This window comes from Adelges cooleyi, unplaced genomic scaffold, assembly GCF_023614345.1.
Source record: "Adelges cooleyi isolate 19-005CV unplaced genomic scaffold, UGA_ACOO_1.1 ACOO_flye_CR_arks_rails_tigmint_CR_PRNA_30, whole genome shotgun sequence".
Classification (NCBI taxonomy): Eukaryota; Metazoa; Arthropoda; class Insecta; order Hemiptera; family Adelgidae; genus Adelges; species Adelges cooleyi.
In genome coordinates, this window is record NW_026095971.1 from 19,852,917 (window position 1) to 20,096,174 (window position 243,258).

Sequence of the window (243,258 nt, forward strand, 5' to 3'; positions counted from 1 at the left end):
TTTTTGTGCGTGTCACTCCACCAGTTATAACTCTGGATTCCCACGGACCAGGTAACAGGTGTAAACCTTTATATATATATATTTATTTATTTATTTATATATATTGTTTCAGTCATTTGAATCAATAACTAATTCTTAACCGGCGTTAAGCCTGTTTTTTAAATATATAATATTGTACGTTGCTACTTGAGAGTTTATTTTATTTACTTAAAGGTACGATCAGCCCTTTTACTCTTTTGGGCGGTTATATAAATTTACAAAGTGTTTCTAGGGATATTTTTTAATGGTAACAATAGGATCATTTTCACCAATTGCCAATTTTCTTGTATAATGTATACAAGCATATTCAATTAAGTCGCATTATTTTGAGTCATTGGCTTATACCGTGTCGCATTTAATTTGTTTATCTCTCAAATGCCATCGGAGCTAAAATAATAAATAGCATTCAGTTACAAGAATATTGTAAAAGTCAAAATGAATAAAATATCTTAAATAAAAAAAACTGATTATACCTTCCAAGTCGCAAATACATTATTTCAGTACTAAGTTAGTTATTAACCAACGACAAAACTAACGAGTGAATTGAAACTAATATTTCTCTGTTAATAAATTCCTGTATAAAAAATGGATCTTTATCCTCTAATTGATTTGGTGGACATTGTAATAATGCCCGTAACTCATGACTGGTTGAATATCTTTCCAAATAAATGGCTTAATACATATTTGATAGCTAAGCAAATACATTAAATTTTAAACAGAAGTAACCATTGTTTTTCTTTATTTCCTTACTTTTCATATAATACACGTGCTTTTTTGCCATAGGTGTATCCTACTAGCGCTTTGTGAAGTCTAACACAGTTTACGAAAATAATAAAGTTTTATGGGATCCTAAGTGTGTTTACTTTAAAAAATTTAAGAGTATATTGAAAAACGTATTAAATATAATTTGTACACTTCATATTAAAAATATTTACTATTTCTTAATACAAAATATCACTAATTTTATCTACTTTACAATCTGCTGGTATTACATTTATGGCTTTTATTAACAAGCCGAAAAACCGTGGTACACACAATAAATAAATTAATTGTTAAACTTTTTCAACACTTCTTATTTGACTTAACATAATAAGTTTTAGAGCCCAAAAAATCAATCAACTAAGATTAATTAGCTAAAAAAGAATACTATTTTCTTTATAACTAATAATTTTATAAGCGCGATAATAATTTGTTTAATTATTAAAAGTTACTAAATTTTACCAACAATTTTAAAAATATTAAATATAAATTTATATGAATTTGGATAAACAATCAAATACTTGTTGTTTTTAAGTTTTAAAGACCGAAATACGTTTATAAATATTAATTTATAAACGTAAATAAAAAACGTAATTTAAGTAAAAAGTAATAAATAACGTAATTTACTTTTTTATCTGTAATTTTGTAAAAAATTTTGGCGGTAACTCTTAATTTGAATCGCTAACATGGTTAGGTACCACAAAATTCGGGATAACACAGTTACCACGAATGTTGCGTGCTACGATGTTATGTTACTCCGACATTTTTATTACGAATGACAATTGCTTCGACGGCAATTGACACGAATACATTTACAACGAAAATATGTTTTCGCTTTTATTTTTTATGCCACGATTTACAGTTACATCAAAGTTCCATTTTTAATTATTGCTTCGAATTACATTTACCTCGAATTCCTGTTACATCGACATGACTTATCAAAAAATCTTAATGTTATGATTTCGCTATTTTATAGGACATTTACATTGATAAACATTATATGGACCTTAAATTCCATTTACACTGACATGACCCAACAAATAATTTATATAAAACTATAAATAATATAATCTGAGTAAAAACAAGTTTAAAATTGTTCAGCAAGAAGTAACTCAAAGTTAAAATAACATTAAGGGGACCGCAGCATGTTTTTTATAAAAAAATATTAAGTATAAATATCAAAGAAATTAAAAAAGGCCAACCCATTGATAAAGTGTTTCCCTGTACATTGTGAGAATTTAGTAAATCTACCCCTTAAGGGGGTCGGAGCACAACTAGTTTCATGCGTTTTAGCGGTGCTTAATTAGACATACTTCTCAATGTTGGATTTTTAAAGTATGTGTGGATTTGTTGACAAATTGTCTGGGTTTCTTAGGAAGCCCATTTTTGATTTAAAATGTTATGCCTAAAATAAACTCAAATAAACTATCATTGAATTTTCAAAAAAAATAAAAAATAAATTTGGAGATCTTTAAAAGAGAAAATTAAAAATCGCCTTCCTAAAAAACCTTGAAAATTTGTCGAAAAATGCATACATGTATTAAAAATTAAAATCCAACATTGGGAAGTATGTCTAATTAAGCACCGCTAGCAGATGATATTTACCAATATAAAGTTAACAACATTTTTATTTTAACGTTGTAACTTACTTTATTAATAACTAGAATTCAATTGAATTGAATAAATTACCACTACTGTGCTTACCAGTCGTGAGTACATTGGTTGCTGGCTGAAATGTGTGTTACTATGCTGAAACGGCTGCGATAACAACCGTCTCAGACTTCAGTTGTTTTTCAGCTTTTCACGAGCAAACGACATTTTTGTTGGAAATACAGTTTTTGCGTTTCAAGTATTATATCTAATATTCTGAAATATGTGCTCTATGGAGAAGATTTTGTGGGCCGGCGGCGCCGTTTTAACGGTAACTGGCGGCGGTTACCTGCTCTATAAGGTATGCGTATGAACATACATATTGTTTGATGACATGTTCAATGACACACCTTCGACCAGGGCTCGCTGTTTTGTCAGTGTCAGCACAATAGTTATTAGTTTAAATAAAAATTGTTCTCGTGTTCAAGGCCAAAAAGAAATGGTGGGACGCGGCACCGGTAGAACTTGAACCTGTAGAACCCGTACCGGTAGAACTTACATCGGCTGAACCCGCACCGGTACAACTTGCACCTGTAAACCCTGCACCGGTAGAACCCGCATCGGTAGAACTTGAACCTGTAAAACCCGCACCGGTAGAACTTACATCGGCTGAACCCGCACCGGTACAACTTGCACCTGTAAACCCTGCACCGGTAGAACCCGCATCGGTAGAACTTGAACCTGTAGAACCCGCTCCGGTAGAACTTGCACCGGTAGTACCTGCGTGTTACTACCACGACAGATACGGGTCGGCGGCGCACAGATGTCGTCCTCCGTGCGGCTACAGGCCAACTGAGGCAGGACAGCCGGAGCCACCGTGTGTGTACCACAGGCGACACGGCGCGGATGCAGTAAACTGCATACTGCCGTGTGGATTTGCAGGAGTGCAGGAGTACGGCATAGGGGAGCCCGTACCATATTGCATATACCATCGACGGTTCGGTCCGGAGGCGGTGAACTGCCGAGCCCCGTGTGGCTTTAGGGCCATACACTGAGGTAACACATTCATTAGTTTCCACAAAAAGCAACATACTGCAACGCGTTGATAATATTTCTTTGTCAGTCTCCTTTTTTTTTCTCTCTGTTAATATTGAACCCAGGTATATTTAACTTGTTTGACTCTACTGAACTCATATCTACAGACTTTCAGGTGTGGAAAAACGGCCGTACTATCGTGTTGGAGACCACTACAATTATTAGTTGTCTACGGCCGCCGTGTTTGAACCCATCACGTTGTTTTTTCTCTCTATCTATTCAAGCTGTCATCCCTGTGGTCGCATTCATTTTGTTGACCGCCGTCTCAGCCATCCTCGCCGTGGCCGTCATTCATGTGGTTGGCCGTCGACTAAGTTTTGTAAATTAATAGTTATTTAAGTTTATGAGGAAAAATTGTCCTTTTTATTCCCTTTCTCGTGAAAACCTTAGTGATACTAATACACTTAATTAATGATCACCTAATAAATATGTACTGTGTTAATACGGATGTTGTTGTTTAATATGTTAGGGAACTCGGGGCAATTGCCCTGGTGTCGAAACACTTAAGCTAAAATATTATGTACTTACTCGAAATAAGTTTATCGACACAAGGGCTTTAAAAACCAAGTCGCTATTTTACTACTTTATCTATTTTACTAGAGCTTCGCTCTAGCTGGGAGCTCCGCCCCCAGGCCCCCGAGTCGGGCGGTTAGGTCAAAGATTCCTGGTACTGTACCCGGCTACGCCGGGCACGCTCACGTCCCCTCGCTGCAAAGTATTTTCGGGGAGGTCACAGATTCCGAGGGGGGTGCCCGGCTGCGCCGGCCACGGTGTCGAGCCATCGCAATACGTCTTAAAGAAATGACGTTATAATTCATGGTACCTATAGGCTGTATCTAGTAATCAGAATTCATACCTAGTTATGGACAAATATTTGCAAGCTAAGTACTGATTAAGTGTAGAGTAAGTCTAGCTATGTATCTGTAATTTTTTTAAATTTTAAATTGAAAAGAATAGTCTAGAAGTTAGACGGTTAATAAATATCAAGTGTCCGGTGTTGCTTACTTGGGTTGCTACCACTTTTACCAATTTTTATGAACTAACAATGTCCAGTTCCTTATCAGCGGGCGGAATTCGTATTGAAAACTGATAAGGACGGCAGGTCTCCGAGTGTTTTGGCATTCACTCGCTCCGCCAACTAAAAATATCCTAGGTTTGTAGGCTACAGTCTATGAGGAGGTAACAGGTTAAAAATTAAGTTTAAATTAAAATTTTAAAAAGTTAAAGAGGCTTGATAAGAAGCTGGCCATTGGAAAAAAGTGTACAATGGAAATTGTCTTTGGTAAAAGTTGTTATATTATAGACCACGTCATCAATATAGGCCGGCGTCATCCCGCTTAATTTTATGAGTTGAAAACAGATAAAAATGTCTAGAGGACAGTCAGCTAAATGTCTGTTAAGGTTTCCCTTTGTGAAACAAAATTTGTTTAAACGTAGTATGTTATATGTCTGTACACAGCAGTTCCGAGGGGGGTGCCCGGCCACGGCGTCGAGTCAGCTCACTACGTTTTAAAGTATACCGTTATAATTCATCGTACCTTTATCTAGTAATCATAGTTCATACTTAGTTTCGAAAAAGTGTTTTGCAAGCTAAGTACCGGTTAACTGTAGTGCAAGTCTAGCTATCTGTCAGATCAGAAACGTCCTACTACTAAAGCGAGTGTGCTACTTGCTTAAAGGACAATTTTTTTTTTTTTTTTTAATTTGAATTGATTGAGGTGTTGTTTACTTCACGGGCTTGGTAATAGCTATGGTTAAAAATAGAAAGAAATGTTTAGAGGTCAGTCTGTATATGTCTGATATGGTGTTCCTATGTGCAACAAAACTTTTTCAAACGTATACGTTATATGTCTAGATATTGGTTGAATTAAAATTCTTATTTGTTCAGAAATCACCGTCTATGCCATTATTCGGTAATGACGTACTGTACGTTTAGAATGTATCCAACAGCATAATGCATTAAATATGTATATTAAAGGTCTGGTGGTTTAACAGAAGTTCATAAGTGTTTAAGAATTCAAGAGTAAATCACATGAATGAAATGTCTAGAGTTTATATTAAAACTTAAAAGAGAAAGAAGTGAAGAGTGATAAATACATTATTTTAATTTTTGATCGACTATTTGGCAGAGCTTATAAAAATATCCAAAGAGAGGTTAAATGAAATGTCTCGATGCAAATCTTTTAGTTTTTGGATCTGGATCTTTAATGCTAAAGGTACTTTGTTACTTAAGGTCTGACGTTTGTTGGTTATTAGAAGTTTAAAAGTGTGGAAGAATGATATGTTTGTATGACGGTTACTTAGGAACTCAAGAGTACAAAACATGAATGAAATGTCTGAAATAATTTGTAGCAAATATTTTTGATTATTCGAGTGTCCGGCGGTGATTATAAAAACGGCCAGAGTACAAAATGATAATAATAATAATAATATTCAGTGCATAAAATACCTAAATTATTTGATACTTATCCAGACATATTTTATACATAATAGATAAATTGATATATACATTAATACTTTTTTAAGTAAACCATGAAAGGTATAAATCCATATGTTGATATATTTTTAGATGGCTAACCAACAATTCATCCTACTAAATGATAATAATCAAAAATTTTAAAATAATTTTATTTTTCATTATGTAGTATCAATTTAAAAAAATATAGCAAAATCTATAGATTTACTATACTTTTTTAGGATGGAGCGAATACTTATATTATACTTCTATAAATAATAAAATAGTAAATTAAATGTTGATTTTCAATATAAATTTTAACCCTTTGAAGCACAGCATTTTTTTCTCCGATTTTCTCTGAACATGATTATGAAGGTGGTAATAAATATATACCACTGTGCGAGAGTAGGCTGTTTTTTGAAAAAGTGGTATATTACTTATACCACCATGCTTCAAAATGTTAAAATGCAATAAAATGATTTGAAATTAATATTTTATTTTTATGTTTTAATTATGCCCTATGTCTGAAATCACACCACAAAAAAAACCAAAATAGTCAATATTAATAAGTATCTAATTTAGTTCAAGCTATATCAACAGCAGCTCAAAAAAAAAAAATATATATACATACATATAATATAAAAAATTAACATTAAATAGTTAGTAAAAATTTAAGACAATTTTTTTGATTTTTGATTACTACTCATAAAAACGGTCTAAGAACACAAAATGTTGAACGCTAAAATAATCTAAAGACAACTGTTTTAAGAATTTAAAAAGATGATATAGGGACTTTTGCTGATGCTTTTAAAAAACATACCTATAATTTTTTATAATAAGACTGTGTAAAAATGCATTTACTCGTTTGTTAAATAAGTATTATAAAGCCAGGGAGTAAAAACTGGAATGATTACAATAGCATAAGATGTTGCTATGTATAACGTGATTAAAATAAATTAGATCATGTAATATAGTTATTTCTTATAAGAGCGGAATGAACACATAGATATTTTATGTCAATAATGTATATACATTTTAAGCACACAAAAATAGCCCCAGGTGTATAAAACTAAAAATCGATTGTTTTTAGATCTGAATAATTTTTATTCAGTGCATCAAATATACTATTATTATTTTTTAAAAAAATATTTTTCATTATACTTATATATATATATATATATATATATATTATTATTATTTTAACAACAATAAACTTTTTTTAAATTAATCCATGTATTATGTTATTTTTAGATAGGTAAATAAATGTTTTTCTACTAAATAATTTACAATAATACTTCCTAAAAAAAAATTATCTGGAAAGTGAAATCAGATACATGATTTAAAAAAATAAAGTTATATGTTTGTCAATTTCAAAGAATACAAACTATATTTTCAACTTTAATGACAATTATTAGATTTTTCTTAGCTTGAATTGTTGATTTCCACATAGCTTACCTACAATGTCTGAATTTTCCAAAGTTAAAATATTAAAACCACAAATTAAGTCAAAAATCAATTTAAAAAACCCCAAACGGTTAGTGATAGTACTCGATAGTGATCATACATATTTATATAGGTAAATCATCCTATTAAATGAAATAATTAAAATATATTCAAATAATGCCAATTTAACGTGAAATAATATATCATTAAAAAAAATATATATAAAAAAACTAAAATAATTTTTATTCTATGTAGTGATCACAATTGTACAGCTTAAACAAAAAAATTTGAAATAATTAATATCTTAATTATTTGTACATCAGTATCGTATGTGTGTGCACGTTAAGAAACTAAAGCGTTAAGAGAAGTCGGTTAAGACACTGTATAATGAAAAAAAAAACTGTCAATTTAAATTAGGGTTGAGTATAGAGATTAGATAGGCACTAATTATTAAAAATTACTTCATAAATTACAAAAAATGAACTTCTACGGTGTAAGTTTTCTGTTGGCCGCAGGCAAATTAATCGGTGACGGCATAGGATAACAGTCTGTAACCAATGGTAACAATAATAACTACTTATTGTATTAATTAAAGACAGAGTAGATAGAAGTAGCAATCAATCTTCTAAACGGACACGCGTCGGTTATGATTTCACTATAGTATTGGCCTAAAACAAATAATTTACATATATATATAAAATAAGTCAGTAAGTTATTTAATTGAAAATAAACAGTAGATATATACGTCAACAAATTTTTCAACAAAAAATATGAAATGTATCGTTATTACCACACACAGCGGTTTGAAAAAGATAAGAATTTTGTACATCTAATTAATTTGATAATTTGGTTTAAGCAAAATGTAATATACTACTATAGGTTAGGTTAGGTAATATATATACTATATATTATTATATATATTCTAAATCTAAAAAACGTACCAACATCCAACGACGCATATTAATAGGTAATGTTTGCACACCGGGAAACACGTCGATTTCTCTTGAACGAAAACCGTGAGCGAATTACGGACAAATATGTAATTAATAATAACTATTATACGTTTAATATATAATTGTACGTATATAATATAACAAACTACAAAGACAAAAATTCACCAAAAAAACAAAACACGCCGTTCGCCGTTTTTAATTTTTATTATTATATATATGATAACGTTTGACACACCGGGAAACACTATTGAATAAAAAACCACGTATGACAATGAACAACAGTGTAATTAATAATAATAATAATAATTTTACGTTTAATTTAATTTAAGGAAAGTACAAACTCGGCAAAAAAAACAACACACGCCGTCATCGTTATTATTTGATACGATAACGTTGTGACATGATAAAAACGCGCGCCAACGCCACGCGCTGCATAAGCCGCCTCAGATGCTTGTCTATGAGCGAGATGTATTATATGAATCCCATGGAAGAGACAATTAGGCGACTGGCGGGAGTCGGCTATTTGAATTGACATTTTATATATTAGATTAGTAATAAATAAATCTTCTATTTGTAAAACCCAGTTTACTTAAGCTAGGATTAAATATGATTGATAAATTCAGAATTATTTTAATCTCCGATTAATCTTAAACCGAGATTAGATAAACGACATTTTAACCGCCGAATGATAAAGTTGTCCTTAACACTATATTGAAAATTAATGTTTTTTAATAATAATAACAATAATGTATTTATAAAAGTAATAAATTTACGCTAATGAGGCAATTTACAATTTGTTTACATCAAGTTTTACAATAATTTATTTAAATATGTACAACAATATGCATTAAACTTAACAAAATATTTACCAATTACAACTACAATTATAGAGAAAAATAAATTAAGTATAAAAAACTTGTAGAGTTAATAGAGGACTATAAATAAAAAATGTAAATAATAAATAAGCTAAGTTAAAATTGCTTATTGAGAGCACTCAAAAAGCCAACATTTTGAATTGAATTACACGAATTATAATTCGGTTTACTGGAGCGAGATACATTTGTCGTTGTGTAGAAACGTAAAATTGCGTATAAAAAAGTATATTAATATTTAGTACATTAAATGAATCCAATCATCATTTTTCAGAAAAGTCTTATATTTATATAATATACGATATAGTTATTTATTTATATGATGTATTTAAAAATATATCGTTTAAATTCCTTTTACACGCAAAAAATGTAATTTTTTAAATTCTGTCAACATAGTATTTTACAGACGATTCAACAATTATTGGCTTTATTTTCTTTAAACTTTAAAAAGTAAAAAATATAGGAATCGTTTCTGGATCGATTTTACAAAATTGATAAGGAGACTATGTTATAATTTAAAATAAAAGCATATTCAAGGACTGACCTAACCAAATTTTAGTAGATTTAATGTGATTTATGCATTTTGTGTTGTTAACATTTTAACACAGGGCCGGTTTTATGGAGGAGTGGGGCTCACGTTAGGTTGTTAGGGGTAGGGGACTCACCATTAAAATTGGTATGAGCGTTAAAAAAAACAATACCAAGTAATATTTTGTAAGTTTTACAAAAGACAAAATAATATAAAATTAAAATGCATCTCCACGGACACGCATATTCTTTATAATAATTTGTTATTTACAAAATAAATGATTGTAGATGATAACATTTTACTGATACTTATTATTTTTCAATAATGAATATTATAATAATAAATTTTAAAATATTAACAATTTAATAATATTTTAACTGTACGTCCATGATTCATTTTTGTTACAATGTTTATAACAATTTTTTGACATTTTCATGTCTTAGCTCTGGCACATAACCCTGGCAAATAACCGAAAAAAGTTTTTCAGCTGAGTCTGCAACCACGAAAGAGCATTTTCATGGCTCGTTGAAGTACCGAATAAATTTAGATTAGTTGTGGAATTATAATTAAAAAAAAAAAATTACATGGAGCTTCCAGTTACAGCATAAGCCAAGGAGATTAAAAAAATATGTACAATCATGTTTCTGGCTAAAATTGTAGTGTTTATTATCTGGCCAAAAATAACTTAACATAGAGAATTAAACTGTTTTGACTTTATTATTTAGTTCTAATTTGAACGTTGAACGTACAACATAGCTCCGATATCTTACCCGTCCCTATGACTCACCCCTATCTCCCACCCATATCTCCTGCCCCCAACCCCAATCCCCACCCCTTATCTCCTACCCCTATTTCCACCTCCAACCCACCCCTCCACCTAACCTAACCGTTTGGTAACGCTTTTTTCGTTACGCTTTTTTTCGGTTATTTGCCATAGCTAATTCCACCCCTTTCCCATACCCACCTCATCTTCAACCCCATTTCTTTTTTGACATTTTCATGTCTTATGGGCCATGGTCCTTTCTGGTGTCCCTTAATCCATTACGTTGCTATATAGTGCCTAGTTTATATTTATTTATTTTTACAAACACTGAAGCCAAAAGTTAATAGAAACACAAAATAAAAATTTTAATAATATCTGAGACGATTCTACAAAAAATGTTTAGAGAGGTGTTAAACAAATGTTTGATATACAACATTGATGTAGTAGAAGATGAAAGCAACAAGAAATAGTTCTATTGTTTGTATCACCTTTGATAAACAAAAACATATCTCCAAAAGTCAAGAAATTTAACAGCATAATATAAATGTTTTTAATTTACAACTTAAAAATAATATGATAAGATAAAATTAAGTAATATTTAGTTTTTTAAATACCTCTGTTTTAATGAATATGCATATAAAAAATGTCATTAAAAAAGGTATAATCTATACTCTACACAGACATACAGTTGATTTAAAATTGAAACACTGGTTCAATATTATTACTTTTTTATAATACCAATTTGTTTTCACATATTAATCGTAATTAAAAACTAACTTTTATATTGTTACAATTATTTTATAATATTGTAAGTTATTGTCCATTTTAAGTGACTCTAAAACCTAAAAATAATTGTTTATAATACCAGTCACAACGAATTAACAATAATATATTCGAAAATCTATCTGAAACCCTTGGGCCTCAATTTGAAGCAATCACCTACCTTCTAAATTATATTATATTACAATCAGATTTATATAATTATTTATTAAAAAAATAGTTATAAAATTCTTATCTTATTTGTCTAACTTTTCTATTTTAAATGTATAGTCTACTGTATTCAATTATGTATATCAACTATTTTAATAAAACCCTTACAATGGCCTTTGTTGCCAAAGGGTTTTACCCAATAATTAAAAAAAATATTGTATATTAAAATGTGCAATTGATAATAAAGAATATACTATAAAACGTAATTAATGAATTTAATATAATGTAATATAACATATTAAATTCATTATGCCCGGTGGTCAAGTATTCTTATCATGTATAGTCGAAGTTAAATACATTCGTGGTATCACAATATCGGGTTAACTGTTGTATGATTCATTTAATTACTTTACGATGTCGGGTATGTTAAATTCGGGCTAACCGTCTAATCGTAGTAATTGTATATTCGAAGTAGATTATATTCGTGGCAAATGACTGATAAAGCAATGTCGGAGTAACTACGAGTCGTGGCATGCAACATTCGTGGTAACTGTAGCAACCCGAAAATTCATGTAATATGTGCTTTACGCAAAACCATTAAAAAAAAAATTAACATGTTATTTAATTTGTTTAAAGTTGTTAATGCATTTATGTTTAGTATATAAATAAACGTTGAAAAATCAAAAAGTTGAAGTTAAAAAAAAATTGTTATTTTTATAAATCCGTGAAAGAAAACGGGGGTTTGTTAAGACCCCACGATACCACATATGTGTGAAAAAAAAAGTGATACCTGTTAAGGGTTAATCTTGAGTCACCGAGAGTTGGGTACTCGCTCGGCGTTATCCATTCACTCGGTACTCCGCTAAACCAAAAATATTCTAGGTTTGCAAACTAGCTAGAAGAAGGTTACATGTTTTAAGTGAAGTTAAAAAAATCTGATAAGAAACCGGTCATTGGTAAAAATGGTTCTTGGAATTTGGGAGAAGTGGTGCTATCCCCAGAATAATTTAATATGTGATAAAAGTGGTAAGGTTTGATAAAGCGTTTCAATTCAATAATTATTATTATGTTTTCATAATATTATACTTGTCTAGGTATTAATTATTATTTATTATATTTCTTAAAATGAACCATTATTACTGATTGTCCGTACACAGAAATCATTATATGTTATATCCTATAGTTAGATTTTTCGCAAATTATTTTTAATTATCAAAATAGCCAATACCCTTTTAATAATATTACGATTTTAAAAATTGTAAAAAAAAATTATTTTATAGTATGCAGTTTTGAACAGAAGTTTTGGTAATGATGGCTTTAATGGATGATCAATTACGTTATAACAGACAACCTGCATACATACGGTTTAAAAATGATACACATTATGATGTAGAAGTTGTATGGATTAATTTTCATAAGAAGGAAAAACCATATTGTATATTGCCTCCAGGTCAATTTTTAGATGTCAATACATATGCTACACATCCATGGATATTTAGGTTTGTTATACTTAACATTATTAAATTTAAAGTATATAATAAATTTGATTTCTTTGTTTTTCCTTAGAGAATGTATATCGAAAAGTAGAATGGTAGCTAATGGTCAAGAAGTATTTATGGCAATACCATGGGTAGAAGAACATAGACGCCTTGCATTTGACCACCCAATTAGTATTCCCTTAAGAACAATGGTAATAATAAAAATGCCTGGAGCTATGGAGTTACGACTGTTATGTCTATTGAAGTTAGTGAATATTATAAAAGCTAAAGAAGATATAAGAACTCTTGAATTACCAGTAATTCTTACAAAGGAATTAATACAAATGATTGTAAACAAAGAAGAATATAAATCAAGACTGACTAATTAATTAAAAATAGAAAATATTACATTTAATTTGGCTTAGTTAATTGCTTCACACCAAATTCTAAAAATTGTAAATATCTATGAATCCACTCTATTCTTTTTGATGAGAGAACAATACTGGGCAGAAATGTTTGCTTGAGAATTAAAGTATAGCTTTAACTGTTTGGGCATTTAAAAAAAATCACAGACTATTGTAATGTATAATCGGACATTAAAACAAAAACTACTTATGTATAAAGTATTTTTCTTAAGGTTACTATTAATAAATAATATTTAAGAAATCTTTGTATTTAATAATTCAGATAAAAATCTAGAAAGATTAGCCGTTATTATTATTATTATTCATTTTTTGAACTCTTATTTTAACCTACTAATTTCTACTTCCTTTTACAATTTACTCTGATGTGAGATCAAGTAAGTCTTTCATTAATTTGTATTCTCCTTCATCATCCAAATAATATCTTGTATAAATTCTGGGATTTTAAAGAGTTAAATAACTCATTAAAGTACTTATGTTATTTAATTGTATTACATACTTGTTTCTATTATTATTCATCATTGTTATCAAATAGTATTTTTATTTTATAGTATTATACCACACCATTCACCAAAGAGAAATGTCGTATTTTAATATCAAAAACATTGCCTTTAGTTAGGTTCTTATCTTTATTGCAAATTGTAGTTAGATCTTTATCAATTCACTAATTAAAATCGTATACACTATACATGTAAAATTATATAATGTAAAATCTATAATAAATTACATTATAATATAGTATATACTTAACTTATAAGTATATATTATAATTTAATATTATTTGGTAAAAAATATTAATAATTTTATTGAAATTTCTCCCAAACTATTTATATTACTATTTAAATAAAACATTTTTTTTTACTTTTTACCCAAATTAGTTAATGATTTCAGAATTTGGCTGTCAAGTATAAATAAGTTTTACCACATCTTACATATGTATTCTGTAGTTAAAAAATACAGGTAGAAGCTTATGAGCTTTATCTTCAATCTTATCTCTTAAAAGATATATTATTAACAAAATTTGGTATCTAAAGGATATATTAGAGCAAGGAAAACGGAACATATGATACTTGTAGTTTAAATAACACAAATAACTAGAATAAAACATATATTTAAGTTTCAAGTTTCCACACCAATCAATATATACATTATAAGTATATAGTCTAAAGTGAACCTAATAGGTTCAACCTTCTGCCGGATAAAGACTTGTGAAGAGAAAACAAATTGTTGTACTTTTTTGCATAGGATAATAGCTAAATAAATAAGAATATGACATGATATAAAATTATTGTAAACTAGATTAAACAATTCTGTTATATTAATAAAAAGATCAAATTAGGGTCGTAATTGTATAAACATCATACTTAATAAACGTATAATGTAAATTGATGCAAACTTGCTTACATGTTGGTGAGATTATCAATATTATGTTAAACATCCTTCATTTGAACACATTATATAATATCACTTAACACAATATACAGATACAAATCACTCGCTATCGAGAGTAAACGTGTCTATGAGAATAGATTTAGAAAAAATACATTTGGTTTACTTTTACTTTATTGTGTCAAAAACTACATTTAAAAATGAATGCATTTCTAAATAATAAAATTATAAAAAAATATATACAATATACTAAATAAGCTTTGAATCTTTATCATAATTAAATGTTATTTAGTATAAAATTATCAAAAAAGTAAGTGGTTATTAAACATGTTTTCAGTTGTAAAAAAACACAAACAAAAATGTTTTAAAAAATAATTTTACCTAATCGAAATTATTATGAGACAAAATTGGTGAATCACATTATATAATTTAGCTAACAAAGAAAAAACAACTTTTATTTCTAAAAAACAATATAGACTTCTGTCTAACAAGCTGCCTATAGTTAACAACAGTAATACAGTAACACAGTATACATGTCAGACTAATTGTATAGTTTATAAAGTACAATTCATAAAGTTTGATAAGTCATTTTAAATAAATAATAAATAGTAATAATAGAAATAATAAATGTAATAGTTTAAGACACATCAAATAATCTGGCAAATAGTATAAAATATATAGAAATGTAAAACATCTTTAAAATTTCCCACCACGAATGGGACACGGTTTTGTTCTTAAAAAACAGAACATTTTGTTGAAAAAACCAAAATTGTTTGGAAATTGTCAAAAAACAACGTGTATTTTTTTTTTTAATATTGTTCGCGCTGTGTGGACCCGGCATACTGATAAGGTTTTTTTATGATTTCAGACGACTACCATTATACTGTAAAACATAATTTACTTGTATTAATAGTTTTATTCAAATAGGATGTAATAATATTGTCACACAAATTAGTACAACATAGTGTATGTATAGACGTTGGTTATATTTTAGTTACTTTTATTCTGGTAGAATGTGATTTTATATTTTGGTGTTTCGGGGTTGGTCACGCTGATAAAATAAAAATTGTGTTATCTTTTGGAAGAACACTTATCATTTTTTGGAAGAACTGCCCCCGATTCGTCCTACGCCTCTACCACAAAAATATATTATCAAGTTAATAGGCGACTCTCTGTAAATTGGTAACCATGGTATGCCGTATATGTTACTAACCACACGCTTGTCAACCACAACGTTTTATCAAGAGTAACCATTTACCAAACCTGTAACCTCTCTTCCCTTATGCACCTTCCCTTTATTCTGTAAAATATCATAACCTCAAAACATTCTCCCCGTAAAACAAAAGAAACTTTTGCAAAATATTAACTAAATAATAAATGAGTATCATAATAAAATTGAAAAATCAAAATTGTGATGATAAACGATCTTGATAACTTCAAAAGACCCTTAAAATTTTCCAACGAATAATAAAAAATTGGAAAAAAGAGGCCAGGCACGAGGTAGCGCCTGACTAAGTATCGACGAAAATTATACATACTTTTTTTTGCCTTTTAATTAAATTCGTATCATCTTAAAGCTGTAGATGTGAAAGATAAGTTGCTATACGTTAAAACGAAAAAGTGACGTTCGTGAACTTGAATAAACAACAGTGGCTCTTGATAAGTCGTGTTTATTCAAATGTTGTCAACCGACGCCATTTTCGAGACAGAACAGGGATATCTATTGCTTGGAATAACACAACGGGTTTGTTAACAAAAATTCTCATATTTGTTAGTTTCTGTTCCGAAGAATTATTTTATTGAATTAATGTAAAATTCAACTGTTTTCAATCTTCAATATAATCTTCGTCATGCTCAGGTAGATATTTTTGCCTTAAGAACTCGTACAATTAGTCATCAATCGTTTGTAGATTGTAGTTATTATATGATAATTTATCACCAGGCAATTGCCAATTATTATTATATAGGAAACAAATTATTTGATCGTTTTAAAACTTAAATATTGTGAGTAGTTCATTTTGTTGTGAATATTTTATCTTGTCGTAGCTGTTATTGTTATAACTTATAACGTTGATAATATGTAAATTCTTCTATCGTTATTAGCATCGTACAAATTAAGTTTAGAAAACAAGCAGTATGTTTTCTATTGTTGCTTATATTATTTTACTTCTTGGTCTTAAGACACATATACTTCAAATTTTGATTAATTTAGTGTTTTTGTATAAAAATATGATCTTTTGTGTTGTAGATCTTTGCTAATTAATGGCCATCATGATTCCATTTAAATCTTGTTTATTCTAATGAATTAGTTATATGCTGTTATACAGATTTTATTTGTATTAAATTAAATTGAGAAGCTCCCATCCAAAATACCAATTTTACAGAGAAACTAAAAAACAATTAGTTTATTAAAAAAATTCTTAAAATGCTCATCTAGGTATTCCTCCGTAGAGAGTAAGTCCAAATTCATCTTAATGTAGGCACTTTCTCACAGGAGCTTCTAAATTGATCATACAATTTACATTTTATCTTTTAAAACTAATCAACAAATAATAATTGTCTATATTAACATCATTTACACAAAAAAAAGTTGTAATTTTTTTCTATTAAAAATTTAAAAAGCATATTAAAATTGTTTTTATTTTATTATTCATTCTTTTTGACCGTTTAGAAACATTTCTAGTTGTACTTAACACAGATTCTTTATTTCATTACACTTTATTTTTAAAAATTTTACAAATCATACAAATCTGTAAGGCAAATCTCTATGGTGCATGGTATGTTAAAGATAAACGGATTAGTTAACTTGAATGTCTAAAAAATTGCCCTAGGCAAAATAAATGTTTTACCCTTTCAATCTATATTAGCCACACATCTTGAGCAGTTTTTCCACTTGTGTTGACATACACCCTGAACTAAAGGTTAAAACTATAAACAATTCAATAACACTACAAAATATTTTTATAAAACTAAACTTAAAAGTTGCATGTTTTTGAATGCAATTTGATTTTATTGTATATTATTATACAAGCAAGGATAAAAAGTGTTACCAAGCCAATATTTCCTTTTTTTTGTTAATACAACAAATTGATATTAACCTATCGTTAGTTGCACAATTTTTTATCTCATTCTAATAAAGTTTGGCCTGCGTACATTTGTTATCTGAGTTACAGTGAGACTGGGGTATTTCTTACCCCGCGTTGTGGATTAATATGATTACAAGTATGTTGTTCTGCAAGCTAAACTGTTTTTAAGCTTGGTAAAAAAAAGTCAATTAAAAACATTATAAAGTTAATTTATGCCTTTTAGAACATTTTAATACATTATTTTTGGAACAAAATGTTTTTATCATTAAAAAAAAATGAACCTTATTATTTTAATCCCTTTAATTGTTTTTATTTTACAAGTAAAAAATTAGGTTAACTTTTAGAATATTATACTATAGGGTGTTTCATTAAGAATGCCGGGTAGCCAGTAACAAAAATCGTCATGACCTCTAAAATTGTTGTGCTAGGGAGACATCTTTGTCAGATGATTCCAGGCGTTCTAGGATCATTCGACAAAAACTTGGGCTCTCTAGCACAAACATTTTAGAAGTTATGACGATTTTTGCTTTAGGCTATTCGACGTTCTTAATAAAACATCCTATATCATTTTCGTCAAAATTTGTTGTCTCTTCCAGCCATAGGAGTTCCATCATTGGATAGTATCATTAAACACACCATACACAGCAAATATGACTTTCTTATTGTAATACCATATATTATTTAACTAAGTTTTTAACTGTACAGATTGTATATTTTTCTAAAAAAAAAAAAAATATTTTATAAGAAGAACCTAAATTTAAACTTTAAAAGTTAACTTGTAATAAGTACAATATATTATATTAACTGAAAAAAAGAATTAAGTTGGCTTTAATAAAATACATAGTTTTTCAAATCATTTATTTAACTAATGAATTTAAATGTTAATTTTTTTTTTTAGTACACGTTTTTCATATGTATGAACACACTTCAGTATACACATAGATACTTATATACATATTTATAAATGGGAAATAAAATACTGTTTTTAGAATAGCCCCTTCTTATAAAATGGTGCCACTACTCCTAGTTGTGCTACTAAAATTCTGGCTGTAAATAAAAAATGCACTAAGTCGATTTACTACATTTTAATGGAAAAGTTTTTGAAAGCCGTATATATGTAATATGATAAGAAACCAATAAAATCAAATTATAAAACTGTTAGGAAACTATTTCACTAATAGACATAATATTAAAATATACTATATGAGTTGCCGCTCAAAATTCTGAGTGGTTACTCAACAATAGAAAATTCATTTTCAGGTGACCAGTGTCATCTGAAGTAACCACTGTTCTTCACCATGCCTCTTATTTTACTTTTATTGTATTGATGTTGATAGTTACTCGCTTTTTCTTAACTGTATATAAATATTTATTATAAAAAATTGTATTACTATATAATTTAATTTGTTTGTTTGTTTCAGTTTTTTGAAGCCTATTGAATTTTTTTATTGGAATAACAAGATACTGCTTGATAACGCAGGTAATTTTTTGTATGTGCATATGTTTATTTCTCACTAATACTGTTATATGATTTTTTAGACACATTATTCACAGAAAAGATTCTTAATATCCATGTTTAATCTTTAAAAATGGCCATGAGAAATAATTTAAATAACAGCATAAGGGCAAGTAATTATAAACAAGTAAAAAGACCCAACGGTAAATACGGACAAATTTCACTGTGTAATAGTACCAGTAAGTGTGACTTATGTGGAAAACATTTCCAAACGATGAAATTGTTTGAACACATTAAAGAATCTCACCATCAATACTTTTGTATAGTTTGTAGAGCTAGATTTAAAATTCATAAAGATTTGATTAGTCATTTACAAGATATTCATCAGCTGGTGGCTTCAGATGATATTCATAAAGCTCAAGATGCATTTGGAGAGTGTGTGAATAAAAGATATTTTGCACAACCGGTGTCCATGTCTCGACTTCCAATACCATCGTCAACATTTTCTCAATTTTCTCAAAGTAGTTCTGATGATGACGAATTACTTTTAGATAATTTTGATGTTTTAGATGTAGTTTTAGGTAGTAAAACGTCTGAACAGTCTCTAGAAATAGTAATTGCTGAAATTGTTAATAACATTATTAATGAAGCCATTAAAGAAATTAAAGCTGAAAACTTAACTGAAAGCACTTTACAAGACTTAAGTTGTTCAGATATTTCTATTACAGATGAGACTGACAATAAAACTGTGAAACTATTAGATACCCATCAATCCAATTCTATTCCACTACTACAAAATAGTATAATGAATATAAATAATAATGTTGCATTGCAAAATTTAACTTCTAACAGTGATACTGTACAAAGTCAAGATACTATAAACTGTAAATCATTAAACTGTGTTGAAGAAGAATTTAAATTGGGAATCAAAAGTATATCTACGGTTTTATCAGAAAAAAATCCTTGGATTAACGGACCAGATACATCACAGAGTGTTGTCACATATAAACAAAATAAAGATGAACTTCCTGTCATGGCTTTAACGCTGGACCAAAAGCTAACGGATATTAATTTAAATTTAATACTAAAAGAATGTATCAGAACATCTTGTTTAACCTGCGTTTACTGTCATAACTCAACCTGCATTGCTGTTAATGCCAAGGAGCTTGCACTACACATGATAAATAAACATCGTTTTATGACAGTAAAAAACGAATCTTCTGATGATGTTGTTAATATATTAAAAACTAACTTAAATTTATTAGAGAATGTTTACTTTAATTCAGAAAATTTTGATTCAACTGATGAATCATGTTATGTGCCGTTTGACAACACTTTTTTTTGTTTCAACTGTCAGTTTACTTCTAAACATATGAAGGAAGTTAATTCCCATAAACGTAGTATTCATTCAAGAAAAACTTATGACTGTATTATGTGTAAAATAACTTTTTCTAATTATGGTGAACTTAATTGTCATTTATGTCCTGGTGCTGATCTTGGTGTTTGGCAAAATTTATCATTTCGATGTTTATTCTGCGGTCAAGGTAAAATTCCATCTGCTTTTAGATGCATGGTACATATGAGAAAGGCTCATAATGCTTGTGACTATTGTTTGGACATATTCCCTAATCAACAAACTTTAGCGCTACATGTAAATAAACATAAGATGAGACACATGTGTTTAAAATGTAACATAGCTTATCTAAGTAAAAAAGATATTTTTGAACATATGTTTTGGAAACACAATAGAGACAGTAAAGAATGTAAATTATGTTTAACAAAAAAATGGCCGTATACATATCATTTTTGTGTACCACCAGCAATATTTACGTGTGATGAATGTAAAAGAACATTTTCGAATGCATTATCATTAAGAGTACATGAAAGATGGCACTCTGGTAATATTCCATATGAATGTAATATTTGCCACAACAAATTTATTACAAAAAAATTGCTTGCTAAACATGAAATTATTCACAAGGAACTAATTTCTCCAATTAAAAGAAAAAAGAAAAAGAAGAAGAAAAGGGGGGATAACTACAATTTGCCCCCTTTGAATCTTTCGTCTGACAGTGAAACCGACAAAACACCTAGGTATAAATCTGATAAAACTGCCGAGTCTCCGAGTCCCTCTGTTACAAACTATTGGGACTATGTCAGTAAACAGAAAAAGGAACTTGTTCACATAGCCTTATTAGATCATGATTACACATTGTTATCGACTAGTCAAGCTGACCGCCTCCAGTCTCCTCATTGTCAAGAAGCAACTACTACAGTCCACGAAAGTGAACATATTTTAAACAATTCTTTCAATAATTCATCTTGTAGAAGATCTTCATGTTCATCACACTGTAAATCATCATCCTCTTCGTCTAGCTCGTGTGGATCCAATTGTTCATGTTCATCATCTTGTTCATCTTCGTGTGATTCTGATGCTGAAGATAAGAAATTTGTTGTAGAAAGTCCAAAAAAACACAAAAAGAAAAAAAAGGTTAAGAAAATTAAAGTATTAAGTGAAAAAAAAATAGCAAACTTTAATTTATGTGCTGTGGAATCTGATTTAGAGAGTGAATTTTCAAATACCGATAATGAAGATTATTATGATATTAATCCAGTACCTTTACGTCCAGATATAAGTGTGCCAGTAATAGAATCTCCACAGCAAATAAATGCAGAACAGGATAAAAGGAGTGAACCGTTTCATATTGAGAATGAATCAACACTTCCGGTATTGTTATCTAATGATAGCATATTGAAATTATCTCATTCTTCAAGCCAATATATTGAATTAGAGCCTCGAATACTAGAAAATGGCGAATCAAGTGATTTGTACCATTACGAGTATAAATCTACAGCTGATCCCAAGAAACATGACAACTTATCTTTATTTAATAGTACTAATGTACCTCATTTAAGTAAGCAATCTGTTGAAAACAATTTTACCCAAATTTCTACAGAATTGTGTAATGGCAAAAATGGCATTAATGATGTTAATAATAAATGTGACACAAGCACAAATAATCAGTATGAACTTCACAATTCTTTTTTTTCATCATGTTCGAGTACAATTGAACAACTAAATTTATCGTTACGCAAAAAACGACCTACAAAGCGTCAATCTAAACCAAAGATGATTCAAAAATCTAAAAACTCTTTACAAATATCAAAAACAAATTTATTGCCATATACTTCTTCTCCACTTTCAGTAAATTCTTCTTTATATTCTACAAATGCTATAAACACATCCAATCATAGTATGTCATCTAATGACACTCGTCAATCAAAGCGACAACCAAAAAAAAGAAAATTTTTTGGTTATGACAGTGATGAAGATAAAATTGCAAACGGAAATTCATTTTTGATTGAAACTCCACACCTTCAACACACGTTACCACCCAAAAAGAAACGGAAATCCAAGTCTGAAATTCCTCATGAAATACTTAATTTGTCTAATATATCAGCAGTACAACAATCAAGGCCTATTGTAGATGTTCGAATTAGTAAATCTGTTCTACCACCTGTTGTCAATGACACCGACAGTGATTCTGGAAATTTAGTTATAGAACTCCCAAAATTCGCTGAGCAGAAAGCTATACAAAGTACTGAAAGGTTATATTGTCACTGTAGATGTCCTTATGACGAGGTATCAGAGATGATTGCATGTGATAATCCAAATTGTCGGGTGGAATGGTTTCATTTTGATTGTGTTGGCATCACAATTGCTCCGAAAGGTAATTGGTATTGCCCTGATTGTCGTTGACAAGAATTTTTTTACTCTAAAAATGTATTCTTGTATTTTTACAACCCATTTGCTTCATTTTTTTTATTATATATATATATATGTGTGTATTTGTTTCTTTGTTATATAATATATATGAGTAACTGTTGTAAAAAAAAATACTACATTTAACTTACAAAAAACCAGTATTGTTATGTAAATATGATTTTTGACTCGATAAATGTAAAACCATTAAGCTGCTGTTTTCTTATACACATTACAAGATAAAAATATTTTTTCTGATATAATTTTTTGTAATAGTTATGTACTAAATTATTAGTTATAATTTATTAAGTTTATTCATTAAAACTTTTTAAATTTCAAAAAATCGTGATTATTATTTTGTTCCTGCAAATATATTATGATACAGGCAAGATAACATAAAATTATTAATTTAAATGGATGATATATTATTTTACCAATTTTAATTTATTGCAAATATTCCATTGATGTACACGTTTAAATTAATAAAATATACTTGTTCTTAGTAATAATTGAATTAGTATTTATAAAATGTATTTAATTTATAATTTTATTCAATAAGAGTTTGTTATTTGCAATCAATAAAAAATTGATGATTTGCATTTGTACCTTGAGAGTTGGGTCAATCAAATCTCATATTTTTTAAACTTTTGATAAACCAATTTAAAAAACTCGATAACTTTTTAAATGTTTATCCTAGAAACTATTTTTTTTTACTAATCATGAAGTGTGGGTTAGTCTGTAAATTTTTTTTTTTGGTGAAAGTGAAGGTACACAATTATATTGTAATGTGTAAACTATAATTTTTAACAAAATATATAGTCGTTGGTTTATTATGTGTTAATAATAAATAGTTTCTGGACAATTATTGCATAGTAAACACAACACTATTTTTCGCCGCTTGCCTATGGTCAATGGTGGATAATAGTATAATACAATTTTTCTTATCTCTGTCCATTCTGATTTATCTATTTTATGCGAATACAATATTTTATAATATGTTCATGTTACTCCAGTCTACTCATTTAAGTAGGCAGCACTGTATAGATGTTGGCAATCATATATTATGTATCTACCTCGTTTTCGAGTAATCATAATTCTCTTTGGCAAAACGTTTTCACCTAATGCTTTCGGTGATCTGATATTATAAATATTTTAGGCCGTCCATTTGGCATTCACAATAATCCAATTTCTCGAGTTAAAACTATTAGAATAATTGTATTTTTTACAAATATATTCAAATTAGGTAAGTAATTTTTAGAATGTCGTTAATACGTTTAAATTCTAGTATGAAAACATTAACTACAGGCCTAGTTTTCTATAGCACTCTTATTGTTAACCTCAAAAATTATAATAAACATCGTATGCACTAGTATTTTAAAATTCTTTAATTGCATAAAATATTAATTTTTCAGTATTTCAAAAATGCAGTTGTTCATAAGAGGCCAGAATACCCATGCCTTGGAGTGCGAAGGTGCTGAAAACATTTCACTAATTAAGGTAAAATGATTATTGTCTTTACACAGTTTTAACAAATTTGTTATACAGCTCATGTAAATGTATTTTGTTTTTTTCGTTTATATATGCTATATTTGCACGTAGCAATTAAAACAGTCTAAAATATTACATATAGGTTCGAAGCTCTTAATGTACCAGTGTTTTATCTTTTTAATATTGTTTTAAACGTGACTTATGCACTCTTCTATATCAAGTTATAGCTACTTTAATTTTGGCAATTACTATTGCGCAAGTTTAAAAGTATAAATACATGCAGCAGTCTTTATTCTTTTGACTTTTGTGATAATTTTTTTTTATACCGGTTTTCACCTGATATCAGTTATAATATGAAGTTTATTTAAAGTGTTAGTCATATTATACTTTTAAAAAGAAAGTTGCTACCGTCATAATGCATTGTCATTAGTGGATGTTGGCTGTTTTGTTTACTGTATACTAAATAAATTATTTGAAATCCTGGCTTAAATGCACTTAACCACACTATGCCCGAATTTTGTTTTTTTTTTCTAAAAATGATGGTGCAAAAAAAAAATTTGTGGAAATGCTTAGTTTTGAAGTTACAGACGTTTAAAGATCGCCGATATCAACATACGCTTGTGCCCAGCGCCGCACGTCTACCCGCGACCGCCGGGTACATCATTCTACGATCGCCGCTCTCGACATAGCGGGACACTGGGCTAGGTTTTGTCTTGTTAGGTCGCTGACCGCTTTCAGGGCAGTTTCAGGTTAGTTTTTTTATTCCCTTTAGGTGAGCTATTTTTCCCTCTGGGGGGTTGGGGTCGTGAACCCCCCCATCCTAACGAAGAGTCCCAAAGAGCCTCGAGTGGGCTCCCGAAGCCGGTAGGTGTAGGGAGTTGCTTTATTTAATTATGAGTTTTTTTAATTAAAACTTAATTGACCTGTCTAACCTGAATATAGCTGTAATTTCAAAACTAATGTTTACTTATACTAAATACAAAAAAAAAAAGATTACGACGGGTGGGAGGCAAGTAGACAAGGGAGTCGCTCGTAAATAGTATAACGAACGCCCGCTATGTCAAGAGCGGCGATCGTCGAATGAAGTACCCGGCGGCCGCTGGTAGACGTGCAGCGCTGGGCGCGCGCGTATGTCGATATCGGCGATCTTTAAACGTCTGTAATTTTAAAACTAAGCGTTTCCGCAAATTTTTTTTTGCTCCATCGTTTTCAGAATTGAAAAACGAATCAATTGAAGAAAAAAAAACGAAATTCGGGCGTGGGGTGGTAAAGTGCATTTGTTCCGAAATCTTTTATTACTTATGAGGGCTGCGGGGAAAAAAGATCAATTTTAATTTTTTTTTTGAAAATGAGATTTTGGTATCAAATTATTTGTATTGACTTATTGTATCTTTTATGCGCTCGAACCAGGAAAAAAAACGGATTAGTCTAGAGTAATGACCGCTGGAAGTTTAGGCATACAGGCAAAATGTATTACGTTTTGAAATTAAAAACATGTTTTTCTCAGAATGAAAGAAAAGTGACATTGGTCTTTTTTCTCTCCAGCCCTTCAAATGTTTATTTTATTATATATATATTTTTTTGTATTACATTTAAAACGTAATGAAATTTTTTCTTATTCATTATTTAAATATATTCAAATATCAATACATTTTTATTTGTAAGACGTTTTGTTTAACCTTATCAGACCCCCGGGTCACTATAGTGTACCGACTTTAAATAAATGAATTTATTAATCCATAGTAACATCCATTTAGACCTAGGGTACACTATAGTGTACTAGCAAGAATTTTACAAGATAATTGTAAAAAAATTTTAAAAATATTTTGTACGCTTTATATAGATTACAATAAAACATAAAATTGAAAAAAAATTAACACAAAATGTTGCTGGGTCTGATAAGGTTAAATCATTTTTAGTTTATTTGTCAGTTAGTATTTATTCTATTTCTGATAAATGATTAATAAGAAGTTTATTATATCTGCTAGTTAAATTAGTTAAACAGTCAGTGAAATACTATTGTTTAACCAGGCCTTATTTAAATTAATGTTGTTAAACTAATATTAGTTAAAAACTTAAAATTAATGTTTTCATTGATGTTCTAGGCTAAATTAGCACTCTTGGAAGATGTTGATGAAAACGTAATTTCTTTATACTGCCAAGGTGAACCACTTAATGACTATCAAGTTGTTGGAGAGTTAAACAATTTCAATGTTGATCTTATTGTTCCATTACTTGGAGGTAAATTTAAATTTATTTCTGTTTTATGTTATTCTTAATTTTTTTATTAATACTTGCATGTGTTATTTAGGTAAGGTCCATGGTTCTCTAGCACGTGCTGGTAAAGTTAAGGGACAAACGCCTAAGGTTGAAAAAGTTGAGAAAAAGAAGAAGAAGAAAACTGGACGATCTAAAAGACGTATTCAATACAACAGACGTTTTGTCAATGTTGTTCAAACATTTGGACGCAGGAGAGGACCAAATGCTAATTCATAATTTGTTTCATTATATTTTATTAAAAAATAAATCAATAATTTGACAAAAAATATTGTTTAATTATATTAATATAAATAACTTTAGGTTTAGTCATAAAAAATAATAATTATTAATTAGTGATCAAAATGACTAAAAAAAAACTGTTTAAAAAAAAAAAGTCCTAGGTCTCCTGGTAATTAGAAGGTATAAGTAGATAATTATAAAGTCTCTTGCCATATGGTTTCATTTGATTATGTTAATTATTTGACGGGCATTGAATAAAAGTAGTTTTTGGAAAATGGATTTGAACCCCACTCTGGTCCAACTAACCAAAACGTTAAAACGTTTTCTCTGTATTTACTCCTTGCCAGCACAGAAAATATAAAGCAGCGGGGAGTGCCATAAAGCACTTAATTCTAATAAATGCTTCAAAGAAAACTGTAGATTGTAAAATGTAAAAATTATTTACCGAATTACCCCGTTTAGTTGGCTATGATTGCTGATACCAACCTAATACATCAGGCTCACTTTTTAACAAAAAATAAAAGTCTGACAAACTGATGAGAGTGTGCTGCAACTGTCACTTTTCTTACTGTTTCAGCACATTTTTTTTTATTTACAAAGCCAGACCATAAAAATAAAAAAAAATATACATATATATGTATAAATGTTTAATATTGACAGAGTTCATTGGCGAAACAAAATTTTCAGTTAACTATTCTAAACTTAAAAATTTTAATCTCAAAAAAAATTCATATTGAAGAAAAATAATAAAAATGTTAGTCTGACGTTTGCGCTGAAGATAACAACATTGTAACCAAAATACAGCGTATACGCGGAGAGTATATAATTTTTTATGGTTAAGGGTTTTAAATAGTATTTTATTTTAACAAAAATGTATTTGAGAAACAAAAACCACAAAATTACTATTATTTTAAATACTTACGGTTACACCTACATTTACAAATTATTGGCTTAGCCAATTGCAAAATATACATTATGATACTCAATGTAGGTGTATCGTGTAACTAGACTGTAAAATATTTACATTTTTTTTACAGTGTACCCTATACAAACTTTAACCAATTTATAACTATTATTATTTTCTTAGAAAAAAAGTAACATGTTTAATAGGTTATTTTCTAGATTCGCATCAAAGAATTAAATTTTAGGTTTTAACCATTTTTATATTTTCAATTGAAATTTGAAAGTGGTTTTATCAAAGCCAACATATAATTATTTATTGTTACTACCACAAAATTATGAAAAATATGAAATTCTGTTAACTTATTTTTAACTTCATTTGGAACAAAATAATTATATTATATCATGCAAAAGACATTACTTATAACATGAGCCTAAGCTAAGATACCTAAAAGTTCAAAATTAGTAAACTATCATTTAATTATTTTAATGTTTTGATTAACATTAGTTCATATTTTTAAACTTAGATTAGTTAAGTAAAATTTTTTAAATAAAAAATTTGAATTTTCCAAGGTTAATCAAATGCAAAAAAAGTGCATGAAGATGTACTAAAAAGTTGAGCTAGTCATCTGAGATTGTAGGGGATTTGAGATTTCTTACATGAACAGGGTAAAATGGTAAGCCATAGGATAAACAAAAAACAAACTGTCTAGCATATTATTACTCATTAGTATACTAATGGTTGGTATACCAACCAGTCGTTTAATCTAAAAGGTAAAAAAAAAAAAATAGAAAAATGGGAATTAATATTATTAAAAGTAAAAAATGAATTGCATTAGGAATAAGAATGCTAGAGATGTTTTGGGAATCGTAACATAACAAGAAAAAGAAATGAGATAATAGGCTGATGTTAGAGTAAAAGTAGACATTAGACTAAGAAGTGGACAAATGTTTAGAAAAAAATAGAAACAGAATTTTGTGAAAAAAAGTAAAAGGTTAGTCATTAAAATTTTCAGCGCTCCTCTAATAAATAAACTAACATTAAAAAAACAATTTAAATTAATTATCAATTCTTACACTTTATAATTCATTGATAAAAATGTACAGTAATATTATGTTTATTACCACTTACAGTCACTATGCCATTTCGTTTCATATGTACATCAATACTTATAAATTACTTCATAAATATGTATTAAACTGAAACTTTTTTTTTATGCTACACATAAGTTATTCAAATTATCATGTTAAAATTAATTAAAGTTAATTTAAAAGAAAAATGTATGATATAGTTATATGTATTATAAACGTTTACAAAAATTAAAAAAGTAACACAATTTTTTTAATTTATACTGATCAATAGATAATGAATCTTAAGTTCTTTATAAAACATGCATTAGTTTGAATTCTGTATATTTGTCATTTGATTTTATCAATATTGTAGCAGTAAAGTGGTGACGATCTTTTTACATAATCATAAAATATAATTATTTTGTATTGCCGTATTTATAATTAAATTAATCGATACTAGAAGGAATTAATTTGAATCATCACTACTAGAATAGTTACCAATTAGTGATAATGAATTAGATACTTGTTTAGGCTTATTTTCAGTATTGTTAACTTTAACTAAATTTAAGCTGTTTAATTTAGTAACTTTTTTTTTTGCAACTGGCTGGGATAATGTAGTAGTTATAACACTTTCACTTTTTTCTTCATTAATATCTGCTTGAGCCTTACGTTTTTTTTCTATTAATGATTGTACAGTTTTTTCATCTTCTTCTTGTTGCATTATTTTTATTTGTTCCTTTAACTCAGCTGGATTATATTTCAATAACATAGAGTCATAATCAACATTTCCCTGACGTCTATTTAAATCTCTTAGCTCTTCTAATGATTCCATAAGTTCAATTTCTTGTTTAGATTGTTGTGTACGATTTTCTAACAATTTCATTGGGTTGGTGGCTTCATCCTCTTTTTCTGCATCTTCTTCTCTTTTTTCTTGTTCTTGAGCAAGTTTTAATGCCATGAAATTACGTGTAGCACCCTCTTCAATTTCATAGTCAGTGTTGCGAGGATCAGTTTTAAATGAAATTTCTTGTAGACAACGGGTGCATTTGATATAGAAACGATAAATACGAATACCCAAATAATCTTCATTTTCTGCATCTTCTTTTCGCGCATTAAACTTTTTACCTTTGTAAATATATTCACCACAAGTTTTACATCTCATATTGAATGGTGCCATCAAACGTACAGTATATTGACGATTTTTTGGAAGTTTCATACGTGGTATTTTTGAAGGATCAAAATCTGGTGGATAATATTTATTTAATACTTTTCTCTCAGACATTTTACTTTCTAAAACAAAAAAATTAAAATAATTAATAATAAATAAGTGTTAATAGTCAGATTCAGTGGTAATAATAAAAAGTATTTAATACATTTTTTCACAATGGTTTTTATTAAACTTCCTAAAAAACTTGTCTATAGGAATACAATAAAATCTTCACTTACTTGTTTCGACAAATAATAAAGCTTTAAATCTACTAAATTATAATATAGTCTCTACCGACAATTGCCACACATTATTTTTAACTTTAAAATATAATATTATGATTATTAATTATTATCATTTATCATAGTCTATGATGATAATACCAATGGTATTATTCACACAGGTATATTATATGTATTATATTAAACCAGATACCTACACGACCACAGAATAAACACAACTACGCAAATAAGATTGTGCTTATTATAATATGTAAATTATGGAAGCAGGTTGTAAAAATATATTTTTATTAAAACAATTTTTTTTTTATCTTTTCAAACTGAAGAACCGAGGTATAAAAAAAATACTCAATGGCTTGTTTATACCGCAGTGTATACTTGCATGATCTATGATAAGATCTATGGCCGTGTTTGTGATTATAACTATATTTAATCTCTTTCGGCTTTCGTATGATTAGGAAATGAGCATTGAGTTCATTTAAATTTTAAGAGAAATAAAACAACTGCTTTATTTAAGAAATGTATTGTGGAGGGAATTAAATTTGTTTAATTTAAATTATCAGCGCATTTAACAGAACTCGAAAACTGTACACAGTATTTTGTTCATTGGTTAACTCAATATTTTTTATAATGAATGACGGTATGTATAATTTTGTTACTGACTAGTGTTTTACAATAATATTTATAATACAAATATAGGTTTATTTTATATCTCACTTAAAATCTTTCATCAATATTTTATGTGTATTTTTTAAATTTGTCTCGTTCAAATGGAGTAGGTCAGTTAAATTATAACTTTCCTAGTGAAAACCCATTTCTATATCTAACATAAAATCTCAAAATAATAATAAAGTAAATGTGGGATTTTAGCTCTCCAGATGCATTATTTGCATCCCCATTAGTTGGGCTAAAATGCAAGTAAATCCTAAAGAAAACATTTTCTGATGGCAACAAACTGAAAGGCCTATAATGATATTTTGAAGTGGCTTGTCTAAAATTTAATAAGTATAATAGTGTTTTTATGTAGGTTATTTTAGTAATATAACACTTTAAATCTATAGAGTTTTGTTATTATCTATTTATTATGTACATGTATAGATAATAGATTCTAAATACCTAGTTATTTAGAAAAAAAATCTTGTCACTTGGCTAATGCTTTGCTATCTAAAATGGGATTTTTAATGTATGTTTGTGATATGTTGTTTACACAACAGAGTCATGTAGTTGTTTTCAAAAAATATATTGAGCAAGATATGGCTTTTAACTATAGACCTGAATTGCTCTTTATTATAATTACTAGGAGTAATTGTAAGACAATTTGTGTTCTTGTTCGTTGTTCTTTAGAGTTAATAATAAAGGTGTGTTGATAGATGAGATAGATTTAAGAGGATTATAAACAAACTCTAGTATGACTAAACGTCTGTTATTATGTGATGGCCAGTATTTAAGTTTTGTTGGTCTTAAGATCCGTATTTTTTATATGTAAATTAAAAATAATTAATAATATGTTAATATTGCAGAAGAAGTTATTTGGCGTAAATTACTGATTGATGGTGATGGAATTGGTGACGATAGACGGTTGAATATATTGTTGAAGTCATATTTAAAATGGTGTAATACAAAATACAATGATCCTATTGAAAGGTACTAAGTGTCATTTATTAATTTAAACTAACTGTATAATGCTCAGACTTGTCTGTTTTATTATAAGATTACAAAGAACTTTATTTACATTTATATATTATAATTATAAATAATATTTTAGAACTATAATACTATGTTAAATTTAATTATGTTATCAAATTTATCCCAAAAATAATCAAAATATTTATTAACACTTTTATCAAACATTTTGAAACTCTGAACTTGTTTTTTTCTAAATATTGATGGGGGGTATCCGGGAGAAGGCATGGGTGCCCAAGGGTTAGTTCTTTTCTTGAAAAAGAACTATACCTTGTTTCAAAGAAGAATAACCAGCGATGAAATTAAAACGCATTACTATTGACTGCACTGACACAACCAAAATTAAAGCATTTTAGTTTCTACACTGGTTATTTTCTATTGAAACAGAGTATAGTCAAATTGCAATAGATTAAAAATACTTTCTAAACGAATTTTTGGAAAGGTTACTTGTCTAATAATATGTTTTTACAAATATTTTCTAGAAACTGTTAAAAAAAATTAAAAATGAATTTTTAACAACAGTACTATTATGTCAAATACTGTGTAGGTATATTGAAAAACAAATAAGATATTCCCTTCAATTTCTTAATATATAGATGAAAAAAAGTCTAGGATGGCCTGATAAATAATTTAACTTGCAATAAAGCTCATACTCGATCAGATATTATCTAACATTTACCAAAGAGAACAGATATAATGCTATCTTGACATCCCACAAATAACGCCACAGACCATTGTAATACAGGTTTTTTACCGATAAATTCTCAATCTAGAGTTATTGTACTTAATCACCAACTTTATTTTTTTATTATTTATATTGAAATTACATTTTTGTTTAGTCATAAAGTAATGGAAAAAATGTTTGTTCATCTAAATTTGTGTGAACACGCAATGAAAAAATCCCAAGCAATATCGCAAATGAATGCTCAAGAAATGTTAATATATGATGATATGTCAAGCGAGATTGATCATAATATTGATAATACAAAACTTGAGATTGAGTGTGCCAAAGAAGAGTTAAAAAAAGCTAAGACTATTAGACGAAACCGAATGGAATATGATGTACTTGCCAAACTTATTATTCAACACCCACCTAGAACTGAAACCGCTAAAAGATTAGACGACTTAAAAGACGAGCTTCAAGCATTAAAAGTAAATTATTTGGTAATTATTTTTTATAGTTTTAATGATAACTGATGTTGAATTTCAGATGACCAGATACGAGTTAAATCAAAAATTAGATAAAAGAAAAAAACAAATGCACGTGCTGATGTCAACACTAAATGATCTTACTGATAGTTTGGATGACAACGGTTCATTAAGTGAAGATATGTCGTATGAAACCTTTGATGATGAAGACTTAGATATTTTAACAAGAAAAGACGATGTTGAAGAAAGAATGTCTGAATAAGTTGGTTAAATTTTAAAAATCCTTTATAATTTTATAATTTTTTATATAATATATAATTTCAGAAAAACAATAAGAATAATTATGTTTTATTTTTACATTATTAAACTGATATTATGACAGTCAATATTTGTACATTAAAATAACTAATTTAACTGGAAGCGATTGCCATCTGTAACTCATTTTGTATAAAGTTCATTGTTTCCCTTATTACAATTTGTTTAATAGATTGACTGGCAGCTAATGTTATTGTTAAGTTCACCACGTCTTTTAAATCAACAGATTGTACAGCATTTTGAATAGCATCAAACATTTTTCTTTGAGTTTCATAATCCAATTCATGAATGACTTCTAAGAGAGATTTGTAGTTTGGAGCCATACTTACGGCAGCAACTGTACCCACAAGTCCACCTATATGTATAAAAATGATTTATTATATAGAAGTAAATAATTAATATTATGATAATAAAAAATTGTTTTAGACTTAGTCTAAGCTAATTAGCTCTAATTTTGATCACAAGTATCCAATAATTTAATAATAACAAGTAGGTAACACAACATATAACTATTATATGGTTTTGAACATAGGACTTAGGAATCAATTCCATTATACATTTTAGAATTGGTCTAGAAAAAACATTTGTATCCGGACAGATAAACCATGTTTGATTTGTTGGCAACCTAATTTTAAACCCGATTACATATAATAATATATATTTATTGTGTGTTAAATTTATTTTTAAAAATAAAAAAATAAAAAACTGCTCGCAGAATAATCTTTTAAAGATATAATGCGGGAATCACATAAAACCATTTTACTTTCTAATAGTAAAATGTTTAAAAAATTATTTTTAAACTCCTGCTTAAACATTATTTCAACACATGAATATGGACAATAAGCATGTAGAAAGAAGCAAGTTACATATATATTGGAAGAAGGTTAAAAAATCTGAATGTAATTTTATAATTATACATTTTATTCAAACTTTGGCAACTCGGACCGCTTGTTATTTGGTTGGGGTTTTTAAGTTAGACTTTTAACTGTTGGAAAGTTGCCTGTAAGTTGAAAAGCTTGGGTAGGAATATGGTATGGATTGCAATGGTCATCTATTGGGAATCGAGTAACGAGGGATGCAACCAATACACTAAGCCAAAAATAAAAGGTAAAAGACTAACAGCTCAGATGAGATTTGAACTCTGACGTGTCCAAAGGAGCTGCACTTTCTACTACACTTCTACTTGAGTTACCACAGAAGTGAATTTTTGCACCTCACTGCTGTTATTACATTAATGATGTTGCAATTGTATTTATGAATCTGAGTACACAAACAGCTAGTAATATATAGATGTTAAAAAAAAAAAAATTAATTGTACTCAAAATAGTACATAAGTAACATTTTTATTAATCATATTTTTCAGTAATTGGAATTTTCCCCAACAGCACAGCCTATGGCTTTAGAGGTGATCAACCAAGTACATTTTATCTCAAAAATTAATGTGGTATTTCAGTTTTAGAGAAATACAGTTTAATTATTATTTTGAAAAATATTTTCTATTCCTGGTATAATACATCAAAAGAGTTCTAGTTGCCTTGATTGGCACAGCATACTGTTAAATCAATATTCAATACTGACATTATAAATTGAACAAATTTAATAAAATAAAATAAGATAACTAAGAACAACAAATATCTATATATTATATACAATGATAAAAATAATGACAATGTATAATAATTAATTCAGGATTCAAAGTTTTAATAGCTAAAATAAGGTACACTATTACAGTAAAAAATTATCATCGCTTATCCGTTTAATAAATACATTTTCAGAATTAATAAATAGTTAAAAATCACATCACTATTTTGTATACATACCAAAATTTCACAGTTGAATAACTATTATAATTTTTAAAAACCAAATTAATGTATCCAACTTATTTTAATATACTAATATAATATGATTTACCCATACAGCAATTATATTTTTAACTAATCCATAATAACAACTAATATATATTTTATACTAATGTAACATTAAAACTTCTTACCGGCTAATAATCCAGTTTTACCACCAAGTAGACCGCCTATTATGGTTGAAATTCCAGTTATAAGACCACCTTTGAATGATTCTTTAACACAAATCTGTATACCTTCTTCCTGAAATAGTTCACCAATCACATTTAAAACTCTTGTGATTTCTCGTGATGGCATTAACAACGACATTTTTCTGTAATTTATAGTAAACTAAATAAACTAAATAAAAAATATTTTATTGCTAATAATGTTATGTATGACGAAAATATAAATTATAAACAAAGAAAATTGTATAGACTAAGATGTAAATAGTAGTTTTAAACTCGACCACTAGTCTTTCAAGAAGGCCATGAATTATAGAATACATTTATCATGTAAACATATAATATACGGTTCATCTATTAGGATACGAAGCATGATAAATGATAATAAACTTCATGAATGATGATAATTACTCGTTTAAATTTAAGATTGAAATCACAGATTCACCTCACAGCTTCTGAAGCTCAGAAGTCAGCTGCTTAGCCTCTTAGGCCTATTATCAAGGCTTTATTGAATAATCATTTATCTATAGATGTTACATTATCTTTGATAACGAACTAATAAACTTGACCCTAACCTAACAAATAATAAAACTATTATTATATTTAATTAATAACGAGTTTATCCATTGTACCTATTTCTATTTGTTTATTTACTGTAGAATATATCTATTTACCTATAATAATATATAGATAGTATAGATGTTGCCATGACTTAAATATACCAGGTTATTGAATATCCCCACTTTATTATATTATCAATTCCCAAAATGCGGCGGAAGAGGATATCAATGTTTTTAATAAAAATAAACAAAATATCTTTATAAAATAAATTAATTTGATTGGCTCCCATTTTATTTTTATCATCGAAAATGTCAACGGAGAGGGGTACAAATGCAATAACCTGATATAATTAGCCATGGCTGTTGGTACCATCCTGTCTTTATCAATTGATTTGCAATTATTACTTTTACTTTTTTATTATCATTTAAAGAATTAAATAATTTGTTTATTTTGCTCTGCTTATAAATTGTAATTTGTTTTATTTTTAGAATATATTAATTAATAAGTATGCTAAAAAAAATGTTTAAACATATTATCATAACAAAATAAACAGGGTATTTTGTATAGCAATGAAATAAACTAATATATTTGTGTGGTATGATGATTACTTAACTAAATTGCATTTCAGCAGTAAGATTTTGTATGTAGAAATAGTTGTGTATTTCCCTTGTTTTTAAATATTTAATGTTGTACCATGGATATAACTCTAATGGAGAAGGAAGAATTCATGCAAGAACATCTTGTGGTTTGGGTAATAAAATATTTGCTTATTTCTGTCACATAATATACAATAACATATAACATATTTATAATAATTTTTAGCTACAATCTTGTTTGGATCAACCTGACAAACTAACTATTTATGATGATTTAATTGATGGTACATTGATCTATGAAGTCCTACTTCTAATGTATGTTTGTTATATTAATTTTATTGATATTATCATCTAATTTATATTTTATTTCATAGAGATCCTGAACCTTTATACCATGCTGTTATTTCTGGCCAAGACGATCCAGCCTTAAGAGTACAAAATTTAAATTGTATTTTAAAAAATATAAAAATGTTGTATGAGGTAATCATTTGAGACAAATCTAATTTAGCTCCCAAGCAATTCTTTGATTTTTTTTTTATATATGTTGTTTTTACGTTGATGACAATGGTGTTTTCAAATTTCTCTAGTCACACATAGTTTTTGCATTATAGTCAAAAAACTTTTTATGTAAACATTGTAATGAGTAATTTTGTTTGTCTATTCACTCACTACAATGTACTGCAGTTGGTGATGTGTTAGGAGCATGGGCAGGCTACTTCAGTATAAGGGATTCCCTAAGCTTACAAACTATAAGATCAAACCACTGCTGTACTCTCATTCAGATAGGGGCTCATTCCCCAAATCCTCAGATGAAAAATTAGCTCATCTAAAGGGACTAAAAGAGGTGACCTGCAAGCGAGGTCCTAACAAATCTACTCTACCCTTTTAAAGATAAAAAAAAAACTTGTTGGAGCTAATCTAATACTATTATTGTGATGATTGTTTTCCTAATCAGTTTAAACTGGGCAAAACATATTTATATCCACAGTGCTTATTAAATATAATATCTATAGTTAGTTTAAAAGTAACTGAAATGTTTAATGATCCTATGGTGGGGGGGATAAGGAACAGTCGGCGTACATGCATTTATACTTTAATTTGATTTTTGGCTATACTTCAAAAACTAAGTATGACTAGAAAAATCTGAAAAACCCTCATCTTCAGTTAAAAAAAATACACATTTTTTAATAGAAAAAATTGTTTGGGAGCTATACTATATTCTTATAAATTATTTTTATAACAAACTTTATTTAATAAAATAATATTACATCTATATGATATAGGAAGAATTAGGTCAAGTGGTCTTAACAATGCCAGACTGTTTACGACTTGGAAGAGAACCATACTCTAAAGGTAGTTTTGAAGATATGAAACTATTATTATTACTGTTACTTGGTTGTGCAGTCCAATGTCCTAATAAGGAGAAATTCATTGAGCGAATTAAAACCTTGCCCATTGAATCTCAGCATGCTCTCGTACATTACATTAAACAGGTAAAATAATGAAACAAATCTATCAATCACACAATGTACTTTATTTAAAATAATATTTTCTTGTTTATTAATAGTATCAAAATAAGCAATAATTAACAGTTTTTGAATTAGGTACATCATCTATTAATATTATTTTTGTGAATTTTTAAATTAATTTCACTGTTTTGATGATTTAAAAGTATGTACCATAAAACAAAACTATCATTTTTTTTTCTACCTAAACCATTTTTAGTAATTACATCCACATTGGCATGCTTGTTTCGCTAAACAAAAATAATATGACTAGGTTTTGGGGTTTTACTCATCGACATTATGTTAGGTAAAAAAATACATATTTTGAAATTAAATTTTATTTATAAAAATTATACTTCAAAATAAGATATGAGTACACCTATAAAATTAATAAACATATTACATTTTGTTAAATATAAACTTTTGATTTACTTACATTATCATAATGCAATCAAATGGACTAGACATTACAAGACAGTGGAATATGTGATTGTTAACGCTATGAATATTAAAAAAGTTATTGTATTTTAAAATAAATTAAGTTTTATATCTATAACTCTAAAACTTCACATTAGGTACCACAAATTTTAATTTTGTTTCAGTATAAATAACAGAATATTTAAAAAAAAACACAAATTTATTACAATAAATACATTAATACCAAAATGATATTAATTAACTTTAATTATGAATGAAATGTTAATATTAATAACAAAAATTGTATGATACATAGATAACTGAAAGTCAACAACTAGTTATTACACAAGAAAATGCAGAGCATTTGACAACAGATCTCATGATATCTCATATTCGGCAACTAGTTAAAGAACGAGATCAGTATCTACAAGTAACTATAGAATAATTATTTAATAAAATTAATATTTCTTCCATACATTTCCCTAACCTATTTTTCATTATCTATTTTACTTTTCCCTTTCATTTGTGTTATTTCTGATTTCTAGAAATCGATTTAAGTATTTCCTATCTATAAAGGTTCCAATCTATTCAATGTAATTAATCATGACCTCATTTCCTTATTCCAAAAAAATGATTTTTTCTCTAAACTCTAACTTTTCTAAAGACTTTGATACTGCTGTAGTCATGTTATTCTAAAAAATACTAATACTTCCTCAGATATCGCATCAAAGCTAAAAGGAACTATCATCTTTCGGCATTTGTAATACATTATTCCTATCATTGATTTCTTCATATTTTTCTAATGGTTCGTAACTAGTCAAGTAGAAATATTATTTTTCTTTATTTCAACAAACTAATGGTGTACTTTAAAGTTCCCGTTTGGCACCTATTCATTACTTATTTATAATAACAATATTTCTTTGTCAAATTCAAATTTGCTAATGATCTTAAAACCATTAGATGGTGCTGCTCTTTTTAAATTTGATTAAAACGCACTTAAAAACGGTATAAACAAAATGCTCTTTCTTTGAGTGTAAAAACATAATTCTCATACTTCCTATGGTCCAATTTTGTCTATTCTTGCTTTCGACTTCCTTGAATTATGGATAATTAAATTTGATTTATGTTTTTTTACCATGTTATTCATAATAATATTGATTGTTCTGAGTTCCTTAGTCGTTTGTCTTTTAAAGTTCCTTAAGGGGTTAGGGGTAGTCAGCGGGGTGAAAAAATTATTATTTCAAATAATTTTTTTTTTGACAGTAGTATAATTTATTTTATAAAACAAATTACTAATACCAAGTTATTATATTATGTTTTAACTTTATTTGACAAGAATTAAAAAAAAAAAAATTATTGTAGACCAAGTTATTGCTATATTTGTTGGACCCCGTCTCACAAGTCGTGTTTTGCAGTGACTTACATACAATTTTACTAATTCATTTAAAATCAATCAAACCTAAAAAAATCATTAGTTTAATAGTTAATCTAGTGCCTGATCTAATCTTTTTTTTTTGAAAATAAACAAAATGGCAACCTTTGATCATTTACTCAAAGATTTTCAAGGAAAAAAGCACTAGTTTATTGTTTATAAAAAATAAAATTTTTAATAAAAAAAAATCCTTTGATGAGGCTCTATTTTTATGTGCTTTTAATAAGCTGTATAAATTTCATATAAATCTGTCAAGTGGTTTTTAATTTACAGTGGTCTCCTACTTTGAAAACTTAGTTTAGAAAAAAACTCATTTAAAAAGTTTTATACTCGATTTTTGTATAGAAATACTAATTATTTAATTACTTAAATCGATTCATCTATTCCTTAGATTGACTTGAAATTTTCAGATAATATTTTCGAGACAATACTTTAAGAAAATGCTAAAAAAAAAAATGTATTTTTTAAAAATCCTGACTACCCCTTTATATACCGTATATTTCAAATAAATACATTTTTCAAATTACTATGGACCAAATTTAAACTAGACGTTGACAGAATTGGAAGAAAAACGAAATAATATTTCCAAACCTATTGGATCAACCATAATTACATCTATTGGTTCCAGCGGTGATAATCAAAACTATGCTTTAGAACTTGCAGATTGGAAAGCTAAACTCCGGAAATTGAGACATGAGCTGTAAGTAACCACTTTATGTATTTAAAATTACTATTTTAAATTACACTGGTGTGTTAAGAAATGTTTTGCTTTAGACTTAAACCACGAGTGTCTTATAGATATTAGTGTCCCAAATTTATATTTAGAGAAGACGTATTCATTTGTCAGAAATGTGCTATCACATTTATTTTTTTAGAATATTTTTCTTAATTACTTAAGTCTAACAATAATTATTATGGTTAAATGAAAATAAATAAATGAAACAATTGATATTATTTGATATTTGATAGATATTTCACATTTTCTTTTGATTTATATTGGTTATGAGGATAATAATTTACCTTAGCACAACAGTTAAATTAATTAAAGGGACTTCGAGGCTTCAAGTTTTCTTCTATCAAATCAAAATCATACACACCTCAAATACATTAAATTAATATGTATTCATTCATATATGAATCATTCAAATACAATTATAATGCAGCACTAATCACTTAAAAAAAACAAAACAAGCAAGATATTTACTAAAATAATCCAACAAATTTATCCACCTCATCATACCCAGGGGCCAGGATTAACAACCTGCAGTTAAAAAAAAATTATTTCCCCTCCCACCCAAACATTTAGGTTTCAGTTAGACAAAACACATTTCACTATGTCTATAGGATAGTAGTGTATTTATACTTTATTAAGGTTAATGTTAAATTTGTTAAGAAGATGAAAAATTAACCATAAGGCCTGTTAAGGTATTTGACCCCTCTCTTCACTTCCTCATTGTTGTGCTCAAATTTTTATGAACAATGCACTCATAGCATAACAATACATGTTATGCATATACATGTCATACTGTTATTTCAAAAAGTTTTTCATTTGGTATGTACTTGGACTAGGATTGGATGGGTTTTTGCCTACTATTCTAAGTCAACATATGACTTCTTTAAGGACCCTATATATTTGTATACATATTTGCAATTGGAGCAATCTGAAGAGATCTAAGCACTTCCAAGATCCAAATTAACACCCCCTAAAATATAAGCTTTTTTAAATTAAAGGCTTTGATAAAATTCTTATAATATTATATATAAATATATATTAATGTTTTTGTATTATTATTTATTTTAAAATTAGATTTTAAGATAAACAAGTTTTTAATTAAATATAAATTTGACTGGGATCTTTGTAATAAAAATTGTCGTATATAAATGCTTTGATTTGTGTTTTATTATTTTATAGAGAAGAAAAAACTGAAGCTTTAGCTGAAACTAAGGAAGAACTTGAACAAACAAATCACACAGTAGCTAAACTAAAAGAAGAGGTATTATAATTTTTAGGTTTTTATAATACATAATCTAATTTGTAACTTACACTCACTATCTACAAACAGCATTTTTGGTGGGATAGTAAATAACATTTAGCCTAGCAGTATTTTAATGATTTTACGGAAGTACAGATTTCCTACTAAAATATTTATGCATGTATACTTTATTTGACTTTTTCTTTTTTTAGATTCAACAGATCAAAGTTGATGCAAGATCAGCTAAAGCTTATCGAGATGAAGTAGATGCATTAAGAGAAAAAGCAGCAAACTGCGAACATCTTGAAACGGAAATAAAAAAATATAAAGAAAAACTTGGAGATTTGAATTATTACAAAACAAGAGAAGAAGAACTTACTCAAAACAACCTTTTACTACAAGAAACTAGAGAGACCCTTGAGGAGCAACTACTTAAATTTAGAAGACGAGTTTCCCAAATGCAAGACATGGAATCTCAGTTATTACACTTTAAGCAAACAATTAACACAATGACATTAGAGCGTGATGCACACTTAAGAAAAATTGATGAATTAATATATGAAAATGCACAACTTGATTTGATGAACAAATCGCATCAATATAATGAAAGTTTCTCCCGAGGCAACAATGATAATGATAGTTTTATTGATAATTTTGGCAAGTGTTCATTTAAAATAATCTATTTTAATCAAAATTAATGTGAGTAAGCACACTAACACATTGATCAGAAAAAAGGAAGTAGTTTAACATATTACACGAATGCTTTATAATAATAAATACTTGAAAGCATTATCAATGCAGTGACAAAGTTTAATTTATTGAATACATTTATAAATTAAATCAATAATTGATGTAAAATTACCCAAAGCCAACACATTTACTGATTTTTGAACTTGATAACTCTTATCTTAAATTCCAATGATGTTTATATAATTATGTAAATTCTATTAGATAAATGGATAGTGATTCCCCTTTGTTGTTTCCAGTTTAACTTTGGGACTCATAGTTATGTTAACACCTAATCAAGTTCTTGCCCTGGTTTATGTCATGTTAATCATTTGTGTTCACTGTCGCCAGTCTTAGTCATATGGGTCTCTCTCTCTCTCTCTGGGTGAAGACTGTCTATAGAAAGAAACTTCCATCCTCCTCTCAGGCAACCAAACTTAGGCCTTTTTAAGCCTACTTCTAGTCAAAAAAGTCTTACAATAATAATAATTAAGTGAAAAATCATACTGTGAAAAACACATTAAAAAAAGGCCATAATAAAATGTATTTATACAATAATTAGATTTAATATTTTTATTTTAAACAACAATATAGCCTACCTTGGATAAATTTAGCAGAGTGTAAAAATACTAATATATTATTTATTAATTTGCTTAATTAAATATTATTATCATAGAATTTATCGAAAGTCAAAATACATCTCATAATAAATTATTGTGATTATTTTGTAGGATCAAAGGATAATAGTTTATGTGAGCAGCTAAGTACCAGTGCTCAGTCACATGCTCTTAAACTTGAATTAGAAAATAAAAAACTTACATCAACTATTGAATCATTACAAGAAAACATGAGGCATCAAAATAATGAAATGATATTGGAGTTGGAAAAGGATAAAAAGTTGTTATCATTACAGGTAATCATTTTCCTAATTACCTCAATAAAAACTATAACTATGAATAGTAATAGTAATGCTTAGGTGCTCGGGTATCAATAGCTTTAGTGGTAATATCTATATTTCTCTAAAAGGACAATTTTTTCTTCTTAATTTTACAGCTTGAAGAAACGGAAAATATCAAAAACCGTTTACAACAACACAGTTCTTTATTAGAAAATGAATTGTACACAATTAAAAATGAGTTAAAAAAACTATCTGAAGCTAATGAGTTACTTAAATTACAAATTGAGGTAAATATTAGTTCTCCTATTGTTTTACTTTAAGGGTATTTTAATAAAACTAAAACACAAGATTAACTATAGTTAAATTTCAGTATTTTTTGTGCAAACATCATTAGAAATGTAATTTGTTTAATATGAAATGCTTGTTTAACTTATAACATAATATTCCCAAAAGTGATTAAACTAACATAATTGTTTTTAGATAAAAACTGAAGATTTGGAAAGTGCCAAAAGAGAATTAAAAAAAATTAAAAACCAATTAGAAGAGAATCAAGTACTACATAGTAATGAAAAATCTGACTTAGTTCAAGGTTTGGAACTTAAGAACAGTAATTTAGAAAAGGATGTAGCCAAGTTAAAATCAATATTAGATGTAAGTATAGCAATAAGACCCGGAAAATCTGGATTAAAGAAAAATGTATTGAATACATTTTAAGTATAATAAATACTCAATATAAATAAAATGTATAAATAAATTTGTATCTGAAATACATTTTTTGTAAAAATGTATTAAAAAAAAAATATATCTTCTCCTCTTTGAATCAAATATTAAATTGAAGCAGTTCAAGAAATCCAGATTTTATTCATTTAAAAACTGACACATATTTTATTATCTGATTATTATTTATTTGTTTATTGAAATATTTAGAATAAGTTGGAAACCATTGATAACTTAACAAGTGAAATTGAAATATTGAAAAAAGAAAACAAACAGTTTTGTATTAACTTGGATGATAATGATAAACAAATAACTAAATTACGTGCTATTCAAAATGAGTTCCACGAATTGGAAAGTAAATATGCAGTTGAAGTGGCAGCTACTAAAGCGGTTCAGGATGACTTGGTGACAGAAAAACGTAGATCTCAACAGATAATGGAAAATTTAGACAGATTAGGCTTAGCACTGGACCAGTCAGCAGAACCTGAAAATGTTCTAGCTCAGTACGTTTTTCTACTCCATAATAGTTTGCTAAAAAATTTAAAATAATCTAAATTATTATAAATAACTTGTTTTTGTAAAACTGCATCACGTATTTGCAATTATTTCTGTTTTACATTGTATGAATTCTGATACCTGTTTCAGAATTAGTTTTTTAAAAATTAATCTAGAAAAAAGAAACAGAAAGCTTTTTAAAATGTTGACAGTTAACTAATGTTAATTAGATTGTGCAAATTTCAACCTCTTTTTTTTTTGGAAACTAGTAATCCTCAATTTTTATATTATTTGTAAAAACGGTGATTATGATCATAAATTTAATGAATACTGTTTCATTGGAATCTAAATTTTTAAATTTAACAAATTGTTTTCCTGATAAGATGAGGTATAATTTGTTTTTATTAGTAATTTTTTTATTATAATAAGGCCTCGCATCTTGGGTCAGTAGCCATACATTTTACAATAATTTTATATACATGATAAAATAAGGGCTATGTTTTACATATGAGGTTTAATTAAATCTCAAAAATATGAAATTATTTTTTTCTCTTAAAATAACTTTATATAAACATTGAGTATTCTAACTAATAATTTTTAATTAGCTTAAAGTACTGAAGAAGATTTATTCAAATGTTTCTTTTTTTTAACGATTTTTTACTGGGAATTGGCTTTTGATTTATATTACCGTAGAGAGTAAAATAACATTGAAATCTTGTGCGAAACCCTACTAGGTATTAACATTATTAGGGTACATTTACTGAAGTATTTTGGCCCAATTAAGAACTATTAGTTAAAATCACTCTATTTTTATTTTAAATTAAAATTATAGAATTTATCATAGAAAAGGTTTATCATATTTTTGAAAATTATTCATTAAATTTTTTTAAAAAAAGTTGAATAATTTGTATAATTTTACTTTTAGGATTGTTTCAAGTCCTGAAGTAGTCAAAGCAGTTAGAGAAAAATTTAGTACAAGTTTAAGCCATGAAATAAAAAATGATAATGTTGCTCAAATGGAAGTTGAATTAACAACATTAAAATCCAAAGTACAATCTCTTAACACCCAACACACTGCGTTACAATTAGCAAATTCTCAGTTAGTCGCAGAAAAGGAAGATGTAATAAGATTATTTAACTTAATACAACTTCGTATCATTTATTATATTCTTTTATTTTAGACCCAAAAAGAATTGGATGTGATAAAAACTGCTTTCACTAAGTTACAGTCACTGCACAACCAATTAACAAGTGAGTATGAAGAACAAATTAAACAGAAGGATTCCTTAAAAAGTGATTTAAAAGATGCAAGATTAGCATTAAAAGAAAAATTAACTCAATTAAGAAGTGTTGAATCAAAGTTAAAACGTGAAAACGAACAGTTAAAGGCAGAAATTGCTGCATTGAAACATTTACCAGCTGAACATGCTAAATTAAAAGTATTTTATACAAGTTTTTAAAAAACATTAATTAACATCAGATGTATTTTAAATTGCCTTATTTTATACATAGGATGACTTCAGAGCTTTGTTTACTATAAATGAAAAACTGAAAACAGATTTAAGAAACAGTTTTGATACTGGAGAGTTAGTTGACACACATTTAAAAGAAATAGAATCTCTTAAATCTAAACTCACTGATGCTAATGCTCGATATACAGTAAAAATATATTTTAATTAAAAATAAATAAATAATGGCTTAATCTAGCTAGTTTTTAATAATTTTAAGGTACTACAACAAATGACAAGTTCTTTTGGAGAGGACAGAAGATCTCTAATGGAACATGTAACTATGCTAATTACTCAATACCATGAACTTTTGACGCAATCATTAGAGGATAAAGAACAATATCATTTAGAAGAAAAAAATAATGCGTTAGTACTCCAATAATAATAATAATACATAATTATCTTTAATTTTGCTTAGTATTTATGTGTTAAATTGGAAATATTTTAGTGACAAATTAAATCATTTGTCTCGACAAAAAGAAAAACTTGAAGAAAAAATTATGGATCATTATAGAAAACTTAACAGTTGCAGCATTAACAAAAAGTAACTTTAAACAAAACTATAATGTTTTACTTTTTTTTTATAAAAAAATATTTATAATAAAAAATGTATAGTTGAGTAGTTAATTAATGTAAAAATTTAAAAAAAATGTAATTTTTATGTTGGTTGGGGTTTATTTATATTCTGCTCAGATTACTTACGGAATACAGTGCTGTAAAATATTAATTTTAATTATTTGATCTGTATGATATTTTTTTAGGAAAACTTTTGGTTCTACTTGGATAAGAAAAGTTAAAAAAGCTGGAACAGAACTGATAAATAAGGTACTGCTTTTAATAATCCTACATTTATTAATAATTCAGGAAAATAGTATGTATAACATGAATAACAAAACATTAATTATGTAATAAACATCAGTGGAATAATTAGGATTTGATGTAGAAGAGAGGGGAGGAGTGATGTTGATGTATGATTATATATTAGAATAGCAAACATAAGTATAGTAAATTTAAACTGGACCTTGGTTTAAATGGGTCAATTTCACTTTTTGAAAGTCTTTGGAAGTAATGGCGGTTTTCCACTAAACGGAAAACCGTCATAAGATTTTAAAGTTTTTATTTTCCACAAGAGGCTCTTGTGCTAAATTTAATTCAAAACTTTTTTATATAAGTATTGTTATTTTTTACACAATATTAAATAAAGATGTTTTAATTATGATATATATTGAAAAAAGTGAACACACCACCTCTCCATCACCGGGGGACCAACGCCACTGGTTCTGGTGCACTGTAACCCAAGTCAGTATATGTTGTGTGAAGGATCAACATAAAAAAATTATTAAAACTTAAATGGGGTATTATATTCACACTATTTACACGCCTTGCGATTACTCCTATTTGGATAATTTAACTGGTTCGTCAACGTTTCGAAACACTTGCATGTTCCATCTTCAGGGCTCTAGTTCGATGTTGCTCGTACCGCGTTCTCCCGTAGACGTTGGCGAATCAGTCAAGATATCCAAATGGGAGTAACTGCAAGGCGTGTCGATAGTGTCGGTACAACGTAGTCACGGTACGGTCAAAGCAAGTTATATTTTGTTCATCCCGTTAAAACATTTAATAATCTCTTTATTAGCGTTATGTTTTTCCCCCTTGCACATTATACAGTATATTATATCTAAATTTCATTATTCTGAGTCCTGTAACACTATAAACAGTTACCTTTGCCCTTCCTACTGAAGTATAATATTAATAATATACATTGTACAGTTGAAAGAGTTAACATTTAAAAATTATATGCTTAGTGGTCTTACACATTTGAAGAGTTATTGTTTATAATTAAAGTATTACTGTAGTAAACAAAAAAATTATACAAACAATAATATAAAACATTTTTGCTTTTTACTGACCGAATAGTATGTACTATGCATTTACACTATACTGATTAATGATATTCACTAAATATTTATATGTGACCCCGAAAGCTCTTCGCACTAATTCTGCTTTTTGTGGGAGAGGGGTACATTTTTAAAAATGTGATTTTTTGAAGAAAGTGTTTTTGCTGTGTCCATGACACACAAATTATTATCCAGTTAATAGTTTAAAGTTATTTCATTAGGTGTAAAGGTGTTTGAAAAGTGTAGTTTCTATTTCACTAATTAGACAGAATTTATGTCCATCACATAAACTAAAAACATACCTAATACGATCAAAGTTCATGAAATGAACAATCATTTTATAAAATTCCCCTTTTACACTATGTGAATGTTAATTACGTAAAAAAATGATTTTTAATAAGTAATCCCTAGCCTATATTTATACTATATAACAGTAATTTTATTTAGAGTCGTACATCCTGGCATGAAGATATGGCCAGAAGAGGAATTGATTCAGATACGAGCCTAGATTTAGAAGACACTCAATCAAATATTCATGGTAAGCATAGTATAACATGGAATAATATAATTTAATAGAACTAATTCTTAATTACCTATAATAATATGTTTACATTTATTTGTGTAATTATAGAGTTTTCAGACAACTTGAGCAGCTTAGGTACACCTGGAACACGGCAAACCCTCTATCTTTCAGGAGAAGAAAACGTAAGTTAAAAATACATATTTTGTATACCAATATTAAAAACAACATCCATGCTTATTTTATTAAAAATGTATACTCTATATTGTAATGAGGGATGTATGGGCGAGATCATAGGGTGGCAGTAATTAAATCATGTCCCCAATTCAAAACTGGCACTTTAATTTACTGACTTAACGACCTTTACGAAGCACAGTTAAGTTACCTCAATCAAAAAAAGCAGTTATGGCCTAAATTAGCTAACAAAAAATATCTTGTAAATAGTTTATGCATGTCTTATTTGCCTAGGCTAAGTTTTGATTTGCTTACATTTTTTTTAAGGATTGTGATGATGGACCTGTTGTAGCCAGTCACTCATTGTCCGAAAGTCCACTTACTTCTACTTATAAAAACGAAAACAAGTAAAATGATCTTCTTAAAAATATTAACTGTATAACAATAATTTAAAAAAATTAAAAATATTTTATTTGTGTGAAGACCGTCTAGTTTAGTAGATAGAGAATTCAATGAAACTAAGAGCAATCAGCCAATGCGACCGAATAAACCACTGCGTACAAATGAAGATTCAAACTGGTATGAATATGGTTGTGTATAATTTCCTTTAAACATTGTCTCTTTTACAATTTCACATAACTGCTAAATATTTTTATATAATATAATAAATTGTTCCTTTTTAGTTTTTAACAGCACAAATAGTCTTCCTAATAAAAAAAAACAATTAAGCTAACTGTAGTATATGTTATTCTATAATATATTTTTTAAATAAATGTTTTGTAACATTTTAGATTAAGATATTTTTATATGTATATTATTATTCTTTTTATAAGTAACCAGTGAGATAAAGATATATCATAAACACTTTACTTACACTATTTAATTGTTGTGTAAGTCTATAATTTTTAATTATTTTTATAAAATAAAAAATAGTTATGGTAACAAAATGATATGAAAAAACAACGAATTTAATATTGTGATATGTATATTGTTTCTTATACATTTAGTGATCAGATTCATAAAAAAAAAACAATTTAGTTTAACAAAAATCAAAAATGTATAATGTTTATATATATATATATTTTAATTAGTGTAATATGTTTTGTATAACTTAGAAATAATAGTTAAAAAAAGTTTTTTTTGTCATTTATATTTGTATACCCACCAATGTATTTTGTTAACTAAAAATATTTTTTAATGTATTAATATAACTTTCTTGGGAAGAAAATGTATTTAATTTTTTAAATAAGTTTTTTCTATGTGAATAATTTGTTAGTAACTAAAATTTGTATAGTCCCGTGATGAAAATCCTATTTAAAACAGAGAAAAACACCCGATAAATTTACATCATTTTCAACTTGAAATAATTCTTATAAACCTGTGATCCCCCATCCCGCAATATGCTCCTTCGCACTATGCCCTGATTCCACTGTACTAGCATTTTTACTTTTAACCCTGTCTCATAAAATAAAGTATTAAGTACGTATTATATTTAACTACAATTTAACTTTACTTATAACTTATAAGTTAAAGTTATTAAAAACAAACCGCATAAGAATAATTGTTCTTAACTATTAATATAATTAATAGCTGACATCCAAACTCTGAGAGTTACATATATGTACTAATTTCACAATAAGTATTAAATGGTCCATTTTTTTGACAAAACTATTGCCTATTGGAAAAAGTTATTTTAGAATAGGTAAGTTATGAACTATTCCCAATATTATACCCATAAAATAACTTCTGAGTGGGCTTTCACATCGATTAAGTAAATAGGGTAAATCGGTTATAGAAAAAAAATTAAGAACGGTGTAAAATAGTCGGTAAGAAGTGGAGTCGCGCCATTTTATTGATCTGAACATGAATTTAAATTTGCTCACTACTAAACGCTTCGATGCAAAATAATTTCGTCTAGTATCCTCGTATTATAGCATCGATATTTAAATAAAAGAAGAGCTAATATGAGAACTTGGATATGGAGTACCTATAGTTTTTTTTTAATTATGATATTACAATTTATATATGAGTGCAAATGTATTATTCTGTGTAAAGGTTTTTTAAAAAAAACTTATAATCAAGTTCAATACTTATATACTACACATCAATACAACCAAAAACATATGACAATGATTCAATGTAGAGTAAATTAATAATCGTACGGTTGTGTTCATCAAATCGCTCCAAACGTGACGATGTGCTGAGCTTTACCAACGATTGGATCGCTTTGAAATGGATATCGGTAAATATATTTTTCATAAATCCGATCAACACTTCGGCCCACAGAATTTTGTATTAGGCTAATCGACACCGCGCTAGAATACAAAATTTTGCTCGACCCCACATTCATAACCTCGCTGAAGCATCCCACTAAAACGACCATTCTGTGGACCGAAGTGTTGATCGGAAGACTGACTGTCTTCATCGAATTCGATCCACTGCAACAAAGCCCGCCAGCAACAAGACGTACGGCCGTTTTTGATGTCGTTCATTTTTTGCTTCAAACGATTGACACATCGATTTCTGTTTTCTTTACACTTTGAATTCCGTCAGCTGTGTTGTCCCTATTGTGTTCTCGAACACATCGTTAAAATACAGCAGTTTCAAGGTCAAATGTTCTTCGGTTAAAGGCTAAACGTCTGGTACCAAATCAGAAGTACCGTTCTCCTCTTGGAAACAGCCAAGACTGGAGTTCAGATTCAGGTCGTGCCAGTGCTTGCCCAGAAGTCCCGATACCGCAACCAAGTTTCCCGAAAAGTCAGATGTCGGTAAAGTTATGTAAACGTAAAGAATGCCTTTGTCTTTGTATTGTTAAATAAGTGATTTCATTATAAAAAAAAATGAATTCATTTGTTATATATTTAATACAAACTTGTTATGTGTAATACATTTTTTTAGCCAGGGGGGTGTCCAGACACCCTGGGCACCCCCCAAAATACGCCACTGCACGTACTCATGAAATTTGTGCAATTGGTCTTCAACATCGTACTAGAAAGCACATCACATACATCTGTGTTGTACGCGCTCTGAATTGGCCACGTGTACTGCTATCCGCTTGACGTACAAATACAAGCAGCCAAGGTGGTGTCGTTCTGGGCGATGTTGAACGCGGTCGCCAACATTTGCCCTCGGCCATTCCGGATACGAGTTGTTGATGATCCTATGTATCCTATGTCCACTTGGTCGGGATACTCAAAGTACTGCGGATTCGTCAGATGCTGATACCACAACATGTAGTAAAAGTCGTTGCATATGATTTCTTTGCCATTTTCTTGCGACTCGGTTGGTCACTGTAGACGTTCGAATTGTTGAACAACGGAGTATACAGATTTTGTTTAAAGGCCAACACAGTGATCACCGACGCGGTCCACTTCACTCAAAGCGCCATTTTCGCCAGTAAACCTACTCACAATATACAGCGAGACACAACTACTTGAGCAGGAGTAAATTGTTAATGAATATAAAATCATTGAAATTACATTAATTGTTAACGCAAAAGGTACATACGTGGAGCTACTAACGAAAGTACGGGATTTACTGTACTTACGTAAGCATAGAAATATAATTTGGTTTTAAGTTTTTAAACCGCGTTTAAGTAAATATACGCCGGAGTGGCAGATGTGTAAATATTTGTTTTTCTTTTTACTCATTCGAGATGGTGTTTTCGAGTGTACGATTTACGACATCGATAATATTACAATATTATAATATTAAAAAAGACACGTCGTGGTAAAAAATAGTACGTTCCAAACAATGGTTTTATTTATTGTAATGCCAATTATATTGTTTTTGTTATTTTCTAATTAATGCACTTGAAATTCGACTCAATGTGAATTGAATAAACTCAAATGAATATTGTTTTTAGTAAAATAAAAGGTCGACCGAAATAGGTTTTTGTCAACTAATAAACCCAAACTAAACCCTTTACATCTTAGTTTCGAAATTACATTTTTTTTTAATATTTATACGCTATTCACAATAATTGTGATTGATTTTCTTTTGAGAATTTTAAGTAAATAAAATAATAAGAAATAATCATTACTTTTACGTCAACAGTTCTTGTCCAAAAAATTTTAGTAATTTCTTCAGAAATGTCTATTATACTTTCGCTTCAATGCGGAACTTGGAAACTTTATTTTACTCCTTCCTGCAAATTTTTAGGTTTAATATCTGAAAATCTTTTTTTAACACATCATTGTCACTACAATGCTTTTTTCGATATTTGTACTTCTAACATCACAGATTCGCATCTAAGCGTTTATTTGAAAGTGATTTTATCACTTATAGGTAGGTAACATTTTATATACACTTGTGACCTCCCTCACCTTAATATGCTCCGTTGTACTGGTTTTTTTTATGGCATATCATTAATGACACAGATTATATGTTTAATGGATTAAATTGTGCCAGTTTTATCATTTTTTTAAATTTTATTCACTTTTATTTTTATTTTGGACCACTGTATGGTGGCAGAAGCAGTATATAGACAATTCACAATATATTGCTATAGCGTATAGTTGACGATAGTTCAATGGCTGACAAAGAAATAAAACCAAGGTATTTTCCATATTCATGTTCGGTATTTTGAAGGAAAAAAATATACACCAACATATATTACATATTATACTCGTATAATACATATAAAAATACAAGCATTTGTAAGTGTGAGTATTCTTGCCAATCTACGCCATAGATCGACTAGATTTTTGAAAAAATGTGAAACTAGATTTACCTTTAGTCCAATTTTCAGATCTAAAATATGAAACTACACTGATAAATTGGACTACAGTTGTATTAGTATAAGTAGTAATTTTATTAATTATTGGGGTACAATTTCTTATCAAAAGACTGTCTGTAAGAAAATATTAATACAATTATTCAAAAATCATCTATAGTTAAAAAAAACACTTTGTTTATAAATGGTAGTATACTTTATTTTATGATTAACGAGGAATATTTATATAGGATTCCCTTCAACCAATACACATGTCCCCGGAGTATTTGGATGTGTTATACGGCTTACAAAACTCTAAAACAATACATAACGTAATTAATCACAGTTCAAAAGGGCGGGAGGGAGATTATTTTTTTTTTAATTTTATAACATCATAATGATTAATTTAAAAATAAATTCAGTTAAATAAGTTTTTAATTTTTTTTTTCATAGTTTTTAACTAATTTCAACATTAGTTAGAAATTATTCTTGTATTTTCTTCAAAAATACATTTTATAATGTATGACGAATACTGTACTCTACAATACAGTTCTAAAATAGTGATGTTTTATATTAAAGTGAAAATATCAACTCCCTCTCTTTTTTCCAAAAAATCTATTTTTTTTATATTAATAAGATATATTATTATACTTTTTTATTATTTTCGGAAGCAAAGGCCACACACATGGATTTTGTACTATGTGCACTCAGTATTTCATAATAATTTTCACTTTCATAGAGAACGAGTACTCCAGCAAGTTTTTCATTATTGTTTCTTAACAATGGAGATTCTAGAAAATGTATAAAAATGACTAATAAGTTCTAACTTAAGAAATTATTACTAGTAGGTTTTTAACTAACGAAAAAATTGTTCATCAAAACATTTATTTATTGCAACTGTAGGACATTCAGTTTTAAACAATTCACGTGATATTTCTTTTGCTAGGTTTGTCTGCATTAAATGTTCTCCACAACCAGATGTCGTCACTGCTATGGAAACATTATTTTTTACTTGAGCCCAACAACCTGCGCCAATTAATGCAGCCTGAAAATATAAATTTTACTACAAACCACATAAAAGGTTGTACTATATTGTCTATTTAAATAAATTGGTTATTAAAATCAATGTCTTCTTATGAATGTGTTAAAACTTTCACGGATTAATATATCACGTGGATGATTTTCAGATATATCTGTGTCAATGGTTGTTGACCGACGTTTCGGATGGTCGCGACAACCCTGAAAATGGACTCTGCAGAGTCTGAAACGTCGGTCAACAACCATCGACACGGATATATCTGAAAATCATCCACGCGATGTCTTCTTCTTCTCCTTCGCCTTCATCCCAACTTTTAGGGGTCGACCACCCTTGTCCTAAACTTCCACTCAACACAATCTCCCACATCATCTTCACATACACCAGCAGTCCTCTTGTCAATCTCAATAGCATCCAACTACCTTTTTTTCAGTTTTCCACTTCCCCAATCATTAACCACATTTCCACTGGTACTCCATCTGGTCTTTCTGCTTTTTTCTTCTTTACAGCCCTCCATATTTTCTATTCTCTTACTAAACCTACCAGGCATTAGTTCAACGAGCCACTCTCTCTTGGATACTTCTCTCTCAGTAATTTCTCAAAATACTCTTTCCGTCTCTTTTCCACATTCTCATTATTCGTTAATATCCGCTTATCCTCACTGATTATACACTATACATTTTGAAAATCCCTAGACCATTTTTCTCTATCCTTAGTCTATCAATTAACTTATTTTAATCTTTCTTAGTGCCTTTTCTATTTTTAACTTTGCTTAGCTTACCACATACACTTTTTTACTTTATGCAATCTTCTCTCCTCCTGTTCTTCTGCTATAGCTTATTTGGTTTTTATTTCCTCGCTATAACTTTGTGAACTTCCTCATCCCACCACCACGTTTCTTTGTTCTCTGAAATACTACTCTTATTCTTATAAACAATCTTCTTTGCGGTACTTTTAATCCAAGTGGCCATACGTAAGTCTTACATACCTCATGTATATTGTATCCCTTAACATTTCACACATTTCTTTCTTTAGCCTTTTGTATAAACTCTTTTTCTTTATCTCCTATTGATTCCCACCATTGAATCAGTTGTTAAAATTGAAGTGATTATTTAAATTTAATTAGTGGATTTACTTGTCCTACGCGTCCAGATTGCTTTAATGCAATCCCACCACTTGATGATGTGGCAACTATTCTTCCTAATTTATCTATACAAACACATCCAACTGTATCCAAATGACCTTTTTTCTCCTAAAATATATTGGGTATTATAAAATTGTATGTATGGTACCAATTAGATGTATATATATATATATATATATATTTAAAAAACTACACCTTTAGGCCATCCAAACTATGGTTCATTACATTATATTTATTTGAAACAAACTGCTTTTTTGCTCTTTCTATAATAAATATAGATTTAGACATTTAATATTTCTATAAGGCAATTTAAAAATACCTGTGATTAATTCAGATGGTTTAACAACTACAATATTGTTTGCTAGAGCAAATTCTTGAGCTCCCTGTCCTACTAACAAACTGTATATTTTTAGATTATAACTATATACATTTCAATAAAATACTTTGTTTGTATACCATGGTGGGATTCTTCCAAAAGATAATAGTGAGTTTTGTTTCTCACATAACAGCTTAGCTAGGGTAATTGGATTTTTTATGCCAGGAACAGCTCCAATACCTCCAAAATGCATAGTAGAGCCATCCATTACACCAGCATCACATTCAACACATCCATTCCAAGTTAAATTTGACCCATAGCCTGAATTTGTTAATGGGGAATCTTCCAATACTGTTGTAGCTGTTGTGGCGGCTTCCAGTGCTGAACCATTATTATTTATTACTTCCAATCCCTTAAAATGTATTAATATAAAAATTATCTTGGGTAAGCACAGTTTGAACAGAATTGATAAATTAGAGGACGTGCCACAATGTCTCATAATTTAAACTACCATAATTTTTTTTACTTGAAGATTAAAGTTCAATAATTCAAACCAATGATAAATCTAAATCAAGTCAAATTATTCTACAAAATTCACCCACATATAATTTTGCTTGAACTTATTCTGAATAATTCTGAAGTATACACTTTACTTTCATTCTTCTAGAATAGCAGCAGACCATCCTTACCCTTCCCACCATGATAAATATAAAAATTGAAACAATACATACTTTCAATTTACAGTACAAAAATAATTTTTTTTAAAAAAAACCTTTACCAAAAAAAAAAAAAAAAATACATATTATCACTAAATATATTTTTTAACAAATTTTACACTTAACCCACCCCCAATTTGAACTTATACCCAACAGACTACCAAATGAAACAATTGTCAAGTAAAAAATGTAGCTTATATTACTTATATATAACCATAAGTGTTGCTCGAGTTTTTTTTAAATTATAATATTTCAATAAATACAACTGTTAATTATTGCCAACTATATAATTTATAAATTATTGTAGCCTGTAGAGATGTTATTTTGTTTTCTTGCACAAAAAAAAAATGATTCTCTTTAACCTATACCCTATGCAAAATATAACTTACAAAACATTTAACATACCCACTTTTAAAAAATAATAAACATCTGATAAAATAATAATAAAAACCCTTAACCATAAAAATAAATTATGATTTTTATGGATAAGGGTTTTTATTATTATTTTATTACATATAACCATAAGTGCTTAAGTTTTTTCTAGAATAAACATCTGGTTAGGGTGAGGATTTCGAAAAAAAACTAGATTAAAAATAAAAACTGTCTATCTACATACTACATAAATAACTTACTTTTCTACAAGCTCTTAAACAAAGTTTTTTGTAATATTTTTCATTGCTTGGTTTTACATATCCAGCCCCTAAAATTATATAAAATAAATTATTTTCTAATAAAGAGTAAAAAGCTATACATTTGTATTACCAGCATGAACTGCAATAACAGATTTCATTTTTAAAATGTTTTTATGACAGTCAAATTAATCAAAGTAACACAGTGAAAAAGCATGATGAATATTATTTTAACAATGGATCATTTTTATACAAGACCACAGATATATATTAAAAAATAATTGTGAATCACGATTAAAGAATAAAGATAATATAATATTATCTTTAATCGTTTTGTAAATATTATAATTGTTGGTGTAATTTTTATTTATTATAGCGTTATCGCGGTGTTAATAAATGATAAGCATGAATAATACTTTGGATTATAAACAGAGTAACCACGTTTACAGTTTATGATCCCATTAATCTATCCGGTAGGTTATCGTGGTAAAAGTGACATGGTAAAGACAAAAAATTCCATAGACAAAATAATATGTCTAATGATAATTTCCATATGATTAGATATCGATATTAAAATTTTTTTCTTTTAAGTTGTGTGAAATAAAATTTTAAGTTTTCATTAATTGTTTAATTTCATCAAAATGGCTCTCTTTCTCAGAAGGTAATATTACTTTTATGTTTACCTAACTATATTTTTTTCATAATTCTTTGTATACTAGTTATTTATTATACTGTTTAGTGTTTATAATAAAACAATGCTACAAAGTATAGATGACTTAAAAAGCAATAAGCCAGATATTTGTTTTCAAGTAACAAAACTTTTAATTAAAATAGTTGATACAATTATTAAGAATCCATATCAGCCAAAATTTAGAAGAGTTTATTTAGATAGTGATGTAGTTCAAAATGGACTTTTACCGTTTGCTGGTGCTATGGAATTTCTTTTAGAAATTGGATTTATTGATGATGATAATTCTTTAGTATTACCTGCGTGTATTGATCAAATTACACTAAATAGTTATAAACAAGAGCTATTAAAAATAATGCCAGTTGATAAAAATTCTATTCTAGCTATAGATAATAGTTTCCTGAAAGACATTAATTCTACATCATTGGCGGTTTTAACATGTGAAGACAAATTGTTGCAAAAAATGGCCTTGGAATATTTAACACCTGAACAAGTTTTGAAATACTCAGTAATAAATACGTCTCCAACTGAACTATATTATCATGAAAAAATGATGTTAGAACTCATGAAATGGTTTAAAGAATCATTTTTTAAATGGTTCGACACTCCACAATGCTTAAGCTGTAATATCTCCATGAAATTTAAAGGCATTAACCATAATGTTCCGGAATCAAATGTACGTTATGCTGAAATGTATGAATGTGAAAACTGTTATACAATTTCAGATTTTAAAAGATATAGTCTTTGTGAACAACTCCTTATTACTCGTATAGGCAGATGTGGTGAATGGGCTAATAGCTTTACACTTTTTTGTCGAGCTCTTGGATGGGAAGCTAGATATGTGGTTGACCAAACAGATCATGTTTGGACAGAAGTATGGACAGAAGAACAAAAACGATGGATTCATTGTGACCCTTGTGAAACTGCCATTGACAAACCATTATTATATGAGAAAGGTTGGGGGAAAAAATTGTCTTATGTTTTAGCTTATTCAAATGAAGAAGTTCAAGATGTAACATGGAGATATACTGCTAAAAAGAATGATGTTATGCTTCGAAGAACACTATGCAAAGAAAATGATTTGTTGGAAACTATTTTATTACTGTCAAAGCAAAGACAAATTGACTGTACCATATCGAGGCGTAAGTATCTTGCTGAAAGACGTTTAAAAGAATGTGTTGAGCTTTTGTTTCAGCCTAATAATACTGTAGCAGATAATTATGATGGTAGAATATCTGGATCCCTCGATTGGAAATTAACTCGAAGGGAAACAAAAATCCATCAATATGTTTGGACTCCAACTAAAGCTGAAATTGATAAAAAACAATTTGAATTAAAATATTCAACTGCTGTGGATAAATATATACACGATGGAATAACCCTTGAAGGTTGGCAAAATGGAGTTTACAATTATTGTTCAATTTTTCGCAAAGAAGAATTAGACTGGAAAATGGTATATTTATGTAGAAAAGAAAATAGTATGTCTGCTAAAATTGAATGGAAATTTGACTTTACTACAACTGGTTTGTTAATACGTGATATTACGTTAATTTATTCAACAAGTTTGTTTAATAATGGAAAAGTAGAATGGAAATTAAATGGAAAAAATTGTAGTGAAGATTTGCCTGTTATTGAAAGTCTTGATGGAGTTGTTATTAACAAGTTCATTGGCAGCTCATCAATAATATTAAGTGCTTCTTTATTTGGGGGTTCGGGCGAACTAGCTTGGCAACACACACAACTATTTAGGCAGTCATCTAGTTCTCAAGAATATGCATTCCAAATAATATTTTCTCTTGAATAAGCTATACAATTTAAATTTATTTTTATATTTATGATCTAAAATATTATAATTTACTTATATATTGCTTATATTTTTATTTGTTTTGTTTACTAAATTGATGTAATTATTGCCATGTTACTTATAATAAATAAATTTATAATGTATTGTACTATTAATATAATATGTTTGTAAATGTATTTTATAATTAAATATAATATATTCTACATTACTTTTGTTAATCATGATCATAGTTCATAAAATTTAAATAAATTATAATTAAAAGTACATTTGTTAAATTTCAGCGTACAAGGCACTAGTAGGCTGTGTTTAGCTAGAAAACAAATGTTCATTAACACTGCAACCATGTAAGTAATTTTTAAAGTTTATTTATCCTAGTAGTTCATTAGAACAATTGGAAATAATTATATTTAGAAGTTAAATATTAAGCATTCTGACATCAACCTCCTATGATTATATCCTTAGAAAAACTGGTATATATCTTTTAAGTGAAAAATACCTGTATAATTGTATATAATTTATCATATTCCTTAACAATTTAATAATTTACAAAATATTTAAAGTAAACATGAAATAAATAATTATTATGTAAATCTGGGCAGAGCTAAATAATTTGAATTGATTAAAGTTGATTTTAAAAACACTGACAGCAAAAACAATTAAAATGTCAACAAATTTATAATTTTATTCTGGTTATTACACTGATTTTATTTCTCTTTTACATTCAGTTTTTGGAAAAACCAATTGTCTAATTTACCAGTCATATGCAAATTTATACGTAATATTATTAATTCCATATTTTTCATTTGTCGGTTAGTCGAGTGTATAACTGAGAAAGTATAAGTGCGGTGGACGTCCACAGTAAGGACGGGATGAACATCTCTGAAAATGGAGCGTTTAACATTTTCATAACGTCAGAGCTAATACAATGGCATGGATATAAACCAAAACATTTTAATATATCAATCTTTAATAGTTTTTTAACAATATCATTTAAAACATTGAATCTCTCTATAGCGACTATCGACTGTTGAAAATATTTGTAATCCATACAATTTATTTTTGCAGTTTTAGTAATAAAGTTAAAATTTGAGGATAAATATAAGGATATAAATTAAAGGCACTATCATAATACTTTTCATCTTTAATCTTAACATCTATTGTATTGTCAATTTATAAGTCATCTATTAACAATAATATATCAATTATTATAACTAAATGGCATTAAAAATTATTATAGTGGTGTTACTGCATAATATATAAAAAATTAATATTAAAAAAAACATAAAATAAAACCGATAGTAAAAAGTCTAGAACAAAAAATAAACAATAAATATTACTCAACAAACCCAACATCAATTCATAGGTACCTATAGGGGGTCAAGGAAGAGGCATTTCCTCTCTTCCTGGAAGAATACAAGTATTCATTAATTAATTAGTCATTAATGAAACATTTGATTAATAACTTATTACTACTTTATTTTTGTCTAAACTCTAAAGTGATGATTAGTTTATCAAACTAAAATAAATTATTAAAACAGAAAAACATTGATCAATTAAGAATTTCAAAAAAAAAGTTAATATCGACTTTTAATTTTAAGAATATAAATTGCAATGTGTTTATAATTTATCTGTACATGATTTTATTATAATCTAAATTTTCATTTGGTGCAAAAGTTAATGAAGTTTATGGTAACTTTTAAAACTCTGAGATGTATTAAAAGGACTTCAGGATAGTACTTTGACATAAGATACCTAGTGACACTATGTACAGGGTGGGGCAAAATGTATGCATCGGTTTTGAAGAGCTGCAGAAAAAAAACTATTCAACTTAGAGAAATGAGATTTATATTGTTCAATTCAGTAGACAATCTAGTTTTTTACATAAAGTTTTAAAGATTACAACACTAAAATGGCGACTGTCAGCAGCGATGCACTCTTAAAGGCGATTTCTGAAGTTTTCAACCGCTTGTCGGCACATTCTGATGGGTATAGCCATTATTTCCTCAATAATTCTCTTCTTAAGTTCTTCCAGGTTGTGTGGACGACGTTTAAAAATTTTTTCCTTTAGGTATCCCCAAAGAAAAAAGACGAAAATGGTCAAATCTGGTGAGCGCAATCAAACAATATAAACCTCATTTTTCTTAGTTGAATAGTTTTTTTTCTACAGCCCTTCAAAATCGATGCATATCTTTTGCACCACTCTGTATTACTCTTTTTATGTTAATAACGTGAATTTGGTTGCAATTTCTGACAATACAACCAAATTTATTTCCTATGCTAGTTGGATTAATTAAATATATAGTTAATAGGGTTTGCAAAAATTATTGGCTAGAATGGGTAGCCTTTAAGTTGGATATGGTATTTGTTCTTAAGCATTAAGTTTTAATTACCTAAGAACAGTGCTGTAAATATTTAAATCGGTGTTTATAACATAACTACTGAGGATTGCTATTGATTACTATTATATATTAATATCTTATTATAATAATCCTTATTATAGAATACTATTAATTGCCCCGATTTCTTTGAAAAAATTTAAAGATTAAACTTTTATACCAGGAGCACCCTAACGTTTGTTCTCCACAAAATTATATACTATCTAGTCCTGAGTACGCCATTCCATGTATACATTTTCATGTTAATTTGCTTTTAAAACTTAATATAGTATTTTTAATTTTTTAAGTTGTATTTTTACCAAAATCGAGAGTCACTATTGAATTAATAACAACAAATTAATGTTTCCTTTTTCAAACTAAAATTAACTCCATAGCTAATTTATTAATTAAAATAATTTGTAACTTATCAAGTTCAGTGAAAAATTAAAAATAAATAAATAATTGTTCAAAATCTCATCTAGGCCATTCCGAGTCTAACGTGTTTAATTAATATTAATATTTTAATTAAATATTGTCTTTAGTAGTATTCTGTCTGATAACATAATAGCTGTTACATTTAAAAATGTTTTATAATGTAAATCTTATTTCCTATTAAAACTTTGTTTTTTAATTATAATTTATTATGTACTGTTAGAAGTCGCACAATAACGATGCAAATTAAAAGTGCTCAAGAGGTCGAGTACAAGCCAGGAGAAACTCATGATGAAAAAAATAGCCGGCTCAGTAGACCTATGTCTCCCCATCTTACTATATATCAACCACAATTAACATCTATGCTTTCTATTACTCACCGTGGAACAGGTGTTGCACTAAGTTGTGTCACAGCAGGATTTGGGGCATGTAAGCATTTATTTTTATTTGAATATATTTTATTTACTTTACTTATCTTTTTATTACAAGCAGCGATTCAATGTCATAGGATAAACATTTGCTTTTAAGAACTTGTATCTGTTATCCGTATACAGAGAACAATATAAATGTATTAAGAACTATTACTTTCTAAAAAAAATAATGAATTGTCATTAGATGGGAGTATACAGTATAAAACTTCATTGGTTATTTGAAAATCTGTAATAATTGTATTTGGTCTTATACTTTCAATAGGCAAACCAAGGAAAATAATTACCAACCAGGTTTTTTTTTTAGGTAAATTTATATTTGGACTAGATCTTCTATTTAAAAAACTAGAAAATGTTTTAAAAATATCTTTTTTTAAATTTAAGTAAATCAATATTTGAGAAAAAATTTGTGTACCTCAGGTATAAAAATGTATTGTATTATATTATACATATATTCTTCTTTATCCAGCTCCTACTTTTCTTTAAGAGATGCCGCCATATATTATACATATAAATTATTATAATAGGAAGCCACTTGCAGTTTCACTGTGTAAATACATTATTAAAATATATCCATGCTTAATTTCAGTATTCTTTTTCACTGATATCCCAACAAGTGTGGAGTACATAAGAGGTTTAAACATGCCATTAGCATGTCTTGTATCTGCTAAAGCCTTAGTTGCTTTCCCATTTTTCTATCATTACTGCAATGGTATTAGACATTTGGTAAGTTTAAAAATGATTAAGTAATCATATTAATTTGTTAATTTAAAAGTTTTCTTCTTAGGTATGGGATGCAGGAAAATGCCTAACCATTAAACAAGTTTATGCAACTGGATATGGAGTCATAGCTGGTACCACACTTCTGACTATACTTACTGTCATTTTTAGTAATTAAACGGTTTTAAGTAATGTAATTTATTATTACCGTATGTTAAATAAAAATATTACATATTATTTGATCTATGATGCTACTAAATAGGTCACTAATATTTTTAATAGTTATACAAACATAAGGCTTTTTTTATTCATTCATGTTATAATTTGTAGTCAATAGTCGTATAAAAAAGACAGGTTTATTATGTAAACAATTTATACATGTAGAAAACTATTAAACGAATATTAGTTTAACACAAAACTACTTATATTATCATTATGAAAAATTGTAATAAATCTGTGTATAACTCTTTATAAATTGAAAAAACATGTTGGCATTAATTTATCATGTAAAACACACGAGAAAACCCCAAAAATTCACTTTTGTAATTATTAGTTTTGGCACACAGCATTTTAAAAAGCATTAAAAAAAAGTGACTCTTTTTAATTTTTGCCCTGTATCCTTCAAATGTAATTACTGAGAAATTATAACTTAAGAGATACTAAAAAGAACTGTACAATTGTTTGGCAAAAAGGAGCTGCTATATTAGAAGTAGAGTTTATGAGACAACATTGTATGAGAGCGTATTAGTAGATAAAAGCTTGAATTTAATTTCATCAGTTTGTCTTTTAAATGAGCGGCTATGGAATCACACATGCCATAAACTAAAAAATAAGTAAGAACCAAGAGTTTGATGTAATGGGTTTTCACCAGTTTATTGTCAGTTGAAAATCGACCAAATATTTTAGCAATTGTTTCAATAGTTTACACACTATTTAAGTTATACAAAAGTTGAGGGAATTCAATTTGATGGTCAAAATAAATAAGAAAAACAAATTGTTACAATTTGGATAGTTGTAGTGCTACTAAAGCTTGAAGTATTTTTTATAGTATAAGAGCTCATTTATACTTTCTTTAATATCATCTAAAGCGCGGTGTTTCAACATCTTCTGTGGAGCAGAATTTAAGGAATTAGGATCCCATCGCCTAAAAAATTATTTAATAATATTAAAAATTGCAAAAGCCCAATAGTACAAATAATCAAATGTAGGTGCAAATGAAAAAATAGAAGGGCTCGGAGGGAATCCTTAGTCTTTAAATTCACACCCCTATAATTTTATGTCCATTACCGTATTATAAAGAAGTTTCTTTCTAATATTTTTCAGTGCTTACGCACCCACTCTTATTTTGTTATTAACTTGTTTAACATTTACTCATTAAATAAACATTATTTTGTAGTAAAATGTAACTGTTTAAGTATCAAGTTAGAACATCTTAAAGTTATGCATTTAGTCAAAAGTTATTGAAAAAGTATTTATCTAACTTGTAAAGTTGACAAAAAAATGAGACTTCATAAGAACAAGCTATAGTGAATCAACTTAGGAGTTTCATTACGTCAGAACAAACACTATGATTGCTAAAAAATTAATTACTCACAAAGACTCATGCTCTAATAAAAGTACACTACTTTTAGTTTATAATTAAGTTGTTGACAAAAAATTGGTAAAACCAAACCCCTTAATAAATCAAAAATCATGGCAAGTTTGGCATCTTATTAATAGGAAATAACATGGAATTACATCAATTTTAACCCTAGTTATCACTTTTATTTACTAATCCCTTCAAATGTATATATTTAAAATTTTAAATTAAAACTACCTTTACTGAGTCTTTGAATGAGTACAGTGTATAGTGTCCACTTTAGAAATACTATTTTTGCGTCATTATCACCGTATGGCATACTTTAACTGGGGGTAGGCTTAAAAAATCTAAATCTAAGTATGACCTCTGATTAGGGTGGAGTTTCTCTCTCTCTATTGCATAATTTGTGTAGCTGAGAAAGATAAATTGACAAAATATAATGATAAAAATAAATAAATTAACATACTTTAGCAGCTCTTTAACAGAAGAAACATCTATCAATCGATAAGACAAATGACTCTCTAGTTTTGGTAAATACTTTCTAATAAACATTCTGTCCATGTAAATAGAATTACCAGCTAAAGCACATCTTCCTAAGAAAAATAAAATAAAATAATATACATATAGCAGTAAGCTAAAAAATAGTAAGCACCTTTAATTGTTAACGGCTTAACAAAATCATATAGCATTTGATCAGCTTGCTCAAGAGTTATGGTACTTTTTTTGCAACTTTCTGTTAAACCACTCTACAAAATAATTGAAAGTAAACAATAGTATTAAATGTATGGTTTATGAAAATAACAAAATACACCACTCTTTGTAGACACTGGTATAATTTTATATAATTATAAAAAGACCTTTACATCCAGTAGTAAATAAATCTTATAAATAGAAATTCCCAGTAACGACAGGACTCAGACAGGGAGAAGCGCTATCGCCAGCTCTGTTTAATATCGCATTAGAATCAGTTATGCGAAAGGTACTAATCCAAGCTAAAGGAATAAAAATGGACAACAATCATGAATTAACCGTAGTAGCTTTCGCTGACGATATAGTCCTTATAGCCGAAACAGAAAATGAACTGAGAAATACAACTAGCATCCTACTAAGTGAAGGTAAAGAAATTGGTCTGAAGATAAATGAGTCAAAAACAAAGTATATGATACTTTCGAGACGAAATCACAATACTAATTATTTAAAAGTTGATGATTACAAATTTGAAAGGGTACAGAGTTTCAAGTACCTAGGGGCAGAGATCAATAAAAATGCTAATAGCCATGAAGAAGTTAAAAAACGACTTATGGCAGCAAATAGATGCTACTATAGTCTAATGCCACTATTCAAATCACGATAACTATCAATTAAGTCTAAAATAACATTATACAAAGTCATAATTAAACCAATTGCTCTATATGCATGTGGTACATGGGCCACGACAAAATCTGACGAAGGAAAGTTAGGAGTGTTTGAAAGAAAGATTTTAAGGAAAATCTTCGGTCCAAAGAGAAATAACGATGGAGAGTATGAAATGAGAAACAACGAAGAATTGGATAATCTCTATAAGGAACCTACCATTATTGGGTCCCTGAAGAGCACGAGGATAAGTTGGGCGAGGCACGTATGGAGATCAGAGGGAATGATTGGATCAATAACTAAATGGAAACCCGACACTAAGAGACCTAGAGGACGCCCTAGACAAAGATGGACGGATAGAGTACAAGAAGACTTGAAACTTCTGAACATAAGGAATGCAGAAGAATGTGCAAACCATAGAGAGGGTTGGAGACAATATGTTGTTGCGGCGATGGGCCTTAAAGGCCTGTAAAAGCCCAGAAGAAGAAGAAGAAATAGAAATTCCTTCAGGATCATCTAATTGTATTCCAGAATTAGATACAATTATGGAGAATCAATGTCTAAGGCCCAGTGCACACCGTGCGACTGTTTTGCGACGAAGGTTGCAAATCAGTTGAGCGAACAACTAGTTTACAAACAAAATAAAACTTCTGTCCGCACACGAGCAAGACTAATTGTGAATCAGTTGGGGTTATCTATTCAAACAGTGTAGTTGGTTTTTTTGGTTTTTGCTATGTCGAGTGCGGATTCAGATGAGGAAGACATCATTAATTATTATCAATACTGCAGTCTGCAGGGTACATAAGGGCAAATGTGAGCAAATTCCTCGAGTAGTCATAAATCGATGAAAACAAGTCAAGTCACATCCTAATTACAATACATGATAACTACAGTCTATCCTTATCCCTATCTTGAACAATAACATTATTCCTGAACAAAACTCTGTTACCTTGGTAAACAATAGACAAAGACTTAGGTACTTAGTACTTTTGCTCACCACATAAAAACTAAACGTAAACCCCCTATTTAAATATCCACAAACTAAGACCTCCTTTTTACTCCTTCTTGATGTAAAAATTTGAACGTACAACAAATGAATAGGACCAGTAATAACATACGTAATTAACTGAGGTGCAGTTATAAGTCCAAATTTAACATTCTCTGATTAAAAAAAAAACAACTGCCACAATAAAGTATTTTACTTGAGTCAGTATGAGTCAAATAGTATGTATACACTATGTTAACTTACTTATTGTATATTTTATACAGATTATGAATCTTATACAAAAGTTCACTGGTACGTCAGTAACCATAATACATTACATTGTGATGAACACGTTGGCTATCAGACCTAGTTTCAAAAAACACATTTTATACACCATGAGAGACATGGGTGTCTCTCACAAGAACTCTAAGCACATGTACTGTAAGCGTACTAAGAGTAGCTTTAAAGCATCAGTGACTTATGCGGTAATTTGAGAATCACGCAATGCGAAACACCCGTGTCTCAGTACTTGGTTTTGTTTTTAAAATCTATTTTATCGTATTGTAAAAAAATTATTGGAAATGATGTATTATATTATCTAGTTATTATTTCATAGATGATATAACACAATTCAGCACACTCAAAAAATTGAACTTAAGTATTTCAAAAATTGAATTTTTTGCAAGAGAGGCACACATTATGAAATGTTAAAAACTAAATTTAGTAGATAATGTCGATAATGTCTAAATTAAATTGTTTCCGCTGTTCTCATATATCGTAATCAACTGTATAGTGACAATATTTTTCAGATACCTGTTGATTATTAATTCATAGTAACCTAGGCATTTACTACGGTCAAAGTGTAATTTTCCTCTTTCTTTGAGTACAGATTTATGAGAACATTTCATACGTTATATGCCCCACTTTAAATGATCTATTAGATCTATTTTCAGTCATAAACCGCGGCTAAACTTATTGAACACCATGTACATACTTTACAATACTTATCATGGTGTATTGATATTTACCAGTGCATGATGTTTTTTGGGCCAATCTTCCATGTTTTCCAAAACTTCAAGAGGTTGGTGAATAACTATATTTACACTTTCAGATATAATATTTAAATGTCCATCTGTTACAATTGCAGCAGCTTCTATCAATGTTTGTTTATCTACATCTAAGCCAGTCATCTATAAAAATTGAAATTGTGTGTTTTAGTATACACGCATTTTTTTTAAAATACTAATTTGTTCTATACAATATATTTTAAGGGTTTCGGTAGTGGCTATTTAATTATAGGTAAAATTAGTAGTAGTATATTTTGTTAGTATAACTGACCCGTAACTAATTTTTTTATAAAATAAAACTATAAATAAAAAAATTATACCCTATAATTTTCAACAATTTGACAAATTTGTCAATTATAAAATATTATAATTAAGATATTTATCATAATACATTTTTTTTAACAAGATATTTAGTTATTTACACAATTAATGTAGTGCAAAGGCAGTTATAATTTTGTTAAATGTGTTGCTATGGATTTTTAATTTTTTAGTACTCTGTAGGGTTTGTCTTGTTTTGAGAAAAAGTAAAAAAAATTAAAGACCAAAGAAAAAGTTAAATTTTTTAACTGGTGGTTTCCCCCAGTATCCAAGTTTTATACCATTTTTGGTTTCACCTGTAACCAATTAAGACTTAAGTATTAATTTGGGAATATTATTCTAAACTATAAAGAGGTTAATATTATGTACGCCTAATTTTGAGTTGTGTTAAAAAAACAAATATTTTATATTAGTGACTAAAAATAGCATTAAAATCACTTGCCTCTCCATCAAACCACACTATGTTGTCAAACTTATCACGCTTGGCCATTTTCTTGGATACTTTATTGGATATTCTAAAAAAAAAAAAACCAGAAAATTCTTTATTTATAACATGATATTATACAATAATAAAATCGTTTTAAAAACTATATTAACAAAACAAATTAAAACTAAAACATATTCAACTTTTACTATCATTTTTAATTTGTTAAAATCAACTTGTGTACATATTGAGTAATGCGTTGACATTTCATGTTACTAAGGCTTAGTGTTATGTTCAATACACAAAGATTCTGAATACTAAAAAAAGGAAAGGAGAAAAAATTATTTGTAATGATATTTCAGTTCTTATTCTTATGTTTAATTATTGATTTTTCAGTATACTTATTTTAAAATATTCAATTGTTTTACATAATTTTTAGATTTAATTAGAATAACCATTTATGCTATTATTATTTTTTTGCAACCGTTCAAGCAGTGTTGTTAAGTCCTTTATTTTATTCAACATTTCAGTAGTCCAAAATAAATATCCAAAACAAAAAGTACAATATACACATGAACCAGTATATATTATGTTCACGATTCCAATAAATATGTCCACAATTATGTGTAATGAACAAAATTACCAAATAAATACAATAGTTTCCAAAAGTAAAAAATATACAAAAATAATAAATAGTTATAAGAAATAATAACTTATATAAAAACAAAAAATGTGGACAGTTTTATATTTGTATAGATTTGTTTTTCCATTCACTACAGGTCTTTTATTATGATTAACCAATTATTAATAACACGTCTATAATTATTATAATCCGTATTATCATTTGATCTGATGATAATTTGCATAAAGCTTATACTGCTACTACTCCATTAAACAAATAGATTCCTTGAAGTATAGTCTTACATAGTTTCATATTTTCGAAAGAATTTCAAGGCCTTCTATTTATTGTATTTATAAAAATATAACCCGTTTTTATCTTGCTTCAAAAATAATAAATTAAACTTTGTTTATAGCTGCTAATTCATAATTGGCAATTACTATCTTTTAATTAAGTTAAAAACGTCATTTATTGTAATTCTTAGTATATTTTTTGTTTTAATATCAATTTAAGTAAGTATCATGTACATGTACTGTGTAACATATTGGTATAACAGTTAAAATTATTGTTGCGGTAACAATTAAACATATATTTACCTTAAAGCTTAAAAAAAACCCCATCATAAGTATTTTTTTTATATTAGGTATCAGTTCAAGCCATTAGGTGTTTATAAAGATAGTTTTTTTTTTAATACGAGACATAACAATGACTTTTGTACTAATTTGTAGTCTTTCTTTTTTCTAGGAAGGTCATTGTTTCGTTGACTTCTCAAAGGTCATGGCCTAGAATTTTGACTAGATGGTGAGACTCTATAGATGTCTTCATATTTTCTCTAATGGGTTTTCATTTGTTTTACTGGAAGTTTTGTACCGCAAGTTTCTTAAATAGGGGTTCTTTGTGAGTCATCAAATATTTGTGAATTCTGTATGTTAGTATATTTGATCAGCAACTAACTTTTTTATAAAATAAAATTTTAAATAAAAAAATTAGAAATAAATATTTCACAAAAAAAAAAAAATAGAGATAGTAATTTTATAGAAATTCTGAAACATTATATTGTATGAAATTTAAATACTTATTTTTACTAATATTTTTGAAAAATAAACTTGTATTATTTTTTCCCGGTAATCATAATATTTGTGAAATATAAAATATAATATTATAATAGACCACACAAAGTTATTCAATCTATAATATACATTTTAGTTTAATTAAATGGAGTAGTGTCATTGGGCACTACCCGTAATCGAACCACAAAGTCGAGTACATTTCTAAATAACAATTTTACTTATTGTATTATTAATTATTATTTTTATACAAATGATAAACATTCTTCTAACAAACATTTTTCTTTAAAAAAAAAAATGTAATTTATTGTAGACTATTTTTATCATAATATTATAATCATCTTACTTATTGATACCTAGACGGAAGTTGCGACACAATAGAATATTCATTTATATTTGTGTACCTTAAAAAATATGGTCAAAAATAAAAATTAGCAATTAGTATTTACAATTCAATTTTAAGCATTTTGTTGGATTGAAAATATTTTAAAAATATTATCATTGTGTCACATTAAGAAGATAAATTAACTCTGTACAACAAGTCTTGTTAGTTTTTATGTAACAAGAATTAAATTACATCTATTTTAAATTTATTGAATCCAAATCCGATTTGATGTTCTTTAGCTCATCAAGTTATTTTAGCTACAAAGAGTAGCTGAGAAAGTATTGTTTTAGAATGATGTTTTTATTTTTTGTGTTCTAAATTTTCTTCTAAACCTCTGAATTCAATTCTGAATTGAGTTGCTACATCTGAACCGATGTAGCAATTCCACAAATCAGAAACTAAACCTAAAAAATACTGTAATGAGCCAAAAATTTTAAAAGTTAACCCCTTCACAAAAATATACATATTTTTTAACTTAAAATTAAGGTGCACCATAAGTTTGTAAAATTTGTAATCAATTCTGAATTTTTATTGAATATTCTATAGATAATGTACTATCATTATACTTTGAAAATTCAAAAAAGTATCAAAACCCTTTCCTCTTAGAGAAATAGATAATTTTTATTTTTTATCTTTTTCTAGCAAACTTAGTATTTTAATACAATTAATGTAGAATTTTGTTCTACAAGTTGTTTCAAAATTTGGAAGTGATATACAAAATAACTAAGGCCAAATTTGGATCTAGCAAAAAAAATCTAGTAGGTATAATTTATCATTTTGGTTTTAGTTTGAAAAGATAATGTTATGTATTGTTAACGTATTTTAATCAAAGCTGAGCAAAACTTATGGTTAAGTAATAAAATAATAAATATTAAAAATATTCTTCACCACAAAAAATCAGTAGAGATTGTCTGTTGCGATTGCTGAGAATCATAAAATTGCTAGCGAAAGACACGTATATGCTATTATTAAAAAATCTAACCTTTTGATTCTTGCTCTTTGAACAGATAAGCAGTGCTATACTAAAAAACAGTAAAGATATAAAATCTACTTGAACCCTAAACCATAAAAATTGTACACTTCTTGCGTACACGTGTTACAACAACGATGTTGTCATCTTCAGCGCTAACAACCGACAAAAAAACAGTGTTTGATATTGTTTTTCACTACCAAGGGGGGAATTCCATTACCATATTACGTCTACAATTTATGACTAGGCCATACCTCTTGAAAGTGGAAATCCGGAAATGTAAAACTTCCATTAATAGGCTAGCGTTTTATGCATAGCAATACTTTGATGTTTTACTATACATTTTAAAATAAATGCTATTATAACATATCAATTTATGGTGTAGGTATGAATACGCACAAAGGCAGTGATAAGATTTTGCATTAGCATCAATTTAGTAATATGCAACACTTTTTTAGGAAGCAAGAATGTTTAAATAAAAAAGAGGAATATAAAATTACTGTTAAGGAAACAAATCACAAATTGATTATTTTATGACCACAAAAAAAAGATTTTTGGCTCAATAAATTAACTTACATGTAAGATTTCTGAGCTATAGTTTTTACATGAAGAAATCAATTAAGCAATTTAAAATAAATCATAGGTCCAGCCACCAAAAGAAAAACACATCCTTGTAAAAACAATACCTTTTCAGCTCCATATCAAAGCTAAAATAAGCTAAACTCAGACAGTACCTCTAACAGTTTTAACGTAATATGATAATTATTCTGTGGTTTAAATACTAGACGTTGTACATAGTACATACAGTTAATACTGGAAACAATCTAAAATATTCTCAAATTATTTGAAATGTCTAACTAATATGCGGCATCACTATTGTATCAATTAAATTATTTAGTTACCTGTTTTAAAAGGTTATTTGAATACTCTACTAAGTAAGTTAACGGAAATTGTGTAACTTTTAATTCACAATTATTCATAAATTGATAAGTAAATTATAAACGTATATTACAACAAGTGATTAGTGAGTAGTGACAATTGATACCAAGTAACAACACTTTGGAGATTACCACGAATTATGATTATATTTTTTATCATTTTTATTCTGATTCGTGCTTATGAATTTCTTATCATCTAGCATGGCATATTATCACAGAATAATTCTGTGATACTTTATCTCTAGAAAATTGATACTGCCAACTGCCGAGTGTCGACTGCGCAGTCAAAATTAATTTAAATCTATCCGCCTTTCGCAGGGCGCAGGCTAGCCCTTAAATATATTTTGTATGTTATTATTAATTTGAATAGGTTCCGTGTTTCAAATTCTATTATTAATTACTACCTACAGAAAATAAGTCGATACCAATGAACGACCAAATTAAGCTACAAAAAATACAAAACATTTGATAAGTTTCTTAGTTTAACAATATATATATATATTTCTATTGTATGGTGAGATATAAGCAGACCACTTTTCTGTTGTGAAATCTAACAATAATGGTAAAGTATTTCACTTTTCGTTCTATCATTTTTGTTTTCCTATAAATTATAGCATTATTCATTTGTATTGTATTTAAATTTGCTTTGTAGTAAAGTATAATACTTTTTAGCAACTCAAAAATTCATTGTTAAAATGATTAAGATTTTTATTCATTGATGAAATGAACTAAATAATATCAGAAATATATTTGATTATTATGTACAAATTCTTTGTAGATTTTTGCTCATTACGTTTGTATTATATTAGTCTATAAATTAAAATTGTTAACATTACATTTGACTAGAAAACGCCTCTACAAGGGAGGTAGTGATGTCCCACAATACAGTTCAAAAGAGAAAGGATAAGAACTATATGACCTTTTAATACCACCCTAAATAATATACACGTCATTGTTTTGATCGCTTTTAGTAATGATTGCATTACAACACTTATTATATTATTTAGTTTTCATTATTTTTTTGAATCAAGGGTGCAATATACGTAGTTTTTCAATTTTTGAATTAGACTATAATATTTCTGTAACTAAATAAAAATAATATTTCTAATGAAAATATATTTTCTCTTGTATCTAAAATTTTTTCCCATTTACTAATTTCTAAAATTTAAATAATATTCAACCTTTAAATTGCTTTTATGCAAATCAGTTGGTTGTAAAATAATGTATAATCAGTAATGACATATTACTTTTCCAAAATAATTTCATAATTTACTAATTTTTATTTGCAATTAGTTGTTCCTATAAAAATTGTACATTCAAACTTATGTGTACATTTAAGATAATACATACAATTATATTTTTTAGAGCAAATTACTGACAATTATTAAAGTTACTACTGGAGGGATATTGCTATATAGTGGTTCTAATTTGTTGACACTGAATGATATATTTTATAAAAAATATGTTATTCCTTCATTTTACTTCTTTGAACCAGAAACTGCCCATAGTTTTTTAATTTTTGCTGGAAAATATGGTCTTATTCCAAAGTCGTATTATAGAGATCCAGACTCTTTAGTAAGTTTTTAATACTTAAAACCATACAAATTAAACAATTTTTTTTATTATATAATTATTTCATTGATATTTTAGCAAACTAAGTTATGGGATATCAATTTCAAAAATCCAATTGGACTAGCTGCAGGATTAGATAAACAAGGTGAAATTGTAAAAAGTTTACATAAAGTTGGCTTTGGATTTGTGGAAATAGGATCAGTGACACCTCTACCTCAGCCAGGCAATGAGAAACCAAGAGTCTTTAGAATTCTTAACAAAGAAGCTATAATAAATAGGTGTACATTTTTAACATAAATTAAATCTAATTAGTATTTTGATGTATACTCTATTCCACAAAAGAATACTTCCTGCTTAGCACATCCAAATGAGGTAGTGGTGTTGGCTCGAGCCTAAATTTCTCCTACCATGCGGCACCATACAATACGTACATGTGACCAAAATGAAGCACCCTAACAGTGTGCAATGTGTTTGGGTGGGAGGTACCTGATCATGTTTTTTGGGCGTGATGTGAGAGAATGGATGAAATTTGGTTGGCTGCCTGGCGTCTTCTCATGTGGAACAGAGTATAGCATCATTGGCACAATTAAAAGGGGCAGAGGCTAAGGAAATTCAAATCCTTCTTAAGTCTTTCAACCGCTTCAAAGTGTCAGCAAACAATCAGTATAGTCCTCAAGAAACCTTTTTTTAATTTTTACTGGAATTCTGAGGGAGTTGCTTTTATAAAAGGTTGAAATTTTCCCAGCCTGCCTTAAGTTACGAGAGTGTATAAGAGAGAAATTATTTTATAGGTTTATTAGTTTTACGTTACCTACCTATGTTAAGTGTCTAATTAAGTTTAAAAAAGTTTAATCTAAAAGGCTGTTTCTTAAAATGCTATGCTAGATATGGATTCAACAGTGATGGCCATAGTATTGTATATGAAAGACTCAAACAATTAAAAAACCATGATGGTATTATTGGCGTTAACTTGGGAAAAAATAAAAATTCAGAAAATGCTTTAGATGATTATGTGAAAGGTATCCAACAATTTGCTTCAGTTGCTGACTATTTTGTTATAAATGTATCAAGGTAACTAGGGATTAATTTTGTTTTAATACGTTTTACTTATGAACAATTTTTTTGTTTTAAGTCCTAACACTCCAGGACTCAGAAATTTACAAAAAAAAAAAGATTTAATGAATCTACTTAATTCTGTAATAAAAGCTAGAAACCAATATTGTGGAGAACGTATGGTACCTTTACTACTAAAAATCTCTCCAGATTTAACAGATCAAGACAAAACAGACATTGCTGATGTTATTAATGATAAAAAGGTTGTAGTTTATTTGATTTAAGTGCAAAATTGTTAACCTAGAGTTTGTTTTAATTTTAGTATAGAGTTGATGGATTAATAATATCAAATACAACTACTGATCGAGATGGAGTTAACGATGATGCCAATGGCTTGGAACCCGGTGGTTTAAGTGGAAAACCTTTAAAAGATAAATCAACTAAAACGATATCGGAATTCTTTAAATTGACAAATGGTAAAGAGTAATTATTTTGTTATCATAGTTTTAGAAATAATTTGGAATTGACCAACTTGTTGGAAAAACAAATTTTTTGTAAAATAGGTTTTGGGGTAGGGGTGCGTTAAAATAATCTAGAACTATTTAAATTTGTTTTTAATCATTCAAATAATTAATTTGAACATTGTATTTCTGATATTTTTTGATAATCATTTAAGCTAGAAGTATGACTAATATATGACATGATACACAATCTAGACAAAACTTAAGCAACACTTATGGTTGTATATTATAAAATAATTAAATATTTAAATAAACCCTTAACCATAAAAACAATTCTCTACAGCGTATACATTTTTTGGCAGCAGTGTTACCATCATCAGCACATATAACAGACTGAGACCTCACGCTATAGAGAATTATTTTTGTGGATAAGAGTTTATTTAAATATTCAATTATTTTAAATTATACACATTGTTTGCTAATATTGTTATAAAAATAGAATATACTTGTTGGCTTTATACTGCCTAAACTAGAATTAATATGATGGTTATTTTTAAGAGAAATTTTTAGTTTATTAAAATATGTCTATTAATATTTTGTTATTATTTCAAAACGATTTTTACTGCTTTTAATTATAAAAATGATTATGTTAATGAAATTCATTTTTGATTTAGGTGAAATTCCTATTGTTGGTGTTGGCGGTATATTTAATGGACAGGATGCTTATGAAAAAATTAAAGCTGGTGCTTCACTTTTACAAATATATACATCCTTTTTATATTATGGCCCTCCAGTTGTTGTTAATATAAAAAAAGAACTAGATTGTCTTTTAAGGTAACTTTTAAATAAATTAATAATTAATTATAATTCTATGAAATATTTCATGTACATTCTATTAGTAATATTACAACTAAATTTTTTTTTTCAGGGAAGATAATTACAGTTCGGTATCACAAGCTATCGGGGTTGATTCTAAATAGATAATAAAAATGTAGGTTAAAATTATTGTATTTTAACTTTCATTTTATTTTTAACTTGTTAAGTTTTTTTTGTAATTTGATTCAATATTACATGTATATCTAAATATATATAGACAATGTTTAAGTTTTTGGTCCTAGGTGGCTTTTTAATCAATTATGTTTACACAAAGAGTTTTAAACATCTTAATTTTCAATTTCCTTACATGTCTTATTACCTGATTTCAAAAAAATGCAAACTTCTTAATAGTGCATTGGCTTAAAATTAATATTCGTTTTTGATCTAGCTGTGTACTTTTAGAGTTCAGAAAATATTCAAATATATTAATGGGGATTTAATATCACTCAGCACTTTAAATCATCAAAATAATAACTTAAACCCTTAAAATAAGAAAAAAATGGTATCCCGTCAAAAATTTAAGTTTCCCCCTTATATTCTGAAATACTAAATATTTGTACATATTCAAAGTATTTTTAAAGCCTACAAAAATTGGTACAGTAGGGTCGATGCATTGTGGTGACGGAGTATATTGGAGGGGAGGCGGTCAGAGGTCTATAATAAGAATTATTACAACTGAAAGTGTGATAAATTAGATCTTACACAGTTACACCATAGAAATTCCTACCTTAAGCGAAATAATGAAACATTTTTCACCCTTTCTAGGAAAATGGGTTTATGATATATTTATTGGTTTGTCAACCTTATTGGTAGTACTATGAAGAAATCGTAAGACCAGACATAATGAAAAAATAAATAAATTAAAATAGCTCCACATCAAAGATAAAATGTTTTATTCATTTTGTTTGTTTTTATAGTTTATACTTGGTATAATTTATAGTTATCATCTTTTCTATGACGTTATATAATTAATATTAATAAATATATATATATATATATATATATACATATATATATATATATATATATATATATATATATATATATATATATATATATATATATATATATATTCATGTATAGAATAATTATGCCTAGTATATTTTCTATTGTATAGTACATTGTGTTGTGAATAAATTTTAGTTATAATTCTAGTACACTGTATAGTGTATACTAGATTTAATGCAAATTTGAAAATTACACTGAAACAGGACAGGGCAGGACAATCATAGGTAACTCCTTTTACAGAAAAACGTAGTCTTTTTTTCCCCAATATGGCGGCCATAGACGTGATCAGCCGACACGTTTTCAGTTATTGTTTGGTTGGGTTTGTCGTGAATTGTGTGTAAAACATTACGCCCGTGGCCGCCATATTGGACAAAACGGCTACGGTTTTCTGTGAACGGAGTTCCCAGACTGGGTATAAGATCGTGCTCGTTTAATCTATCTATTATCATAAAATGCATAAATTAATTATTGTGTGATAATAATTATTAGTGATAAATATTTATTAGCTATACTCTATAGCGATTTGGTGTCTTCGACATGTATTTATTTGTCTGTTTTGAATAAATGTATTTAGTTTAAGAAGTAAATAATAAGATGGATTCAAATAGTTTATTGTTGAATGAAGAAGCATTAAAACAATTGCCGGAAACTAAAAGACCAGTGTTTATTTTTGAGTGGTTACGGTTTTTGGATAAATCATTATCGACGGCTTATAAAGTTCGTATTTTATATTATTTTAGATTTAAGTTTTTTAACAATATCTTTTTATATTTAAGGTTAATATTAAAGAATGTCAGAAAAAATTAGTTGAACAATTAACTAGTTTAATACAAGAAAATCCTGGTCCGCCCACTAGAATACTTATAGCAAAATGTCTTTCAACTTTGTTTAATGTGGGAGATACTTTTTTACTTTTTGACACTGTTAATAAATGTAATGACATTTTACGTGTCAAAGATGACTCTTTAGCATATCTTGCTACTAAACTGTAAGTATAGTTAGTAGTAATTAATATTCTTATTTCTTAACAATTCAATTTATTTTTATAGAGCAGCTGTTACTTGCATTGGTTATATGTATAAAAACTTAGGACGAATGATGGGTCGCTCTTATGAAGAAACTGTTTATATTTTAATAAAAAATCTTAAACATGCGGAATCACAAATGAGAGTAGAAATAATTATAACATTAGAAAAAGTAAGTAAATTAAAGTTTATTGTTAAGTGATCTAATTATTTATGTATTTTGGTACTGAATAGACTCATTGTATTTGTTATAGATTTGTACAGGAATGGGTAATGTAATGGGAAATATCCACAAAGATATTTACAAAGCAATAAGACATTCATTAACTGATCGAGTTATGGCAGTTCGTTCATCTACAGCTAAAGTATCTACTATTTTATATTTTAGTCATAAATTATTTTACAATGTTCCATAAAGAAATTCAGGGTTTTAATTACCATTATAAGTACTATTACAATGACAATCGAAGAGGAGGAGGAGAAGCCGAGTGGATAAGGCAGAAGTGTGTTAGTGCTCTCTGTCGCTGGTTTGACACTCGGTCACTAGTGCTCTGTTTGCTGGACGAGCAATCGTCTGGTGAAAAGGAACCACCATTCCTCTCTCCTGCTGCATGGCAGAAATGTCATGTGCCACACGGCAACCAAATAGGGCCTACTCCCAGACAAAATGTGCCATTTGCTAATAATAATAACTATCTATTTTCTCCCAATTTTACCCCTTTCTCTCTTAGTACAACCCTGAATAAATTAATTTACTTTTGTTTTGATACATTTTACTTTTTTTTTCAGTGTTTATCTGAATTGGTTAAATATCCAAGCTTTTTATATACAATAGATCTTGAAAACTTGGCTACTTTATGTTTCCGAGCATTTGAAAACGCCAATTATGAAGTAAGGTGTTCTGTTGCAAAATTGTTGGGATCATTAATAGCTTCCACTCAAATTCAAACAAAAGAATACAATTCAAGTATATGTTTGAAAATATTTAAAAGAGCAAATAGAACAATACAATTTTATTTTAATCTTAATTTTAGTGCAACCAAGTAAAATTGTCAAAAGTTTATCTTTAGAAGATGCATTGGGTATACTTATGACTGGTTTTTTGAGAGGTGGAACTGGTTTTCTTAAAGGCACAGGAGAAATAATCAAAGGAAATACCGGCAGTCATAGAGAAATTAGAGTTGGGGTGACATATGTAAAATTAAACTTTATTTTATTATTAAATTATATATGCATTTTATATGATTCAATAATTTACCTTGTATGTATAGGCATATGTGGAATTTGTTCAGACTTTGGAAATAAATTGGTTGGAAAAAAATTTAAATATTTTTATACGTCATATTTTGGATCTTGTTGTGAATCCAAAATCAGCATCTACACATGTTGATGCTGTTTATTCTAGAAAATGTGTAAGCTTTATACTACGTAGCGTTTTAGGACAAATGTTAGGAGAAAAAGCTCAATCTTCAGCTTGTAAAGAATTGGCTTTAATAGTAAAAAAGCAAATGACTTCAATTGGTAAAAAAAAAGATTAAAATTTTAAATTGTTCAACTTAAAATGTTTACTATATTTAATTTTAGATTTTAGCCCAGAAAATGCTAAGGATTTCAACCAAGAAACAATATTTGGTCAGCACTTTCTTGTTTGTGCACTACAGGAGATGGGTTGCTTATTACTTAATATGGGTACAATGGCTATTAATCTTGTATCGGATAGCACTTGTAGTATGTATAATCCTTTATAAACATTTTATATATTTAATTAATATATGTGTACCTATATCTATAAAAATGTATACAATTTAGATGTGATTGAGACAGCTTTAACTGTTTTGGTTCATCCAAGTCAAGCTGCTCGATTATCTGCTGCTTGGTGTCTTCGGTGTGTTTGTATTGCCTTGCCAAGTCAGTGCACACCTTTGATTGATCGGTAATATTTATTATTTAATTATATTTTTCAATTGTTATTCTAGTCTAGCTCAAAGCTAAAGAGAGTCGGTAAAATTATCCAACCTCTTCTGGGTTTTTATAAATTTGATTTTTTAATCGAGTCAGACCACAATTATAGATAATATATTTTTATCTATACACATAGGCATGATACATGATGCATTTCTGAGAGAGACTATAACCTTTTACACAAATTGTGAATCTACAGAATCGTGGTGAGAATTCTTACACCTGTGTATTCTGGACATAAAAAATGATGTTTCTATTTTTTTTTCATGGGAGGGGCTAAGCCTCCTTTACCCCATCTCATTCTACGTTTTCGTCTAAAGCCATGAGCTAGACCTTTCTTTTATTATTTATCGTCAATGAGAATTTTAAATGTAAAATGTAATTAAATTTAAAATTAAGGTATACTATTAAATATTTAAATACATATCCATAGGTATATAGCATTATCATTTAACTAAGTTCATACAGAAATTAATTTTTTTTTTTAAATAAAAATTACTGCCAAATTTAATACTGATATACATAGTTACGTATTATATGCATACACCACATTTTTAGCAATGACCTTTCATCTTTAAAACTATGAATTATGAAAACCAAATCCTTAAAATACATTTATATATAGTTGAAAATGCAATATAAGTTCCTAGAGTACTTAAGTTATTTATGGTTAGTATAAAGTTACAGTTTTTGACATTATGGAACTTAATTTTTTAAATAACCGACTCAAATTCAATAACACTACTTATTATTATTATTATTATTGTTATTATATATGTACATTTTTTTTCTAGTTGCATTGAAAATATTGAAAGCTCTTGTGCCACTCCAGAAATAATATCAGGTTATAGTGCTGTACTTGTTGGTATTCTTGGAAGTACAAGTATTTCACCTTTGGGTATACCTCATATGCGTGGAAAAGTAAACTATTACAAACATTTTGAATTAAAATCAAAGAATACAGTTAAATTGTTTTTTTTAAATTAATGAGTTAATGTATAATTTGTTTTTAGATCATTTTCAATATTGCAGAAGATTTATTACGTAGTGCCAGCCAAAATAGTCGACTTTCACTTAGTAGAACTCAAGCTGGATGGTTGCTTATTGGTGGAGTAATGTCATTAGGTAATTTTTTTATTTTTACAACAAAATTAAAATTAATTTTTAATATTTCTACTAATATATCATTGTTATTTTTAAGGTGTTAGTGTAGTTAGAGGTCTGTTACCTCGTATGCTTCTTTTATGGAGAAACTCTTTCCCACGATCCTCTAAAGAACTTGAATCTGAAAAGGCTAGAGGAGATGCATTTACTTGGCAGGTCAGATTTTTGTTTTTTTGTTTATTGGAATATAATATAGGATATATAAATGAAAACTACATGTTAACTTCTCTTTGTGATTAATTATCTTAAAATATTGATATCTTAATCATTTTGAATTCATAGCATAATGTTTAATTTTTTAGTTAACATTGGAAGGTCGAGCTGGTGCTATGGCATCTATCCATAGTTTTTTATATAATTGTAGTGATTTGGTTACTGAAGACATAATTAGAAGATTATTAACACCAATAGAATCTGCATTGGCTATGTTGATAAAGTAAATTAAATTGTTAGTGTGTTAGAGCGTAATATAAAATGATTTTTATGTTTTAGTATGACATCAGTGGTTAAAAGTTGTGGTCAGCATTTAAAGGCGCCTATTGCATTAGTAAGATTACGATTATATGAAACATTATCTCTGATTCCTGCTCAAAACTATGAAGGTAATATATATATATTGATAACATAAATAGAAAATTGCATAATCTATAAATTATAATTCTGTCTATAATTTGTAATGTAGCTTCTTATACACACATTTTGAGACTTTTAGTCTCTGAGTTTACATTAGCTGAAAATCCAGCAAATACTATCACTTCTAAATTAAGATACTTGTCTCAAAACGAAGAAGGAGTTTTATTAGGATTGTGTCCTGTTCAACACTCACACCATCAAACAATTGAAGATCAGGTAATTTATGTTCTTCCAAAATATTTATTATTGCTAAGAAATCAAATTCACAAATCTAAAACTGTATCACAAGTTTGTGTCGAAATCATATTTCCTACACTAACATTATACCATAATAAAATTGTGTAAAAAAATCATCAGGAAGGGGGTTTTAGTAAATTAATGTTCACTCTCAACAAAAACAAAAAAGAACATAAAGTTAGAAACTTATAATTTGGTTGTATTTATATTGTAAGATATTTAGATAAAGAAACATCTATAGGGTCAATATCTAGACAGGTATTTGTTACACAATAGTATTATTTACTTCTTTTTTTTCCCTTTGAAAAGTAAATTTAATTTATACTATTTACACATATTACGGTTACTCCAACTTCAGTAGATTGACTGGTCTCCCAACATTTTGGAATATTTGCTCATTCCATCTTCAGGACAGTGTAACTACAATACCCCGCTCAATCTTTAATAATTTTTTAAGAAAGTGTAAATGTTGGTTAAATAATTTCTATTAAACAAAAATAAGTTGAAAAATGCAAAACGGATGTTTTTAATAAAGGAGATTTGTTCCTCTGTATAGCTTTTCAATTGTATTTAATATTGTATAAAAAAGGCTCAATTGAAGGGTGTCAAAAATATGTATAGTCAACAAAAAATGTATTCATGAATTCATAGTAGTTTATTGTAAAATTTTAAAGCAAAATTGGTTTTTATTACGCTGCTTTTAAACAAGGTGGATTGTTCAAGAAAGTCTGACTATGATTATGTAAGTTTTAAACTTTATATTCTTCCTGTATTTCATATTGAACAATAATTATTTAGTTATTATAAACAAATTTCATACTATATATATAATATTGTAAGATTCGTTAGACACATTTTATTATTGTATTAATATTTTTATGTTTGAACATAATGTTATTAAAAAAAACCAATATATCTTGTAATAATACTAAATGGATACTTGTTAATAAATTATCAATGAACAAATAAACAAAATAATTAAGCCTATAAAAATTTGAATGTGTACTACGTCTCATTTCTGTTTTAGCTTGTTCAGTATAATGCTATAGGATCTGGAGCTTTAGAACATGATCCTCGGTTCCTATACCTCTCGGTGTCTAAGGTAAGCATATTAGAAATATAAAAAAAGAAATGTAATAAAACTTAAAAACAATTTCTTTATTTATAGGATGAATTGGTTCCTAGTCCTTTGCCATTAGGTGTAACAGTGATAGATGCTTCTATTACATTATTTGGTTTAATTTTTCCGCGAGTGGCCAACAAACACAGAATTCAAATGATAGACCATTTTACTGACCAAATAAAATACTCAAAATCGTTTCGTTGTGATGCTATTTCTATAAATATATTTGCTTCACTTCTAACTGGCCTGAAAATACTTTCAGATACAAAAACAACTATTGAACATGATGAAATTAAGACTACAACAGCTACATTGATTATGGTAAAGTAATTGTGTTTTAATATACATTTATAAATTTGATGCATCCAGGCACTTATTGGGACCAATTATTTACTGGGAAACCAAGTTAAGGAGCCCTATTTTTTTAAGGGTCAGTAGTCAGCACAGTAGCATCACACTCTAAGGCATTTGCCATAGCCCTTTCTAAGTGGTCTCGAAAATGTATTACGCCACTTGATATGGTTATTTCTTTGTGCATTTCTTAAACAGTAGAGTACTTGAGAAAATAGTCTCGTAGTATTCATAATAATGTAAGTATCAGTTTCAAATGAATAATTAACCCTTGGATACTTCAAATAAAGTGACAAAAAATATTATAATAATTAGGAAAAAATATATTATTGGTCAATCATCAAATTAACTACGAAATATAGTATTATATAGAAATTTCTGCCAATCATTGACAAATTTATTCCTTAATATCAAACTGATTACATTTAATTATTTTAATGAATTAATATCTCAGGTTAACCTGAAAAAAATCCCACTATAGTGAACAAATCAAATGAATACTATACTTCAGTGTCCATATTGCTGTCTTCAGCGCTACAGCAGTAGCGCTCAGTCTAACAGCTAAAACAATTGTCTAAAATATGCTGTTGCCTGTTAACGCTGAAGATGTCAACATAGTCGCCAAATAAGAATAATCATGTAAAAGTGAATTTTTATGTAGTTATTACTCACTGATTTTCAATATTTTTGGCTAGTATTTATTGTTGCTATTTGTTATATGTTTTGACGTATTACAATTGTACAAAGAGGTCAGAATAGGCTCTCACCTTCAATACTCCTTCAAGTCCCACCTAAACATGTTGTAATAAAATTTAAGATTATTAATATTAAATATCTAAAAATGTTAGACCCCTGAAAAAAATTTAAGGTTACCTTTAAATACACCTATTTTTACGTTGGGTATATATATATACATATGTTGTAATGTAATACAAATATATTGTAGAACACGTTAACAAATGGTAATACTATTCTACGGATTTCTGCTGCTGAGAGTGTGGGGCGTATGGCACAGGCTGTATCAGATTCTCGTTTTACTGCTATGCTTGCACAAACTAGTTTTGATCGTCTTCGTTGTGCTAGAGATGTTCCCAGTCGAACTGGTCATTCTTTAGCTCTTGGATGTTTACATAAACATGTTGGTGGAATGGGATCTTCACATCATTTAAATACTAGTGTCAGCATTTTGCTTGCTCTAGCCCAAGACACAACATCACCAATTGTCCAAGTATAAATTTATTAATAATTATTTAATTGTGAAATAGAAAACTTCAAATGCAATTTTTTCAGGTGTGGTCATTACATGCATTATCTCTTATTGCAAATTCTGGAGGTCCAATGTTTAGGGGATACGTTGAACCTTCACTATCATTGGCTTTAAAACTGTTATTAATAGTACCTCATTATCATGCAGATGTTCATCAATGTATTGGAAAGCTAATATCTGCATTGATCACTACTATTGGACCAGAGTTACAAGGTATATGTCTGTTTACTATAAATACAATTATTGCTATACTTTTATTTGTAATTAATTTAAATTAATTACGCTTTTGTTACTATTTCTTATATGTATAATGTAAATATAGAGAAGGGTGAGGTAGAACTTAATAAAAACTATATTATTATTTTTCATAATTTTATATTTTCATTTGGCATATATTTAGTTTGAAAGTTCCAATCTGTAGTTTAAAAGATTGGATACATTATAATGTACTATTCCCAACCTCTCCAATCAAGTAATCTATAATCTATACATTTTTAAATAGATCCTTATTGAATAAATCAAATGTACCCTGATATTTTTTCATGTAGCAAATTTATAGATCAAAAATTGTACCAATAATGTACTTTATTGGGTCAAAAATTTATCTTTTCAAGAAAAACATCCGATAAATGTACATATATTTTTCAACTAAAATAATAGCTCTATAACTTTAAAAAAATAGTTTTAAATTAGTTTAGTTTCAAATTTTAAAAAAAAATATATAATATAGAATAATGTATATTAATAATATCAATAAACATTGACAAACCAACTAAGTATTAAAAACTCTTTTCCCAAGAAGGGGTGGGAACTTTTGATAAAAAGGTCTAAAGCTACTTTTTTTGTAGTTTCCAGGAGAGCTAAAAACGTTTTTTGCGGTTATAGGTGTTTTTTTTTATAGGATTAACTAATATTGTATATATTATAAGTCAATTGAATCATAATATTGTCATTTATATTTCCTTTTTATACAAATATTAGACTGATAAATTTGTAGGTTGCTATGTAAGAGTGAATAAACAGTCAACATGTTTCTGAAAAACATAGTCTCATTATATTATTGCTCATTACAATATATTTATTTTTGTTTATTTATTATTATAAGTATGGGCTAAAAGCCCAATGGTTACATTACAATAATATAATTCATGTGTAAATAAAGTTTTAACATATAAATTATTACAAATAAAGGACTTAAAAAAAAAAACCAAATGTATAATATTATGAAGAAGAAAAAGATACAAAATATTATGGACAAACCATAAACCCTATTTGTATCTAGCCTTTACAAAAAATACAATTTAAAGCATGTTATTGTCATTACAATTTTGATTTTATCAATATTTATACCATGCGTCTACCAGATTTGCATCATAGCGTCAAAATGATGTTATCACCACTTTCAGTTTTAATAATTTCTGTAGACCTATAACCTCTTCTGCCCCAATATGCTCCATTCCCACTATGCCCCGACCAAATTGCGCTAGATTTTTTTGTATTAAAATTAATTTATATATTCTAAGTATAAAAATGTATTACAGGTAATTCAGCATCGATTACAACTGCAAGATCGTCTTTTTTGTGTGCATGTGCTATTATGCAAGATCATGAAGATCCATTAGTCCAAGCTGAGTCTACAGTTTGCCTACAAGAATTGCATTTATTTACACCAAAACATGTTAACTTAACGGGTTTAGTTTGGACATTATGTGTCAGTAAAATGCTTCTCCATGTTATTGTTAATAAAATTAGTATAATATATATGGTTATTAATTTTTTTTTAGCAAAATTTGTCAAATAGTCATTTACTTTTAAGAAAAGCAGCGGTGTCATGCCTGCGCCAACTATCACAAAGGGAAGCTAAAGAAGTCTGTGAAATAGCAGATTCATTTGTTAAATCTAATGAAAATAATATCAGAGAAGGTACAAATAATTAAAAAATTGCCTTACATCATTTGAAGCCTGAATTTGAAATTGTATATTGAATTGTTTAGATTTTTTTCTCACGGACTCTGGCCTTCCTGGTGTGTTATTTAATATGTTAGACACAGAAACGGATAAACAACTCATTAAAGATATTCATGACACTTTAATAAGTATGCTTCAAATGTTAGCTGTAGAAAATCTTACCAAATGGATAAATTTGTGTAAATCTGTTTTGGCTGTTTCTTCAGGTACAATTATTTAACTGTAAAATTATTTAGTTTTAGATAAACGATAATAATACTCAATCCTTTCCAATTCTTTTAAAGTTTTTGTTTTACAAGTAGTCCTGACTAACTCCATAAACTTTAAACATTTTAATATTCTTGTGGTTCCAATCTAAACATTACACTTAAAAACTAAGCGCTCGTAAACGCGGTGTTTACACCACAACTTTTGGTTAAACCCATGTCTCTATTCACAATAATTGACTAACCAAATAAATGTAGCCTCTATTTGTACACTATATATTTTTTAATAGTTTCAATACTTATAAATTGTATTGGTCCACTCTAACATAACAGTAATTAGTCACAAATTTTCAGTGCACAAAATCGGGTGTGATTGCGATGTAAATACACCGCACTACAGACGCAACTATTACATATTTTATTTTAATATTGAAACTTATTACATTGGAGACGCTATTAAAATGTATGTAACATTCTTCTTACAGTTTGTGTATTTTATATCTTTAAAATCATAATTTTATAACTAGATGAAAATTACATAATTTATAATTTTTTTTAATTTAGGTATATTTAATATAGTTAATTTATTAATTTATGTGCTCGAAAATATTGAAATGTATTCCTCATAATTTTAGTGCTATGTAAAATATAGTAGTACTAAAAACCTGCAATGAAAATACAGAAATTAAATGGCAATGTAAACACTGGCGCAAGCGCTAACGAGATTTTTTTAATTTTCGAGTGCTTGGAGTTAATCTACCCTTTCAAAACTACTCTCTGACTTTCTTTTCCAAATCGTAAAAAAAAAATAATACGATTCCTAAATGATCCTTTCACTCAGGTGTTATTTTATTTGCTAAAAGTTTAAACATGTATTTCTGGCTATTTGACCATGTTGTGGTAATATACTGTATTAATATAACAGATTGATATAATTATTTTGATAAACTATTATAAACGCATAACTGTTTTAGATGTTAATAATAAAGAAATAGACAAGTCTGATGGGAATATTATGAATGACGATGAAGAAACTGGTGATGATCAAGATGAGTTTCAAATGGAAAATAAAGAACAGGAATCCATTAAAAGAAAACATCAACCTCGGTGGCCTACTAGAGTATTTGCAGTTCAGTGTATTTGTCGTATAATATCTACTTGCTACAAAGAAAGCAATGCTGCTCCACATTTCAATTTATCTTTAGCAAAAGAATTATCATTTACAAATAATAAAGGTTAGTAAAAATGTAAACAATTAGGATATGTTTTTTTGTCTATTGAGTCATCGATGTCAAATTCTTTTTTTTTTATAATTCTTCTAACTCATCTTGAACATTTCTAATTTCCTACCAATATTGATAAGACTATCCCTTTTACCTCCTGCCTCTCTAATTTTGTATGCGTCACTGTCAAATGCAATAATATAGTCATATATTCTCTTGAAGGATACTATTAAAGTCTATTCTCTTTTTTAATTTTCACATGGCACAGCACCTGGGTTATTGTAAGCTTATTTTTTTCAGGTGATTATTTGATTCTTCATTTGTCTGATTTAATAAGAATGGCATTTATGGCTGCAACCAGTGACAGTGATCAGTTACGTTTAGAAGGATTTGAAACTCTCAATGAAATCATAGAGAAATTTGCTCAAGTACCAGAACCTGAATTTCCAGGCCATTTATTATTAGAACAATTTCAAGCTCAAGTAATAGCAATTTAAATAGGTGTTTCCATTATTATTTTTTAATATATTATATTTGTCAACTATAGGTGAGCGCTGCATTGCGACCTGCTTTTTCAGAGGATACATCTAGCCATGTAACAGCAGCTGCTTGTCGTGTTTGTGGAACATGGATAGGCAGTGGAGTGGCTCGTGATATAAATGATTTAAAACGAGTTTATCATCTTCTAGTTATATCTCTTAAAAAGCTTAAACCTGGTTTTAATATAAATTTTAATAGCTTATACAATGAAAGTGTTGCTACATTTGAGTGTTTAGCTATTCTTAAAGCTTGGTCTCAGGTACATACTTAAGTTACATACAAATGTCAATTAATTTAATAAATTAATTTGTGTAATATATATAATTAACTAATACATTTTTTTTTTTTGTATTATATAGATTTATATCATTGCTATGATCAATAGTGGTATTGCTCCTGGTAATTTTCACAAGATTCCATGTTCGAATACAAATAAATCTTGTGATGATTTTGGAAAATATGAAAGCCAAAATGATAGTTTATTGAATTTAATTCGCCCCGAATTAGAACTGTTATCAAAAAATTGGCAAGCAGCTCTTAAAGACCATGCTCTTTTATTATTGCCTTGTGGTAATTATACTTGTATTTAGTAAATTATACCTGGACATTCTTTGACTAATATTTGTTATAAGTATTCATTAAGATGTATCATTTTTGTTATATAGAATTTAACAGTCAACTTCCTCACGAAGGTGGTGCATTTTACACTTCAAGTACTATGGACAATAGCAGAAGTCATTATAAAAATGCATGGCCTCCTATATTGTACGCATTATCTTTATGGTTGAATTCAGAAGATTTTAAACAAACAAAAAATACCATTGAAAAAGAAATTCAGGATAAATTTTTTTTAATTTTTGGTATTTTTTTTTTTTTAATTAGTAATTATTAGTGCCTGTGATTTTAAAAGTGATTTTTTAAATACACGTGTACACGAACCCCGTGTAATTAACATACACGTGTATGTACACGTGTAATTATAAATACACGTGTATTTAAAAAAAATGTATTTTGTTAAAAATTTTAGTTTGAGTTAACGTATTTATACAATTATACTTGTGTTTGAGTTCGCATAATTAAATAGACGTGATATTAAACGTGAAACTAAAATTAATAACAAAAATAAAATTTTTTGAATACACATGTATTTATAATTACACATGTTTCACGTGTAATCGAATACACGTGTAATAGAGACCTCTAGTAATTATGTATTGACCCTGCTTATGCGAAACACACTAAGTCCAAAATTATAGTTTTCGACTTAAATGTTTTTTGGGTCTTGAGTATATTGTAAAATTGGAATTAAAAATTCCTTGTAAATCATTGTTATAAACTCTTTGACATGTTCAGGACACTTTCAAATTTGTATTATTTTTTTGTTCCTTTTTTTAACAAATAATAATAGGGACATAAAAAACATTTTTGGACTTAAGTTGTGTTTTGTATGAACGGGGTCGATAAATATTGTATTTTTTAAAAACTTGTTTTTATGAAAATTGTTACTTGTAATCTTGTGGTTATTTATTTAATTATTAATAATTATAAGTATATTTAATTTATATATTTTCAGGTCTTTGTACAGAAGCCATATGTAACCAACGAACAATAGAGAATCTTGACAACTTCAAAACTTGCTTGAAATCATTGTACACAATTTTAGACTCTTCACTTGCACGACAAATTATGATGAAAAATCAAGTTTTAGCCGTTGAAACATTAAATATTATGCACAAGTAATAAGCTATTATATGAATGAGGTAAAAGAAATTTAAATTAATACATTTTATTTTTAGATTACTTCTAACCAATGATAGTGTTGAAGTTCAACAACTAGTTATGGATATAGTAAAACAAATAGTTAAAGCTGCACAAGAGGATATGGACATTAATAAAAATAAAACTGATGGTATAAAATATCTGTTCCACATTATATTAACTAATTTTCTATAAACCAGTCTTCTGCTTCTATCTTCCTTGCCTCATCTCCAAACTATTGAATGTTTACCACCCTAGTTCCCAATATCCACTCAACCCCATCTATGTCATATAATTCTCAATTACGTCTACTATCTCTTTTGTTGGAGGCTTCCACTATCTATTTTTTATTCGTTATCATTTAGTAATCAGCCTATGGTAAGATATACTACCTGGAATTGCTTTCAATCTAAAAACCTTTAATATTTCTTTTGTGGTCATAAAATAACAAATTTGCTGTTCTTTTCTTTTTTCCTTGTACCCTACTGCAGCACATACACACTTATTATATTCACTACCCTCTCTTCCAGTATAACTACTACAACATGTCTAAGATTATTTCTCATTTAAAAATTACTTAGATAATTAAAAAATGTTTAACTATATTATTAAGTACGATAAATGGGTAACAACGGCAACAACTTATTATAGACAGACGATCAAATCTAAACGTATCCACCCTAATACTAAAAATACATTTTTAGGCACATTATGCCATTACAACGCTTTTATCAACAATTATATTTTTAACAGAAATTTTTCCTTTTTACCCATATTCTTTTATACCTATCACTCGCTCAAATTTAGACTCAGTTTCTTGTTGCAATGTTTAAATAACAAGTGTTGTATAAGCTCATACCCATAACAGCTGGTGAAACGCCTCCCACATTTACTATTGTTTGCATGCTTGTTCCACGTCAATTGTGCTTGCGTACGCCTATGATGGAACAAAACTCCTTTCTAATAAATTATTTTTTAAATACATTTTTTTTTTTTTTTAGTTAAATGTACTGAGTTGATAAACCCTAAAGAAAATTACTGTTTTGGTGATGGTGGTATTGATGGAGTCATAGAGCATGAAAAAAGTATAGTTTTTGCTACTTTAGAAGTTTGTATGTGCTTAATTGTGCGACAGATACCAGAAATGAATCCTACACCTATTGTAACATCTACAAAAAAATTGCTTCCAAATTGCATAAACCACAATATAATAGCTACAACATTGAACATAATGGCTCAATTACCATCTCTTTGTTCACCAAAAGGTATTTTTTCAATGACATTTAACTTTTTTTTTTTTTCAATAGCCTTTATTAATAAAAAATATTTGGCTCAACAATTAGACTTAATTTAACTTATTTTAGTTTAATGTGTATTTTAACATTTATTCTTGTTTAGGAGGCGTTCAGATCCTTCCTATCATTGCATACCTCTCAACCAATATTTTAAAAGAGTTGGGAGAATCTTCAAGTGAATCTTCCAAACTTGAGGTCTCTGTAGTAGCTACTTTGGACTTATTCCTTGAACTCTGTAAACATCCATATGGTTATAATGAAATAACTGAAAATCAATGGAGGGCACTTTTACAAAGCACAGTTACAAAACTTATTGATTTTTCTAAAACTGGTAATAAATTTACAATAGTTTAAAAATAATTAACTTACATACATAACTTGAAATTTTATTTGTAGCTTTTTACGGGGTTTCAATAATCTGAAGTGGCTTGATACATGTATACATGTGTGGGTGCGTGGGGGAGCATTTTTTTTTACAAACTAACATGAATTACAGGAAGGGTAAATCCCTTAGTAGGTATATAGTTATATATTTGCAGTTAATATGCTTAAAATTAATAATCATGCCTACTGAGCGATTTACCCTTCCTGTAATTCATTTTAATTTAAATATATATATATATATATATATATATATATATATATATATTAAAATGTGTAAAATTATGTATAAGAAATAATTGATGTAATAAAAACTTAAATGGTTTTACTTTTATAACATTTCATATAGGAAATGAAGGGAAAAAAATAGATGAGATTACAATGATAACGGTAATTTCTATATTTACATTACATTCCCCACCTAATGTAATGTGTGCGCAAAATATTTTATATCCTTGCATCAATTACTGTTTGCAATGTGTTGGATGCAATAATATTCAAGTAATATTATATTTTTGTAAATTAATTCCATAATGCTGCCGATTTTTAAATTTAATGTTATTTTTAATAGGTGAAAATAAAGTGTACTCAGTTTTTAAAAGCTGTATTTCAACATAATGATAAATATATTGCAACTGGATATATTCAAGCATTGGCTCCGCGCATTGTAGAACAATTATGTGATAATGTCCCAATTCCTTTGCTTGAGTGTCACTTACTCTTGCTTTGTGAATCAATTAGTGCTGTTGAAAGTTTGATCCAGTTAGCTCCACCAAAACATAGTATGTACTCAATATATATTTTATAGCTGAAATTATGAATTTTTTAAGATGTCCATGTATTCAATTAAAATAGTGTGTGTTGTTTATTACATTAAGATGATTAATATATTTATAAATTAATTTTACACGCGCAAGTATAATATTTGTTTAGTTAATATAGTTTGTAAAATTTAAAAAGTCCTAAATATTGTTAAAAAGACTCATTTTAATTGGCTGCTGCATACTCTGCAATTTAAGGATATTGTGTGACACTTTTTATATTTATCAATAATTCTATTAATTTCAGGAATACAAATGTTAGCATTACTTGTACCAGCGGTAATTAACTTTCTTATCGATTCAGAACACATCAAATATGATCTATCAACAAAACACCAGTACAAATTACATGAATTTAGCTTGCAATGCTTGTTAAAAATTGGACCTCTGTTTCCACAGGTAGGTGTTATTAACTACACAAAAAAAGACCATAGTGTAATACTTTATTTTTGAATAGGGTTAGTAACCTTGCTCAACTTGAGATAGGTATTTTACTGACCAAAATCAGTTCAATCTAGGCTCAGTTCGGATCTGTTTTTAAATTACCTTACATTTAATTGGCAATATTTTACAAAAAAATTTAAGTACATTTTACTCATGAAAATGCAATATAACTGATTGTTTTTTTTTATAGAAAAATGTATTATGAATTTATATTTTTTAGGAATTTAAATCTATTATGGCACAAAATAATAAGTTAAAAACAAGATTGGAGCACTCAATAAAAACTAATATTGTCATGCAACATCAATACAACTCTAATAATCAAGTATCACAAAACTCTACAAAACTAGCTCAACCATCTATTAAATTGAAAACGGACTTTACAAATTTTAGCCATAACATGGACTTATAAATAATTAACAACCTTAAAAGAATTTGTTTAAAAAGATAAGTGAAAAGACTTAATTTTTAATTATATAGTTCATACAGTTCCAAATTATTATTACCTGTGTGTTATAGTTTATAGATTTTTACGAATTTTAAAATCCATTAAATGAACTATTAGACTAAATGTTAGAGAAAACATATTTTAAGTGATATAATTTATAATTAACTTTTAAAATAAAGATGATTTTTTTATTTATTTTGACCTAGTAAACTTTGAAATATAATTAGTACCCTAATTTGTGTATAGCCATGTTAAGGGCTGCGGGGAATGAAGATCAATGTTAATTTTTTTTGAAAGTGAGATTTTGGTATCAATTTATTTGTATTGACGTATTGTATCTTTTAGGCGCTTGAACCAGGGAAAAAAACAAATTAGTCGAGAGTAATGATCGCTGGAAGTTTAGGCATACAGGCAAAATGTATTACGTTTTGAAATTAAAAACATGATATTTTCAAAATGAAAAAATCAATTGACATTGATCTTTTTTCCCGCAGCCCTTCATGTATATTCATATTCAAAATTCCAACCAAAGCCCATTTTTTAATAATTTACCAAAAGTAAAATTTGAACTGCCCAATAAAATCTTAATTTTTAGATAAATACTATTTTAAAAACTAATTTAGGTACAATTTAAACTTAAATTTTATCATTGACTTTAAAGAATATTTTCTAATATTCTAAAATATTAGAATATTATAAAATCAATGATTATGGTGGTGGTATTATAAACAAATATTAGAAGGTTGAAAATGGTTTACCTCAACTATTTGGACGGTTTTTCACGATATACTGTTTATTATTTAAATAATAACACCTGTAGGCATATTACATAAAATAACGCCAACCCTAATATTATTAAGTTAGTGTTCTACTAATAAAAAAAAAAAATTGTCAGATCTGTTATATTAGTTGACAAACATCTAATAAAAATTTGCACTGCTTTTTTTAAATTAATTTAATTCAGCTATGAGATCTAAACAATGTTTTATTCTATTTTATTTAGTCTTGTGTGACAAAAACATTCTGGTGAACACAAAGAGCAGCATACAATTTCGATTGTAGAAATTCTATGCTTTTTCCCTCGGGTGTGCTCTACGAGTGCCACAATTTTCATCAGACAGTACACTAATTTAACTCGGTCTCTGTCATATCTATATGGGCAGGCAACTGTCTAAAGAAAGAAATAGTCCTTTTATAGCTACACCGGGTCAAAAAAGCTGTATAATAATAATAAGAATAATTAAAACAATGTTTCGTTTTACATTCTATTTTTCCTTGGCTACACTTAAACATATTTATAGTTCAATGGCCTTCAGCAATTTTTTAGGCAAGCCTTGAGAAGTGTTTTAATTGTTTTCATTAAATTATAAGAGAAGTTATGTGCTTTTCTTTACCCATTATATTTTTTACATATACATATATAAATATACATACATTTCAATTACATTTAGATTATTCTATGTTAATTTAATTTGTGTTCATAAAATAATATTTAATAAGTGTAATAGATTAATTAGTGTACACTATATTCCAATATTCTGATAAAATATTTCTTAAGTTGTATCTTAAATTATGATGGTGTATAATACATGGCATCGATAAAGTATCTTGTTATGTCACCAACTATAGTCCTGTCAGGTAATGTAGCTGACATACCATACATAGCTATCTATAAAACAAAAATGTGTCAGAAGTATGACTTTCCATAGACTTATATATGATTTTTTAGTAGGACTATATTACCTTTCCTGTCAATTCAACTTTTGGATTTTTCATTATTTCATCCAATTCTTTCTTTATGTCTTCTATAAACAAGGATGCCACTCCAGGTTTGGTGTGCAAATGTGTTACACAAATATGAATTCTATAAAAGTTTACATACATTTTTAAATAGCTTGCACCTATAAATTCTTTTTTATACATAATATAAATCATAATAACAAATTTACCCCATTGGAAACTGTAACATATTCAAATTCCAACCTCTTGAATTCAATGCATCAGATAACCGATAAATATTAAACGAATTTGAACCTATAGCTACGACACTTGTAGTTGGAGTACCAAATATAAAAATATCATTCATTTTTCGTAATCTACAAGTATAAAAATGTGATCATGTAATACTTATTAAATTATAAGGGCCGTTTCACATCACAACGTTCAGAATAGTTTATCACACGCCTTTATTCTAAAAATTGTTTTTTTTTTTTTATACAGTAATAATAGTAAAACTTGTCTACCTTATTTAATATTCATGTTATATATATGTCTTAAAAGTACCAAACAAAAATTTTAACTCATTTCAACGTTGACCACCTATGCTTTTTTCAAAATACTTTATTTACGTGGTAATAATAGATGTTCCTTCATATTCTTATAGTGTAAAAAAAAAAAATGTTTATATGAAAAGTGGTGTCCGATTAACTAGATTTATACTCGTCAATTATATAATTTATAGACTAGCGTAACTTGGAATAACTAATAAAAATGTTGCAAAGTTGTATGCATATAGTGAAAATTCTAATAATAGTAAACTCATGAGATATAAAAACTATTGTGCCATTTTATATTTATAATAAGATACCGTGCATTAGGATACTCAGCGCTGTAGTGGACAACAGCACAAGCTTTTTCTTATAGGTCTAATAACCTATAAGAAGGCATCGAAAAATGTAAAATTCACTTTTTTGTAATTATAAAAATTCTTGTATAGTTTTTTGTACAATCAAGATGTTTTAAGTAAAAAAACCAGTTCAGTAAAATCATTCTTTTTACATCTGTAGCACCCTTTTCAGAAGAAATTCTATGTTGTTCAAATAAATGTATCCTTCTAAAAAAGCTAGTGCATTGACCACAATGCGCTCCGTAAAATACACAACAATGTCTATATATAATTTTTATTTTATGATTATTTACTCTTCTTCAATATATGTTTTAGTTTTAATAATTGCTTTAGTTGAAGCAACATATCCATCCAAACCAAAATGCATAAGTGTAGCCCAGCATGCAGCAATAATTCCTAATTAAAACAATTGTTACAGACAAATTTATAATTGAAAATCAACATATTATATTGTGTTAATATATTATATCATATTAAATATAAGTACCGCCTGATCGTGAACCTCCTATTGTTGGTGAACCATAGTGTCCACCAGGCCACTCAGTACATACATAATATTGATGATGCCTGAATTTTTTATCAGAGTATAATATTATAGACGAACCTTTTGGTGCAAATCCATACTGAAAAACAAATTGAAATATAATTTACAGGGTAATCAACCTAAAGTCATCCACTTATATCACTCGGTATTAGGTATGTTAGATTAAAAAATAAATGATTTAAACAACATTATTAGAAGTATAAATATGTAATGCATGTATATTTAAAGAAGAAGAATGAAAAATTGTAAAAAATTACTTTATGTGAATCAGCTGATATGCTTGTCACACCGGGTAGTATAAAATCGAATGGAGGCAGAGAATAACCAGCTAGTGGCATAAATGCAGCGATGAAACCACCTAAACAACAATCAACATGAACTGGAATATTATATTTCAGACCTAGATTTGATATTCCTTCAATATCATCAGATGTTCCATATGGAAAATTAGGAAATGACCCAACTAACTATAATTATAAAAATATTTTTATCTTAATATTAATTAGAATGTATTACAGTCATATTATACCTATAATCCTATATTATTATATATTACCAATATTGTATTCTTTGTAATTGCATTTTCCATTTTTTTCAAATTAACAGTTAGATTCTCTGGATCTAAATCAATATGGTTAATTCTAATCGCAAAATATGAAGCAGCTTTGTCAAAAGCGGGATGGACAGATTTTGGAGCTAATATTACACCATTTTTAATTCCTCGTTCATTTTTTCCATAATCTCTATATGCCTTACACGCCATAATGATAGATTCTGTGCCGCCGCTAGTCATCTTTATAACAACAAAAACAAATTAATACACATGCTATTATTCTTTATTATAAAGTTTAAATACCGTTCCGCAAACGTTTGACCCTCCATGAAAAAGATCACCTACTACACGCACAACTTCAGCTTCCATTTTACAAATTCCAGGAAATATATCTGAATGTAATGGATTAGTGTAAGAAGCAAGACCATAAACCGTTGTGAGCAATTCAATTAATTTTTCATCATAATAATATACAGCACCCGAAATATAACCTTCTTTCCATTTATATTTACCTAAAATTGTATTACACGTTAAGAAATATTGAAAACAATAAAGATATACCCAATATTAACATTATATACCCAAATCTAAGTATCTATTGACAGTATTTATAATTTCATCACTAGGTATTCCTTTCACAGGTAATTTTACAATATATTTTTCACTCTTTGTGTTTTCTATTACATCATTTTCAAATGTGTCTGATATTTGTTTTGTTTCTTCTTCTATTTTTTGGGCAATTTTAGGAATTTTTTTTATTTGAGTGAAAGCAAATTTCTTTGTCCTCACATAAAAACCTAAATAAATATTAAACTTGTTAAAAAGTATACAATTTAAAAAAAAAAAATTAATTGAAGATTTACTTGCTTTCATCTTGAACTAAAAAATTCCAAAGCCAAATAGATGTTAGAATACTAGAAGCTGTTATTGAGGCTATTTGCCAAGGTTCAGTATTCCCAAACATAGTATTGATAGTATTTTTTGAAAATAAAAGTCCATTTTTAACAAAATCCATCTTGTAATAAGATTAAAAACCTTTAACGTACATACAAAAGTTAAAGAACAATATTAATAAAATATGTTAAGCCAAAGAAAATTGATTAAGTATAAATTATATTGTAGGTTGAAAATAAATTAAACTCTGCACTAACTGTTATTTAGTATTGGTAAATTAACCTAATAAATGTCTTCATATAAATATGTTGTGAATAACAATGATTATTATCAAACAAAAGTATATACTATAATTATTTTATAATAATACTTTATTGTTAATCAGTTTACCTGTGTTACATCAATTACTAAAAAGTAGTATTATTAAGACTAGTGGAGCTAATACGACAAACCCTTCCCCCATATTTGCAAACGACTGGGAGGAGAATCTCATATATGTGTTATTTACTATTTATTAATAATCAAGTAATAAAAAAAAATACATTCTTAATTAATTTGTGTATATCATTTCTTTTTTTGTTAGGTTAAGATTTATTTTAAGATAAAAAATTTAATTTGAAAAAGTATTATTAGATACAGCAGTACTGGTTATACTAGTACCTACTAAACCTAGTAATTTTTCCCGATATCATTACGTTTCAAATTAATAATAATCTATGTAACCCAAGTTATTTCAGTAAACTGCTCTACAATGAGACCTAGTTAACAAAATTTTTAACAAGTATAGGTTTAGCAATTAGAATATATTTAAATTTACATTAGCTTATAAAAGAATTTACAATTTTTTTTATTATAATAATCTATAAACCAAAAATTTAATCAATACAAATTTATTTTCTATAGTAAATATTGATAATAATTTTAATCACCTAGTTATTAAACACACTGTTTTTGGTCTTTTCAAAGGGTTTTGTACTATTCAATAACTTTCTAAAATTTATTTAAAATAAAGTAAACTAAAATTCTTATTCTATTTTTTTCCTAAATTCAGAATTATTATAGAATTAGTAGTTTTATAAGTATAATAATATCATGTTAAAAATGTCCGGTTTATAAATTAAATACTTAATATAGTTCATACAATCGATGAATCTCAAAATTTGTCTTTGCCGTACTACAAAATTAACAATTAATATCTATGTTAAATTAAAAAAAAAACAAGTTTTAAAAATTTTAGTTTTACATAAAACTTTTTGTATTTTTAGATAAGTGTTAACCATTAGGTATTATTTATAATGATAAAAAAAAGTTTTGAATACTTTTAAATAACAAAAACAAATTATTTGTAATATATTTGTATGGCATATAGTTTGTTTAAAGAATTTATGTTTATTTATTTTAAATGTTAACGATATAAAAACTTACATATGTTGATTTATTAATTAGTTGAATTGACTTCTACCTAATATGCAGCAAAATGAATTGTATAACAAACGCGATAAATTGTTAAGGTTACAATTAAAAGTGTTAAATATAGACACGGTAACGTTAACTAGTAGTTATTAACTTAAACGTAGAAAATATAAGATATATTTCATGTCGTTTTGGTTCTTGGGTTTAGTATAATGGATTATCACAGTGAACCCCGTAAATTAAATACAGTAGGTCAGTGGCAGGAAGTTGCTAATTCTCATTGTATTCCTATTTCCCATGCGTAGTACCTAATATTTATAGCGTACCAAGTATAAACAATAACTAGACATTGAACAAATTCACAGGCTATTTGAGATAGATAGTAAAAAATTAAAGAGTATACATAGTTATAATAAAAAAATTAAATTTTATGATTTTATAAATAATAATTATTATGAATTGTTATGGGCATTGCACACGGGGCACCAATTACCATACAACATTAATGAAATAGAAATAATACAGTATATTATGGTTATTAGATATACAAATCAAAATACCCCACAGGGCACAGTTAACTCTTAACAATTGTCAACATTTTACAATGGAAATGGAAGTTTTTGGCCAAGAAAATTAAATGAGAGCTTATCAGTTAATAACCTTGAATTTTTACATTATACGACCCGAAGGTATATAATATCCATACCAAGGTGGATGATCCAACCCACGGCTGTAGAGAAGATAAGGTGACAACCTTGGTGACCCCACTCAAACCATATATTTTATAAAAACAGATTTTTCACTCGAGAAGTCAATGACTCCGCCGAAACCAATGTGACCATGTTAGTCGAGACAAAATTATAGAATATTTTATTTACTATATTAAATTTACAATTTTTAATAAAATATAGCTAATAGTTTTTTTTTAATTTTACAGTTCGCCTATATTTTACACAGCCTTATATAATTTATAAGTCCACTATAAACATTAAACCCAGATGTAAAAAGTCATATTTAAAAAAAAAAATGATAATTTTATTTGTGCGTCGTATAATATATGTATAATATTTTATTATATACTGTTACTTAACTGTTACCCGCGACTTAGTCTGTGTCAAAATCGGTTATGCCATTACATACATCGGTTATGCCACCTATAGACTATAGGTGACCACATTTAAAAATAAAAAAGTGTACATTTTAAAACGTAGCTCCTCCTTATTATAATTGGCGAATGTGTATAGGTTTCTAGTTTCTACCCATTTAGCCTATGCCATATCCCATAGGCCATCTCCACCTATACAAATTGTTCTTTTTATCTGATTACTCTATTATTTCTATTTCTATATTATCAACTATTAAAACTAATGATTAAAAATTATAATTTAATTATAATGTCAACTTAGTAGGTGTGTGTCTTAATGATGAAAATACTTTGAAACCACGCGGCTGTAGTTTACACTTTACGCATTAGCTATCCATCTGCCATAATATACTATATCATAATGTACAGAGTAAATCAAAAATCATTCTGTAGAGTATATAAGGGCATAAGGCTATGTAAAATATAGGCGAACTGTAAAATTTAAAAAAAAAAAACTATTATTTATTAAACAATTTAAATTTAATATGGTAAATAAAATATTCTATAATTTTGTCTAACATAGTCACACTGGTTTCGGTGGAGTCATTAGAAGCTCATTATTTGAATACATCTCGAGTGATTAGTGAACAATCTGTTTTCATATAACCTATGGGCTATGAATTATGATTAAGGTTTTATTGAAGGAACAGTCTTATGTCCAGCGACAGCACTTCGGCGGGAGTCGTTTGTTTATGAAAAATAAACTATAACAATATTAATTATTAATTATAATTTTTATGTATATGTGTGCTATGCTAACCAGCTTACTCCTCAGCTAAAAAGTCTCTAGGCAACTTCCGTTTAATTCTCCTTGTGGGGTTGCCCGGAAGTGAGTTTGTAGATAGTTTCAAAATTAGAGGGTGTTTAAGATGTGTGTGTGATTTTTTTGTTTTGTTGTTTTGCTACTTCTTTAACATAAGCTATGCCGTATGTGTAGCAGGTTTGTGTGAAGAATCTAGAAAAAACTTATGGTTATATGTAATAAAATAATAATAAAAACCCTTAACCATAAAAATTATATACTCTCCGCGAAAACGTCGTATTTATTTAATTGTAAGATGACAACATTGTTGCCGAAATACGACGTATTCGCGGAGAGTATATAATTTTTATGGTTAAGGGTTTTTATTATTATTTTATTGTGTGAAGAATGTCGTTAGAAACGTATGTAGGGGTATTTGTTTTAAGGCGGAGAATTTTCGATTAAACCACTTGTATTTTTTGAATATTAGTCTTTTTGGTAGAACCCCAGAGGCCAGAGTTGGATTCCGTAATTTCATATAGATTTAAGTAAAAGATTGTATAAATTAATTTTGGTTTTTAGTTTGAGTTTTGCCCATGATACTACGGTGAAGACAAATAAAAATACATGAAATTAGAAATACATATTAACCATTATGATAAATTTTACATACAAGATCCCCTCCCCCCAAAAAAAATGTGTACACATATAATATATATATGGTTCTTATGATTAACCTAAGTAATTTTTTTTTAAATCAATTTTGTATGAAAAAAAATGAACAATATTTTCAGTGTTTAAATTACTCGTAACTGGAAAATAATACCGTTGTTTCCAAAGACCTAAATTTAAAATAATTTGTGCGTTTTTTACTAAAAAATTGCAGGTAAAAGTGTTTTATGAAATATTTGTAAACACAATCTTTCATTTTTAAAAATATTTAAATTTGTCTTATTCCTTTGTTTTTTAAAATACCAAATTTTCTATTTTAATGTTAGTGGTTTGAATTTGCATTATTAATCATTAAATAAATTAAATATTTTTTATTGGAATTTTTATTTAAGAGTTAACTTTGGAACATAATATGCACGAGCGAAACTCTTATAAGTTTGGTGCATTAAAAACCTAATACATAGTTATAGTAAAGTCAATTTTAATGAACTTGTAGAAAAGAGAATAACTTGACTGAACTTAAATTTTAAAATATAATAAAATATGAACACAAACAATTCGAATATTTATTTTCCTTACGCTAGAGCATTTATGATGTTCTAATGTTATAATATTCATAATAAATCTACCCGTGTCCTGTGAAGCACTTGATACAGTCATGACTAAGTTATTTCATAGACAACTATAAGGTTTATTTAGCCATGAATACAGTAATACAAGTTATGACTAACAGGCATAAACGCTAGATAAATCTGCGGAGTATTTTCTCCCATATTTGGAAAAAGGAGATTAATATGCTAATTTCTCACTATAACATCTTCTGTAACTAAGGAAAGTATGCATAGCACAATATAGATTCTACTTGGTGGCGCAGATACAATAATATATAGAAATAGCTCGTGATCTAAAATTCATGTATGTTTCTTTACTTTTTAGTCTTTAGTCATGGAACACTGTAGTACTATGTACTATATACACGTGGTGTGAGCATTTTAGCTAATACATTACAAGTTACAATGTTACATAGCACCAAAATGCACTATAAACTATAGATTCTATAGTATAGAGTATAGTGTGTAATACAATTTACATTTGTGTGCAACTAGCAATTTATTATTTAAAACAAATTACAACGATTTTACGTATGGACCGCAATGGTTACCGACCGGTAATCGAAGATACAGTTTGAATCGTCGGAGTATAAAATAACAAATTATAAAGGCTTTCAGATGGTTAAAGTCAATATCGTCTAGCCAAACGTTGCCTGGTCGCACCAGGCAGCACTTATGTCGCTTTCAAAAAAATATTAAAAATATATCCCCTGACGAGAATACTTTCAAACTATACCCATCTTAGAAAACTTTATAATATATTTATATTTATAATATAATATTTAAAAAATATAACCGATCTTTTACAACTCTGTTAGAGTTAAACTTTGAGTATAGTAGACAGTAGTCAGTTTCTTGAACATTCCGCATTCGTTAATATTAAAGACGAATGCAACCTATATATATAAATAATAAATATATTATATACATATAATATATTATATATATATATATATATTATCTGTGGTTGGTGTAGGACATTTAATAAATTAACAGTGTAGCCATGAATCATAGACAAATGAAAAAAAGGAAATATTTGCGTTCTGGCGTCACTGACTATTTCTCAATATGTCTGATCATTTTGATAAACCATAAGTTTCCCTTCTGTTTATTCTGTGATTACAGCTTGACTTAATGATAAGCCATAATATAATGAATAATGATATCACACTAATTACTATCAGATAGGTGTATTTAAATAGTTTATAGTATTTACTTTGCAACAGTAATCGCTTTAGAAAATAAGTGTACCTAGTATGTCATCGGATAGTTTTCGTCTTACTAATTATGACTCGTGTATGGTGTATGTATTCTGTTTTTTAAGCTGCAATTAAACTTAAATTTGTTTTGATTGTTTATATTTACTGTGCGAAATAAGTTAATATTAATGTAAGAGGTAGTTAAAATAATATTTAACTTGATATACTTAGTTTATAAATGTATAATAATGTTTTTAGATATAATTTTGTAATTATACTGGCTTATTTGTGTATTACATTAACCATCGTAAAATGATACATCCCTGAATTTAACTCACAAATATATAATAATGGCCAATACTGGTGTTCTACCTTTTGTTCGTGGAATAGATTTCAGTAATAACGATTTTGAGGTAAATTTACTTTGTAATACACTATTATTGTAAATTATTATTTTCCATTTACTTTTGTCAATCAAATAGTTCACATGTGTAAAATGTATTTGAAATTAATCGCCAATGAGAATTGTTTGATTAATTTTTTTTGTATTACAATTAAAACAAATATTGAGTTATAAATATTTAGTTATAGATATGAAGCTTATAATTTTTGTTTGGTTATAGAAATGCAAGTTCCCTTGTGCTGTAAAGTCAATGTCTAGTGTTCAATGGCTTAACTTAAATAGAGTTAAATTACATGAAATTCCTTTGGAAATTGGAAAACTTGGAAAATTGGTAATTAAAAGTCATGACTTAGTATTAATTTTAGTTCATTATTGATCAAAATGTATTATATTTTAGGAACATTTATCAATTGCCCACAATAATATAGAAAAACTACATGGAGAACTCACAGATTTATGTTCTTTGCGAACATTAATTGCTCGTCACAATTGTATTAAAAGTTCTGGAATACCCCCAGAACTTTTTTGTAACAATGACAGCTCAACTGAATTGACTACTTTAGATTTAAGTCATAATCGTTTAACAAGGATCCCCGAGGGACTAGAGTCATCTTCTTGTTTATTAGTGCTCAACTTATCTCATAACAGGTAATATTGAAATTCATTCATTTAATATTTAAAAATAACTCTTTTCATTAAGAAAATATTTAATTATTTTTAGTTATAATTATGATATAATTCTAGTATCCTCACAAAATCTAAAGGTTATATATAAATAAGGTTGTTGGATTGATTTTTAAAACATTTTTAGTAATAATTAAATTTAATTAGTTTTAATTAAATTACACAATTATAAACACATTTACCTTCCATAAAATTATTTATATTTTATAGTTTATGGTCCTACTGTTTCTCTATAGCTGAGCTTTCACAATTAAAATATCCCACAATGTTCAATGATATACGTCCAAGGACTACAAATTGGTTGTAACTTATTTACACAAGCCATGAATAACAATTTAAAAAATAATAATTGTATACACGAAGCGAGAGGTACAACTATTATTTTTGAAGCCTTTAGGAGATGAAATGAAAATCTAAAAAAAGTTAGAGAATTTTTTTTTTATCATTTGGAGTTAATTGATAGGTATTCAACGTTGAATTTCACAAATTACTATTATAAAGACCACCCTAATATATTTAATAAATATACATTTTTTAAAAAAATAATTATAATATATGTGTATTTGTAATGATTTCTCTAGTATGTCAATTATGTATGCTATCAATATTAATAATTTTTTTTAAATATTTTTAGGATCAGTTCTATTCCAAATCAGTTATTTGTTCATCTAACTGACTTATTGTCATTAGATTTAAGTAATAATGATTTGCAGACTTTGCCTCCGCAAATGCGAAGATTGACAAATTTACAAACATTGATATTAAATAATAATCCACTAGATCACTTTCAATTAAGGTAATGTAAACAATTTTATTTCCTATAATATTATTATATTAGGTGTTAAGTTTTTTGAAGCTTAAAAAAATTTCAAAAGTTTTCAAAACACTTGTTAAATTCTTCAAATCTTCAACTCATTCAATTGTTATAATACAATTTTTAGTAATAAAGATTTATTTTAAAGTCTCTATCTCAAAAATTTAAAAGCTGTAATATTGCACTTAAATTGTAAGATTAAGTGTATGTATTTTGAATAAAGACAATAATACAAAAGTAATATTATACAATTTTGAAAATCATCCCCTGTAAGTAATGCTTGAGTTGGGGGATCATTTTAATTTATATATGTATTTATTTGTAGGCAATTGCCATCAATGAAGAACTTGACTATGCTTCATATGAGGAACACACATCGAAATTTGACTAATATGCCACCAAGTCTTGAATCATTGACTGCTCTTACAGATTTAGATTTAAGTTGCAATCAATTACCTAAAGTTCCAGATGCTCTTTATACATTAATAAATTTAAAAAGATTAAATTTATCTTCAAATGTTATTACAGAACTGTCACTGGCATTAGGTACATAGGAAAAAATCAATTGTGTTATATCTTAAACCAATAATTTTGAATTTTTATAGAAGTGTGGCAAGAACTTGAAGTATTACAACTTTCTGATAATGAATTAACATCACTTCCATCATCATTATGTAAATTATCAAATCTTAAAAGATTATATATTAATTACAATAAATTAAATTTTGATGGGATTCCATCCGGCATTGGCAAACTTTCTGCTTTAGAAGTTTTTTCTGCATGTGGAAACATTTTGGAAATGATACCCGAAGGCCTTTGTCGGTAAATGTCGTAAAAATCATTGTGTACACTTTTTAACAAATTGTTTATTAAATATTTATTGCTTTTAGGTGTGGTAATTTAAAAAAACTTTTGCTGGGTTCAAATAAATTAATTACTTTACCTGATACAATTCACTTATTAAAAGATATTGAAGTATTAGATTTAAATAATAACCCAGATTTGATAATGCCACCAAAACCTACTAGTTTGGCTACTGAAGGATTACAATTTTACAATATTGATTTTTCTCTTCAAAATCAGTTAAGGCTTGCAGGAGCTGTTGTTCCTAATTCAGTGCAGCCTACACAAAGTATAATCACGTTTATAGTTTATTGTATATAGATACAAAGCTTAAAACTGGTATTTAAAGAAAATATTATAATTTTTAAATATTACAATAATTATTTTTCATTTGGAAAAAAATTTGATATTTCACTCAATTTTAAGCTTTGTAATAATAATTTTAGTAATTTACACGTGTTATGTAATATTATGTATTATTCAATTTTTTAGCAGTGAATCGTGATCCAATTGCAAGAAAATTGCGGCTACGTAGAAGTAAAAGAGACCACGAAGAAGAGAAACAAGCCAAAATTCTGAAGGTTAATTATTGACAATACTTTTTTTTTTACTGTTGTCCTTGATTTTGAAGGTTGATTTGTTGCGACGACCCTATAATTTTAAGTAACACTTTTTCACTTTGTGTTGGTAGCAGTGTACTAACTATCTCTGTAAGTTAGGAGACATTTATGTGGACATCATTCCCAGTAGAGATGGTGTCTAGTAGAGAAAACGGTGTAGTTTAATCGGACGACGGCACTTGTAGTCTCTAAATACCGTGAGAATTTTTTTTTTTGTGTTCATCATATGCGTTTTAGACAGCTGCATAACCACAGCACTACACAAGTCCCCCCAAGAAACTAAGCAATCAAATGTTAAAAAAAATGTTGGACATAGTTTGTTCTTTTGAAGTTGTAATTTATTTTTTCTGTTTACTGTAACTTTATTGATAGAATATCTAACCGGAAAAAAGTTTACATACATTTCAGTTTATTCTATTTGGTAGCATAAACAATTAGTAACACTTAATAACACTTAGTAACTTATAGAAATTTAATATTTAAATGTTCATTAATAAAAGTTACTTGGCATTACGAATCATGTACAATATAATGCTTAATTATATCTTAAATAGAAATTAAGTCATTAATATCTTTAAAATATTATTAATAAAATGTAATTTAAAAAAACATTGTTAACCAAGTTATTTTTTAGGGTATGCAAGACATAGCAAATGACAAAAATAATGAAAGTTTTAATGATTCAATAAAAGTTGAATCTCTAAAGTAAGTAATTACAACTACAATATTTTTTGTTTATATAAATATTGGGTACTTTCCTATTATCTTGACATTTTGTTTTATCATTCTTATTATCACTACTTCTTTATTTTCACCTTGCTATATAGGTAGAGTGTAGACTACTTAAAATGTTCCTTATCTTCTTTTAGTCTATGTAGTTTGGCCTTGATGATCACACTGACAAACAAAGCTTGTTCCACTTTTCTCTAGAGCAATTTCCCTCCAATCTGTATTTGGACCTCTTATTCTTACTTAATTTCTAACCTGATCTTCCCATCTTGGACACGGGCGCCCTAATGGTGGTTCCATATAGGATCACTATATTGTATTAACTTAATCAATGAATCTTCTTTCCTCCACAAATGTCCTGCTCAATTTTAATTTGTTCTTAAAATCACATTTTATTGTAAATACATGAAATCTGGTTTAATAAAATATTGTTCACACCAAACATTAAAATTTGATGTGTTTTACAGTCTTGTGTTTATTTTGTATTTTTACTACTAAGTAGTTCACTAAAGAACAATGGTAAAACTAAAGTTCAGAGTTTCATAACTTGATGTAAATAATATAAAATTATCCCGTCCTATTTTAATTTACTATCAGTTGCAGAATTTAGTTATTTTATGAACAGAGTTTCACAAATGTTTTTGAACCCCATTGTTAAAATTGAACTTACTAGTAAGTTATATGTATAACCATTTCTAAAAATATTTCAGGCCTAAAAGATGGGATGAATCATTGGAAAAACCAGCAGTTGACTATGGAGAACTATTTGAAGAAGGCACTGGAAGATTGCCTGGTCTTAGTGTTTGGGAGATAGAAAACTTTTTGCCTAACATGGTTGATGAAGTGGCCCATGGAAAATTATATCGAGGAGATTGTTATATTGTTCTACATACTATTATTAACGAAAATTCAGATAACTTATATTGGAAAATATATTTTTGGATTGGTGACAATGCTTCAGTTTAGTATTGTTCTGCTTTAATTAATTAATAGCTATAATAAATTTATAAATTTCAAATTATCTATAAAATTACACTTTAATTTAAAATACCACATTTACTATAATGTGTATACCGGCTGATTCTTTTAACGCCCTACACTAGTTAACTCTTAAAATAATGTAAATTTTGTAGTGTTTCTTTATAAAACTATTATTGTTTATACTATATTACTGTATGAGACAATAATCAACTTTTGAAACTTAAATAGTAACGTGTATATATTTTTAACTTTTAAAATTAAGAATAATTTGCTGAAAATGTTGACTGGTCGATAACCAGTTTTGAAAAATTATTTTTAAAGTTATTTAAGTTTAAAATTTAGGACAGGAGGTGGTGTGCGGTTGAGAAATAGCGCACAGATAAAAATAACTACTCTCCACTCTTCCTCCCGTCCTAAATTTTAAAATGTAATAACTACTACTGGTTATCGACCAGTCAACATTTTCAGCAAATTATTGTTAATTTAAAAAGGTTAAAATATATGTACGTTACTATTTAAGTTTCAAAAGTTGATAAAGCTCTAGATTATACTAAAAAAGATAAAAATGTAATTGTTGTCTCATACAGTAATATAGTATAAACAATAATTTGTAAAAAAGAAACACTACAAAATTGCCATTATTTAAAAAGTTAACTAGTGTAGGGCATTAATAGAATCACCTGGTATGTATTTAGATAACAATGTTGCCAACGTATGAACTACTCAGTGTCCGCTGAGTACTAAAGATAATAACATTGTTATCAAAATATGTGTATAGGTATTGTAAAAGTTTGTAATATTGTGGTGAAGGTTTTTTTAAATAGTTTTGATAATTTATTTATTTATATTATTGCTACTCATCATTATATTCCAAATTTTTTTTCTTGGTTATTTCTACATTTTTAGAAAACTAATTTTGATTATATTTCAGCTTGATAAAAGAGCATGTGCTGCTATACATGCTGTGAATTTAAGAAATTTTTTGGGTGCTGAGTGCAGAACTATTCGTGAAGAATTGGGTGAAGAGTCTGATGAATTTATATCATTATTTGATTCACCATTAGTTTATATAGATGGTGGACGAACAACGAGTGGATTTTATACAGTTGAAGATATTGTATGTATATTTAAAAAATTCTTATGACTTACTTAATTATGCAATATAAATTACGATAAATATTATAATATATGATAAATGTTTTAGACTTATGCTACTCGCATGTTCAGAGTACATGCACATGGCACATCTGTCCATTTAGAACCCGTCAAGTTGTGTTATTCATCATTGGACATCAATTATGTATTTGTTTTAGATTCCGGACTTACTATTTTCTTATGGCAAGGCCCTAAAGCAAAAAATACACTTAAATCAAAAGCCAGGTGAGTTATTTCTTAATAGTATTTAATTGTTCGAGATATTATGAAAAAGACATTTTTAAAAAATGGTATAGTATAAAATATGATTATAGGTTTAGGGTTTATTTTAGTAAAGAACAATAAAAACCCAGTTCTTTTTATGCCTTTATTTTAATCAATTTGAATAATACAGTTAATCAAGCTCAGGTTTTTAAATCACATGCAATACTACTCAACACAATTAATTGTTTGGTAAAGGAACATAAATGGCGAACTTTCAAATAATAAACTACCTTTAATGTTATTGCACTAGAACAAACCTAATCCTAAAAACACATTTTTAAGCACAATATCATCATTTGGTACAATGCTTTTATTAATATTTTTTATAGTTACAGTTTAGTTACTAACTAACTAAAACTAAATATTTTTAAAATATTAAGTATTAAATAAACATGATTAATTTAAGTCAATTTAATTAATTGTCTCAAAATTTTAGATATAGTTGAATATCAAAAACTAAATCACTTATTAGTTTATGGTTTAATTATGTATGCATATAACATAATTTTAATTTAAAATAAGATCTGTAAAATCATTTAGACTTATAAATATTTAACAGGCTTTTAGCAGAAAAAATCAATAAAAATGAAAGAAAAAACACTGCTGAAATCATTCTTGAGGAGTATGGTGAGGAAAGCAAAGCATTTCGGGATTTATTAGAAATGGATGATGACTTTAACTCTGCTACAGATGTACAAGTAAGTTTGGTGTAGTATAATTTTTTTTTTCTTGCATAAGAACAAAATATTTAACTTATAGGACTAGTTTAATATTTTATATTTGTATAGAAAAAATTAAAGTAGGTAATTTTAACACAATTACACTTCTAAACGATTTGAGCTAAAGAAAATTATCTCTTATTTTCAGTAAAATTTAAAAGGTTATTCATAATTTACATTTTTTTACAAATTTAAAAAACTACCCTCAACACTTTGTTGATAATTAAATATTATAAATATTGTTAAATAACTTTAAAACCCTATACAGTCAAGGTATCAAATTTTATAATGTATGTATAAAGAAAAAAAATATTATATAGATATAGTGGTTATAATTTATTTTTTTGTAGGCTCATGTATCAGATAATTTTGAACCACCCCGTCCACGTCTTTACCAAGTAAAATTAGGTATGGGCTACTTGGAGTTGCCTCAAGTTGAAATTTTTCACAACAACTTAGAACATTCACTTTTGAGTTCAAAAAATGTTTATATTTTAGACTGTTCTATTGATTTATATGTTTGGTAAGTATAAACTTAAAATGTTTATTTAAAATATTATCCATTGTTATTTTGTATTATAATAACCATTTATAATGTAGGTTTGGTAAGAAATCAACCAGATTGGTAAGAGCAGCTGCTGTTAAGTTGTCACAAGAGTTATTTTCTATGATTGAGCGTCCAGATTTCGCACTAACTATTAGAATTCAAGAAGGTACTGAGCCTCAAATATTTAAGATTCGGTTTGTTGGATGGGAGGAAGTAATTGCAGTAGATTTTACTCGTACTGCTGAATCTGTACAAAAAACCGGTGCTGATTTAACTAAATGGGCAATGAAACAAGAGACAAAAGTAATTAAACAATTTTAAATTTGTTAATTATTATTGAATTGCTTCATATGGCAGGATTTATGAAATCAATGGCAGCTAATGTATTTTACCAAAACTGTATTATTGTAAAACATTTCAAAGTATTGCTAGAAAGTCTATTACTATCTAAGAAAGGAAGGTTAGCAAATTGTGTGTCTGTGTGTACAGATATGATGATCTAATTTCCATAGTTTTTTGGATTTTAAAAAAATGTTGCACTCACAGTGAGGCCTGTAACACAAACTAAAAAAATAAAATATAGACATATTTATTACTATGTATTACTTAAACGATTTATAATTTTAATTATCAACTTTTTCAGCATGATTTAGCTGCCCTATTTACTCCCCGACAGCCATCGATGTTATTCACTGAAGCGATGCAATTGATGCAAGATTGGAATGACGATCTTGATCAGATGGAATCATTTGTTTTAGAAGGGAAAAAATTTGTTCGGTTACCAGAAGATGAGTTAGGTCATTTTTATAGCAAAGATTGTTATGTATTCTTGTGTCGCTATTGGGTGCCAGTTGATGATGAAGATGGTATTGATGATACTACGGATAATCAACCAGAAGAAGATTTCCAATGTGTTGTTTATTTTTGGCAAGGCCGTGAAGCTTCAAATATGGGTTGGTTAACATTTACATTTAGGTAAGTACCATTTCTTCATCATGCAAGCTTAATAGGCCTTGAAGGCCCAACGCTGCCATCATGAGATGATGGTTTCTAGACGAATTCGCTGTTTGGGGTGGGTCGTCAGTCCGTCCAAAGAGGAGATGACAGCTCCAGTTTACCAGACGATTTTTCGTCTGGCAAACAGAGCGCCAATGACCGACTGTCGATCCTGTAACAGTGAGTGCCAAACACTTACCCACTCAGTCACTCCTTTACCCAAAGTACCATTTCATATAATTTATAATTAATAATATTGGAAATAGGAAGTGAAAGTGGGCAGCCATAATTTGTATGGGGGAGTATTCCAAAATAACATATAAAAGATAAATATAAAGAAAATGATAAGTAAAAAGCATACAAACGCCATTATTTTTATGTAAGATGGTTTGTATCCAAATTGTACGGTTTACCCTAAATGGATAAAGCTAAGAATTAAAAAAATTTCAAATCTATTTGCTTATGACAATTGTTTTTAATTGGTCTTGTTTAAAAATAACAGTGCTTACACCTTAATTAGTATATAATCATAGATTATAACATAAGTTGAAAGAGTAAATAATCTTAATCCACTTCACTTCTCTAGTCATTTAGTTTTTAACTATATAACACATTCATAAAAAGTTGGTCTATTGTGGTCGCTGTAAATTGTATTATTCTTATGTAATTCAAATTTGTAAATTAATATTTGTTTTATTTTTATTAGTTTAGAAAAACAATTTAAAGCCATGTTAGGAGAAAAATTGGAAGTAGTTCGAACTCATCAGCAACAAGAAAATATTAAGTTTTTATCACATTTCAAAAGAAGATTTGTAATCCATTCTGGCAAAAGAAAAGAAAAGCCATCTCCTGTTGAACTCTATCATTTGAGATCTAATGGTAGTGCACTATATTCCCGACTTATTGAGATTAAACCTGATGCCAGAAATTTAAATTCAGCCTTTTGGTAAGCATTTTTTTTTAATTATTAATTACTTAAATTTTAAATATTTTTGGTAAATTTTACCTCTGATATTGTTATTTTTATTTTGATACAGTTATATCGTAAGAGTACAGTTTGATCAAGAAGACACAAATGGAATTGTTTATTTATGGATAGGCTCTAAAGCTGACCCAGAAGATATTAAACTTGCTGAAGGAATTGCTGATGAGATGTTTAATGACGTAAGTTTCTAAAATAGGTGTTTTATCATGTTTTTTTTTTAATGCATTATACTGTTAGGCATGGACAAGTCTTCAAGTTCTCAATGAAGGGGAAGAACCCAATAACTTTTTTTGGGTAGCGTTAGGAGGAGAAAAACCATATGAGTGTGACGCTGACTATATGAATTACACTAGACTCTTTCGATGTTCTAATGAAAAAGGGTATTTTACTATATCAGAAAAATGTTCAGACTTTTGTCAAGTATGTATATATATATATATATATATATATTTTTTTAGAATAAACAAAATCTTTAAGTGTATTGATTTTTTATCTTTTATTAAAAATCTAAATTAAAAACAATCAAGTTATTTAATATTATTATTATAATTTCAGGATGATTTAGCAGATGATGATATCATGATTTTGGATAATGGTGAACAGGTATTCATGTGGATTGGTGCAAGAAGCAGTGAAGTTGAAATAAAACTTGCTTATAAATCTGCGCAGGTTAGTTAAGTGAACAATAAACAGTAGTATTTTTTAATTTTTTATCTAGGAGTTCTTTCAGTTTAGATAAGACTACAAAACATCAAACTTAAGATTATAATTTTTTTATTTATAAATTTAAATAATGTCTACACATTTTCTTCAAGAATTAAAAAGTGGTACTATAGTGATATCATGATTTACAGTTTGATCTAGAAACAAATTATTTTTATTAGTTTTTTTAAATTAATGTACTTTTGTTTTAACAATATTACAGCACAACAATTACTAATCAATATAAAATAAAAACAAATTTAACAACTAATAAAATATGTGAAAAGAACAATTAAATAAGAAATCCAGCTTTAGAAAGAAAGAAAATTAGGAGGACGATAACGGAGGGAAAATGGAGTTTAAAAGAAGAGAGGGATCAAGGGAGGTATAGCTGAACAGACTGAGATTATTATTATTATTTTCTATCAACATTTTGAAAATATGGCAAAGACCATACCCACTGATTGCTATTCTTCCTCATTCCCATCCTACTTCCAAAAATTATTGAACATAAATTTTCATTAATTTATGTAGTCTCTTTTGAGTTTTGAGGAACAATTGTCTGGTTATTTGTATTATGTTTTATTAATTCACATTGGCTATTGTTACTTTATACTTTAAATTAAGAAAAGTGTACTCATGACATTTTCCTATCCAAGTGTTATATACTTACATAAAAGGAAAAAATATTATCAAACTACCAAATATTTTTTTAAGAATAAAAATATGTTAACGAAAATACAAATTTATTTTTTGCTCTACTAATAAAGTCGTGGTCGATTTTTATTTAAATAAAATGTAAACAATTTTTCAGGTGTATATACAACATTTAAGAGCTAAGCAGCCAGAAAAACCACGGAAATTAATGTTGGCATTGAAAAACAAGGAATCGCGTCGTTTTACTAAATGTTTTCATGGATGGAATGTTCATAAAAAAACTCCAGAATAATTTAATATGGAACTCTGTACTTAACTGTGTTCTTCAAAAACTTTTTTTTATCTATTTATTAAATATGTTTATTTTATCTATGAGACATATTAACATATTTATGCTACTCATTTTGACAATATTTTAATCTTGATTTTTTATTTATTCTTAGTATATAAATATATTAATTAGGCAAAAAATTTAAAAAAAAAATCATTTTTACATATAATTATAATAGATAACATATAAAAATAAAAGTTTTACTGTTTTAACTGTTTAATATTTTTTACTGTTAAGACCAAATTATTAATATTTCATTTTAATCATATTTTTTTTTTTAATTATAAACTTTTAAAGGCATAACATAAATATATAATTAGTTGTAAAATAACTAATATAGGTAATTAATAAAATAAATATACCTACTTTAGATTGTGAAAAAACTAATTTCTAACATTATAATTGTTTTAAGCAGTCAAAAATAGTAATTTTTTTAATAGAATTAAATAAATAACTAAAAACAATTTCAACATTATAGAATGTAATGTAATACAAAAATAAGAGCCTATGTGTGTTAAAAAGTTTTAAAAAAATGAAATATCAAAACAGATGTCATATGCTTTTAATATGAGTTTACAAATTTTAACTTTGAACTCTTTAAGGAACGAATTAAGAATACACAGGTGCTACCCAGAGAGTGGATTATCTAATTGAAAATTGATTTTAGAAGATTATAAAATTTCAGACATATATATTTATAAACATATATATGACATATATTATTATTATTATTATGGGTAACAGTGTGAAGCATATAATTCACCATACATTTTATAACGTCGGTTTATTTGATAACAACATAACATAAATATTATAAACTACATTGTCATCAAGAGTTAATATTTATTAAAAAGTTGCTTATTTATTATGTAATGCGTCTTAATAAAAGCTATTGTACTTCGTAGAGGTGTTTTAAATTGTCGCATTTGTGGGTTTAAAATAAATTACAGTGTTGCTATTTTGTGAAAAAATATCAATTTCTTTAATCTACGCGATAACGATAAAAAAAAGTTGATAAGACAAAAAGATTTCGTGATTATGACCGAATGGCGATATGCAATTTGCAAATCAAAAACTATGATCGCGACCAAAATATTATATATTTTAATCGATCGCGAGTTTTCAATTTTTTTGAATAGTTCATTAAGTAAAACAATGCACTTTAGAATTTTTGAAATTGTTTAGTTAGTTAACTAATAATGTTTAGTTACTTTTTTTTGTATTTTTATTAAATAATGTGGTGCAATATCCTCTATGTCGTCAATTCCATGATTATAATGACGACTTAAGTATAAAATTATGCAGCAAATAGTAACTACGGGTAGACTCATCTCGCGTGCATTATGGAATGGGTTCACAAATTTATCCCCTTCAAATTCTGAACACGCAAACAAAAAACGCGAACCTTCATTCCTATATGCAGTTTGTGGATTTCCCAAAGAATCATCTCGCAAACACTCACCAGTTAAAGGAAAATTTGGCGATGACGCTTGGTTCTCTGCTAAAGGAAAAGCTACTGATGTTTTAGGTTAGTACTTAATTGTATTCCAAAAATTTGACTTTTAAAAATTTATATCTTAATAACGTATAGAATGATAAGAATTTATTGTTTGACTTGAATTTAGTTTTGCTTGAAATTATTAAAGTTGGTTTAATATACATGTTAATGTTATGTTAATATTACTTATGTTATGCTTAAAACAAGTATGAACTCTACATAAATTAAGTGTAATTCTAGACTAGGTTTTTGGATGTTTTATCGACTTGAATGATAAAAAAAATAATTAGTAATAAAATAAATAAAAATATAGGATCAATTATTTTATTCATATTGCCCTAAATTACTTATTATTCATTCAATTAGACTTAAAGCACTTTTAGTGGATGTAGGACGAGTAATTACAGACCATACCTATACATAATTTAATTTGTATTGTAAAATTCAGTCAATGGCTAGGTAGCTAGTATTTCACTAATAAACCATAAATAATATGACAGACATAATATTAGTCAATAATTAATATATATAATAATAATAATACATTTATTGTTATTAAACCCTTAGAAATATATATAAATAAATAATCTTTTTTTTATGATAATAACTATACCTATTTTACTAGTTAACTGGATTACAAACTAATTATTTCAGATTTTCAGATTAAATTCATGTAATAAAGTTTAATTAGAAATTAATGTTTCTGTTTAACAGGAGTTGCTGACGGTGTTGGTGGATGGCGACACTATGGTATAGATCCCGGTGAATTTTCAAGTTTTCTCATGACAACATGTGAAAGACTTGTATCTTTAGGAAAAATAATACCTAATGAGCCCAATAAACTTTTAGCACAAAGTTATTATGAATTACTTGAAAACAAACAACCAATTTTAGGTAAGTTAAATTTTAACCTTTTATTTCAAAAACATTGTACAATGTTATGTTTGCACACCTAAATTCTAATTAATTTAATTATTTTTTAAATTAACTGTTAAAGAAAATATCTTAGGATTTTTGAATGTACAAATTATACAATCACTTATATAGTTATTGTATTTCAATCTATTTGTAGGAAGTAGTACTGCTTGTGTTGTTGTACTAAACAAAGAAACTTGCAGTATATACACAGCTAATATTGGTGATAGTGGCTTTATGGTTGTACGTGGAGGCCATGTTGTGCATCGTTCTGAAGAACAGCAGCACTATTTTAACACGCCCTATCAGTTGTCAGTACCACCTCCTACACATAGTGGCCAAGTTCTCAGCGACAGCCCAGACTCGGCTGATATATCAGATTTTGCTGTGGAAAATGGAGATGTCATTCTTTTAGCAACTGATGGAGTTTTTGACAATGTTCCTGATCATTTGTTGCTTAAAGAATTAAGTCGAGTTGAAGGTGTTCGTGACCCTACTAAATTACAGTGTGCAGCAAATACAATTGCTTGGATGGCTAGAATTTTAGCTTTTGATAGATCTTTCTTATCACCATTTGCACGTGCTGCTCAAGCGAATGGCATCAATACTGTTGGTAAGTCCTTAATAAAACTGTAAGCTAAGGATAAGTCTACAAAGCACACTTATCTTATTTGTTTCTAGTCCTTTATCAAAATTTTGCATCAAGTTTAGTATGTATGTGACTTGTGCATTTTTTCTCAGACCTAAAAACCAGCCAGTTTGAGTGGCTAGCTAGTAGTTTTTCGAAAAGGTCATGGCCCATAAACATTACTTTTCGGTATTTTTTATTGTCTTCTATGGTCCATATTTTAACCAAAGTGACATAGTTTCTGAGTGCATAGGTCATCTAATCCAGTTGACTTTTGTAAATTTTTCCTTTTGGATTTCTGGTTTTGTACTATTTAATAATAATTGACATGTTACCTTTGTTTTTGAATCATTGCTGATGCTTCCCCTTACCAAACCTTGTGTAAATACTAAACCTCTTGTCCATATGCTCTACTATTTCACACTGTCTGCTCTTTAGTACTTAAATTGAAAATAAAATAAAAGCATAAAGATATGTAATAATTATAAAAGCCAATTTAGGACATTATTATAAAATAAACTAAAAATTATTTGAACTGTGCTTGGTTTGGACTAAGTTGGGTTAATCTATGCTGGGTTCATACTATTTCCAAAATCGCATTAAAGCCTTTGATTGTGAAAAAATCACTAATTAATGTTCTATACAAATTTTGAATTGATTCTAACAATTTTCGCGAAGATACAGCATATCAAATTTGACAACTGAAAAACTGGTCAGATTTTTATTCGGTTGTTCCTGGTTTTGAGGATGAAAGATTGACTTTTTCTACTTTTAACATAACCAAGTACTAATTGCATACAATTTCGGATCTATAGAGCTGCTACTCGAGTAAATCAAACTAAAGGAAAAAGAGTTATTGTGTTACACAAAAAAAAAAAACCACACATCATTGTAAATATTAATATTGCTCCCCATCAAAGCTAAGAAAATCAATCTATTCCACATCTTGTCCCTACTTTTTTTTTTTATTAAAATCTTGGTATTACTTAATATTATATTTATTTTTTTAGGTGGGAAACCTGATGATATAACTGTGCTTTTAGCAACTATAGCTATGTGAAGAACCAACAATAGGTTAGTTCTAAATTATATACTTAGACATAATTTCTGGTAAGTGTGTCCTTTTTTTTTAATTCTAAGCGTATATCAGTTTTTTTTGGTTTTAAAATTAAATTCAAAACCTTATCAAAATTTAACTTATCAAGTCCGATTTACAGTTTTCTATGTACTTTTAGTATCCATCTAAAATCAAATAGCTATGTGGTATATACTGTGTGTATAATTAATTTGAGAATCACTGGCCAAAATGATATAGAATGTTTAACCATTTAATTGTGAAGCAAAAAAATTAACTACTTTTTTTTATAAATTTATTATTATCTTGTTCAAAAAATTATATAAATATTTTTTACTGCCAGTTAAAGAACCAATATTTTAAGATAATTTACAATTTATTCAAGGTTTGTTTTTTTTTAATAAACTATTTATATTTAAACGTGTATAAACAATCTAGTCATTTTTGTTGTTGAAATCATCCCCCCTAAATTATTTGATTCAAGTACATTTTTTTCCATTCAGAAATAATTTTGTTTTATATAATAACGATTAATATACTATAAAATATTTAAAATTTGTTAACATTTTATAAATATGATTACGGTACTGAATTATATTGAAATATCATACAATAATCAATTTATTAAAGGGAATAAATACGTTTTTATTAATGGTGTTTTTGATATAACAAATATAAAATTTTTGTATTGAATTGTTTGCCCATTTGTACATTTTAGCTTAAAATGTTTAGCTATTATAATACACGGTTAAAATTGTATTATTTTTTACATCCAATAATTGTGTTTATTGTCCTACTTTGTATATTATATAAAACAAATTATACTAAACTGCAGTATGTTAATAAATACTATTTGTGTATAGTTTATATTACTATAATTTCTCTAAGATGTTTTATATTCTTAATTAATGCTATAACATCTATAAATTTACATACCTAACTTTTCATTAATGTTATCTCTTTTAACATTTGTTTGCTGTATAATGATCATGTGAATGTAACAAAAAAATGAATTAATTGTTATGTGATTTATAAGTTGTAAAAATAAATAGGTTTTGATGGTTCAATTTTTAAGCTCTATCTGCTAAATACTTTTTTAGGGTGGCTTCTAGTAAACTGCAGGTATTACCACTTTTCTAATCATTGGTATAATATGTTGTATGTAGATTAATGGTAGGGATATCCATGGAATATTTGTATTTTTTATCCAAGTTAAATAATAAAATAATTGTTTTAAATATACATCATAAATATAAGTATTTGTTTATAAGCAGATTTGTAACAATAGCTTTATTATTTATTTGGATTAAAAAAAAAATTGTCAAATTCAAATTTCAGTTCCAACCCGAATTTAAATAACTATGTATATATTACCTCAACTTTGATTGTTTTTTGCTAATAATAAATATGCAACTGAATTGTTTTTATTTCTATTCAGAAAATTGAATTAATTAATTTTAAATGATTAGCAGATCAGAGGACTTTTAGCTCTAGAAAAATGTAAAATATAAAAGCATTTATGCACTAAAAAAAAACAGCAACTTTTTTATTCTTTGACTTATCCCATACAAATGGAGAAGCTCAGCCAAATCGGAACTATTGATCCTTATTTTAATTTGTTTGATTAAAAATATACTTACACAGGAATTCCAATTTTTTAATTATATGCCAAGAAATGAATGTACCTGCTAATAACATGTATAAGGTATTAGAAATATGTAATTACATGTCCTCACAATTTAGTAGAAAAGGACTAGGTAAGCATAAAAAAAAGAATATTATATATGCTAAACGTTAAGTATACAATTTACTGCCAAAAGATAGTTAATAATTAAGACACTGTTACAACAGGAGTGCATTGAGGAACTGCTAAGCATCTCTCGATGATTTTTAAGGGGGGGGGGGTATGGTTAATTCGTGCAAATAACGGCAAATTTTTGTGAATTTTTTTTGACGACACAGTTAAAATCTGTTTATTAAAACTAATGGTACATTAAAGTATAACATTCGAAGAATATTGTGTAATATTTGCATGTAGAAATATTAAAAAATACGGTAATGGCGGCAATTATTCGGAAGCGTCTCGGAAAAAAGTAGAATTGCGGTGCCCCTCATAACTCGATGCTGGATCATCCGAAATTAAAAAAATCAAGTTCTTTCGTTAGATAATTGCTTTCCTCAGGTAACGCTGGGAGGGTTTTTTGAAATTTCAATTTTTCACTTTTTGGGAACACTTTGAAGGGAAAAACGCGATTTTTGCGAAAAAAATCGGCTAATTTGTTATTGTAAAATAAAAACTATTAACAAATTTGAAAAAAAACTCTCCAGCGTTACCTCGTTAGTTATGTACTGAAATAGTGTTCAAAATTTCAAAAGGATCGGTGCAGTAGTTTTGAAGTTATGGTGGTCACCGACTTTGAAAACGTGAGTTGTGGGAAAAACGCTTTAAAGTTAACGATAGTGCGCTCGGGCCGGGCAGCTATAAAATTCCGACAACTCATAACGTCGTCAATTTTGTTCCGATCGACTTGAAATTTTGACACAATATTCTTGAGATATTATGCATTCAGTTAACAAAAAAAAAAAAAAAATTTGACTACCCTACTCCCCCCTTAATACAGGGTATGGCAGTTGAACCCGACGATTTTCGTGGGCGTGGTTTTAAGTGGTAGAGAGTGGAACTGCACCTACTGCTTCCAGACACCCGGAATTTAACATAGACGTTGGTCAAGTGAACAGCGTGCGTTCGCGGTAAAAGCGTATTAAAAAAGTAATAATAGTTTCGTAGGCGCTCAACGAGCTTTTCGCAGACAGTTTGGTTTATCTCCTCGCGATTCTGTGCCTTCTCGTGGTACCATCCACCTGTAGGTGAAAAATTTTGAAACTACAGCTAGCAAGACTCGAAAGAGGCGATACTGAAAAAACCAGCCGGACCCCAGAAAATGTAGAGCTGGTGCAACAAGCAGTAGGGAGAAGTCCCCGAAAGTTAGCCAGGCGTCACAACACAGAACTTGGTATAAGTGATTAGAAAAAATGAAGTTTTCAAATTTGTAACATTAATTTCCACTTTTTTACTTTGTACTTGTTGGGCAAAAAATTTAAAAAAATTACTTATTCTATTTTTCTTTATTTTTTCAAATATTCAGGTTTGACTACTGCACCCTGTATGATAATTAATCATATTTTTTTAATGATAACTATAAAAAAAAGTATTCATTTCTTAGTCATTTGGAACAATTTTATTCATTTATTTAGTTATTTTAAAAAATGATTAATAAATTCTGCCCCAAAAATATTTTTTTATTTTTATTAATTTGAAACAATAAAATACAAACGTACATAATAAGTATTACTATATATTATTACAAATATATTAAAATAATATATTCAAACTGTTAAGAAATTATTGTTAACAAAAAGTAAAACACATTTTAACTTGGGTAAATTGTTATTGTATACTATTATAACATTATGGGCAGAATTTACAGGATATCTATTGATTAACAATTTGTTTATTTAATAAAATAAAATATACGTTAAATTATAAATTCATAATATCACTTGTTCTGTTTTGAATCATGTGTTACTTTATTTTAAAAAACTTGAATTTCTTTATTAATTATTTCAGACAAAATTATTCAGCAGTCATAATATTATAATAAATCACATTCAAACGTTTCAATGCATAAAATAGAAAATTATTTTATAGAAAAATATCTTATAAACAAAATATAGTACATGTAATAAAGTAAAATGGAATACTTTTTAAAGCTATAGTTCAAGTTTAAAACTAGTAAATAAAACCAATTAATATTCCATCTTTTAAAGAAATAAATTGATAGAAAATATTTTAATACATAAAAACAATTACATACTGAATATGGTTATTATTTTTAATTCAGACATAATACAAAAAATAATTCTAATAATTTAAAACGCTTAATTAAAATAAGTAAAAGTATTTAAACAAAATGATACATCGTCATCAAACGAGAAAGCTAAATATGCACATAAATAAAATAACATAAAATTATATTTAAAACCTATTGTTTTTTTATGTACTAGTATATTGGGAGGAAAAATAAAAAATACACATACCTAAAATATAAAGAACTAGTTATTTCTTTATATATATATATATTATCTATATAAAAAAATTTAAAAAGCAATGCTATTTTCACATAAATAAAAGCTGGGCAATAATATACCTACACTTCTATGATAGACTAGAAATTAAAATCTTAATTTGTGTTAATGTAGTGGAGATATTTTTTAAATTTAGCAAAGCAGAGCATATTTTAACAACACGAATTGTCGGGACTTTGTACTATCAGCGACAGTCCCAAACTTTAATTGTTTTATCCACACTACCTGTTATTACAAATGGTTGCGATCGATGGAAATCTACAAAGAAAAATTATTTATAGTTAATTAAAAATTACATGTAAACATATTTTAAATCTTGCCTGTGTAATGATATTAAACAGATTTACAGTACTTACCAACTGTGGTACAAAAATGACTATGGGCCAATAAAGTTTTCATATTTCGTTTGTTTGCCAAATCCCAAATTCTAAGTGTTTTGTCGTCACTAGCAGATATCACATATTTACCACCAGGATGAAACACTAAACTACGTACCCAATTGTCATGTCCAACCATAGTAAACAGACATGAACGTGAAGCCACATCCCACATCTAAATTAATTAGATATTAAAACACAAGCAGTTATTTATTTTTAGTTTTATACTGTTACTTGCCTTAATGGTTTTATCTCGTGAACCAGATATAATAAAAGGTCCTTCATAACCATTTTTCTTTTTATCAACCCCAGCGCCTTCATTAATTGTCGATGACGCTGCAGCAGGTGCCCATGCAATGCATTCTACTACATGTTCATGGCCTCGTAAATCTGCCTAATTATGAAAAAATAATTATAACTCAGTATTAATTAATACAAAAGTATTACAATTCAATGTTACAATTTTTGCATTTCTACTCACTTTACATTGAGTAGCTGCAATTACCCAAACTTTAACAGTGTGATCATTGGAACAAGAAGCTAACAGTTGGCCACACGGAGAAACTTTCACTTTTCTAACCCATTCACGATGCCCAGTGAATGTTTTAACACAGTATCTAAAATTTAATATTTTAAAAACAATAATGTATAATTAAAAAATGTATGAACATTTTTTAATGAACAAAAGATTTAAAATATCATACCCTGTATTAACTTCCCACATTTTAATTGTTTTATCTCTTGATGAAGAAACTATAAAATCTCCACCTTTAAGGAAACAAACTCCCGACACACTGTGTTCGTGGCCTTGCATGGTACGAATGCATTCGTAAGTCTGACTAAAATCCCATAACTTAATACTCATATCAGCACTACAAGACACTAAAATGTTTCAAATTATGTCCATTAAATATATATAAGTATGCATTTTATAATAGTACTCGTGGAATTACATAGAATACCAACCTAGCAATTTACCACTCTCGTCAAAAGCAACATCTTGTATAGCTTCTGTATGACCTTTCAGAGTTCTTTCATATTCACCAGTCTCATAGTCCCAACTTTTTATTGTAGCATCTTCACTTGCTGATACAAGAATATTAAAAACTGGATGAAATATAACTTTTACTACTGTTTCTCTATGTCCAGTCAAATAATGAGTTTCTGGAGCTCTTGGAATCCAGTCACTTGGTGAGCGTAATGCTCTTTTAGGAGCACCAGAGTTAATTTCTTTTTCATACTCGGAAAGTTTTGATTCTAATTCGCTTACCTTAAAAATTGTATTAAGGTGTAAATTTTTAAAGAGCATTTATTAATAACGTATTTTTAGGTTAAAAACTAATGATTAGTTGAATAACTATAGTAGTAATCTATACTTATTACCTCTTGGGTTTAATTAATAGACTTTTATGTTTGTATTGCATATCACCGTTTAAAGTGAAACAGTAGTGCGTATCTCAGCTTTTGAAGGTTTACAGGAGAAGCAAAACACACATTTTTTAACATAACACGTTAACATTTTTATCAATATCAGTGTAACCATTAATCTGACAGAAATTTTCTGTCTTACTTAAATTGTTGGCATCAGCTCAATTTATCAATATTGACAATATACCCATTTTGTCAAATGTTGAGATACGCACTGTTGCACTTTAAACAACGATATATTACATATTAGTATATAATGTATACAACTGTATGCAATGATTATAAATATCATATGTACAATGATACAAATGATATAAACGATCATGGTTAACTAAATTACATTGCTCACATAGCTTACTTTTTTTTGCAATCTAATTACAGAAGTCCATTTTTTTTCTAGTAAACCACCATATTTATTTTCTACCTCTCCGGGCATATCAGCATCTTTCTTCAAACCTTCCAGTGCATTGTAATAACTATTACTACTTAAGTAATCAGCTATAGCTTTGTTCCTGAAAAATATCATTAACACTTATTTGAAATATACATTGATATGAAATATTTTATATATCACTATGGTGTTAATTCATAATCATAAAAAGCAGAACACAAAATTTTAATGTAAGAAAAGCGTGAAATTAAAATATGTAGCTCATTATTTGAGAATTTTTTAAAATAGAAACTAGAAGGTAGTTTTATTTGAAAAAAATAATAAAAGATTAAAATTATTTAATATGCATTATATCTCATTTACTAAATTTATATTCAAGCTAGCTTAACTAAAAATTAAGTCAATAAGTTCACAAGTATTATAATTGAAGAATAAATAGTTGCAAACATTAAAAAGTTTAGCTCAATTAAATATTTTTGAAAAGAATTTGTGTTCAGGTGAAATTGAATCATTAAATAATTAATAGGTTTACATGCAAAACTGATTTAATGTAATACGAATTGGTTAACTCCCAGAGTTAAAAGAATATAATCAGCTGGTAATCTAGTTTAATAGAAAACAGTTTGACTTAAACAAAATTAGTAACTTCAGATTTGAAACTCTGACTAAAAATAACTTTCAATGTTGCCAAGGAAGTTGTGATGGTCAAACCTATAAATATTCAAGTTTTAGCTTTGAATTTAAAGTTTGTCTTAAATTCATAGGCGCAAATACGAGGGGGCTAGGGTGAGCTTAGCCCCCCCAATGCTAGACATAGCCCCACCAAAAAAATTAGGTTATGCATAACATTTTAAAATATAAAAATATATTAACTTATATTCTATTCAGAATAAGAACAGGCTTCGGCGGCCGAGTGAAGCCACGCCCATGCGCACAAGTCGGCCGCCGAAACCTGTTCTTATTCTAAATAGAGTATATATATGTATATATTTTTAAAAATGCCAGCCCCCCCCCCCCGAGTTAAAAATTTGAATTGTGCCTATGCTTAAATTGCTTATACGGCACTGCTTAATAAATAGGGATTAAATTCTTAACGGTTTAATTCATCTACACTAAAATGTAAATAATATAAAATTACACTTACAATTCTTCACGTTGTCTTTGAGACAGCACCATTTTCATGTCTGTATGACAAAAATGTTGATGAAAATGTATTAGTCTCACTTAAATTCTACTATGAATGACTTCTCAAACTGAAACCATTTTAAAATAAAGTATTGTAAATACATGTTTTCTTAACATTTTATCTGTTTTTCATTCTTTTACATCCAATTATACTTTAAATTGTGCTGATCTAACCTGTATTTGTTTTACATAAAAATTTGTTTTATTCTCTATTATTTTGCTTGATATTAACCTTCAAGCGCTCGCGTTTATTAAGGTTACTACATTGCTTGCGATGCTTTTGTACTGCTTTAAACTGCATCGGAATGCTGACTTTACATATTTTGATGTGGCGCTTTTTTTTTTAAAAGAAAGATGGTGTAATTGTCCATACACGAGCACATGAGGGTTATCATTTGTTTATAATTAAAAAACCGCGGACATTATTCTAAATATATTATTACTTTTATCCAACAACTCCTGGATTTTGTTTTTATATATTATATTATATACTAAAATATGACAAGTTATATTATAGATATTACAAATTAAGTATTACAATTTTTTTTTTATTTTGTTATATATTTTGGTGATGAATGTATGTAATATTTATACATTTTTTATACAAAATAACTACACTATTGTATACAGCGTAAGCTAATGAATATGTATATTTACTTACACAGTGAGCATAGTTATTATTTTTATTATTTATCTAAAACATTGCTGTATACACTGATCAGATTAGTATTCCAATAGATTTGATAAAATTATTTTGTTTCGGACAATTTAATTTGAGGTACCCACACAATAGAAATCGGGACTCATTTTCAGAACTGATTTTTTACGGCTCGGTCAGGGTTTTAGAACTATATGGGAACATGGCACCATGTGGTGAAAAACTGGTAGTTTCGTGTAAAAATCTGGCTTAATGGCAACCATTAGTTAATATAACAACTTTCAAATTATCTGTAGCATAACCAGAACCAAAGCAAGGAAATAATACAGCAGGTTCAAAAATAGGTAAAATAGACATTTTTTCTTATGGTAATCAATAAAATTAAATGTTGTTAACACACAAAAAAATCCACCAAAAATTTAATTTGTTTTTGAAATATTTATGAAACAAGAAAACAAACAAAACCTAACTAGACTGTTAGGTCTAGTAACTAGTAAACAATTTACCAACTAGTCTGGTTTGTCGAACAATTATTTTTCTTTTATGTGGGGCTATTCAATGAAATTGGTTATATAATTAAGTTTTACAATAAACGACAGCTTAAGTTGTTAGGGCTCTTAATACGAGCAATTAAAATAAACAAATAAAAACCTAATTTGTAGATGTTAGAGTGAGTTGTTGGAATTTAAGATTATAAGACAAACAAATTTTATAAATATAAATAAAATAATAATGTTAAAATAAGTAGTCAAATATTTTTTTGTACTATTAAAATATTACATGATATACAAGGTGTTGGTTACACATATTTTATAAGATTAATGTGCTACATAATGTCGATGACAAAAAAAACGCCTGTGCCATATTTAGAATTTTGTGGTTTAAAAAAAGTAAGCTATAATATGTTAAAATCCCCTATATGCTAACTTCAATCTAAAATATATGAAAAATAAATATAAAACCTCTTATGTGTTACCTATAAAATGTATGTGGTATTTCTTAAGTGGCAAAACATTGATAAATACTTTATTCACATCTTTTTAAAATAAGATGTTTTATAGTTTTATAAATTTAAAGCATGTTTTATTAGAAATTTGATTTTTGTAAAATATTTTTTGTTTCCAAAAAAATGAAGTTTAGCACATTAAAAGTTTTTGTGAGTCAACAGCAATAAAAAAGCAATATATTGAATGATGCTCTAAAACAAAGTAGCTTTTTGCCAAACTTCTTACTACAATTATGATTATGGTAACTGGTGGATTTCTAGGAAAAATTATGATTTTAAATACTTATAGATTACTTTTATCGACTTCATAAGTTAAACATAATTGCTGTAATTTATAAATAAAATTATCTATTCTTTTCAAAATGTAATTTATATTAATTTACAGTATTTTTTTATATTTAAAATATTTAATAAACAAATTTTATTCATCAAAAGTAAGGTAAAATAGAATAGGTACTATTTAACAATTAATATTAAGAAATATAGTATACCCGTTCCAGATGGCAAGTGATTAAGATACCAAAGATGATACGTGAAGTAAATAATTGAATGCACTATTGTATAAAATTCATCGGGAACAAAATCCAAATATTATTCAATCACTAATTACTTCTATACAAACGAAATGAAATGTATCGTTCTATTAGCATTTCAAAGAAACTCATTTTAGATAAATAAACGATATAAATTTACACTAGATTCTAGAAGTAATATAAAAAAAAGTCAGCTTTCAATTTGTGATTAAAATCAATATGGCGTCTGGTTATATTATCTTTGTAAAATTCCGTTCTTCTGGATGTGGTTGTAGTGATAACGTATGTATGTTACCACTACTGATACTATTCCCTGAACAAAACACGAACTAAGATAAAAACTTGACACGGTATTTGGTAGACGGTACTAGATATAGTATTAACTATTAGGATTTAAGCATGTTCCATTACTAAATAAATTTATCTATTAGCAATACATTTGCTAAGTATATTATATTTATTATTTTTTTAAGTTTGTTAGAATACGTTTATTTAGTCACAAAGGAACCTTTTCCTAATCGCAAGCATTCCAATGATTCGTTTTTTTGCAGTTTGACCACAAAATAGACCCTTAGAGTAAAAATATGTTTGACCACAGAATAGACTAAAATCGCATTTATTCTATGATTTTATTTTCGTATAATCTGTGATTTTATTGACCTGCAACTGCCTCTCATGACAAGTAAAAGTATTTATCGTGGTATTAATATCTAATTTAAACAACATAACAATTTGTTATTTGGACTTTGGAATATTATTCTGACATGCCGGGAGAGTAAACGGCAATGTGAGAAATTTCGTGGAAGAAAAAATTAACTTGTGCAATTTGAACGGTAAAGTTCCATGAGAATCCTTGTACTCTTGTGGGCCAGTAACCATATTTTTACCCAATGTTTAGGAGTTAATAGGTCATTGGTAACTTAGATCATAACATTATATAAATGGTAACGATTTATTATCAGCTTTTCTATGTTATCGCATTTCGTCAATAGTTTGTCTCAATTGTCAAATCACGGTCTAATACGTCAGATGTTAATTTACTAAAATAATAATATTTATTCAAATTACTGGATGTGTAATTTTTAAGGAGTTTAATCAGTTTACTACTCTTAATGTTTTATTAAGACGCTATTAAATAATGTTTTTTTTGCTCATATGTCTTGAATAATAGTGCTAAAATGTCTGGAGGAAACGAATTTTCTATTTTTCAAAAAAATAATACTGACCAAATACTTTCGACTTCAGATGAAAATATATCCAATTCCAAAATGAATGATGTCGAAAATAGTGTTGATGAAGCACTTGATAAACTTGTTGAGAACATTTTTCATTTTGCTTTAAAACCCAATTTTGATAAGGAGTACGATACTTCAATTATTTACTTACCAGATTTAACCGAAATATTAAAAAATAATGTTGCAAATGAATCAAAATTGGTCATGCTTGAACAGGCTATTTTTGAAAGAATATTATTACCTGATCCAGAGTCATTTTTATTAAAGAAAAAGCGCGATGTTTCTGTGAATGTACACACTGTTCAAAAGGAGTGTATAATTTATTTATTTAAATGCTTTTTGGAATTACAATTTGCCAAGCAAGAAAATCGGTATCCATCTATTGAAAAAAGTATTTATACAAAAATTAGCGGTTTTATTTCTAATAATGTATCTACAGCTCTTAAACAACCAGATCTTCATGGTTTGCAAGATATACATTCACAGGTATATTTTTATAATCTATACTCTGTTTCGCAAAAAGAATATGTTAGGGCAGAAAGAAAAATGCGTTACTATTGTATGCACCTGCACAGACAGAATAATGTGTTTTATGTTTCTGTGCAACCATATTCTCTTGGCGAACAGATCATAGGTAGTTTTACTTTTTTATGTAAAAAATATTGTATGTAAAAGTACTTTTTGTTTATTTATATTAAAGTATACTCAATTTTAGATTTTAGGGATTTTTCATAATAACATGGCATCATTTGAAGACTATACAAACTTCTTTACTTCTGTGAATCATTGTATTATATTGGATGAAGATGATAAAGAAGCGCAGTTAAAATCAGCATACCAACCAGTTTTGGATAAAATTAAGGAAAACATAAAAAAATCTACTATTATATTTCTACCAAATTGTGAATTGGCAGTTTTACAAGTATTTTCTTCTTTAACACTATTAGCTCAAGTAAGTTAAACTAAAATTGTATTTTATTATGAACAGTTTTTGAAATATTTGTTTAGTTATGTTTTTAGGAATTTATTTAAATGTTTTATATTAACATATATTTAAGGTATTGATTGACCACTGTTATGTGCCTAATGAAGCTAGTGGTTATCATTATACAGACACAATTCTTGGCTCTCTTTTTTCTTTATCTGTTTTACCAAAGTCAGCAGGAGTACAATTTGAATTTTTTCAAAAACCTATGGAAGAGGTTCGTATATTTTATTTATACAAATAAAGTACTAAATTAACTCTTAATATATGGCTAATAGGATATAATGATTTGGTGTATTTAAGCACATAGCTGCTAGTTATTTTGGCCCTTAGGTCTTAGTAAAAAAACAACCTGTAAATATATATTTTATCTCAATATTCTTAAAAAAAATTGTTATTTAAAATCTATTATTTTGTTTTAACTATCTCTAATAATTTGTAGTTATTTTTCTTGTATACCGATTATTCTTGCCTCTGTTCTACTCACGTGATACATAGGAATTTAGACATATTTTTTGTCTGTTAAGCCAATTGATTGACTGATGCGATAAGGAATAAATAGCAGATTTATTTATTTTAATTTCATATTTTAGAGTTTCCTAATTTGAAATTGAAAAAGTAAAAACTAATCTCAATTAACTTAATGACAAATGCAGATATGTTTATACATTCCTTATAGTACATTAATATATCAATTGGATCAATGAACAAAATGACAAATGTATATCTTAATTCTTGTGGTGTTTGTGAAAAGACAGGAATAATATCCAAATTCCAATCCCCTTTGATTATATGTGTCTAATTTTTTTAGTTATCTGGTCCATTAGAGGGAAATATATGGAATGGTATGGAGACACTGCATCAACAAATACATAAAATATGTTTAAATCTGTTGAAAGCTGGCCCTCAAGTTAAACATAAAACATTGTCATGGTTTGGAAATTGTTTGGAAAAAAACTCGGGTCGCTGTAAATTGTGGAATGTTGAAACGTCAATGTTAGAATTTATCTCTGATGGTTTTGCTATAAATTTGAGTGCTGTTCTTCTAAGACTTTGTCAGCCTTTTATATCCAACAAAAACAACACAAAGTTGTTAAAAATTGACCCAACTTACTGTGCAGCCAAAGTTGGTATAAATATTATTATATATTAAAAATAATTAATTTAAAATATTTATTTTTTTTAGGTCCAAAATTACGATGAAAGTCAAGAACGTGGAATACATTTTTTTAAACTTAATGAAAGCACTATGTTATTACCTACAGACTCTGAAGACTCAAACCAAATTGAAAAAAGACCCGTGGCTAAAGGACAATTTAATTTTATAACTGAATGTTTTTTTATGACACATAAATCATTAGAAATAGGGTTTGCTCAAATACAAGAAAAAATGACTAATATTAATCAAGAACTTGCAAGAATGCAACAAACATTCGTAGATGCTCAACAGTCTGGATCTGCAACCTCAGAAGTAATGAAGCTTATCAATGATCGAATGGAAACTGAAATGACTAAGTATAATAAGTTATATATATATATTTTTTTTTACTAACTAAATATTACTTCTATTAGATATTTATCTATGAAAGCTGCTCTTCTAGAACCATCAACTTTACATCTTCTAAGTCAATTTCAGAAAGCAACATGTGTATGGCTTGTTCAAGTTGTTTGCGACGTAGATAAAGATTTTCAATCAAATAATTTGCAATCTTATTGTCCAGAAAAATTCAGAACTATTGAGTTTCCGTTAACTAACATTGTTCCTCCTACTTTGAAGTATGAGTAATATAAACTACTTAATACTATGAAATTAATTAAAAACGTTTTATAGATGCATTCCCGAGTTTGTAATGGAAAATATTTGGCGCTACTTAATGTTGGTACGTCGTTTTCATTCACGCTCATTGGAGGAACCTGGTTTTGAACTAGTCAGTGAACTTTTAAATGCTATACTAGTGTTTATGATATCTAATACTAGGGTTAGAAATCCACATTTAAGAGCCCGCTTAGCTGAATGTTTAGACTGTTTACTACCTCATTCAGATGAAGATACTGCTGTTACAAACTCAATAGGATCATTTTACAGACAAAACTTATTTTTAAATCATCCTCATCGTAAACAAGTTAGTATTTTAAAATTTACTATAAAAATATAGTATTATTATTGATAGTTTTAATATTTTAGATTGTCTATGCATTATTGGATGTATTTGTTGGTATTGAAATGACTGGACAAAGTGTGGAATTTGAACAGAAATTTAACTATCGTCGACCAATGTACATTGTTATGGATTATTTATGGAAATTAAAAGAACATAGAGAAGTTTTTAAGTAATTTGACACAATAAAATATTTTATTGTAGATACATAAACCATAAAACAGATATCAATTTTTTTTTTTTTTTTTTAATTACTTAAACTATATACTGTATATGATATTCAACTTAAAAGTAACTTATTTATTTTGCTGGAAACTAATGACAACTTTGTATTTTGCACTTCCCTTTCCTGACTTTTAAACTAATAATTTTAAAAGAAATAATTAAAAAATGGTTATTGGCCAGCCAACAGTCTTAATAAATTATTCTTTAACTAAATTGTTAATAAAACTATTACAAGTTTCAAAAGTTGATAACCCTCTAGAAAATACCAAAAAATTTAAAAATTTAAAAACCTTATAATATTGTCAAAAAATATAAACAAGAATGTCTTCAAATAGAAAATTATTTTTTTAAGCAAATGAATGGTCTGCCTTGTTTTATTTCTATTGAGTTGTTAACTTTTTGAGTTTTGATGTAGGTTTATGTTTTTATGTAGAAATCAAACAATAAATTTAAAAACATTTTAATTATGTATCAATTGTATGTATTTCACTCTGTGATTAATTATTTATAGGTCGCTAGCTCGTGATGCAGAAAATAACATGGAAGCTACAAACCCTCCATTATTTTTGAGATTCATTAATTTGTTATTGAATGATGCTGTATTTTTATTAGATGAGGCTCTGACCAATATGGCTCTTTTGAAACAAATGCAAACTGCACTGTATGTATATATCTATAATTATTAGTTTTAATAGGTACTGTTTTTTTAAAAAGTTTTATGATCCTAATTACTTAAAGTTAACGTGCAAATTTTCTCTTTCTTTTTCGTTAATAAAAAAAAAAATTTGACTTCAAATTTTTGAGAAATTTGTATGTCATAACATTATTCTAAACCTACCTGAAATACACTAATATGTATCCTTGTTTAAATATGTTATTTTAAGAAAGCAAGAAGTTGATAAATTTGTTTTATCATAAATTTAAACAAAAAGATTTTAGTTAAAAGTTAAGTAAAATTATGGAAAATTAAAAAAAATTTGTAACAAGAATAAAAAGTAAATTAAAACTTTTTTTTTAACATTAAATAAACGTATCTACAATTTTGCTAATTTACTATATTTTCTTTCAAATTTGTATTTTCTTTGTCTCATTTAATCAGATATTGTATTTGACTTGGCGAGTCCATACAAAGAATCAATTAAAACATGTATACCATATAAAAGCTATATTAAGTGTATTTTTATGGTTTTTTCCAAAATCAATAATAAATTTATGTAAAATTAAAAATAATAATTTGATAAACTCTTAGTTTTCTTTTTTTAAATTAAAAATGTTGTTTTATTGAAAAACAAATTGAATAGTGAATAGAAATAGACAAACTTCATATCACTTAATGAAAAGTATGGATCTTAATTCAATATATTGAAAGTGAACTTTTGTAATGGTACTTAATCAATACGCTTAATATTTATTATACAATTGAATTTATGAAATTATCATTAGTTATCAAATAATATTAAATAAATATATATTATTTTACATGAATACTTAATGTGTTGGTGATACAGTGATTCAGGTGAATGGAATCAATTGTCACAAAGAGAAAGACACCAAAATATGGCCCATTTTCAACATATTGGAATGATTGCTAGGTAAAATTTGATTTAAAATAAATAATTTTTATCATTTATTTTATATAATAATAATCTAAAAAAAAACATTTTTAGGTTTGATAATATACTTGGGAATGAGACCATAAATGCATTAAAATACTTAACTTCAGAAATTAAGTCAATATTTTGTCACCCAACAATGGTTGATAGAGTAGCAGCTATGTTGAACTATTTTTTGTGTCATTTAGTTGGTCCTAAGAAAAAAAACTTTAAAGTAAGGGCAAAGCTGTTTAAATATTTGTACAATGATACAATTTACATATAATACTGATAAATTAATTGCTTGATTGATTATTAATGTAATTGTTAATAGGTGAAAGACATGAAAGAGTACAAATTTGAACCAGCAGAAATAGTTTTGAATATTTGTACAATGTATATAAACTTAGGAGAAAGTGAATATGGTGAAGAATTTTGTTTAGCTATTTCTAAAGATGGCCGATCATATAACCTTAATCTATTCAAACAAGCCGAGGATGTTTTAGGTTAAAATTTATCAATCTAAAATACTTTTTTAAAAAAAAACTACAAATTGTAAGGTTTTTTGATAACATTTTAGTTTAAGTAGTTCAGACTGATGAATTTTGGATCATGAGTGACCAATAATATGTATTGTATTACAAATCTAAATTCACTTGTTAGTATATTTACATGGATACATACATTATTTGTATTCTTTTATAACAATTTAATTTTTTAAGTTTTCACTATTCTATAAGTAAATTGATCCATTACTACTCAAAGTTTATTTATGTGTGACCTAAAATCGTCTGAGTAGTAGTCGGTTAAATTTGTGTGAAGTAGACTTATTTTTTAACTTCTTCATTTACTCAAGTATAGGTACAAACTATTTTTATTTATAATGTCAAGTAACTAACAAAGTGTAAATTATGGGAATTTTGTGATTTTAAAATATGTACTCGTATTCTTATATAAAATATAGTTTATTGAATTTGCAGCAAGAATTGGAGGAACATCTCTTATTTCTGGAATGGCCAACATTGCAACTAAAGTTTCAAAGCATGCTATTCAACAAAGCAATGACGATGAGTTATTATTGTCTGAAGTTCCTGACAACTTTTTAGACCCAATAATGTCAACGCTTATGACAGACCCCGTCATTTTACCATCCAGTAAAGTGAATGTAGACAGATCAACGATTTTAAGGCAAGATAATATTACAATACCAATGCTCGACTTTAATAACTTTTATTTTGTGCTTAAAATTTTTAGACACTTTTTAAATGAACAAACTGATCCCTTTACTCGGTCTCCACTAACTATGAATATGGTTCAGTCAAATGTTGAATTAAAAAATCAAATTGATGATTGGATAAAAGCTAAAAGAGCTCAAGAATAAAAATAAGCTTGTCATCAATAAAAAAAATGTAAAAAAATAATGTATTTCTACAAGTTTATATTTGTTTTATTTATATGCTTAAGTATATATATATATATATTTGTTATTACTATTACTTTCTTATTAGTTATTATTCAATGGATGTGGAAAAGATTGTTTAATTTTGATTTACAAATTATTACCAATTATGAGAAAATGAACTGCATTGTAAATGTATTGCATTTTTGGTGTTTATAGTAATAATAAAATATTTAAAAAAAAAACCTTTATCACATAAATATATACGCATATTTTGGTAGCAATTCAATATAACCCCCAACGCTCACAAAAGACTGAAAACATATTCCAAGTCAGTTGTGAGCGCTGATAATGAGATAGTATTGCTACTAAAATACGCTAGTGCATTATTTATTGAGGTTAAGGGTTTTATCTTATTATTTCATTATTTTTATATGTAGCCACAAGTGTTGCTTGACTCTTCAGTGCCCACTGTAGCAAAAATGCTACATATTAATTACATCATTTTATTTTGTAAGTAAAATACAATTAATTTAAGTTGCGTCCTGTAGTTATTAATGACATTTTTACATAAAGGATGTAATTAGGTCATATTTATAGATATAGATACTTTTATCCCAAAATCTTAGTAACTTAATCTATATAAAACATTTACAAAATTGGGCATTGAAAGGTTAAGTTTTTTTTAGGTTATAGTGTGTGTGCTAATGTGTTTTTAATATTTATTTATATGTTTAGTTATAATTAAATTTTATGTGTGAGAGTTACTAAATGTTTTTTTATTGTAAATATGTACGTCCATTCATAACTGTATTTGCTAGTATAAAATAAAATAAAGTAATAATAGTAAGTTCTAAGAACTTTATTTGGATAATTTAGATACTATGCAACAACAAGTTCCCGCCTTAACTTTGATCAATTAGACGTTTTTTATTATCTGATCTTGCATTTCATCTATCTTATAAAACAAGAGTGAATAGAACAATATTTATAGCATAGTATGGATAAATCATGAGAATAAAGTAATGGTATGTTCTTAAACATTTATGGTTTAGACTTACTTTAGTAACAAAATGATAGTGAGAATGATAATGAAAATAACAAAGTAATACAAATTGTAAGGAACCATTTCGATGATGGAAAGGTATTTCATAACATTTTACCAAATTTAAATTTACTTTAGGTCCAAAATGAAAATGTTCAACAAATAAATACAGCTGTAAAAAAACAAATTAAGCACTAATAATTAAAATTAAATAGTTTTTTTAGCTAGAAACGACCTTTTGTTTAGGCTATGTACCTATAACCCATATTGCTTGGTGAATGCAAGCAAGTTTTCGTAAATTATAAAATAAAACGATTTTTAAATGAAAAACAACTTTTGTTACTATATTATAATATACTTAATATATAATATATTAAGTCTATATTGATTATAAAATAATATATGTTGTATATATATATATATATATATATATATATATATATATATATTAATATACATTATCATTGTTCTTGTTCAAATTATAATAATAAATGATAATCTAATCACTAATAATTTGCATTTTAAAAGGAAAACTCAAAATAATATCGACTTTTATTTTGTAATAAACAATCTTGATTTCTATAAAATACTGGACAATTATAATTTAATGCAATATGTTGTAAATGTTTATATTTAACTACCTATGCCGCCATATTAACGAATGTTGTTAAAAAATGCTTTTAAATCTGTTGTCAGATAGATTGGCTTCTCAGTTCTGAATATTTCTAGAGTTCATAAACATGGATTTTGATAATTCATTTTTTTCAGACAAAAATGGCATTGGAGCATAAAGATTGGTATTGAACCTCCAGAACATATGAGTTTCTTAATGCTGCCATCGTCGTTTCTACATAAATGGTAATCCTCAAACCCGAGAATCGGCTGACCCAAATAAAAATTGTCCGCTATACTGCATGTTTTCCTCTTTTCTAACACTCCTCATTAGGAGTTAAATTGAAATATTTAAGGAAATTTTCGAGGCTTAAATAGTTTTTGAAGTGTCAATTCATTAGTTTGAATAGTGTTTAAATTACTTATAGAGAATTCTGACATTCTCATAATTTAAGTAACGACCCATTAAATGGGAATACTTAATTTTTGTTGCAGCTATCGTAAGCAGCAGTTATTTTTATAGAAGTTTTAATTTAAAGTAACTATCTCTTATGCCAAGATCTCCAAATTGCAAAATCCTCATCATTTTTTCCTAACCTATTTTTAAACTCCAATGGTCATGACTCATGAACATAACTTAACCAAAATGAAAATGTTCAAAAAATAAAAACAGCTGTAAAAAAACTATAAGAACACTAGCACTTAATGTACTAATGCAAATTTATGTTGTTTATGACAAGCCTTTCCACCATCGATATCAATATCTAGAGAAATAACTATCTAGTACAAAACAAAATATTTAGTGATACATTTTAAAAATATGAGTATAATAATTATGCAAAAATATATGATTATAAATTATTGTTGTATACTATTTATACATAATATTTGTATACTATTTATGTATAATATTAATGTATGTGTTACCGTTACCACAGGAATAAGATTGGCATAATATAATTATTTGCAAGTATTAAATAAAAAATTCAACTACAACAACTTTGTGGAGTTGGGTCTTCACCTGATCGTTTTGTAATAGCGACTCTTGTAAATTCTTCTGATATTGTAGGATGTATACCAACTGTATCTTTTAAGTGTTCAAAAGTTAATCCAGCTCTGAAGGAATAACATATTTTTAGAATTTATATAAGTTATAAAAAAAACCTTATTTTTAACTTACTTTATAGCTGCAGCATAGCCTTGAATAACTTCACCTGCTTGGGGTCCTATAAAATGCATACCTAATACTTTTTGTGGTGCCTCAAGTAGTGCAATGACTTTTAAATAACAATGTTTAACATTTTTTTGAGGAATGAAAAATTCTGTAGGTTTATAATAGGCATGATAGACCTGAAAAAAGCATACAATAAATAAATTGTAAAGTTAAATAATAAAATATATATTTTACCCACAACGCAAAATGTATTTTACTGTTGGTTTCAAAACTATAACTAAGAAAATCTAAAACATTTTTTAAAAACTGTTTTTTTCCTCAAATTTTTTTAAAATTTTAAAAAGTAAGCTATTTTTTTTTTTAATATGTATTGAACGGAATACTGATTCAATGCAGGACAACATACGTGAACTTTAAACATACAAGTACTAACAAAACTATTCAAATTCTTCTTTATTAGTTAATAACTTAATTTATTTAATAATGTTTTTTGTCTATAACCTATACCAATTACATATTTTACATCTTGTATGTATATTCATTATGAGTATGTTATGAATCAACGATACACCATTCTAAATTTAATTACCTCAATTTTAGATTCAGTAAATCTTGCAATAGCTTCATCTTCAGTAAGTCCAACACAACCATATTCAAGAGGTGAAAATACTGTTGTCGCAATATTATCATAATCCATTTGTTCTTTACTTCCGTTATAAAGTCTAGCAGCTAGTAATTTTCCGGCTTGAATGGCAACAGGAGTTAATTCAGGTTTTCCCTAATTAATTTATACCTAATCAATATTAATTGACAACAAAATTTAACAATAAATACTTACATGAATTACATCACCAACAGCATATATATTTGGAACATTTGTTTGTTCATAATTTACTACAAATTTTCCGGATTCGGGATGAACCTGAAGTCCAGCAAGAGTTGGGTTTAATTCCTCAGATAATGGTCTACGTCCAGTAGCTACAAGAACTGTGTCAAATTCAGCCTGGCCATTCTATAATACAATTTTTATAAGCATAAATTTAAGAACTAGAAAATAAGACAAAAGATAAATTAGAAGATAAAATGTATACATTAGACCCAGGGGCGTAGCCAGTTGGTAGGCCTGGACCTACCCAAAATTTTCTAAATATATATAGAAAAAAAAAAATTAATTATTAGTAATTGTTTATCAATGGTTTATAGTGGGCCTACCCCAAAAAAAAAATGTCTAGCTACGCCCCTGATTAGACCAACTCAAATGTGGGGATTTAAGATAGTCTGTAGAAAAGTGATGAGCGTCAGAGAGTAGTTTGACATGTCTTTGTGAAGTGAAATACCGACAAAAAGTTCTTATATTTGTTATGTAATAATAATAGATAGTTTTATTTTATCATAATGAAATATTGTTTTTGTTTGGTTTAATTGCCTTTAAGTACTTTTTATTTATCTTAATTCATTAATTATTATATGTATACTATTTTATTAGTATAGTCATTAATATTACTTATATTAATTAATATCTTTTTTACATAATATTATTTTACTAGTTATAACTGATATACATATATTCTTGTTCATATTATTTATTAATAAAATAAAATGATTACTTCATCTCCTTTCCATTCTACTAGTAATTTACCATTGGACTGTTTGGTTACTTTTGTAGGTACTTTTCCTATAAGGAATTTTACACCTTTATCCTCCATTTCAGCTTGAATTAAATTAACCATATCCCTATCAAATCCTCTTAAAACCATAGAGCGTACCATTACAGTAGAATGATAACCTAAACCTTTCAAAAATCCAGCACATTCTAAACCAATATCTGTAAGTAATAGTAATATTATTTAATAATGTTAATTAAAGTCATAAAATTCATGATTGACAATACTTACATCCAGCACCAATCACTAAGGTATCACCAGGCGGATTAGTTAATGAGAAAATATCATCACTTGTAATACAAAATTCTTTACAACCAGGAAAATCAGGGTATCGTGGACGTCCTCCAACTGCTATAACAATATCCTTTGCTGTTAATCGCCGTTCTTTTCCATTTTTCATTTTAGCAATAACTGTATGATTATCTTCAAATACTCCATGACCATTAACATATTCAATTTTTCTATTTGGAAAAATGATATAACATTACATTAAATAAGCAAGTTCTCAAAATTTATATTTTTAGTACAACAAATACCTATTTTTTTTTTTATGATGAATAAATATTTTTTAAATAATGTTCTTCTGATCAAAATTATAAATTCATCTTTATGTAAGAATAGACAAGTTAGCTAACCCCTAATTAATTAACTAATAGTACAAATATGCAACTCTTAAAATATATAATTAGTTTATTATGTTTTGTTGGAATATTAAACAAGTCACCATATTATATGTATTTTGTAAGATGATATAGTATTTAATAATCTGTGTACATAGAGTATTTAATGATGATTCGAAAATATTCACCATTCATACTTATATGTACACACTACACATATTAATAATAAACATTGATTTTTTTCAATTATTCAAACCTTTTATTATTTGTTACGCTTCTGTATAAACCTATTAGTCCAACAATTTATGGACCCAAATTTCAAACTACTGAGATACCTATATAGAATAAAATTTCCACATTTTTTAAGGTGAATTGAATGAATTTCTAGGAAAAATTGGATGAGCGAAAAACACATGGAATAATAATTTAAGACCAAAAGTTATATTGTCAACGTATATCAATGAAGTTTAATAATGCTGAAAGAAATTCAGTTCAAATACCATGTATTGGATGGTAAGCAAGAAACTACTAACTATGCTCATGGAGTATTCTATCGCAAAGCAGTTGGGTTGTGTTCTAATTTTATTATACTACAGTCAAATGACAAAACAATATACTTTTTCAGTCAATATAAGTACAAAATCTAGAAGAACAGTATTGGACAATAGTGAAATATATTTTATAATATTTAAAGAAAACAATTAATTTTGGTTGACTTTTTAGTTCTAAAGAAAAAAATAAGTTGATTGAATACAGTGATGTAAACTATCCAGGTGACTTGGATACACAAAGGACAACATCTGGGTTATTTATTTTGTTAGGATTAGGGCCAGTGTACGAAGTTCACGCAGTCACCAGTATTTAATGATAGGCACATATCGAGACGCAGTCGGCTTAGAGCAGTAAACTGAAATTGTGAACACAACTACATGCAGGCCAACATAGACGCAGTACTTTTAGCCTTACTCTGTCCTTCAATATGCACTTGTAACCGGTAGATCTCAGAAAATCTCACTTAGGAACGCTACGTTGCCTGAGACTCAATGTGTGCCTGGCCAGCACAAGTGAATCAGTATATATAGCTTTAAATAAAGCAGTACAAGAATAAGCTTAGTTAATATTACTTTTAAAGGAATTATTCAACCAGCCAGAAATGTAAACAATAATATATAGAGGCAATCTAATTGATTAAATAGGATCAGACTCGTAAAAAATCCCAATTTCTCAAAAGACCAAAACACAAAGTTCAACAAGATATTGTTTTTGTTGGATGTTTATTTCCAAGATAGAGCAGAATGCTGACATCATGAACAAGCCAACTCCACAAAGTCAGTAAGTCCAAAGAACTCAGATAGATTTTAGGAGTTGTAAATATTAATATAATACAAGGGTATATTATTTAAAATTTTGCTAGTTACATTAAAGAATATTTACTTGTCTCTCAATTGCACACGAGTGACCCAGTTGACAGATTTAATATGATTTTGCACAGCTTCGACTAATGAATCCCATTTAAAAGATATAGGTCCTTGTATTTCCCAACCATAGCTTTGAGCATCCTACAAAATAATTAAATTATTTAGGTTTTATTATAACTATTATAAGATTTTTAGTTCAAACATTCAAAAGTATCATACTCAATTTTGCTTATACTTAAAACTTACATGAATACATTCTCCAAGAAGAGCAGCTTGATGCATGAGTTTTTTTGGAATGCAACCTACATTGACACAAGTACCACCAATTCCCCAGGTTGTACCTCTTTGTGTCGGAAGGACAAAGTCTAGAACTACTACTTTCTTACCAAAATTTGTTGCTTCTTTAGCACAGGCTAAACCCCCTGAGCCTCCACCCAAGACCAAAAGGTCAAAATCGTACTGTCCGTCTGAAAAAAAAAAAATAATAAGTAAATAATAATAAAATAATAAACAAGTGTAAAAAACGATTATAAATTACACAAACTCATTCTTCTTGCACAGTTGATCCTTAATGAATCCTTACAAAAACGTACATATTGTGTGTGTATAATGTTAATAGAAGACAAAAATTTAAAACGCATCTTCTAAATTATATTATTTTTAACTAAGAAAATTGTGTTTATTTAAAAATTAAATTAAATACCCAATTATTTTATAAATTATATTATGTAATGCTATCATCATGTAATCTCACGGTGAATTGACAATGATAGTTGATAAATAAATGTGATATTTGATAAGGTTATCAGTCCTCGCAAGTGAAATCGCAAAATTGAAAAATACATTTATTATATTTTCCTTGATTCCTTGATGTAAACGTTACGTAACATGGTTAATAGTGGTTTCATTGCTTTGTTCTTTATAACACAAGTCACATTTATTAAGTTGCTTCTTCCACGAAATCAAAAATAAAGTCATAACTCATTACTGTTACAATATTCACAACTTATTATATGCGATTCGTAAAAATGTGTTCTATATTAATAACAGGAGCTAATCGAGGAATAGGCTTGGGTCTGGTGAAAAATTTGCTAGCCAACCAGCAACCACAAGTAGAATACGTGTTTGCGACATGCAGAGACAAGGGGAAAGCAAAGGTACCTACTATTACTAGCTTTTTATACTCACTGGGTTCGACCGGAGCCATCGTGAGTTGTCAAAAATTTCCGTTGACGTTGATTTTTAAATTAATAAATAAATACTACTTATATTTTCGTATTATAATAATAAGTTTGTAATAATTAAAAAAAAAAAACGATTTATGAAATAACTGTTAACTGGTTGCTAATCGTTGATTTGCTGTTTTCTGTGTAGTGTTTTTTAGTACACCAACACAAAACTCTCGACTATGGAGTAATGACTAATGAGTAATGACATAAGACCGATACTCGTAACTCGGTAGACGTGCTTTCTCGTTTGCCTTATCTGTAAACAGCAAGAAGTACCGCCTTTTTTCATGGAAGAAATATTTTAGTTGGGGGAATATATTAAATTTAAAAAAATATTGTTCTAGATCCGAGTTCTGTCAAGTGCCATCATCTACTACAGCTGTGGCCATAGGCGGACTTAGGGGTTGATTTTTGGGGGGGCTTTAGTCCCAGACAATATTTAGACACTAATGTAACCTACAATATCTTTATTTTTCGTAAATTGTCCACTTAACGTATATAAAAAATTATATAACTAGAAAAAAATAATATTTGCACGCCTTAAAATTAGTTGGAATGTTTAATTTTTTTTTAAAGGCTTCTAGACCACTTTTTATCAAATATTTGTCTTTTATTTAATAGCCCGTTCCGTTCCCCTTATGGTCAATGGCAAAGTGAGGCGTGTACTATTATGAAATTTTTTTCCACCCACAATTATCGTCCCTTTTTTTCTTTTCTTGTTTTATCTGATAATATTAATTTATAGTTCTCTATTATAAAAAAAAAACATTTTATATTGTTATTAGTGATAATTGTCAGCTGAGAAAAGATTTAAACAACGAAAAATGTGATATTTGATTTAAATATCACACAAAGATGTCTTTGAACTAATATCTATTAATATCTATCTATTATTAAAAAGCAAATAACACAAATTATTACATAACAAACCAGTTTTTGGTTTCACTATACTTAATTGATGAATTAAATATTTAGGTTAAAATTTGACTTCTAAGAGTTATCTTAAACATTTATTCTTTAAAATAATACCTACTGTAAAATTGTTGTGTTTTAATTTACTATAGTAATTATAATTCAACTTACGTATGTAACAAGCTCCACTTGCCAAAACAAACCGATATATTTTTAATGTATAAAAAACACTATCTGTACTATTTGTCAGTAGAATAGGCAATGAATTGGTTATATTTTTTAACATGGCATATACCCCAAAATGTTTTAACATAAAAAAAATAAAAAACATTTCATTTTACCACGGGTTTTCAACAATTTTTATAATATCTGCAATAAGTTTTATATATATATATATATATATATATATATATATATATATATATATATAATATAATGTTTTTATTTTGTATTTGTTTATACTTAGCTATGGAAAAGTAGTCTTCAATGACAATAATAATCCTTCACCCCACCGTCCCAATAGGTCTTGCCGCCAGACACATAAACCACAATCAAACGTTATGCAACTAGTCTAAAAAACCTAAGTATTAAAAATATATATAAAAAAGGCACATTTGAAAAAAAATTGTTTTATACTTATTTAGGCAATAGAACATTAAATAAAAATTTTACTGAAATAAAAAGGCCAATTGGGTTTGGGGGGGGGCTAATTCCTCTTTAGCCACCCCTAAGTACGCCTATAGCTGTGGCCGCCTAGTATCATTAGGTTTTCGTGTTCGGGTTTTCTCAACTAATAAATAATAAATACCTACTATGTGATTGAATACCCCAAATCATGAGGATCATGTTCCTATGGCGTTATTCCAATTATTTAAATACCTAAAATTTGCACCCTCAGGGCCCAGATATATACTGAGTAGAATATGCTCTATAATTTTAAAACATACTTCATGAATAATATGTGTTTAGTCTTTCTAATAGTGTGTATATATATTAATTATATTATTTTTAATAACAATTGATATACATAATATCTACCTACTTCTAAACTGAAAATATGTTTATAGTTAAAAATAATTACTAGTTATTATTTTTATTTATTTTTATTATATGACTATTTGATATTAAGTGCATTTTTAATTATTATAGTTTATAATCTTTGAAGTTATAACTATGTCATGACAACAATACAAAGTGGTGACTGTGCAATATGTGGTCAGGAATAGGGGCTATCAGCTTCTAAAATATAATAATTTAATAATTATGCTATTATTAGGAGTTTAATTTTATAACTCTAGTCAAAAAAAGGTTTACTTTTAATATTTTCAAAAAACATTTATTTTTTTTGTTTCTATGATTTATATTTGTCTGTTAAATTAGATTCAGAAAATTTATTTTTATGTGCACCTTGTTATTGAAAATGTATTATTACTTGTTTTTAGGAACTCATGGAATTAACAGCAAATTCTAAACTTCACGTCTATGAAGCAGGTAAAATTATTTTACTACATTATAATATTTGATATTACAATCATAAGCACATGTGCACAGAGTATGCAGCTACTCAACTGCAATAAATCACAATTTTTTTCCAAAAACAATTTTATTTCGTGTTTTTCGGAATTACTCTGTTGCTATATTAGTGTATGTACTATACTATATATATGTATATTATCCTTTTAGTAGTAGCAGTAGTAGTAGTGTTCTCAATTATCCTTTCATAAAACAATGTATTTCAATTTTTTTATGTGGAACGTGAAGATTAGGCAAGTTTATAAACAAAACGTATGTTAATCTGGAAAATCCTCATTGACCCTCACTGTGAACAAAAAAATTACATAGCCTTTAGCAATTATTTTAACCCCTGCTATGGTAAAAAGTTATTTTGCTTTTGTATACCTACCTATAATGATGATTTATATGTAGTACTATTTGGCATTCGGTGGAAACTACCAAAGTTTATTTAAAGGCAAAGCGCCTTTAAATAAACTTTGGTAGTTTCTATAACGGTTTTAAAGAAATTATTTTACATGATATAATCAAAATCATTACTTAAAAATCTAATATTTTTAAATTTAATTTTAATTAAACATTTTAACATTTATATTCTTATGAACTCAATTTGCAGATTTGATTGACAATGGATCATTTTTTAATTTGGCATCTCAAGTTTCAACTATTGTTAAAGATAAAGGATTAAATGTATTAATCAATAATGCTGGTATATCATCAAAATTTACTAGAATCGGTTTAGTCAAATCAGACGATCTTTTAAATCATTTTAAAATTAACACTATTGGTCCCATTATGCTTACACAAGTAATATGATACTATTAGTAATTATAATTTACTTTATGTTCATCTATATATATATATTTTTTTAGGCATTTGTTCCACTGCTAAAAACTGCTTCTAAGACAAGTGAGAACTCTGTTGGCATGTCTAAAGCTGTTATTCTTAATATCAGTTCAATCATGAGCTCTATTACTTTAAACGACCAAGGAGGATTTTACCCATACAGAACAAGCAAGGTATTTTGGAAACATTCACCAATTGTTGAAATAAGTTTTTTATATTTATTACAAGACAATTTTTTTTTTATTAAGTATATGTCTTTTCTTTTTTAGGAATTTGCTCTCCAAATAAAACTGAAATTTTCTCTGTTTACTCTTTCCTTTAAAGTAAAATTTTATGAATTGGAACCATATACTTGGTACTTACAACTATCTTTCAGTTAATAGATTTATCCTTAACTAAACGATAGACAATTTTAATTTAATTAGAATCAATATCATTTTTTATTAAATAATTTTATTTGGATTATTGTGTTTGAATTCCTAAGTAATAATTATTATTATTTCAGATTGCTTTGAATGCTGCAACAAAATCATTAAGTATAGATCTTAAAAGTGATGGTGTCCTAGCTGTGAATCTTCATCCTGGATGGGTAAAAACATCAATGGGTGGATCTAATGCTCCTCTCACAGTTGATCAGTCTGTAGCTGGAATCTGCAAATTTTTATCAGAAGTCAATGAGTCGCATAACGGAGGACTGTACGATTATCAAGGGAAAAAACTTCCTTGGTAATTCATATTTGTAATTTGTTAAATAGTTTTGTATTAAAATATAGTAAATATGTTAGTAAATTAAAAAAAAATATATGTATGACTAGATAAATGCAAGATAATGTTCATTTTAATTAAATACCTATGTATAAATTAATAACTTTCTATTACAATATGTTTATCATTAATAATTTAAAATTTATATATGTTTAATAATTGTATTAGTTTTTTTTATATATTATACTTTGATAAAACATTTTTTTTTTTATTTCACAACTAGTATAATTATTTAGAATAATATTGCTTTAAATACTAGGAAACATATTATTTTATGTAACCTTTTGAAAAAGTGAGTCCCATTTAATAATTAAATGATCACTACTTAAGCCAGTTGTCAATTTAGCTACAAACTCATTTGGTATATTATTTTGATATAATACTACTGTACTATATACATTGTAAAATCAAGAAAATAACATTAACATTTTTCCTTAGAGGAGTTAAATATTTTTCATTATTTTGTTTTTTAAGTATAGTTTATGGCCTTCAGGTCTTAAAGTTATAGTGAAGATAGATTTATTATAACCATATAACATGTGTTTTTGAAAAAATGTAGCAATTTAAATTATGAAAATAATACTTATGTTACCATATTTTTAAACCAGTTGCGTTTTTCCGTAAAGCCGTGCTTCACTATTTAAATAGCTATCTCATCAAAAATATTGTACAGTCAAAATAAATTATGCATTTATATCCTAAAGCTTGTAAAAGTTGTTCTGAAAACTAGTTAATTATATTATATCAATAAGTAAAACGATTTTTTTGTCAAATATTACGTTCTTATACTTTGCTCCTTAATAAAGCCACGACCCCATTAATGTAATTCTAATAAATAATATATCTAAGTTATGAAGTGGTTAGCAAAATTTCTTACAGTTTATTATAATTTATTACAGATTAAAAAAACCCAATATAATTTTAAATAAGTTTTTTATTAATATACAATTAGTCCAACTAAAGTATTTTTTTAGAGGTTATTAAATCACTATGGGTTATAATAATGGGTATAATTATGTTATGTTATGTTGTATTAAATTTTTTCACGGTTCACAGTTCAGTATTAAAAATATAATAGATGTAGTATCTATATTATATTGGCATCTGAAAATAATATTGTGATAGTTTTTATATTATGAATATTGCTGGATTTCCCATGTTAGATCACTAATTAACTCCTATTGATAGGATATTGAGAATTTGTATTGTAGATTTTTTTCAGATTACCTAAAAGGGCTCAAAGGTCATTTACGTTGTTAAAAAATCAATGAACTTTAGAATTAATAATATATTAAAATATTAAAAACAAAAAGTGATCTTATTTATTTTATTCAGTTTAGTATTGTTATAATGGGATCTAGATGATGTTCAGTTATATTAATAAGTATACTTATTAATATTTTAGTGTATAATATAAACTAAAATAAAAATAATGTTTTTAAAGATATTTTACATAGTATTTTACTTATCTGTTAATAGAATAAATTGTTTGCCAATAAATCGAAGTGATAATATCAACCAAGAGACTGTAAATAAATATAAAATGCAATTATCTACTAAATTATGATACTTATTAGTTATTATTAAACTTATCACCTTTTTGTAGCTTGAGTTTATGCAAAAATATGGTTATTTGGATCAAAATGGACCACAAGCATTAAGCACGTCAGACTCCTTAATATCCGCTTTAAAACTGGTACAAAAATTTGGAGGTTTAGAAGAAACTGGAAACATTAACAGTGACACTCTTAAGGTCATTATTAAGTCTTATTAGATCATATTAGATCATCTTATTAGATTATTATTAGGTCATTATTAACATTATTAAGTTAAATTAATTTTCAAAACTATAGTCAAAGTATTCTTTATAGTTTATGGTTATTGCATTACTATTTTAGTTGATCAAATCCAAAAGATGTGGTGTAACAGATGTGTCAAGATCCCTAGACCATAATTATGTTAGAAGTAAACGATTTGCTGCTTCGTCGAGTGGTTGGAACAAACAGTTTTTAACATATTAGTAATACCGAACAATTTCATATCTATATTTTTTATTTATAAGTTAACAGCTAACTTAAAGATACAGATATTATTTGTTTAGTATATCAAATGTGACACCAAAACTATCTAGGGAGGGTGTTAAAGATGAAATACAAAGAGCGTTCCAAATGTGGGGTCCATATAGTCGTCTTAATTTTTCTGAAACACAAAATAATAAAGCTGACATTATTATATCGTTTAGTGAAGATTACCACGGAGATCAGTAAGTTATATTCAATTGCTAACAAATAACAATACCACAATATTAACAAAAAAAGCTCTTTAGCAGGGAAATTTTTGAAGAGAAAGGGCAGGAAAATGCTATCACTTTACTATGCATATTATTATACTATAGGGATTTGTTTTACAAATAATCAAGTATTAAAATTAAAATAAATACATTAAATACGAAATGAGGAATATAAAAGGGAGCCATAGACCTAGAAGAAAGTTAAGGAACCTTTAAACATAACAATATATATTTGACATTTGTTGATATTATGTCAGATTTCCTTTTGATGGCCCAGGAAATGTGCTGGCGCACGCATACTATCCTACCGACTATGGTTCGCTGGGAGGAGACATACATTTCGACAGCAGTGAAAATTGGACTTTAAGCAATATTGATAATAATATTAATGAGGGTATTTAATTGTATATTATTTAATGTATTAAAAGTCTATGTTTTTAAAGAGCATCAACTACAGCTGACAAATTTGTATATATGTTTAATGTTGATATATTTATTCATAAACATTAATATCGATAAGGCTTATTTTGACATTTGAATGTTATATAATATGTTGATGAAGGTGTGAATTTTTATTCTGTCGCTATCCACGAAATGGGCCATAGCCTAGGATTAGGGCACTCGTCAGAAAGTGATTCTATAATGAACCCATACTATAAAGGACCAACTCCCCAAGAAATTGGATACGATGACATAATGGGAATGTATTCTCTTTATGGTAATATTATAATAAATCTAATAATTACTTATTTTTCTATAGATTCAATCAAATTTAAGACTTTAACTACAAATCAATGGCACTTGCTTTTGTAAAATACTATAATATTTAAATCTGTATAAACCCAATTTATCATGTTATTAAAAATGTTGTGATCATTTATTATATTATTACATTCTAGTGAAGAAGTCAATGTATGAGGATCGTGATGGTTTAAAGTCTACCAGGCGACCAATATCTGTTTTACCAAACAAACCACATGTACACTGGACTTCTTTTAGTGAAGAAAGTTGTACTGATGATGATGTTGTCACTCCAGAATCAATTACAACTCCAAAGCCAATATTTCCTACTCGAGACAGAACTTCTGATTGCAAAGGAAATTTTGACGCCATTTCATGTTTTCGTGGTCAGTTATTTGTATTCAAAAAAGATGTAAGTTTAAAATGAATAAAAACATATGATTTGTTCAAACACAAAAAATACTTTTAATTTAAACATTAAAATGATTGTAATTTTACTTGTGAGCTTTGATAACTGACGAAATTCAAAGACAGCACCCTACAGTAAAGAAAAGCCACAATAAAAAATGTTAGGGTAAATTTTACTACAAAATCAATAATTAACGTAGACATCAATAATATAGCATTTAGAAGATGATAAGCTTTTGCTGTTTTGTTGGGAAAAGATTTTCAAAATAAGATATTTAAAACAAATAGTATACATAAATAACATTAAATAATTATTATAATATTTCTTGTTTTTTATTAATTTTATTTCCAACAAAACTGTGTTAAACTTATTATTTTTAAATTCATAATTTAATTATTATTGTCTACTAGCCATCACTATTTTAAATACCACTATAGGTTTAATGGATTATGGAAAAACATATGATAATTTCTCTCATAGAGGTGATTAGTCTGTCAAATAATAATAATAATTATCAATAAAATATCTTTTACTATTACTGTATTAACAAATACTTATTATAGTTTTAGCAAACAAGAATTATGATTTTAGTAATAAGGATTAGGATTTTGTGTAAAATTGCCTATAACTTTACCCTCAGTAAAAAGATAGTGTGGTTCATCTTAGAGTGTGGCTCAAACTCCAGTGGCTAAGCCATACATTTTAACATTTTTCTATATTACAAATTACAATGTTAAAAATAAAAAATAATGTCATTTTGTAGCATTAATACTTCTAATTGTGTAGGTATATTAGTACCAATTAATACTATATATTAAAAATGGTTTTTAAATAATTTTTTAGTGGTTATGGAGACTAAGAGAGCCAGGAATGATACTACCTCGATATCCAGTTAAATTGTTGACATTTTTTAATTTGTTCACCGAGAATGATGCAAATAATATAAGAATCGACGCAGCGTATGAAAGACCGGATTCAAATATTGTTATGTTTAGTGGTAAGAAAATAATTTCATCTCTAGGTTATAATTAGGGGATATTAAATATTTCAAAGTTGTTGTATACATGTGTCTTTAGCCCTGAAGACGGCAACATTGTCACCAAAACACGTATTTTTATTAAAGTACCTAAATATTTTTGTAAATAACATTTTTATTAATTAATAATTAATTCATCAAGTGAATAGATAACTCAGTAAACAATGGTTTTTTTGATTTATTTTTATTAAATTTATATACAAAACGGGGTTTTGCTATTTATACAAATATATTATATATTATTATGGAATAAATAATACTTTTTTGGTTAAAGTAAGAAATGTAAATTTTGTTCATTACAAACAGCGGTTGAGAATTTCTCGTCATAAATAATAAAAAGAAAACTGAAAGTCTTTAATTCCTTTCCCACTTCATTACATTAATAGATTTACAACTTGTGCCAAGTTGAATTATGTACGAGAGTTCAATTAAAATATATTCAATATTAATGAATATAAACTATAAATTAACAATTTTTAACTAATTTATGTTAATTACATTTTTTATATATATATTAAATTTATATATTTTTTTAATTTATAGGTAACAAATATTACGTTTTTAATGGAAATCATTTAATTGAAGATAGCCCAAGATCCATAATGGACTACAAATTTCCTTATTTTATAAAAAAGGTTGATGCAGTTATGGTCTATGGGACACCACCACTGACATATTTATTTAGGTTAGTGGTCAACTAATACTTTTAAAAATATAATTCTGTTCAGGATAATTTTTGTAACTGATATAAATTTATGACATGTAAAAATGAATTATTAACATTACTGTCATTATAATATTTTAGTGGAGAATATTTTTGGATATATGATGATCAAAACAAAAAGTTGTTACAAATACACAGATATATTAAAGAACATTTCAGAGGAGTAAAAACGCCAATAGATGATGTTCTCACATGGAAGTCAGGTACGTACTACTAATTTATCAAAGGACATATTGAATCTTTAACTTAATCACATAGTAGTATAATTCTTCAGCGAGCAACCATAACCAGTGAAGTCCAATTTTAGAAAAAATTATATTTTATGTGTTTGAAATCAGGCTGTTTTTTACTGAATCAAAGTATTTGCCATTTCTTTTTTGCTTAAGTATATCTATCTGATTATGACCACTCACCAAAGAATTATAGCTTTATAAATATAGAGTTATATTTAGCTATCCATGTTACATTTTTACAAATATGTGTAGTCCTAATATATATTATGCTTAAATATATTTTTTAAAAAATTTTCAGGAGAAATATATTTCTTTAAAGGAAATCAGTATTGGAAATACAACAGATTTAATAATAGAACTGAAGTCGGTTATCCAAAAAATGCATCTGAATTTGTATTTGGATCTATTTGTTAAAATTATAAGTCAATTTTTATATCATACAATCAGTGTGTACACATTTATGTAATAAAATGTATATATGATTGATCATTTGTAATATTACTGAAGCAACACATTATTTTATTTGTAATATTATTATTATACAAAATTAAAAATTATACTAGGATTTAAATATAATATATTAATACATTTACGTATTAGAAGTAGGACATAAAAAATTGCATTTATTTTTATTTTTATAGATAATACCGTTTTTGAGTCTCGTTAATAATGGAGTATTTAATAATATAATAAATAGTGACTTAACTGAATACAATACTAAAACTTGTTTCAAAACAATATTGAAAGGAATAATTTGATAAAATTTTACAATTTTATTTTTTAGTTTTGATTTTCATTAACGTATTTAGCATATATAATTAAATTTTGATACATATGTAAGAAATCAATTTAAAATGAGCAATTAAAAGACGTTTGTATGACTAGAATAGTGTTTTTTTGTAAAAATTCAAATGTTGATGTCCCACACCTAATTTTCACAGACATTAAAAATTAAATTATTCTAGATACTAACTACTGAATAACTAATTACATAATTTAAAAAAAATAGAAATTATACTATTATCACAAACTAACTATCCATAAAATCCATTAAAATAAAATTAAAATACAGAGAATATGAAATAATGTAACATCTTAAGCAATGAATAACATCGTAGATTAACTATTCTGTAGTTGAATAAATTAGTATAAATTGCATTTACTATTTAAAAAAATTTAACAATTAATATTATAAAAGCAAAAAAAAAAATCTTGTTGTCATTATAATTTCGATTGTAAGTTGTTAGTATTCACTTACTAGTTTTTTATTTTTTGTTTGATATTATCTTTAATCTTCATCGTCATCATCATCTGAAGGTACAAATAATTCATTTTCCTCTAGAAAATTGGCCATGTACTTGCTAATTGTAGCACCAATTAATAATCCAGGGACAACAGTAAAAATAATTCCTAATAGACCAAACGGAATTTTTTGTGGTTCAGGTAATAAAGCTCCAGTAGACGAAGTAGTAGCTGTACGCACATTTGATGGCTGTTTAATTTTGTTTGATAGCTTTAAAATGTTGATAATTTTTGTATTCATTTTAAAAATATGTAAAAATGCTATTTGCTTGTAAAAAATTTCATTAATTAATTAAAATTGATTACAGAGTACAGACCTAAATATACAGATTATGATAACAGATCGCAGAACAGTTTTTTCCCATTATAATATTTTAATGTCTAGTTTCTACGTATCAATTGATCTATCAGTGATCACGGGCTACGGCCTTAGAAGATCTTAGCATAGAATACAGAATAGATGGGTCGTGTTTAAAAATTGATCAATTATTAATGCCTAGTATCAGCTGTACTTTGGTCGTGGTAAGTGGGAATTTTGATAAAAGTCGTAATTCCTAATTGGCCACACTGGGGCGGTGGAAATTACTAAGCACCGGCCCGGCCTGACCCCCTTCTACATACTATATACATAATTTATTTTTCCATCTCGCTCGCTTTAAGCCTTAAGCCCATCACGATGTTTTCGTATTTTGCAGTCACGTTATGAAAATTAAATTTTTTTCTCATTAATTGTTCAATGTTTATGTTTAAAATGTTATTAGTTATGTTATTTTATTAATAAGTTTGTTATAAGCTTTTATAATTCAAATATTTACAAAGCCTGCGAGTTTTTTTAACTTTTAAGTGAAAAACTGAAGCTATTTACAATGACACTGGGAGTCAATGAGGGGACTTTGACGAATTCAACCGATAAACAATTAAATGGTAGAAATATATTCAATTTTATGTATACTTTGTAAAAATGAATATGTCATGAATTACACCAATCGATTTTTTCTTTACATTTTTAATCTAAGAAGTTAATTAATTTTTTTTTATTATTAGGTACCTAGGTTATTATAGATGTAATTAGCAGTTTGATAAAAAAAAAACATCGGCTTCATATTTAAAAATAACTAATAATATATATTTAGTTTCTTGTTATATCCATAACTAGAGTGTGAAATTACTCTAAGAAAACAAAATCATCAAAGCGTAAATAAATATAAGCCGATTTTGATTTATTGTTTTGCAGTAAAAACTGTAGTCCTTTTAATATTTATATGCATGTATATTAAACCCTTAAATGCAAAATCGTAGAAAACTATAAAATGGGTAATCTAGAATACTAAGGCTCTTTACAAGATATCATTAAAATAAAGTATAATTTTTGCATACATTTATTAAAAAAGATAGACAGTGTTATTCATCTAATATAAGACACTAATTTTCTTAGAAAATACGAATATTTTGTAAATTATTCATTTCCTATTCTTGAAGGTACATATTTTACTATATTTCTCAATTCTTAAAAAAAAATTATCTTCATCCCTTACACGTAAAATAAATATGAACTTTGTTTTCTCAAATGAAACATGTTTTTAATTTCATAAATATTTAAATTATAAATTTTAAAAAAATGTAAACGTTTGAATGTTTAACTTTCATCAATCTGGTTGTTTACTCTATGACTTAGTAACGATTTTCATTTCTCTCCAAACTGTTGTCCATTGTTCATTTCCTTTTATTAATATTAAGACTAGTAGCCTTCACTGTTTTTGAATAGGTATATATAATATAGATGGTTATAGATAAGAACCTCTATCATTATCCTCAGGTAGGGAAAGAATCGCCTATCCACATAATATTTTTAAAAAACGTGTAACGAGTGTTATTTATGTCTAGTTATCAATGACAGTGTTATTGATGGGATCAATATTATTATTTAATGTGGAACTCGCTGACCTACTGTCTTCAAAAATCAAACAAATCTTGATCTTCAATTAAAAATTAAATTAAATTATGTCATGAGTAACAAACTCATTATTAAAAATTGTAACAATTTAAAAAAAATGTTCTACCCAGTTATCGACTTCAAAAAATGTTTGCATTTGAAAAACTTAAGTTGGTAGTCTTATTACATATGAAGGATGAGGTTAAAAAAGTTTCTTTGTATTGAAAAATATAGTAAAATATGTACCTACATGTATAGAAAAAAATAATTTTCAATATATTCATATTTTCTGAAAAAATTAGTGTCTTACATCAGATGAACACCCTTCATAACAGTATTGAATATATTTTTTAGCTTCGTTGCCTTGGTAAGAGGGAAGTATTTTAATTTTTTGTATGGAGCCCCTATATCTTCAAACAGCTGACCTGATTTCTTCATGTAGCAATTCTTAAAGATCCGAAAATGTACTTAAAGAGAATATTATTGTATCAAACATTTTAATAATCTACCCTTTACATATCAGAAAAAAAGAAAAACACTAAAAAAATTTTATATATATTTTAACTTAAAATTTTGGCGTTCAATAATTTCTTCTAAAAATAGATAAATTAGTTATCGTTTTCTATGATATATTCTTAAGCTTAAGTACTATCTATATACCTTGAAAAACCAAAATAATATAAACCCTTTTCATTATAAAGGTGGAAACTTTTTCTTTATTACCCTTTTTCATTGAAAATTTTAAGACAAGCATGACATATACAATTTTCTTAAAAATCTATAGACAATATAATAAAGCACTTCGATTCCCAGTATGAGTATGGACTCTGTTTGATATCAGTATACTCTGCCAGCGCTGTAAAATGGGTTTGCAGCAGTATAAGATGCAGAGGTTGATACTGATAATAGACCGTTAAGATGCCCAATCTTGAGCGTTAAAAATCATCTAGTTAAGCAGACACTTGACATTTTTTATTTTAAATCTTAAGCATTACATAGAATGGTCATAATATAAACAAAAAAATAACATTAAAAAAAAAAAAATTAACTATATCAATGTATTTTGAACATTAATAGTATTGTTTCCATAATTTTAAAAATATATTAGAAATAGTTAATGAGGTGCGGAAACGTATAGCCTAATAGTAAAGCAATCACTCGAGGAGTGAAAGATTACCCGGTGGTTAGATACCCGGTCTGCTGCAAAATTTTCAAATTGCCATCTATAACAATAGGAAGTGAGATTGTGGTAGTTATTTAATTTCATTAAAATTTATAAACAAATTTACTTTAAACTTACAACATTTAAGTTTATTGCATAAGTTTGTAACTCCACAACCAGTTCCACAATTTATTATGAAACCTTTAAATCTTGTTAATTACATTATTAGGGCATAGCTCTTGTGATTAAATTCTTGGTTAAACATTATTTTTAATTTAGGTTCTGTGAATATGGTTTGCGATGGCAAAACAACAGCTATAAAGTTAAAAAAAGAAAATTGCATTGTTAATGAAACTAATACTTTAGATGTTGAGATGAACAATACATTAATTAATAATGTAGATGCAGTTAACAATAATGGAACCCTCAAAGAAGGGAAAACGAGTAGTAAAAATATTGGCAAGAAAGATCAAGCTAACAATCAAAATGTTGAAGAATCAAAAGGGAATAGTAATTCTCCTAGTGAAGATAGTTCTGAAGAGAGTACAGAAAGTGATAAAAAACAAGATACCGAAGTAATATTTATACAAGACCTTGGATTTAATGTAAAAATTATATGTCCTGGAACTGAAGCTTTTGAAATACAAGTTAGTTTTATCATTTATTTTATTGGCAAATGTAATAAATTATTTTAATAGTGTAGTGTATACTCATTTATGATTTTAAATTTTCATAGGTATCAAGTATGGAACTTGTTCAGGAGATTCATCAACTTCTTATGGATAGAGAGGACACGTGTCATAGAACCTGTTTTTCATTACAATTAAATGGAATAACATTGGATAATTTTTCTGAATTAAAAACTATCAATGGCCTTAAAGAAGGTTCTATCATTAAGGTATGGTTTAGTTCTTACTTTTTATATTATTTTAAATATTAAATATTTACATATATTTTATTTGTATAGATAAAATTAGCACTCATACGTGTGTAGAGTGTAAATATTTATTTGTGGATTTGAATTTGTAATTTACTCCAACTAAACAGGGTTTCTGTGAGGTAGGAACAGTCAATATTTGCTTTCCAAATAGGAATCACACCTGAAACCTATAGTATCATGTTTATTACCATTTACATTGATTCCACACATTGATTATAAATAAATTAGATAGTTTCATTATGTCTAGGGCTTCCTAGAGGTCAATGTTGACAAATTTTAATTTAATGATTACATTAATCTTTTAATCATAATTGTAGTAACAAATTACTTTTATTTTTTAACTAGCAATAACTTAATAACATTGTTTTCGAATATTTACATATCATATATAGGTATATATAACAAAAATATAATGATTAATCATATCATTATTACAGTTTGCTGATGAATGATTAATAATATAATCAAGATTACTGATTTATTTTATAAAATGATTATTGTTAAGTGTTTTGATGACTTGAGAGTAATGATGTGACTGCATAATAATTGTTAGTTTGATTTATATTTTATGGTTAGCTTAGTGTTGCAAGTTTTTCGTGTTAGTCATTCCACTTTGACGTTATGATGTTGGTGTAATAATTAAGTGTAGGTTATTCTAAAATGATTTAAAATAGGAGCCTCTTTATGGTTTAAATATCTTAGGTTTATCCAGCTTGTCATTTTAATTTTTCTTCAATAGTGTTAAATAGACTAAGTTATTGAGAAGTAGAAGTATTATAAAGTTTTTATTATTTCTAAAAATTCAATTTTTTTTTTGTTGTTTTGGTTTTATATAGGTGGTGGAAGAACCTTACACTATGCGTGAAGCTAGAATTCATGTACGTCACGTTAGAGATATATTAAAGTCGTTGGAAATGGCCGATGCTTATAATGGTGTTGATTGCAACTCCCTATCGTTTTTAAATGTTGTTACTCAAGGTGATATATTAGGTATGCTCATTTTATACTTGAACTATATTAATTTTAAAATTGTTTTTTTGTACATTATGCAGAAAAGAAAAAAACTCGCTCAGATAGTGTAGATTGTACTCCTCCTGATTATATTATGCCTAATAGTAAAGATCGGCCATTGCTTCCATTGCATCCTACTTCTAAAGATCTAAAAGGCCCTCAATGTATTAAGGTAATTATAATCATTTTATGCCGTAACACATTATATTCCTGAACAAACTAAATAGGTATTGCAGAAACTTGTAAAAAAGCAAAATCGCTACTTCTTTTCTCATGTAACAGACACACTAATTTATGTTACCCTAATATGTCCATATATTTTTTATAAGAAAAAATTAGCTATTACATTAAACCATAATTGATGATTCATGTTGCTGACAAACTTATTTATTTTGTCATGTTATATTCTTCTTTTTTTATAATGTAGGTTCTTACTACATCAGCTTGGAATCCTCCTCCTGGTTTTCGTAAAATGCATGGCGATTTAATGTATTTGTACGTTATTACACTAGAGGATAAACACTTTCACATAACTGCTTGTACTAAAGGATTTTTCATTAATCAGTAAGTAATGATTATTTATAGTAGTATAATTTAATTTATCTATATGTGGAAACTTTTTTAATAGATCTACCAATGAAGAGTTTGATCCCAAACCAGCAATGCCAAATCATTTGTGCCATTCTTTAATTGAATTACTCAGCCAAGTTAGTGCTGCCTTTAAACGGAATTTTGCAATACTTCAAAAAAAAAGAACCGCTCGTCATCCTTTTGAAAGAGTTGCTACACCTTACCAGGTTTATAGCTGGGCTTCTCCTCAACTTGAACATACTTTAGATGCAATCCGGGCTGAAGACAGTTAGTTTTATTTTATTTGTATAACTTGATAAAAGATTAATTGGACTTAATTGCTGATAATAGAATATTTGTTCTAATTATTTAAGAGAAAATAGTGCAAAACAAGCACATTTCTACTAGTAGTTAAATTTTATACCTTTTTTTATTTTTTGAACAATATTACTACATAATTGCTAAAATATACTTATTGTTGTAGTTCAATGCTGGGTGTCCACTAAATCAGTAAGCGTGAGGTAAAATTGAGCCACTCCAAATTTCACCAACCTAATGGACACCCAACTTAACATACACGTGTATTGATTTTAATGGAATTTACATTTTTGCACAACTGAACTTGCTATTTATTTAAGAGTTGTAGTGTAGTTTTGTTAGGCAAATGTGGTTGTTATTATTTTTAACTAAGATCGAAATATTTTTAAATAAAGCGTTTTCATCAAAATTGGGCTATGAGGAACATATACCTGGTCAAACCCGAGATTGGAATGAAGAATTACAAACAACAAGAGAACTTCCACGCAAAAATTTGCCTGAGCGCTTATTAAGAGAAAGAGCTATTTTTAAAGTAAGACCAAGTAGCATTTTTGGAATTAATGTATTTTGTTGAGTATTTGTATTTGTGTATAGTGGTTATTTGGTTATATATTTAAAAATAAAGAAGTATTCTCTTTTGTCACCAGGTACATGGTGATTTTGTAGCTGCTGCTACACGCGGTGCAATGGCTGTTATAGATGGCAATGTTATGGCCATAAATCCTGGAGAAGAAGCAAAAATGCAAATGTTTATCTGGAACAATATATTTTTTTCATTAGGTTTCGATGTAAGAGATCATTATAAAGAACTAGGTGGAGACGCAGCTGCATTTGTTGCACCTGTACGTACTTGATTGTTTAATAAATGTGTCATATATAATTCAATTTTTAATAAACTTTAATTTGTATTTGTTTTAGCGAAATGATTTACAAGGTGTCCGAGTATACAGTGCTGTCGATTTGCCTGGACTGTATACATTAGGCACTGTAGTTATTGATTATAGAGGATATAGAGTTACAGCTCAGTCTATAATACCTGGAATATTAGAAAGAGAACAAGAACAATCAGTTGTATATGGATCAGTAGATTTTGGTAAAACTGTTACTACAAATCCCAAATATATAGAGCTGGTATATTATTTATTACTATACAATTTTAAAATTATGTTAAACATTATTTACAGAATCAAAATGTTTTAAAATATGTAGGTATGTAATTTAAACACTAATTAAGAGCTTTTATGTACATTTAGCTCAGTCAAGCAGCACAACAGTTAAAAATAATGCCACATAAAGTAATAAGTGAAAAAAAAGAAGTAGTTGAATTGTGTTCCTCCGTAGAGTGTAAAGGAATAATTGGAAATGACAGTCGTTATTATATTTTAGATCTTCTACGAACTTTCCCCCCAGATGTCAATTTTCTAATACGTAAGGTTATTATTTATTCATTTTAAGAATGTATAATGTAGCTTATTACTTTTATTTCATAGTTGACGAAGATATATTAAGTAAGGAAGTCAAATCTTTGGGATTTCCTATTCAGCATAGACATAAACTATGTTGTCTAAGACAGGAACTGATTGACTCTTTCATTGAGTAAGTTAAAAACATTTATATTTAAAAATTCTGTTTAATTGTATCTAAACTTTTAGGACACGCTATATGATGTTCATTAAATATGCAGCATTCCATTTACAACATTTAAATTTATGGAAAAATCAAAAAAGCACTGATAATAATTCTGAAACTAATAATCAGGTTTGTGTTGCAAAATGTATTATGTAAAAATATATTACATTTAGCTGTAACTAATAGTGTATTTTTTTTTTATAATTGTAACTATGAATTTTACTATTATTATAATTAATAATATACATATTAACAGATCAAAGGAATAGTCAATCAAATAGCTGAGAAAACTATTGAGAATGAAATTCAAGATACTAAAGATGTTGATAAATCTAGTGACGAAATAATTAGTGAAGAAACTTTAGATGCAAAAAAAAAAGTTTTGGAGACAATTACTGAGACAGCTGTTAAAAATAGTAAGTATAATTTTTTTAGATTTGAAACTATTTTTCTTAATTTTTGTGTCTGTTTATTTACTTACAATTAAATAATTCCTCAACTACAAAAATATTGTCGTTAACAAGTTATGTAATTATCGTAAAATATTTGTTATAGCAAAATTCAAGTAGGCTATATATGGTAACTGCATCAATCCACCTAGATATCATACAAAACTTATAAAAAAAACTAAACTTTATTGTTTTAAAAAAGTTATTAATATTTATTAATGTTTATTTTATATTTGTAGTACATACATTAAATTATTATTATTATAGATGATGATAATAGTACAAAGGAAGTTGTCAAAAAAGCCGCTCTTAAAGTTGGTTCTCTTAAAGATACAGAATTTGATATAAGATTCAATCCAGATGTTTTTTCACCCGGTGTAAAACATTTTGATTTAAATTCTGTCCAATTTCAACTAGAAAAAAAATTAGTTGTTGATGCTGCTGAATATTTATTGTTGTCGCAGATCCCATTATTTGTAAGTTAATTTTCATTTACCTAAGAGCTAAGATTATATTTTTGTAATATGATTTTTTGTTTTGAGTGTGTGTGTTGCGAGATAATTCATGAGATGGTAATTCCTTGTTTTTTCCCCTAATCCCACTAGTTTTTTTTAATTTTGGATTATTTATTTATTTTAAACATAGAAAACACACATAGTTTTGTAAAGTTAAAACTTTAATTTCATGCTTGTATCTTCCTTGAAATGAATAGTAATTTCCTAGTTAAAGTTCACTATTATGAATGATTACTAAACGTTATTTTCTTCTATGAAAAATTAACCAATTTGTACTTGCATCTTTTGCAATTTAGGCTGATGGTATTTTAGTTAGTTCATATATTGTGTCATTCTTTACATTATTTTTTGCTGAGCCTTACAAGTTCAGTATAATAGCATAAGATAGCTTTTTTTGTCGATAGTTGTCTTATGAAGAATGTTCCAACAAATTTGTAAAAAATATATTTAAGCACTTTGATTTGTATATAGTAAAACAGAAATATTACTGTGAATTAACAATATTTTAAAATTAATTTAAAAAAAAAAATTTTCTTTCATATGATAGATAAGAGACTGTATGGATCATTCATCTGCACCCATGGATGGACAAATGTTGTCTGAGAATTTACATACAAGAGGCATAAATATTCGCTATTTGGGAAAAATAGCAGAAAAATTATCAAAAATTAAACGTCTTGAATACTTATATAGCATAACTGTCACAGAATTAATCACTAGAGCTGCTAAGCACATATTTAATTCTTACATACAAGTATGTTTTTTTTTTTTTAATGTAATTTTTAACCACTCATATTCTTATTAATTGTTTGTAGTCTGCTGAACTTATGAGTTTAGCTAATGCTGTAAGTCATTTTTTGAACTGCTTTGTGTCCTCCTGCTCATCCCCACATCCTCAAAATACATTAGATGATGTAAAACCAACTAAAAAGCGTAACAAACGAAAGGGTCGACTGAATCGATTATTTACTGTTGACAATAAAGAATGGGCTAATTTGACACGTCAAACATTGTGGACACAAATTCGAACAGAACTTAAATCTTACTATGCTTGGGAACTAGTGTCAGAAACAGTTGAATCTATTTGTGAACACTACTCTATTCAGAAAATATCATTGCTAAGGTAATAAAAAAATATGTTATAATATTTTAATTCTTAACACGTATTTACAAACATTAGCAATATACACGTTAGCAATATTTGTATTTTATTTTATCATAGTTATTTAATTATTTATAGGTCATTTTGTTTAAAAACTGGTACACAGATATTATTACGTGAATATTCCTTTGATGCGAAAAATAGGTTTACGTTTTTCGAAGAAGATATCATCAATATGTTCCCAGTTGTCAAGCATATCAATCCAAGAGTAAATAAATAATAAATTATTTATTTCACATCATTTACTAGTACTCTACTTTTTATCACGTTATGTTTTCAGGCAACTGACGCATTTCATTTCTACACTACTGGTCAAACTAAGATTCAACAAGGTCTTTTGAAAGAAGGGTATGATTTAATTATGGAATCTCTTACGCTGTTGAATAACGTTTATGGAGCGATGCATCCTGAAATTGCCCAGTGCTTAAGAATGTTGGCTAGATTGAGTTACATAATGGGCGATTATAGTGAAGCTATGGCATTCCAGCAAAAAGCTGTTTTTATGTCTGAACGAGTAAATGGAATTGATCACCCATACACAATTACTGAATATGTAAGAAGTTCAATGTTAATATCACCTTATTGATGATATAATATCTTACTACATCCATTTAACACATTTCAGATCCATTTAGCTCTATACTGTTATGCAAATAATCAAATCACTACTGCCCTAAAGTTATTGTATCGAGCTCGTTATTTAGCCGTATTAATTTGTGGTGAAAACCATCCAGAAATAGCTTTATTAGATGTAAGTAATTTATTATTAGCCTAACCTAACCTTGTCTTTATCTTTTAAATTGCTTTTTTTATATTTATATGTTTTAGAGCAACATCAGTCTGATTTTGCATGCCGTTCAAGAATATGATCTTTCATTAAGATTTTTAGAGAAAGCTTTAGCGTTAAATATTAAATTTTATGGCCCTAAATCATTAAAAGTGGCGGTTAGTTATCATTTAGTTGCACGGACTCAGAGTTGTATGGGCGATTTTCGGTCTGCATTAAGTAACGAAAGAGAAACTTATGCAATCTACAAACAACAAGTATAATAATAATTATTCATTATGTTTAATATGTTTCACTAAAATCCATAATTCCAATCAAATTGTTTAGTTTGGTGAAAAACATGAGAAAACACAAGAATCATCAGATTGTCTAAAACATTTAACTCATCAGGCAGTAGTATTGCAGAAAAAAATGAACGAAATCTATACGGGGAAATCTGGGGCCACCTTACCTCCCATTCAAATACACCCTCCATCCATGGGTAGTGTACTCGATATGCTCAATGTCATTAATGGAATTCTTTACGTACAGATTAGGTAAGCCACGTTCAATTTTTATTTATACTCATTTTATATTTTCTGTGATGTTTAACATGTTACTTTTTTATTCTAGTCAGCAAGATTTGGAAAACTTTAAGGCAGAAGTAGAAAAACGTTCAGAAACTTTAGATTCTGTCAATGTACTATCAGAGCAACAAGATTGTGCAAGTTGAGTACTTTCAAAACACGTAGTAAGTTGATCTTAAACTTTCAGAATTTTGAATGTGATGAGACAACTTAAGTAGTCATTATTGATGCTCATTTTTATTTTTTAATTGTTTTTTTTTGTTAGTTAATATTTTCTTCTGTTTTGTTACTAGAATTCATACACTTATGAACTTTCCATATTTTGTGTAGTGTCGTTTATCTAGTCTGATTTTTTTTTCTGATTTATTGCGTAACATTGAAAAAGAACTGATATCATGAGCTCCTTGAACAAAAGCCAAGAAACTTTTATTTTATTTTTAAGTGTTATTTTTTCTGATTTATTTTGTTGTCTTAAAAATTTAAATTTAAAAAGCTTTTATTATATATTTTTTTTTAGTAAAATGTTATAATTTTTGTGTAAAGGGCTCATATAAAAAGTAATATAAAATAATTCCTAGTAGAATTTAAGCATGCTATGTACAAAATTAATAACACATTATCAGGCTAAGATTTTTTTAAAAAGCAATATTTTTTATACTAACTGTTATGTATTTAAAGGCTACTGAAAATTAAATATGCTGTAATTTGTTTTTAGTACTACTAAGTCAACCAAATGAAATGTTAGACTGGTAACAAGACAGTAGATATATTTTAGAAAGTTTGTTGAATATTTGTATACAAACTGTTATAGTTTAAAATAACATTAATAAAACAGATGGTTTTTTTATGACATTTTATTTATTTATTTTTGCTTAAATTCACCGTGCTATTATCAATTATAGTTGGCATTAATTAATGCTAATTTTAAGATAAGTTTACAATGAAAATTATATATTCTTAGTATACCTACACTTTTTGAATTATTTGATAACAATTTTTTATCAAAAAAAAATGTACCAAAATTATATACTATATTTTTTATTGCTAGGAATAGTAAAGCGGTTTGCGGTTTTGTTATAAATTTTTTTTTTTTTAAATTGAAAAATTGTTATCTATTAATAGGAGTTTTGTTTTAAAACCAACCAAATTTTTTCAATGCAATACTTTCTTTAAAACTCGAGAGTGGAAACTGGTCATTTTTTTAAAAATCGTTCACTTTTAGTCATCTTTCATCCCAATTTGGAACAAAAATTATACTTTTTTAATATAATAAGCATAGTTGCCAATCAATTAATAATGGAAAATTATACAAGAACCCTACTATATAATAAATCATATACACAACACATTTGTAAAGAACTGAAGAGCTAAGTCCCAGCAAAACCTTGGATCCCTCCTCCATTAAATGTATGGCCTTTTTATTTATAATTATTTACGGTTGGATGTCGGCATTCTGTCTACGCTCAATTCTAGAGTATTTTAGTCGTGTATTCTTTTTGAAATCTAATGCAAATACATACGGTTGTTGTCGAGATGTAGAACTCTGCATGGGCTATGTTATTTGTATTATAATAAATTCTAAACGAAGACTGGAATTTGAATATTAAATATAATATATAAATTAAGGAATAAGTAAAGAAGTTTGGTAAGTTTATGTAAAATAATAAATTTTGATGTTAATAATAACATTAAAACAATTATCAAGCCGATATTTTTTAATCTATATCTGTTTTTAAAACTATTGTCTGATCACGCGTTCCACATTACGGTTAAAATTGAATCGTTTCATGCAAAAAGGGCCTAAAGTCACCATTTTATTAAAAACGTGATTATTACAGATTCGTTATCACTCTACTTAGACGCATCGATTCATATTAAAACGGTATTATTCCCATTACTAGAACCCATTGTAAACAAGCATCTTAAATATGAAATTTTTGTTAAAAGGGCTTCAGTCACGGACTAAATAATGAAATTAGGCGCCTCGTCCACCTAAGTCTAGATACTTGTTGAAAAAGAAACAGATCTGCTAAAGAAGCGAGTGTCCAGTGCTGCTTAACGATTAAAGTAAAAAAATGGTTTAAATTAAATTTGAATGTCTAGAGGTTAGTTGGTTATAAGGCGAGTGTCCGGTGCTTTTTAGATAGCCGCCGAGGTAGCTTTTTATTTTGAACACAGTATGGGTTTTTTGCATTTAGAAGTGGATAGGTCAAGTTAAATTAACGTTTTTGAGGCTTCAACTGTTTCTAAACGTTGAAATATAAATAAAAACAAAAAAAAAATAACAAACTTCAACGAAATAGTAAGTTATAATTATGTATGAATAAGGATTTGTTGTTCAGTAAGTAAAAGTATACATCATTATATAATATTAAAACATTATTCAATTTTTATAATATTTATTAATTTAAAATTAATATTTTATTGCTATTTTTTGAATTAATGGTCTACTTTGTTGTTTTTAAAGTTAATAAAATTGTTGTTTTTATTATTTTAATGACATGAACTAAAATGTTTGAAATAAATCAAATACATAAAATTATTGATTTTTGTAAAAAGGGTCTAAGTTCACTATATTTAAATGCTATTAATCTGGACTGCATTTGAAAATAATAATATTGTTTTACAGAATGTAATTTTACTGTTTAAATATATTTAACCTTTGATGAAGCCCTTATATGTTTATGCATTTTGAAACATATCAAACGTTTTTTTCATTTTTCCAAAAGTTTTAAGTTAAGGACTAAGGCCCTTTTTGCATGAAACGATTCAATTAGAATGCGTTGTTTTTTATCTAAAATACAGAGGTGTAGAGGCCTCTTAAAACATCTTCTAATAAATGAAAAGCTTATAATGTTATAGAATGAAACCTTTTTGTTTAAAAAAAAAGTTAGTTTTTTTTTTTTTTAATCACATTTGGGCACTTGTTCCTCTTTTAAGAGCTTTCAGCCCTGATAAACATGGAAACAGAAATTATTTTGTCACAATTGCATTATCCCTGCTGATAAAATAGTTGAACAGTTGAATAGTCTATGTTGTTCTTATGTCCCTGCTTGCGCTTCCGATAGAAGGCGACTGCGGGATGTTGGGGACCTGGGAGACGTTAATTTGCGAGAAACGAGAAGTCCGAGACAACATTGTCTAGGTCGTTTTGTGACTGGTTTGTTAAATCGCCGGCTAACAAAGCGTTGAATCTAGTCGCGAAATTATTAGCCTCAAACCGCAAAGCTTGCTCGTCAGCGGTGTTAGTAAGAGGTTGATGGTTATCCGGCGGGATAATCTCGTTTCGTATACTACCGTCATCGTTTGTGTGGACAACTGTATTCGTGATTGATACGTTTTGGTCTGTTAAATTTAACTGCAATGTAAGACCGGGAGCTGCATCGATTAGCCTTTGCTCTCTTAGGGCTGCACAGGGGCCGGATGCTTTCGATAAATGACCATCTACAGATACAAAATCTTTTCCACAACCAGGGCAGTGCGATTTTGGTTTTATACGCCTGTTCTCCATTGTTCTACGTTAATTCTAGAATTAAACAATTTAATATTAAAATTAATAAATGAACATTTTTTCATGCGGTTGAATTTATGATATCGTATATAAAGGAAAAAACATTTTTTTTTAAACAGATTTTAAAAATGGTGTAGAAAACCTATGAAGTGATGTTCAATTATATAGTTTTATATTATACGTAAGTAAATCCGTAAATATAGTTATAACGCATATTCTATTATATAGTAATAGATATATAGTATGCAAGTTGCAAGGCCATATCCGGTGGCGGGGTTTGATGGTCCCCTTGTATTTGAGTTACTAATATAAATAAATAGCAAATTTTAAACATGTAACTGATTTATATTATCGAAACCGACGTATGTATGCAGTTAACCATTTCAGTCCCAGATTTTTTTTTTTATTGAAAAAAAAATTTGTTGTGTCCAAATATTTTTTAGTCTGTATTAAAATAAGACAAAAATAAAGTTTGAAGTAATTTCAATCATTTAGAAGAACTTACAAACTTTAAAAAGTTGCCTGCCTTTATAGGGTACACTGAGACTCATCGCCCATCGGTATCGTAACATCTACTTATTATATACTTTTAGAGGTATATAATAAATATATAAATATTATAATAAATATAATACATAAGTTTTTACTTATTTTTCACATTACCGGTAACTGTTGCTTGCGTGCAGAAGGTCATTTTCGAATAATAATTTTTAAATATCTTAGAAGTAGTATGTAATTATTTAAAATCAATTGCTATTATTATTTAATAATTTTTAAAGCAGACAGCACTGAAAACCATACACAATTAAGTAAGTACGAAACGCATCAAATGTATAATATATTTGTGTAAAACTAAATGTTTTCATCATATACTGTTTATGTTTTCACAGTTTATATATTTCACGTTTTGAATTATATGATAACAGTTTTTTGTCAAAAAAAAAAGTGTACCAAAATTATATGCTAAATTTTTTATTGCTAGGAATAGTAAAGCAGTTCGCGGTTTTGTTATAAATATTTTTTTTAAAAAAATTTTAATCTTTTTATAGGGATTCGGTTTAAAACTAACCAAATGATTTCAATGTAATAAACTCGAGAGTGGAAACTGGTCACTTTTTTAAAAATCGTTCATTTTTAGTTCTTTAGTCCCAATTTGGAACAAAAATTATATTTTTTTAATAAAATAAGCATAGTTGTCGATCAATTAATAAGGGAAAATTATACAAGAACTTACTTTTTATAATATCATCGTCATCGAGCCTTAATCGGCAAAGGGCGTAAGCGACGCTTTTGGCTAAAATGACCTTTTGATATAAAACAATTCAGAAAAATCAGCTTTATCAACAATAAAATGATTTAAGCGACTACTAGATTAGAAATGGCTGATTTTTGCTTTATAAGTTTTGGCATAAACGCCAGGAGTTAAATTTGTTGATAGCATAATTGATGTAGCGACATATTTCAATAATATAACTGAAGTCATTTTTTTTATTTAAACTTATTTTAGACCAAAGGAACTCTCCTTCCTAGGATTCCTTCGTCATTACATCTGTCTTCCTGTCTTTCCTGTTTCCGTTCGATTTATCATTTAATCTATATGTCCGACTATCGAAAAATTTGTAATTCTTGATGTTTTGTCACAACTTTATGTATTTGTAATTGTATTAATGTTCGTCATTATTGATGTTTTGTCATAACTTTGTATAATTGTATTAATATTTGTAATAGGTAATAACTTGAAATATATATTTGTAAAATGATTTCTTGCTTTTTTTTTATTTAATTAAGTGTTTTTTGTTTTTACAGAAGTTGCAACTCGCGTACATAGGTCAATATATTTAGATTATAGTGTAGGAGTTTTTAGATTATAAGTAAAACAAAATTATCAACCCAAGTTTTAACATACGTTTTAATCTTACTTCCTATAATAAACTAAATTTTTTAAAATCCGAATAAATCATTTTTATATTAATAATCAGTACTTGAAAATATTAGAAATTTGTTTCGCACAAAAATTGTCGCATTATTAGCGAATCACATCCCGTATATAGGACGAAATGGGCTTTTAGGTACCTAAACGCTGTGCAGTTTGCTTATTAATACATTGTTGTTTTTTTTATAAAGAAATGTATAAGTGATGTTAATTTACTTGCATACAATATGAATAATCTAATGTTTAGAGATTAGTTTGTAGTAATCCCAGTCGCTATTTAATTTTTTTTTTTAATATATGTATTTTTTTACGTTGAAAATGATGGTGAAGTCAGATTTTAGGGGTAGGACTTACTTTTGAAGTTAACTTAATTTTCTTCATTTTTTGAAAAGTGCAATAACTTCGTGAAAAAGCCTAAAATAATTGTGCAACCCAAAATTAATTATCATACTTACCTACTTTTCAAGTTATAAGCAAAAACTTCATTTTCGTAATTTTTCTTAAAAATTTGATCTCTTTCAAAAAAAAAACTTGTTTTTTCATTACAATTGTTATTATATTTAAAAGTTTTTGATAAAATTAGAATTACTCTAGCGTAATTATCTTTTGAGTTATTCGTACAAAACTGTAAAGACTAAAGGCGTTTTTGCGCGTGCGCGGCACAATTTATTTAATTACTGCACTGCATTAGCTTAGAAAATTTGTATTTTTTTTTTAAAGTTAAGGTAATGGTTTGGACTCATTTGGTCGCCGACGTTTCCGGAGCGGTAGGTTAGGTTAGTTTAGTCCTTTAGGCAAGCTATGTTTTCCTCTGGGGGTTCGGGGGCGTGAGCTGTCATCCAACGAAGAGTCCCAAGGGGCTCGAGTTGGCTCCTCAAGCCGGTAAGCGTAGGGAGTCATTTTATACAGTTATAGGTTTACTTAATATCACGTCGCGTCGCCGAAAACGTCTACATGGTGCCGCCTACCACCGCAGTCGTCCGCCACCGACTCGTCGCACGCCTCGACCACCACAGTTTTTTACGAATAACTCAAAAGGTAATTAAGCTAGGGCAATTCTGAATTCATCAAAAACTTCTAATCTTATAAGCAAGTGAAAAAAAATTAAAATTTTTGAAAAATTTTCGCGTTTTAAAAAAAGTATAAGAAAATTAAGTTTTTACTTCTAACTTGAAAAGTAAGTATGATAATTAATTTTGGATTGCACCATTCTTTTAAGCGTAAAAAAATACGTAATTGTTTTGAATAAAAAAGCTTTTTAAAAAATGAAGCAAAATATGAAGTTTTTGCTTATAACTTCAAAAAATAAGTCCGACCCCCTAATTTATTGCACTTTATTGTTCCAAAAAACATTTTATATTAATACATAAATAAGTCTATTAATTATTTAAATTGTATAAAAAAAGTTAGGTTACACTATTCATTATTGTTGGGTAATAGTATTTTTTAAAATTTTATTATGGTTTTACAAAAACCGTTTCAACGGTTACAAATTTGAAACAACTTTAACGCGTCTATGTTGGTCTCCCTGTAAAAAGTGATCTGGTCACAGGTGACGTTGCACGTTTCCATAACAAACAGGCATGGCCAGTCGTTCGACGTCCACACGGCATACTTCACGATCTACAGTCGTCGGCTGACTAATACAGTGTTATGTTGCTTCGAGTTGTGATGGGTGTTAGACGATGATCGCTTTTTTCAGTCACCGTTCCGACAATTATTTAGTCTTCAAGTAGTTGACATTCAAGTATGTCCTTTGAGCCGTCCGGGCTAATATTGAACGATAACTGGATTACAGTCGGCTGTTAAATTGTTGTGATGCCGGCACAGGCAATCAGTCACGGTAATAACAAAACGGTATTGCAAATCATGAATGCCGAACCGTCCGCTCCAAATAATCCTAATAATTCTCAACAACATCTCATGAACGATGAAGCCAATAGCCGGACTATTACTGGCAAACAAAAAATTACCGTTATAATATTATGTTTCGTCAATCTTATCAACTACATGGACCGGTATACCATTGCAGGTAATTAAACATTGTTTTTTTTAAATTACTTTTATTACCTATATTTGTCTACTATCAACTATGTATTACAACTTTAGTGCTTATCTCTATAAATCTCCCTGTCTGATAGTTTCAAAAGTGTGCTTATTTATTTTACCTGCTTACCCTGTTATCTAATGCAATGATCAATTAATGTGTAATCAAATTATTTTCCAAACCATAAGTTTTTTTTTTTAAAAACTTACTAGGTTGTATTTTAAGCTTAGATGCTGATGTGGTAATAATTAATTTTGGAATCAACTTGAGTTCTTGATATATTATAGATGGCATAGTATATTTTCAAAGCTCTAACAAAAAGGCTTTATCAAAATGAACTTCCCTTTTAAGTATTCTTAAAATACTGTTCCAGTAGCATTATAATAAAAATTTCTCGGGGGAACCTTTAGACATGTTTTTTTATGGATTTCCCCTAAATTGTTCTAGTATGAGGAAACTGAAAAAAAAAATTTTTAGTGGTAACTTAAGTTAAATATATTGAGGTAATCATTTCACCACACTCATGTAATAATGGTAAGCATTCGTATAGCTGCATTTTTGGATTTCATAGAGTAAAAATTATTATATAATATAAAATAAGGATCAAATAAATTTAAAGGCAGAAACTGTGTATGATATCAAGTTACCTGCGGCTGTAGTGATGAATAAGACATGAAGACTTGCATAAATACAGCACATATGAACTGGTTTGGAAGAAGTATTATATTTTAAAGCAATAAAATCAATGTCCAATGCTTTAAAGCTAATTGGTGGATAATTAGGAGCTGGAATAGATACTAAAGCCAATAAAGTACACTAGAGCCAGCTAGTAGTTTGAAAGATACTTTATGAAAAACAATTTTTAAAAAATGGTGGTAAACTGTGGATACTGACGACTAACTTTTTCCTTAATTCTTGTAGAAACCCAAAATTTGCATAAATATATTTGTCTATAATTGAATGAGTTTGAAATTATCAACTGCCTTGATTCCATTTCCAGAATTTTTTAATGTACTAATTTTGAATTGTGATTGGCTTAAACTATACTAGTTATGCTCTGCTGGTTTACTACGCTTAAATTACATACTATGCTTAAATGTTTTGAGCTGTGTGAGAGATTTTGATAGGACCTTGTAATAATAATATTTGATTATTATGAATTAATACTATTTACATTAAAACTAAAATTGAAAAAGATAAAAAAATGTTACACATTTTAGGATCAGCACGATATAAAGCCATATGAATAGGTAGTAAACATTTATTTAAAAAATATATTATAAATTTAAAATATAAAATATAATGTATACGATTACTGGATCAATGAACTAGAAGGCATAAATCATTTTGGTTTTGTATGTTTATTATCTATAAAAGATGTATAATTTTACACAAAAAAAGTAATTTATACTAAATAATTATATTATGGTATTAATACATTTTATTTTTCAACCTTTTTTTTGCCATTTGGTACTTTTTTTTTTTCATTAACTTCTTGTTTAAAAACTATAGCTACTTATATTTTGAGAATTATTGATGTGCAAAACGTCTGCTCTGTTACTATACGCATCACTATCCAATGGCAGTGAGCTGCGGCACTCAGCAATGCGATAAAAAAACAACTAATTATTTAATAAAACAATTGGGTTAGGTAAAACAAATTTTTTTATCACAAATTGTTTTTTGTCCATCTAACTTCTTAGACCTAATTTTTTACATTATTTTTTTTTTGCTATTATGAAGGGCGGGCCAGACATATTGGTTTAGCTTTTTATTCCCTTTGCTTAAGACACATTTTATATGAGGGTTTGATTTATGACAAGAGACCCTTAATATAGTAGTCATACACCCTCCAATCGTGTTGCTGATGGCTGACCATCACAGCTCGCTACGACTGGATGGTAAAAAAGTGTCTCACTCAGCGATAATTCTCAAAATTCAAGTAGCTATAACTTTTAAGCTAGAAGTGTGCGCAATTTGGCTTTATTATTATTAGTATTTATAATTTGCATAAAAACACTTCAAAATTAAAAAAAAAATTTCAGTAAGATGCATTTATTCATATATTAGGTATAATATATAATGATTGAGAAATGTAATAGTAGTGCTATGACCTACAATCATGGAGTAGTATTGAGAAAAACAAAGTTATAATAAATCTTAAATTGTGATAGCGACTCAAACATTTCCACGCTAGATAATATATGCAGGAACATGAAAATGGTAAACATTGTATATCTGTATTAGTTGAACACGCTTCTCAGCATTGTTTTTTTTTATTAATTGTAAAGAATTAATTATTTTCTTGTCCAACTAGTGATATTCATTGATATTCCTTTCAGTTAGATTTTTTCCTAAAAATACAAGTGAAATATATTTTAAGTATATCTAATGATTTTTGATGAATATATTTTTACAAACTAAATATATATTTGAGCTGATAATTTTATTTTAAAATTAAATGATTTAAATAAACTTAATTTACCATACAGGGTGATTTTTTTTTAATCAAGGGCCACTCAATATCTCATAGAATTTAATAAGAAATTAAAATGTTTTTTTCCATATCGTTTTTATACAATATGATCTCAATTTTTGAAAACTTCATAATAAAGAAAATAATGTAAGATGAATAATTTTAACAATTTAAATATATTTAATTTAATAAATAAATAATATATTGTAGATTAAATTTAAAAAAATTTGATGTATTAATAACTATTTATTTGTTTATATGTTTATTTGTGTATTTTACATCTACGTCATCTTTATTTATTTCATTAAATGTGTATAATATAGTTTATCAATTAATATATTTTATATATTTATATATATATATATATATATATATATATATATATATATATATATATTATTATACATCTTAATTTATTTTTATTTTTAATTGTCCGATGCAATTAGTCCAATAATTAATTGTATTTAAATTTTTCAAAATTAATATACAATAATATTAACAAGATGAAAAAATGAATAATGTATTTACGCTAAATTATAACCAAATGGTAAAAATATTTTTAAATTAATTTTATAAAAAAAATAAAATTTGATAAACATTAAAACGTCTACTCGCCAAACATGGACGTGTAAGCCGCCATTGCCACTACTCGCATATTCAGACAAATATTTGACTAGTGGACTAATAAGCCGTTCCCACGATATGGCGAGTATCCTCGAATACCTAAAATTTGGCGAATAGACGAGTCATGGGAACCCGGCTTAAGACAGAAGGAACAGTGTAGTGTAGTTGAGCATTATAAAAGTATTGGTTGTAACTGGGCTCGTCTTGTTATATTTTATACTATGAGAATATAAACGTAAAGCAGTTTTTCACATGTTTGGACGTATCACTTTTATTGTTTATCACTCTGTAAACACTGTTACTTAACCTTCCTAGTAAAAGAGGGCACTACTAGAGACGGTAGACCAGTTCTGGTAAGACCTGATTAAAAATAAGAAATCCTCCTCTAACTGAGCGAGAACACGTTTACAATCAAATATTAATCTGCCTTTAAAATACACTCCAAGGGATCTAACATAGTCCTTTAACTTGATTGCTGAAACGACTGAACCTTTTAGAAAATTTATATCCTTTAGTAGTATTGTATACCGTTTACAATTTTAAATGTAATATTATATCAGGATCGATTTATTTCCATTAAAAACATATTTGTTTCCCCATTAATCATGTATCGTTTGAGTTATAATTCTTGCGATGTTATACAGTTATATCCATGACTAAATAAACAGGCATGATTGCTTGAATTACGAACTTTTCCTATCACTGCGCATTTGCACGCAGTCGTGGAAGTTATAAATATAACTTGTAATGAGAAACTTACACGGTACAATACATATTTTTCCAAGTCTAGGGCAATTTTCCTGTGCAGTATTACCAAGTAATCGTGCCCGTTTATAATTAGTCATGGTTATTTCGCTATTGAAAATTAAGGTAATTATGTTCCCGAGTTCAGGATAGGTTTGAAAACGTGGGCCAAAGCGACTATAAGACCAGAAAATTCTTTTAAAATTAAATTCCGGCATTGGTTGAAATCGGCGATTAAAAAGCACTATAATGGGTTTAGATGTTTTGGTCGCTTCTATTACAGTCTTGGAATGACCTGTTTCAAAACCGCTCTGCTCTAGTGGAAACAAATTACGGTTGCGTAGCTCCTGGTCCTGTCTTCATTCAATAATCCGTCTGAATAGATTTGGGACAAATTTTAATTTGTCCCAAGTTTTTTAGTTGAATTCCATTACCTTTTTTTTTGGCACGTACACTTGAGCATTGGCTGAGATATGAATAGCCGCTGCTGCTTGAACCTGTCGCACTACACTCAATAAGGTCGCCAGTGCATTTTTTTTTATTCAAAAAAATGTCTTACAAAAAGTGTCTTTGAAAAGTGATATTACCTCGTAGAGTTATCGAATTTTACATTCCGCTTAGAGCTTCAATTTTTATTATATTATCAAACCTTTTGAAAAAAAAATTAGCATTTTCAAACTTATTACGGCGTATGTAATTCGAATTTTAAATCTCTGTGCGGACTATAGGAAATCTGCTTTTACACAAAAACAAAACGATTACCAACAAAATCCGATAACTACGAAGCGTCATCACATTTCTCGTGAAGTCATTTTTACTACCTTATGGCTGTAACTTAAGTAAAAAAAAAATGATACCTTAAAAATAATACAAATAGTGTATCTATTTACCAGACTCCAGCGAATACAAAAGCTTTCGCAGGGTATTGCACCGTTTTAAAACATCCCTTAAATACGGTTCCGGGTTCTGTCACACCGATATTTATATTTATTTTTTCTGGCCGTATTTAAGAACTACTTGGAACCTTATTATGTTGGACATTTCAAGAGTGCTTATAGTTAATATTTTATAAAACTTTTAATTTTGAAAAAACGCCAAAAGTTTGCCGCTCTACGCACTTAACATGTCCACTGGTCGCTAGGAGTATGGATTTTGAAACTCAGATCTATAAAAAAAAAACAATGTATACTACAATTTCCAAGTCTTGAAAAATGCAATATTTAATAATAACTATTTAAATTGAAATGTAGTGCAAAAAAATTGTTCAAAAAAAAGATTGACTGAATTCACGTTAAACAAGTTATGATTCATAATGTTCGGTTATGAATATAATTATTCGAGGTTTTTTAATTTTATCACGTAGTAGATAACCGTGAATTTTGTTAATTTTTCGTTTGACATTTTAATAACATTGTCAGCAAATGTTTTAATTTTGATACAGATCTAAAAATCATATATATTTGTTTGTAAAATGACCATTCATAAATCATTTATATAGCTATACCTAATAAAGTTTTTTTTATGGAAATGTGAATGTTTTTATTGTCATCTTTAATGGTTATATACCTGCCGTATAGGTGTTAATATTAACAGATACTCTCATTAGAAACAGAAATATAAAGTAAAAGTAAAATAAAAGTGTTTTAAATAATCATTGAATACTTTCACTTGGGCTGTGAAATGGTCGTTTTATCTTCTGCCGCCGTTTAATATATATTATATACAGTGTATTCAATATAATTATAGTTCGTCTACCGAGTGTATAAATGTCAGGGTTCATTGGTATTGTTGGAACGAATACAGCGTTACTTTTTTTTTTCTTTTTAAACATTAAGTCTATATGTATACAGTCTGTCTACCGGTAAAATTAAATTTATATGACGTGTCTATTGTGCATAATGTATGTATTCTACATGGTGTAGTTCACCTCCAATAATGTTATAGTCAGTTTTCTCTAATAAATTACACAATTAGAAGTTTAAAAAATGTATATACATTTAATTAAAATAAGCTACAACATACTCTTATGTAAACAGTATACCTATAATATCAGTTAATTTCATGATGATATTTCATTTTGATAAAAACTAATATAGAAGATAGTAACCACTATAGATTTTCATGTTTGATTGATGCTCGGTTTTAAAAAATCTGATTATATATTATGTATTTATTTTACTATTTTTAGTATGCAAATTCAATATAATATGATATGTATCCTTGGCTCCTAAAGTTTATTATTGAATATTTCTGTGGTAGGATGGCAGAAGTTGAAGTCACTTTATGTAATTGTTTTAGTTAATATAGCTTTTACTGATACTTTATAAAATTTATATTAGACAAAGTGGCAAAATATGATATGTCTGGACGCTTTTAATAATCAAGATATGATTGCTAATATAGTAGCTAATAATATATTATGCTGGTATGTCACAATAAATAGTTCGATGTCTAAAAATAATGTGTCCTTCTATTTCTTCCTGTCAATATATAGCACATTAACCATAAATCAATATTTGGTCCAGTTTTAAATTGCTATACTAGTATCATAAGGTATATAGTAATCATAATTATAAAATTAATGAAGGAATTTTAAAATGTTTGTGCCACTTAAAAATTTATTATATTATAATATATATATATATATATATATATATATATATTTAGAAAATATGTTTGTACTCAATACAAAAGTGAGTACAAGTAAATGCGGTGAACGTTATATACATGACATTAAACAATTATCGTTAAGGGAAGACACTCAGCATTATCACCCGGCTATTATAATATAATATTATATGTATTTTCCTGAAAGTGACGTATCAACTTGTGCCATCCTCCCACAGTTTTCGAGATCGTCTTAGGAAAAACCAAAACATTTTTTAAAAAACTTGAAATAATTAATTAATAATAATAATAAGGGTGGATTAATAATTTTCAATTGTGTAGACGTGCCCTCCTGCACTAAAAAAAAATTCCTACGTTCAGTCATAATTTTAATGACGGTTACACGATTGTGTATTTTCTTATAATCTCGGTCCAAGGGCAGATACCGAATATCCTTCCTTTAAAACAGGCCACTTAATATTAGTTTATAGTTTAAAGATTAAAAAGAACAAAGCCAGAACTAGGATATTAAAAAAAATTCCTTAAACTGTCTTGTGCAGTAACAACTAACGAAATAATGGATTTTTATCAGACGTTACTTAAGTATCGATTTAAATACGCGTGTAATGATTATAGACGATACAATGAAGTTAAAATAATTATTTGGATATTTTCCAACTATAGAAAACACGTCCGTCGTAGACCTACAGCGCTTATTTTTGTTAACGAGATACATACACTACATAAATTGTGCTTAACATTTTTCATTGAAACGTGGTTTCAAGTAGATGTTTATCATTATTTTCTTAGTAAAAACAAATTAAAGACCTAGTTAATTCGCTTAAACAGTTATGTGTTTATTAAATTTTTTCATAAAATTATACTGGTATTAAATAGTATATTTTAATGTGTTTCACATTTATAAATTAAGTTACCTTGAATGCTGTGTTTTAAATTACTTTTTTAAAAACACGCTTTGGGCTTTGACCTTGAAATTACCTACAGAAGATGTTCCCGCATTTTATTCTGTTATTATTTTTTCTTGCCTTAATGGTTTTTTCTACTAATTGTCGTCGAATGATAAGATATATATATATTTGACACTCAAGCCAACGAAACGGTACATATAAAGAACGAAGGAAACCCATGGTAAATATTATGGTACTTGTTAGAAGTTGTCCGCTTATGCTCGTCATGGTGTTAAACAGTTGCCCGCCGTGTGTTGTATTCAATTAAAAGCAGGAGCTCTGTATACTGACGAGCCTCTTTTAACAACCGGAAACATTTGCTAGTCTTCTTCAAGTTTATGATCTAAAAGCATCAAACATATACATCACAAGGGGGGTCGATTTTGTAAGACATCTGTTCGAAAGACCAAAGAAAAAAGGAATCCATAAACTTTCGTTTTCTAATATTTATTATTACAATTATTTGTATGTATTCCACGTAAAACGTTTATCAATAGAGAAAGCTTTCATAACTGATTAAGTTGAATAACCTCGAATTGTACACAATTATCTATTCTAAATACTATTTTCAGTTAGTGTTAAAAAAAAATGAGATTTTTCTTAAAAGGTCGTCACAGTATTTATTTATTTTTATATCTACTTTAAAACTGTAATGTTTTAAAATATCTTCCTATATGCACGTAGACAAAGTCCTCTTTAAGTTTTGTAGTATGTGAATTTTCTCTAAACCTAACCAGCCAATAACTAGTTGTGCTGATTGGTTAATTATTACTCATATGTTCCAACATAATATATAAAAAAAAAGTAACATAACTTGCTAGAAATGCTACTTGTTTTTTTTTTAATTTAAACGTTTCTTATTTTTTTAGTTATTACTAACATCAGCCAAATTTTCTTTTCGAAATATATGCCAGATTCCCATCTTTAATTAAATTTATTAGCTGTACAGATGAATATGTTCACCCTAAATCCATCTTCCCTGTCCCCTTATCTCTTTCGTTTTATTGATACCATATTATTATTGCGCTGTTGGACAAAAAATTAAACATTTATGGCTTATTAAAATTCAGTGGACCAATCATTAACTACTAAATTATCTTTAAGGAATTACTAAATATGTAATGATTTCTTAAATAATTAAAGAACGATTATGCAAACCAGCATATAAGAGCAAAGCGTTTGAATTCACAACAGCTATATTAAAGATTGTAGTGTTTTTTTTTTTAAATATTTTAAACGATGATTGTGTGTGTTGATAGGACTGGTGTATTATTTTTATGTTGTACAATCTGTATAATGTGTAATTACGTTCTCGTATTTGGATTTTGCAAACCGTCCAACGATAACGCCATTAATACGGATACAATTTTATTATGACGTTTATTTTGGTTTCCGACGTGCGAATTTCACTGCGTTTCGTGCTTATCGTTCATTCGGTGTTGTTGTAGACTAAAACGAATATTGCAGTAGTCGCTCACCATATCTATGTACAATATGTGAAATACATTACTCGAACTCTTTAGGTTACCCAGTAACAAATACTAGTACCTAATTTACTTTACCTTTTTTACTTGATAACTTATTATTAGAGCTCGGATGTTGATGACCATTAATGTATTGGAGTACGCATTTAAAAATGTCAAAAAATGCGCCTTTATTTGAAATCGACTAAAAATGTTTGCCGAGTTTTCGAATAGCCGACTTTTATAATTCAAATAACATTTACATAAATTAATTTGAAAAGGTATTTTATGTATTAGAATAACATTGAATTACAATTATATTGATGTTTTTTAATTTAAAAGAACAATGACAATTATTTTTGCAATTCTGGTTGTAAAATATTGTCTGAAATTTCTTAAATTTACTTTTTCTAAAATTTTGTATAATTTTCTTTAGCTCATAATTGTACACACGATAAAAAATAATGATAAAATGGAACATCTGTTTTAATTATACTTACAAATGTGTGCTATTAAATCTAGAAATAATCATAAGCAAATATAGCATTATAAGTTTGCCGATTTGTAATCTAGTCTTTGTTAATCGAATTTATATCTTAGTATTTGGGTGTAAATTAGATTTTACTAAAAAAATATGTAGTCATAAACATCCTAGCTTTAGTGATGACTAATATCATCTATGTAGTATAGTATTGTTTCTGTTTTCCCCCTTCATATAACATCTATCTATAACTAATGAGTTACTATCGTGTATTATTTATAACAAAAAGTTCAGAAAAAAATAACATTTTATTCCCCCCATCTCAAAAAAATGTCCAAAATTAAATTAGTTTTTCAGACAATTATTTTACACTTATATTAAAAAATATCAAAACATATTGTTTTTACTGTGTTAATACTCATTACCTCTAGAACTTTTCCGAAACAAATAGATTTCATTTGATCCGATAAATTAGTTTGTAGCGACTAAAATGTGATTTTTGTCTAAAACCTAGCAATTAATAAACTTAACTAGAAGTCAGTGTACAGTTTATAGAAAAGGTTACGTGGTGAAATAAATGGACTAATGGACTGCTTGTGCTAGGCGTTTAAATAAACGTTGGCAAGACAAAATAAGGAAAGAACGATTATCTAACTCCCGTAGTAACATTAAATTAAACAAAGAGATCGCCGCGTTTAATAAAAATGATAAAATATGTCCTACTTATATTTTATGCTTACTAATAAAAACTCCTTAATTTATTTTATTGAGAATGAATGCCGAAAATTGTACTTATCCACAACATTCTGGGTCACGAACTCGACTTTAATTGTTCACCCTTTTTACGTACCATTTCGTGGTCGTAACTTAGCATAGAGTACTTCGTGTCCATTTTTTATTATACTCTAGCATTATGATAACAATCTTTAGTAAGTATATATGCGATATATACTTATAAGTTATATAATATTACAATCCACCAACTTAATGGTCTGGGGTTATCTTAATAGGCTTAGAAGGTCAGATGTAAATCGTAAGGGTAAATCTGCCCTTGATGATGTAGACAAATGCACACAAACTGTCTACGAATGTAAACAGTTTAACCATTTAGTTCCCAAATTAAATTTAGAGAATATTTTACCTTTTTACATTTTTATCGTATAATAAACATGTTTTCCTATTAAGTTAAATCGTATCACATGTCTAAGTAATATCACATATAGCTATAGATAATACTCATCGTCCGGTTGCACGTAAGCATTCTGTATATGGAGCTCGGCACCTGTAGCGAGTTTTGATTGGACGCGGACGACAGCTGAAGTGTTGCGGAGATGCTTAATATCCGTGTCTCGGTTAACGGTGCAGTCGGTTGGGCTCTTTTTCGGCATGAGGTTGGTTAGATCTCGAATCTCGAGTTAGTACTTTTAGTACTTAAATTTTTTACTTTTTATTCTCAAATTTAAACTTAGTTTAACTTGAAATCCGTGACCTCCCCCTAAACTGTAGCCTGTAAACCTAGGATATTTTTAGTTAATAGTGAATCTACGGCGCCGAGCAAGCGAAGCGAAACGCAATTATATATGGTATCATGTTGTTGGCGTTTTGATGATAAAACAGCGGTATAATAATTTAGTCTCTGAGTAACCTATATATATATATATATATATAATCTAAAAAATTGTCACCGGTAGTGTCATAGTTTAAATCGAATAAACAATCTCAATTTAAACTCTTAGTCATTACTTAGTTAATCATTACTCATAATATGTTCTAGTATACTGAACATGTATTACTTACTAAAATAATTACACCCGTTTTTTTAAATGTTTTATTATTTGTTTTTTAGTTATTAGTTATTACTAACATCAGCCGATTTTTCTATTCGAATTATGCGCCATATTAAATCTATTAGCGGTTTTAAGACTGATAAAGACAGTTATAAATAATGTAGACGTGGACAAATTAACACTATTAAAAACGAAATCCATAGTAGAAAACGATATATATCGCTATATAGCACTAGTCTAATTGTCAATGTCATATCTAAGGATACGTAGTACCCAAAGGGGGACTACCTCTTCTTGGTAGAAATGACCTTACCGCTTAGGGTATTAATAATTTATTATATTCCGACTTTTTTACCATCGTCGACGAAGGAGTTGAATCGATATTAAATAAGCACAAAATAGTATTCGACGACGGTTTGGGTAGGCCCTGGACACTGAAAAAAATTAACACGGAGAAGATACTTAACACACAAAAACGCGACGGCCATCTTTTTAAGGCTACACCACTATAATGTTATATCTATAGATTATTATTTTTAGTTGTTTATAGATATAACACATAATAATAAAAATGGTCGTTACTTATTTTGTTTACATTCAAAATGACCCTTCTGCTTTTATCTAGTCTGTGGTTTGGGTACCTTTAACTTTTATCAAGTATCTCTAAGAGTGAATGCCCGCCCGGTCCATTTAGCTCTTAGAAAAAAAAGTGGAAGAGGAGATAGAACGTTTAGTGTCTACAACATACTGGTAGATCCGTAGACCTTAACAAGTGGGCCACTCCATTAGTCCAGACCGCTAAAAGCGACGGTATAGGAAGATTGTGTAGTGACTTTAAAATCACAGTTAACCCAGTGTGTTAGCGGTGACCGAATAACCTCTTCTACCACCTGTAGCCAGGGCTGGTTATTTCTCTAATGTAGATATGAAGGACGCATATCAAAAGCAGCTGTTAGTACTTGATTATAAATCACAAACCGCCATAACCAGCTAGCCACGTAATAAAAAGAAAAGAGCACGCCCGGCAACCTGGTATATTTACAGGAACCCGTCAAACTCTCCATTCCGTGCTGTTTATCGATCATTTCTGTCAACACCTGTAGATTGAACAAAGTGCAATTACAATAAAATTTGCATGCAAATGTTGCGTGAATGATAGTTAATACTATTGTGAAACTTAAAAGTTGGTCATCCGATACATACAACTAGAAAATAACGCAAAAGTAAACAAAAATAACTAGTGCGTAAAACATAATAAAAACGAGACTTGCTAGTAAATATAAGCTAATATTTTGTTATTAGACTGCGATAGATCCTTCTCTTTGTTGTGTTGTGGTTAGTATACTTCCTCACTCACCAACATCTTTTATTTGCACTTTCATGTTTGTCTATGATAAAGTTGGGTTTTTTCATTTAACGGAGTATGATGTACAAATATTGTAACACTGTTTTCAAAGAAGGTGGTAGAGTGTGGTGAAGTTCATCGCCATTTTGTGATACACACAAATACGGTTGCCAATATTTATAAAATATAAATTAGGTCGATATTGTTAAAAAATTACTTGTTTAAAACAAAAGTTCTTAGTTGGCACTTTTCTTAGTAGGCTTTTTCAATGCAGAATTTAAACCTAAATTATTAAAAGACATACATTTTGTGTATGTAAGGTATAAAAGGGAGAGTGCAGAGCGAAGCCCCCTCAAAAAGAAAGAGGACTATATAATCTGAATTATTAATGTGTTTCTTAATTATTTTTTAAGGTATACTAAGCGATATTCAAAAGTATTTCAATATTGGTGACGATCAAGGTGGATTATTACAAACAGTATTTGTTATAAGTTACATGATATTTGCCCCAGCGTTTGGTTATTTGGGCGATAGATATAATCGAAGGCTATTAATGGCATTTGGCGTTTTCTTGTGGTCAATAACCACATTAGTTGGTTCTTATATGGATGTTAGTAATAAATAAACATATTTCATACAATACGGTCTTTGTTATTAATGTTTGTTATTTTACAGGGCTACTACCAATTTTTATTTTTCCGAAGTCTAGTCGGTATTGGTGAAGCTAGTTATTCAACAATCGCACCTACAATAATAAGTGACATGTTTGTAAAAGACTTGCGTTCCAAAATGTTGGCCCTTTTCTATTTTGCTATTCCGGTTGGAAGGTACAATTATTATAAATAACAAATCAAACATTATCATGTAATTCTATTTTATTTATTGTCAGTGGTTTGGGGTACATTATTGGTTCAGAAACAGCAAAAGCTCTTGGCAGTTGGCATTGGGGATTGCGGGTTACTCCCCTTCTAGGTATGATCGCTGTTGTAATGATTTTATTTGCTATGGAAGAGCCTGAACGTGGACAAAGTGAAGGTTACGCTCACACGACGTCAACAACATCGTGGTCCGAGGATATAAAATTACTAACAAAAAAGTATATTAAAAATTCATATTTTGCCATAAATTACTTTTTTTTACATTAAAAAATAATTTTTTTCAACAGCAAAAGTTTTATGTTGTCCACTTGTGGATTTACTTGTGTGGCCTTTGTCACGGGCTCATTAGCTTGGTGGGGTCCGACAATAATGTTTTTAGGACTGAAACTACAATCGGGCCATAATGAAGTCGATTTAAACAGGTTAGAATTGGTATTTCAAATTATATTTATACATTTAACTAATTATATTAATTTTTTTAGTGTATCATTAAAGTTTGGAATCATAGCCATGTTAGCTGGCCTTATTGGTGTGCCATTAGGTTCTTATTTATCTCAACGTCTCAAAGTGTCTTACCCAAAAGCAGACCCGTTAATTTGTGCTGGAGGTCTTCTCGTATCGGCTCCTCTTTTATTTTTGGGCTTAGCATTAGCAGATAGATATTATCTGCCTGTACTATTTTTAATATTTTTTGGCCAAGTATCAATTAATCTGAATTGGTCAATTGTCGCTGATATATTACTTGTAAGTATAGTTTTTAATCCTGGTATAAGACAATTACAGTTTTTACTTAGTTATAACTATTTTATGTTTTAGTATGTAGTAAGTCCTATAAGGCGTTCTACTGCAGAAGCTTTTCAAATATTGATATCGCATGCATTTGGCGATGCAGGAAGCCCATATCTCATTGGAGTGGTAAATATCAACTTTATTTCAATGATTCATGACTGATTTTTATAGTATTATTTGACGCTTATGCTGACATATTATCTGATGTTTTTGGGAGTCAAGGTTTTTCCTGTCTTGACCAATTGCTTATAAAGGATAAAAGGGATTTTAAAAATTGTAAAATGATTCCCCATTCAGTTGCTCTCAAAACGACTTAATACGTTTTTGGTACTAGACTTAGACAACAAACTTATCTAAAGAATTTTTCTCTTATTGAAATATTTTTAAGAATATTATGCCAAAGGCAAAACAAGAAAAGAAGTAGAACGCTGTTAAATGGGTAAACTAATCTAGAATTTCTACTTTCTAGAGGGTAAATCAGAATTATGATTAGTAAGTGTTAATTAAATGTATTAATTGAATATTATTTTATTTTATATTATATTTTAAACGGGATAAATGTAAAACACAAATTATAAAATTACATAAGTATTCTGACACAAGAAAGTAACAGTTTTAATTTTTAATAAAACATGGTTAATAGGGAAAATAAATTGAGGTCATTATTAGCGATTCGTTACAAAATAAAATATTTTGGTGTAATTAGAGGAAATGATACAAATAATTAAATACTAATTGAATTTAAAATAAATGAACTGATAACTCCCAAGTGATTTTTTTTTAGATTTCGGAAATGCTGAAAAAGTTGTTAACAAAAGGAGCCATACCAGTTGTTCTGTCGTCGGTGGTTTTAGTTAGCAATAACTTAAATGACAATAAAACGTTAGAAGATGACCGAATTGTTTTTCGCAGTCTACAATATGCATTGTTTATAACGAGTTTTATTGAAATACTTGGAGGGCTGTTTTTCTTTTTCACCGCATATTATGTAATAGAAGATAAAGAATTAGCAGAATCAGAAACTCCAGGTTGGCCTAACTACACTCCTATTGTTAACTAATAGTTTAGCTGAATTTTTTTTTTTGAGATGTTTTGCAACAAACATTACTAATTTCGTATTATTATTTATTTGTTTTGATTTAAACTTTTTTTTTCTTAATTTAATTTATTGATTTTTACTCAATTTAGAAAATCATTTTTGTTATTGTGTTCTTGTAATTTTATCATGGATTATTGGTTTTTTTACTTTAACTGCTTGGGGTTTTCAATGGACCTCCATCTACGCCTATTGTTTTTTCTCTTTACATTTTAAACTTATTCTACTGTAACTGAGGGCTAAATAATTGAATTACTTATTTGAGTATATGTCATGTGTGATAGTGTTTGTAATTTATGTAATATATGTTGTACTGTGATATATTAGTATAATTATTGTTGGGCATTTTTTTTTCCAATATTATTGGGGTCAAGATGAACAACAACTATAGTTTGGGACAAATACTGTCTAATAAACTTATAATTGTTACCAAACTTTAAGTTATTTGGTAATTTTTTGATACAATCTATTCAACTTTTTTTCTCGTTTTCAACTAACTAAAGCAGGATCTTTCTGGATTTTCTGAATATATACAAATATATGTAATGTATATCTTACATTTGTTTATCTATGATGTAGGAAATAATAATAAGGATAATGAGTCTTCCATTTTAACATTTATAGTATACTCTGTTTCAAGAAGAATAACCAATGCAAAAACTAAAACGCGTTATTTCTGCTCTGTCCGCCCACCCGAGGGATGTAACGTGTTTTAGTTTCTGCACTGTTTATTCTCTTTACTGAGTATAAAGTTAACATCTGATATTTTTGTATGAATGTTAGTTAAGACTTGTAAAAATTAATGAACAGTGATAGAACGTGACATAAAACTGTGCAACCTTATTCAGACAATAATTATAGTCTTTATTCTTAATAACAATCAATATTTTATCTAATTATCTTGATTACCTGGGTAGGTGACTTTCTAATTAAACATTTTATACAGTTTACTTTTACCCAGTTTTTTTATGAGAGAAAATATAAACAAGAAATTTGATGATATAGTATATAATATACATTTTTTTTATCAAAATTTCTAAAACTCGTGTTAATAAAGTTTATTTGAGAAAAAAATTGTTGTCTAAAAGTGATAAATGTATTTTAAACCTGTTACCTGTAACTCTAAAGAAATGTTTTAATATTTGACTGCTATAAGTATATAGCTATATATATATAGTTAATATTTTCAAACTAAAAATATTCACTTGTTAAACTAAAAGTGTTGACTATTATTAGTACATTAGGACTATTTATATGTTTGATTGTCTTTTATTTAACACAAATTGAAATTTCAGCAGAAAATACCCAGAATATTGTCTCAAGGCACATTTACACTGCAGCGGATGAAACAACTTTACATGGTCATTCCAATCCTCATTTTGTTGCCTAACTTAGTTAATTAAATAATAAGTCCTCTTGCCATACATATTAGATGAATAATAATAATATATATATATATATAATAAATATTCACAAATTTACTTGATGTGTACATTTTAAAGACTAGCACATGTAAAAAATCAAATTTTTTACTGTATTGATAAACATATATATATTTGTACAGTATTTATTTAGAATAATTTATTTTTCTACACGCCTATTATAAGCTATCTATATTTACTATTTATACAAATTATCTGTGATATGAAAACAAATTGTAATGGGTAAATAAACTAAATTAATATACAATTTTTTAAATTATTTTGTATAAGTATAAATAAGTCCAATATTTAATTGTGTAAATTAAGTAATATGAACTTCAAAGATAGTTAACAAAAATTAAATGTTTTTTTTTTGTTTATGTATTAGCAGCTAGTTAGTATTGATAACTGACTAATAAAACATAAATTTAAAATAAGCGGATGGTTTTGTTTTCATTTTTTAAACTATGTTTCATTATTATTCTAATAGTACTGTTTTATAAATATTTCAATATTGTAACCACAATGACTCCAACAAAATTAATATCGGAATATTTCTTACTGCTCGAATCCAAGAAAGTCATCAATCAGTATGACCAAAGTAAGAGTAATACTTTGTTTTAGGTGGGAGCTCGCCATTCAGTGAGTAAAAAATATGGGTCAGATACAACCTCTTTTCCAATTGCATTTCTCGCTCAACAAGATATTTTTATTATGTGCCAACTTGTGAGCAGTAATTTCTATCAAAATTGTCTTACTTTATACAACTATACTTAAGGGACTTCTACACTAGCATTCAATAAAGTGTGTTGTATAGACAATTTTTAACTAAAACTTTACATTAAATTAAAATTTGTAAACACTGGGAGAAGTACCAATTATTATATTTCATTTTTTTCTTAACTTGTAACATAAACTTATTTTTGTACAAAACTTACGTTTCTATGTTTATTTATACAACTCGAATGTAAGTGATGAAAAATCATGTAACATTTAAAAAGGTATATCCATCGTGGTAAAATTTTAAAATAATACTAAAAAAGAAATTAAAGATGAACTCAGATTCATACAACAAGTAAATATTGAAAAATCTATATTCAGTTTTAAAACTGTTGACAGATTACAAGTCTCAGAGTACTGTTAAAATTAGATCAGGTTGTTTTCGACCAAAATATGCTGATGTAGAGACCCCTTAACTTTTTTAAGTGTAGTAAAATATCTTAAATACTTTTTTTAGAAACAGTTACATAAAAAATAAATTTTTATTGTATTATATATATATTAATATATTGTGACATTTTTTTTCAAATTTGGAAAAGAGTTGTAAGGATTATTAGCTAGTACATTTTATTAAAAAATAATGTTAGTAACAGAAGTAATATCTACTTAATAATTAGTTAACATTTATTTAAAAAAAAAATCATAAAATGTGTGTTAAGGTATCAAATGTTGATATATATTAATTATAGCGAAGGCATTACAGTTTTGAGCTATTCACTGTGATACTAAAAACATGCTTTTTCATTCCAGCCAATCGATTATAAACAACATAAAAATTATAAAAAACATAATATTTTAATATATTATTTCACAAGGTGTTGTGAATTCCTAAGCGGAATATATCATGAGCACAATAGAAACTATTACCAGCTGGTTTCAGCACAAATACTTGATTGAACTGATGAACTGGATCTTCATCACACTATTAAAAAAAAACAAGTTTATATCAGTATAATAAATAAAAAAAATCCTTATAGTTCCAATATTACCTGTAGACGACCCAAGACGTTTATTAAAATACCTCCATCGAACATGGGTTGAGAGTCCACAGAAGTTATATCTCGAGAAATTTTTTGAAATGATAAGCTCTAAAAATATAATATTTTTAAGTATATAAATAATAAATAAATATTGTACAACATGATACACATTATTTTTATTCCTTTTTATGTTACTTATTTATAATAATGTACTTATATGTATGATTGAGTTATAAAAAATAAAGTAATATATATACACAAGTCATGCATGAGGTTCTTTGATGAGGAGGAGGAGAGTATTCCCTATTCACTCACACAATTTGTTTTTTTTTTCGACTCAATCAGTACTTGGTTTTCGAATTTTTGGGAAATTTCAAATGTGCGAAAAAAAAACCCGTCATTAAATAGTTTACGTCATGATATGGCTGTTGTTTACAACGATTGTTGCTATGTAGCTACTAAATTATGTGTAACAGTATCGCATTACATTTTTAGCATTAAAAAAAAAAGCATCACACAAATTTTCAACTGACCCTCGACTTAAAACTATATTCATGTTAAAAATTACTCATATAAAACCTTTTTGGTTTTGATCAAACAAAAATTATTTTAAGTTTTTATATTTCTTGATTGCCAGTAGCCAGATTTAGAGGGGTTGGGGTGAGGTAACTTAATAGTAACATAAACATTTAATAATTATGGACGGGAGGTGAAGTGCGGTTGAGTAATGCGTGCAGATAAAAATAATACTACTCGCTACCATTACTCCTGTCTTAATAATTTAATCTGTTATTAAAAATAAAATATTGATGATACTAAAAAATGCAATTCCTTAAGGTTTTAATTTATCAAGTTATGTTAAGTCTATACTGGTGGTAGTTCTAGAATATATCAATAATATGTAATAACACTAGATATCGTTAGACAGCATTACACAGAAAGCTGACAAGACACCATATTTATTAGTTTATTATTGCACACCTATCTAAATTAATAACAACAATTTGGAAAAATAATTAATAGCGATAAATAAACGAATTTTAGATAACTTACATTAAATTTTTCCATTATTTTATTTGCACCCTGAAGTGGAACGCCTTCAAATGACATAAATGATGTTTCTGGCTGTTAAACATACAAATAAATTACATAGTACCATTTGTTATTATTTAATACATTGAAACATTTCATAATGGTTAACTCACGTTGTACATTGTCACTAACGAGGCCCTCTGGGCCGCGTCATCGAACATTAGATAATATTGTTCAACGAATCCTTTACCGATGGCTTCGTATTGTGGATTTAATGCCATGATTTGAATTTACACTATTAGCTGGCGTTGGCGCTTAAACACGAAGAAAATGCATAGAAAAAGATCCAAGAAAGTAGTAAAATTAATAAAAATGGTTTTAAAAAATCAAAAAGTGATTTGGGTTATTTTCACGATGCGATAGACCGATAGACGTTATATTATTTTGCTGATGGTTTTTTTTTTAACTTGTACCGTGGTTGCAGCTTTGTACGGTATTGATAAGAAATAGCCAGCAGCAGCTCCGGCCGGATAAAATATTATATTGTTTATCATCTAAATCCCCTCCTACCATGACGGTGTTCGGTGAGTGAGTGAGTCATGCAAGGCATGACTTATTATGGTGCAAGCCAAGCAAGGTTTTTAGATTATAATCTGTTAACATTGCTGTAACTTGTAGTGAGTAGTGACTAGTGGCGGTCGGAATTCGCATACGGAGGGTTGGAAGGTCCGTCACAAAATTGGTTTCACGAGGGTTACCCTCAGTAAGCTCCTCGACAAAAACACTACTAGGGGTACCAACTTATATAGTATACTATTGCACGATTATTGCTCGTGTATTCGTTGCAGCTGAGCAGCCAGTATCGTATTTTAAGAAAAGGAAAACTTGTGCACCAACCAAATACCAATGTACTATGCAAAATTCTGAACGCCCATTACCAATTTGTTAGAATAATAATTGCTTTTATTATTTTTAGAATTATTAGGAATATTAACAAACCATTCTCCTTTTTTTTTTAAAAAATAAACATACTTGGAATTCACTTGTTTATAAGATGTCAAATCTTACATTTTAGGTATAATAATAAAACATATATATAAATTCATTAGTTATAAGACCAAAAGCCTATATTATGTTTTATTAAAATCAATTTGACTCAAATAAGTTAAGTAATTTGTTATATAAGAGCGTACATATATTTTAATCTATATAAATGTAATGCGAATTTACAACGGAGATAAGTTAGTCTGAATAATAATTAGAATATAACATATTTTGTCTTTAGGATTTATATCTTTAGGGTTTTCAATTTTTATTTTTATTACTATCGAGTTATTTAAAAGTTGTGTACAGTGTAGTGTGTTATCACTTGACTGTTGACACTAATTATTATTGCAAATTTGCAATGTCTAATCTTTTTTTATAATCTGACTCTAGCGAAGTGGAATATGATCAATAGTATTTTTTAAAACTAATTGTAAGTCATAAGTGCTTAGTACACTATAATGAATAAAATTATGTATAATTTTTGGGGATACGTTTTAACACCTAGATAACACAACATTTACTTTTTGGTAGGCTAAATTTATGGATTTCTTAAAAGTAATTCTCTTCATATTTATATTTTAAATTTTAATGGCATTCTTAACCGGGAGTAAACACAGATTATATGAAAACCAATTGTTCATTCGGGATGTTGATAAACAAATGAGCTGATAATGTCTTCGCCGAAACCACGATTTAAGATAGATTCTATTTTAAATCGTGGCCGAAACTAATGCAATATTATAAAAACATTTTGTAAATTGAATAATCGTGTAGTTTATACACGTCACTTCCCTATTTATTAAGATAAATCCTTAATAAAAGGGGGTATAGAAAATGTTTTGCAAAATGTAAAATTTAAAGGTTACAATGTGTTGTGTAATTATTAATTTTATTTTTCTAAAAATACCGTCGAGAAACCTAGTTAAAGTTCTCTTTTAAATGGTATCAAAATTATTTTTCTATGACCATTTCGCTTGAACCTACACCTTTTTGCCAAGTCATCTTAAGTCTTAAGAGATAGCGTATAGAGCTAACTACTGCGTAAAATATAGGCCAACTGTAAAATTTAAAAAAAATGTAAATTACATTTATAATATCTATAATATTCACAAACTACTTTCTCGTAAAAACATAATTTTTAGTCTCTCGAGTTTAACGCTTCCCAAATTTAAGAGACCTAGCTAAGACTTAAACCTCTGGCCTCTAAATTCTAATAATCGGCTATATATAAAAAAAAAATATATAGTACATAATTGATCCCTTACAATCATGAGCCCTGAAGAAGTGTTCCTCTTTTCAACAACGCAAATTCCATCACAGTCAGCTAAAAAAATTTTAATGTTTAAAAAATATTTTACAATCTTTAAAGCCAGAAAGTTAAAAGTTTTACAAATTTCTGTTTGAATATTAGGAAAATTTTTTAGTGATTTAACAATAATTTGTAAAAAAATGTAATAGTCATTAAAATTCTAAACAAAAAAATATTAAGTTATATTTTCATACTGTCTGGGGTCCAAATAACCAAATAGGTTATGTATCTAATACAACATTTGTTGTAAATCATAGAAATATGTTTGTTGTCATTTTGAGGTATTATAAAATTAATAAATATAAAACTGTATTTATTTACTTAAGCTCTATCAACTTTTGAAATTTAAATGGTAATGTATGTACTTAATTTATGCTAAACCAACTGGTCTACGTGTGTCTATTAGCACTTTTTTTATTGCAATTTAATTATCCAAGACAACTTGGACGTAATATTAGGTAAAATGAACGTAAACTCCTCAGTTGACAATGAAATATAACAAATTTATTGCTCCCATATCAAAATAATTTTACAATTATAAAAGGTATGGGGATTTTTAATGAAAAAAAAACCCAAATGTCGTTCTTACTTTGTTATGTTATATTAATCATATGAAAATAAAAATAAAAATTCTTCTTTTGGAAATTTAATGATGCTAGAACACATATTATACGATTTTATTCACAAACTTGAAAATATTTTTATAAATCAATTTCCATTAATTTAAACAGTAAAACAAAAGCAAATCACATTTAACAAAACAAACAACTATTATTCGAGAATAAGTTAATAGTTATAAGACTAACCAGATACCTACAATAACAGTAGCTTTTTAAATTTTAAAATAATATGGATTTTAATTTAGTTTGTACAGGAACAAAGAAATTTTAATTGTTTTAATTTGAATTAAAAGTTCAATGTTCGTCTAATTACTACATAGTATGATGATTGTCGAAATTAAAGACAAAAGGCAAATTTAATTATAATTTACTTCATACCTCCACCTTAAGCAGTTGGATTAAAATGTTGATTTTGTTGCGCTCATGTAACTGCGAATGCTTTATTTTAAAAATACATAACACAATAACTATAAAGTATTAATTTTTTAAAGTACATAAAATAATACTGATATAATTATTAATAGAATTGTTATAAAGGCCGTCTTCTTTGTTCATGTATAATTTATAAGAGAACATAAAAAAACTATATCGGAGGAAAGTATAACAAAAAAAAAAAAAATTATTTGTAAAAAAGGTCTATATTAATTATTTACAGTTTATATCACGAAAGTTAATTAAAATGACCATATACAACAACATCAATTTTACAAGTACAATGCAAATAAATTTTAAAAAAATGATTAAAATTACAATATACAACAAAAAACTATACAATGAATTTGTACAATATAAATATTCTGGTGCACCAAATATTTATACAAATTTGTCATTTTCAATTTTATTTATTTCAATTGATCTATACATATTACATTTGTTTAAGAGTTATTTTTGCACCATAATACATAAATTATTATATTATGTATACAGAGTATTTTCTATGAAGAAAAAAAATAAGTTTAGCAGTCACAATTTTCACACGAATCAATCAAAATTAAATATTAAGTTCTGTTTTAAATTTTAAAAAAAGAAAGTATTATTAATTAAAATGTAAAAACATTTTTTTTACCGTTTAAAATTATTTCTTAAAAAAAAAAAAAAAAAAATGATCTTAGATATCATTATCTTTAACATAAAAGAGCTATTATTTACGACAATAATGGTAACAGCCTACATCTAAGATTTAATTACAGAATTTTTTTATCCCTATTTTATACATACATATAATATATATGTATATATATAAATATATTTAAATTACGTAGTGCATAATGCAATTTTACGTAACGATTTTAACAAATCATCAATGTGATCGACAAGGAAAATAAAAAATATTAATTACGTCACCAGACAGTTCAATATTGTTAATTTCATTTATATTAAAATTAAATTAAAATCAATAATTTTCTTTGAAACAAATTTTTATAATGAACAAAAAATTCTATAAATATTAGTCTGTTAATAGTAAAAATGGATAGGTAATGTAAACCACATCTCGTAAAAAAAAAAAAGTTTTTAATTTTAAATACTTTTTTAAGGTATCCACCACATATCAAGTTGTGCGAGGTGTATGTGAATTAGGCGATGAAGGTATTGTTAGAACAGTTGGTTGCTGTTGTTGTGGAGCCATGGATACAGCAACAATAGAACCAGGCTGTCCTGATGAACTTTGAACACGTAACTGACCTTGACGAACAGACATTGGTTGCCCTTGTTGAAATACCACCTTTAAAAAATAATTTTAATAAAGCAAATACAATAAATCAAGACAACGATAAGGCCCGATTTCACCAGCGAGGCTTAATCAGTCAATCGCGGTTAGCTGTTAACCGTCTAAAATTGGCTGGTTAAACGGACGGCAAACGGCTAATACGATTACACCAATGATTTGAAAATCGGGGTTTTACATAATATGAGTAATTAATTTAAGCTGATGTATAACAGTTGTGTATAAATTAAAAAGACATTTTACCTGAGAAAGTATATTAGGAGAATGGCCAGTTGTGCCAGTCGTTTTAAATACATTACTCAAGGAGCATGGCTGAAGTGAAGAGCGTACACCTTCTAAACCAACACCAGATGTAGTTCGTAATGTTTGGACTGGATTAACAACCTTAAAAATAATATTTAATAAATACAAAAATATAATGAACTTATCTATTGAACAATGTGACTAATTAACATTATTAATGTTTTATAAAAATATAAATACCTGAATTGCCTGTTTTAATGATGTTTGTGTTGTTACTACAGGTAAAACCCTCGTAAGTCCAATATTAGAAGACTGACCTTGACTTTTTGCAATAACATGAGATATTACTTGGCCACTACTAGAATTGGACTGCATTGCTGTTATATTTGCACCAGACACCTGTGAATATAAAGTTCAATATAATTTATCAACAACCTTTATTTTGTTTCCAAAAGTAAAAAAAACTTACATTGACATTCTGAATATTTTGCTGCTTCATCATAGTTTGTAATTGTTGCATGGTCATTGTACTCGGGACACCTTTAGACTGCACTATAAGTTGTGTTGGTACTCCAGTTTTACCAGTAACCTTTCATAGCAATGTATAAATAATAAGGTTATAAAATAGATAAAAATAAAATTATTTACCACAACTTGACTCAGCTGAGTAACTTTTTGGGCTGGTATTTTGCGATGGGCTAACATGGGCTGCTGTTGAAGAGTAAGATGTCTGAATTGTTGTTGTGGCGAATTGATGTTCTTTGTAGAAGCAGCAACTGTCAAAGCATTTTTAGAACCGGCAGAAAGCATTAAACTTTGTATGGATGTCTTAACTATTGACGGACCCGCAGACGAAATTGTGGATTGAGCTGACCCTGTTTGGGCTTGCTTTTGTTGAAGTAGTTGATGTCTTTTAATGAAATTTGTTACATCAGTATCAGTTATATTCCTAGTGTTTATTGTGGTTTTAGGCCGAACGTTAACTGTGGTTGGAGTTTGAGATGTTTGGACGGGTATGATATTGGCAGTGGAAGTTTTGGTAGCTCTCGCGCTAACCATTTTAACTTGTTGTTGTCGAGCAATATTTTGTTGCTGTTGACGATACATTTGTATTTGGGACTGAGTGATAGTTTTGTTCATTGTAGTGACTAAAAAAATATAAATAATACATTAAAAAAACACAAAATTAGGACTGTTTTATTGTTTTAGCAATAACACGATCATAAATTAAATATATTTTAGATGGGCAATGCCTGTTTGATGATTTAATACTTTTTTTTATTATTATATAAAAGTTTAAACTTTACGAAATCCTGAAATCCAGGTATAATGCTTTAGATTTGAATATTAGTGTTGCTAATCTATAATTCTATCGATTTCTTAAACCATAAACCTAATCTGTACTTTTAATTTCTAAAACCAGTTTAAAAACCAAACCATTAACTATTAGAAAAAAAACCCCAAATTTTAGAAACCAGTTATAAAACTGATAAATTACAAAAACAATGATTAAAACCTACTGTGATAAATAATTAAATATATATTGTTCTTCTTTATTTAAAATTTTAATAATATTGTACGATAATATTCTATTAATAATATTATTTAATATATTCTACAATATAACCTCCAAATATATTTATCAAACTATTTACATACAAAGCAATGATTTTTGTTAAGCGGTTTAATTTTGTTTTTTTTTCAAATTAAAAATCAAACATATAAAACCAAATTGACCAAAACAAACAAATTTTTTTTAACCATAATTAATATTTTATAATATAATATATACCCTTTCCAGTAGTTGAAGAAGCCTGAGTTACTATTGAAGCTTGAGTAAAATTTAACGCTCGTTGAACAGCAGCTGAATAATGAACAGACATTGGTACAACTTTAGGACTTGTTTGTGGTATATTTTGTACATTTGAATCCTGAAAATTGTATCATATAGCACCACCATATAAACACTAAATACGAAGTTGTTAATACTTGAACGATTGAAGGGGAGGTCATAATTATACGGTGTTGAGTAGCAGTTGAAGGTCTAATTGATGCAGGGCTAACAACGGCTGTTTGTGTTGAAGGTAAGGAGTTTGGCAGCTGTATGGATTTTACAGCTTGTGGTTGCTGTTGTTGTAATCTAATGGATGCTGGTGATTCTGCTAGTTGTTGCTGCTGTTTTTCACGGATCATACGATCTGTACGGCGACTTATAACTTGCATTGGTCCCAAGGGTACATTGTAGTCCACATCATAGTTCTCTTTCAATATATTAATATGACTAGCATTCGGAATTAATGGTGTATTGGCTGACTGACTAGGAGTGGATTGGCTATTAGTTCTGCAGAGAGGTTGTCGTTTAGCAGCTACAGATAATAAACCATTAAACCTCGATATAAGTAGCTGAGTATGAGTTCGGTTGCCATCTGATGTATAAATTTGAGATGTACGTAAGCCACGATTGATTTTCTAAAAAAACAAAACAAAAGTTTTTAAATATTTATCATACTGAAGTCCTATTATAAGTCATATTATTTACTTTTTTCTGTTTTTTTAACAACTGTTCTTGCAACATACGGCCTTCTTCTCGATTTATTATAACAGATTCGTAGCTAAAAAAAAACCTTGTTAATTGATTTATAAAGATCAATAATTTACTTTTAAAATATTAAAATTAAAGTATAATTATTTTGAAAAAAAACATTTGTATTTAGAGGTTGCTGGTGGACATTTTATAAGTGTTCCCAATGACATTTATAACTATTGATTTTCATAAAAACGACATCAAATTTTCATGTGACATTTTTACAATCCAATCAAACATAAAAATCATACATTTATATGTCTTTTGATTGGTTAAAAATAAACAGTATTATATTATCTTAAATAAGGTTCTTGGAAAACTCGATTATCGTAATATCACAAAATACTTTTTGTTTCCAGATTTTTGTGGATTTATATGTTTGTTTGGCTTTTTACTAGAAAAAATTTCACTTAATGGTAACTCAGTTGAGTTAATCATCTATAGAAATACTTAATAATTACTAGTACATCATCGATATTATTGTAAAACATAATTTATGAAATATAAGTTACAAAACCATTATTTTATTAGAAGAATATCTACATAGTCTCTGTAGGACCTAAGATCCTATTATATATAAGGTAATGTAATACTTGAATTAGTGTGTTATTATAGTTAAAAATGTCATTGGTACGCTTATATATATATTATTATTATTTAAATAATATTATAACATGTATAAATTAATTTTTACCGATTTTTGCATTGTTTAGGAGATCTATAGACACGTGACATCATATTGACTAGCTCAGAAACTAAATCCCAATTTGGCGTGTGGGCTGGACATAATATCACTAAGTTTAATGTCATTTCTTGCACTCTTTGAACAGCCTATAACAAATAAAATATGATTACTTTTAGTAATTGATACTTTAATTCAGAATATCAAAATTAATTTTATACTAAATACCTGCAATAATGCATAATCCTCATGTATGAGCCAATCTGGAACATGAGCAGGTTCTTGTACCGGTCGTGCTGGTAGAGGTGGTTTAAGACTGGCCAGAGTCATGGTCATAGGTCTATTAATGCCACGGTACCGTTGTATGCGCACGTCATTTCGCATCTTAAGTAATGCACCAGGAGAACGGTCAAACATTGATCGAGGTAGATGAGGGAAAATATTTTCATTTGGCCGCCATTCTCCAGCACTATTATCACGAGTACTATAAACTGATTTAGGGTTTGCGGACAATGATCCCGGTATACAAGAACGATCTAAAAAATAATATAAATATATTATGCATCATGTTGTTAGTTAAAACAGAATCAAAAAATGAAATGTACATACTATTTATAAATGCTACATCAGTCCTTGGTCGTTTTCGAGCAGATGGCACAGGAGGAAGTTGAGCTTCTGTCATGGGAACATGGGAATATTGATTGAAATACAATTGATCATGATAAAGCTCATCCCCTGACCAAGGCCCAAGTATCAAATTCTTAAAATTTAAAAATTAATGATTAACAAAAAATTAAGTAAATTTAGTTTTCTAAAAAATTACTAACCTTAGGTACATCAGATTTTTTTGAACCAAGATTGGGGTAAACAATCTATAAATATATAACAATACATTTAAATGATAATATAAAGTACTATAATAATTACATAGAATGGATTTTGATGATAAAAAAAATTTAGTTATTAAGTGAATGTGACTTGTACATCTACCACTTTTTTCGATTTACTAAGGTGTTGAATACACAATTTTTTTTGTCAGACTCTTAGTTTAATACTAAAACTTTGGTGTACTTTATTAGCACAATGTTTTTAATCCTATTTTTCTTCATAATTATTAGTTATGAAGTACTCTTCTGTTATGCCTTTGCTAGTCTAAAAATGTTTGTGGTACAAAAAATAATATTATAAGACGTCAATTTTACAACAGAAGCTTTTTTTCATACAATGTTATAATATTTTTCATGTGTGAACATCTTTATGTGCGGTATAGGCTAGGAGTAAATCAGCATAACCGTTACGGATGTAGTAGTTACAGAAGTAATTTATGACTGTATGTTCAGTGACCACAGCAGACACCAACTCGGCGTTCTGTAAGTTGAAGGAAAAGCAACCCATAGAAGGGCTTTTTATCGTAATAATGCTGCTGTGTTTAAATATTCTTGGCCATACTGCGGAGAGTGGCTGCTTAGACCCTAATACACTCAATTGTAATCTATTTAACACCTTGCTACCTTAAGGCATAAGAGTAATAACACATGTCTGGCGTATTTTGGCAGCTTAAATTAGAATCAAATTATTGTCACACGAATGATCAAAAAATAATTTGTATTATGATAATTACATTATTATTAGGTAGACTTTGTCTATATTGTGACATATTGCCAAACCAAGTATACAAGGTAGTAAGTAATAATAAAATAAATAGAATATAAAAATTAGTACAAGTATTTAGGCAAACAAAAAAGTTGTACCATAATCGGAATAATGTACTTGAGTAATAAAATTTAACCAATTTCATCAATATTGGGGCGTCAACTAATTATACAAATAGGATAGAAAAGTAGAAAAAAAAACTGAACATTTAAGCCATGATAAGATCAACAACTCTTTTATATTTTTTAATGAGGAATTTCTAATTAAACTATAGTATGATGTTAACACACATCCAGTGAGTACTGCTGCGGCTCACTCAATTATTATTATTATAGTAATAAAATAGAGAAAAGTGATTTAAAAAATTACTAAAGGCCTAGTAGAATATGAAAAAGCCATTACAAAGAGCTGTCAAGCTAGCTTCAAACTAATGGCGTGCAGTGTGTAATATTGTTTTCTATGAGGTTCCACCAAAGTATTACAACTAAAAACAATATAGTAGTTTTATACCTGTAATAACTAATATATGGCATATAAGTGTTTATCTAAAACACCACAATATGAAAGGACTATTCAGTAATTTCAAGATTAAAAATGATGAAATATAATTAAATTATATAGCAATTCCGCTAGTTCAAAATAAAAACAAAAAAGCCAGTACAGAGGAGTCGGGGCAAAGTGGGGATGAAACATATTGAGTCACCGATCTACAGAAATTATTATAACTAAAAGTGATAAAATCTTTTTCAAATAAACTCTGGTGCAAATCTGTATATATAACATACAGACTTACAAATATTGATAAAAGCTTTGTTATGACAATAATGTACTTATAATTGTATTTTTAGTATTAAGATGGATACCATTAGGTAGGGTTAGTCATTTGACTATAATAATTGTTTCCATTGTTAACCATGTATCGTAATTAAAAACTTAATAAAAATGTTTTTTCAGATACCTGTTTGACTGTTGATTCTCTCTCACACAACAACCTAGAAATTTACTACGGTCAGTTAATTTTTTATGGTGTTTCCTTAAAAAAATCAAGTTTATCTACAGATTTTTGAGAAAATTGGATAATTTATCGCCCCACTCTAGACCCATCTTCAGTCTAGTTTTAAGACTTACATTTTGACTTGGAATATCCCCCCAAAAAATGTGAATCACAAAACTCGGCAACAAATTGTCAAATTGTTTTCTATACACTCTTTTTTTTTTCTACTCAATAATATAGAAAATGTTTTTAATCCTCTGGTCTCTCTTAGCACTGCAAAGGGACTCTCCCCTCTCACCATACCAATTTTAGGGAAAATCGCCAAAAAAAAAGGTATTTTAACATGGTTAACACCCTATAAATTCACTAGTTAACCAAAATTTGTATGGAACTTTATCAGACATGCCTCAATTTACAAATAGTCTTAAATACTCCCCACGTGAAGGAAGATTTTCCCCCTTTTTTTAAATATATAACATCTAAAATTGTGCTTTATATATGAAAGCACAATTTTAGAATTTAAGACCTCAATAGACACAAGATCTAATATATACACCTGTGCCACATTAACCAAACATCCGTAGTACAACTTCATATATTACAATATTTGCCGAAAACCACTAAAATGTAGATATTGAATTCATTTTTAGGTGTACACTGAACAAATTTGAATTTTAGTACATTTTCAATCATTTCATTGCCTATTCATGTAGTGGTTTACATTTGATAAAGATAATAGTAGTATGATGTATGAAAATGATAAAATTTAACATTTCAAATGATTTGTGAATAATGAACTTCTTTTGCAAAGTGTACAGTTATTAATGGCTATTATACTTAGTCAGTATTAATTTCATTGGAAATTAATTGTTCATAAATATAGATCTTGCACATTCACTAAATATGAAATTACTGAACCAATTTATTTGAAACTTGGTCAAAAATCAAACTACTTTTTTCTCTCTTCAATAGAAGTTAAAACTACAAAACAATTGATAATTTATAGAACGTGAGCTTACTATAGTTAAGTGAAAAAATTTAAAACTATGTTAATGGAAATTTTTGTTTGCACCTACATGAAAATGTATATTTAAATGATTTTTACAAATTTTCCTCTTCAAATTTTGTAGTAAGTTTAATAATTATTAAAGCTTTTTCTAATAATAGAAACTATAAAACTATTTTTAATTCAAATACTGATAACGAAATGTATTAAAAAATTGGAATCTGAATATATTATTTTTTAAGTGTGTATTCAAATAACTCCCACCACAATTTTTAATAGCAATTGCTTTAAATTTTGAATAAAAATATGTCTGCATTGATTAAAAATATAATTACATTTGTAAAGAATAATATGCATAAGATCACAACAGTTTGAGACATTAAGTGTATAAATTATTGTATAATATTAAAATCAAATATTATTACAGTAATTTCATGAAAAACTGTTGTATATTTGTATTTTCTAAGTATTGATTATTGATTAGATGTGTACATTTTGAATATTTGTAAAATCTAGAAAATTGGAATTTTTATAAATATAGAAATATCTTGATAACCAAAATGGCTTTTATTAAATTGTGTTTTACACCAGTGAAATTGATTTAAAAGGATCATATATAAGAGTCATACATCCCTCAAGTCGCAAATACTAAATATCTCTGCACCATATTCATATTTTTGGATTCGGTTATTAAGCATTTAAGAATGTATAATTAGAGAACAAAAAAAATAGTAATTTTAGAAAATATTAATGTAATTAAAATTTTTAAAAATTGTAGTAAAATCGATAGAAGATCAATATAATAGTTTAACTAAAAATATGAATTAATCCAGTAAATCCATATTGTCAATAAGTTTTAAAAAAAAACTTATTGACAACAATGTTTAGTGACTAATCATTACCATTTGACATCAGTAACAACTTACACACTAGTGGTCCAAATAAAGGTTTTTGGATAAATTAACGTTTTAGCCATGTAAATCCGTTCGATAAGAGTAACAATTAGTAGTAAAATGTGTTACAATCTTTAATTGAGCAAGTTGAAATCAGAACTTACATTTTTCAGAAAAACCGAAAAATCTGAGGCAGGATTAACCTGGACAATAGTCATCTGGTTATTTTTAAGGTTGAAATTTTGATAAAAAAAATTAGAAAAATATATGACTGAAGAAACCTTCAATATCAGACCTCACAGAACACAATGAAAGATGTTAGTCTTGATAAATCTAGCATGTTTTGGCGTTTTAAAACTAATTGACAACATATTTGGATTAGTCTTCAAAAATCCTATAAGACATTGCTGAAAACTCATATTTCTATTTTTTTTTTTTTTTTGGATCATGTGAGATGATCACAGCCTACTCATCTGTATTTTCTTTTCTTCTCATTTCTTAATATATAAATTACGATAATACATAAATGTACATATAACTTATGTTTCATTTATCTTTGAATGAAGATATATGATAATAAACGATTATCTTGCAGACAAAGTAGCTATTCTTTATCGTATTTTAGGGAAAAATTCGCACTCAAACAAGTAGAGAAAAGATACCCTACAAAAAGCCGAGAATCTTGTGCTCATTTGGAACTGGTTTGTTGAGGTAAAAAAATTCATTCAAAAATCCTAATTCATGGGTTCACAGATTCGTAATCCAGATATTTAAATTTTACTAACATTATTTGTATTTGATCTAAAGTATTCATTTTTTAAAATATATTTTTATTCTGCAGTAAGAAGGGAAAACAAAATAATAGCATTTTACTAATTTTTTTACCCCCTCTGTGTAGAAGCTAAAATGTTCTATAAATATACTGATATTGACTTCAATTTATAAAAAAAAAAATAGTAGGTAGTACTAGCATCGATATTTAAATGTATATGCACATTAATAACTGTTCATTAAATCACTTTCATCATATCATCAGAAGTCTTCTTCTCTTGCTCTCTGTGCGATTGGATGTTTTTCTTTATTTGTTTCAGATAGTCTCGTTTGCCAGTCCCGTTTGGACTGGCAAGGAGGGGCTTGTGTTTTGGTGACAACCTCTATGCCAGACCAAACAAAAAACGATCGGCTTCCCTTAGTTTTTATAACAAAATTAAAACAATACAGTTAATTTAAAAAAATAAAATAAAATTTATCATCAGGAGTTTAAATTTTAATAAAGTTTAAAAAAATCTGAAGTTAAATGATAAAAAATTCATTTTAAGACGCACTGCGAGAGCTAGAGAAGAGTATGCTTCTAATGAGGGACACCAAAACAGAGCCCAACCTTGTTGAGAAGCTATCGAGAAACATAAAAGAAAAACAACCATAACACATAGAATTATTATATTTTTTAATCATATAATATATATATATAAAAAATGTTCACAATTGTTTACAAAATTAACTCGTCCTGTGTTAATAACCAAAATGTATAAATAAAAAAAAATTCTCTGTTGGGAGACAATAAAATAAGTTAATGACAAAATGTTTTATAAATGATGCTATTTTATTTTTGGTGTGGTCTAAGACCATAACTGCCTTTCTTTCTTAAATTAGTTCCTACTTTCTGTAATTTTTTATTTTGTCTAGATTTTTTTTTATTCTTCATGGGTCTCCCTACATTTTTAGCTGTAATACTATTTTGTTTTTTAACCTGAAACTTATTTATGAATGTCAAATCCTCATTTTCGACTTCGTCCTCTTCATCGTCAGAATCTGGAAATTTACGCTTCTGATTTAATCTTTCTTCAGTACGTTTGGCAGCTTCTTGTTGTTCAACTTTCCATTCCCGCTTCTGATGTTCTAACTCAGCTTCAGCTGCTGCAATTTGTTGTGCAGCCCAATCCATATCAGAAGATTCCACGTATGACATAGCCCATTTTTCTAAGGGTGATAACTGTAATAAACAGTAAAAATTACTACATAATTACATAAAAGTATATAATAAGCATTAGTTTTAGTTAAAACAAAATACAGTAATTAAATTAAGGAATGAATATATATATATATATATTTAAATATGTTAATTCAATCAATCTAAAACTATTATAACTATAAGCTAAAACTCTTTAAAACTTCATTAATACCAATTACGAATGTATACCTGTTTCTCAAGAGCTTGAACTTCCAAATCTGCTTTACTAAGTTTAGTTGTATCATTTTGATCATCGATTGGGATCGCTTCATCAAACTCAGCTAAATCTGCAACAGCTTCTTCTTTAGCAATTTTAGCAGCTACTACATCAGTTTCATCTTCCGCAGCCGCAAGAGCCGTTTCAAATACATTGATTGCATGTCTATCTCCTTCGTTACTATTATGAGATTGCGTAAATTCAGACACCAGGGTATGAACACTTTGTTTTTCATTAACTTCAAAAAGTTCTTGAATTGTTGTCTAAATAAATTGTTATTAATTACATTATTAATAAATCAAAACTTGCGAACAAAAATTAAAAATACAGATAATAAAACAATATTAAATTATGATGCTATTTGGTACTTACAGATTTGAAGAATGAAGCAGTAAAATTTCCACCTTCTATAGCTAAATCACCCAAGAGTCTTTTTTGGTTGGCCTTTTTAAGAATATTCTCTTCAATAGTCTTTTCACTAATTAATCTATGATAATACATAAAACAAAATGTGATATAAACAGGTAAATAATTATGATAGGCCTATAAATTACCTGTAGATGTGAACATCTCGAGTTTGGCCAATACGGTGGCAACGATCTTGAGCTTGGGCATCCATGGTAGGATTCCAATCGCTGTCATAAAATATCACAGTATCGGCTCCAGTAAGATTAATTCCAACACCGCCCGATCTTGTAGATAATATAAAACAGAAATATCTCTTATCTGCATTAAATCTCTCCATTAAAAGCTAGAAAAAAAACGAAAAAAAAAACCGATAAATAGGTATTAAAAACACATTTTTTAGGAATTTTACCTGTCGTGTTTCTACTTTAGTGGTACCATCAAGTCTCAAATATATGTACCCATGATAGTTAAGAAATGCTTCCAGAACATCCAACATCTTAGTCATTTGTGTAAATATTAATACCCTATGATGACCAGCTTTTAATTTTCTTAATAAACTATCTAACGACTGAAGTTTACCACAGTCATATTGAATAAGTCTTTGATCTGGAAAAAGAACGCTCATGGCTGAAATAATTGGATGCAATGTGTTGAGGGTTGGTTTAAGGTTGTTTTCCAATAAAGACGCATCATCTTGAGCAAGACTGAATTCTGTTTTAGGAGATCTTCCTTGTACTGCGGGTACATATACAATAAACTGTTCAAAAGAATCACGTAATTCTTTCATTCGACTATCGACAGTCTTCACAGTATCTGATAATGCAACAGCTGTCATATATGACATACGTTGAATGTGTGCAGAATATTGGGAACTAACAGATAACACATTATTTGAGCCGAGCCAAAGCCAAGGATTTCGTTCTACAGAATCAGAATTTCCGACATGACCAGACGATGTATCAAACCGTATGAAGTCTCGTAGATCTCGACCATATACAACATTAGTGGCACCATCAATTCTTTTATTGTTTATTAATGATATTGTTTTCATTTTCAACTGTCGCCGTAATTGTCGCTTTTCTTCTAGCTTTGGCTAAAATAAATAAAGCATAAATTCAGAAATTCGAAATAAAAATATAATTATTTTATAAATAATTACAATGTAGAAAATAGTGTTATCAGTTGGCTCCAATAAATATTGTTTTTGTTTAGATGAACAAATGTTGGATTCTTTGAACATTTTTGATGAATCAGTAACATCATTCATTTTTTCTAGTGATAATTCATTGGCAACTAAACTACTATTTGAATTTGATTTACCTAAAACATTAAGTAATTGAAATTAATACTAACATGTACATTTTTAGCATAATTTAAGTAAACAAGTAATATGGACTATATTTTATGGAACAAGGTTCTTGACTACACTGAAAATAACAAACTTAGTTTGTTAACTTAACTAAGTTAGGCAAAAACGACATTGCGGAACTACAAACTTCTATCATGAAGAATAAAGTATAGAAAACAAATGCCACATTAACTGTATGCTTCATATTTACTAGTCATTATAATCTTATAATTACTAAATTATCACATAAGAAGCAGAGTAATATAGCATTGGTGCAAAAACTCGTATTCAAAAACAAGAATACTTATTGATCTACAATGCAACATGAATAAATACAAAAATAGCTTTTGTTTATGGCATATAACAGCTTAAAGGTAAAAAAACTTGACTTTAAACAATCCCTATTTACTGACTAATTAACCATTAAATTTACCAATGATTTGAATTAAAAATAGGATGTAATTACTTCCGAATAAAAAGTACATAAACAAGTACAGTATGAATATTAGAAGATCGAACTTAAAGAGTTTAACAATATGAAAAATAATTGTTAACATTTCATTAAAGATTAACCTACTATGACTAATCTGACTTGACCAATGTTCATTCTCGCAAAAATAAAAGTGCTTAAGCAGTTGAAATATTAGGAGATCCTAACTCCATACTTATGGTATGAAACACAATTTTTGAGATGCTAATTGTAAAACTAAAGGTGTTAAGTGGGTCCATACCGCTAGACCAAAATACTGGCAATTAATACTATTGAGATTCTACAAACAAAAGTTAAGTCTGATTTCTTTAGAGCAGTTAAGAAAAAAGGCCATTTTTCAATTTAAATTTATTAGTAAGAATAATTTAAGACAATTTCATTTTTTCATACTTTAAAAAATTAGGTTCAATTATCAGCTTCATAAAAATAATATACTGAACATTAATTTGACTAAAATGATTTGCAACACCCTTCAGCGAAAATTTCAAGTATAGTTACCATTCAATTTTGTAGAGGAATTTAAGAACTGATTCGTGCGGGTCTGATTTGTCTTTGTTCGATTTTTTATCACAATTGAATCATTTCTATTTTTTAAGTAATCATTTAACATATTGAACTTGGGAACCAACGATGTAATATCTGAAAAAATAACAAGTTATAAGCATTGCATTTTTAATTAAAAAAGAATACTTTTTATTTTTTACTTGACAAGGCTGGATTTTTTGATATATTACTGCCAACAGATTTCAATTTTAAATCTAAAGAACACAAGAACATAACGCATTTATTATAAATATTACATAATTTGATAAAGTTTAATAATTAAAACGAACCCTTTAATCCTTTTTCAGCTAAAAGTTTTACAATGGGCATGTTGTGTTTAAGTTTAACGTTAACAAGTTTATTTTGAGAACTAGACATATTGATCTGAAAAAAAAAATATTTTTATGTACCTGGAGCGATTTTGATTAATTATATCATCATACCTTTGAAATGATATTTAAGGTTTTAGGCAACTTCATGTTAAAATTCATTTTAATTTTAGGAAGTTTAGTTGGGGAATCAGGCAGGGAGTCCACTTGATCAAATACACTACTTGGTAACTGGTAACGTTTTAAGCGATGGGCAGCCCATGCACTCATGATTCGCTCTAAATGAGTGAACAGCAAATTGACTGAACTTAAATCAATTTCCTATTGTAAAAAATACACCAATAGATTTTAGTAACTTACTATTAAAACAGATATAATTAAAACTCTTATTAATAGTTACATTAAATGGATTATACTCCAAAATATTGAAAATAGAACGAGGAACCGAGTAAGTAAGAGCTTCCATTTGAAACGGAGATATAGTTGGGCGAGGTTCAAATAAATTAGGGTGATTGCAGACTTTTCTTAGCTGCATTAAAACATTTATGACACTCAACATGTTTCCAGTTGCAAGAGTTTCTTTCGTTCTAAAAAAAAAATATATATATAAAAGCCATTACACATACAATTTTGATTAAGCATTAAATTTACTGAAACTCACTTAGCACGAGACATGAAATCATCATAAAGATATCTTTGCCTTTTGGATAATCTGCACATTACAATATGCTCATATTTCTTAGGCAATTGTTTTTCAACCTCGCATTTCAGTCTTCTAAGAATAAATGGTCGAAGAACCTTATGAAGCTTTTTTATAATAGTTTCATTATACTCAGCATTGCCTTCAATCATTCCCGTTACAGGGTTTGAAAACCATTCTTTAAACTCTCGATGAGACGCAAAGAGATTGGGCATCAAGAAATGCATCAATGACCATAATTCCATTAGGTTGTTTTGCAAAGGAGTTCCAGTTAAGAGTAATCGTCTTTCCGACTGAAAATTTAATAGGAGTTGCCACCTTTGCGATTTGAAGTTTTTAATATTTTGGGCTTCATCCAAAATTAAATACTTCCATTTTTTTCTGCGAAAACTTTGATGATCAGTAATTACCAATTTGTAAGATGTTATACAAATATGGAATGTATTAGGTTTTGTCCAGCCTGTTCTTTTTATTTTACGCTCTTTCACAGACCCATAGTAAGTGAGTATTTTAAAACTTGGACACCATTTTTTTATTTCCATTTCCCAATTAAGCATTACTGAAGTCGGAACTACAATCAAATGAGGACCCCAATCTTCTAAAAACATTTAAGATAAAAAAAGTATAACCATGTTTAAAAACTTCAAATAAAGTTTAATAAAATATAATAAAGTATTTGTCTTACCCTTTTCACAGGCTAAATGGGCTAGTAAAGCAATAGTTTGAATAGTTTTCCCAAGACCCATTTCATCAGCTAAAATGCCATTCAGATTTTGTTCATACATCGTAACAAGCCAATCAAGTCCTATGTGTTGATATTCTCGCAAGGTATTTCTTAACAAGAATGGAACTTTCGTCACAACCTAAAAAAAAAAGTATACATTATTTTATACATTTTATTTAAAGTAAACTTATCAAAAGCTATCATGAAATCAGGCAACTTACACTTGTTGAAGACAATGTGTTTCCTTTAGGTTGGATACTTTCAGCTAAGGCAGTTACATCATTAATTTCTTTATCAGCATTGCAATCACTTGTCCCATTGAGCTAAAAAAATTAGATATTTTGAACTTAGTTTCTATAAAATATAGAATATATTATATTAACACATACAGAATGCATCACAGTGATGACAGATTAACATACATTTTATATGCAGTTCTGATACACCTAAATACATAAAAAAAAGAGAATCTGAAATCTATGTCCTACAAGGATCATAGTATATTGAGTATATTGCAGGAAATATCTTGGAAAACGTAATTTTTGAGTATTAATTTCATGGCAATTTAGAAAAGACATTTTTTTTCTGATGAAGCACAAGTTAACCTTTTAATGCCCATTTTTGCAAATATGAAACATGTTAGTTATATTTTTATAATCATACTCTGTAATATATAAATATCATAAAGAGTTGTTTATACACTTTGTTATTAAATAAAAAAAATATGTGAACTTTCAGCCCTTAACTGTTAAATCTTACAATTTGATAGCGAGACTTACTCTGAACTACTCATAAATCTATAAAAACCTATTTGTGACGTAAACACGTAAATAACGGATAATTCAAAATTTCAATTAATACTCACCATTTTACTAGGAGATCTTCGCAATAGATATTTTAAGCCAACATCTTTTGAAGTTATTTCTTTATTAGTAGAACTATCAGAAGCATGACCTAAAAGACACAAAGTTTAAACAATGATTCACTGAAAACGTATTGCATTTAAACTTACTGCTTTCATCATCATTCTCCTCATCTTCGGTATGGCTTGATTGCTCTATTTTATTATTTGGTAAGCGCACGTTGTACATTGCTAATATCTGTTCAATACTCATATCATTTTCAGCCTATAAAATTGATTCATTTTTTTAATTGAAATACTTAAAACAAAATTACAAATTACTGTATTACATACATAAGGACACTATGTTATGTCCACGTGACATTTTCTATTTAGAAAGAATGCAACTTAAAATTAAGTTGTAACATACCTCTAACTCAGCAATTTCTTTGGAATGATCAATACGGCCTTCTTCTTTTTCAGCAAGTTGCAATGTTTCTTCATCATCACTCCAACTACTATTTGATGCTTCAAAATCTTCATCTTCACTTTTTTCACTAGAAGGTTGCTAAAAGAGTAATACATACATATAAATAACTATAATTAACCTCCAAGTGCTCGCATTGGCTGTGTTAACACCACAACTTTTGGTACTTTTTAAATACAGAAATTAAATGACGTTGTAAACACCACAGCATGAACGCCAAAGAGATTTTTTGAAATGAGACTGCTAGAAAAGGAGTTTAATAAATAGATAATTTGAAAATTACGTTACCTCTTCCTCTAGTTCTTTGGCCCGCATTTCCAAATATCCTTCTGGTAACTGATCGACAACGTCATTAATAGAGAATTTAGATTCTTTTTTCAGCATATCAATTTCTTTCTTACGTTCTACTTCATTAGTATTATTTTTTTCATCTTCTTCAATAGTTTCTTCATCATCAGAAGACGAGTGACTAGGATCTAATTTTCCTGATAGTTAATAAGACATTATTTCATTAGCACAGTTAAATTTAGTTGAATAAATAAAATAAAACTTTAATAAAACATTTACTTTAGCATATAATACCACACTATCAATACAATAAAAATAAATTTAAAAAAAAAGTCGAGAAAAGTCTATATTTTCAAATTAATGCTTTATAGTACTATTATTGCAATTTGTTTTTCTTTTAATTCAAAATTAAAATAGAACCCCATTTATAAATTAGCATTGAATTGGATTATCCACTTACCATCAGAAGTCATCATAGAAGAATTTTGTAATGGTATAATTGATGAATTGTTAGCAGACTTCTTTAAACTTTCAGCTACTAAGGTTGACATTTTTTCAGTTTGATCAACAATAAAATTTAAATGTTCATCAAGTGCAATTTTTCTTTTTTCTTCTAATTTAGTAGATTGTTTAAATTCAACCAACTAAGACAGATACAAAGTAGTTCTTATTTGTGTTTAATGATAAGTGCAAGATTTTAAGGGAAAAAAAGAATATACCTTTTCAACATTACTCCAAAATGTTTTTACCATTTTTGCTATGAAACCAGTAATTCTTCTTTGATGCATCTCAGAAGCTTTTGCTGCTTTTTGAGCTTCTGTTTTTTTTTCATGGAAATATTTTTTAACCATTTTAGCACACTAAAACACATCAAAATTAATTTAAAAAATGACCAAAATTAATTATCCTATTAATACTATAACCAGAACACTTATAATTACTTGTTTAGCAGCTTTTTTCTTCCATTTTCTTTCTTGTGCAAAATCAGTAGCAAGCCACTGCATTTCTTCCAAGAGATAGTCATGGTGTGCTTTATTTCTAGGTGGTTCATAAACTTTAGGCAGTCTTCGTTCACTCCAAAGACCATCCCGTTGAAGTTGGTTTATTTTTTGAATAATTTGGGCTTCCTAATTTTAAATAAAAAAATAAAATAAACAAATTAATTTAATGCTAATTATATTTTCATAACCGTTACCCAATGTATTTTTGGTATTTCCCCTTTAATACTTTATCGCTCATTCTGAACTACGACCAATAAGACCTCTTAAAATATTGACAAATTTTACAAACGAAAATGCTAATTACCTACATAATTTTGCCCTATCTAGCAACAAGCTCTGTGACCCAATTTAACATTAACCCTTTAATATTGTGTAATGTTTAATAATGTGACTTTCGATTTACTAACAAAATTTCTCTCTTTAGTGTGATTACACAGAAATATTTCAACCTTACTGTATACTTCCCGCTTCCATACTAGTTGAAGTATTTGTCTAGTTTTATTTACTCTCACTAATTATTATGATTCATGGGTTAAATATAAGTATTTCTTCATATCTTCACATTCTATCCACCTCTAAATCTTACATATTCAAATTCATTTTCTTTCAGAACAGTGCATAAAGTACGAGACCAATTAAATAAAATAATATTGAAAATTAACAAAGTATACTAACCCATTTTACTCTTTCTACAACTTGATCAGATTGATTTTCATTTGACTGCCGTAGTGCAAGAGAGAAATTGGGATTATCTTCAACAGGAGAGGTAGAAGGAATTATTTTGTTAGATTCTAAATTAAAAAAAAAAAAAAAGTTTACATTAAAATGTTAAAAATATATGTTATGAATGCGTTAAAACTTTCGTGGATTGATATATTACTTGAGTAAGTTTCGGATATATCCACGTCACTAGTTTCGGACTTTTTGGACTCTTTGCATAGTCCATCTTTAGAGCGATAGTGGTCTCGACTGTTCAACTGCCGTGACCATACTGTCACAAACGTCGGCATATAACTAGTGACGTGGATATATCCGAAACTTACTCAAGTGAAAAATATGTGTCTTTAAAAATAGCAGATTTAGTTTTAAAAGTAAATTACTTGTAACCGAAACTGGAATAGGTGTTTCCTGTGGTTCGGATGATTGCTTTTCCAACCACACTTTAAGTTCAGCGAACGGGTCACCAGTAAACAAAGGGTCATCACCACATTTAATATTAGATTCAGACCAAGGATGTAAGTCATTGAATACTTGTTCAACTTTTTCCGGTAAGAAGTCGAGAAAATTCGGCAATGATTGTACTTCATCCAATTCCAGTTGGGATTGAGCAAGCTTTGCACGTACAGTTTCCATTTGTTCAAATACCATTTCACAAGTACGTTTAATTTTAGCAGCTGTGCACATTTCCATTGCTTCAAACTCTTTAGCAGCTTTATAATAAACAATGAATAAAAAATATAAGTATTTTAGGTATAAAATTATTCAAAATTCATGTACTTACATTCAGTGGAGTATTTTCGCTTTCGAGAAAGCTGATTTTTACAATCCACAGAATCATCATTGTCTGAAGTATAGGTGGTGTTCTCGACATCATTTGTGGAACCATTTACACCAATAGGATTATCACAATTGTTTGGTATAAGTTTTACACCAGTTGTCACCTATGGAATTCAAATTTAATAATGATTAACTTTAAAAAAATAAAATAAGTATAATAAAATATGACAATTACTAGAATTTTATTACATACCTGATGGTCATTTCCATCAAATTTATTATTTTTGTGACAATCAATGGTCCCAGCTCCCAGTTGGGAAGCAGTGGCCATAAATGATTTTAAGTTTTGAACAATTATTTATTGCGTTTGAATTATCCATTTAGTTCTGCTATAACAAAAATATATTAATATTATAATATAATATACATAAATTACCAAATAAATAACAACTTATCATGCAAGTTTAATAATTATCATTGATATAAAATTCTCACATTTACATAATTAATATGTACCTTATTATATGATACAAAAACCTAATTAAGGAATAGTCATTTTTTTAAAAAGAAAACAAAAAATAACCTATTATTTTTATCATAAGTTATAAGACTATAGGGCATCACAAAAAGGAAGAAATATACAATTCTTAAAACCTTGAACCTTAAATATTAATATTATTTGAACATTATTATACAGTAACTTTGTTTTTTTTATGTACAATTAATTTTTTTGAACTTGTAAATGAAACTGTAGAATAAATAATAATATATTTTATATTATATAATTGTTTAAAAATATATGGATGAAGTATAAAAAGTAAATTGTTTTAATGGTTATCGATACACTAATTAAAAGTAATTTTAAGATTTTTATTGGTATACTTATCTCATTATAGTAGTAAATCATTGAAGACTAATATATGAATGAGGTTTTTAAAACAATTGTACCTACTTATCAAGGCTTTAAAGGATATTAAAAATAAATAAATGTAGCTACTGGTATATAACCATGCAACTAAAAAGAGATGATGTGTTTTAAAAACCTAAGTATCTTACAATTCAATTAAATAAACTATGCAATTTAATAAAAAACCTAGATAATTATTATCAATACTCTAATGATAAAAATAGAAAAATACCAAATATTGATACAAACCATACTTCAATTTTTACAAAGTTATATCAGTAAACATTCTAATATTGAAAATACATTTTGATAAGTGTATAAGATATGTGACATAAATCATTTAAACCAATAAATAAAAATATGTTTACATACACAACTTTCAAATCTTTTGAGGTAAATATCAAAGTTCTGAAGATCTTTAAAGCCAAATTTAAAATAAAAAAATGTAAATAATAAGCACATGTCGGTCGATTATGTTATATCCTTGGCTAATAGTTATAAACAAATCATTGTATTATATGTTTTACGGTTATACATATTGAAACAACTGACGTTTAACAAATTAACCAGTGTTTTAGTAGTTAATTATTCCATAATTTTATTGAAAAATTAAGTTTTTTTAGTATTATCGTAAGTTTAGAGGTTATGTTATGAAAACAGAAACATAATATAAATAAATAATAATAATAATAATAATAATAATAGGCGGGATAAAATAATTGATAAAACGCACAGGCAACGAAATTAATAATATTAGAACGTAAAATCACCACGAAAATCACGTTCGTCACGAAATTAACAAGCATTTCAAACGGTCGAACAAATCAAATAATACATCCACTCTGGAATAACGGAAGGAAATAGCGGGTCGGCCATTTTGTGCCGGATGAAACTGTGGGATGCTTACCAAGATCGAAGCGATTGCCCTCCATCGGTCGCAAGCCATTATACAAGTCCGTTTAAACGGTAACGACACATTTGGTGCACGCAACAATACTAGAACACAGCGCGAAATACACGATAAATTTCATATTCGTTTATCTCGATGCGTTAAATACTACTAAGCGTTTTGGTAAGAACTACTCGGCAAGCGAGGCACACAACAATATGGCGTCTGGCCGCGGTCGACTACGAGAATTCGCTGTTTAGTGGGCGCAGCTAGAACGGGCTGGTCGAGAGTGAGCGGCAATCGCCTAACAGCAAAACAAAACAATAAAACCTCACTGCGCGTCTGGCTCGGAACAATAACACAATTGCAGTGTCGGCAACGTTATTCATTGTAATAACGCGTCGTCCGCCTTCGTATTCCCGCCAATTTTTGAAAAAAAAACATTTAGGTTATGTGATGTACGCGGTTAAACTCGCAGCTTTTCAACGAGATTTAGATATCATTATTCATTATTATATTATGTCAATGATATTGATATATTTTTTGAATTTTTTAATAATGGTGGTGTTTTTTTAGCCATTGCATAATGGCATTTATTTATTTATATTTTAAACGATTTTTTCTTAATATTAATTACATTATTTTTAATTAATTCATTTTTTTTTTCGACTTGTGGAATTTAATATGATGCGATTAAATGTCCCTATGATCACTTCTGCGGCACTTGTTGATAAATTACTCTCAAGAAATGTGTTTACAGTTTTTGATTTTTTACAAAGACCAAATTTAGATTTGCAAGATATTTGTAATTTAAGTTGCAAGGTAGTACTTCTTAGGGACTCGGATCGCGTTTTGGCCAAAATGTTTGTCCTGACCGAAAATTATATTATTTTTACTATTAAAGTTATAAGGGTGACTGGTGTACAGATTCACAGTGCATTTTTTGAAATTGTACATAAACGAATGAATGTTTCGAGTATTCATAATGCCATATCATTATATGTATTTAATAAACTTTTATGTCTAAAATCAAAAGTAATATCTCGGTCTTCCAATATTTTTGTTACAATGTATTAGACTATTAAATATATATTGCTATGCATAACTCATTTTAACAAAATGAAACTTGACACCAATTATACTATGTGCACTATGCCAATTATATGTTTATCTTAATGGTTAAACCTTTTTATATATTAAAAATCCATTTTTTGTTCAGAATTTTTTAACTTGTAAGATTTCGAAAACATTTTCAAATAGGATAAACTTGATAAAAAATATAATTTTTAAATGGTGTCTTCAGTTATCACTTGGCACTGTGCCATTCACTGCGCTTGATCCTAGATAAGTGGCCATCCAAGAATTCTAGCGGTGGCTCATTCCATATTTCTACCATGTGTCTGTAGTTTACAAAATCCAACCAACCAATAAAAGCTAATGAACCAAGTTACCATAAATATATATAAATATACTTATTGGAATTATTTAAAATTGTATTCCTTAATCCTTATTGTTATTTTAACTTGGATAAAAACATTCAACAAATATTTTATAGATAATTTTTATATATATGACTTTTATTTATATCCTTTATAATCAATATCGCTTTTATTTATCTTTTGGTTTTTTAGGAAGTTTCAAAACTTAAAGATAATATAATGATATCTTATTGTTCTGATTTTATTAATGCATTTATACTATACTCAAATAGCTCAACAAATTGTATTCAAACTGGAATAGTGAAGTAAGATTCATGTTAATATCATTATATGAAATTATGTTAACCAACTGCAAATTTGAATAGCCTAGATGAACTTCTTAATGGTGGATTGCGTTATGGAAATATCTATGAATTTTGTGGCCCCTCTGCCTGTGGCAAAACTCAGTTATGTTATAGCATAATATCAAATATATCAATTACTAGCAGAAATATAATCTTTATAGACACAAAATGTGAATTTTCTATTAAAAGAATAAAAGAAATTATATACCACACGTACCATGTATCTAAAAATCAAGTACAGTTTTTTCAAAATATTTTATACGTCGATACACGTCATTTAGTTATTAAAATTATTACAAAAATGTTTAAGATGAAAGTTGCTTTGGATAAAATTCACGTGTATTCAATTTTGGAGATTTATAGTTTAATCAGTTGTTTACACAGTCTCAAAGAAAAGTCTGAACTAATAATAATAATTGATTCAATACCAGTGTTATATCTACCGTTTGTTGGGTCATCTAAAAACGAAGGTAACCCTTACAAGAACATTATTTACGCTAATATTACTTATAATAAAAATATCTTTTTTAGGTTTGTGCTTTATGAACCACATTCATTCAATACTCAAACGTTTATGTAAAAATAAAAGTATAGTTTTGTTAACTAACTTGGCAGTTAAAAATTGTGATTTCTCAAATGAAGATGTGACAAGTCTATCTACAAAACAGACTGAATACAAGCCAGCTATAGGGAAATATTGGTTACATGTGCCTAGTACAAGACTTATGCTTACTTCTAAACAAAGTCAGCAATATGTAATCAATGTAACTATTTCAAAAAGTGTTAATTTACCTATAAATAAAAATTGCATTTTAACATTAAATAATAAAGGTGTTTTATAATAATAATTATTTTTGGAATATGGATTGTTTTACAAATGTATTAATTATAATAGTTACTCAAAGAATATATAAATATATCAAACTTTATTGAACACTTCAAAATTGATTCAATAAATAGCTGAAAGTAAGTTTAACTTCAAATTACAATATGTTAATATTTTTTGAGATTAAAAAAACTTTTATAAGTCAAAAATACAATAGCAAAATTTTTTTAGTTACGACAACAAAATAACAAAAACTCAAAACTTAGAAACAGAAAATTAGTATAACTTTTACATAAACTATACAATACATAAAAATATTTTTGGTGGACTTGTACATTTCAACATCATTATGTTGAGCAAGAACTAGTTGTGTGTGTTACACAAGAACAAAACCGTAATTTTTTTGTCATATTTTCCTTTTCATTTAACTGTTTTTTAGCTACTTTATTAACAACTGTATACTCTGATATCAAATTACTTACAATTCGTTTCATTTTAATATCTTTATCGAACCAAGCATGATCTATAACTTGATCAAAATTAAACCGCACACTGTAATCAACCATGATTAACTTTTTGATTAAATCTTTTGCTCCACTTGATGTATTTAAGAACAACGATTTAGTCATTTCATAAGCACCATGTCGTATTTTCAACTCTAAACTTTCTCCAGTGAAAGGTTTTATTCCAGTTAAACTAAATTCAATAATTATATAAATTAAATAATCAATCTTTATGATTAATTAGTAAATTTATTTTACAAATACTATTAGACATAGTTGAAATGCTTACCACTCGTATAAAATAACTCCAAAACTCCACGAATCAACTTTATTAGTATAAGCATAAGCTTGTTTATAATAACGCTTATAGTTCACAAAAACTTCTGGAGCAATGTACGCAAGCGAACCACAAAAAGTTTTTAAGTGGGTGTTATCAGTAACTATTTTGGATAGCCCAAAGTCGGCTAATTTTGCATGGCGTCCAGAGAGCAATATATTTGCAGGCTATAAAAAAAAAGTTATTATAACATTTGTCTACAACATCAATAAATAAGAAAATAACAATTTGTTTTTAAATCTTCAAGACTTAACTGTTTAGTAAGAAATGGTATTAACAATTAATAAAAAAATATATTTATATAAAAACAACTTAATTAACATTAATTTAAAATAAACAACATTATAATTCATTTAAAAAAATAATAAATCACTTGAATATTGCATAGTTATTGAATGTAAGCAAACCTTTCAGCTTTCCTCTCAGCTCTTTCATTAACCGACTTTCAAGGTACTAAAATATATATTCATTCGGATCACACTACACACAAGTTCGGCTCACAAGTTTATCAAAATAAAAAGCAAAAAACATTATAATCTATAATTTAAAAAAAAAAAAAAGCTATTACTTTGAGATCTCTGTGAGCAATCAATCTGTTATGCAAATACTGTATTGCTCGAGCAACTTGATATAATATTATTTTTGACTCGTCTTCTTTAAGATTATTCACATTCATTAATAAATCTTGTAAAGACCCACTGGGCATATATTCCAAACATATATAAACTGCATCGTTTGATTCAAAATATTTATCCATTTTAACAATATTTGGCTAAAAAGTAAAAAAAAGAATAATTATTGGTTATTAGATGTAATTGCCAAACATTTGATTTTAGTTACATGCTGTAAGCTGGCTAAAATGGTGTGTTCCCGATCCACACAACTTTCACGCTTTACTTTTTTGAGAGCAAAACATTTTGTTGTTTTCTATACAAATAAATATTTAATTAATTAAATTTTAAGAAAAAATGTTTCCATTTAAAACAAAATACTATTGTATAAATTATATTAAAAATAAAAAATCAAAGATAAATCAAACCGTGTTACTAAAAAGAAAAGGAAAAACAAAATATTATTTTATAGGGTGTATTATATGACTGATTGCATACAACATTTTCGAAAATTTGTCAAATAGTCGTGAGAAACGTGTTGAATACTCACTTTATTAAACGCTATGCGTACTTCTCCAAAGGTACCTGTTCCCAAAATACCATAAACTGCTAGTTCCATTCTAACTTCTTGAGGTAAATTGGGTATATCAGCACTGTTATCTATATAACTGTAAACTAAAGACAACATGTTATTACAAATTATTATTTTTTAATGGACATACAATCTATAATGTAAGTCATTAGTCTAATGACCTAGCTATCAACTCAAAGTTCGTATAATAATAATATTTTTAGGAACAAACTTAAGCATGGACACAAGCCACCGTAGACACATTCTTACATAAAATAAAGCTCATCATGTAAAAAAAAAAGGAGGGTGGACAGCATCTGTTCTGTTGTGTACAGGTAACAACTTTTATAAATAATTAGATTTGTTTAATCTGTAAAGACGTAAGCGTTTTAGAATTAATTATGATAAATTGGAATGCTTTCACTGAGCACGTCCTGGCATATCACTTTGTCAATAGTTGAGCTTCAAGTCTTACCAAACATGATCTATAATTCAGCTAATACAGCTGACTTAAGTCAAGTCGAATCTCAAAGGCTTTGTCTCTATTAATAAGACATATATTTTTTATATCTTATACCATTGATTATAAATATTATAGATTGCCCAACGAGACAATTTTCAATGGATGTCGACATGGGACGGGTGCTAGTACACAGTAGTATCATTTTCATAGAAATTAATTTTTTTTTTTTTTTTAAATCACGAAATAGTAATGAACTTTTTTGGTTTTCAACACTTTATTTTATTAAATGATCAAAAATAATTTTTAATTACTAATTATTTTTAGTCTATTTTATGTTTCTACATTGTAATTAGGGTTTGTAGAAATAAAAACAAATTTTACCTACCATAATTTGTTTTTTTTATGACAGCAATTTTGTCATTGTTGGATAATACCCAACGACAATTTTTTCCAATTTTTTCTCCATTCAAAAAGGTGCCATTAGAGCTCATATCTGTGATAAATACCATATGTCTATTAGCATCCCGTTCTTCACGGGATATTATAAAATGAACCTTGCTAATATGGTTCATAACATTGACGCTAAAACCTTCCTTAGTAAACTGAAAGTCAACTCCATAGGTTTGTCGACCTGCTTTGTACTCATCTTTTACTAAATCTATTAGAAAAACAAAAATTCTATATGCTACAAATCAATTATAAAACTAAAAGAATAATATGAATATTTTTCAATAAATACTAACCTTCAATTTTTAAAGATTCATTTTCAGGGTATAAGCGCCCCCACGCATTGGGATTTTCCAAGACTGACATTCCTTGGCTACACAAAGGTTCTTGACTATTTATCAATGGTGTTAAGACATCTAAATCACCCATTTTTTTACCTAAATGAAAAACAAACTATAAATAAAATATATTATACATTTTATTATTATATAGGAATAAAAGTATGTCCATATAGTTTTCTAGCTGTTACACCCGTCTTCACATTTAGAACTTAAGACTTAACTAATTTAACTATGAAAATAAAAGATTGTTTATAGCAGGACAGGGGTCATCCACTAGTCTAACCGGGTCAACCCATATAAATGTTAACTTAATATTGAAACTATTTATAGAGAAACGTCCTTAGTAATTTGTTGTAAACGGATTTGAGAATGCTTCAAATTAAACGTTATCTAAATAATCATCTAGATAAGAAATTCTTTATGTATAAGTTATTTAAATATTTTATTATTTGATTAATTCTAAACATAATTATTAAAATAATTTCAAATTCCATTATTCGAATAGTTTTTAAACTTATATTATTTAAAAAGTTTGCTTTTTTAAGTAATTATATTTTAAAATATTATTTCGTATATTATGTATACATTTTTTGTTTATCCAAATAAATTGAAAAATAATTATTCGAATGATATTTTATTTAAATAAGAATTTACACAACTCTGATTGTGTGTGTGTGTAAATGTAAATATATATATATATATATATAATTAAATAAAAATTCTTAAAAATGTATAATATATATATATATATTATACATTTTTAAGAATTTTAATTTTATTTAAGAAATTTAATTTTTAATTTTATTAAAAATTTATAAAATTGTATTACACAAAAGATAACTTAAGGCGCTAGTTTAGAATGACAATATTTATTTAAAAAAAGGGACACAATTTTGTCCAAATTCTAAAAAAGCTCTCCAAACAAAATGTGTAATTTTTTTTAAATATTTTAACAATAATATTTAATATTAATTTTAATTAATATGATTTATTAATAAACTCGTTTAAATTCCACATGTTTAGAAGTTTACATGCCTACTTTCTAAATTTATTTTTATAATTTTTCTTTAGTTCAACAGCATAGGTACATTTTTTTTGTAAAAGTGCCACTGGATGGGCATCATTTATCAGGGCTGTCACTCTTTTTTAATTAGAAAATCATATTTTTTTGTACCCGGAGTTTTGTTATAATCATCGCTATTTTAAAATACTTTTTTTTAAATGCTATTCAAAAATAGCATTAAATCTAAAATGTCTACATTTTACTACTTTTTCCATCTAAATAAAAATAAATAACTATTACTCTATTGGTATATTTTGACTAAATAGCTGATCACAAGATTAAAACGGGGCCATCTTTTAAAAACCTGACAAAAAGCGTCCCTTCAGAAGTCAGTAGGGACAAGGGAATATTTTGCTCAAAAAAGGTACAATTTTGTTTTTAATGGGATGTACGGTTATCCTAGGCTAGTTATGAATTGTAACATACCCTAATAGCCAATCTGGAGATATCATGTATCTAGAAAAAAACTTCAATGAAAATTTGTTCAGTTGTTCTCAAAGAAAGATGGACCACACACATAGAAGCTTAACTTATTTATAAAAAGAAAAAGAAGAATGGTAATTAGGTCAGATTTATACGAAAGTTCATTTAATATTTTATTTTCATACTTTCAGAGTTATGAATAACTCTGAAATTCTATATTTATTTTAACTTCAAAATTATTTATAATAAGCCTGTGCATGGGCGCCCTGGAGGAGGGGCAAGATAGAGTATTTGCCCCCCCCCTTAGACTTTAAATATAATTTTGAAAATTTTAACTTTTATTATTGTTTAATTAAAAATAAGTTTTTATTTAATAACGAATAAATAGTATATTATAATTTTAACATATTTTTTTAGTTTGCAAAGAATAAACTTTTTGGTGTTTGATTTAATTATGCCCCTACCTGATAAATTGTCTGTGGGACCTCATGATCCTGTGTAAAAAATAGTTCTATAATAGTTTATTATAAAACTATTACACTATAAATTTCATTACCCACTTTCAATGAACACATTTAAGTAACTGAAAATAATTTAATGCTTAACACTTTAACTGCTAAACTTTATAGAAAATTATCTTAAATATTTTTAAACTAAATTATAAACAAAAATTCGCAAGAAATATTGCAATGTACATTATTGTAGTCTACATCTTACAGAGAGCCTTGATTATAATTTACAAAATAAATACCATTATTAAACAATTGAAGGGGGGAGTTGACAAAGATGTTAACTGACAATTTCAAAACTTTTTAGGAAGCAACATTTTAGTCAATACATATTTAAATGCTTGGAATTTTTTTTATTTTTAAGCCCGACATGCATTTAAATGTTATAATATCAAATGTTGTTTACAATAATATTACACTTTCATTCATTCAAACTATTTTTATAACTATTCAAACTAGACTATTTTATAAAAAATGTCAGTTAACGTCTATATCCACTCACCCCTTTAATTATACCTGAAAAAATTTCAATTTAGAATACAACATATAATATTACCCTTATCCAATCAGTGACAAGTTCACAACAATTAAGACAACGATAAATCTCGAAACTCGTGTCACGTAGCGTAGTCTGTACTCTGTAGGTATTTTTAAATTTTCCGTTTGAAGACAAATACAAAACGTAATATTAATGTTATCAATGGTAGTTGGAGCCACATGTTTTATGTTTACTGTTATAACTTTTAACTACCAATATGAATATGACAGTGTTGACACGAGTAAAAACCATAAACCACAGAATATATTATTAATAATAACTTATTTTAGATAAATTCATGGATAAAATAAATACCTATATTATATTATGTATTATCTAATTTCACAGGAAAAAATTAGCCCGGATATCTTTTCTATTCTAAAGGCCCAAACTGTGAGTAAAAGCATCAAATTCACATTGGTGTCTGAGAAATTTTATAAACGACTATTAAATATTAATTTTTAAATTTTAGTTGTAGCAAACAGACCCGCGGGGGCTTCGTCCTCACACTCCCAACAAAAAGTTAAGTTATAAAATATTTTAACACAACATACCAATTTTATAAATTAATTAAAACAATAAATTTGTTAAATATCATAAATTTATTATTCTATTACATTTTTAGAAAATGTATTTGTGATCGTTATGGTATTTGAACATATTTTTTAATCTTATAACTTATTTCTGATTGTACAATTTTGTAAAATATAGCGCTATAAAGAAAGGAAAAACCAATTTTTTTTTTAAATGCTAAAACCACTAGTTTATATAATATTTTGAGGGGGCTTCAGCTACGAATTAATTATTTTGGGATAGCTAAGCCCCCCGTAAGCCACCCCCGATCTCCGCCTGTTGATGGGATTAAGGTGAATGATAAGAATTGTTGGTTTATAACACTGAATTCAATATTGACTATTGAGTTCAGTGGTTTATAATTATTTAAATAATATTTTTGATACCTTAATTTAAAAACAATTTATTACGTAAGTTGAAATAGTAATTACTAATTTTGAAATCGGTAAATTTGTTTTAAAAAATCAATTGTTGCTACTAAATATCAAGTGTGCAAAGAATTCAAAATATTATAATTATTTTTTTTTTTATTGTACTTTTTGTCTTTTATTGAAAAACATACAATCAGTAAATTATATTTTACAATGAGTATTTTTATAAACTATTTACAATAAGCTGTACACATGATTAACATGAGGAGGATACCCCACATTAGGGGCACCTCAATGAATATAAAGATAAATTAGTGTCTTAAATCGCACCATCTTCTTTTGAGGCGTCTGGGGGGATTTCCAGGGAGGTTTTCAGCTGATAACTGCACAATAAGTTGATTTGAGCTTGAGCCCAGTTTTGAGTGAAAGCGGTTGTAATACACCTCGGCGATCTCGTTTACCGATTGAAGATTAAGATCTCGCTTTAGAGTGTCATTTTTAACAAACCATGGACCACCGGTGATTAAATGCATACAAATATTTTGGAAAGCCTGAAAATTTTTTATATTTGAGGATTTCGCTGAGCCCCAGATGGCAATCCCATAGGTCCACATAGGTCTTAAAAGAGTTTTGTAGAGAATGAGCTTGTGTGCCAGTGAAATATTTGATTTGAGCAGAGGTCTAAGAAGGTGAAGCTTAGAGTTCATTATAATTATTATAATAGATGTATGGTTAATCCTGAAATATTGACATAGAGTATTAATACTAATATGTATTAAATTTAAGTATATATACACACAAATTCAATTTTTTTTTTAAACATGATTCCTTATTTATTTTTGATAATGCTTATAGACGAAACACAAAAATTCACTAAGTAAAGGGGGTTAAAAGCGGTCTGTTTTTTTTTACGTTTTAGAGCAAAAAATGTGAAAACATGTTGACTACTTAGGATGGTCCAATTTAAATTCTGTAAAGAGATATGAGTTCTTTGGCTACTTAACTATGTCAGAAACGGATTTTTGATTTTTTCGTAAAAAATTATATTATAGAAAATGTTTCAAATTCAATTTATTTAATTACAAAACTGAATTTTTTTGAATAAAAAAAAAATTTCCTTCATAACCTAGTAGAGTAGTGAAAGACCACAATTTTTTTTACAGAATTGAAATCGGACTATCCTAAGTAGGCGTAATTTTGTCAGCTTTTAGGTCTAAAATACCACCAAAATGGCGTTTACTATTTGAAAAAACTGTTCAAGTTAAAAATATAGCCTTGAAACTAATAAAAAAAATTAATCTAAAATAATAAATTTGTAAATAAATTCACAAGGTCAAAATTTAATAAACCCCTGTTTTTAAATATTGCCTGTATAAGGCTCCTTTAAACCAGTCCGCTTTATATCCCCTTTAATAGAACAAATAGTTTAGCTTATAACCGCAATCAAAGCTAAATTTAGGCGAAATTTTGGGGGTCGAAACCCTTTTCCAGTTGAAGGGCTGCGGGGAAAAAAGATCAATGTCAATTTTTGTTCATTCTGAGAAAATCATGTTTTTAATTTCAAAACGTAATACATTTTGCCTGTATGCCTAAACTTCCGGCGGTCGTTACTCTCGACTAATCTGTTTTTTCCCTGGTTCGAGCGCATAAAAGATACAATACGTCAATACAAATAATTTGATACCAAAGTCTCATTTTTAAAAAAAATTGACATTGATCTTTTTTCCCCGCAGCCCTTCAATTATTTTCCGTCAATGGCCAAGTTAGTTCCATATTATTATAATAATCTATTGTGTAATATTATATTTATGTCACGTTGTAATACGTATTTTTTTGAAAAAATAGGCAACATAATATACATTATCACCATGACACTTTCTGTTATCATATCATAATATTGCTGGCTAGTTTATCACTAGCTGTTATCACTATGATTATGCAAGACTTCGCTAAGATAAATAGCCAATAGGTCATATGTAAATAAATTAGTGTTGTTATAAATCAGATTCGTTATCTGTAAATTGGAATGCATTTTGTTTATTAAAAAATAAAAATAGGCATACACATCTAAAATTTTAATACCTATTTACTTGTTAGTAAATACATATAAAGTGACAAAATAATACCAAATTTTGACTTTTGAGATGATCATTGATTATGTTGACAGGACAATTAGTGCTCTAAAAGAATTTTAAATTGTATTATTTTTGTTTATAACGTAATCATTGTGTAAACCTGTAGCAATTATGAATTCATTGGTTGCTGATTATGGCAGTGAATCTGATTCAGACTCTTCTATTAGAAATTGTGATCAGTTACAATATCAAGAAGAAAAGGAAATTGAGAACAAGAAGTAAATTATAGTTGTAAATAAAATATTATAAAATTATGTTTATATAACAAAATAACAAAGACCAAGAATAATATAAACCAGAATATGAGAAAGTATCAGTGGTGATGAATTTTCCTTTTCTTTGCTTTTTTTTTTTACAGTTTTTCTCAAACAAAACAAAAATTATTCTCAAGATTTACAAAAAGATATTTTAAATTTGTTTTATTATGTTTTTATCTCCTGTTAAAATTTGAAGTCATAAAAACTGTTTGACTTGTGATATTATTATTAACCCATGATACAATCATGTTTTGTGTAATTAGAGAATTGTTAATCGGATTCATTGTATACTGATATTGAAATCAAGAGATTAAACTGATGAACTTTTACTGTTTATATATAATAAATCATAAAGTTATACCATGGTTAATATATGTTTCATAGTATGGAAATATTATGTTTCATAGTTCTTTTATTTTTTATAGGTCTGCTGATGAAAATAAGTTGCCACCACCAAGATTTAAAGAAACTGGTATTATAAACGAGTCTGTATTTAGGAATCCTTATTTAGAAGCAGAGCGTGCTAAAAGTGCAATTTTAGAAAAACATGTTAAAATGGTACCTTCTAAGGATAACTTAAAAACTGTTAATGGAAAAAACATTTGCTGGATGAATAAAAAAGGCCGTTGTCGTTTTGGTAATAAATGTAAATATGCTCATGATTCTGAGCTTGTAAATAATCTAAATGTAGTGGAAAATACAACTAATGATACACCCACAAGTCAAATGTCTTCAAAAAAAAGAAAAAAACCTGGGCTGACGCAGGGCTTGATACCGGGTAAGAAAGTATTAAAGATGTTTAAAAAAACAGAAAATCAATTTCAAAGACAAACATAAGGATAAAAACTTGTATATGTTAGACCTAAATGTAAATTTTAATTTATATTGTTTCAATGAATACTGTATAATAATTAGTACTGCTATTTCATATTTTTGTTTGCTATAATAATGTTAACAGATGCACCATTTTTTTATATTAAAAAAAAAACTTGCTTAGCTTTAAGATCAATTATTATTATATTTATAGAAATTTTATTGAAATAGTTTTTGTGTTTTTATATTTTTTTTAGTGTGTGCAAACCAATATAATATGATATTTTATTTTGAATTGTTACATATTTTAATTTATTAAACTTCTTAATTATTTATTATGTAAAATGTACATCTGTATGTAGAATATATAATATATATGCTATGTTATTAGAGCAACACAGGTTATCAAGACATTTTTTTTTTTAACCTGCCAACAACAATGCATTAATATATTTACGGTCAGTTATAATTTTAAAATAATTAAAAATAAAATGCTATATTTTTGTTTATTCAGCTAATACTTTCAAAAATACAGTATAATGTTTAGTAAAAGTGTTTGGCATTTACCTTTTTTGTCGCAATATATAGACATATTTACAAAGTAATTTATTAATTGTCATTATCATCAGTTTTCAAACATAATAACAAACGAAAAATCAAAGACTTCATTAGGGTTATAGAACGTTTGAGTTAGCTTCTAAGAACAGAAATTTGCAAGTAAAACATTTTTTATTAAATTGTAGAATACCTATAAATATTATTAATTAATCACTAAACTCTGGAATTAGTAATTTTAAAATCAATTCAGGGAAGATCCTGCCTGATAACATTATTAATGATTTTATATTTATACTATTAATTAAAAATATCGGTAATCTAAATTTTGTAGCAGGATGCTACAATTTTTTTCAATATTGGTTTAATTATACTGATATATTTTTGAATAGGTATTACTCAAAGTAGAAAAATATGTTGTTACCGGGTGCTTTTATTATCAAGCTATGAAAGCAAGTATTAAAAAATACATAAGTTTGCATAAGTTTAATTTGTAGTCTAAAAATTATGTCATTCACTCTGCTCTTAACATAATTTTCATCAACCTAAAATCATTTTTGGTTCAGTTTTGAATTAATGGTATACAATATTTAAGAAATAATAAAGCAATTTTAGTATCAGTTAAAAAAACGTTATATTCTCGAGAGTTTAAAATAGGTAGTGACATATTATAATTTTACCATAGAATTAATTAAAATTGATCCCCTGGGTTATTCACAAGTTAAAAAACAAAAAAAAGAGTTGAGGAATAGACAATAGCTCAACCTGTTTATTTTTGAGCTTCTGCAGTGACAATAACATAAAAATCATCGTTTTTGTTTATAAAAAAAATTTTACTTTATTTCAATTCATTTTTTTTTTTTTTATGTACACACTAGGTTATTTATAAATATTAAGAGCGCCGCATTGCTAGCATGGTATTAATTTCCCAAATAATCCTGCGAAGATGATCAATTATCTCTTTTAAATGTCGGTTTTTAGCACTTAATTGCTCAGCGACTTCCTTCATTTCATCATTAGCTACTCGGTATGTTTCACTTGTCTTTCTTTCTTCAGACTTCATATCCCATTCTTCTTGAAGTGGAATTAATCCCTCCATATGCATATATTCCATACCTTGTAATTGGCAACTGTCATTACATTTTTCATATATAATTCTCAATCTTTTAAATAGTAATTTAATATTTCTTAACTGATCATGCATTTTTATTCGCCTTTCATTACTCATATTGGCACCAGTGGGAGTTCCATTTGGTGGCATGAGAACTTTGAGTATTTGGAATACTTCATGTGTACGTGATACTATTTCTTGAACAGTTTCTTGACCAAAACGACACAATGATGCTGTATTAAATTGATGACTTGATGCCGACTGATTTTGGTTAGATGGAGCAACTGTTGGTTGAGAAACTGAACTTACTCCTACTGAGTTTTGATTTACTTGTGGTACCATTACATGCTGCGATCCAGGAACTTGTTGTTGCATATTCTGTTGTAATCCTGGACCAACGTTAAAGCCTTGCTGACCAACCATGTTTGCTTGAGAGGACTGCATGACTGATTTTTATAAAATACTTATATAAATTTAATTTTAACTAAAATACAATTTAATTAATATTAATTATTACGGACTTTATCAAAATTTCCAGAACTTGCCGTACACAGCTACAGTATACAATTTAAAAGCATACAACAAAACAATTAATCTATTTTGTGTACATACATATATATGTTTGTTATATAGAATTTGGATCACTAAGATTTACAGTTTATTGCGTAAAAATCATTTAAATAATTATTATTTAGAATTACGACTAACGAGTTGTAAATAGTAATAGAAAAGACTAATGTTATTTGTTTTAGACATAAATTATAATAATAATTACATGTATGAAGCTAGCATAGATAATATTATCTATTATTATCTATGGAAGTTCTTCATGATAACGATTTTTTGTATGCACCGCCGTGGTAACAGATATCTGGACTTTACCGCTAGGGGCCGCTTTACATACCGCATAAAAGGTCTACTGTAATTTATTATGCTGTATTTTAATTTATGCAACTCAAATGAGTTTCTCATATAGTTTACCCCTTCGCACAGTGGTCTGAAACGCAATTTTAGGTGGAAAAAATTTATATTGATCAAATTTTCCTCAGATTTTGTCCAAAAAATTATAAAAAAGTGGTGCTTAATGTTTTTGGGGTCAAAGTGTTCAAAATTTATATCAATTTTTAAATTCACGTATAATTGTAAGATGCAAGTAAACATAATATTTTGTTTTTAAATTGAAATTTAACTTTCGTAAACTTCTTCATAAGTTTCATAACTTAAATTTAATAATGATTTTACGTCATTGTCCAATTCATTTTTTTTTTTTTGGTATGTTGCAAATTGAGGAAATATATGGATCTGAAGTGACAAGTAATAAGTGTAGAACGTCTTCATTTTGAGCTACTCTACTAATTTTTCGCGAGTGATGTTCGCGATAATTTTTATAGTCTTTATTTCGAGCTTCCTGTGCTTCCTCGGAAAGTTGTCCTTAAAAATGTTCATATTACATTAGTTAATTATAATAAAGTTTATAATGGCTTTTACGCCAAAGTCTTTGTAAAACCAAAGTAAACTTTAAAATTGAATAGTTGACTAACTTAATGTGTATTGCGGTTCCCATTTTACATTTTCATACCGTGCCCTCAAAATTTCAAATAAATAGTTTCTCGATTTTAAAAAATGGGGATTTAGTGGACCTCTATTTTTTAATAGCTGATAAAAATCATTATAAGAATAATACCGAGAATCAGTGTTATTCCAATCCAAATTGTCGTCAATTTCAGAATCATTTATTCCAACACTGCCGCTAGAGCTACCTACAAAAAAAATTATTAAAAATACAGATGCAAATGGATGCAAACCAAATTTTGGGATCTGGTACTGAAGAACAAGTACTATATTGTATATATATTGAATAACGATTATTATGGGTTATTTTTTAGTTATACGCTTTGAAATATCAATATTAACATTTGTTTACTACTTTTTTAACTTTGTTTTAATAGTAAAATAATAAATATTTATAATATTAATATGAAACACTTACCTAAGTTTTCGAATTCATTACTTATATGAAACTAATTAAAAAAAAAAAAAGTTTACCTGTGTATAATATACTAAAAAAATGTAATGTACAATCGGTGAACGATTCGACGTTTGTGAGCGCGTTATTATGTTTTACTTATCGCTTGCGCCGCTTGGTAATGTTAATATTATCTGAAATTTTATTTTTTTGTTATATAGAACTTATATATAATGGGTTAATAACATAAAATACCTATTTTTATGAATTTTAATAATTGACTTTATTCCACCTAAATTAGCTTTTAGACCACTGTGCTTCGGTGCAAGTTGACACTTATGTTTTCTAATATCAAATTTTGTTAGCTTTCCGATGATACTGATATTAGTTTCAGCTCTGTAATTATCCCAGAAGATGCTCAATCAGGCAAAGATCGTTCGGTGTACCTAGCGTTCGATGTACCGTAACATCATATTTTAATTTATGCTACTCAGATGTGTTTATCAGAGCTGACACTTATATCATTGGAAAGACTAAAATAAGGACTATGATTTCAAAAAAAAAATTAAGGTTCTAACATAATACCTGTACGAAATCAATAAAATAGTATGACGTATTTGTCAAATGATTAAAATTTTATAAATTCTTTTCAATATTGATTTAATACAATATGTTTTATAATAAAACATGTTTATTAATACAGTATTTTTCAAGACTTAAAAATAATAGCCTTAATTAGTTTATCTAGAAATAACTTAGTAACTTATGGTTGTATATAATAAAGAAATTAATATTAAAAACCCTTAACCATAAGAATAATACACTCTCTATGTATACGTATTTCAGCAACAATGTTGTCATCTTTAGCGCTAACGGCAGAGTCATAATTACATTATTTCTTAAATAGATTTTTTGTAAATCTGGATTTTTATAATCCCATCCTCAATAAATAATAACAAGATATAATGTGTAAGAATATTACAGAATTTTTTTAATCGTATAAAGAAGATTAAGGTGTACAGACATTTTCATACTAAAAATATTTTAAATTTCAACTACAGTAACACTTAATAAATGTTTTGATTAATTATTGAGAGTCATTACTGTTAACAAACTTAGATAAGAAGTCATTAGGCTTTGGTTCAACTGTATCCTTAAATAAATTCATTATGTGACAATCCTGGGCCCACTTGGTCACTATTTCTTGCAAAAGCATTTGTCCCTAAAAATAAACACTGCATGTTAAACATTAATAATTTAATACAACTTAAATTTATAAATTAATAAACATGTATACTAGTTAGTTAATTTAATGTAGTAAATAATAATAATAACACTTTACAGTCTACAGATTGGCCAATTTACTATGAATGTGGCAATAATATTTACAAAAACAAAATTGTAACTTCTGTTATTTTTTGTGATGGTAAATGTATAAAAGGAGAAGTGGCTGAATAGGTAAGACGGCAGTGTGTTAGTGCTCACTGTAGCTGTTTCGACACTTGGTTACGAGCACTCTGTTTGCTGGGCGAGCAATCATCTGGTGAAAAGGAGCCACCATCCCCCTCTTCCGCGACGGACTCACGACCCGTCCCGGATAGATAATTCGTCTAGTAACCATCTCATGATAGCCACATTAGGCCTTCATGGCCTGTTAAGCTTGCACGATGATGACTATGATAAATTTAAAAACTACTTTTACCTACTAGTATATTTTTACTGTAAAATAAATACAAGTTAAAAATATTTACAGTAAAACAATAACTGCATCTCAAAAGTAAAGTATTGCAAGACTAAAAAAATACATTTACAGGAGATAAAAATTATTATGTGATTTTTGGGGAAAATTATAATCAGAGTATTTTTTGCATTATTTATTAAATGTTGCTAATGACTATTAATTATTAATACAACATTAATGGTTTAAATCAATATTTTTATACCATTTTATTAATGGACTTGCTATTACTTTTTCAAGGTTTCTGAATTGATTGTTTGATATCTTAGTGTTTGTCTAATTTTACTCGGAATCGGTATTCACCATAATACAGTATATTTTATAACACTTGGTTAACCGTGTTTTTTCAATCATTTTAAAATAAACTTTTTCATTTAGTAAAATATATTTGCAAAAATAATTAATGAATATGATTTATTAAAAAGGTATTTGTGAATTGTGATGTTATTAGACTATCGAATTAGGTTATTAATCCAAATTTAGTATTATTATTTATATAAATATTTAATGTTACCTTAATCACCAGCATATCAATGACTCTAATATCGGTAATATGCTTATTCTTCAAAAATTCTTCTTTCAATTTTTGTTGACATTCTTCTTTTGTCAGTGGAAGATGATGATCAAACACTAACCAATAATCATAAAATATGATGTTATAACTAATATATAAATACATATTAGTAAAAAGAAATTATATGGGCAAAAACATTATTTAGTTAATTTATTCATAGATAGGGTCAGGCCAAGGAATAATGGGCTGGCACTTGCCAAAGATGAAGGATGCAAAATATCGAACAAGTGATAGAGGTACACAAAATTTGAAATAATAATTTTAATTTAATTTTACCAGGAACGTAGCATTAGCTTGGCCAGGCCCTGCTCGTAGACCATAATTCAATTAAGTAAAAAAATTATTACTCACACATCAAAGGTATTTGCCTGTAGTATGTCTTGTATAAATTTAATACTCTTTTTTTGGCTTCAGATTTGTTTGACGAAAGTAATGGCCTTACTACTTTGGTTGCATACTTCGAAGCCTCTCTTGCTGCCATTTTTTACTACTAAGAAAAAATAAGTGAAAATTTTATATTTTTAAATTGAAAAAAAAAAATTTACATAACCATTTGTTAATTATTAAGCGTAATTATTAGGCGATGGTTTTTATTTAGAATATTGCAATTTGCAGTATAATAGAATAACCTTCCATATAAAAAGAATATCTGATAAGCGGATAATAACACCTTTTCGTCATATGCTTGATAACGAAAAAACGTTTGCAGCAAAGTAGCTATCATCTAGATAGCGCACCATTCGAGGATATTATTTTTTTCCTTGGAATTATTTCAAACATAATTGTTTGTATAATTTGCAAGTGCAAGTTGTAATTTTTTTATTAAACACAATTTTTTAAATTTATATACATTATAAAAAAATAAAAATTTATGTATAACAGGGATTCTAAACGATACCAAGTCAAATTTTACACTATATTTGTTGTAAAATCCACGGGTTCCTAGTATAAGTCTGATCAGTTATTTTGAACTTGTTAATGATAAAAACTCAATAAAACATTTTTTTATGAAAAGTAATGCGTTTGGAACGATATAAAATATTGTTTTAGGAACGTTACGTTTATATAGTTCCATAGGGCATAATTTTACTTTATAATCTTTTTTTTTACAAGTTCAAAATCAGTTGAGCTCCATGGCTGTCATATTATCATTAATTTTAATAAACTTTTGTGGTAGCTATAACAAATAGTGTAAATTTTGGCTTAGTTAAGTTTTCAGTCCTTGATATACGTATATGATAAGGAACTTCGTTCCAATTAATAATTAGTGTACAATTATTCGAATAATTTGTTTTGATAATTAATTGAATCTTATATCTGTCAACAAATCGACAAACCGATCGTTACGTATGTAGTTCCAGTGAGCCGACCTGAGGGCGCTTTTAGCCTGTCTGGTTTCCATTGTACATGCGTACTCGAGTTCTCAGTTCGGTAATTTATCTATATATTAAACTTATATTTTTATTAAGATGATAGCCGTGATCGGTGCTCCAGTCTGACCCACATCTTAGCCGAATGCTTTGTCTAGCTCTAGTAGAATAAGGTCTGATAAAATTACCGCTAGATGACAGTAACTGTTTCGGAATCTGACCTGAACGCCTTCAGGCTTCAGTGCATCATTTTTTGATAAACATGTAAAATAGCGAGTTGTGTTAACCTAACAATATTGGTCATCTAGAGACTATAAAAAATAGATCCATTTTTTTGTTTTATACCTGATCCATGCACGATGTAGAGAAGATAAGGTGACGCCGTACAACTTCTTATCAGTAAAAATCTGGGGTCGAATGCTTCAGGCATTTTGGTAGTTCAGCTTCGCCGTTCATGCGGCGCCACCATTTGCCCGGAGGCCGATATCTTCTATGCGGCTTATGGACGATAAATGTTATTATTTTTTTTATGTTAACTAAGTATTTATAAAATATATAATAACTAAGACTAATTTCTCATTAATCTGAACATAAACTTATTAGGATAAATGTATAGTTGTTAATTAAATCGTATAAGGAATAAGTAGGAATTGAATAGACTGTACAAAACATTACACTTAATTATTAATTTTATATGATAGTAATAATAATAAATAAGTGTAGAATTGTTCTATAAATTAATTATAAGTACTATTATAGTACTTAAAATGTATATATTAATACATTTTAATAACTATAGTACTATAGTAGCAATTAAAAGAATTATCCAACTGTATATGGTGTATAGTGTTCCAAAAGGGAATAAATTCAATTTTCGAATATTAGTTTTCTTCCACCTTTGAAACGCCAGTTTTTATATTAAAGTCTAACCATATAGAACATTTAATCAGTGACGTCGCGGATCCATTTAATAAAACTTAATATTCGAAAATTTCCTTAAATGATGAACGTAAGTTAAGTTCATAAGGCAAAGGCCAAAGACACTAATAAAAACGAATAAGAACAACAGTATTTTATATAATTATACATGCCGCGGTATATTATGTTGGTACAAAATATAAACAATTATTGATGATGTAAATATCATCCCTAGAAACATAATGTAGAGAATATATAGGAATTTCACGTATGGTTGGGCTTGAATTACACGGTAGTTGGGCTGTCGGAGACACTTAATTCGGGTTTAATAATGTAATCAATATCCACCTTACACAAGCGATACTTATTTTTGGGGGAGATATTAAAATAATCGGAAAAAATGTATCTATTGTTATGTAAAAGCGTACTAAAGTGAGTTCACTCAAATGGATAAGACTCCGTTTATTAAGTCAGAGGTATTAATATAATTTTATCCTAAATAACTCTCCGATACCCGTTTTAATATGCCCTACTTTATAAGTCCCTTTTAATTACCACAGAATAAGCTTTATCTTGTAAAAATGTCTAGTTTTTAGGGAACTGCATATTTCTTAAGAAATTTTCGTGTAATTATTCTTTAGACCTTCAATAACTATAATCTTAATTTGAAAAACTTCTCTGGTGCTTAAAAATTCATTATAGGGGGGGGGGGGACTGGTTGAGAACAATTTTTTCCTTGTATATAATACGTATTATATTGTATATATTGTTGTAAAAGGATAGTTATCGTTCGACCAAAAACGTCTTTTGTGTAATACGAATTATAATAAATAATACATTTAATAAGACTACATATACGAATATTGTGGTTTTAAAAATAATATATAATCTGTAGTACTGTATTAAAATTAAATTACATGTAATATATTTTTATATAGCAATAAAAATGACAGTAACGTATAATAATATGTAAAATAGCCTATTAGTCCATGTAAAAGTCGGCCTCCGGGCGAATGGTGGCGCTATCTACGTGACAAATTGTACTACCAAAATGCCGTAATTTCTTGACTCTGATTTGGTTGGAGTGGCGTCTTATCTTCTCTACATCGTGGATCCATGATATATTAGTAATTATTATTAAGTGTATGAGTAGAACCATGGTAGTCGGTATCATAGAACTCCTTGATTTACGATGAAGATACCGATTACCGAAAAAATGTTTTATCTGACACTGACTTTTCTGACCTGTTTTAGTGATAGTGATCCTCTCTTTTTTTTCTTCTTTTTTTGTACGTTTTAGTGTAATACTTGTATAAATTACGTGTGGTAAGCTAGCGAAGAATTAAAAAATGTTTAGTGTGTAATAACCGTATGATGGAATGGCGGAAGAGGACTTTGACAGGCAGTTGATGTGCGATGAACCTGAAGTGGTACAAAAAATCATCGACATTTCATCAAAAATGTTGATCGACGTGAGGAATTTATGTGAAACGCGAGCAGAACTCACACAGCATGAGATAAGGACCTTGGAGGTAAAATCTATAATTTGTCATCTAAATAAAAATGCTACTTAAATACAAATGATTTTTTAGGGGAAACTCGTCAAGCTGTTTTCAGTGCAGCTGAATAATAGGCAAAAAAATCCAGGCCGCTTTGAATCGTCCAAATTAAAAAATACACCATCCTT

General features: G+C 27.8%; 32 protein-coding genes and 1 long non-coding RNA gene across 61 annotated transcripts in view; 20 read left to right on the top strand and 13 right to left on the bottom strand.

Annotated features, from left to right (window-relative positions):
* The first annotated feature begins 12,459 nt into the window (after positions 1-12,459).
* LOC126838423 (protein Vhl) lies at positions 12,460-13,738 on the top strand. Its single transcript, XM_050572823.1, has 3 exons — positions 12,460-12,522; positions 12,709-12,927; positions 12,995-13,738. The coding sequence occupies exons 2-3, from the start codon at positions 12,737-12,739 to the stop codon at positions 13,293-13,295; spliced, it is 492 nt and encodes a 163-aa protein (XP_050428780.1). The 5' UTR covers positions 12,460-12,522; positions 12,709-12,736; the 3' UTR covers positions 13,296-13,738.
* A 2,309-nt stretch (positions 13,739-16,047) lies between these two features.
* LOC126838558 (uncharacterized) lies at positions 16,048-23,279 on the top strand. 3 transcript variants are annotated; one of them, XM_050573066.1, is made up of 4 exons: positions 16,048-16,575; positions 19,225-19,283; positions 19,343-19,498; positions 19,586-23,279. In XM_050573066.1, exons 3-4 carry the CDS (start codon positions 19,393-19,395, stop codon positions 23,017-23,019), a joined length of 3,540 nt encoding a protein of 1,179 aa, XP_050429023.1. In that variant the 5' UTR covers positions 16,048-16,575; positions 19,225-19,283; positions 19,343-19,392; the 3' UTR covers positions 23,020-23,279. The 3 variants fall into 3 exon arrangements, with proteins under 3 accessions (XP_050429023.1, XP_050429021.1, XP_050429022.1); XM_050573064.1 differs by having other exon boundaries at positions 16,049-16,575; positions 19,343-23,279; XM_050573065.1 differs by having other exon boundaries at positions 16,049-16,461; positions 19,343-23,279.
* Positions 23,280-24,117: 838 nt separating this feature from the next.
* LOC126838250 (FAU ubiquitin-like and ribosomal protein S30) lies at positions 24,118-27,056 on the top strand. The gene is made up of 4 exons (XM_050572539.1): positions 24,118-24,265; positions 24,435-24,519; positions 26,616-26,751; positions 26,822-27,056. Exons 2-4 carry the CDS (start codon positions 24,445-24,447, stop codon positions 27,004-27,006), a joined length of 396 nt encoding a protein of 131 aa, XP_050428496.1. The 5' UTR covers positions 24,118-24,265; positions 24,435-24,444; the 3' UTR covers positions 27,007-27,056.
* A 2,148-nt stretch (positions 27,057-29,204) lies between these two features.
* LOC126839347 (splicing factor YJU2) lies at positions 29,205-30,656 on the bottom strand. Its single transcript, XM_050574624.1, has 2 exons — positions 30,427-30,656; positions 29,205-30,270 (listed from the first exon to the last, which is right to left on the bottom strand). Exon 2 carries the CDS (start codon positions 30,260-30,262, stop codon positions 29,447-29,449), a length of 816 nt encoding a protein of 271 aa, XP_050430581.1. The 5' UTR covers positions 30,263-30,270; positions 30,427-30,656; the 3' UTR covers positions 29,205-29,446.
* Positions 30,657-30,812: 156 nt separating this feature from the next.
* On the top strand, positions 30,813-34,229 carry LOC126839348 (THO complex subunit 7 homolog). Its single transcript, XM_050574626.1, has 4 exons — positions 30,813-31,066; positions 31,947-32,070; positions 32,949-33,261; positions 33,320-34,229. The coding sequence occupies exons 1-4, from the start codon at positions 31,057-31,059 to the stop codon at positions 33,518-33,520; spliced, it is 648 nt and encodes a 215-aa protein (XP_050430583.1). The 5' UTR covers positions 30,813-31,056; the 3' UTR covers positions 33,521-34,229.
* LOC126839349 (protein C19orf12-like) lies at positions 33,522-36,171 on the bottom strand. 4 transcript variants are annotated; one of them, XM_050574629.1, is made up of 3 exons: positions 36,042-36,171; positions 35,567-35,745; positions 33,522-33,928 (listed from the first exon to the last, which is right to left on the bottom strand). In XM_050574629.1, exons 2-3 carry the CDS (start codon positions 35,739-35,741, stop codon positions 33,669-33,671), a joined length of 435 nt encoding a protein of 144 aa, XP_050430586.1. In that variant the 5' UTR covers positions 35,742-35,745; positions 36,042-36,171; the 3' UTR covers positions 33,522-33,668. The 4 variants fall into 4 exon arrangements, with proteins under 4 accessions (XP_050430586.1, XP_050430585.1, XP_050430584.1 ...); XM_050574628.1 differs by having other exon boundaries at positions 36,008-36,147; XM_050574627.1 differs by lacking the exon at positions 36,042-36,171 and adding an exon at positions 35,851-36,001 and having other exon boundaries at positions 35,567-35,675.
* Positions 36,172-36,557: 386 nt separating this feature from the next.
* Positions 36,558-49,945, top strand: LOC126839346 (protein Daple-like). Its single transcript, XM_050574623.1, has 22 exons — positions 36,558-36,908; positions 36,980-37,068; positions 37,128-37,233; positions 38,037-38,246; positions 38,992-39,105; positions 40,656-40,807; positions 42,020-42,101; positions 42,293-42,737; positions 43,538-43,719; positions 43,860-43,991; positions 44,185-44,355; positions 44,632-44,924; positions 45,842-46,037; positions 46,098-46,355; positions 46,429-46,575; positions 46,645-46,790; positions 46,873-46,968; positions 47,186-47,249; positions 48,770-48,860; positions 48,954-49,027; positions 49,344-49,423; positions 49,500-49,945. The coding sequence occupies exons 1-22, from the start codon at positions 36,852-36,854 to the stop codon at positions 49,615-49,617; spliced, it is 3,303 nt and encodes a 1,100-aa protein (XP_050430580.1). The 5' UTR covers positions 36,558-36,851; the 3' UTR covers positions 49,618-49,945.
* A 3,701-nt stretch (positions 49,946-53,646) lies between these two features.
* LOC126839242 (threonine aspartase 1) lies at positions 53,647-57,907 on the bottom strand. Its single transcript, XM_050574423.1, has 9 exons — positions 57,705-57,907; positions 57,575-57,642; positions 56,367-56,638; positions 56,230-56,309; positions 56,106-56,173; positions 55,902-56,018; positions 54,592-54,775; positions 54,382-54,521; positions 53,647-54,045 (listed from the first exon to the last, which is right to left on the bottom strand). The coding sequence occupies exons 1-9, from the start codon at positions 57,730-57,732 to the stop codon at positions 53,974-53,976; spliced, it is 1,029 nt and encodes a 342-aa protein (XP_050430380.1). The 5' UTR covers positions 57,733-57,907; the 3' UTR covers positions 53,647-53,973.
* A 185-nt stretch (positions 57,908-58,092) lies between these two features.
* LOC126839244 (succinate dehydrogenase cytochrome b556 subunit-like) lies at positions 58,093-64,436 on the top strand. Its single transcript, XM_050574426.1, has 5 exons — positions 58,093-58,232; positions 60,345-60,407; positions 63,094-63,299; positions 63,888-64,024; positions 64,086-64,436. The coding sequence occupies exons 1-5, from the start codon at positions 58,213-58,215 to the stop codon at positions 64,194-64,196; spliced, it is 537 nt and encodes a 178-aa protein (XP_050430383.1). The 5' UTR covers positions 58,093-58,212; the 3' UTR covers positions 64,197-64,436.
* On the top strand, positions 58,246-60,287 carry LOC126839241 (peptide-N(4)-(N-acetyl-beta-glucosaminyl)asparagine amidase). The gene has a single exon (XM_050574422.1). The coding sequence runs from the start codon at positions 58,327-58,329 to the stop codon at positions 60,061-60,063; it is 1,737 nt and encodes a 578-aa protein (XP_050430379.1). The 5' UTR covers positions 58,246-58,326; the 3' UTR covers positions 60,064-60,287.
* Positions 64,201-73,824, bottom strand: LOC126839243 (oligoribonuclease, mitochondrial). 2 transcript variants are annotated; one of them, XM_050574424.1, is made up of 7 exons: positions 73,688-73,821; positions 71,777-71,834; positions 69,763-69,835; positions 68,964-69,125; positions 66,250-66,343; positions 66,064-66,190; positions 64,201-65,162 (listed from the first exon to the last, which is right to left on the bottom strand). In XM_050574424.1, the coding sequence occupies exons 2-7, from the start codon at positions 71,818-71,820 to the stop codon at positions 65,042-65,044; spliced, it is 621 nt and encodes a 206-aa protein (XP_050430381.1). In that variant the 5' UTR covers positions 71,821-71,834; positions 73,688-73,821; the 3' UTR covers positions 64,201-65,041. The 2 variants fall into 2 exon arrangements, with proteins under 2 accessions (XP_050430381.1, XP_050430382.1); XM_050574425.1 differs by lacking the exon at positions 71,777-71,834 and having other exon boundaries at positions 73,688-73,824.
* Positions 73,825-73,978: 154 nt separating this feature from the next.
* Positions 73,979-77,900, top strand: LOC126838374 (dihydroorotate dehydrogenase (quinone), mitochondrial). The gene is made up of 8 exons (XM_050572736.1): positions 73,979-74,285; positions 75,089-75,298; positions 75,374-75,573; positions 76,181-76,366; positions 76,428-76,611; positions 76,671-76,824; positions 77,484-77,643; positions 77,738-77,900. The coding sequence occupies exons 1-8, from the start codon at positions 74,283-74,285 to the stop codon at positions 77,787-77,789; spliced, it is 1,149 nt and encodes a 382-aa protein (XP_050428693.1). The 5' UTR covers positions 73,979-74,282; the 3' UTR covers positions 77,790-77,900.
* Positions 77,901-78,901: 1,001 nt separating this feature from the next.
* On the top strand, positions 78,902-95,646 carry LOC126838100 (HEAT repeat-containing protein 5B). Of its 3 annotated transcripts, XM_050572230.1 has the most exons (37): positions 78,902-78,917; positions 79,268-79,410; positions 79,470-79,681; positions 79,743-79,890; positions 79,973-80,083; positions 80,508-80,685; positions 80,753-80,913; positions 80,990-81,239; positions 81,303-81,446; positions 81,528-81,651; positions 82,475-82,601; positions 82,694-82,805; positions 82,882-83,000; positions 83,147-83,280; positions 83,337-83,446; positions 83,527-83,693; positions 84,424-84,456; positions 84,742-84,816; positions 84,883-85,158; positions 86,135-86,416; positions 86,479-86,668; positions 87,997-88,166; positions 88,240-88,378; positions 88,450-88,629; positions 89,604-89,864; positions 90,153-90,334; positions 90,400-90,651; positions 90,752-90,962; positions 91,058-91,252; positions 91,966-92,128; positions 92,189-92,301; positions 93,152-93,415; positions 93,549-93,776; positions 94,176-94,327; positions 94,398-94,608; positions 94,895-95,046; positions 95,312-95,646. In XM_050572230.1, the coding sequence occupies exons 2-37, from the start codon at positions 79,288-79,290 to the stop codon at positions 95,501-95,503; spliced, it is 6,141 nt and encodes a 2,046-aa protein (XP_050428187.1). In that variant the 5' UTR covers positions 78,902-78,917; positions 79,268-79,287; the 3' UTR covers positions 95,504-95,646. The 3 variants fall into 3 exon arrangements, with proteins under 3 accessions (XP_050428187.1, XP_050428186.1, XP_050428188.1); XM_050572229.1 differs by lacking the exon at positions 78,902-78,917 and having other exon boundaries at positions 79,044-79,410; XM_050572231.1 differs by lacking the exons at positions 78,902-78,917; positions 84,424-84,456 and having other exon boundaries at positions 79,056-79,410; positions 95,312-95,644.
* Positions 95,647-96,916: 1,270 nt separating this feature from the next.
* LOC126838678 (sphingosine-1-phosphate lyase) lies at positions 96,917-102,740 on the bottom strand. Of its 4 annotated transcripts, none has more exons than XM_050573302.1 (11): positions 102,661-102,740; positions 100,130-100,297; positions 99,844-100,059; positions 99,566-99,774; positions 99,266-99,502; positions 98,967-99,176; positions 98,653-98,788; positions 98,459-98,561; positions 97,489-97,635; positions 97,283-97,403; positions 96,917-97,208 (listed from the first exon to the last, which is right to left on the bottom strand). In XM_050573302.1, the coding sequence occupies exons 2-11, from the start codon at positions 100,275-100,277 to the stop codon at positions 97,110-97,112; spliced, it is 1,626 nt and encodes a 541-aa protein (XP_050429259.1). In that variant the 5' UTR covers positions 100,278-100,297; positions 102,661-102,740; the 3' UTR covers positions 96,917-97,109. The 4 variants fall into 4 exon arrangements, with proteins under 4 accessions (XP_050429259.1, XP_050429260.1, XP_050429261.1 ...); XM_050573303.1 differs by lacking the exon at positions 102,661-102,740 and adding an exon at positions 101,086-101,110; XM_050573301.1 differs by lacking the exon at positions 102,661-102,740 and adding an exon at positions 101,582-102,187 and having other exon boundaries at positions 96,918-97,208.
* Positions 102,741-105,915: 3,175 nt separating this feature from the next.
* LOC126838783 (protein flightless-1) lies at positions 105,916-117,404 on the top strand. Of its 3 annotated transcripts, none has more exons than XM_050573486.1 (22): positions 105,916-106,134; positions 106,196-106,350; positions 106,561-106,671; positions 106,738-106,988; positions 107,659-107,820; positions 108,164-108,384; positions 108,444-108,660; positions 108,729-108,970; positions 109,174-109,262; positions 109,936-110,006; positions 110,741-110,990; positions 111,943-112,128; positions 112,216-112,391; positions 112,990-113,128; positions 113,500-113,672; positions 113,750-113,999; positions 114,340-114,671; positions 115,399-115,638; positions 115,730-115,856; positions 115,915-116,097; positions 116,233-116,346; positions 117,194-117,404. In XM_050573486.1, the coding sequence occupies exons 2-22, from the start codon at positions 106,288-106,290 to the stop codon at positions 117,326-117,328; spliced, it is 3,732 nt and encodes a 1,243-aa protein (XP_050429443.1). In that variant the 5' UTR covers positions 105,916-106,134; positions 106,196-106,287; the 3' UTR covers positions 117,329-117,404. The 3 variants fall into 3 exon arrangements, with proteins under 3 accessions (XP_050429443.1, XP_050429442.1, XP_050429444.1); XM_050573485.1 differs by having other exon boundaries at positions 105,916-106,127; XM_050573487.1 differs by having other exon boundaries at positions 105,920-106,041.
* Positions 117,405-118,429: 1,025 nt separating this feature from the next.
* LOC126838190 (protein phosphatase PTC7 homolog) lies at positions 118,430-122,833 on the top strand. 2 transcript variants are annotated; one of them, XR_007685674.1, is made up of 5 exons: positions 118,430-118,895; positions 119,580-119,759; positions 119,938-120,393; positions 120,462-120,597; positions 121,419-122,833. XR_007685674.1 is itself a non-coding variant. In XM_050572381.1 (4 exons), exons 1-4 carry the CDS (start codon positions 118,667-118,669, stop codon positions 121,466-121,468), a joined length of 915 nt encoding a protein of 304 aa, XP_050428338.1. In that variant the 5' UTR covers positions 118,432-118,666; the 3' UTR covers positions 121,469-122,146. The 2 variants fall into 2 exon arrangements, 1 of the variants encoding a protein (XP_050428338.1); XM_050572381.1 differs by lacking the exon at positions 120,462-120,597 and having other exon boundaries at positions 118,432-118,895; positions 121,419-122,146.
* A 2,601-nt stretch (positions 122,834-125,434) lies between these two features.
* On the bottom strand, positions 125,435-131,412 carry LOC126838022 (lissencephaly-1 homolog). Its single transcript, XM_050572099.1, has 9 exons — positions 131,166-131,412; positions 128,970-129,078; positions 127,793-127,946; positions 126,973-127,276; positions 126,711-126,888; positions 126,488-126,623; positions 126,245-126,400; positions 125,986-126,181; positions 125,435-125,887 (listed from the first exon to the last, which is right to left on the bottom strand). Exons 2-9 carry the CDS (start codon positions 129,005-129,007, stop codon positions 125,814-125,816), a joined length of 1,236 nt encoding a protein of 411 aa, XP_050428056.1. The 5' UTR covers positions 129,008-129,078; positions 131,166-131,412; the 3' UTR covers positions 125,435-125,813.
* Positions 131,413-132,205: 793 nt separating this feature from the next.
* LOC126838873 (ubiquitin conjugation factor E4 A) lies at positions 132,206-139,548 on the top strand. The gene is made up of 14 exons (XM_050573637.1): positions 132,206-132,928; positions 133,158-133,394; positions 133,501-133,644; positions 134,239-134,553; positions 134,614-134,942; positions 135,000-135,203; positions 135,259-135,550; positions 135,613-135,758; positions 136,323-136,472; positions 137,320-137,403; positions 137,479-137,638; positions 137,738-137,909; positions 138,384-138,591; positions 138,658-139,548. Exons 1-14 carry the CDS (start codon positions 132,386-132,388, stop codon positions 138,782-138,784), a joined length of 3,111 nt encoding a protein of 1,036 aa, XP_050429594.1. The 5' UTR covers positions 132,206-132,385; the 3' UTR covers positions 138,785-139,548.
* A 1,592-nt stretch (positions 139,549-141,140) lies between these two features.
* LOC126838875 (thioredoxin reductase 1, mitochondrial) lies at positions 141,141-146,739 on the bottom strand. Of its 2 annotated transcripts, none has more exons than XM_050573642.1 (9): positions 146,524-146,739; positions 145,582-145,802; positions 145,352-145,476; positions 143,529-143,758; positions 143,241-143,458; positions 142,472-142,645; positions 142,223-142,411; positions 141,640-141,809; positions 141,141-141,575 (listed from the first exon to the last, which is right to left on the bottom strand). In XM_050573642.1, the coding sequence occupies exons 1-9, from the start codon at positions 146,540-146,542 to the stop codon at positions 141,446-141,448; spliced, it is 1,476 nt and encodes a 491-aa protein (XP_050429599.1). In that variant the 5' UTR covers positions 146,543-146,739; the 3' UTR covers positions 141,141-141,445. The 2 variants fall into 2 exon arrangements, with proteins under 2 accessions (XP_050429599.1, XP_050429598.1); XM_050573641.1 differs by lacking the exon at positions 146,524-146,739 and adding an exon at positions 145,874-146,058.
* Positions 146,186-150,699, top strand: LOC126838876 (C-factor). The gene is made up of 5 exons (XM_050573643.1): positions 146,186-146,492; positions 148,919-148,967; positions 149,605-149,795; positions 149,861-150,007; positions 150,340-150,699. Exons 1-5 carry the CDS (start codon positions 146,349-146,351, stop codon positions 150,562-150,564), a joined length of 756 nt encoding a protein of 251 aa, XP_050429600.1. The 5' UTR covers positions 146,186-146,348; the 3' UTR covers positions 150,565-150,699.
* Positions 146,618-157,778, bottom strand: LOC126838877 (essential MCU regulator, mitochondrial). Of its 5 annotated transcripts, none has more exons than XM_050573648.1 (2): positions 157,291-157,778; positions 146,618-146,820 (listed from the first exon to the last, which is right to left on the bottom strand). In XM_050573648.1, exon 1 carries the CDS (start codon positions 157,573-157,575, stop codon positions 157,321-157,323), a length of 255 nt encoding a protein of 84 aa, XP_050429605.1. In that variant the 5' UTR covers positions 157,576-157,778; the 3' UTR covers positions 146,618-146,820; positions 157,291-157,320. The 5 variants fall into 5 exon arrangements, with proteins under 5 accessions (XP_050429605.1, XP_050429604.1, XP_050429603.1 ...); XM_050573647.1 differs by lacking the exon at positions 146,618-146,820 and adding an exon at positions 152,782-152,798; XM_050573646.1 differs by lacking the exon at positions 146,618-146,820 and adding an exon at positions 155,920-156,960.
* LOC126838874 (matrix metalloproteinase-16-like) lies at positions 151,921-156,614 on the top strand. 2 transcript variants are annotated; one of them, XM_050573639.1, is made up of 12 exons: positions 151,921-151,983; positions 152,079-152,127; positions 152,206-152,352; positions 152,498-152,619; positions 152,701-152,862; positions 153,147-153,283; positions 153,452-153,607; positions 153,789-154,042; positions 154,883-155,036; positions 155,619-155,760; positions 155,881-156,002; positions 156,331-156,614. In XM_050573639.1, the coding sequence occupies exons 1-12, from the start codon at positions 151,961-151,963 to the stop codon at positions 156,444-156,446; spliced, it is 1,584 nt and encodes a 527-aa protein (XP_050429596.1). In that variant the 5' UTR covers positions 151,921-151,960; the 3' UTR covers positions 156,447-156,614. The 2 variants fall into 2 exon arrangements, with proteins under 2 accessions (XP_050429596.1, XP_050429595.1); XM_050573638.1 differs by having other exon boundaries at positions 151,938-152,127.
* A 208-nt stretch (positions 157,779-157,986) lies between the features above and the next one.
* Positions 157,987-169,226, top strand: LOC126838105 (clustered mitochondria protein homolog). Of its 4 annotated transcripts, none has more exons than XM_050572237.1 (23): positions 157,987-158,258; positions 160,709-161,076; positions 161,166-161,327; positions 162,206-162,359; positions 162,422-162,552; positions 162,808-162,944; positions 163,009-163,238; positions 163,664-163,800; positions 163,916-164,110; positions 164,187-164,399; positions 164,522-164,696; positions 164,759-164,864; positions 164,921-165,026; positions 165,154-165,313; positions 165,614-165,822; positions 166,409-166,615; positions 166,677-166,984; positions 167,102-167,231; positions 167,304-167,576; positions 167,649-167,774; positions 167,852-168,067; positions 168,138-168,346; positions 168,423-169,226. In XM_050572237.1, the coding sequence occupies exons 1-23, from the start codon at positions 158,201-158,203 to the stop codon at positions 168,520-168,522; spliced, it is 4,110 nt and encodes a 1,369-aa protein (XP_050428194.1). In that variant the 5' UTR covers positions 157,987-158,200; the 3' UTR covers positions 168,523-169,226. The 4 variants fall into 4 exon arrangements, with proteins under 4 accessions (XP_050428194.1, XP_050428196.1, XP_050428197.1 ...); XM_050572239.1 differs by having other exon boundaries at positions 162,206-162,347; XM_050572240.1 differs by having other exon boundaries at positions 160,796-161,076.
* A 6,172-nt stretch (positions 169,227-175,398) lies between these two features.
* On the top strand, positions 175,399-192,735 carry LOC126837886 (protein spinster). Of its 3 annotated transcripts, none has more exons than XM_050571850.1 (9): positions 175,399-175,852; positions 188,776-188,972; positions 189,038-189,189; positions 189,252-189,458; positions 189,528-189,662; positions 189,723-189,984; positions 190,057-190,155; positions 190,814-191,057; positions 192,424-192,735. In XM_050571850.1, the coding sequence occupies exons 1-9, from the start codon at positions 175,639-175,641 to the stop codon at positions 192,513-192,515; spliced, it is 1,602 nt and encodes a 533-aa protein (XP_050427807.1). In that variant the 5' UTR covers positions 175,399-175,638; the 3' UTR covers positions 192,516-192,735. The 3 variants fall into 3 exon arrangements, with proteins under 3 accessions (XP_050427807.1, XP_050427806.1, XP_050427808.1); XM_050571849.1 differs by having other exon boundaries at positions 192,421-192,734; XM_050571851.1 differs by lacking the exon at positions 192,424-192,735 and having other exon boundaries at positions 190,814-191,457.
* Positions 192,736-193,974: 1,239 nt separating this feature from the next.
* On the bottom strand, positions 193,975-195,831 carry LOC126837887 (probable nuclear transport factor 2). Its single transcript, XM_050571852.1, has 4 exons — positions 195,512-195,831; positions 195,360-195,431; positions 194,316-194,414; positions 193,975-194,248 (listed from the first exon to the last, which is right to left on the bottom strand). Exons 1-4 carry the CDS (start codon positions 195,617-195,619, stop codon positions 194,135-194,137), a joined length of 393 nt encoding a protein of 130 aa, XP_050427809.1. The 5' UTR covers positions 195,620-195,831; the 3' UTR covers positions 193,975-194,134.
* A 3,774-nt stretch (positions 195,832-199,605) lies between these two features.
* Positions 199,606-221,074, bottom strand: LOC126839245 (helicase domino). Of its 3 annotated transcripts, none has more exons than XM_050574428.1 (38): positions 220,794-221,074; positions 219,233-219,365; positions 218,984-219,143; positions 218,583-218,912; positions 218,158-218,273; positions 217,423-217,608; positions 217,201-217,341; positions 216,942-217,125; positions 216,482-216,678; positions 216,137-216,274; positions 215,878-215,992; positions 215,731-215,819; positions 215,087-215,188; positions 214,827-215,004; positions 214,103-214,739; positions 213,842-214,028; positions 213,556-213,762; positions 213,403-213,496; positions 213,274-213,327; positions 213,068-213,208; positions 211,891-212,051; positions 211,141-211,824; positions 210,878-211,074; positions 210,696-210,810; positions 210,296-210,586; positions 209,846-210,088; positions 204,377-204,421; positions 204,159-204,309; positions 203,778-204,085; positions 203,562-203,698; positions 202,823-202,895; positions 202,273-202,752; positions 202,076-202,214; positions 200,932-201,431; positions 200,753-200,872; positions 200,524-200,682; positions 200,284-200,424; positions 199,606-200,037 (listed from the first exon to the last, which is right to left on the bottom strand). In XM_050574428.1, the coding sequence occupies exons 2-38, from the start codon at positions 219,308-219,310 to the stop codon at positions 199,864-199,866; spliced, it is 7,452 nt and encodes a 2,483-aa protein (XP_050430385.1). In that variant the 5' UTR covers positions 219,311-219,365; positions 220,794-221,074; the 3' UTR covers positions 199,606-199,863. The 3 variants fall into 3 exon arrangements, with proteins under 3 accessions (XP_050430385.1, XP_050430386.1, XP_050430384.1); XM_050574429.1 differs by having other exon boundaries at positions 214,103-214,736; positions 219,233-219,368; XM_050574427.1 differs by having other exon boundaries at positions 219,233-219,368.
* A 224-nt stretch (positions 221,075-221,298) lies between these two features.
* LOC126838211 (DNA repair protein RAD51 homolog 4-like) lies at positions 221,299-223,434 on the top strand. Its single transcript, XM_050572425.1, has 5 exons — positions 221,299-221,597; positions 222,407-222,519; positions 222,580-222,793; positions 222,869-223,028; positions 223,090-223,434. Exons 1-5 carry the CDS (start codon positions 221,460-221,462, stop codon positions 223,398-223,400), a joined length of 936 nt encoding a protein of 311 aa, XP_050428382.1. The 5' UTR covers positions 221,299-221,459; the 3' UTR covers positions 223,401-223,434.
* Positions 223,435-223,582: 148 nt separating this feature from the next.
* LOC126838210 (probable myosin light chain kinase DDB_G0292624) lies at positions 223,583-229,351 on the bottom strand. Of its 2 annotated transcripts, none has more exons than XM_050572424.1 (8): positions 228,608-228,696; positions 226,613-226,753; positions 226,255-226,527; positions 225,386-225,510; positions 225,065-225,151; positions 224,793-224,996; positions 224,177-224,391; positions 223,583-224,080 (listed from the first exon to the last, which is right to left on the bottom strand). In XM_050572424.1, exons 2-8 carry the CDS (start codon positions 226,743-226,745, stop codon positions 223,732-223,734), a joined length of 1,386 nt encoding a protein of 461 aa, XP_050428381.1. In that variant the 5' UTR covers positions 226,746-226,753; positions 228,608-228,696; the 3' UTR covers positions 223,583-223,731. The 2 variants fall into 2 exon arrangements, with proteins under 2 accessions (XP_050428381.1, XP_050428380.1); XM_050572423.1 differs by lacking the exon at positions 228,608-228,696 and adding an exon at positions 229,209-229,351 and having other exon boundaries at positions 223,586-224,080.
* On the top strand, positions 225,256-226,106 carry LOC126838212 (uncharacterized). The gene is made up of 3 exons (XR_007685677.1): positions 225,256-225,567; positions 225,631-225,741; positions 226,005-226,106. It is a non-coding gene; the product is annotated as an uncharacterized LOC126838212 (long non-coding RNA).
* Positions 229,352-232,136: 2,785 nt separating the features above from the next.
* Positions 232,137-233,620, top strand: LOC126838559 (uncharacterized). The gene is made up of 2 exons (XM_050573068.1): positions 232,137-232,487; positions 232,952-233,620. The coding sequence occupies exons 1-2, from the start codon at positions 232,381-232,383 to the stop codon at positions 233,361-233,363; spliced, it is 519 nt and encodes a 172-aa protein (XP_050429025.1). The 5' UTR covers positions 232,137-232,380; the 3' UTR covers positions 233,364-233,620.
* Positions 233,621-234,567: 947 nt separating this feature from the next.
* LOC126838404 (mediator of RNA polymerase II transcription subunit 30) lies at positions 234,568-235,763 on the bottom strand. Its single transcript, XM_050572796.1, has 2 exons — positions 235,527-235,763; positions 234,568-235,451 (listed from the first exon to the last, which is right to left on the bottom strand). Exon 2 carries the CDS (start codon positions 235,447-235,449, stop codon positions 234,787-234,789), a length of 663 nt encoding a protein of 220 aa, XP_050428753.1. The 5' UTR covers positions 235,450-235,451; positions 235,527-235,763; the 3' UTR covers positions 234,568-234,786.
* Positions 235,764-237,934: 2,171 nt separating this feature from the next.
* On the bottom strand, positions 237,935-239,911 carry LOC126838372 (NADH dehydrogenase [ubiquinone] 1 alpha subcomplex subunit 6). The gene is made up of 3 exons (XM_050572735.1): positions 239,635-239,911; positions 239,224-239,339; positions 237,935-238,193 (listed from the first exon to the last, which is right to left on the bottom strand). The coding sequence occupies exons 1-3, from the start codon at positions 239,762-239,764 to the stop codon at positions 238,059-238,061; spliced, it is 381 nt and encodes a 126-aa protein (XP_050428692.1). The 5' UTR covers positions 239,765-239,911; the 3' UTR covers positions 237,935-238,058.
* Positions 239,912-242,806: 2,895 nt separating this feature from the next.
* Positions 242,807-243,258, top strand: part of LOC126839034 (kinase suppressor of Ras 2) — a 9,008-nt gene continuing 8,556 nt past the window's right edge. The window contains exons 1-2 of the mRNA XM_050573953.1: positions 242,807-243,103; positions 243,164-243,258. The exon at positions 243,164-243,258 is cut by the window's right edge and continues 46 nt beyond it. Coding sequence (XP_050429910.1) covers positions 242,951-243,103; positions 243,164-243,258 — 248 coding nt within the window. The 5' untranslated portion in view covers positions 242,807-242,950. The remainder of the gene's footprint in view (positions 243,104-243,163) is intronic.

Excerpts from the sequence above, each read along its gene's own strand:
- LOC126838423 (XM_050572823.1), top strand. The coding sequence starts at position 12,737 with ATGATGGCTTTAATGGATGATCAATTACGTTATAACAGACAACCTGCA. Across the intron at positions 12,928-12,994 it reads ACACATCCATGGATATTTAG|AGAATGTATATCGAAAAGTA; the intron begins GTTTGTTATACT and ends GTTTTTCCTTAG.
- LOC126838558 (XM_050573064.1), top strand. The coding sequence starts at position 19,393 with ATGGCCATGAGAAATAATTTAAATAACAGCATAAGGGCAAGTAATTAT.
- LOC126838250 (XM_050572539.1), top strand. The coding sequence starts at position 24,445 with ATGCAGTTGTTCATAAGAGGCCAGAATACCCATGCCTTGGAGTGCGAA. Across the intron at positions 24,520-26,615 it reads AAAACATTTCACTAATTAAG|GCTAAATTAGCACTCTTGGA; the intron begins GTAAAATGATTA and ends TTGATGTTCTAG. Across the intron at positions 26,752-26,821 it reads TATTGTTCCATTACTTGGAG|GTAAGGTCCATGGTTCTCTA; the intron begins GTAAATTTAAAT and ends TGTGTTATTTAG.
- LOC126839347 (XM_050574624.1), bottom strand. The coding sequence starts at position 30,262 with ATGTCTGAGAGAAAAGTATTAAATAAATATTATCCACCAGATTTTGAT.
- LOC126839348 (XM_050574626.1), top strand. Across the intron at positions 32,071-32,948 it reads TACAATGATCCTATTGAAAG|TCATAAAGTAATGGAAAAAA; the intron begins GTACTAAGTGTC and ends ATTTTTGTTTAG. Across the intron at positions 33,262-33,319 it reads ACGAGCTTCAAGCATTAAAA|ATGACCAGATACGAGTTAAA; the intron begins GTAAATTATTTG and ends GTTGAATTTCAG.
- LOC126839349 (XM_050574627.1), bottom strand. The coding sequence starts at position 35,919 with ATGTATTCTATAATTCATGGCCTTCTTGAAAGACTAGTGGTCGAGTTT. Across the intron at positions 35,676-35,850 it reads AAACTACTATTTACATCTTA|GAAGAAGGTATACAGATTTG; the intron begins GTCTATACAATT and ends GAACTATTTCAG. Across the intron at positions 33,929-35,566 it reads TAAAACTGGATTATTAGCCG|GTGGACTTGTGGGTACAGTT; the intron begins GTAAGAAGTTTT and ends TTATACATATAG.
- LOC126839346 (XM_050574623.1), top strand. The coding sequence starts at position 36,852 with ATGGATATAACTCTAATGGAGAAGGAAGAATTCATGCAAGAACATCTT. Across the intron at positions 43,720-43,859 it reads AAAAGTTGTTATCATTACAG|CTTGAAGAAACGGAAAATAT; the intron begins GTAATCATTTTC and ends TTAATTTTACAG. Across the intron at positions 46,791-46,872 it reads TTAGAAGAAAAAAATAATGC|TGACAAATTAAATCATTTGT; the intron begins GTTAGTACTCCA and ends GAAATATTTTAG.
- LOC126839242 (XM_050574423.1), bottom strand. The coding sequence starts at position 57,732 with ATGAAATCTGTTATTGCAGTTCATGCTG. Across the intron at positions 54,776-55,901 it reads AATCTGGACGCGTAGGACAA|GCTGCATTAATTGGCGCAGG; the intron begins GTAAATCCACTA and ends TTATATTTTCAG. Across the intron at positions 54,522-54,591 it reads TTTTGATGAACAATTTTTTC|AATCTCCATTGTTAAGAAAC; the intron begins GTTAGTTAAAAA and ends TACATTTTCTAG.
- LOC126839244 (XM_050574426.1), top strand. The coding sequence starts at position 58,213 with ATGGCTCTCTTTCTCAGAAG. Across the intron at positions 58,233-60,344 it reads ATGGCTCTCTTTCTCAGAAG|CGTACAAGGCACTAGTAGGC; the intron begins GTAATATTACTT and ends GTTAAATTTCAG. Across the intron at positions 64,025-64,085 it reads GCAATGGTATTAGACATTTG|GTATGGGATGCAGGAAAATG; the intron begins GTAAGTTTAAAA and ends TTTTCTTCTTAG.
- LOC126839241 (XM_050574422.1), top strand. The coding sequence starts at position 58,327 with ATGCTACAAAGTATAGATGACTTAAAAAGCAATAAGCCAGATATTTGT.
- LOC126839243 (XM_050574424.1), bottom strand. The coding sequence starts at position 71,820 with ATGAATATTCTATTGTGTCGCAACTTCCGTCTAGGTATCAATAA. Across the intron at positions 66,344-68,963 it reads CCAAAAAACATCATGCACTG|AGTGGTTTAACAGAAAGTTG; the intron begins GTAAATATCAAT and ends ATTATTTTGTAG. Across the intron at positions 65,163-66,063 it reads TCTGTTAAAGAGCTGCTAAA|GCGATGGGATCCTAATTCCT; the intron begins GTATGTTAATTT and ends ATAATTTTTTAG.
- LOC126838374 (XM_050572736.1), top strand. Across the intron at positions 76,612-76,670 it reads ATGTTATTAATGATAAAAAG|TATAGAGTTGATGGATTAAT; the intron begins GTTGTAGTTTAT and ends TTTTAATTTTAG. Across the intron at positions 76,825-77,483 it reads ATTCTTTAAATTGACAAATG|GTGAAATTCCTATTGTTGGT; the intron begins GTAAAGAGTAAT and ends TTTTTGATTTAG.
- LOC126838100 (XM_050572230.1), top strand. The coding sequence starts at position 79,288 with ATGGATTCAAATAGTTTATTGTTGAATGAAGAAGCATTAAAACAATTG. Across the intron at positions 88,379-88,449 it reads TGAAAATAATATCAGAGAAG|ATTTTTTTCTCACGGACTCT; the intron begins GTACAAATAATT and ends TGAATTGTTTAG. Across the intron at positions 93,416-93,548 it reads ATCTCTTTGTTCACCAAAAG|GAGGCGTTCAGATCCTTCCT; the intron begins GTATTTTTTCAA and ends ATTCTTGTTTAG.
- LOC126838678 (XM_050573302.1), bottom strand. The coding sequence starts at position 100,277 with ATGGATTTTGTTAAAAATGGACTTTTATTTTCAAAAAATACTATCAAT. Across the intron at positions 100,060-100,129 it reads TTTTTTAGTTCAAGATGAAA|GTTTTTATGTGAGGACAAAG; the intron begins GCAAGTAAATCT and ends ATATTTATTTAG. Across the intron at positions 97,636-98,458 it reads AAAACATATATTGAAGAAGA|ATTACGAAAAATGAATGATA; the intron begins GTAAATAATCAT and ends TTATACTTGTAG.
- LOC126838783 (XM_050573486.1), top strand. The coding sequence starts at position 106,288 with ATGGCCAATACTGGTGTTCTACCTTTTGTTCGTGGAATAGATTTCAGT. Across the intron at positions 108,661-108,728 it reads ATACCCGAAGGCCTTTGTCG|GTGTGGTAATTTAAAAAAAC; the intron begins GTAAATGTCGTA and ends TATTGCTTTTAG. Across the intron at positions 109,263-109,935 it reads AACAAGCCAAAATTCTGAAG|GGTATGCAAGACATAGCAAA; the intron begins GTTAATTATTGA and ends GTTATTTTTTAG.
- LOC126838190 (XM_050572381.1), top strand. The coding sequence starts at position 118,667 with ATGCAGCAAATAGTAACTACGGGTAGACTCATCTCGCGTGCATTATGG. Across the intron at positions 118,896-119,579 it reads AAAAGCTACTGATGTTTTAG|GAGTTGCTGACGGTGTTGGT; the intron begins GTTAGTACTTAA and ends TCTGTTTAACAG. Across the intron at positions 120,394-121,418 it reads GAATGGCATCAATACTGTTG|GTGGGAAACCTGATGATATA; the intron begins GTAAGTCCTTAA and ends TTATTTTTTTAG.
- LOC126838022 (XM_050572099.1), bottom strand. The coding sequence starts at position 129,007 with ATGAAAATGGTGCTGTCTCAAAGACAACGTGAAGAATT. Across the intron at positions 126,401-126,487 it reads TTGCAGCTACTCAATGTAAA|GCAGATTTACGAGGCCATGA; the intron begins GTGAGTAGAAAT and ends TTTCATAATTAG. Across the intron at positions 125,888-125,985 it reads TCATTTTTGTACCACAGTTG|ATTTCCATCGATCGCAACCA; the intron begins GTAAGTACTGTA and ends TTTTCTTTGTAG.
- LOC126838873 (XM_050573637.1), top strand. The coding sequence starts at position 132,386 with ATGTCTGGAGGAAACGAATTTTCTATTTTTCAAAAAAATAATACTGAC. Across the intron at positions 132,929-133,157 it reads TGCAAGATATACATTCACAG|ATTTTAGGGATTTTTCATAA; the intron begins GTATATTTTTAT and ends ACTCAATTTTAG. Across the intron at positions 133,395-133,500 it reads CTTTAACACTATTAGCTCAA|GTATTGATTGACCACTGTTA; the intron begins GTAAGTTAAACT and ends CATATATTTAAG.
- LOC126838875 (XM_050573641.1), bottom strand. The coding sequence starts at position 145,976 with ATGCGTTTTAAATTTTTGTCTTCTATTAACATTATACACACACAATAT. Across the intron at positions 141,810-142,222 it reads TTACTGAATCTAAAATTGAG|GTCTATCATGCCTATTATAA; the intron begins GTAATTAAATTT and ends TGCTTTTTTCAG. Across the intron at positions 141,576-141,639 it reads GGCTATGCTGCAGCTATAAA|AGCTGGATTAACTTTTGAAC; the intron begins GTAAGTTAAAAA and ends TTATTCCTTCAG.
- LOC126838876 (XM_050573643.1), top strand. The coding sequence starts at position 146,349 with ATGCGATTCGTAAAAATGTGTTCTATATTAATAACAGGAGCTAATCGA. Across the intron at positions 149,796-149,860 it reads GTCCCATTATGCTTACACAA|GCATTTGTTCCACTGCTAAA; the intron begins GTAATATGATAC and ends ATATTTTTTTAG. Across the intron at positions 150,008-150,339 it reads ACCCATACAGAACAAGCAAG|ATTGCTTTGAATGCTGCAAC; the intron begins GTATTTTGGAAA and ends TTATTATTTCAG.
- LOC126838874 (XM_050573638.1), top strand. The coding sequence starts at position 152,032 with ATGTTTTTAAAGATATTTTACATAGTATTTTACTTATCTGTTAATAGA. Across the intron at positions 154,043-154,882 it reads TATTTGTATTCAAAAAAGAT|TGGTTATGGAGACTAAGAGA; the intron begins GTAAGTTTAAAA and ends ATAATTTTTTAG. Across the intron at positions 155,037-155,618 it reads AAATATTGTTATGTTTAGTG|GTAACAAATATTACGTTTTT; the intron begins GTAAGAAAATAA and ends TTTAATTTATAG.
- LOC126838877 (XM_050573648.1), bottom strand. The coding sequence starts at position 157,575 with ATGAATACAAAAATTATCAACATTTTAAAGCTATCAAACAAAATTAAA.
- LOC126838105 (XM_050572237.1), top strand. The coding sequence starts at position 158,201 with ATGACACTGGGAGTCAATGAGGGGACTTTGACGAATTCAACCGATAAA. Across the intron at positions 163,801-163,915 it reads GAGAAAGAGCTATTTTTAAA|GTACATGGTGATTTTGTAGC; the intron begins GTAAGACCAAGT and ends TTTTGTCACCAG. Across the intron at positions 164,111-164,186 it reads CAGCTGCATTTGTTGCACCT|CGAAATGATTTACAAGGTGT; the intron begins GTACGTACTTGA and ends TATTTGTTTTAG.
- LOC126837886 (XM_050571849.1), top strand. The coding sequence starts at position 175,639 with ATGCCGGCACAGGCAATCAGTCACGGTAATAACAAAACGGTATTGCAA. Across the intron at positions 175,853-188,775 it reads GGACCGGTATACCATTGCAG|GTATACTAAGCGATATTCAA; the intron begins GTAATTAAACAT and ends TTATTTTTTAAG. Across the intron at positions 189,985-190,056 it reads TTGTCGCTGATATATTACTT|TATGTAGTAAGTCCTATAAG; the intron begins GTAAGTATAGTT and ends TTTATGTTTTAG.
- LOC126837887 (XM_050571852.1), bottom strand. The coding sequence starts at position 195,619 with ATGGCATTAAATCCACAATACGAAGCCATCGGTAAAGGATTCGTTGAA. Across the intron at positions 195,432-195,511 it reads CGTTAGTGACAATGTACAAC|CCAGAAACATCATTTATGTC; the intron begins GTGAGTTAACCA and ends TATGTTTAACAG. Across the intron at positions 194,415-195,359 it reads AAATAATGGAAAAATTTAAT|AGCTTATCATTTCAAAAAAT; the intron begins GTAAGTTATCTA and ends TTATATTTTTAG.
- LOC126839245 (XM_050574428.1), bottom strand. The coding sequence starts at position 219,310 with ATGGCCACTGCTTCCCAACTGGGAGCTGGGACCATTGATTGTCACAAA. Across the intron at positions 200,873-200,931 it reads CTCAGCTGAGTCAAGTTGTG|GTTACTGGTAAAACTGGAGT; the intron begins GTAAATAATTTT and ends TTGCTATGAAAG. Across the intron at positions 200,425-200,523 it reads CATTAAAACAGGCAATTCAG|GTTGTTAATCCAGTCCAAAC; the intron begins GTATTTATATTT and ends ATTATTTTTAAG.
- LOC126838211 (XM_050572425.1), top strand. The coding sequence starts at position 221,460 with ATGATGCGATTAAATGTCCCTATGATCACTTCTGCGGCACTTGTTGAT. Across the intron at positions 222,520-222,579 it reads ATTCAAACTGGAATAGTGAA|CCTAGATGAACTTCTTAATG; the intron begins GTAAGATTCATG and ends AAATTTGAATAG. Across the intron at positions 223,029-223,089 it reads TGGGTCATCTAAAAACGAAG|GTTTGTGCTTTATGAACCAC; the intron begins GTAACCCTTACA and ends TATCTTTTTTAG.
- LOC126838210 (XM_050572424.1), bottom strand. The coding sequence starts at position 226,745 with ATGGGTGATTTAGATGTCTTAACACCATTGATAAATAGTCAAGAACCT. Across the intron at positions 226,528-226,612 it reads TGAATCTTTAAAAATTGAAG|ATTTAGTAAAAGATGAGTAC; the intron begins GTTAGTATTTAT and ends TTTTTCTAATAG. Across the intron at positions 224,392-224,792 it reads TTGCTCACAGAGATCTCAAA|CCTGCAAATATATTGCTCTC; the intron begins GTAATAGCTTTT and ends TTTTTTTTATAG.
- LOC126838559 (XM_050573068.1), top strand. The coding sequence starts at position 232,381 with ATGAATTCATTGGTTGCTGATTATGGCAGTGAATCTGATTCAGACTCT. Across the intron at positions 232,488-232,951 it reads AAGGAAATTGAGAACAAGAA|GTCTGCTGATGAAAATAAGT; the intron begins GTAAATTATAGT and ends TATTTTTTATAG.
- LOC126838404 (XM_050572796.1), bottom strand. The coding sequence starts at position 235,449 with ATGCAGTCCTCTCAAGCAAACATGGTTGGTCAGCAAGGCTTTAACGTT.
- LOC126838372 (XM_050572735.1), bottom strand. The coding sequence starts at position 239,764 with ATGGCAGCAAGAGAGGCTTCGAAGTATGCAACCAAAGTAGTAAGGCCA. Across the intron at positions 239,340-239,634 it reads CAGGCAAATACCTTTGATGT|TGTTTGATCATCATCTTCCA; the intron begins GTGAGTAATAAT and ends ATTATTGGTTAG. Across the intron at positions 238,194-239,223 it reads TTGATATGCTGGTGATTAAG|GGACAAATGCTTTTGCAAGA; the intron begins GTAACATTAAAT and ends GTTTATTTTTAG.